The sequence below is a fragment of the Jaculus jaculus genome, chromosome X (assembly GCF_020740685.1).
Source record: "Jaculus jaculus isolate mJacJac1 chromosome X, mJacJac1.mat.Y.cur, whole genome shotgun sequence".
In the NCBI taxonomy this organism is placed as follows: Eukaryota; Metazoa; Chordata; class Mammalia; order Rodentia; family Dipodidae; genus Jaculus; species Jaculus jaculus.
In genome coordinates, this window is record NC_059125.1 from 46,027,478 (window position 1) to 46,315,835 (window position 288,358).

A 288,358-nucleotide genomic window follows, 5' to 3' on the forward strand; every position below is an offset into this window, starting at 1 on the left:
AAAATGGTATGAATTTATCTCAAACTACAACTCTATTTATAGTCCATAAATGTTAATGGGTTTTGTTTTTTAAGACAAGGTCTCACTATGTAGTCTAGGTTTGCTTTGAAGTTGTGGGCCTAAGTGAGTTCTCCAACTTCTACCTCCCAAGTAGCTGGAACTATAGGCACACGACATTGCTGTGCTATTATTCTTTAAATTTATTAAAACATTACATATATATATTAAATATCCCAATTCTACTTTTTGTTAGTATAGATAAGTTTGCATTCTTTGAAAATTTATGTAAATGTAGCCATGGAATATATGCTTTTATTTTTACCTTTTTTCACTCATAGTATTTGAGATTCATCCATATTAATGCATATATCAGTAGCACATTCCTTCTAGATGGAATATAATTTATTCATTTACTTGTAGATAGAAATTTGGGTTGCTTCTGATTTTTAGCTACTAAGAATAAAGCTGTTATGAAGAAAATAACAATAATATGAAATAATAGTAACAATAATTTGAAAGCTTTTGAATTGAAATGTGCTTTCTTGTTTTTCTTGGTAAAATAAATGCCTTGGAATAACATGGATTTGAAGATAACATGTTGAATTTTTTTCTTCCTTTTTTGAAATAGAATCTCACTATGTAGCCTAAGCCAGCCTGGAACTCACTATGTAGACTCAGCCTGGATTCAAACTCATGATCCTCCTACCTCAGCCTCTAAAGTGCTAGGATTACAGGCACATGTAACCATGTTTAGTGAATGTTGATCATTTTACTAAACTGCCAAATTATTTTCCAAGGTGATTGTCCCAGCCAATATGCTAAACAGCAGCATACCAGTTGCTCAAAATCCTGGCCATAATTTACTATGATGTAATTTTAGATGTTCTATTAAGTTTTAAGTTATTGTTATGATTTTATTTCACATTACCCCTAACTATTCATGTTAGCATCCTTTCTTGTATATACATCTGTATAATTCCCAGCCTTTTCATGATCTTAAGGAAAAGAACCTCTCATTTTAAGTATGACGTTAGTCATGGTATATATTTTTCCCATGCACTTATACCCTATCTTACTAGGAGTTTTAAAATTAATAATTCTATATGTTGTCAAGCTCATTTACTAAGTGCATTCAAATGATCATGTGGGGCTCCTCTCCTATTTTAAAATATTTTTATTTTATTTATTTGAGAGAGTTAGAGAGTCAGAGAAAGAGAGAATGGGCATAGCAGGGCCTCCAGCCACTACAAATAACTCCAGATGCATGTGCCACATTGTGCATCTGGCTTACATGGGTACTAGGGAATTGAACCTTGGTCCTTAGACTTCACAGGCAAGTGCCTTAATTGCTAAGCCATTTCTCCAACCCCTTTCCCCCCCCCTTTAGTCTACTAGTGGCAAAAAGTGTTTTGTTCAATGTCAAACCAATTTATATCTAAGGCAATTCTACTTGGTCATGATGCATTATAAATAGTTACTATTATATTCTAAAATTTTGAAAGAAATTTTATATTTGTATTCTTGGGAGTTTTTGATCTCTTCTTTCTCTTCCTCTAAGTATCTTTTTCCGCCTTTTATATCAGAATAATGAGTAATTCAACTCATTGAATGAATTGAAAGTATTTGTCTTCTGGAATAGTTGTTTTAGAACCAGTCTTATTTCTTTGTTAAATGCTTGCTAAAATTCCTCAGTGAAGTCATCTTCCGTTTTCCCAAAGGGATACTTTTGTCTTTCATGTAAACCTAATAATTAATTGATTTCTACAAAAAAATTCTTCCTCATGTTGTGACTGGGATTACATTGCATCTGCAGATCCACTTGGACAGAATAGCTCTTCATGAATGCTTTCATATTTTTTGATATCTGAAGTCTTTGTCTTTTATTAATTTTTAAGAGTAAATGTTTTATTTTTATATAATATAGCATATTCACATGTAGTTATAAGAAATATTACAAGACAACATGGTGCATCATTTGCTCCAATGGTAGCATCTTGATACACTAATCTGTATCCTAACCAGATACTAACATTGACAGTGAAGACAGGGACCATTTGTCAATACAAGATTGCTCTTATTGCTTCTGTAGCCTCACTCATATGCCCTTTTGTCATCCTCCATACTACCTCTGTAACCCCTGACAATTACTGAGCTGTTCATGTCTATTTTGTCATTTCAAGAATGTTGTATACGTGGAATAATGCATTAGATAATTTTGTGGGGTTGACCTTTTCCACACAGCTTAATTCTCTGAGATTCATCCAAGTTGTCACATTTTATTAGTAAATCACTTCCTATTACTGATGAGTAATATTCAAGTGATATACTTTAATGATTAACCAATTGAAGGGCAGCTAAATTGTTTAGGCAATGTTTAATGAATCTACTGTAAACAATACAGTTTTCATACTCTGGAGGGAAATGGCCCATGTATCTTCCTCCCAAATCATTTGTTTCTCAGTAATTTTCCTCTCTCCCTTTTAATAAGAAATGCTTTCCTCTACAAAGGCCTTCTGTCCCTCTCTTTTGCATATTTGAGTATTATTTGTGAACTGTCATATGCATGTACACAAGTAGCTCTGCTTTTTTCTCTTGCTAATTTGTCCCTGTCAGTTTGATTTGCAGGCTCCCAATCACTAACAATAAAAGGAGAGAAAAAAAAAAAAAAAAAACCTTTCCTTCAAACAGTACCTAATTATCCAACTAGGATAAAATAAAATTATAAGAAAAATTTTATCAAACCAAAAAGAAAGAGGAAGGAAAAAAAGGACACAACGAAAAAAATGGACAAATAAACAAATAGCAAGATGATAGATTTAAAACCAGATCAATAATTTCATTAACTCCAAGTAGTCTAAATATACCTATTAAAAGACAGTAATCATCAAATTGGATAAAAAATGCCAACTCAACCACATGTGGCCTATAAGAAAGACATTTCAAATAAGAAACTACACATTGGGGATGCAGAGATTGTTGACTGGTTAAAGGCACTTGCTCCATAAGCCTGCTGAGCAGAGTTAGGATCCCCAGCACTCATGTAAAGCCAGATGTGCAGTGGTACATGCATCTTTAATCCTGAGGCACCTATAATAATAGGTAACATAGTCAGGAGAATCCTGAAGCCTGTAAGACAGCTAGTCTGATCCTCCCAGTTGCAAAAAGCAAGAAAAACCCTGTCTCAAACAAGGTCAAGGAAAGGACCAATATCTTAAAGTTATCCTCTGATAACCACCTGCATGATGTAGGATATGTGTACTCATACTCATAGACATACCATATATATACACACATGCAAATAACTAAAAAAGAAAAAGAAAATACACATAGTTTTAAAAAAAATAACAGGCCTAGTCTGAGAATGTAGTTCAGTGGTGTAGTGCTTGCTTAGCATACAAAGGCCCTGGGTTCAATCACAAGATAAGACAGAAAAAAATATACGAATATAATAGTGATGAAAACAAAGAGAGATTAGCTTTATTATCAGACATTAAAACATTAGTTAAAATTGAAAACTAACATGGTTTTATTATTAGACACCTTGGATTTCAAGGAAGAGAATTTCCAAGAATAAGAAAATTCATTACATAACGATAAAACGTTAATCAAGAGAATATACCAGTGCTAACATTTACAGTTAATACCAATCTCAAAATAAATGACATAAAAATTGAGTACTACAATTAAAGTCAGAAATTTCAGTGTCTTCCTCTATAATTGTTGGAATGAACAGATAGAAAATCAGCAAGGCTACTGATGATTTGAACACCTTGACCGGACTGACATTTATAGAACACTCCATAAAAGAAGTTTAGAGTTCACATTCTTTCCAAGTGCACATGCTATATTTCCCACGATAGGCCATATTCTGGGCCATTATACTAGTTGCAATGAATTTAAAATGATAGAAGTCAGACAAATATGTCCTCTGACCAAAAAGGGAATTAAGTTAGAAATTATGAGAAAGAACTTGGAAAAGTTGACATATTTAAAAGTGAAATATAATGCCTATGAGTAAATTATGGATCAAAGAAGAAATTAAAACAAGTAAAAGAATGAACAACTGAATGAAAATAAATGCACAACATAACAGAATTTGTGGGAAGCCATTAAAGAAGTATTGAGAAGAATTTTATAGGACTAAAATGTGTTGCAAAAAAGTCCTCAAATCAATTAGATCAATTTCCTGTAACCCTAAAAGGTAGAAAAGGAAGAGCAAATTAAGAACAATTAAGATTTTTGAGATCAATGGAATTGATTAACCTTTAGCAAAATCAATAAAGTAAAGGGAAAAGAAAACATAACTAATATTAGAAAACTGAGAAATGACATCAATATAAATTCTTTAGACACTACAAAATGAAGTTTTGAATATTAAGGAACAATGGTAAATCAATAAGTTCAATAACCAATATGAAATAAACAAGTTCCTTGAAGCACATAAATTATAAAGCTCACTGAATAAAAAATATATGCCTAGGCTGGAGAGCTGGCTCCATGTTTCAGGCACTTACCTGCAAAGCCTAACAACTTGGGTTCAATTCCCCAGTACTCACATAAAGCCAGATGCACAAAGTGGCGCATGCATCTGGCATTCGTTTGTAGCAGCTAGCGGCCCTCTCTCTGCTTGAAAATAAATAAAAATAATTAAAAAAAGAAATATATGACCTGAAATTGATGTTCTAGGTTTAATAATTTTCTTCCAATACAAACTATAGGCCCAGATGGTCACTGTAGCCCAGCCTACTCTGCTGAGATTCCAACCTATTAACCTGGCTCTTTTATCACTTCTCTGTTCCACAAGCTCCAGAATAAAGCATTTGTAAGGCATAAGACTTTTTTGTTGTTGTGTTGTTGGTTTCTCTAGACAGAATTGTGCTATATATCCCAGGCTGCCCTTTAGCTCATTAGTGCTGAGATTACTTGTGTGCACCACCACCCAGGCTTCAAGGAAAATTCTTGATTTCTTCTCTTAACTTCACTTTTTTTTGGTGTATCTCAGTATTGTGGACAGCCACACTATCTATCAAAATGACCCAATCATGATCTTATTTCTCTTCTCTCATCTCCAGCATCCGAATGTGTCATAAATCTCCGGTTGTCAACAATCTCACCAAGATAACATTAACCCAAACCATCCATTGGGTCTCTGGGAACAATAAGCCATCTCACTACCAAACTCAGCACTTAAAGTTCACACACACCAAACAGCTCAATTTTCAAATACAGGCATAATCTTTTCAGACGCATTTTTTTAGCAGCTTCTCATTCCCTTAGAGTGGAGTTCAAACTCTTTGAGGGAAGTTTCGCATACAAGGTGATGCCCATTCTCCTCTCTGCAATCGTTTTCCCTTGCTACATCCATTCTCCCTCTACTGAGACTGCCGGTAGCTAAAGCCGCTAATATTTTCAGGTCCTGTTCTGTATTCTACGGATGGCCTCACAACAATAACGTACAGTGGTGGCATGAGAGGTTAAAAAAAAAAAAAGCAGGCAAGTGTATTTTTTATCAAGTTCCTGTGACTTCCAGTCCAGTTGTTCTTGTATAGGCAAAGTAGGAAAAAGGAAGTACAAAGATGACTTTGGTAGACCCATTTCTAAAGGAGAATGCATTTTTGTGTTTCTATCACGCTATGGGCACCTTTGGATTTTAATATTATAGTGGGGTCATAACAAGAATTTCCTCTATTGTTGGCTTTACACAGATGGAAAGCGGTGCTCAGGAAGCTGGGAGATTGGTGAATAGTTGGTTTGATGTATTTGATCCATTCAGCACTTCCAGTTAAATGTGCATATTCTGTTCAAAATAGACAATAGGGAGGGGTGGTCTCCTTTTCCTTCTCTAACTTGCATAACATCAGGCCTCGCTGCTTTAACTAATGAGTATTTAGAAGTAAAGGCTCCTACTGATTCCAGAGAGCTGTTAATTCTCTGCCTATAGAGCCACTGTGGAGTTTTTCATAGGCCACATTTTTTAGCCATTGCCAGTTGTTTCTGAGCAGCAGAGCTGACCCCTGGGTTCCTGCATGTGTCACACACCAGACACATAATGGGTTCAAAAGTCCCCTTGGAAAAATTTTTACTAGGGACCAGGAATAAGAGCAAAAAAGATATACATTCTGACTACTCTGTTGATAAAGTTGTTTCAGACTGTTAGCTTGGTGGAACTTAATTGACCTTGAATGAAAATGTAAATTTAAACCACTATATAACCTGGTAGAAGGCAGGTGGAGGCAAATGCAAGACTTCTCTTAAACAACTTGCAGTCAGTACTGCCCTGTGTGATAATGATGTTTGCTACATTACTGCTCCAGGTTTATTAGTTGCTCAATAGCCTCATTGATCTTGCCTCAGTGGGCTTTCCATTTTTTACACATTACATTCTCCTGGGAATTGAAAAGCATGGTGTCAAATGCTCAGTCAACTTGAAAAGCCTCACTTTTGAAAAGGTCTTAACCTGCCTTCAACTTGAAACAATTGAGACTTTGCCCAAGTAAACATGAAGGCAGAGATGCATCACTGGAATATCTGTTTCTATCATCAGATGGAAGCTGTTAGTGTGAAAAGTCTTTACAATATAATTCTGAAATTCATAATTAAAGAGAATATGAACATAACTATGAACATGATCATTATTTAATGGATTCTGCATTACTCAATATCATAAATATTTTTGGGAAGACTTACTATTTCCAAGTGCTAAATTTGCAAGTAGCAGAATCATAATGTATGGAGGAAGGGAAATGTGAAAGAAGATAGCAGTTCAAAAGGCTAGGAAGCAAGTCTAACTGAAATGAAGATAAATCCACATTGTAAAAGCAAGGGCTTATTGTTTTAAACTTGAGATCTCATTTTACTTAATAATTCCCAGCTATTTGAAAAAAGAAATGCCAATTTAAATATCTTAAACGTGGGAATGAGGGACCAGACTGACCCAGGAAGCCTAAAAGCTCTAATACCCTAAATAAACAAACTTCAAAAGTAGAATATAAAAATACCAATATTGGTATATGTGTTAATTGAATCGAAGGCAATCTGCTTCAACTAGTATATGTTTAAGAGTTACAGTGTTCTGTACCTTCCTTCTACTGTCTAAAATCCTAAATATGTTATCCACATTACTTTTCAAATGGTTAAATAACAGGAAAGAATGAGAATAAAAAGGCAAATTAAAACTTCAAAGTACTCATCTTCTGGTAATATCCATCCTTCACAACAGTGACTCAGCAGCCCATTATCGTGAACTTCAACAGCTTTTAATCAGTTTTGTACAAGAAGACAACTTGATTTGGGCTTGCAAATGGCTTTATCAATCATTCCCAGGGCTCCAAGATTGCTAATAATTAGTTCATAGGACAAAAGGTTTGCCTGTATTAACCTTCAACTCACCCTGACATCTACATGTAGCACTCACGTCTTTATCACAATAAGAAAATGTTAGGAGCTAAAAATATGTCTATGCAAAGGTTGTGATACTTCTTTCAAAATTATTATCTTGAAAAAATGACACTAGCTAAGATTTCTCTTTTATAGAAGAAAAACAAATGAGACAGTTTATTTGTACTGAGCATTAGTTATCTACTGCTTTTAACCACAAAATGCATCAGAATTTTGGGACCACCTGAGACCAAGGGGAGCTGGTAGCTTTCCAAATGCGGTGTAAAATATTTACATAACAAGAATAAATGCTTTGTTGTTTTGTTTTGCCTCAAGATAGCATTTCCCTTCAGTGTCTTTAGACCACCAGCAAAAGAGGAAGGCACAGAAATTCTATTACATTAATAGTCTGTTTTTATGGCCTTGGCATTTATTAACTAGTGGGAGCTGTTTATTGGGTCATAAACTTTACTAATGGGGTATTATCTCTAAATTATAAATCTCCTTCAGTATATGGCTTAGTTACCAAAAGAATTATTTAAAGTGTCTATATGACTACAATGTATCGTGTTCATAAGCATAATGTCTATAATGTTCATTTCACAATTAATCATGGGCTTGAACCAGGAGCAAGCAGGGCAGAACACAGATCAATGCAAGAGAATGAGTAGTTGTCACCACATGAACTCAGGAGCACTATCATTGGTTTGCTTCCTTTTTTTTTTTAATTCCTGCTTCTCAAGTGAACTACATTACAAGCCTGCACAAGGGCTAAATGATCTATTTCAACTCTTGAGGAACAGACTACTGAGTGAAGGGTTTAATAGGTATGTGACTAATGTGTCAGCCTGAAAACATTTAGGCAAGTGTCATCCTTTCAAAAACCTTTTCTCTAGGAAGTGGAAAATCTTAGAGACAAAATGACTTGGTACTGTTAACTGTCTTTAAAAACTGGTACAAAAATCAAGCAGTTAAAATTAGGGTAACTGACTGTCCTAGTACCTGAAATGTGCATATTAGTTTATTGGAAAGCCCTATGGGGTTGATTCTAACAATCGTGTCTACAGAATTGTCGATAGTTTACAGAGAGTAGCTTATTGACTAATTTCAATTTGGAAAAAAGAAGAAGGAGCTCTGTTGTCAAGCAAACTGGTCTAAGTTCCATGAAGCCAGCTCATTTCTGGGCAAGGTGCTGCTGCACATATGGAGTAAAAGAATAAGGAGACAGGAGGGGACCCTGAGGTGTTCATAGTTCTTTCCCTCAGAACAGCCCCTGAAAAGTGACTAACACAGTTTCTTGTTGACTAGCCCTGGCTGCCACTTAGAATATGGGCAAAATTGATTTTTTTGGCCATATTTATTTATTCATTCATTCATTTATTTGCAAGCAGAAAGAGACAGAGTGAGACCTAGAGAGAATGGACATACCAGGGCCCCTTGCCACTGGAAACAAACTCCAGATACATGCATCCCTTTGATATGCAGTACCCAACACTGAAGCCTGGGGTGCACTGGGAAAGATTTCCAACACTGAATTCCCCCAAGGTCCATGATGATAGATTTTAATCAGATGTATACTACATGACATGAGCTCTGCAGAGGAAGAATAAAAATAGAACCACAGAAATGCAGGAGAGAACTACTATAGTTTTAAAATCTTTAAACCTCTGGGCTGGGAGTTGTGGGAGATGAGGAAGATTTTCTGTAAAATGAATGGAAAGCAAATCCTTGAAATCTTCTACATTCACAGCCCTTAACATTTTAAGTGCAGCACATTTTTGGTCATGCTATAATTATATACACATGCATATATTTCTAAGCTAAGAAGCTGACTTAAATAAAAAGGGGCATTAAAAATATAAACACTGCATATGCTTTAATTTCCCAAATGTGTGTGCACTTGTGTGTGTATGTGTGTATTGGCAGAAAGAACATTCCTTTTCTTTCCATAACTTTGCTAACTTCAGAAAATAAACACATTCACTCTGGAGAGGTTTAAAGATTATTTTGATGAGGTGGGCTGCTACAAAATTTAATTATGTAAGTAATAAACATGTGTCACAAAGATTTTAAAAATGTTTAACAGAATCACAACTTACTGCTTAGATATAATTTGATTTTATATTGTCATGTGTAACTGTCAAAAGTCATTTTCTTTTTGCACTGCAATGAATTAAATCATGTGGGATGAAAACTATCATAAGATTCTTTGGTATTCATCAATAATACGTACAATAAAAATGTTTGAGGTTATTTTAAATGGCATCTTTAATAGCACCAGTACATCAGCAATATAATAGGATGTTCTGAAGAACCACAATGACAAAAGAAGATTGTGGTTTGTATATTTCCATTTAATATGAACTTTGTTTACTTTTTAAATGAAATTATATCTACTAAAGTCAACATGGCAAAATGAGAGCAGTAAATCAAATAGAGTTGATCAAAACTCCCATGGTCATTCTTCCTCTAAGCCATACACATCCTTCACCAAGTCCATGTACCTAACATATTTCACAGGAATAGGCGATGGCATTCCGACCCAAATGTCTTCACATCTCTAGGAAAAAAAAAAATGAAGATGTATACAATTAGAGCTACAGTTTGAAGTGCAATTTTGAAAATTCAACATTCAAATTCTTTCTATAAGCTTTTGACAAACAAATTTATTTTAGATAAAGCTTTCTGCAGTCAACTTCAGGATCTTTGTGGCAGATTTTGGTTTTGATTGCTCATTCCTTGTACTACAATTACACGTTCCCATTCTTTGCCATGTAACTGCAGAACCTCCCATGGAGGGGGAGGGGAAGGAGTAGCAAGGGAAAGAGGGGTACTTTTCTGTCCCTCTTGTGTGGGTTTGCCCACATGAGTAGCTGTGGCTTATGCATGGTTGGTGGATGTGTCATGGCAGAGGCTCTAATGTGCTAGTTCTGAAATGACAGAGATGGAGAAGACCAGGCCCAACTAGAAACCTGGAGCCAAGCCCATCTGGCTGATCTTCTAGCTCACAGACCAGAAAAAAGAAAATTGTCCCTTGAAACACTGAAATTATGAGACTTAAGCAGCATTATGACACTGATATCTTCTCCCATAACTCAATTTTTACAATATTTAAAATTTTTAAAATCCAAACTCTATCAGCTACTTGGTGGTTGTTTCTTCAACAAGTTATTAAAACAGAACTGAGTCCCTCATGGAATGCAGCCATCATGATGTTGTGGCATAGTACATTATTGTCTTGTAAGCAAGCCTACTCCACTGCCAGTTTAATAAAACAAACAAAAGTATAGCAATGTATATAATATTTGATAATAATAAAATAAGTGACTATGTTACTGGTTTAGGTATTGTTTTAGAGCATATTACATACACACAAACACAGTATAGTATGTAAGAAACAGTATAGTATGTAAGAGAGGTACCAGCAGCACCCTCACCCATTTTGTGTTTAGGGGCCAAACTTCAGGCTTTCTGTAGTAGTGCATAATTGAGGCTATGGTGAGAGGAAGTGGATCATCAGCAGAAATAATAGTAATCTCATTCAAACCTGAACTTTTTGGACATAAAGAGAGTAAAATGAAGTAGACAAGTGAATTCTGCAGTGGTTGTGATAATCCTGAGGAGGGATGACTGAGTAATGAAAGTTGGACTAGAGAACAGGGGCTATGTCTGAAAGATTCTGCACATGGTGGTAAAAGAAAGTGTTAGTGTTATGAGTTGAATTATATGTCCCTCCACAAAGATCTATTGATGCCTCAATCTTCCATACTTGAGAATATGACTTTATTTGGAAATAGGTTTCACAGAGGTAGATGAAGCTGTATTGAAGTAATGTGAGCCCTGAGCTCAGTAGAACTTGTGTCCTTACACAAAGATGCCATGGGTAGACAGAATGGAGAGAATGCCATGTGATGACAAAAGCAAAGATTGGAATTATGCAACTGTCAACCAAGGAACCAAAAGCTATAGTAAAGCATCATGAGCTACATCAAGCTCATGTATCCATGACAGAGTCCCACAGAGGCTTTAGAGAGCTCGTAGCTTTGCTGACACCTTGATTTTGCACTGTTAGCTACCATCATGGTGTGATAATACATTTTTATTGTTTGAACCCGCATTCCTAATTAGGTCAGCCTTGACAAACTAACACAGGTAAGTGTGGCTATAAGAATTCTAAATTTAATCTAATATTCGATAATGCCTGTATTAGTTTCCTAGAACTATGGTAGCAAATTATCACAACCTGGGTGGCTTAAAGTAATAGAAACTTATTCTCTCACAGATTTGGAATCCAGGAGTTGAAAATCAACCTGTAGATGAGATTGGTTCATGCAATCATTAGAGGTTTGAAGCTTAAAGTGATACCAATGATATCTGCCTCTGCCTTCATGTGATGTGAGCTGTGTGCCTCATTGTCATTACAAGGATTCCAAAGCACTGGATTTAGTGCCTACCCTAATTCCGTTTTGTCACATTTTATCTAATTACATCAACAACAACCCTATTTCTAAATAAGGTCACATTCTGAGGTTCCGGGTAGATGTGACTTTTGGTATTGACCATGGTCAACTTAGTATAATGTCAAAAGTAAAAGAGATTTACAAATTTTTTCAATTAAGTGGAGAAATAAGGATCAAAGGGAAATACTAAATTCAACTTGTACTTCTTAAAATTTCACGTGCTCAACATCAAGATGGAAATTCTGGTAAATATCTAGAAATACAGTTCTATACAACACAGAACTGGAATTGAGAACTGTGCAGATTCCAAAATCACTGGAATATGGATGATGTCTAAAACTATGGCAACAGATAACACCAAGTACTGGATCTTTGTCTTTCTTTCTTTTATATTATTGTAGTTAACATACAAAGTATTAGGCATCATTATGGCATTTTCAGACATTTTGTTTTAGATGATTCTCTTCCTCACTTTATCTCCTCCTCCTCCCTACCTCTCTTTTTGCCCCCCCCCCCATCTCTTTCCACTTTCATGCCTTAAATGTACAAAATCTGAATCCAAGAGATGACCTATGTTTATGAACCTAATACATAATTTTGCAAGGTTATAGGAATCTTATAAATACATAGCATTAATACAAGCAAAAATATTAGATAGTTACTAGACAACAAGCACTTTTTAAAGTGTTTTGCATACATTATTTAATCATCATATAAAATCCTCAAATAGTGGATGTAAATAGGATGTCCATTTACAGAAAAGGAAATTGAGGTATTGGATTAAACAGTTCATCTAAAGCCAAACCACCAGTCAGCAGGAGGCGACGCAGTCACTCCATCAATGAGGCCCCAGAGTTATGCTTATCTGCTGAGCTACTCATGAACATTATGCAATGGAATGAGCCTATTCAGAAGCAGCTGGTACCCGTCCTACACTTCCTCCTAACATTTTCAACAAGAAAAGTAGAAAACAATGCAGTTCTTGAAGTGACACTTCTGTCTTAAAAATGCCAGCTGTGAGTATGATCCTAAGCCAACAACTCAGAGTGTGAAGGAAATGATGCTTCAGATGGATGATTCTAAATGATGTTTGGTGCAGTTCATATCACATAGAACTTAGTGTCCTTCCTCACACCAGGAGACAGGGAACCATTCTGGATATATTAAACAATGTATTTAATTAATGAAAGCTGAATTCAATAATCATTCAACTCCATGATTTTCATCCTCAAAAATTTCATTATGAAACTTAAACCAATTTTTGCTCTCAAGTGGTATTTTAAATTTAATCTCATTACAGAGGAGTGGTACAAAGATACATATTCAAAATCATTATTCCCTCATAAGATTTCCTTAAATAAAAGCTTTAATAAAGGAAGAGTAAAGCACATTATATAACTCATATAATTGCAACAGGTTTATTTGAGGAATGCACTTTCATGAAACAGGTTGATACTAGAAGATTCTGCCTCAGCTTATTAAGTAACAAAAGTGGTTTTATGTCGTATGGAATTATGATAGTAACAATATAAATATTAATGCTAACAATGAAAGAGAAAAATAGAATAATTTATACTACAGGTGAAATTAAATTTGTTAGCAACAGGGTAATTTAAGATAAAAAGTTACCAACAATACATTTTTTTAAAAAAATCTGACTACTTTAAATCCCAAGGCTCCTGAAAAGCATTCCTCACCACTCCAGCCACATATTCTTTGTTTAGAATCAATATCCTTTCCCATGATCATTTGTTTCTCCTTTGTTACTGATCCCTATGTTCATGATGGAAGTGACTTTTTTTTTTTTTACTCCAAATCCTTGATAAGTGTCAAAGACACATCAGTAGTACATGGAGGGACCCAGAACCCACACAATACCCTCCCACCACACCCTCCAATTTTAAGGAGATTTTTTAATATCCTAACTAAATATTAACTAAGGAATCAAATTTGGGATACAAAGAGGCTTGGTTGCAAGCAGGGAGGTTCTCAGAGGCTCAGGCAATAGGGTGTGTCAATAAATTAAAGGAAAAGGCACCTTATTTATAATTTTACCTATATTTGGGCATATGGTTGGTCCTTTGGTTAAAGGACGAGGTTTTGAATGACTAAGAAATTCCTATACTATCACTGGTCTTTCTAATAAATCTGCAAATATTCTAAATGCTAAAAACTCTTTATGAAAATCTGGACATTGGGTTAGAATACTGTCCTCTTATTCATCCTAAATTAGCAAATGCAAAGAAAAGTTCAGACCATATTTTTTTCCAGCAGTGCACACAAGTTATCTATCTGTCCCTGCTCCCGCATGCTCCAGTTGAACCTAGGCCACATGAATGTTAGGCAAGTACTTTACTACTGAGCCATCCTGTGGCCTACACAGGTCAGTTTTATATGGAAATAACTATGTACATAACAATTCTACCACAGAAGCAGTCATCCACAGAAGAGGATGGATGCCCGCCCCCCTTCATGAGGACATGTCTTCTTTTGTCTGTAAGAAAGCTTTCTGGCAGCTCATTTGGAATTTTAATTATCTATGTCACAGGCTCTGCCAGTGTCCCTTCCTGACATCACCCTTTCCACTTTGGCTCACAAAAGTCTGACGTCCAACTGCCAGCACCTATATTCCTTTGCCTGCAAGCTTCCTTTAAACTTTGAAGCACACTTTGAATGTTACTGTGGCAAGTGGCAAGTTCCAAGGAATTATTTCCTTTCTTCCATGTTCAAGAGTAGCCCTCGAGAAACGACTCTTTAGAGAGTTAACAGATTAATATTATAGCTTCCCTACACTTTGGATGGAATAACTCTTGAGGTACATGTTGGCCACTGGATTTTCCAGCATTTCCCAGTAGCATTAAGTAACTGTCATTGCTATTTGTAACTGGCTTGGTAATACACCTTTCTGTAAGTCCTTCTTGTCCCTGTCTCCCTCCTAATTCCTTACTAATGTTCTTTCACTTCTTCCTCCGAACTACTTACCCCCAGTTCATTCTTATTTCCACATCTAGTTCTAGAGGAAATCAGATGAAGACACAAAGAGTTTTGCAATTATCAAAATTAACATGTATATGAAAGGCATTAACAAAGCTTGGGACAAAGCAACTTCTGGGCAAACTATGGATGAATTCACTCTCCAGTGTGATTTACTGATAACTCAAGAGAGAGGGCCAAAATTTCAGAATAAAATTTAATATTATCTGGAGCATTAAATAATATGTGACACACTGCATTTTCTAGTTGAAGAAAGAACTATGAAGTGCACAGCAAAATTCAATGATACAAAAGGATGATTCTAAAATGGCTGGGAATCATTTTCTCCATGAAAACCTTATGAAATATCTCAAGCTGGTTGTCACTAGTGCCACTTAAGATGTCAACGAAGTTAACAATAAATTACTCGTTCATCAATGGTGAAAAACTGTAGCTGCTGATCTGTTAAAAATCACATGTCCCTGAAATGGGAAGTAAAGATAGCGCTGGAGAGAAACCCAGTAAATAGCAGCTGCCCACTGAGAATCGCAAAGCTGTGTGTGAGCTAGTAGGCCCTGGATTTATTTGCTTTGACATTTTTAAAAGAAAATTTAATTGGATTATGTCTTCTTCTAGTTTAAAAATTTCTACTGTAGCACTGGCCACCAGATGCATGAGGGGAAAAGATCAGGAGCCAATTAAATTCCATGCTTCACTGAAAAAGGGTTATTTTTATTCCTCCCAAATGCAAGGCTGATAGAGTCATGCTAGTGATTTCACCATGTTACTCCCTCTACTCTCTTGGAAAAGGTTATTTCTATGGGAAATAGCTATGAATTTTTAGAAAGTCCAGCAACATGTATGGAATCAAAATTGGGGGCTTTCTTGAATCTTCTTCATTCTAATAAGTGTGACATGACCTTTAAAATAATAAAATTAAGTACCAACCATAAAAACAATTAAATTTGAGCAAATCAAATTTAGAATAATTTTGAAAAGAAAATATGCAAGTATTTCTTTAGGCATTAATGTACATTCTGACAACATAAGAAACAGCTCATGTTTAAAATCAGATTTGCTGATTTGTGTTTCACTGCAGATTACCAGTATTTTACAATATAGAGGGATGACCAAGGTATCTGCTCCCTATTCCAGGCTACAAACAATGGATTCTGCGCCATAGCCAACAGACCTGGTGGGGGGAAGTCAACTTATAGCCATCCATACAGACAAGTAAAACCTCCCAGGCAAGTGCAGCAGGACTATACACTATAGCGCTCTTCAAAGTGTGTTTTTTTGTTGTTGGACTGCATTACTATTATCTGAGGCCACTTGACTATCACATGTAGAAAGGCCATAGCTGACTCTAGGGATGGTCTTAACATCAAGCAGGACAAAGCTCAAGGAGTTATTAGTCTACACCAAGCCTTCTACCTGACTGAGGGTCTTGTTCTCCTGAGTGAGGATCTTTATTCTAGTAACAGACTGGACCAAGACCATTCACTCTGCTCTCTGACCCATTTGGATTATGATCACTGAGCAAGCTTCTTTACTCTCTGGCCTCTAGGGTTGGTTCAGGCAATGAGAAGTTGCATTAGGTGGTCAGAAACATACAAGAAGTAAGAGGTTGGAGTATTGATTTTCCTCCCTACTCTCCTCTCCCTCCCTCCTGAGCTGTGAATTGGTGGTGCCTGCAATGATACACTGTGCACACCCTTCCGATTGAGGCTCCAGCTGTACTCCAATAACACTAGTCTTTCCATGCTTGTCCAGGTCTAGGCATGGTGAAGGCTTTTTGCTCTAGCTAGTACCTGCGTGTTTCACTCTTCAGCTTAGTTCCACTACCTCTATCCATTCTATTGTCAGAAGTCCCTGTGTTGGGCTGGGGAGATGGCTTAGCAGTTAAGCGCTTGCCTGTGAAGCCTAAGGATCCCGATTAGAGACTCAATTTATGAAGACCCACGTTAGCCAGATGCACAAGGGGACCCATGCATGTGGAGTTCATTTTCAGTGGCTGGAGGCCTTGGTGCACCCATTCTCTCTATCTGCCTCTTTCCCTCTCTGTCTGTCACTCTCAAATAAATAAATAAAAATAAACAGAAAATATTTTAAAAGTCCCTGTGTTAAATCATTTCCTTGATTCCTTTGTTTTGTGTGTATAGCATACTATGTTCCCTTGCAAGACCAGAAAGCTTAGCACCTGCTGAATGGCTCCCTCTGATTGGTGAATAGTGATAATTTCTAAATTTCCTGCTGAAACTCCCTTCCAATCCCATATCTTGTGTGCCAGACATAGCCTGGCACAGCCTCTAGATGGCTGAACCTACTAGTACTATCTTGGCCTTTGTACCATCTCTATCTACCCTATACACTGAGGTTAATTAGGTTAAACTAAGAGGTGTCCCAAATCCCTATGCAATCTATCATATCTATTAACACTGATACACACTATTTGAGTTGAATCTAATATTGAGGCCTACTTAGCAAAGAAATCCTTTTGCATTTTTTAGTATGATCCCATGCCAGGGAAGAGATCATGCTAAGGGAAATATTCAGCCAGGAGTAATGACATTTAGGTTTCAAGTAGTGGTACTGGTAACTTCTAGCAAGCTATCAGTATCATCTCTGGAAGTTTAGCCAATCTAGTCTGCCCAGCTCATATTCTATACAAGTGGTTAGCTTATCAACAACATCAGGCCTCTACCTGAACCTTGCTTCCACACAGGATCTCAGCCTTCCAGTTCTTATTCTCAAAATACTTTAACCTCATTCCTTTATTTGGGGCCAAACACTTTCACAACCTGGTGGATCTTGTCTTTAAGATTCACATGTAACTTTTGGCTATGGTAGATTTACCAAATGTTGGTGATCCCCAGGATTTTCTATGTCCAACTTGGCATAAGGAGCTACAAATATTGTTTAACTCCACCATGGCCTCTTCTGGCATCCCCACTCTATCAGTTCCCTTGCATGTGTGGAAGATCACACAGTAATGAAGGAGCAGAGGTAGGGAGGAGGTTGTGCCATGCAACAAGGTTCCCAGGTGTGGTAGATTGAATGTATAACCCCCACCGACTCAGTTGTTTTATTAAGGTTTTAACTTGGATCTCCAGTTTCCTGGATGGAGGAGATGTCACAAAAGCCAGATACTGAATCCCAGCCTAAGGAGAACAGTTTGAGCTCTTGGCTCCTGATGCTGCTGGTTTTATACTTGTCACTTTTTGTTTTTGTTTTTGTTTTGTTTTTAGACGTAGGGTCTCAATCTAGTCCAGGCTGACCTGGAATTCACTATGTAGTCTCAGGGTGGCTTCAAACTCACGGTGATTCTCCTTCCTCTGCCTCCTGAGTGCTGGAATTAAGGGTGTGTGCCACCATGCCCGGCTTGTACTTGTCACTTTTGTTGTTTGCTGATTGGTGATGGTTTCTCTGCATGAATGTATGAGGGCAGCTTCTTCCACCACTGATGGAACTTCCTCTGAATCTGTAAGATTCAAATAAACCCATACCTCCTATAAACTGTGCCTGGTCTGGATGTTCATCCCAGCAATGTGAAGCTGTCTACAATACAAGGTAACATGAGAAGAAACCAACATGGGTTTCAAGAGTGGTGCTTGTCAAGTAGTGACATGTCATTCACAATCTCCTTGAGGACTGGGTAGCTTTGCTGCTAGGAGTCCTATTCATGGACTGCCTTGTGTATGTAAATGTCCTGACTGCAAAAAGCCTCACTGTTTAAAGTCATTTCCCATTTAATGTTACACTCATAGTAATTTTAAAAGGCCAAGCCATGTTTACTAAATTCAGTATAACTCAGAAGTCATTCTAGCTCCAAAGCTCCCTCTGGGTCAGCAGAAGCTATCCTTGAAGATGACTGACACCTCCACTTCTTCTGCTACTCCTGTTTCATCCGCCTTCCATAGGAGTTGATTCCAGAATACTCACAAAGAAATATCCTGCTTGTTAGACTTCATCTGATTTCTGGAGAATCAAACCTGTGTCACAGAAGTGTCTCAGGAATAACTGTATATTAACATGGCTGAATAGATACTATGCTTTCTGTCACTGGTTGTATCATATGAATTAGGAAACACTGTGCTCTACCCATTTATACTAAATACTTCCACATGAAGTTATATGTTCACTGGTAACATTCCTAAACTGTTTTACAATCCTTTTTATAAAACAATGACAACCTCTGCAATGCCAGATTATTGCAGACTCCTTGGAATTTGGGTACATTTTCATTATTGACTAAATTGATTGCTTAATATTTTGTATCTATTTTCTTTTCCTTTTGATTGGCTGGAAAGGAGTTTGTCTCTTCCAAATATCTACAGTAAACTGAAAAGTTTCTAAGCATGGTCATCATGACTTATTAGACCGTATCAAGTTCTTTTCACTGTAAGTAAATAACAATTAGAAGAGCCCAGTTCTAGAGAACTGGCTCCTTCTGATGTGACATTCCTTATCTGCAACTGTTCCAACACATCATTAAGAAGAGAATGACTCATCTTAACCTTATAAAGAAGCTGCCTAGAGCCCAGCCTCCTGACCTACCACTCTATTTAATAAACAAAGACAACACCTAATATTTAAATCCTCATTATTCCTGCAACTGCCTCATGCATTGTGATTCAGTTCTCACAATCACTTTAGAGAAAGAGCTATTGGTATCTTCATTTAAAAATCGATTTTTTTTAGTTTGCATATAGAGAGTTAGGTATTATTCATTTTGGTATTTTAAAATACAACTTTTCTCAATTGATTATTGTCCCACCCTCTCCCCAAGGTTCCCTTCCATGCCCATTTTTTGAGGTAGGAAAGCCAGAAAGGCTGAGGAACTTGTATGAAGTCACTGAGTTAGTTGATGGCAGAACCAAGGATTTAAACGTAAGCCTCTGTGATCCAAGACCTTCTGTTTCTCTAAAAGCATTTTAGGTCTAAAGTTCAGCAATTTTCCCAGGTGACAGAATTTGGAAGTGCTAAAATGATGGAGGGCCGACTACAGGCAAAATAAATCTTTGACCTTCCCATGCAGTATGCCTCCTCCAGTGTGTGTGTGTGTGTGTGGGGGGGGTGATCCCTTTGTGAATGATAAAATTAATTCGAGTCAGGAACTGCATTCAAAAGAGAAATGATATAGGTGGGGAAAAGGAAAAAAGGAAGAGAGAGAAAGGGGAAGAGAGATGAAAGGGAAAAGAAGAAAACAGATTATGCTGTAGCATACATAGTTAGTTAGTTCTTTCATGAAGCTTTTGTTCCATTATACATGTGCATGCTGAGCTGTTGTGAAAAAAAAAGTTTGTTATTGTAGGTTGTAGCACAAAAGGTGGTTAAATTTTATTCAATCTCAATAGTCATTAAGAAAATAACAATTAGCCGGGCATGGTGGTGCACACCTTTAATCCCAGCACTTGGGAGGCAGAGGTAGGAGAATTGCCATGAGTTTGAGGCCACCCTGAGACTACATAGTCAATTCCAGGTCAGCCTGGGCTAGAGTGAGACCCTACCTCGAAAAAAAAAAACAAATAATAAGATATATTTTCAGAGGCAAAAATGTAGAAACAATTTGAACATCTATCAACGGAGAAATGATTGAGTAAATTTTTAACATATCCATATTATACTTATTAAAGAATGATTCCATATACATTATACATATAAAATTAGCAGAGTTCTCCATGATTAAGCAACAAAAGCACACAGCAGACACATGCACTTGGTATGGTCATATTTTTTGTAACATAAATGATGAAATTTCCAACACGGAGTTGACTAGGTAGAACAGAAGAATTAGAAGTGAAAAATATGGAAAAGAATAAGAATTGCTGTTGCAAGCCAGCAAAAATACGTATGTGCATCATTTAGGATTCCATGAGAAACACAGAATATGTACAGTTTGAGTAGAAAGGAATTTAATAAAGTCACAGTACTCATCCCTCAGTATCTGAAGCAGACTGGATACAGGATCCCAATCTCCTAGATACAGTCATCTATGGATGCCAAAGTTCCTTAGACAAAATGATATAATATTTGAAAAGAGCCTACATATATCCTCCCATATACTTGAAATCACCTCTAGATGGCTTATCATGCCTAGTATCAATACTTGTAGTATGTTTAGGAAATACTAATGAGGAAAAAGAACCTCACATGTTCAGCACAAATACAATATTGTGTTTCTTGAATATTTTACAAGTATGATTGACCGAATCCATGGATGCAAAATCTGAGGCTATGGAAGGATGGCTTTATTTACATGGTTGTGGGAAATATTTAGGAACACCAACAAGAAATTCTCCAGTGTCCAGGGGCTATAACACCATGGGGCCATTCCAATTCCTTATGTATGGAGAAGCTTGTAAGGGGAGTTATCTGACCCTGGAGTGTACAACTATGTGGATAAGCCCTCCATATAGGTACTGTGTACCCTGGTAGAAAGATGTGATTAGCAGGCAAGGAGATGATTTCTATCACCTTTTACCCTCCACTTCCTTGCTGGTACATCCCATTGACTGAAAACTTGAGGCTAGGGGACCTAATGATGCAGCCCAGGAAAGTCAGGCTCACAGTTGACCTGAGCATGGATAGAATGGGGCAACTGCAGTCTTAATGGAATAAATGAATGGCAGATAACACAGAATACTAAAAAATAGCAAGGTAGAATATTGACCAAACATACCATTTTCCAAATTACCAGAGCAAATGAAATTACTGATTTACTGCTGTGATTAGTATCTCAGATTTGGGGCTACTGAATTCAGTATCTTCAATAATAATTCTATCTCCAAAACATTTGCTGGACTTGGGAGATGGCTAACTGATTAAAGGTGCTTGCTTGCAAAGCCTGTCTGCTAGGGTACAATGCCCCAGTACCCATGTAAAGCTAGATAAACAATGTGGTACATGCATCTGGAGTACATTTGCAGTGGCAAGAGGCTCAAGTATGCACATATTCTCATTCTCATATTCTCTCTCTCTCTCTTATATCTTCCTTTCTCTCAAATAAATACAATAATTTTTAAAAATACATTTGTCTTTTGAGGTGGAGTAGGGTGGAATAGGGGTCAACAATTAAACCAACATTCTACCTCTTAACTATTATAATCCCACCCCATCACCATTTTTCAGTTTTATTCTTTGTAGGAAATCAGACCTGAATTAAAATTCTGGCTTACCACCCACTTACTATTCATTTATTTATTTATTATGAACTTTACTGTATGAATAAATTGCATGACACATATTCTGTTTCCTTGACTTTCTCATCTCTGAAATGAGAATAAAATTACCTACCCTCCTGGGGTTGCTATGAGGATTAAAAGAGCTAAGAGCTTTTCAAATCTTAGACTAGTGGCTGGCACACAGTAAATGTTGGGCCAGCAAGACCTTCCTGGTGGGTGTGCTCAATAGGATATTCAAGAACCTCATAGTAGAACTGCCTATCTCCAACCCAAGCTCCTTAAAGGGTACATCTGATCATCTGCTCTCTTTCACATAGTTGTCAGTGGTACATATTTGAAAGAAAACTGATGGATCTGGGAATGTACCTGGATACATTCTAACCATTAATGAGGACTTTAATTTAAATCCCTAGGCATGGGTTTGATTCTAGGCACTACAAAAAGTAAAAAATAATTTAATTTTTTTTAAATTAGCCAAGTGTGACAGTATATGCCTATAATCATAGCACTTGGGAGGTAGAAGCAGGAAAATCAAGAATTTAGTGTCATCTTCAGTTACATAATAACTTCAAGGCCATCCTGGTCTAAATGAGAAAAACCAAACAAAACATAAGAAAAAGTTAAAAAATATTTGAATTGGAAATGCTAATTGCCCTGATTGATCATTGTACATTATATACATATAACAAATTATCATACTATACCCATAAATATATAAATAAAAATAAATATTTGTGAGGGTTCTCCAGACCTTCCAGACAACATTCAAACCTCACTCACCCATGCAGGCATCTCCAACCTCATCCTTCTCCACCTCTAGGCCTTCACTCCAGAAATAGCAACTCCTCCTAGTTCTGTCCAAGTACTTTGTCATCCCATGTCTCAGAAAGTTCTGTTAGGAATGCCTTAGAAAGTTAGAAAGTGCCTATACTAGGGCACTTTCCTACCTTATTAGCTCTTACTACTCATCACTGCAAAGTCAAATGTCATCTCCCTGACAGAGAATATTTCCTGTGTCCCATCCAGATTTGGAAGCTGCTAGTCTCATTCCTTCCAAAAGTTATCAAGCAGAGTCAGAATCATGAGTAGGACTTATCAGCAGTGGGATGGGGGAAGTGGAGGGGAAGGACAATGATGACCTTTCTACCTAGAATCCAGTGCACAGCAGAGAACTTGGTTAGAGTATATACTAAGATTATGTCTATAAACCAACAAGGTAAGTGACTTAATTGACCCAAATTCATTAGACTAAGGAAGTGGCAGAGCCAGAATTTGACTATACTTCTGTTTGATGAAAAGACACTACTGTCCCTCAACCAACTGGAAGGTTGTTGCTGCCACTCCAGAATAGCTGTGTGCCTGAGGCACCAGAGAAGCTCAGGCCAGAATGAGTGCTTAGTAGAACAAGAGGAATAATCACCCCTTTCTGGGAGACTCAACCACATGACATTTGTTATATCAAGGGTCTATCCCAAGAAAATCAATTTCTTGAGCATGCTAAAATACAAACAAACCACCATCCACCCACTCACTCTTTAACGACAATTAGTTTCTTAGAAAATTCAGACAATTCCACAATGGTAAGGGCACCATCTGATCACATGAACTCTGTTTTCCCTAACCAAGCATTTTTTCACTGAATTTTTATTTTGAATTCAGCTCCACTGTGAGATGTGCACACCCATAGAGCTTTACACATAGAGCAAACCTGCATTAACAGCCACAGATATACAGGGAATTCTTGACACAGGCACCATTGGAGATTTGCTGTTGTGGCTTATGATGATATTACCAGAATCCCTTGATAACAGTGTTTATATCTATTTATAACTGTAACCTATTATCCTATTTTCCATATAATTGGATGTGACTGAGGTTAAAAAAAATCAGCTGCATAAGAAAAGTCTTACAGAGCAGATGTTTGCTCAGCATGGAAAGTGCATTATCCTTTTAAAGAAATACCCAGAACAAACTCTTTCCAAAAGCAATGGTGCTGATACTTTATATTGAAAACTAATAGATACTGGATGTTAAAAATGCAAGTGAGGTAGCCGTAGCCAGTTTCTAAAATAAGTATAAAATTTACCTCCTTAAGGTATGGTGGGGATTGAATTTCAGGTGTCGGATTCATTCTCCAGTTCAGGATAGAGAAAAATGTCACATAATCTATTTGGTGTTCATTGTCTTCAAACCTGAAAATACATAATTTAATTCAATCTACAGAATTTAGAACCAAAATACAAGCTTCAATTTTATGCTAAAAGCATATCACGTGTGTTTCAATGTCTAATGTTTTATTTATAGTTAATTATCAACCTTTGATCCCTCAAAATATAAAATCTTTGAGAGCAGGGCTCTCACCAATCCAAGTAGTCTCAGCACCTAGATGAGTGTGGCCCATATGTAGGTGATCAATAAGTATTTGGTACAATTGCCACAGAAACAAATTTGCTCAACTAGTATCTAAAACCATCACTGTAGCTTGCTAAGAATATTTAAAGGTCTTTGTAGATTTTTTTTTAATTTGCAATTACAGCTTTAAAAGATTTTATTTATTTATTTCAGAGGGGGAGAGGCAGATAGAGAGAAAGATGGAATGGGCATGCCAGGGCCTCTAACCACTGCAAACAAACTCCAGATGCATGTGTCCCCTTGTACATCTGGCTTATGTATGTCTTGGGGAATCAAACCTGGGTCTTTGGGTTTCTCAGGCAAGCGCTTTAACCGCTAAGCCATTTCCCTAGCCTGGTCTTTGTACTTTAATGGTGGATATATCAGTAAAAGAAAATGCCTACATATGTCTTCAGTTGCATGTAGACATTTAAAATATTTATGACAAGCTCAGATTAACTTTGTCTACTGGAACATTGTTAGAAAAAATAGAAGGCAACTTTGTTATTTATTATGTAGCCTTAAAGGGGTTGTTTAGATCCATATTTGCTGTCATGGAAATATGTTCTTGACATATTGGTGAGTAGAAAGGAGTTTATGAAATAGTAAGAACATCAAACTAGAACAACTAGTTGGAAAAGAAGGTGTTATGTGGTAGGGGTTGGGAGAGGGGAACAAAAATAATGGCAGGAGATTATGATAAAAATATATTATGTACATGTATGAAAACTGTAAATAAAATTATACTATATAACTAGTAAATATGGTTAGGACCCCACTTTATATTTATATAAAATAAATATAAAAATTTTGATACACTAATAATGACAGCTACCTCTGGAAAGAGAAATTGTGAGTTTGGCTTTTCTTTTTTTTTTAATTTTTATTTATTTATTTGAGAGCGACAGACAGAGAGAGAAAGACAGATAGAGGGAGAGAGAGAGAATGGGTGCGCCAGGGCTTCCAGCCTCTGCAAACGAACTCCAGACGCGTGTGCCCCCTTGTGCATCTGGCTAACGTGGGACCTGGGGAACCAGGCCTCGAACCGGGGTCCTTAGACTTCACAGGCAAGCGCTTAACTGCTAAGCCATCTCTCCAGCCCAAGTTTGGCTTTTCTTATGACTACTCTATATCATCTAAACTGATTTAAATTTATCTTCAGAAAAGAAAAAGCCCATTTTTATTAAAAAAAAAAGAAAGTAAGCTGGGCATGGTGGTGCATGCCTTTAATGCCAGCACTTGGGAGGCAGAAGTAGGAGGATTGCCATGAGTTCTAGGCCACCCTGAGACTACATAGTGAATTCCAGGTCATCCTGGGCTAGAGTGAAACCCTACCTCAAAAAAAAAAAGGTAACTGGGGATTACCAAATAGTTATAAAACAATTGGTCATGTAACATCATTTTTTGAAGGAAATTACAAAACTAGACACTAAAACATTTTCTGAGTACCCTCCTCCAGGTTTCAACTCTTAAAATAGCATATCTATAATCAGTCAAAAGATGTTTCTCTTTCTTCCCAAAGTGTTAAGAAAATAATAGCTCATATTTACAAACTAATAAAAGCTAACAACACCAAAAATGTTTTAAGCTGAAGTCACATCAACTCATCAATCTAAACAAAGTGGAATAAACAGAGTGACCAGAAGAGGACAAAGGGAATTTTGTAATTCTTCTGTGTACATTTTCTTTGCCCGAGAATTCTGGGATACAAATCCAGTATGCTGCCCCCTACCACTGTTTATTCTGTGTATTTTGGCTCACTCATGATTTCAACTCTTTTAAAGGACATCCTCTGTTTATGGAAATATTTATAGCCAAAATGTAGGCTCATTATGTCGTGTGTGTGTGTGTGTGTGTGTGTGTGTGTGTGTGTGTGTGCACGCGCTTGCTTTAGAGGAGGAACTAAAACTCAATGAGACATGTTATGTGAGAAGTTTTCCTTTAGCAGGGTTTCTTGAAGAATGTAATTACTAATACTCTGAGTAGGAGCTAAGATCAGGAAAGGTGATCATGTAGAGTGTTTGATGTCTTTATTCTGAGAAAAACCAAGAACCACTAGACCATATTCTATAGAAAAGCTGTGGGACCTTCAATGTTCTGAATAGTTATGTTCCTTCAGAATTCATCTGTAGAAAACCTAATCACCAAGGGAATATTAGGAGGTGGGACTTTGGGGGAAGATGTGTAGAAACCTAGGGCAGAGCCTTCATTAAGATTAGCACCCCAGAAGAGGTCATGCTAGCACATGCCTGTAATTCTAGTACTCAGACGATAGAGATAGAAGGTTTGGGAGTCTAAAGCCAGCCTGGGCTACATGGTAAGACCCTGTCTCAGAAAACCAAAATAGCTAAATAAGAAAATTAAAATAGAGCAGAAAATACTCTAGAGAGTTTCCTAGTCCCATTTTCCATGTGAGGACGTGGCAAGATGCAGTCATTCATAAACCAGGCAGTGTGTCCTCACAAAATATTGAATGTGTTACTGCATTTCTCTTGAACTTTCCAACTCCAGAATTATAAACAGAATTTTTTTTGTCTATAAACCACCAGCTTATTACCTATTGTTTTCCTAGCCTGAAAAAACTCAGTTCAACCCTAACATATTTTTAAAGTTTGTTCAGACTGCTATATTGAAAGTAGGATATGAAGGACATCACAGAAGTGGCAAGGGCAGCTAGCAACCTCTCTTAATAATCTCTATAAGGAACAGCAATGGTTTAGATAAGGGTGGTGGCTGAGGAATTGTCAATTCTGAATGCATTTTGAACAAAGGACACCTGGATGACTTGAAGGCTTCTGTTTGAGCAACTGCAAAGGCAAGACTCAAGAGTTCAGTGTTTTGTGTTTTTTGTTTCAAGACAAGCCCAACAGACTGCCTTTTTTATGTGAGCAAGAATAAGAGAGAGAGAGACAGAAAGAGAAAGAGTTGTAGCACCAGCGTCTCAAGCCACTGCAATCGAACTCCAGATGTGTGCACCCCCTTGTGTACATGTGTGACTGAGCATGCTTGCATCACTGTGCATCTGGTTTATGTGGAACCTGGAGAGTCGCATGTGAGTCTTTAGGCTTCTCAGGTAATCACCTTAACCACTAATCCATCTCTCCAGCCCAGAGTTCAGTTTTTGGCATAAAAAATGAAGTGAGAAATTGAGGTTAGGCACTGGAATTTCACGGAGGTGGTCCCTTTAGAGATTCAAGTTATAGAAGCCTTTTTACTACAAACAGTATTTAAAGACAGAAGATTGTTACACTGGAAATGAAATGTTTTTTTTTTTTTTTTTCAAGGTAGGGTCTCACTCTAGCTCAGGCTGACCTGGAATTCACCGTGGAGTCTCAGGGTGGCCTCGAACTCACAGCGATCCTCCTACCTCTGCCTCCCGAGTGCTGGGATTAAAGGCGTGCGCCACCACGCCCGGCATATGAAATGTTTTTTGCTACCTGTTCTTACATAGCAGAACGTTACTGTCAGGAAATCCTCACAACATCAATTCCAGGAGGCACTTATTCAGTGCTAGAGTTCAGAAGTGTAATTTGGGAACAATAGACTACCATATAGACATAGGATGACATCAGACTTTACTCCTTGCATATAATCCACTGCACAGTGGGTTAAACATTCCTAGCACAGTACAAATCTATCTACTTTTCTCCATCTCATTTACTACCCGATTACTATCACAATTTACTTGGATTATAGCAATAGCTCTCCACCTTGCTCTTGGTACTCCTATCCACGCTTATGTTCTAGCAGATCCAACTTCCAAAAGGGAAATATTTTTTAAAACATGGATCCATTCAATCACTTCCTTGCTTGAAATCCCCCAGTGGCTTTCTAATGCACTCCTAATGCACCTGGCTCTGACTGATTTGTCTGATCATGACCTCACCTGAAAACTCCCTGTCCTAATGTTCCAGGTCTTCTGACATTGTTCACAGCATTTGCACTTTCTGTTACCTGCATTTTCAAGGTCTGAACTCAAATACCATTTCCTTAGGAAGGTTTTCCTGAGTATCTAGGCCTGAATTTAGATTTTCCCTGGATTAGAATTCACAAGAAAATTTATAGAAGTCACTAAGTGAAGCCCTATTAGTTTCTGATACCACTGACTCTATTAACTGCCCATGTTTTCCTGTTACCTCCTAACCTCAGCCTTCTCTGCCCAGCTCATGATATATCAGATTCAATACAGCTAACTATTTACATATTTAAAAGGATACTTTGAGAGATATTTGTGAATCAAATAACAAACAAGAAGGCTTAAAAGTTGTAAAAGAGAGTGTACACAACTCAGAAATGTAGAAAACATTCTGAGAAGAAATGAAAGATTTTTATCTTTCTCAAATCTTAGCGCCAGGCTTAAAGGAAGAGATGACCAATGTGTTAAAATACTCCAAGGCTTTTTCTTCAGTTCTGTATGATAGTATATGTGGGACTACTCATTGCATGTTGGTATCTCCCCAAAGGGGTTCAGGGGAGCAAACAACTAATCTGTCAATTTAAAGGTGTAAATCTAACGCTTCTTGGAGAGGCCGCATTCTTGGTAAGTGGACAGCATAACAGTACATCATAATGGACTGATCCAAATATTTCTTTCTTTCTACCAAATCTCACCTTTCACCTACAAAGAGCTAAAAATAAGAATTCAAAAGGAATATATACAATGACAAAGATAGCTGAAAAAAAGTCAACAATGGAAAAGGGATTGCAAAATGTGTTGCAAGATGAAAAGCAGATCTCGGATTAGTAACTGACTTGGCAAAGCAGAGGAATGGAAGCCAAACTTTAGAACTTTAACTGCCCATGGAGGGGCACTGATACTCAATAGGGCCCACAAAACAAACTCTAAGTGACTCATCAAGTGAAGTCTATAGATACCAATAAGGTCAGGGTTAAGTTGTGGTCATTAAATAAAGAACTGTCCAAAAACATGAAGAAAGCCAAGGTAGCTGGGCTCCTAAGTGTCTTTCTGTATGCTGTCCTTCTCCCTGGAGGGTATAGAGGTTTGAACTCTAGAAAAATTCAACTCAAGAATCTCTGATTTTGTGCAGGCTGCTGGAAAAGAAAAGTCAACAGTAGACTTAACTACCAGTGGATCCTATGAGGTATACAACCGGCTGACCAGGCAGCATGTGCCCTCTGATGCAGTAGTGGCATTCCAGTCATGGGGTATCTAACTGCTCTTGGATTAGATTTGAAGCCTGCTGCACAGGAAGAAATTCATGCCTGGTACTGAAAACTTAGTCAAAATTCTATGACTGGGAAGGCCATAGGTCCTAGAGGACAAGTTACTACTGTTGTTAGCAAAGTGGATATGCTGTGCCTATAAAATAGCCCTCTAAATATTTATGTCTATGTCCATAGATTAGTACTGATCTCAATTTTGGTTCAAGAAGCTTTTTTTTTTTTTTGGCAGACTCAAAATTCTTCCAAGTGCTGAGAATAAGTGACTCCTAATAAGTCAACATTAGATGACACACTGAGAGTAATCCCTCCAAGGCTCAGGGGAGATTGTAGAGGAGGGGGAGAAAAGGATATAGTAGCCAGAGGATGAGGAGGAGTGTTTGGGAACACTGTCTTTTAGACACAAAGTGATCATTGCCTTCATGACCAGACACTGGCTTACTGTTACTTGCACACGACCTGCACAATATTGGGCCCCATCAACATTTTTTTTCACGGGTTATGGAGGAGATCAAAATTAAAAAAATACATTAAAGCAGAAAAGGGACTAATTGGAAAGAATAAGGGGCTCAATGAAGCAGGGGACAAAAGAAGGTAAAGGGAGATGGAGTCAATAATTAAAGCAGAAGAGTGAATTACACCTTGGATTTGACACTGGTCAGTCACCCCTCTTGCTTTTAGAATACCAGTGGCCATGCTTAAGCTCTCCTTTCTGCTCCCATTACATCTTCCCTCCTAGCATAGAAGAGATAGAGAGGATTAATCTCTCAACACTATGAATGCTTCCAGAGAAATATCCATACTCCAACTTTCAATGATTCTCTATGGAAGATGAAGCTATAGGAGCTACATGTACAGTGAAATTCACCATCAACAAGGTATTCTTGCCTCCACCAAGTATTCAAACTTAAGGACAGAGGTCAATCGAGTAACAAGGATTTAGAGAAGAAGGAACCAGAAAAACAAAGACCATTCAGAGAAAAGAAGGCAAGATATCAGAGAATGCATTACTCCCCTGGAAAGAGAACAGAACACTATTAAAAATGAGAAATATATAGCCTAAAAACACATTCTTGAAATTAAAAATATGATACCAGTAAAAAGACACAGAAGCCTTGAAATGTAAAGTGGAAGGAATCCCTTAGTAAAAACATTAAAATGAAAATGGGAAAACTGGGAAGAGAAAATGTCCAAACATAGAAAATCTAAACTATTAATAGGGAGAAAATCATGAAACAACTAATAGACAATTTTTTATAAACAAAGGTGTATCAAAACTTAAAGACCCCATAAAGTAGTATGCATAATGAACACACACACATATACACACCAACCATTAATTTCCAGAACACCAGCGCTAAAGAGAGCCTGAGAGATACAGAAACAAATTTAATAATAGGAATCAAGATCATGCTAAATTCTCAATCATCATAATAGTAGGGTAATAAATAATATTTATAAATGATTAAGCAAAAAGAATGCTATGTACATGCCTTTGATTGCCTATAGAAGCAGCTGTAAAGGTCAAATGCAGCTACTAATGTGGTTAGAGGTGGCTATTGTGATAATTAACCTCAAGATGATTGGATTACTTTGACTATGATCTATCAGTTTTATACAAATAAAACTTTGACGAAGGGATGGAGATATCTTAGTGGTCAAGGCACTTGCCTGCAAAGCCAAAGGACCCAGGTTCAACATCCCAGAAACCACATAAGCCAGATGCACACAGTGGTGCATGTGCCTAGAGGTCCTTTGCAGTGGCTGGAGGCCCTAATGCATCCATTGTCTATCTGCCTCTTTCTTCCTGTCTCTCAAATAAATAAATACAAATAAAATACTAAAAAACTTTGAAGATGAGACCATGAAACATGCTTTTTAGGCAATAAACATGGACACAACAGTCTTAGAAAAAAAGGAACACTACTAGTCGGAAGCCTGATCACTTGAAATAAATCTCTTAGTTTCCCTCCCTGCTGCCAAATTCTGTACATAGCTTCTTCCCTGGACTATTGATAGGAGATTTTTCATGCCATCATTTGCTATTATAGTATATACTTTTTTCAATATACACCATGTATTGTTTTAACCTTTGATTGGGACAAAACACCTGACCAAAACAGCTGAAAAAAGGAAAGGGTATATATTTTGGCTTATAGTCTCAGGAGAAGTTTCAGCATGGCAGGGAAAATATGGTAGAGCAAAGGATGGACATCAGTTCTTGACATAGAAACTGGCAGAAAGCAGCAAGAGAGTGAGCTGAGCTTGCTGTAATACCCCTAAGCCTGTCCCCAGCAGCACACCTCCTCCAGCAAGGCTCCACCTCCAAAACTACCACCAACTGGGGGCCAAGCATTCAAAACACATGAAACTATGAAAGTGTCATTCTACATTCAAACTATCACACTACGGTTACTGCATGAGAATGTAAGAGAGAGACGTAGGGTACAAAGTAACAACTTCCAGTTCTAAAAATTGAACAGGGGCTAGAGAGATTGCTTAGTGGTTTAAGACCCTTGCTTGAAAAGCCAAAGGACCTGGGTTCAATTACCTAGTACCTACATAGAGCCAGATGCACAAGGTTGCACATGCATCTGGAGTTTGCTTGCAGTAGTCCTGGCATAGCCCTACACATTCTCTCTATCTGCCTTTTACTCTCTCCCTCAAATAACTAAGTAAAATTTTAAAATAAAAATAGGACAGGCTGAAGGAGGCAATAGGAGAAACATTTCAGAGATAGAGAAAGGGTGAATGTCAAGGAAGTGAGGATAAGTAGGTTGGTCAGTCATAGTTGCTCCTGAAAGTCATCAATATTGTACCCATCCATGGAGGCCTCTGTCTCATGACTAATGTCATCACTCGCCAAATACCAGTTATTCTTTGAATATATTTTGGAAATACCTATGAATCATATAGAAAACAGATCTCCTGATTTAATAGTCACACTAGGCTTTTGATCAAAAGTATGATGCAGATTCTCCACCTGTGCTCTCTACTTCACTCCTCTTCAAAGGATATTTGGCTCTTGCTAAAACTCTGATCCACAGTCAAAGGAGGGAGATTTGCCACTCTGGAAGAAATTCGTTTTAAAAGGCTTTGAAGCCAATTCCAAAGACGAACTTTCTATGGTAACATTGTTGAAATCAGTGCACAGCCTTCCAGGGTGACTGCCCTAAAGGGCAAGGCTAATTCTGGCTTTTAAGTGTTTCTATGCTTGTTAAAAAGTCAGCCTCCTTACTTTCAAGTCCCAGCTCATAGTGCTAAAGTGTTTTCCTAAAACCCCCATAAATTCTTCTTTCCCTTTGATACTTTGGCAATCCACCATTTCCTTCCCTACACAAACTAAGAGACATGTTTGTTGAAGAAGGGGGAGGGAAGGCAATTTCTCTGATTCTTCTCTAAATAATAATGCCCCCCCACAAGCAAACTTTCCAGGGCCTTGCTAGGTGGGAGTCCTTAGAAGTGAGTCTAATGGGACATTTGACTGATGTCCATGCTCACCTCCCAAGAATGATGAATAGCTTGAAAACTGAAGAAGCCAGCCACCCTCACCACAGGGAATAATGTTGGCCTGCTTTGTTCCCACAGAGGTGAAAGGCTTAGTGGCAGCTGTGTTTTGTTGAAGAGGAACCTGCTTCTCCTCCATGGCATTGGCTACTTCATCACTTAGGGTAATCGTTGGGAAGAGAGGAAGGGCAGTGAGGTCCACTTCATTTGTTCATTACCAGTGACTATAGGGATATGTTCTAAAAGACAAGGTGAATGTCTTTGCGGCCAGATGCTTAAGGAAAGGGAAGCTCTGGACCACTGCAGTGGTTGGACATACAAACTAAATATAAGTGATATGGAATCACTCAAGTAGCCAATTAGTAACTGTTTATCTCTGAGTATTCAGCCCTTTAAATTGCAATTGTGATTCCAGCACTAAGATGCTTGGTGAGGCAGGGCACAGCTGCCAAATATGGACTATATAGTCAGTACTCTTTTGGTCAAAATGGCCACATGGTTTGGGATTATGTTTTAAAAGTTTTCTTTAACTCTATATCCCCTTATATTTGAACTTGCAGAAAGTCTCTGGATGGGTGAGAGTACAGAGAAAATGAAGGCAAAAGTACAGAGGTAGAGAAGGGAAGGAGTGGAAGAGAGAGACAAGTATAGAGAAAAAAACAGAACTCCACTATGAAACCATCAGCACACCAAACATTCTGTAACAACAGCCACATGGCTCAGTGCTTACTTGTCAGCCTCACTGCCAGGTATCGCTGGGTGAAATCACATGAGACCAAGCCCTACTTCTAAGAGGGGGCAAGGCTGGGCAGAACATAATGAGATGATTTTAAAGCCCTGTTAACTTTTTCCATTTTAACTGATCTTTCTGGATGAGGCACCAGCTCTCTTGGGAGGCCTGTTCTAAGGCATTCCAAGGAACCCAAAACCAGCTATAAAAGAGTAGCTTGAGGCAGAGCTGCTGAGGGAAGAACTGCACTTGAGTTTCCAGTTATTCCCAGTCTAGATTCAGAAGGTCACAATTAGCAGAAAAGGCCACATTTTCTACTCCCCAATTCTATAAGGAGTATAGGTTGCAATGATCTCAGATTTCTTTCTATCCCCTGCAGTTTAAGAAATAAAATTTCTTGCTTAGTAGTACTGAAGACCATTCATATATATTCAGAGGGTTTAGTAAATACACAAGAACTATATGGCCAGGAAGCAATAGAGCTGGACTTGAGAGTCATGTGTGTGGGTCCCATGCTCATGGTCCCCCTTCTCCCAAAACATGTACAATGTACTAGCACAAGACAAGTCTCTGAGGCTGCAAACATAAATGGGACATAGTTAAATCCCTAGAAGCTCAGACAAAAGCAAATGTTTGGGGTATCTTAGAGAATTTTTCTAACATTATGATTCACCTTGGCTTTAAGTACACTCTTTCAGTGAAAGACTCTCCTTCTACCTCATCATCTGCACTTAGTAAATGAGCCTACCATTAAAATATACCTTTTAACATGTTCGAAAATGTACAAACTACTCCTGGGTCCTTAACACTATGTCAGTACAAAATGTCACTGCTTTTATTAATGGATAATAACCACTACTACTGAGAACACTGAAGTCTGATACTCTGTGCATTAGTGAAATGAATTTGTGTGGTGACTATGGTGACTTCATACCAGCTAAAGGAGTAAGAACTCAGAATATAAATGTACCAGTATGAAGGAGACTTAGAACAGCACAACTTCTGGGGGCTAGAGAACTTAAGGTGAAAAGATTTTGGAGTCCTGATTACATGTTGGGTTCTGTAATGAGGAAAAGACCTAGCTGAATTATAAGAACAAAAGAATGGAATAAAAAAGAAATCTGACCACAGTGACGGGAGAAATGTGTAGGTAATGGTCACTAAGTGAAAGGAAAGACCCAATCCTATAGTCACATTGCTTTCTGCCTCATGATCTGAATTCACACTGCCCAGAATCTGCCCAGCCTCTTCCTGAGGCAGGTAAAGCTAACTTCCAGCACAGTGTGCATTGAACAAAATCAACAATCTGCCTGCCTGCCTCCCATGGGAAACTGTAGACGCCATAGAGGACTCTGGTTTAGCGTGCCCTGAGGAGGACTGTGAAGAAAGAGACACTTGTCAAGGCTCTGAAAAGCCCTGTAAAGTCTGTGGGGAAAAGTAAGAATGCAGAATATAAATGTAAGATGCAGGCTGATGGGCCCATTAGGAATTAGGGCAGTCTTTGAAAGGAATCTGCGGAGATGATGCAAAACATCAAGCATGTGACCCAAATCATGGCAGGGCATATTGGAGGGAGAGGGGAATGGGAATGAGACATTTTCTAATCTGATTAGTCTGAAGTTTCCCCTGAGTATGGAGAAGGGTCACTGCACAATTAGAGGCAGAGTTAGACTGAACATGGTCTGCTCAGCAGTGGAGAGGGATGATCTTCTCAAACATAAGTTGGACTTGGAGGAGGCTGTGTCCACTACTCCCAAGCAAGTTGTGGAATAGTCTTTTTATATTTAATATCAAATTATAAAGGCAAAGACAAAATAGTCTTCTGAGAGAGAGAAAGGGAAGCACTGTATAAGAACTCTGGGTCCTCCAGAGGCCAGGTTCCCACACTACTGGGCTTTCAGGACAACTTGTCCGCTAGCCCATTGCAAGATAATCTAATAAAGATCTACAGCTTCCTGAGTAGAAGACAGCTTAATGTGTGATAAGCATACAGGACCAACTGTTGAAAAACAAGACTTCTTACATAAACGAAATAAGTTTGTTCTAGTTTAGGTCTAGGTTGCACTGTGTTGACTGTGGTCCCAGTCTCAACTTCATTTTCTAGTCTTCAGCCATCATTAGCATGAGGTGCTATGCCAAGAACTTTCTGTATGTTATCTCACTCAGTGCTCAGGACTACTAGGAAGTAAATATTAGGAAGGGAGTGCTATTATCCCTTTGTAAAGGTAAAGGACCTGAGAATCAGGCACATCAAAACTCTTATACAAGTTCACACAGCTAGCAAGTAAATACAATGAACATAAAAGACAAGGTAGGAGGCCAAATTGTCAAGATGTGACCACTCATTGGTTGTTCACAGGTAGTGAACTAAACCCATTAGGAGTAGGTATCAGTATCTGAATGGACCAAAGGCTAAATCACAACTCTTCATTACTAGGTAAGGGGCAAAAACAGGAACAGAGCACTGTGAGGATCCTTAGGCGATCTCAATCATCAGCCAAGCAAACACAAGAGGGCTTCATAGATGTGCTGCCATTTGAAATGGTGCTTGAAGAGCTGGCATTTAGCAGGTGAAGAAAACTGGAAGTTATTCCCTACTAAAGAGAAAAGCAAAACAGTGAGAAGACTCAAAGTTTATGTATTAATGCCTGGTAGCTCATTTCTCTGGACTGCTGGGAAGAAGAAAGGGGGCTGAGGAAGGTGATGACTACAGAGAATTTTGACTCCTAGGCCTGTCTCCTTCATATGAAGTGTCTTATGACAAGATGACCTATTTATCCTCGACACTGCTACTAGCCAAATAAAAGCAAATGGAGCCAAAACAAACAATAAATAGAGCTGACAGTACATAAAATTCCTAAATAAAATGCAGTGAGGTCAGCTTACTGCATATGTACATCCAACTGGATCTCTCTCCTGATACACTGGACCCTAATTCCCACACATAGAGCTTGTGTGTGTGTCTGTTTCTTTGTTTTCTCCTTTTGTTTCCAATGAGGACTCCTCTACTCTAGCCGTGCTTATGAACAACACTCCAACAAAAAGCCCTGAGCCAAGCATAGAGAAGAATAACTGCTGCATGTGAAAACAGATCTGAAACTATAGAGAGTGGTAGAAGAAAAATAACGAAGCCCTGCTATAGCCACGAAGAAATGTGGCTCGGAACAATAGTGGTAATAGTAACAAGAAAACACAAACCTTGGGACAGGCATTATAATGGAAGCTGGATGGTCAGTATACTGGCTATTTGTAGACAAAACTTCAAAATTATTAGAAGCAGAGGGGTAAGCATTTGAAGGTTCAATGGTCAAGCCATAGTTCTAGATCAGGTGTGTCCAATCTGCAGCCCACAAGGCACATGTGTCAAGAATAGCTATGAATGGGCTGGAGAGATGGCGTAGTGGTTAAGCGCTTGCCTGTGAAGCCTAAGGACCCCGGTTTGAGGCTCGGTTCCCAGGTCCCACTTTAGCCAGATGCACAAGGGGGAGCATGCGTCTGGAGTTTGTTTGCAGAGGCTGGAAGCCCTGGCGTGCCCATTCTCTCTCTCTCTCTCTATCTGTCTTTCTCTCTGTGTCGGTCACTCTCAAATAAATAAATAATTTAAAAAAAGAATAGCTATGAATGCATCCCTACACATTTATAGATGACAATGTCATGTTGCAATGTCAATAGGATTGACACCCTTGTCTAGTATACTATATATTTGGGAAAAATCCAAAATTTTTCATGTATAAAATAGGAAGGGCAATAGTTCTAACAACATTAAATTGTTCTCAAAAAGTAGAGGAAATATTAAATCCAAAGCAATGATTATAATATCTAATATAAGGCAACAATATCAGACTTATCAAGATACATATGTCAGAGGAGGCACTGAACTAATACCATATGAAGTATAATGATCAGAATCTTGGTGACAAGGTGGGTGGTATACACAAGTGAAAACTGAGGTTTACCAGTAAGGTTACATGTTACAGGAAGCAGTTCAGTGTGATTTCTTTTTATGATATCATAATCTTTAGGTTTTACACCTGATGCTAGAGAAGGAGAGAGTCCTGGGCAAGTAATCCTAGGTATTCCTACTGTTTGTCTTTAGCCATCAGGAATTATTGCTTTGAAAAGCACTGCCCTTAGTTATATATTTAATATCCTCATCACTTATGAAGTAACCTATTTCATCTTGTCCCACAAACCCAGGTACAAGTATGCATTAATATCCAAAACATGAACTCTAATAATGCATAGGAATCCTCATTCACTGTTGGTGGGAATGTAAGCTGGTATAACTACTATGAAAAGCAATGTGGAGACTCCTAAAAAGGTTGACTATAGAGTTACCAACAGACCCAGTTATTCCCTCACTGGACATTTGCCCTAAAAGCTCCATGCCTCAGTTCAGAGAGATTTGCTCAACCATGTTTATACTTGCTCAATTCATAACAGCTAAAAACTGGAATCAACTCAGGTGCCCATTATTGGACAAATGGATAACCAAGATGTGGTATATCTGCATAATGGAATTCTATTCAGCAGTAAGAAAAAAGTGACACAATGAAATTTGTAGAAAAATGGTCAAACTTAGAAAAGATCATACTAAGTGAACTTGCACAATCACAGAAAGACAACCATCACATGTTCTCACTCATCTGTGGCTCGTAACCTGGATCAGCCCGAGATGCTGGCATACCTGATAGGCACCTTGAGACCTAGACAATAGGGAGGGTAGGGCTTGAGGGGAGGGTAAAGGTAGCAGTGGCATAAAGCTGAACCCAAATGGAACTGGTACCATAGAATCCTATATCCTGGAAGATAGTCTAAAAGGTTGAACCCTCAAGAGGACCTTAGGGGGAGCACCTAAATTGAAGGGCCCTGGAGAGGGTGAGATGAAACCTAACCTTAAATTTCTCTGATTTCTTTTCTTTCTTCTTTTTTTCTATTTTATTTCTTTTCCTTTGCCACTGGCCTGTAACTCTCAGTACCAGGATGCACTTAACACTTACAATGAGCACTTGTTCAGAGAGTCCTACAAGGTTTCCCAAAACAAGACAGTCTTTGGTCAGAGCACTTGATTACCCACCAGAGGTTAATGGTAAGACCCTACTGCTGAAGACACCATATACTGTTGGTATGGAACATGGAGAAACCTGGCTGAAATCTTGAAGAGAGCCAGTCCCCAAACAGTTAGCCCATCTAATGCCACAAATTTTGATATTCAAAATCATGGCTATCCTTTCCTTATCAACAATCATATGATCAAAACAGTCAAGGGTAAATCAAAGGCAATTAAAGGCATATATAAGAAAATGCCCCAAAAGGGGCATTTCTTACTCACTTGGTCAATAATTCATCTAGCAAGTCATCACTCAAAGGTAACCTGGAGGACTTGCACATCCTTCTGATGTCTTTGGTGGGCAATACACCTTTTCTGCATTAAAAACAAAGTTAATGGGCCTTTATGTACCACCATGCATCTAGTTAGCAACAACTGCATGCTATAGGAAAGAAAATATGAATGTGATATGTCCTAAAATGGAAGTAAATATGAAAATTGGCACTGGAATCTACCTTAAGGAAAAATAGTCATATTGCATTTCAGCATTTTTTCCATTTCAGAGGTCACCAGGTTTCTGGCTTTAAGAAGGCCTTTCCTTTAAGATTCAGATAGAGATGATAGTACAGCCTATTAAAGCTGTAGCCACGAGTATTGCTCTAAGTAATTGATCTGCATTCTTGACCACTAGTCAAAAAGGATTCTGATATTTGAAAACATGTCCCAATTTAACAGACATTTAGAGCCTCCAACCCAAGTATAATATGACTTCAGGGTATTTTTCTGGACTTTTCCTTAGACCTAAACCCAATTGAAGCTTTAAAATTCACTCTAATTTTGTCAGAAGTAAGTCATTTTCTCTATAGGAGGCCCAATAGGGAATCAGAAATGCTTGTCTAATATCCTCACTCCGCCAATGTGCATTCAGGTACAGCATAAAATTAGAACCCAAAGGAAAAAAGTAGCTCTTTCTTTCTTTACAATGAGAATGTTGATGTCTATAAGTAAAGTTTGTCGGATCTAGATGCACCCTAGGTCGTCTCATCAAGCAGTCCCCATACTTTCATGAAGTGATTATTTAGCAGAGAGTTACATCTGCCATCTTGGGGTAGAAAATAGGGCCAAGGTTATGAAAGCTCAGTCCACACACCCTCCAGGAGGCTTAAAGAAGTGTAAAGAAAAATATTATCTCTATCGCTCAACAAAAATGAAATATGGAGTAGGGGAATATCATGTTCATTTTTAAATAAATTATGGTATTGTCAAATATACATAGGGCCTGCACCTGGCTACTTAATTGCAGACTTCATTTTTGGAGGTAAGCCAAGGAGTCATAGTGTGCAGTGATAAGATTAAAATCCAAAGTGAGAACTAAGATTTTTAAATATAGATGAGATCAATAAATTTTTATTTCCCCTACTTCATCAGGTATGCAGGTAAAATGAATCACTAAACATATTAAGGTCATGGTCTCCAGCTGCATATAAAAAAATGACCTAATCATGCTGAACACACATGATCAATATCTTAGAAATAGATTACATGGAGCTTTATTTTTCAGAATAATTTTGGAAAAATTCTATTTACATATGTTTACTATATGTTTCATTCCAAAGAATATAAGGTGACAGCCTATTTTAAAAAATGATACAGGGTCTTCTCTATTATCCTCCTGTACCCTAACATCTTTACATAGCTTTTTTTTAAAAAACTGGGTATGATGTCAATTTTCTTTTGCCTTTTGGATAAAATATAAATTCTTCTATTACTCAAATTCACATAAACTTAAATGATTTATTAGAATAAAAAAATCAAGGCTTACTTTGCTCGATCTTCATACATACAGTTAAAAATGAAGACATCAAAATTTTCATACATATTTTTCTTGAACTTTTCATGGGCCTGTGCAATTAAGAAATTCACATCTGATTCAGTGTTCTCAGGTGCACGGTAGTGACGTGCAATGGTTATGAGCTCCTGCTCTATGAGCTTCCCAGCAGTTATGTCAAGCAATATGTCTCTGTAAAGAAAATGGAAACACACAAAATATATATATATAAGAATACTTAACCTCTTTTTCTATTAAAAAGTCCCAAATTTCACTTTACCAAATTATCTCTGTGTATAGGATGGGTTGAGGATAAGACTGAACCTATGGCCTTTTACTTGTTTGACACTCTATCAATGATCTATGTAATCCCAGTCTTCTTTTTATTACCATCTTGCTTTTTTCACCTTGACTCAGGTTCTTACTGAGTTTCCTAGGCTGGTCTTGAATTTAGTCTGTAGCCCATGTAGCCTCTGAACTTGAGATCCTCCTGCTTCTGCCTCCCAATTAGCTGAGATTACAAATTTGTGCCACCAGACCCAGCAATTGTTTTATAACTCAACTCCAACACTAAGGAGCAAGAGGTTATCAATGCTAGAATGGAAATCATAAGCATCATAGCTTATCAATAAAATGGTGGGCTAGAGAGATGGCTTAGAAGTTAAAGTGCTTGCCTGCAAAGCCATAGGACCCAGGTTCCAGTCCCCACGACCCACATAAGCCAGGTGCACAAGGTAGCACATACATCTGTAGTATATTTACAGTGGCTAAAGGTCCTGGTGTGCCCATTAATTCTCTCCCTGTCTCTCTCTGAAATAAATAAATAAAATTAAATAAATAAAATGGCATTTTGATAACAACCTGCTACCAGGAAATAAGTCATTAAAGTCCTTGAATGGTTAAAACACTTGTCACTAAGTACATGAGTTTATTAAATGCCTATTAATTTTCCTTATATGAAATAACAGACTTCGTTTACTGGTTTCCCAAGGTACAGAATTTGTAGATCAATAAACTAGAAAGTTACTTTGTGGATGGTGAAAGCAACTGTGCACATTTTTGCAATCCAAAGTAACAACTGATACACTCTGCCAATGAGACAAAAAGAAAGAAAACTTAAAACGAGCTGTATAACATTATGGCTGCCTGGCATTTTCAGTGGACAGAGGCCCTGGTAATATTTTATTTTAATTTATTTATTTGAGAGAGGGAGAGGCAGAGAGAGAGAGAGAGAGAGAGAGAGAGAGAGAGAGAGAGGGAGAGAATGAGTGTGCCAGGGCTTCCAGCCACTGCAAACAAACTCCAGATGCATGCACCACCTTGTACATCTGGTTTATGTGGGTACTGGGGAATCAAACTGAGGTCCTTTAGCTTTGCAGGCCAGCGCCTTAACAGCTAAGCCGTCACTCCAGCCCAACTTTCTCATTTTTGAGTGCCTATTCTTTTTCTCTGTCTCTTTGTCTCTCTCTCCCTCTCTCTCTCTCTCTCAAATAAGTAAATGAATGAATGAATGAAATGCTAAACTGCTCCAGGGTAGTGAAGGCATTTGCAGAATTATGAAACATGAACTACTAAACAGCTTTTAAAGTCATAATTCCATTAAAGTCATCTAGTCAAGTAATGACAAATCGAAGCTTCATTTTAAAGCCTGAATCTCAGGGTAATTTCTTACATATTGAATCATTAAAGTCTAAGTGGCATCTTTCAAATAAACTTAAAAAAATAGTTTTCTTGTAAACAAGGTTTCAAGAACCTAAGCCTTAGGCGCTAATGCTTGCAAGAAAATCTGGATGAACCTAAATTAAACCAAGCAGCACTCTGATGACAATTAGGTAGCACCCTTTCTCATTTCCTTTAATTTGACATTCATCAAACAAAATGTGTTTCACTCCATCTAATCAGAAGCCATGTATGTCTGCTCACATCCTGTACTCCCTCAGGCTTTCTCTCAGACCTGTGGGCTGCAGTTTCCCACACAGAGCAAAATCCCTGCTTTGCTGACACTTCCATCCTATCATGGCACAGTGTTAGAACAGGGTACTGCCAGACAGTAGAGGGTGATAGAGACAGTTGGCGAAGTACATGTCAACGGAAGGACAGATGGAAAGATACTTCTAAGTGGGGATAATACAAATATCTAACTGAAGGCCTAACTAGAGTTCAAGGCCACTTAGAAAGCTTCTCAACTTCATTAGAGAATTAGGTCACTGGGGCTGGGCATTGCTTTCATGAACATATGGTGTAAGTGGTTTCCTTGGGAGCTGTACAGCATGGTTGCCTTGTCAGAAGGCCTAAGCAGCTTCAGGGGAGAAGGGAATGGGGAAGGAGGGCCACTTAGGACTGTAAAAATGTCACCTGTGCCAGCCAAGATTATGAATCTGTTTTAACTGGGAAGGAGTATGGTTTAGTGGGAAAAGCATGAACTTTAGAATTACACAGTCCCACTAATTTGCTAGGGAATGGTAAATTACTTAACTTCTTTGAGCCTCGGTTCCTTATCAATAAAATTGGGCAAGCGCACTTGCAACAGAGAATTTTGTTTTACCATAGGAGCCAGGATGATCTTATGATTACATTAGTCAGAACATGCCATTATCCTGTCCAAAATCCTCTGAGGGCTTACAACTTCTTTTAAAGTACAGTCTAAAAGCTTCATGATACTCTTCAAGACTTAAGGTGATCTAGTCTTTTTGTTCTGCCATCTCTTGGAACTCATTCCTATGACCTTCCCCATCTTTCCTTCTTTTCCTGTTTCAACTGTGCTTCTTACTATTCCTCAAATAACCTCTGGGCCTTTATACTTGCCATTCTTTTTAGCTGCAATGCACTTTCCACTGAATCTTTCAACAGTATGTATCTTCACCTGATACTGGCCATTTTCTCATCTGCTCAGATGTCAGCTCCTCCATGAGACCCTCACTGGCCAGCCTTGTTATGTTTGACCCTCCTTATACAACTTTAACCACTTCCCATGCTTTCTTCTCCTCAGTGCCATGCATACTTTAACCTATTATCTCATTTCTTTACCGATTTTGCACATCATCTAGAATGTAGGAAACTGCCTTAACCACTGAGCAATCTCTCCAGCCCTAGAATGTAAGTTATACGGGGGCAGGGCTATTTGTTCACTGTTGAATCCATGATACTTTACGTAATACCTGGCACACAGGAAGTCTTTATATTAAAGCATTTGCTGAAGAGATGAAACTGGAGAATTAACAAGCTCTGAAAAGCATTTAGCATAATGATGGGAACTACAGACATTCAGCCAATGAGGGAAGTTTGGATTACTCTCATCCTCTTCCAGTAGAGACTGTATCAAACTGTACTGTTACCTTGTCTTGTCTTATCTGTTTGAATGGCTCTGAGAGCTCAAAGCTTCTGTGTGGACCACAAGAGGAAAACAGTCTGCTTGTTTATCATAGTCCTTTTCAGAGGAAAAGGAGCAAGTGAAGAAGTAACAAGCTCCAGGTGGTCCTCCTTTAAACACTGGCTAGATCTCAAAAAGTGTACATATAATTTTTAGGCATCAAATTAGTTGCCCTTGTCACTGTGCCATACACAAAGACATGCCATCTTCATTTTGGTCATTTTTAATTGGCAATGGCATCCAACACCTTAGCTATAAATTCCTCTAATTTCTGTCAAACTTTTAATGACCGACAAGCACACTGAACCCTGAAATAAATCCTTTTGAGACCAAAGAACCAGAATCTTATGACAGCATAACTGCTGCCAAGCTCATCTACTTTATAAATTGATTTCTGATATATTTCCTAAAAGAAAAATGCATCTGCATTGAAAACCATTGACCAAACAGCTATAAGCAACTTTTTCCCCTTTATTTTTACCCAGCCTTCATTTCACATGAAGTACTATGGCTTCTCCTGTTTTGACATGTAGTGGAACATACTTGGCAATTTAATTTAGTTTGAAATTCATTGTTTCTTAGTGCACTTGATACAAGGGCTGTTTGAGTGTCACCAAACAAAGATGTTCTCAAGCAGTTAAGAGCAATTGCTGTGCATTATTAGCAGTCTATTCTTCATAGAGGTATAATTTTAGACATCCTTTAAAGCATTCATCTATAATTCTACCATTTGGTGCAATCTGCATTTAAATGAGCTAAAGTGGCAGGGATTGTTGTTGGTGGTATTTCTTAAATTGTGTCAACAGTTTGTGGTAAAGCAAATGGGAGTCTCAGTGATGTGATTAACTTGCACTGTGGGAAGAAAGGGGTAAACAGTCATTTAATTTTTGAGCAAAGTTCATTTTTTAACTTCATTTTCATTCACATAACCCTGTTCTGAGAAATCATTTGTCTTCAGACAAATATCACTTATTTGGCTTTTGGACACAGATGGCAAGGTTTTACTATATAGCCCAGGATGGCTTTGAACTTTAATATCGGTCAGACTGTTTTCCACCTCCCAGTGCTCTAGCGTTTACCTTCCAGAGTGCTGAGTTGCAGCATGCTTTTTATTTGGCTTTTTGCTGTTGACTGCTTCTTAGTCAATTGCCATCTGTTTTAAAGGCCTACTAGGCAATGCTGGTCTTTCCACAGAAAGTCTTATGTGGAAAGTGACACTTATCAGTCCAGTAGTACTTAGAGATCACATACAGGATCAATACAAAATAGACTCTGTGCCCTCTGGGTGCAGAAACTCAGTGATTCAATACTTAACTCCACTCAAACAATTGTGAATAACAAAATTGGATTGATTCTTTTATTCTTTTTAAGTAATGTTTTAAAATATAAAATTTATTAGCTTATAAAAGTAATATATTTCCAAATGCGAAGTATTTGGTTAATATGTAAAAGCAAGACTTTTTTTTTAAGTAAAAGATCTGGGGGTATAGCTTAGTGATAGAGTATACATGCTTAGCATGCCTAATGACCTAGGTTCAAGCTCAGTGGTAGAAGATTTGCCTAGTATTTGCAAGGCTCTGGGTTCCTGCCCCAGCACCCCACACAACAAGAAAGTGTTTCCTAGTTCAACAAGTAGTGTGATTTAATTTTAACAAATAATTGATAATAAATTAGAACATATCGTATCCTATTTGTTAGGAGCTTATATTTATGACAGGGTTTTCTGAGAATATGTGTCCTTTACACATATATTTTATTCGACAAATATTGAGCTCCAAATGCTATGTCAAGTGATAGAGCAAAGGAAAGAAATGGAACAGATTTGACTCAAAGTCTGTATCCTAGAGTTGGTCATATACCAAAAGCAAAGCCAAGTCAAATAAATAAAAACAAGCAGGTTGCAATAAACATATACCCAGGAGCTCAGAGATATCCATTATCCAGTAGGGCATGAAATGTGTGTATGGAGAAATCAAGGAAGACTTCACAGCAGATGTGATAACAGACCTTGGTGACAAATGGCAACTTGCTAACCATGAAAGAGGAAGAGGAGATGGGAAGGAGGCTGGGAAGAAAGAGAGAAAGAACCAACCCATCTTCAAAGACTGGAAGAGAGCAAGAAGATAGAAGATCTGTAAAATGTTTTACTAATTGCTTATCTAGTGCTTAGTGAGTGCCAGATACTGCTCACACTGCTTAACAGACACAGACTCGTTTACTCTTTAAAGCAATCATTTCAGTAGGAACTTTTGAGTGTCCCCAGTGTACGGATGAGGAACCAAAGCCCAGGGCATTTAAGGAAGTTGGCCAAGGGCATGCTGATTTGTAGTTTACAGAGCCAAGATGCTCGGCTGTTCTTCAGATGACTAACACATAATGGAAACAGAATAAGACAGACATTTAGTGTGCTGACAAGTAGAGGAAGACTAAAAATGAAAGGCATGCATGTGGATCACACTAGACACCCATTTTCTTCTGCTGAAGAAGGGACTATCTTGAAGGTCAGTCAACAATATTTTTTTTAAATTTATCATTATTGACAAGCAGAGGGTGGGGAGAAAAATGGGTTATCAGGCTTCCTGCCACTGCAAACAAATTCAGATGCATGTGCCACATGGCTACTGAGGAATCAAAGCCGGGCCATCAAGCTTTGCAAGAAAGCGCCTTTAACTGCTGAGCAATCTCTCTAGCCTGAAAGTCAGCAATATTAACAGATCTAGACATCAGACAGATCTCCCAAGAAGCCAAGGGAAAGTTAGGCCCACCACTCAGGACAGCTAAGGCAGAGAACAGGGCAAAAGGGAAGAGCCAAGAAGCACCATTGAGGGTTGAGTGTGTTGGGCCCAAGAAAGGCCCCAAGTCTTGTGCTGAGTAACTAGGAGACAAAGTTATACAAGCTAGATCTGGGGGTCTATCTATCCATTCCATTTGCCCAGAGAGAAGATTTTCTGCTATGAATAAGAAGAAAATAACAAGTTGAACTTAAAAGTGAGAAATTTTGAAACATTTCTGTAGGGAATGGGAAGAGGAACAGTTTGGTCTTGACTCTATCCTTAACTGCTGCTTCGTCCTCACTCCTCGTGATTTCATCAATTGCCCAGGTTGTCATTTGTATCCCTGATTTCTTGGTTCACATTCACCTTCCCTTTCTGCATATAAATGTATCCACATCCTTCCAAGTTAAACAACACCACAACCCAGCCCTTGACCTTCTGCCCTGCAAAATCTTCCCAGGGATATCCTTCAGCCCAGCAACTTTAAGGCAGCATGAAACCACTCAAGGGTATTTTGGCAGTATCTGTTCTTCCTTGTACAAAGTAAGAGTCCCTAGAGTTAGGAGACAACCAAGGGGTAAACAAAGGGAAACCAAGAAAATATTTGGTAACTCCCTAAAGACAATTTCAGATACATTTTAGTATCTACAACTGGAAAGGTCAAAACCTGAAATATACAAAATCCAAAATTATTCAATTATTTAAGGGATCCACCTTAAGTTCTTAATTTGCATTTCATTCATTATGCTCCTTTAAACAATTTACTAAAACTGTTTTTCAGCTTTATTGAAGATTTAACATTTCTGATGACTCTCATACTCAAAGCAACTCATCCCCAGTTTGTTTATTCTCAAAGTACTGAAGATTTGATCCAATGTGTCCTTGAAATACCTGCAGCCATAGCTGCTGGTTAGGTAACTGGTTCTGCTGCTGTGGTGGTAATTTTATGCTTTTTATCCATCTTTTTAAAAATATTTTTAAGAGTCTTTTTATTGACAACTTCCATAGTTATAGACAATAAACCATGATAATTCTATCCCCTCACTCACTTTCTCCTTCAAAAATCAACTCTATCATATCCCCTCCTCCTATCAATCACTATCTCTTTTATTTTGATGCCATAATCTTTTCATCCTATTATGAGCACCTTATGTAGGTAGTGCCAGGCACTGTGAGTTCATGGATATTCAGGCCATTTTGTGTCTGGAAGAGCACCTTGTAAGTAGTCCTACCCTTCCTTTGGCTCTTACATTCTTTCCGCCACCTCTTCTGCAATGGACCCTGAGCCTTGGAAGGTGTAAAGAAGTTTCAGTGCTAGACACTCCTCTGTCACTTCTCAGTACTATGGTGCTTTATGAGTCATCTTAGAGATCATTGCCATCTGAAAAGAGATGCTTCTCTAACCAAATGTGAGAGTATCATTAATATATGGGTATGAACATTAAGAGACATGCTTACCAGGCAGTTTGGTGAGCATAATATATGCCTTTAGCAAGACACTGGCACGCATTACTCCCCTAGTGCTCATGACTTCCCCCATCACAGGTTTTCAGTACCAGGCATGTATTCCTTCCTATGGAGCAGGCCTCCAGGCCAATTAGAGAGCAGTTGGTTTCCCCCATAACAGACACGTGTTGTGATCAGGTTCACGTTGCTGGTAGAAATCACCCATCCAAGAGCAGCTTGTGGGAAAACAGAGGTTTATTTTGGCTTACAGGCTCAAGGAGGAATCTCTATGATGGCAGGGGGAAGAGATGGCATGATCAGAGGGTAGACATCACCCCCTGTCCAACATAAGATGGACAATAGCAACAGGAGAGTGTAACAAACATTAGCAAGAAGAGCTGGTTATAACACCCACAATCCTGCCTTCAACAATACACTGCCTTCTGGAGGTGTTAATTCCCAAATTTCCATCAACTGGGAACACAGTATTTAGAACACCTAAGTTTAAGCGGGAAACCTGAATGAAACCACAACAGATATGTATGTCGGTATTGCACCTGTTGACTCATTTGGCCTGGCTGGCTCAACTTAAGGCTTGCAGTGTCCAATGTTGTTTATTTTCACTGATGACTTCTCTCTCTCCCATGGAGCTACATGCAGCATAGCTTTTTCCAGCTTTCTGTCAGCTGGTCTATATGGAAGAGGTTTTCAGCTCAGTTCCAGCAAGATTTCTCAGAGACCTTGCAGCCCAAGCATGTGGAGTCTTTAGCAATAGGGTGTATGTATTCCTGGTGGGAAACCAAGAGACTCAGCAATGGCCTGTAATGATTGGGGGCCATCGGGAACCTCCCTGGCCAAGAACTCATTGGAAGGTATACCACTGAAAAACTTCTAGTAACAATCTAAGGATTCTGGGCTGATCACTGTCCAACAAAATATACTTCCATATGACTTATTCATACCCTCTTAGATATTGATTAACCCTCCCTCCAGACCTCCTTTATTCAATCTCTTCACCTGACCTCACTTAGGCCTTTCCACCCCAGTAATCTGTTCTTCTACTTAAATATATAGAATACCATCCCCTTAATTCCCTCCTCCCTCCCTTATAGTCCCTTTCTAGCCTATTGGCCTCTGCTACTGAGTTTTATTCCAACTCACATACAAGCCCAAACATTTGTAACTAGGATCCACATATGAGACCTAAGTATAATCCTTTCCAGGTCTATCCATTTCCCTGCAAGTTTTTATATATATATATATATATAAGATATATATATATATATATATATATATATATTTTTTTTTTTTGGTAGGGTTTCACTCTAGCCGAGGCTGACCTGGAATTCACTATGGAGTCTCAGGGTGGCCTCAATCTCATGGTGATCCTCCTACCTCTGCCTCCAGAGTGCTGGGATTAAAGGCGTGCACCACCACACCTGGCTTCATAATTTCATTTTTATTTACTGCTGAATAGAACACCATTGTGTAAATCTTCATTATCTACTCATGAGTTGAGGGACATCTAGGCTGGTTCCATTTCCTATCTATCATGAATAGAGCAGCAATAAACATAGATATGGAAGTATCTCTAAGATAGTAAGAAGAGTCCTTGGTATATATACTTAGGAGTGGTATAGCTGAGTCATATGGTAAATCTATTTTTAGCTGTTTCAGGAACCTCCACAATGATTTCCACAATGGTTGGAACAGATTGCATTCCCACCAACAGTGTATAAGGGTTCCTCTTTTCCACATTCCCATGAACAGTATAGAAGAGTTCCTTTTTTCTGCATCCTTGCCAGCATTTATTGTCAGCTGTTTTCTTGATAATAGCCATTCTGACAGGAGTAAGATGGAACCTTAAAGTAGTTTTAATTTGCATTTCCCTGATGGCTAAGAATAAAACATTATTTTATGTTTATATACCATCTGTATTTCTTCTTTTGAGAACTCTCTATTTAGTTCCATAGCCCATTTTTAATTGAGTTGTTTGATTTCTTATTAGTTTTTTGAGGTCTTTGTGTATCTTGGATATTAGTCCTCTGTCAGACGTATAGCTGGCAAACATTTTTTTCCCATTCTGTGGGTGTCCCCTTTGCTTTATTCAGTGTCCTTTACTGTACAAAACCTTTGTACTTTCATGAGGTCCCAGTGGTTGATTAGTGTTTTTATTTCCTGAGCAACTGGGATTATATTCAGACAGTTTTTGCCTATGATAATATGTTGAAGGGTTTCCCCCACTTTTTCCTCTAGCATTGAGAGTTTCAGATCTGATATTAAGGTCTTTGATCCATTTGGACTTAAATAATGTACATGGAAAAAGACAAGGACCTATTTTCATCCTTCTACATATAAATATCCAGTTTTCCTAGCACCATTTGTTGAAGACTGTCTTCTCTCCAATGAGTAAATTTGGCATTTTTGTCAAAGGTCAGGTGGCTGTACCTCCCAGACTTGCACCTGGGTCCTCTATTATGTTTCGTTGATCTATGTGTCTATGTGCCAGTACCATACTTTTTTGTTAGTATGTCTTTGTAATATAGGTTAAAATCAGGTAAAGTGATACCACCAGCCTTTTTTTTGTTGCTCAAAATTGTTTTGGATATTCTAGGTTGTTTGTGCTTCCAAATGCATTTCAAGATTTTTTTTTCTATTTCCATGAAGAATGCCATTGGAATTTTGATGGGGATTGTATTAAATGTCTATATTGCTTTTGGTAAAATTGATGTTTGCACAATATTGATTCTTCCAACCCAAGAACATGAGATGTCTTTTCATATCCTAGTGTCTTCTGCAATTTCTGTCTGGAGTGTTTTAAAGTTTTCATTGAAGACATCCTTCACTTCCTTGGTTAGGTTTATTCTAAGGTACTTTATTTTTATTTTTTTGAGGTAATTGTGAATGAGAGTGATTCCCTAATTTCATCCACAGCATGCTTGTTGTTAGTATATAGGAAAGCTACTGATTTCTGGGACTTATTTTGTATCCTGCTATGTTGCAAAAAGTGTTTATCAGTTCTAACAGTTTTCTGGTAGAGTCTTTAGGGTCCTTTATGTGTAGAATCATATCATTTGCAAGTAATGATAATTTGCTCATTTATTTTCCAATTTGTATCCCTTTTATATACATCTCTTGCTTTATTGCCATAGATAAGACTTCCAGTACTATATTAAATAAAAGTGGGAAAAGTGGACACCCTTGTCTTGTTCTTGATTTTAGAGAAAATGCTTCGATTTTTTCTCCATTTAGTAATATGTTGGCTGTAGGCTTGTCAATTAATAGCCTTTATTATGTTGAGATATGTTCCTTCTATTCCCAGTTTCTGTAGCACTTTTGTCATGAAGGGATGTTAGATTTTGTCAAATGCCTTTTCTGTATCTATTGAGATGAGAATGTGATTTCTATCCTTCAGTTCATTTATATAGTGTATGTTGAAACATCCCTGCATCTCTGTGATAAAGCCTACTTGGTTGGGGTGAATGATCTAATATACATTCTTGTATTCTGTTTGCCAATATTTTGTTGAGAATTTTCGCATCTATGTTCATGAGGAAGATGGGTTTGTAATTTTTGAAAGATTTTACATTTTTTTGGTTTATTTTTAATCATTTATTTGAAAGCGACAGACAGACAAAGAGGCAGAAAGAGAGAGAGAAAATGGGCACGCCAGGGCCTCCAGCCACTGCAAATGAACTCCAGATGCATGTGCCCCCTTGTCCATCTGGCTAACGTGGGTCCTGGGGAATAGAGCCTCGAACCAGGGTCATTAGGCTTCACAGGCAAGCACTTAACTGCTAAGCCATCTCTCCAGCCCCGTAATTTTCTTTTTTATTTTTTTTAATTTTGTCTTTGTCTGCTTTTGGTATCAGGATGATGCTGGCTCTGTAGGAGTTTGGAAAAGTTTAAGAAACATTGTCATTAGTTATTCCATTAAGGTCTAGTAAAACTCACAAGCAAATCCATCTGGTCCTGGACTAGGTTTAGTTGAGAGTTTCATTTTTTTTTTAATAACTGGATCCCTGCACTTGTTATAAGTCTATTTAAGTGATTAATCCATTTTTATTTAATCTTGGTAGGTCATATAAATCATGGAAATCATCCATTTCTTCAGATTTTAAAACTTAGTGGAGTATATGTTCTTAAAGCATGTCTTTATGATTTTTGAAATTTCTTTGGTATCTATTTTTAATGGTGCCTTTTTGTCTCTAATTGTATTAATTTGTATTTCTTCTCTATTTCTTTTGGTCAGATTTGCTAAGGGTTTGTCAATCTTGTTTATCCTTTCAATGAACTAGCTCTTTGTTTCATTGATTCTTTGTATTGCTTTTTTGGTTTCTATTTCATTAATTTCTACCCTAATCTTTATTATTTCTTCCCATCTACTGATTTTTGCTTAGCTTTCTTGTTCTTTGTCCAAGGCTTTAAGTGAAGCATTAAGTTGTTTATTTGCAACTTCTCTAATTTCTTAATTTAGGCACTTAAAGCTATAAATTTCCCTCTTAGGACTGCATTCATTGTGTCCCAAAGGTTTTGGTGTGTTGTGTTCGCATTATCACTTGATTCTATGATTTTTTAAAAATCTTATTCTTGGCTTCTTCATTGATCCTATTCATCATTTATTAGTGTATTGTTTAACTTCCATGATTTTGTGTATACTCTATAGCTTTTGGTGCTATTGATTTGTAGTTTAATCCCATTGTGATCAGATAGAGTGCAAGGAACTATTTCAATTTGTCTATATTTGTTAAAGTTTGCTTTATGTCCTAATACATTGTCTATTTTAGAGAATGTTCCAGTTGTTGCTGAAAGGAATGTTTATTCTGCAGCATCTGGATGGAATGATCTATAAGTATCTGTTAGGTCCATTTGTTCTATGACATCATTTAATCCACATGCTTCTCTGTTTATTTTTTGCATGGATGACCAGTCAATTGATGAGAGTGGGGTACTGAAGTCATACACTACAACTTGTTTGGTGTTACCTGTGACTTTAATTCTAATAGAGTTTGTTAGATAAAATTTTGAGCACACATGTTAGGTGTATATCTGTTTAGAATTGTACTGTCCTCTTTTTGGAGTGTTCCTTTAACCAATATGAAGTGACCTTCTTTATCTTTCCTAACTAATGTTAATTTGAAGTCTACCTTGTGAGATATAGCAACACCTGCTATATCTGGTTTCTAGGCCCATTTTCTTGAAATATCATTTTCCACCCTTTCTTCCTAAGATGATGTCTGTCCTATGGAAAGGTAAGTTTCTTGGAGGCAACAAATATAAGGATCCTGTCTGAAAATATGTGTTTATTTTGTTTGCTTGTTTTGGTTGGGGCATTGAGGCCATTGATATTAAGTGTTATTATAGAAAAGTGTGTATTTATTCTGGCAATTCTTCTTGTTTTATAGTTCTTTTGGTTTATTCTTTACTCTCTTGTAATAAGTGTTATTTGAGTATGGCTTATTTTTTCCCATTAACTGATATGTATGCTCTTCTTTCTCTTCAGCATGGAGGATCTTTTCAAGAATTTTTGGTAGAGCTGCTTTAGTTTTTATATATTCCCCTAGCTTGTTTTTGTTGTGGAATGTCCTCATTTCTCTGTCAATTTGGGTGGATAGCCTTGACGAATAAAGTAATCTTGGTTGACAGCTGTTATCTTTCAGAACTTAGAATACATCATTTCAAGCCCTTTTGCCTTTTAAAGCTTGTGTTGAGTAATCTGCTGTTATCCTGATGGGCTTGCCTTTATATGTGACTTGATTTTTCTCTCTGTCTGGTTTCCTCCTCTCTAGAAGATCTGAGAGTCTCTCTTGCTCCTCTGTTATGGTTGATAATAACTTATACACCTTCACTTTTCAGTAGAAGAGTATATTTTGATGTTTGCCTGCTTATTTCCCTCCCTAGGCTGCTTTGACATAGCTACTATGTTGCCATCTTACCCGGGACTCAAGAGTCTTATTTTTCACATGTCCTTTAAAATCTTTACCAAGTTATAATTAATGATATCTTTTTATATATTTTTGCTTAGAACAGTAAATTCTCTCAATGTCCATCTTTTCTAAGTTTAGGAAGGGATTTTTTTTTTTTTAGAAGCTAAAGGTATAGCTCAATGACACAGTATATGTTTATGTATGCCAACAGGTCTTAGGTTCATCCCCAGCATTATGCCCCCTCCCTATAAAAAGATGAAAAAAAGAAAGAACAAGATGAAAAATGATCTTTATTAATGTATTTCCATTCTTTTATTTGCCACTCTTTCTCCTTTTCTGCTATCCTCCTCACTGTTTCAATCTCTTATTTGTTTGGGAGTGTTTATGAAGACAGTCCTTTGGTTTACTACCATGTTCCTTCCACTGTCCAGTATCTCATCAGTGGCTCTTATTTAAATTTTGATTCATAAAATAAATATTTTTATAAAAATTAGTAGCTGTCTTATATAACAATGACCTACCAAGAAAGAAATCAGGGAATAGTCCAAGGAACAATAGCCACAAAAATTAAATATCTTAGAATATCTCTGACCAAGGAAGTGAAAGACCTCTACACTGAAAATTTTGGAACACTGACATTGATGCAGACATCAGAAGATGAAAAGATCTATCATGTTCAGGGATCGGAAAAACTAATAATATGAAAATGGCAAAAATGCCAATATACAGATTTAATGCAATCCCAGTCAAAATTCTGGTACCATTCTTCACACTTACAGGAAAAAGTAATCTTAAAGTTTACATGGAAGCACAAAAGTCCCCAGATAGCCAAAACTGCCCTCAGCAGAAGAAATAAAATGAAAATAACTGTTAGAGGTATCACTGTACTTGATTTCAAGCTATACTACAGAGCAATAGTAATAAAAACATGGTAGTGGCACAAAAAAGTTATGTTGATCAATGGAATAGAACATAGGATCCCTGTATAAGTCCATGTTAACTATAGCCACAAGAATTTTTACAAACATGTGGAAAACATACATTGGAGAAAAGGTTACATTTTCTTTTTTTTTAATTTATTTATTTGATTGACAGACACACACACACACACACACAGAGAGAGAGAGAGAGAGAGAGAGAGAGAGAGAGAGAGAGAGAGAGAGAGAGAGAGAGAGAGAAAGAGAGAGAGAATGGCCACATCAAGGCCTTCAGCCACTAAAAATGAACTCCAGATGCATGCTCCCCTTGAGCATCTGGCTAACGTGGGTGCTGGGGAATTGAGCCTCAAACCAGGGTCCTTAGGCTTCACAGGCAAGGGCTTAAACACTAAGCCACCACTCCAGCCCAAGGTTGTATTTTCAACAAATGGTCCTAGGAAAACTGGAGATTTAAACATGTACAAAAATGAAATTAGATCCTTATCTCTCATCTTGCATGAAAATCAACTCCAAATGAATCAAGGACCTCAATATAATACCTGAAACTATGAAACAGCTAGAGGAAAAAGAAGTAAGCTTCAACCAAAAGCATAGAGAAGGGCTTTCTGAATAGGACCTAACTTGCCCCAGGAAATAAAGCAAACAATCAACAAATGAGGCCACATGAAATTAAAAAAAGCTTTTGTATAGCATAAGAAATGGTCAACTGCCTGTACATGGTGCTACACTCCTTTAATCTCAGCACTTGGGAAGCAGAGGTAGAAGGATCACTGTGAAATCGAGGCCAGCCTGGGACTACAGAGTAAATTCACATTTAGCCTGGAGTAGAGTAAGACCTACCTCAAAAAAAAGGAGGGGGGTGAACTGGGCTGGAGAGATGGCTTAGAGGTTAAAGTGCTTGCCTGCAAATAAAAGGACCCTACTTCCATTCCCCAGGACCCATGTAAACCAGATACACAAGGTGATGCATGCATCCATGGAGTTCGTTTGCAACAGCTAGAGGCCCTGGCACACCCATTCTCTTTCTATCTGCCTCTTTTTCTCTCTCAAATAAATAAATTAAAAATGTTTTTAAAAGGGATCAACTGAGTGAAGAGGCAGCCTACAGTGTGGAAGAAAATCTTTACCAGCTATACATCTGACAGAGGAGTAATATCTAGAATATGCAAAGAACTAAAAGAAGTAAACATCACAAGAATGAACAATACTGTCAAATGTGGGCTACGGAACTGAAAAGAGAGTTCTCAAAAAAGGAAAAAAACAAATGGTCAATAAATATTTTAAAAGTGTATAAAATCCTCAGCTACCATTGAAATGCAAATTAGAACTACTTTGAGATTTCACCTCACTCCAAACAAAATGGCAATTATCAGGAAAGCAAACAAGACATGCTGGCAAGGATGTGGAGAAAAAGGAGGCCTTCCTTATTCACTGTTGGTGAGAGTGTAAACTGGAACAGCCATCATAGAAATCAGAGTGGGGGTTCCTCAAAAAGCTAAAAAAAGAACTATTGTATAACCCAGCTATTGCACTCTGTGTGTAATATCCTACCACAGAGATACTTGCCAATGTTTATTGCTGCTGTATTCACAATAGCTAGGAAATGGAACCAGCCTAGATGTCCATCAGCCGATAAATGGACAATGAAGATGGAAAAATATACACAATGGAATTTTATACAGCAGTTACAAAGAGAGAAATTATGAAATTTGCAGGGAAATGGACAGAACTGGAAAAAATATATATTGAGTGAGCTAACACTGGCTCAAAAAGACCAATGGCACATGCTGTCCCTCACAAGCAGATCTTAGTTTTGAATCTCCAGACCCAAGAACACAATTAGAAATTTTACAAAGAGCAGGAAGTCAGAAGAAGGGTAAGGACAAGGAAGTGGTGGGAGAGGCCTTAAAGGGAGAAGATAGTGGAAACAAAAGTGATATGAAAACAATGTGGGTGGTACTGGGGTTAGAAAGTGTTAAGCATGGATGAGGACAGGGAGATGGGCAGTGTGAGGAAGTGGGGGAGGGTTAATCAAATTTATGAGATATAAAAACTTCACAGCTGGGTGTGGTGGTGCATGCTTTTAATCCCAGCACTGGGGAGGCAAAGGTAGGAGGATTGCCATGAGTTCAAGGCCACCTGGAGACTACATAGTGAATTCCAGGTCAGTCTGAGCTAGAGTGAGACCCTCCTTCAAAAATCTAAAATAAAAAAATATATATTTAAGACATACAGAATGAGGCAGAGAGAGAGAGGGAGGGAGAGAGAGAGAGGGGGAGAGAATATAAATGAATGAATGAATATGGGTGCACCAGAGCCTCTTGTCATTGTAAATGAACAAAAGATACATGTACTACTTTGTGCATCTGGCTTTAAGTGGGTACTAGAGTATAGAATCCAGGCCATCAGGCATTGAAAGCAAGTGGCTTTAATTGGTGAGCCATCTCTCCAGCTTTAATTTATTAAAAAATATTTGAGAGAGAGAGAAAAAAAATAGGCAGATAGAGAATGGGTGTGCCAGGACCTCTAACCACTACAAATGAACTCCAGAAACATGTGCCACCTTCTGCATCTGGCTTATGTGGATACTCTATAATCAAACCTGGGTCCTTAGGCATTGCAGGCAAATGCCTAACTGCTAAGCCATCTTTCTAACCTTTAATTGATTTTTTTAAAATTTGACAATAGAAGATGGGTCATTCAGAGAATCATAATGTATTAAGTGTTGAAAATAAGCAAATGATGAATGGTCAGCCCTACAAAGACATAAAAATCATCCCTTCCAGGGCTCAATAAACATTACAGAAAATGGAGTAGAACAGATTATGAGCTGGAGCATAGGGAAGGACTCTATGGAACTCTGCTACTAGGTTATGACAAGGATATTGTACTCATGAACTGACAGTACTCACGCTAGCTGTGGTTACCTGCACAAGTTCTGCACAGTGAAAGGGCCAAGTCAATGTTCTGATACAATGTTCTATATGGGGAGAGTTTGAGAGGCAATTCCACTCATTAATGAGCTAATGAGAGGGGGAGTCTTTTTCTTCTTTGGCAAGCTGCTGGTAAATGATGAGAAATATAGTGAGAATGAGGAGAATAAAGAAGGATCATATGGTATACATATGATCAAAATGTAATATGTGTGTATGAAAGTATAGGCTGGGGAGATACTCTATGCAGTAATGTACCTCCCTTGTAAGCATGAGGACCACAGTTTAATCCCCAGTACCCATGAAAATGCCAGTGTGGTGGCATGTAATCCCACTGATGAGAGGTGGAGGCAGGTGAATTCCTTGGAGATTACAGGCCAGTAGTCTAGCCTGAGAGGTAAGCTCCAGGTCAAAGAAATACTCTTTAATTCCAGCACTTGGGAGGTTGGAATAGGAGGATCTCTATGAATTCAAAGCCAGCTTAAGACTACATAGTAGATTCCAGATGAGCATGGTCTACAGCAAGATCCTACCTTAGGAAAAAAAAAAAAAAAAAAGAACAGAAGAAAGACATACCTGAGGTTGTCCTCTGGCCTGCACACATGTGCACTCAGGTACACATGCATCACACACATAAGTTCACATACATATATAAGCATGCATGCATACCATGCACACAAAAATAAAAATATATTTCTTTATTGCAGTATATATGCAACTCAGAATTGTCTATTTTCCTAAGACTATAATACATTTTATTGTGATGATAAAACAACTTGTTTCTAAGGACAGCTAGACAAAAACTAAATTTTCATCCAATAAATCACTTGTAGAATCTTCATAAAAGTTCAGAGTTTGTTTTCACTGCTCATGCAACTTTACAAAGAGGTATCTAGAACAGTCTGCTAGTGTGTTGGTATGATTCACAAACCTCATTGGATCGGACACAGATCATGTATGTGTGTGTACATGGGGGCAGCGGTTAAGGAAAGGAGGGAATCAATTATATTTGGACTAAGTAAATGTGACAATTCAGTAGGAAAAGCAGGCACATTTACTTGGGAAAAGGAGGGAAGAAGATGGGATTTTGATTTAGAAATCATGACCTTAAATTTGTATTGAAGTTTTGGTGGGGAAGAAATAGCAGAATGAAAGCCAAGCACCTTGGCCTGATAACCTAGCTAGTTCACCATGCACACCTCTAAGCAGTGGCCCTTTGCTAGGACCACTTAGCAGACTCTTGTGTTTATGGTCAAATGACAACTTGTCATTGAGGCACTGCCAACATACAAATCAGAAGAAGTAGGAATAAATAATCAACTTCCTTCCTCATCTAAACATGAAGTGGGAAAAAATGCTCAAAATGGTCATCATGACCAATTTCAGGATTTGTTTTTTCATCTTCTAGGAAGAATCTAGCCTTGGAAGGGGGCAGCATTGAGCTGAAGAGTAAATCATTTATCTGAATCAGAAGTCACAGACACAACTTAGACAAACCACTCAACTACATTTTAACAGTGCTGGAACTTTTTAAACTTTGCAAAGTTAGTAGCAAACTATTTTTCATTACAGATAACATGAGAATATGTTCCTGGCTCCTTGTTTTAAATACTGTGCTTAAAGTTTATGTGACAAACCCTAGCATTGCAACCACAGAGCATCAAACCTAAATATAGTAGCTTTTAAAGAGAAAAAAATCCATATGCTCATAGCTCTATGCAATAAAAAGCAAATATGGACATCTAGAAAGTGTTTTATATTTGTATTTGTAAAATAAAATAAAGGAAAATATGAAGACAAGTGAACTGAGACAAAACAAAACAAGGGAGCTAGCTGTAAGTCACAGCCTTATCTTCTCTACCACTTGAGGGCCCAGCTATATTTCCTGAGAGAAAGAGCAGCTCTGGAAAGTGCTGCCACGCAGTCAGTCCCTAGCAGGCCTCAGAATTGTCATTCAGAAGGTCCAATTTGCACAGAGCAGATTTGCTCCAACAGTGATTAGCTACTTCACCCAAAACCTGCTTCCAAGGAGAATTATATCTCCAAAGTGGCAGCAGATATCTGTGCCTTGTGGTGAGGGGAACGGGGGAGGATGAACTTTACCCACTGTCCCCTCCCCCACTCTGCAATATTCCATCACACCCCCCTGAGTACTTTACTCTCCTCATATCTGTGTCCTTTCCTGTGTCACTGTTGTTCCAACACCTGCAGGGGCAAAGTTTCTTTCCTGTACTTTGTACTTTGGTTGGTCATGGGAATTGTTTTGGCTAACAGAAGAACAGAAATCACAGCATGCCAGTTCTGAGTCTAGGTTTCAGGAGACCATCTATGTGTCATTCTGAGTCTAGGTTTCAGGAGACCATCTATGTGTCTCATTCCCTGGCTTCACTTCTGTCATCACCATAAGAACGGCTTGTGCTAAAATAGCCTGTTGCTTCTTGGAGAAAGATGATATATCTGACTGCAGCCATCTTGAGTCTTAACCACCATGACTGCCCCAGTCTGTGTTCTTTACAGAGTTTTGCAACATGCTATAAAATAGACAAAATCAGTAGAGTGGTATGAGGAGAGGAGCTTTATGACCCAGACCCAGCACTGAATATGCCTGATATCCCTGACATGAACTTGAAATAAACCAGGTACATGCTAGATTGAATGAAGTTACTTTTCTCCTGACCATTATATAACTCCTTTCCTTCCCACCCAAAATGCAGGCATTGACCTGTCTTGCTGAAGTCTAAGACACATTGTTGTACACATATCCTCAATAAATTGTATTGTGCAATCCTGGATCTGTCCTCTTTCTTTGGTCTCATGACACCTGGCAAAGGGCTCTCAGATTCTGGGACCATGGTTAGCAGCCTCCCACCCTCCCCGCAGCTGGGCCTAGCTCCAATCACCTCCCACAGATATAGGAGCTAAAGAAATGCTTAGTTTGCACAACACTGATAGTTTGGGACAAGTTGCTATACCTATCTGGTCCACTGTCCCACATCCTGTCCCAAACTCCTCTTCACAAAGAGGTCAGCAAGAGGCACTGCCACATCCCAGGTGCATCTGGGCCTCAAGAAGCTGAGCACCTTGGCTATGGCATACATATGGCCAGGTAGAGCTCATCCATTACTATCTAGGAGACATAGAACTGAGACTGCAACCCACCTACCAGAAGGTCCTCTTGGTGAAAAGTCAAAGGAACTTTCTTAGGCTCTGCATTAGAATTCCTTCTCTTCATCAGCAGGTTTATTGTTGTTTTAGAAAACCTGAGGAATGTTATAAGTAATCTCAAGTCTCCTATTTTTGCACTAACATCTAACAAGCTCAGGGCCTGGCCTGGGACTGATTGGCAATAAATATCCACAACTTTAAAAGTTTATAAACAGGGGCTGATGAGATGGTTCAGTAGTTAAAGGCGCTTGCTTACAAAGCCTGACAGCTTAGGTTTGATTCACCAGTACCTACATAAAGCCAGAGGTACAAACATAAATTTATTTCTGAAGGCAGATTATAAATAAAACTGAAAAAAACATTCAAAAAAATTGATAGAGTTATGTATCCAGGAAGTTTTAAAAAATTCTATTCCTATTCTAGATGGCAGGCTTCCAGACAATGCAGAATCAAGCAAGATATCAGGAAGAGCAAAGTCTTAAGGTTGCTGGAGAAAGTTGCTGGGCCACCCAGGGGTGTGCATGTTTTCTACACTCATTAGTACATTATTTACATTAGTATATTAGTTACATTAGTAACTTAGGGGAAGTGAATGGAGCTAACAGCATGGGCATTCCTGGCTTGCTGTTTAGCATACATAAATTTACATAATGCTCCCAAGTAGCTTCTTGAATCATTCTCATTTCACAGATGAAGAACCTGCATGGATTACCGATCAGTTGTCTTGAATATAAACCTTAACTTTTAATGGAATTGCTAGACTGCCTGGTATAAATCTCAGGCCTACAACTCAATGTGATCCTGATTAGTAGAATCCTTAACTTGTTTTTCTCAGTTTCCTCGCCTGAGAAATGGGTTACAATCATACCAATTTTGCTGGAGTGCTGTTTGCACTGAATACACTAATATGTATAGCCATTACCTATAGCTGTTCTCACATAGCAATGAGTTAGCTATCATTATAACTTCTAGCTATTATTAGTAGTATGCAATAGAATAAACTGGTCTTCAACAAACTTCAAACTAAAGCTTGGTATAGAGGTGAACACTTGTAATCCCAGCACTCAGGAGGCTGAAGCAGGAGGGTTATGAGTTCCAGACCAGTTTCAGCTACATAATAAGACTTTGTTAAAAGAGAAAGAAAGAAATGAATAGAGGGAGGGAGAAAGGGAGGGAGGATAAGAAAGATCAGCCAATATAAGTCTAGGAATTCTCTATTAGTAAGGTGATAAATATTAAAGGAGTGAAAATTTAATTCAAAGAGTACCACTTTACACTACTCATTCATTCATTCATTCATGCATTCATTTGACTAATGTGAATATGAAAATAAAGAGATACACTGAATGATATCAAGCATGAATGCAGTAAGTCCACAGTCATAGATTACTGTGAGCTGAGGTGGTCAGGAACATTTTAGGAATAAGAAAATAATATGAACCAGGTCTGTAGGGGCATGCAGGAGAAAACTGAAGAACAGAAGAGAGACCTACCTCCAAAATGGTATAGAAAGAGAGTGATCAGATTGGGAAACCTACAACTAGTAGTGAAAAACCACAGATGAGGATAGTCCCTCCCAAGAATTGCGTACTCATCTTTGAACTTCTGTCATTCGCTATGGGACTTGCCATGACTGACTAATAAACTCACATGGTTCCAAACTACTATGAAATACATCAACTACACCAAATACTCTGGACTGAAAAATTTACTTGAATAAAAAGCAGCCAGGAGTTTTAGAAGTTTCATTTACTGTTGAGCTCTCAACAGCCTCTTATTTTCTGCATTGATAAGTTTTGTATCTTCTTGATAATAACTTTTTTAAACATTCTAGAAAAAAAAACAAAAATGAAGGATGTAACAGTAAAGGGGGAACTGCTGTGGAAGGAAAACAAAAACTGGCATCTAATTAAAGAAAAAACATGGTGAAACTGAGTCATTTGTTAGAAACTATGTGGCCACATAGCTGCCCTGCTTTTATTCATAGAAATTTTATTTAGAAAACAGACCATTAGCACATTGTACTTTGGATAAAATAATAGTTTCACTGTTAATGATTTGCCCACTCCCACAAGAATATAATCATGGAAAAAGAAATAAAATAAACACAATATAAATATATATATATATAAAACCTAAAAATGAGCCAGTCCTTTTTCCACTCTTTAGAAACATACCCTATCTCTTTTGGCACAACATTATATGGTTTATTTATTCTAAAATGCCAAGAATTTTTTTCTTGCATCCCATAAAACTCAAGGTTGTAAGAATGGATATGATTCAAAAATAGAAAGAGAATAGCCTGAGAGTGATTAAGGTTTTAAATAGTGGAGCTGATTTGAACTAGGCATACAGAACCACTGCCAAATCTACTTCAGCATCAGTGTTAATAATAATGTGCAATTCCCTAAGAATAATGCATCTAACCAGTATTTTTCTCAACGTAGCTTCAAAGAATCTTATGGCATGGTAAAGAGATTGTGTGTGGCAAAACGGTAGAGTAGGCAGCAAGTCAAACTCCCAACTGAGCCTGGCAAAGAAAGAGAAATTCCTTCAGGTACTAATGCTGCTAGAGAGAATGTGCAAGTTAACAGAGAGAGGTTGGGGCCAAAAGGGATCAAATCCTGTAATAGTAAGAGACTGGGTTCCAATGATCACTTAAGTACATGAGACAAGGTCTTTGGCCATGGGAGGAGCATTTTGGAACTATTACTCAGGAAATGTGTGCAGAAAGCCAAAAGTTTAAACAGCTGCAAATGAAGTCAGAGAAGTCTTAGAAGAATTAGTAAACTCTACTCGCTGGCAAAGAGATTTGATAATAAGGTTTGGGGCTTCTACATATAAAATACATACATGCCATACATACATACACAATGCATTCATTCATGCATGTATGTATGTATGTATGTGTGTGTGTGTATATATATATATATATATATATATATCAATCATTAGGTATATATGTATATATATGTATATTTCATTACTTGCTGAAACTCAAGGCTATTATTTTGCCTATTAAGTATTTGGAGTATAGGGTGAGAGAGATGACTCAGTAGTTAAGTGTGCATTCTGTGCAAGCATGAGGGCTTGAGGAGGCCTAGATCTTCCCACATCTGCATCTCCAGACTGATGTAACAGCTAGGTATGCAAACACATGTCTATAAGCTCAGTCTTATGGGGGAATGGAGACCAGAGAATCTCTGGGGTTCACTAACAGCAAGCTCTAGAACCAGTAAGAGACTATGTCACAAGGAAAAATAATTGGGTAAGTTATGGAGGGGGGCATTTAATTTTTCCTACAACTACCACAGGCAAGCACACAGGGCACCCCAGACAAACTTGTGGGGTATCACATCAACACATACACATACTATACCCCCCCACACACACTCCACATACAAAAAGAAAAGAATATGGCATATAAGTTTATTTTACTCACTGCTAGGTATGATGGTTTGAATGTAAAATGGCTTTCATAGTCTCATGTGTTGGAATACTTAATCCACAATTGGTGGCACTGTTTGAGAAGGTCGTGATGCCTTCGGCAGGTGATAGGTCTGAAGCAAGTGAGTAACAGCAAGTTGGCCTTGGGATGCTATAGCCCATCTGTACTTGTTATACTCAGCTCAAACTTTTTACTTCCTCCCTATAGTTCTGTGAATATAATATGTTGCTGGTGCAATGCTTTCCCCACCATGTTCAAACTTGCCCTTTAAACTGTAAATCAAAAATAAACCCTTTCATAAGCCTCTTCTGTTCAGGTGTTTTATCCCAGCAATGATAAAGTAACTACTACACTAGATAAAGCTCTAAAGCAATAAACTGGCACCAAGACTAAAAGGTCTTTGAGGAGCTGACATGATAGTTTAGTCAGTAAAGAAGTAGCCTTGCAAGCAATGAGGCCTGGATCTTGATTCCATAATAACTATATAAAATGCCAAGCATACTAATGCATGCCTATAATCCCACTGCTAGAGAGTTGGAGCTATGCAGATCCCTGGAGCTCAGTGGCCAGCCATTCAAGCCTAGTTGATAAGCTCAACCAATGAGATTTCTTGTTTCAAAACAAGTGATAGTGTTCCTGAGGAACACCACCACAAGGTTGTCCTCTGGCCTCCATATGCATGTACACACAAGTGCATGTACATTTGTACAAATGTGTGCATCACTCGCCTTTCACACCCCCCATTCACCCACATATCCATTAAACAAAAGATGAAATCTGGGGCTGGAGAGATGGCTTAGCGGTTAAGGCATTTGCTTTAAAGTCAAAGGATCCATGTTTGATTCCCTAGCACCCATGTAAAGCCAGATGCACATGATGGTGCATGGATCTGGAGTTCATTCGGCCCTAGTGTGTCCATTCTCTTTGTCTCTCTCATAAACAAATAAATAAGTAAAATAACAACATGTATTTTTTTTAAAAAAAAGATGAAATTGGGCCAGTGTGTAAACTTAGAAGCAAAAACAAAACCATTCTGAAGCTTCTACTTCTGGATGCTAAAATAGGTAAGTGTGAAGGAATAAATAATAAGATATGCATACTCTCAAAGAAGCTCCCTCAATCGATTTCTTTTTTCTTTTTTCGAGGTAGGGTCTCATTCTAGCCCAGGCTGACCTGAACTTCACTATGGAGTCTCAGGGTGGCCTGGAACTCACGGCAATCCTCCTACCTCTGCCTCCCAATGCTGGGATTAAAGGAGTGCACCAGCACACTCGGCTTTCAATCTATTTCTTAACTATAAAGGAAAAATAAGAAATAAAGTAATTTACAATGGAGAAAACTGGCAGATACTACCTACTCAAACAAACAAGTTCAACATTACTAATAGAAATGCTGAAAATGCAAACTCTTTAATATAACACACTAAGAAGGACAAAGCATCATCTTTGTGGTGTCTCAGTTTTATTGTCATATTGTCAAAGTCATAAAAGATAAGGAAAGGCTGAGAAGCCTTTAGAGACTGCAGAAGACTATTAAACAATGACTAAGTTCAGAGTGGGATTCTGGAAAGGATCCTGAGGGGGGAAAAAAAAGACCTAAGTAGAAAATTAGTAAGCTTAAGTAAAGCTTTTGATTTATAGTGTTATCTCTAAGTTAATTTTATAGCTTTAATAATTATGCTATGGTAAGATGTTAATATTAGGAGAAGCTATGGGGAGGTTATATGGGAACTCTGTATAGTTATTTTGAAAATTCTTCTGTAAACCGGGCATAGTGGCACATGCCTTTAATCCCAGCACTCAGGAGGCAGAGGTAGGAGGACTGCCATGAGTTTGAGGCCACCCTGAGAATAAAGAGTGAATTCCAGGTCAGCCTGTGCTAGAGTGAGAGCCTACCTTGAAAAACAAACAAAACAAAAGGCTTAAAAATGTTTTGAATAGCCAACCCAAGTAACAAAGACCACCACAGTGGAAGAATGAAGTAATTTAAAAAACATAAAATAAAATGATCCTCCATGAATAAGAGTCAGCAGATGTAATAGAAAGAAAAATTCGTATTGGACTATGACATTATTTCTAAGAAGGAATCCCTAAAATATATTTATTTATTTTCGATAGTGATGATAGATGATAGATAAATTGTATGTATGTATGTATGTATGTATGTATGTATGTATGTATGTATGTATGTGCCAAGACTTTCTGGTACTGCAAACAAACTCCAGATACTTTGTGCATCTGGATTTATGTGAGTACTGGGGAACTGAATTGAGAAAATCATGTTTTCAAGCAAATCACCTATCAGCCTGGACCATAACATTATTATTTTAAAAATTATTGGAGAGATAAAATATAGAGAAGCCATAAGAAAAGCATGACTTTCCATTGGACAGACAAAAATATATAGGGAGGGATGGAGAAAGGAAAAGAGTGTGGCATACATTGGTAGATAGACAGACAGACAGACAGAAAGATGAACAACAGCACTTATAGAACTAGAAATCATACTCACTGAGTCAATGCTCTAGATGAAAGAGTCTAGGAAAGCACCAAGAATGCAGCACAGAATGAAAAATTAATGTAAGGAATAAATGAGTGATCATAGGTATTCTAATCAAATTGCAGAAAGCCCAATACAGGGAAAAGTAAAAAGAGAAAAGACATATGACTTCTTTCTTTTAAATAAAAAGATTCATCAACATCATCAATAGAGAGCAGAAGGTAACAGAATGGTATCTTTAAAAGTTCAAAGAAAAATAACCATAAGTATACAATTATTTATCTACTTAAGCTTTAATAGAAAAATAAATGAATTCAGAAAATAAGGGTTTTTCCCAGAGTTCTAGATCAAGTCCCAGTAAACATGAGTAAGCATCATGGAAATTATATTCTCTAGCTTAATTTAGTACAAAAAGAAATGGAAAACTAAAAGAAAGTTAACCTCATAAGCATTTGGATATTAAGAATCAAACTTTCATTAAATGACCAAAAATTCTTGAAAATATTTCTATGTGGAGGATGACCAATACTTAACATATGAAAGCCAAAGTAGTACTTAGAAGGAAAATTAAAGCCTTAAGTAATTTCTTAGGAAAGACCGAAAACCAGAAAAATAAATATCTAAGCCGAGTGTGGTATCTTAACACTCAGGAAGCTCAGGCAGGAGGATCACCAAGAGTTTGAAGTCAACCTGGTCTACACAGTCAGTATGAGGTCAGCCTGGGATGAGTGAAACCCCATCTCAAAAAAATAGCCTCACAAACACAAAAGTATAATATCCAACTCATAATGTTATAAAATACAGTTAAAGTATTGAGATGGATGTAATAAACATGAGTAGGAATTTATGTAACATAAAGCAAAGTTTAGAGCTTGGGAGATGGTTCAGTGGTTAAAGGTGTTTCTTTGCAAAGCGTGCTTGCATGGGTTCGAGTGTTCAGTACCCATGTAAAGACAGAGGCACAAAGTGGTACATGCATCTAGAGTTCATTTACAGTGACAAGAGGCCCTGGTGTGCATGTGTGCATGCATACATGTAAACATGTGCATGTGCATACATGCACAAACACACACACACTTCTCTCTCTCTCTCTCTCTCTCTCTCTCTCTCTGCTTGCAAATGAAAAATAATTTTTAAAAAGTTAAAGCAATGCTTAAAATTACTATGGCTACACAAGTTGAAATCTGGTTCTAAAAATGAATAAAATTATTTTAAAAACTAGAAGTACAAATTATCAGTAACAGAGCTTATAGGTAATAAAATTTTAAGATGAAATTAGATAAAAGTTTCTAGTAGCTGTATAGTTTTCAAAACAAAGAAACAGAAAGCTAAAATAAGATGTAACACTCTTTGAGAAAGTGGATCATTGGAGAATCTACCCACTTAGAGAAGGAAGCATAGTTTGATTTGGGAGGCTATTTAGACATACCTTTAAAATCCTGACAAATTCCTACCTTTTACAAACTAACCTAAGAATCCCAATATGAATACTCTGACACTCATTTTTCCAGTCTATTATAAAGCAGTGCTATTTGAAGCAGAAAGAAAGTGTATGAGAAAGAAAAGACACAAACCTTATCTCCAAGTTAAGGAAGGAAGCAGGGGTTAAAAGTTTCAGTTTCATATCCTTTATGAACAAAGATGTGAAAATCCTACATAAAATCTGCATCTACCAAAAAACCCATGATAAGATCAGTAAATGTATCTCACATGTTACACTGCAAGTACTAGCCAACATACAAAAAACAGAAAACAAACGTAAGGATTAGACAAAAGCAAATCTGTTATAGTTTATATGATGTTCCAAATTAAAATATAAGATTATCTACAGACTGTGAAATGAAAAGAGAAAATGAGATCAATACAAAAGGAAATGGTATTCAAACACAACAACAATCCACTAGAAAATGATTTTTTAAATAAAGACACTGGAATAGCAAGAAAACTACAAAGTGTTATAAAACAAGATAAACTATAGTCATAGATGAAATGTCTCTGTAAAGTCCACATTGGGCAAAGAAGAGAGGAAGAAAATAAAAGGGAAGAACAGCTCAACTACAGCATGGGGTTTATTCGGGGTAAACACCTGTGGAGGGGGGCTTTGGCAGAGGACCTGCAGTGCATATATTGCTCACAGACTGGTGTAGTTATAGGGCCTTTCAGAGGAGGAAAGTCGGGTAATGAGGGTGGAAAGTTTTGCAACTATCCAATCCCATTAGAGGAGGAAATGGGAGTGGATGTTACTGATCCCATCTATAAAAGGGAAGTAGTGGTTAAAACTTTCGGTTTAGAGAGAGAGAGAAAAAAAAAAAAACTAGCTCTTTTGTTCTAGGGATTTTTCCATTGCAAGATGTAGGGTTCTATAGCTAACATTGCTACTTTGGTTTCTATTAATTTTTAAAAATTATTTATTTATTTATTTGAGAGTGACAGACACAGAGAGAAAGACTGATAGAGGGGGAGAGAGAGAATGGGCACGCCAGGGCTTCCAGCCTCTGCAAACGGACTCAGATGCGTGCGCCCCCTTGTGCATCTGGCTAACGTGGGACCTGGGGAACCGAGCCTCGAACTGGGGTCCTTAGGCTTCACAGGCAAGCGCTTAACGGCTAAGCCATCTCTCCAGCCCGGTTTCTATTAATTTTTGATTTTAGGTGGCAGAACAGGATCATCTTGTGGAGCCTGTTGGAATCTTTGTTGGTAGAAGAAGAGGACATTACTTATGTGTCAGTTAATAGAGGTTTGGATTAGGGAATTAAGCCTTTAAGGGTCTTGCTTGGTTGAGTTAGACACGATCATACTCTAAGAAACAGGCAAATTGAAATAAGGAGGCCAAGGAAAGGAGTTGTCCAGGGCAATCATACCCTCAGGGATGACTACTGCCTCCCACCATCTGTTTGTCATTGTCATAGAGGTGAAGCATGGTCTTAGATTTTCTTTGTGGCCTCTCAGATCATATCAGAATGCCTGATATACAATTAGCATTCTTCTTGTAGGTTCAGGGAAGTTCTTCCGTTTGGGGCCATCAAAAGACTGGGGGCATGCCAGTTTTGGAGAATGGCACCTGTTAGAGAATCTATTTGGTTTTGGAAGGTGGTAATAATAGGTGTTCTCTTGTCTAGGGTGTCAGAAAGATCTTTAAAGAGAAAAGGTAGCAATTCTGGCAATGCCTGTTCCTATTGTGGAGAAACCTACTTCTGACAGAAAAGGGAACAGGATGAGGATGAGTGTTCAGTTGTGTTGGGATAAACCAGAGTTTGAGGATGATATAGAGATTGAAGGTGAAGAGAGATAGCTAATCTTGAGGATTAAAAATCATCATCACGATTAAATTTTGTACAATACACCAAATCATATAAATAAATTTAAATGTTTTATCTACAATTATTTTATCTAACAAATATAAACTTTACCAAATGGGACAACATAAACTTAGTATTTCGATATAATTTAGTTACAGGCTGTAAACATTACTAACAGAAGACCAATATTTCAGAAACCTTATTGTTATAAACAGAAATCACATATTTTTATTTTACAATATTTAAATTTGACCTTAGAAACTTAATAACCTTCAGTAATCTTTCAGTTCGACTTTCATAAACTTGTTATAACAAACTTTAGCCTTCTAATATGTGTCCATCTCTATTTCCATTTTGAATAATTTTGAACCTTACAAAGTCCTTTCAAATCCAAAAACATGTCCTTTTCTTCCTTACAAAAGTACTTTTTGTATGTAACTCATCTCTCTGCTTATTTGACGGCACCTTTATATATTCTTCCCCTTTTGATCATTATTATTATTATTATTATTATTGCCATTTCAAAATTTAGAAAACATTTTAAAATGAAAACCTAGGGAGCTACATACAAAATACAGGAAGTGCCGGGCATGGTGGCACACACCTTTAATCCCAACACTTGGGAGGCAGAGATAGGAGGATCGCCGTGAGTTCGAGGCCACTCTGAGACTCCATAGTGAATTCCAGGTCAGCCTAAGCTAGAGTGAGACTCTACCTCGAAAAACCAAAAAAATAAATAAATAAAAAAATAAAAAACAACAGGAAGTATCCATACTATATCTTAACAGTAATAAATACAGACAAAAATATTAACAGACCTGTGTTTTATTAAGAAACCTAAATAAATTAATATGTAAAATAATTTTAAAATCTTGGCCTTTAAGATAATTTTAAAAAGCTGGATTAAAGTCTGGCAATTTTGTTTATCTTTAAAACATGTCTACCATGACAATAAGCACGAACAAACATTTTTCTTTTAAAGCCAAAAACATAGAGATGAACTATTTTAAAGTATCTTCAGCAGCTTGAAATACATATTTCACATTATAAAACTGGAGCACTGAATGGCCACAGATTTAGTTATGGAGTTTTTGGACACAAAAACACATAAAGACAGTCTGATACATGAAAAGGACTTGAGCCCATGATGATGGTTTGGCAGCCTTAGACATAAGACAAAGAAACATGTAATATAATTAAGGGAATATTTTATCTATTTATTTGAGTCCAAGACAGACAGAAAGAGAGCAAGTATGGGAGTGACAGGAACTCTTACCACTGCAGATGAACTACATACAGATGCATGTGCTACTTTGTGCATCTGGCTTTACTTGGGCACTGTGGAATCATACCAAGACCATCAGGCTTTGTATGGAAGTATCTCTAACTGCTGAGCCATCTTTCCAGCTCTCAATAATACCTTTAAAGACATGGCAGTTCTTAGAAAACAAATCTTAAAGGCAGGACAAGCACTAGTAGTTTGAATTGTAAAATGAGGCACATAGCAGATGAAGCAGAAGAACAAGACAGGTTTAGGTGAAGCAAGTCTGCTTTACACATGTCATATCTTAGTAGGACAACCAAATGATGTATGATTTGAGATTACCAAGGAGCCTTTCTCAGATCTTAATGAGCTTAACATGGGGGACTAAGATTCAGAAAAAATCAGTTTTCCCCAAAGCTACACCTAGAGTCAGTGGCTGAAGAGGAACTAAGAAGTACAGAGAAGGAAATGAGCAAGGCAAAGTACATCTGCTAAGGACATAGGAATGCCAAGTGAATGGGGCCAATATGAAGGAGAAAGATTATTATTTGCCATTGTGCTGTGTCTTCACAGTATAAAGAAATGAGAGACCTACTGTGGGTCCTAACTTGGAGTTGGTCATGGACTGTAGCTTCAGGAGGGCAAGTGCTCAGTAGGGTAAATAGGCTCTGAAAAAGTGAGTCAAGAGCAAGTATAAAATATCAACTGGTTCTGATTTTAGAGTAGGGAGATCCTGGATTTCTGTCCAGTGGGAAAATACATCATTTGACTCAACACTGGGGTCTTATTTTTTAAAATATTTTTATTTATTTATTTGGAAGAGAGAAAAAAAGAAACAAAGAGAGAATGGGCATGCCAGGGTCTCCAGCCAAAGTAAAGAAACTCCAGACACATGTGCTACCTTGTACATCTGGCTTATGTGGGTACTGGGGAATGAAACTTTGGTCCTTTGCATGCAAGCACATTAACTGGTAAGCCATCACTCCAGCCCCAGCTTTAAATACGCATGTATTCTGGAAAGACCAATACATTTATAAGTCCATGTAGGGCAGGAAAGGGAGCTGAAGTAGTGATAAAAGCAGAAAAAGGAATAGTGGGAAATAAAAATGCCCCCCCACCATGGAGTAGAATGATTTAGAAAACAAAACAGAAAGAGCAGAGAGAGAGAGAGAGAGAGGGAGGGAGGGAGGGAGGGAGGGAGGGAGGGAGGGAGGGAGGGAGGGAGGGAGGGAGGCAGGCAGGCAGGCAGGCAGGCAGGCAGGCAGGCTGGCTGGCTGGCTGACTGACTTAGACATGGGGAACATTGCTTCATTTTCCATTGTGCCAAATAAATTTTTCAAGATCCTTTTGAATTTTGATGTTGAAAGTTTCATTCCAGGGCCAGAGGTAGCCACTGTCAAGGGATATTGTAGCCAGATTGTTTTCAATAAAAATGAGGCATATAGGCTTTATGGAGTCAGCCAGGCCAAATGAAGGAGGTTATGGATGAGACATCCCAAACAGAGAGTAGTCAGTGGGAGGCTTGGAAGAAGTTTTACCTATTGTAGTGATGATAGTGAGTACTGATAAACCACCACAGTAAAACCAGCCACAAGAAAGTGGTGTCCCCACCATTTGGTGGCCATGTTTAGACAGAAGAGCCTCAGGAAGATGACGCATCCCCACTAATCTTCACCGAAGAGATTGACATTATGGCCAGAGATATTTCCCACCTAGCACTTAAATATCTGAGAGGTCTGCCTGGCAGATGGGCTTAGGGGAAAATATCAAAATTTGGGGGAGAAATAGCAACACTTAGTCAGGGTCAAATTTGTATACTCAAATTAGCTGGTGGAGGTGATCTCTGCTGGAGCTGCTCAAGGACAGGAGAAAGGTAAGGAAGAAATGAGGAGTAGAGAAGGGCTTGTTAGATGGCAGAGAGATTCCCTCTGGATTACCCATACTAATAATCCCTATATGGGCCACCAAGTGTAAAGTACAAGTGTGACACACACAGAAGACAGAAAGTGAAAGGGCAGTAGCTCTCCATGAGCACAGGGTTTATTGGATTAAACACCTATGGAGGGGGTCCTTGGCAGAGGATCCCGATCCCAAGTTCTGTTTATAGACTGGGATAGTTACAGGAACCTTAACAAGAAGGAAGTAGTGTGATAGGGGTGGAAAGTTTTGAAACTATCCAGTCCCATTAGAGGAGGACATGGGGAAGGCTGGTTCTGATCCCATTAGGAGGAAGAAAATGGGGGTGGAAAGTTTCAGTTCAGAAAGAAAAACACGAGCTGCTTTAGTTCTTGGGAAATTTTCCATTGCAAGATGGAGGCACATAGAGCTCATAGTCTTTACTTCATAATGACAGAAATTCTACCCCCATTCCAATAACTTCACCACAATTCCAGTCATCATTCAATCAATCTTTTTATAAACCAAGAAAATCGTGGTCAGAAAATCAATATGGAAAATTAAAAGTCTAGGAAGAGTTAGGGCAGACTTGACCTTGCTATACATCATCCTGACTCATGATACAATAGGAGGAAATTAAAATAGGCAGCACTATAGTAAGAGACACTAATCAAATTTAACAAAAGAAGACATGGCCTCCTTTTCTATGGCCACATTTGATTTTGATGTTTCAATGTTTAATTTTATTTTTAGGTTTGCCTTCAATAAATCTGCTCATTTGGGCTGGAGAGAAGGTTTAGCAGTTAAGGCACTTGCCTGCAAAGCCAAAGGACCCAGGTTCAATTCTCCAGGATCCACATAAGCCACATGTATAAGGTGGTGCATGCATCTGGAGTTTGTTTGCAGTGGCTAGATGCCTTGGCATACCAATTCTCTCCCCCCACCTAAAATAAATAAACATAAAATATTTTAAGATCTATTCATTGGTGTATAGTTCTATGCTTATGATAAAAACTACATCTATACTCACAAAAAAACTCCTATCTACCTGCCTTAATTCAGGTGATGGGAAGAGAAATCCATACTACTCTCTCCTAGGGGAAAGGTTCCAGTTTTTTTTAATATATATGCTGCATTCTAATTAGATGTATGACAAGAGCAATCTTTTTATAAAAGTGATTACCAAGAGATTGCATGGGGTTATCTCACCTTTGCAATTAAAGAACCAGGAAGCCATGACTTTGAGACACTAAAGGATACCAAATTTTCACCTTAAAATAATTAATTATTGCTTTAAGGGCTATTTATTTTCAGTAGTTTAATTGCCTAAAATACATGGATGCATACTGCTCCAGTAAATATTGTGGTTAAATGAGTTACTCTAAAAAATTAGATTTAAAACACTCATATTGCTGTGTTCATGGATTCTGTGGGTCAGAAATTCAAACAGAGCACAGAAGAATAAGTGGCTTCAGCCTAAACAATTCTGTAACTGTGAGCTTGGGTTTCAATGATGTCAGTTCAATATAATGTATACTTTCTCCATGTGGCCTGAGCTTCTTCACAGTATGGCAGCTTCAAAAAACAGACCTTCTTCATTTTATTTTTTGTTGCTTTTATTTATTTATTTATAATTTGGGAAGAGGCACAAAAAAATGGTACACCAAGGCCTCTTGACACTGTAACTGAACTCCAGATGCATGATCCACTCTGTGCATCTGGCTTTACATGGATACTGGAAAATTGAACCCAGCCAGTACTATTAACTAATGAATCATCTCTCCAAAACACCCATTCTCCCATTTTGCTTTGTGAGACATAGTTTTATTATGCAGCCCAGGCTAGCCTCAAACTGGTGGCAATTCTCCTGCCTCTGCCTTCTAAAGGCTAGGATTTCGGCATGCACCACAATGCCCAGTTCAGGACTTCTTATATGGTAGCTCAGGGATACAAAAGCAAATGTCACAGCAAACAATGCATAACACATACCTTTTCAGACATGGCTTCAGAAGTCACATAGCATTACTATTGTCAAATTATATGGACTACTTATGAATCATAAGCACAAGCTCATTCAAGGTTCAAGGGAAAATAACATGGTCTCAGTTCTCAGAAGAAATAGCATTAAGTTAATATTATAAATGATCATATTGGGTGGATATATTGCTGTAGACATCTCCAGAAAATATGATAATGTGTATACAACATAGAATTTCCTTCTAATAATAAGATAATAAGAACATTGATATCTACCTATCATTCCTTAGTTAAGTAGGATATTAATGTTGTTAGGTAGTTCAATTCTCCAGAAATGGGAATGTACTGCATGCAGAAATTATTTGAAATTATAAGGGAAATATAAAAATCAATTTTGGAGTCTTTTGCAAAAAGGAATTTACATTTTAACTCAAAATTATTATTATAACATATTTGAGGCCTGATTCATAGGAGGAAATTCATACCTGGTATGAAAACCTAGTCAAAAATCCTATAGCTATGATAGTCATAAGCCCTAGTAGGGAAGGTACTACTACTGTTTGGCTAAATTGATAGGTTGTGCTAACAAAACTGCCTCCTAAAAATTTGTATTGTGTTTATGCCCATAGATTAGTGCTTTTTTCACCACTGGGCAGAGAAGCTGCTTTTTTATAGAGACCACTGGGAAGATTTAAAACTTGTCAAAGTACTGAGAATAAGTGACAAGTGTTTCGCACTAAATGAGACAGATATATAACACCTTCCAAGGCTCAGGAACATTGTAAAAGAGGGATGGAAAGAATTTGAGAGCCAGAGGATAATGAGGAGTGTTTTTGAACACTGTCTTCTGAACATGAAGTAGCCACTGCATTCATGAGCTCACAGAAACTGTCATGACCTACACAAGATCTATAAAACACAGGGTATATTGGGCCCATAAACATTCCATTATGGATGATGGAGGAAGGTTAAAACAAGAAATTAAAGTAGAAGAGGGAGGAGCTGAAAAGGAAAGGGTTCAATGGAAGGGTAAGATGGGATAAGACAAGGTAATGGGAAGGAATTATACTCAAAATACATTTTATATATGTGTGAAAATGGTCAATAATAAGTGGCTTTAAACTACATTAAACTATAAGACAAAAAGGAATGAGTAAGACATTGCTTCTAATTTAATAAGAATTGGAAATAAAAAAATTAAAATTATATTTTAAGGAACCAGAATTATTTTTTCTTTAATATAAAATATTCTAGCTGGCATGTAATAATTTCAAAAAAGCATTTTATGAATGTAAGATGACTTTCAATCCCTATCTTATACCATACACAAAATAATTTGAGATGGACCATACATTTAAACATAAAAGCTAACTTCACACAGCTATCTGAGGAAAACATAAGAATATCTTGGAGATTTTGAAATAGTGAAAGGCTTCTCAGACATATTATAGAAAGCAATCACCTGAGGAGGGCCCCAGGGAAATGGTAATAGGGGAGAAGGAATAAGAGAGTATCATCTGTTGTTTTTTTTTTTTAAAGAAACAAAGATCAACAATTTGTTCCTGGCAACATAAACTAATACAAGTATTTTGGTGAAAGGCCAGAAAGTATTTTATTTGGTTATTTTATTGTTTACTAGTATTTTGAGATAAGGTCTCATATAGCCCAGGCTGGTCTCAATCTCACCATGTCTCCAAGGGGGCCTTGAACTCTTGATCCTCCTACCTTCATCTCCCACGTACTGGGATTATAGGCATGCCTGGATATCTGTAAGTTTTTCACTAAAAAAAATAAAATAAACTAGGGTTGTAGAGGTTGCTTAGTGGTTGAACACTTGCCTGTGAAGCCTAAGGACTCTAGTTCAAGGCTCAATTCCCCAGGACACATGTAAGCCAGATGCACAAGGTAGCAAATGTGTCTGGAGTTCATTTGTAGTGGCTGGAGGCTCTGGTGTGCCCATTCTCTATCTATCTGCCTCTTTCTCTCTCTGTCACTCTCAAATAAATAGATAAAAATTAAAAACAAATAAATAATAAAAAATAAATAATAATTAAAAAACCAAAGTAATACCTACTCTGATCAACCAATTCCATTTCCTAGGTGTGTAACAAGAAAAATAAGAATAGTGACAAAATTTCATATGATGTTGTTTACTGTGAATTTATACCTATTGGTCAATCATCCAAGGTATCTATCCTCAGGAACGAAATGAGCAAATGATAGAAAATCCATGTAATGGATCATTACTCAGCAATATAAAGGAACAAATTATTAATACATTGAAAAATATACATGAACCCAAAATCATATTGAATGGAATAAACCACAAGAGTACATACTGTATACTTTTATTTATATGAAAGTTGAGAACAAAAAAAATCAGAGGAAATACCAAAACAATGGAGGCTTTTTGAATAGGAGATATGGGCAAGAGTTGACCGGGATGGAGAAAGACAGAACTTTCTGGAGTAATGGCAATGTTGAATGTAATAATAGGGAGTTGGGTTGTATTTTACATCAAAATAAGAACCCATAAACATGTGATAAGCATGCAGAATCACTTGGAGAAAAATAATGAATATCTGATTTTCTTTGAAATTCATCCAAATTAAGAAGAATTGATAAAAGGAAATCTATGAATTGGGAGATGTGTGAGAAAGTAAAAAGTAAAATGGCAGTTCAATAGTGGATATATAGTTTTTCACAGCTCAATTCTTTAAATTTTTCTGAATAGTTTTAAAGCTTCATAAAATTTTAGACAAAATACAGGTAACATTTTGAGTGTCAACTGATAGAATTTGAAAACCATAAAAACTATTCTATCTCAAAGTTGAATTTTAATGCCCTAGAGATTTGTAATAATACTCATAGAAAATACTCTGGCCTGTAAAATAAGAATTTTAAGTATACTTGTAAGATTATTGACTCCCATCAATAATTAGATGAATGTGTCAATGGAAGAGCTGACTACTATATGATTTTATTCTGTCTTAATCTGTGATTACCACTTTCTGGAAATGGAAGAGTTTTCTTTTTGAAAAAAATGTTCAAAAGGCCTTTTTGTTTTTATTTGTTAGGCTTTATTTACTTTTTCAATTTCTCATTGTCCAAAAACAAAAATGTGTGCGTGGATGTGTGTGTGTGTTTTCAAACAGATGAGGCAGAGTTTATTATAAACTTAAAGGTGTATACTGCTAGCATTTTCTTCAAAGCATGAAAATGTCTTAAAATATTTTATAAATATACGTGTACAATCTTTAGATTTTTTACCTTTAGGGCAATATATTTGGTTCTGAATTTTGTTTTGTCAACAAAATAGCACAATGTTTATGTGGTAGCCATCAGGGTTCTTTACCAAAATCTGTCTTCCCTTTTTCTTCTGAAGCGGCCAACAAACTGACAACATAAATAATATATATTTCTTTTAAATGAGAATTTGTTGTGCTTTTTCCCCCAAAGTTCATTTTATGAACTTACTATATGGTCAACTATAGTCCTTGAGTGACCCACTGTCAACTAAATTCCTCTAACATTCACAGTAAATACAGAGTAACCAAGAAATAATACTCTGTTGCTTTAATTCTTTGAGATCTTAAGTTGATTACTACTATAGTACTACTTGGCTAATCCTAACTAATACAACAAATATTTCAGGTGAATATACATGTTCTACTTCATAGACTATATCTTACTATTTTCCTACTGTTGAGTATTTTATTTTTCTACATATCATTACAATTTGCTGTAATTAAAATCATGTGTCTGTATAACGGCAAACACACACACACACGCATGCACACACCCCTCTAATCAATTTTCCAAAGTCCAAGTACTAAGTAAAAGGGTTTAAATATTCAAAAGATAGTATCAAGTGCATTGAAAATTGCTGAGCTAATTTACACTCCAATCAATAGAAAATGAAAATATTTGTCACTCCATGTACCTACTTAGAGTCAGTTAAATAAATTTTTTAAATAGTGGCAAGCTAGGTGCATTGGTACACATCTGCTATCAAAGCTACTGGAAGTGAGGCAGGAGGATCACTGGAGTCCAAGAGTTCAAAGCTCATATAGCCTATAGAGCAAGATTTTATCTTTCAAAACAAACCTAAAATAATGTCAATCTAACAGGTAGAAATAGTATTTCATTGTTTCATCTTGCACTATTATTGGGCATCCTTTTATAGGTTTAAAGGTTATTTGCATTTCTTTTGTGAATACCTTATTCTTGTCCTGACTCTTTTTATCTCTATATTTTACAGGAGTTCTTTATAAGCCTTGGTTCTGATACAGGTTACTAGTATTTTGTCTCTTATATCTCCTGTCTTCCAGGTTTGCTTGACACATATTTGGCAATTGAGAAATGTAAATAAAATTTCCTGCAGTAAAACAAGTCAATCTTTCATTATGATTTTTTGGAAATTGTGCCTTGTCATAAAATAACCATGGATGAAATGCTTTCTTCTAACCAATTGTGGCTGAAATCCCAACTAGTTACTCAGTCTTTCCCTACACTTGTGAAATGTTTTCCATATCATATGCTAAGTCCATACAAATCGGTCTTTAATGGACTCTACTACATTTCACTGACTGATATTTAGCTTATTCCTCTGCTAAAATTTATGTTTTATATATTGTAGACCTCCAGTGTCTAGGCTTTAATATCATATTGATTATTGTGGGTTTTCAAGTACTTAATAATATATTTTTTAATTTAAAAATTAGTCTTTAGCTCTAAGTAGAGGTATTTTTATAGTGAGCCCTAATTCCTATTCCCATAATAACCATAGCAACAAAATAATGGAGTTTTATGGCTAGGAGAGGTCCTTATAATGCTCCAATCTAATCACTAGTATAAGAAAATAGGGAACTGTAGAGTCTGGGAAGAAATGCAGAGAAGCATAATAGATGATGCCTCTACATGATTACTGTCATAGGCAAATATAGGCCTACTATCTATTTCCCGAGAGGTTTCAGACATAATAATTTTTAGGAGTTTCAACACACACATACCCACACACACACATATTTGAACTCCTAACAAAATCAAGCAAACAAGTAAAAAGTTCAACCAAAGAAAAATTGCCATCTTCCAATATTTGAATTTGAATCTCATCTAATATCTTCATGTACAGCAATTTAAACTCAGATTTATCAAACACTGAAAGAGTAATCAAGCATGGAAGAGGGCATTGTATCCTGTTTAGTTACTTGGTGTTTCAACAGAATGTAGAAAGCACTGAAACTAGGTATTTTGGTTAACTTGTTTATAATGTCAACATACACTTGTGTTATCAGTTTGGCTCATTTTAATTTAGATTTGCAATTCTTACAATTTTTATTAAAGTATAATTGCAAAACAAAAATTGTGTACAGTGTACAAGGTACACTGAGAAATCATTTATATCAAGATAATTAACCAATTTGTCACCTTGCATACATATCAGTGTGAGGTGAGAATATTTAAAAAAATCTGGAGAGATGGCTTAGCAGTTAAGTGCTTGCCTGTGAAGCCTAAGGACTCTGGTTCGAGGCTCGATTCCCCAGGACCCACATTAGCCAGATGCACAAGGGGGCGCACGCATCTGGAGTTCATTTGTAGTGGCTGGAAGCCTTGGCACGCCCATTCTCTCTCTATCAACTCTCTCTCTCTATATATATATATGTGTGTGTCACTCTCAAATAAATAAATAAAAATGAACAAAAAATATTTTTAAAAAAATCTTCTGTTGGGGGCTAGGGATATTGCCTAGTGGTTAAAGGCACTTGCTTGTCATATCTGCCCACCAGGATTTGATTTCCCAGTACACATGTAAAGCTAGATACACAACGTGGCACATGCATCTGGGGTTAGCAGTGGCAAGAGACCCTTTTGTGCCAGTACACACACACACACACACACACACACACACACACAAACACACACCCCACCCTCTCTCTCTCTCAAACAACTGATAAACATCTCTTAGCAATTTTCAAATACATGATCTACTATTTATTATTCACTACAGTCACCATGCTGTACAATAGATCTCTGTAACTTATTGATACTAACTAAAACTTTGCACAAAGGATAACTTTAAAGTAGCCTTTCTTGATTTGAGAAAATTCCCATATTACATTCCCTACTAAATCCAACATGGATGTGAGAGCTCAATTTTCCAGCCTCTGTGCAGCAAGGAATATGCAAGTGATCAAGGATCCACACATCAGGGAAGTTTATTAAAGACTACCTCAGGGGACTGGAGAGATGGCTCAGCAGTTAAACATACTTGTTTGCAAAGTCTGACAATCCAGATTCAATTCTCCAGTACTCACATAAAGCCAGATGTCCAAAGGGGCAAATGTGTCTGGAGTATTTTTACATTGGCTGGAGGCCTTGGGGTGCCGATACTCACTCACTCTCTTTTTCTCTCTCTGTTTCTTTCTCCCTGTTACTCTCTCAAATAAATAAATAAATATTTTTGTTAAAAAATTAAACAAAGGAAGAATGCCTCAGAAGGGAGTAACATGAGACACCAGTTCAGTGTGGACCACATCTGATATCAAAGGGGTCCAGATCTCAGGGTCAACGAAGAACATGAGGTAGTCAAAAGTGGTAGCAATAAGAGTTGTGTTTAAATCTAGTTGTTGGCAGCCACACCAATTCTAACAGACTTGTGAACATTAGTGGTAACAGAAGTAATTTTCTCAACAGACATGTTCTACAGCTCAGGTCTGAGCACTGTTACTAAAACTTAGGCTCATGCTTGTTTCCTTGGCCCTTCCCAAGATATTGTGAACTATCCAGGATCCTTCAAATAAATTTCTTTTCTGCTTCTCCTGCCAGAGAAGATTTTGCTTTACAAAAGTAAACCCTCCAGAATATAAATAATACCACTAGGCAGTGATGGAATCAAATCAAAGATCCCCAAACTTTTGGATTCCTAGGCCAGCATTCTTTCTGGTATACCACATTATTTTTATTCAATAATTTTAGGAAGATTCACAATGCTATTTTCAAGAATATATGCTGAGGTCTCCATATGGAGATATGCTAAGAATACTGACAAAGTATATGACTTGTAAAAGCTTATATCTTAGTTCTTGTTGAATATGTTTGTATGCCTTTGTTTTTGTTTTTGTCAGTATAGATTCATAGGTTAGTGGCTTCCTTGAGAGATGTTAGTTTATAAAGCAAACACCAAAAGTAGCTGGGTATACTGGTACATGTCTGTTATCTCAGCAACTGGGAAGCTGTAAAAGGAAGATTGTGATGTCTAGGCCAGCCTGGGCCACATAAGGGAACCCTGTGTTAAATTTTTTAAAACAAAATATAGAGCAATGTTCACAGAGTAGTCCAAATAAAGATAGAACAACTGAGAATGAGATCATATCATGTTCTAAGCGACACATTTATAATCTACTTGTTTGAAGTAAAACAGTAATAAGACAGTGAAAAAATAGATGATATTAATGTTTCCAACCTTATTCTATGAATGATACATTTATTATTCCCCACTTTCTTGGATTCCAAGTGTTTTAAAAGTTTCATTCCCAACTTCATTGTAGAATATTTTGAATAACCCCATCATGGATAAAAGTATAGCTTACTAGAATACTGAAAACAGTATTAGAGTACTACAACTATTGTTAGTGGGAACAAGTTTACAAGTATTAGTATGAAGTTTTTCATTTTTTTAATATCTTCTATATACTGAATTTATTGCTAATCACAACAACTCTATACAGTAGATATTATTATCCCTACTTGATAGATGAAAAATTATTCAGCAACTTACTTTATGCCATCAGGTTGGTAGATGATAGCTCAGACTTAGATCTGGTTCTGCTAACTCCAAAACATGTGGTTTGATCTATTTATAGCATGCTTGCACTCTCAGGAAGAATTTCAGTTTTATAAGCAAGAATATTTTATTTAGGCTCTAAATCACTGTAAGAATTTATTACATGGATGGTCACAGGAAAACTACTGACCCTCCAATTAACATGAGATTATTGGCTGGGGCGATGGCTCAGAACTTAAAGATGTTTGGTGTAAAGCCTGTTGGTCTGGGTTCAATTCACCAGTACCTACATTAAGCCAGATACACAAAGTAGAGTTGTCTGCAAGTGACCCTAGCAGAAACTCTCTCTCTCTCTCTCTCCCTCTCTCTCTCTCCCTAGTATCATCGATGCATATTAGATATATAGATGATAGATTTAAAAATCAAAAAACTTATGTTAAACAATAAAAACAATGGGAGTCAGAGGAAGAGCAATATAATCATTCATTGAGGCCACATACTGAGGATTCTGACGGGACCCTACCCTTCGAGCTCCTCAACTAAGTGGCAAGAAGAGAGAAGCACATAGAAAGCCAAAATACACTCAGCTACCCAGGGCTCTGAAAGATGCCTGGAGAGAGAGGCCATGACTTCTTTGGCATTACACAATTAACTGCTGCTGCTGAAGCCTATGGTTTAGAGTCTCAGGACCACTCTACAAAGTCCTACCCTGTCATGTTCCCAACTTTTGTGATTTGAATCAGATGACCCCTGTACATGCTTGTATTTTGAATGTTTGGTGCCTAGCTTGTGGCAATTTGGGAGGTAGAGCCTTTCTGGAAAATGTGTGTTTCTGGAAGCAGGCTTAGGGATGTTACTGGCTCACTCTCTTGTTGCTATTTACAACCTATTGTGGCAGAGGTGATGTCCAGCCTCTGCTCATGCCATGCTTTCCCCGGCTATAATGAAGCTTCCTCATGAGACTATAAGCCCAAATAAATGCTCTTCTCCCATCAACAGCTTTTGGTCAAATGTTTTATACAAGCAATGAGAAGATAACTACAACAGCAACTATATGAAATACTAGTCTTGCCAAGCCTAGACCTGACACTGCTCCCTTCTGAACTAAGAAAGGCACTTTGCACTCTCTCTGCTAACAGTAGCTCTTATAAGTGAATCTGTCAGTGAAGAAAGGGTCACAGAGTAACAGGTCCAGCCTAGAGACATAACTATTCACCCCCGTAAGGCAAAAGGGAAATATCTACCACCCAGAGAAAAAAAGAGAACCAGCACCTATTTACCATTTCCTGGTCTTTCCCTGTATTCCATCAGGTCTATACTGAGGTAAAATCTCAGGGAAACACCCAAGTTAATCCATTATCAACCACAGTACCTGATGTAGTTTATTACTCTCTGCTCTCAGTTTTCCGAGGAGGTCCTAGCAGCTTGAATGATACAGAAGGTCTGGGCTCTAATTCCCCATGTATGCACAAAGCAGCTAGGTAGCTTAAGCCAGAGTATCTCAGGCCACAGAGTTCATTTCAATATGTGATTGGAGAAGAGAATATTTTTTTAAAGTTTATTATACACCTAAATTTTAAGAGTTTCAGAATGTCAGAATATCTAAAAATCCTTAGGAGGGCTGGTGAGATGGCTCAGGGGTTAAAGGCATTTTTTGCAATGCCTGATGGCCCAGGTTTGATTCCCCAGTACCCACATAAAGCCAGATGCACAAAACTATTCATGCATAGGGGATTCATTTGCAATGGCAGGAGACACTGACATGTCCATCTCCCCTTGCAAATAAATAAATATTTTTATAAAGTATTTTTTTAATTTTTTATTTATTTATTTGAGAGTGACAGACACAGAGAGAAAGACAGATAGAGGGAGAGAAAGAGAATGGGCGCACCAGGGCTTCCAGCCTCTGCAAACGAACACCAGGCGTGTGCGCCCCCTTGTGCATCTGGCTAACGTGGGACCTGGGGAACCGAGCCTCGAACTGGGATCCTTAGGCTTCACAGGCAAGTGCTTAACCGCTAAGCCATCTCTCCAGCCCGCAAATAAATAAATATTTTTAAACAAAAAGAACCTTAGAGACCAATATATGTAAGAGTAAGGTCACTTTTTTACTGAGGGTCATACCTATCTTTCCCCATGTCCAACAAGCCAGAGAAAGATAGCTCTTCCCTGGTGCAAGTTAATCAACTATTATCTTGCTATGTGCTTTAGCCTGAATATTCCTTGAAAAATAGAATAATTCATTAAATTATGCAATAAACATCCATTGTACTTGGCAGGATGGGAAGTCAATAAGTAATAGTGGGGGTCTATAATCAATAGCAGCTATAGAGCATTTTAGCATACTTCTGGGCTCATATGAAGTGCCCAATAAATGGTTGTTTGTAGAAAGCTATGCCAACAAAGTAGAAATAAGAGTAAAGAGGTAGGCAAAGGACAAACTATAACCAAACTCACATGTTATTCTGCAAGGCTGGGACTTGTCCATCAGTCAAGAGGGAGCTAATGGCAAGTGTAGATCGGAAGAATAACCTGATCATATTTTAGGAAGGTCATTCTGGAGGTTACTCAGCTCTCCAGAGAGTCTGAAGGAACAGTGATGGAAAACTTAACAGCAGCAGTGAAGATGCAGATAAAACACAGGGAAAGTTTCCAGGGGAAGGAAAGAAATACAATTCCAAAAAGTGTATGTGTGACATACAGATAAAAGGGAGGGAGAGAATACATATGATGACCTTCACCAGGACATAATCCTTAACTTCAGATTTATGGGAGAAGCAAATGAGATCAGTTTAAGAAAGTTTTTTGTTTTTTAATAAGGTGTCTGGGGAGATGGTTCAGCAGTTAAAGGCACTTGCTTGCAAGGCATGCTGGCCCAGGTTTGATTCCCCAACACCGGGCGTGGTGGCACACGCCTTTAATCCCAGCACTTGGGAGGCACAGGTAGGAGGATCACTGTGAGTTCGAGGCCACCCTGAAACTCCATAGTGAATTCCAGGTCAGCCTGGATTAGAGTGAGACCCTACCTCAAAAAACCTAAAGAAAAAATAAAAGAAAAAGAATGGTGCATGCTCCTAGAGATCACTTGTAGTGGCTAGAGGCCCAGCTGAGCCCATTCACTCTCTCTCTCTACCCCCTTGCAAAAATAAAAATAAATAAAATATTGTTTTGTAAAAAAAATGAAAAATTAGGGCTGGAGGATTAGCATAGCAGTTAAGGCACTAGGCTGTAAAGCTAAAGGACCCTGGTTCAATTCCCCAGTACCCACGTAAGCCAGATGCACAGGTGGCACATGCTTCCAGAGTTTGTTTGCAGTGAATGAAGGCCCTGGCATGTCCATTTTTTTCTCTCTCTCCCCCTCTTTCTCTATAAAATATAAATTAAAAAATGAAAAGTTACTTGAAAATAATGAAGGGATATCCAATGAGGAGAGATTCCAGTATATTCATAAGTCTATACTTGATGCGAAAGATCTGATTTTGAGGAACTAATATGGAACTATCAACATAGCAGTCAGAGCTAAAGTAATGACAGCTAAATAAAATACAACCACTCACTTAATATTTCTGAGCCTCTCAATGTTTGCTAGGCATTGTGATAAATATGAGCGAAACAGAAGATGAGATAGAGAAAGGTCCTCACTTTCAAAAGAGTTTACTTTAAGAGAGGATCCAGAATACATACATTCTCTCCTTCTTCCCTCCCTCCCTCCCTCCCTCCCTCCCTCCCTCCCTCCCTCCCTCCCTCCCTCCCTCCCTCCATCTCTCTCTCTCTCAAGTGAAAGAAAATCAAATTAGGGTACCATATAGTTCCTTTATTTTTGCCCAAAAAACGATATGAGAAGCAAAAGAGAGGACTGAAGAAATTGTGCAGGGACCTATACTTGTGGACTAAGCACAGAAGGGGAGTCCTCCCAAGCCGAAGGGGCTTAGCATCCAGCCTGAGAATGTCATGGACAAGGATATATTGACTCCTTGGACTGTGCTCTCATTTGGAAGTGCCATGGTTTAGATGAAATTTGTCCTAATGATGCAAGCTTGGTCTCCAGTGTCATGATGTAAGAGGTAGTAAGAATCTTTAAGAGGTTCAGCCTAGTGGGACGTGATTAGATCATTGTGAGCATGGCCTTAGGAAGGGATAAATGTGGTTCTCATGGAACCCTGGTTAGATTCATATTCTTTGGATTCCTATCTTACCTCTGTGATCTTTCCTGCATGTATTGCCACCACAATGCCATCTGTCATGAGGTCCTCACCAGAGAACCTGATACTGGTGCCATGACCTGAAACTTCCAAAACTATTAGCTAAATAATTCTCTTTTCTCTATATATCACCCAGCCTCAATTATGTTATAGTAACAAAAAATGTGTCAATACAAAGACTATGCAACCATCTCCAAACTTGAGCCTCCAAGAGTAACTCTAATGGTTCATTCTTGTATTTCCTGATTATGTTTACACCGAGGTCAGCACTAGATGCCAGGACATACTGCAGTGAACAAGATAATTAAAATCCTTATCTCAGAAAGCTCACATTCTCTAATAGAAGAAAGCACACTCACATGTGCCCCTCCTCCAAGTAAAGATGTCTGTAAATAAAAGTTAGAGTACAACACATGCTGTGAAAAATATAAACAAGGGCTAAGAATAACAGTATTTTCTTTAGCTAGATAGTCAAACAAAAACAGACATTCTGGTGATAGAGCCCTATAATTTTCCCTGGCAGGGACAGTGGCAGGGGTCTTCTAAGCAGAGGATGTCACAGTCTTAGAGGCAGAAAGAATTTGATATGTTTGAAAACCTGAAAGGCAACCGTGAGGCCAAAGGACAGGGCTGATGAAAAAGTGGTGATGATATTGGAAACGGTCACATCACTAAAGGCCCTCATGGCTGCAGTTAAAAGTTTAAATCTTGCTACTCTCACAACTCATCACCCACAACTCCATGGCAAATCCAAAAATCCCACTAAGGAGGGCCCTCAATGGAGTGGGGACAGGAAGGAGGTAAATAATGATAGCAACATGTGATGTGTCCATACAATGTTTCTACTTAATAAAAAATATATTTTTAAGATTTATTTATTAGAGAGAGAGGGAGGAAATGGGTGCACACCCGAGCCTCCAGCTACTGAAAATGAATTCCAGATGCATGCGCCACCATGTGCATCTGGCTTATGTGGGACCTGGAGAATCGAACCTGGGTCCTTAGGCTTTGCAGGCATGTGCTTTAACTGCTAAGGCATCTCTTCAGCCCAAAAGTAAATCTTTAAAGTTTGGGTCTTATAAGAACAATGACAAGCCACTGAAGGATATCATTTTTTACAGGCAAGGCATAACCTATGCTGGTTTTCATACTAAGGAACATCTGGGATGGTAAATTTATTTTTCTTTCTGAGCCTGCAGAGTCTTGTGGCCATCTCTGCAATCACACAGTATAGTAGCCCCTTTTCCTCCCCACAATAAGGTGAGGCCTCCGTCTGCAGACCAAGTTTTCCTCCTTGGAGACTCAGCCTGGCCTAAGTGCTTCTGAGAAAGCCCCATGTACTCCCTAAAGTATTTCCAATAGTCTTTATGAGAGTATTGGGAGAATGGATGCTTTGGTAAAAAAAACACAAAATAAAAACAAAACTACTCCCTCATTTCTGAAGCAAATTTCTTGTTTTCTCCTCCAGTGCTTTCTGTTAGTACATGGCCTGAGTAATTATCTTTGCTTTTCGACTCTGTCTCCAGTTATATTTCCAAACACCATAAACATGTGTCTGTGATGATGAAGAATAATAAAGAACTATAAATTCTTATTGATCCCAGAAGGTTGGAAATTCTAAACAATAAAAATACGTCCTCTTTCAGCTTCTCTCGAAAGAATGCTCAAGACACAAAAGAGCTTTGTTAAAACAACAAATAAAATCTTGGATTACTTTGAGCCTATGGTGAGCTCCAGGCGACCAGGTAGTGATGCAACAGGCAAACTGCAGGCACAAAGTTGGAAAGACATCCCAGTTCCCCTTGCCTGGGCTTGTCTCATTATTTCTCAGCCCATGTTCTTTCTGTTTCATGCCCAGTTTACTATATAGCTTCCAGCCACCACTGTTTTCAGAAGCCAGAATTCTCAGCGTAAAGAGAAAGTCCCTTTTTTCCTCCATCCATGATTTAATTTACATTCTCCAATTTGCTCCATTCAGTTTGTTTTCAAGCTGAGAAGTCTCACAATTGTACTAGGCCCTTAATTTGACTTCACCTGTGTTTCCATGGTTTAGGAATTTGCTGAGGTCAGCTACTGCACAATCTCAAAATTCGCGTCAATTTAAGAGAAAATCTTTATTGTTCATGATTTCATATGACACTTGTAACAATTATTGTATATGAGTATAAGAGGAAGAAAATTGAGGAAAAACCCTTAATTTCTGTATTTTTGTCTTTCAGAATGCACACAGGTGTAAGCATACATATATGCACAGATGTATACAGAGGGCTTTACCCTGTGATAATCCATAAAGTTTTCACTGTTTTCCAACTTCACCATATCCCTAAGGAAATGATCCTCCTCTTTCTCTCAGATCTTAGAGAGCTGCTCATGCTAAGGAATGCTTTCCCTGCTTTTCTCACTCAAATATACTATTCTTGCTGTTCCCCTGATCCTTTGACACCACAATTCACAATGTGACCAAATGTCTATCCTTTTGCTTCTCTGTTCACACCTCTAAATGTCTCAAGTGTAAATACATAGTGAACTATAATGTCATGGACAAAACTTGAACACAAATGCAAAGAAAGGCCAACTTCTAATAAAACATATATAACCAACTAATTATCAAGCACCAGGAACTAAATCCTTTCTGCTCTTTGGAAAATTGTGAGAGAAAAACAGAATATGGCTTACCTGTATGTGCTATAAGGTACCACCTCCGTGTGCTCACTATCAGCAGCTGCAAATACCTGTTTGATTTCTCTTGATTTATATTTTTCTTTTTCCAGCTTTTTTATGGCAAGTTCAAAGTTGCTAAATGGAAACTAGAAGGGAAAAAGAAATAGCATACTTAAACATTCCTAAGACTTCAGGATCCCAATGTTTATTAAGGCCAGCCAAAGGACTTCACACAGTAAATCCAGAGTAAGCTGGACATATTTTTCCATACAGATCAATGTAGAGAAGACATAGCTAAACTTATTCTGTCTTTAGGGAAAGGAATGTCATTAGCACAGACCCTAGGTCTGAACTTAGAAGACCCTAGAAATGAACTTAAAAGATAGCAGGCAACAGAGCTAAGTGTACAATCTTCTGCTACCACTTCAGCCTTCTTCCTGTAATCATTGAACAATGTTCCAGGATTTTAGCAGACCCTCATGGAAAGAATGGAGCTTTAAAAATTCTTATTTTCTCTACATCTTTAGAATGGACCCCTCTGGAACTGCTGACACAGGTGATGCAATGATCAGAGCAAGACTGGTGTCAAAGGACAACACAGGTACTGTGATCTTTAAAGTATGTGTTTTGGGGCAGCCCACTGTTCCCATTTCCTATTCTGCTATAGCTTCTTGACTTAGTAAGAATACTTCTTACTCAATCCAGTAAAGGTTATAAATAATTATATTTAAGAGATCAAAAGTGAGAAGATGAAACTTTAGGAAAAAACATTGATAGTAATTTAGCATAAAGCTTTCTCTCTTCACCACAAAATGACCCAGGTGGTTGGGCACCTACTGAGGTCCCCACTTCCTTTCCTGTTTTTGGATTTCCTTTCATCTATTTCCATGATAGGATCTATTAGTTCTTTTGAAAAGATTCAGATGCGTATTAAAGAATATGTAAATCTTTCTCTTATTGTAATGTCCTTGATAAAAGTAGTGTTAAAATAATGCAATTTTTACTTGAGATTCTGATACAAGATAATGTTCTACCCTGCTTTGATCATTCTGAAAGAAGAATATCTCTTGATATCTTAAAACTATATATGTCATGACTGTTGGTGTAGCCAAGTGTTAGAGTCAATGGGCAAGGTCCTGGGTTCAATCTCTAGTAATGCAAACAAAGCAAAGCAAACAGCAACAACAAAAATATCCTACATATTGTAGCATATACAGGTAATCCTCAATTTACAGTGGGGTTATTTTCTTTGCTAAAATCACTGTAAACTGAAAATATGTTAAATCAAAAGTGTAGGACAACAATTGATCTACTGAACATCCCAGCTTAGCAGCATATCACACAATAAAATATGAGCTGCTATCTTTCATGATCCCAAGACTTCCTGGAATCTGTGGCTCACAGCTGATGCTCAATATCACAAATGTGGATTGAACTATATGGTGCTACTCCAGGGAAGAGATCTAAAGTCAAAATTTTAATATTGTTTCTAGTGAATGCATATCACTTTTTCAAAGTGATGGTAAAGTTAAATAAATTCTATGTTGAGAAATTATAAGTTGTAAACTTATAATAAGCTGAGCATGGTGATGCACACCTTTAATCCCAGCACTCAGGAGACAGTAGGACAATCACCAAGAGTTCGAGGCCACCCTGAAACTACACAGTTAATTTCAGGTCAGCATAGACCAGAGTGAGATCCTACTTTGGAAAACCAAAAAAAAAAAAAAAAAAAAAAAGAGCCACAATGAACGAGTCTGCCATGGATGGGCCACATAAAACTAAACACTTCACACACACATAATCATTACATCTAATCTTTCTAGCAATGATTTCAAACAACCACTGTTGCTATTCAAAGATCAGGTAACTGAGGTTCAAAGATGGTATGTTACTAATTACATGAGAAATCCAGTTTCCAAGCCAGGGCTGGTAGCCTCCAGAAATCAAACTGCTTGATTACTGAGTTTCTCTTCCGAGTTTGGAACTGTAATCTAGCTAGGGCTTCCGGGTTTAACATGAACTGCTAATGCTACAAACGGAGAGGTGGTATAACACCCATAGAGGGTGCTGTTCAGGCTTGCTGTCAAGACAGACTGAAACAGTACTGCGAACCGACAGCCTCCAGCTGTCACACCTCCCAGATCCACACAGTGTTTACAGGCAGAGTCCTGCTGAGGCCAATTTCCCCAGGCTGTCCCACTTAATAAGAGAACACAGCAGGGAGACTAGAGCTGGGCTATTGCTGCATGACTCCAGACCTCTCTGAGAGGTTGTCTGCTCTGGTCTCCCAGTCTGCCTGGCTAAGACAATTTCTCAGAGGTGACCTGACCCGGTGAAGCTCTTCCCATCCAGCCCTCTTCCCTTGTCCTTTCATTTCATAAGGGTCAGACCCAACCTACACGGTACTCTGAAGGCATCAGCTAGCCCCTGTTTCCTTCTGTTCCCCCTTTTATCCCTCAGAGGCTATTCTCCCAATATACCTATTGTGTGTGTTTAACTGCTTTGGCATCTGCTTCACAAAATACCAAACCTGATATGAACAATATGATCCACATGCAAAGACTGAGCCTAGCATATTAATCTTGAACATTTTCTGTATAAATGAGGTAAATGTGCACTATATATTTATAAGTGGTGTATAAATATTATTACCTAAGAAAGCTTTAAAATAAAAATTTTCCAGATGGATTTTTCAATATTAGCACTGACTTCAAAAAATATGTATTTTACACACTGAACAATTCCACATTTAAAATCCACATTTTATCAACATTATTTTTACTGAACAACACTGTCATAATAGCACTTTTAGTAATAGTACCTATCCATCTGCCATTCTATTTCAAATATTAAAAAAAAAAACTTTAGGTATTTGACCCATGCCCTTAATCCTAACATTTAAGAGAGAAAGCAAGAGGACAACAAGGTCAAAAGCAGCCTAGGATACATCAAAAAAAAAAAAAATTAAAAAGTAAAACTAAATAAAACACGATTGACAACAAAGATACCTCTTTGAGCTCACAGTGAACAATTCTTCTTAAATTCTAATTTACGCTAGTGTTAAGGGAATCTGAAACCCCAACAACTATGTGGTTCCCTTGCAGTTCCTGTTTGTTTCTGTCATGGCCTCCTGTTGGCCTATGCCAATGAACTGGGATGGCACACTGTGTGGCACGCGATTTTCTTCCTTTCCTATAGTTGCTGCTTTTCGTCCTGAAAATATTGTTTGTGTCAGCAGAAAACCAAAGAAACTTGATTCAACCCCAGCCTGCCTCCTGCCTGTGCCTGGAATCTGTGATGCTAGGCAGTGGAGAGCCAAGCATATAAACAGAGGAGACAAGGACCTGGCCTCTGCAATGGGACCTGTGGCCAAGTTGCACAGATCCATTATTCATGCCCACATATGTGAATGCACAATGTAAGAACTAGTGGCAAGATGTGGGGTGTGGGGAGGAAAGACTTGGAGAAAGAAACATACATTGCAAGATCTGAGAAGCAAATCAATAATAATACAAAATCAATTCACCCTATCAGTATTGTTCTCCATGTACTTTAAGGTGTACTCATCTGCATTAAGCAAACGAAATAAGTAGCCATTCACATTCAGTGTGGTTCCAACATATAGCTCTTCAGACTGGATATATTCTGATAGTTCACTTTTAAAGACTTCTTGTCCAGGCCTCTTAACACGAGATCTTTTTAAGAACATTCCACCGGTATTCCCTATAGAAAGAGAAAAGCTCCTGGGTAGTCTTCATTCTTAAAGGAATCATGACTTGCCTTTAGTTACTTCTTCCTCAGACTTGAAGTGTATAAGACATCTGTAAACTCATTTTGTCTATTTTTCCCAAATGTAGGGGAAGAAGGAAGCAGTGAGCAAAGAAATGAGAGCCTTTAATACAATTGGAGGGAATGTAAATCACTCCAGCTACTATATACAAAAATTTGGAAAGGCGATTGCTTCTTGAAGACCTAACATATCATGAAATAGTAAGTATCAGTGATGGCCACTATTTTATAGGCTTTTAGTTAATTACCATTGCTCTTCTACTTTAAAAATGTTGAAATTTTCTTGGTCATACCTTCCCTATTCTAGATGATCATCCTCTTTCAATTTCATATGTTAAGATGTCTCCACTATTCAAAACTCATTCGAGTTTGATTTAGTTCTGTGAACAACTGCTTTACTCACTGGTATGCTAAGTGGCTGATACCAGCTCATAAAAGCTAACTGTTAAATTTTCAGAGATTTTGCAAGCTATCTTTTAATCTTGTTGGCTTCTTGAAATTGACCATTATTATGATATATTCACAGCACTTAAGTGGGCAAATATTAAAAAGTGAAGTTTTAAAATGTTCTTCAAAGAGCCATTGAACCAACATATCATCGATTGGGCTACTCAATCATGTGCCTTCAGCACAGATGTTAGTTGTAAACATGTTGCAGCAAAGAAGAGAGTCCTACATTTCTATAATTCCTAAGTCAATGGCTGTCCTGAGCAATAACCATGAGGTTAGGTCACTGCGGAGAACAATCCATAGGCCTGAACAAACAGAAGTACCAAATATTAAATTTATGTAACTCAGATTCTTGTATTACAGTCAAGCCAAACTTTGTGTAAGCAGGACTATCAAATACTCTCTTGGCTTACTGGCTGTGAGTAGGTATAGTGGTACCCAAACCATGACTTTGAAGCCCCTGACTTTCACAAAAGTTCCTCAGTGGAAGAAAGGACAGTGACCAAAAGGATTTACCCTGGGTTCCCTAGGCCTCAGCCAACCACAGTTGTTCCTTGTTTATCATTTTATATGCTTCTGCTCACATTTCAGAAATCTTTGTAAGAAGAAATGTATTGTTTAAAAAATTATCATAGATCATCTAGGCTATAAAAGTCAGATTTTATTCTCTAATTTTCAAAATGAAAAGGCAGTTAAATATTCAGAGGAAAATAATATGAAAGATACGTATCTTACCTGAATTAATCTCAATAGGTTCAAACACTGAAATTGTGTCATCACTGAGATAATATGCAATAACAAACAACCTGTCCTCATCAGCACATTTGTCTGTGACTAGTTTTGCAAAATATCGAAGTATATTGCTTTTATAGCCATAGCTAAATAGAAGAGAAATGAGAGAGCACTAAATCTTCTATACATCATGTATCAAAACAAATAAATGCCCACAAAAGATGAGCTATGACTTTAATACAGGACTTTAAGATTTCTAAATAGTCCCTGATACCTTGTTTTTAAGATTCTAAATCTAAATACTAAAGGATTTTCTCAGTACATTAAAACATTTCTTATTCTTATGTGCTCTGTGAAGCACACTGGGGAGAATGAACCGAACTCAATTGTTATAAACATCCTGCTCAAAACAGCCACACTAATCTGCTGTTTTCTTATCATGAGGCTCTTCAGCAATCACAGTAATTGTGTCAGATAGAAACACAAGCATGTAGCCTGATGGCTTATGGCAGTCCAGAGGACATTCTCTACATGGTCCAGAGGTACCTCCCTATTTCACCAAGTTTTGTCTCAAATCCAGGGCTTTCTGCCTTGCAGACCACATTCTTGCCTCCCTATGGCACTCCATGTCTCCAGTATCACTCTTAATTCCCTTCCAAGGAAACATTAACTTTTCCCTTTCAAATGCTATAACAATTATTATCAACATGTCTCTATTTTATAGCACTATTTGCATTGTAATTTATTACAAGTCTGTTTTCCAAGGAGAAGTGCTATGTCTTAGTAACCATTATTCAACATAACACCTTTTATGTTAATATAATAAATGTTTATAGAAGGTTATATTGAGAAAGACTAGAAGTTGCACTTAGAACTCTGCATGAGGATGGGATCAAATAGAATTCAAAATTCCCTAGGGCAGGGATGATGACACTTGCTTATCGTCTTAGCACTGAGGAGGCTGACAGTTCATGAGTTTGAGTTCAACCTTGGCTAAAAAAAAAAATTATTTTCTTAAAATGGACCCATGGTCTCTGAAGAGTGTTACTTATGGTCTTTCTTTAGCATGTTGGCAGATATCAGCCAATTAAACTGACTTTCCTAACAAATAGTAAGCCCTTGAGAAGTCTTTGGTCAAATCATTACTCTAAGGAAATATACTGTAAAGTCAACCATATCCTTCATCACTCCCCTATAACAACTCTAAGTGGAGTGGTCACTACTTGCAGATTCACATACTCTGAAATTTATTTTGTGTTTATAGTGATAAAAATTAAACAAAGTTTTCTTTATAATTTGCAGGGACAGAAAGTGTTTTTCTCTATCCTGTTTTTGGGTTGGATTGAGAAAGAATGGTACCAAGATTCCCAAGCTTAAGGCCTCATGTGAGGAGTGCCGAAGCTAATAAGGCTCACCTCAGAGTAGCCATGGCAAAACCACCAAAAACACGACAGCTCTGCCTCATTCCTGAGCTTCAGATGAACATTATATAATGTTAGGGCCAGCTAGACATTGTCAAGTATCTTCTCTGGTACATAACTGAGTTTATAAGTAATAAACATTCAACTGTCCCCTCTTATAAAAGACCCTTCTAACATTATAAATATCTAAAATGTCATTAAACAATTGAATGAGGTCTAAGCTGAGACCTAATGCATACATAGAACTATAAATTTATCTTCTTCCAGTTTACATAAAGTTATAAGTGCATATGTTTACTGGATTTCTCAACATGCCATTTTCCCCCTAATTCTAGTATTCTGGAGATCTCAACAGGGAACATAATCTGCTCAATAAAATCTTTATACTAGCAGTTCACAAAGTTTATTGTATACAAAAGTCACCTGGGGAACTTGTTAGATATGTAGAATCCAGAATCCCACCCCCAGAGACATAAACTGAGCATTGAACTTATATCTGCAGAAACCTGAATTATTAATAAGCATGGCAGGAGAGTCTGATGAGATAGTCCCGAGGGCACAGTGTAAGAAATATTGTAGATGACTTCATATATTTTCTTGATTATAAGCTAATTTTCAAATGCTTCTGAACACACTTTTTGTAACACTCCCAGCTGATCAACTGCTCATATGTCTTATACCAACTATGTCACACCCAATTTAACACTACAAAAACTTATACTCTTGGCTGGGTGCCTTAAAATGTGTGTATCCCATACCTCCAACGCATATTATAAATTCATAGATCTAGAAACCACAGCTTACCTTTTTCTACATAGAGCCCAATGTTATCTATAATCATTGCCTTGAACTCTCCCACTGTCCCTTCCCCTCTTCTCCTTGCTGGGAATGGGATCCATGGCCTCCAGTATGCGGCTGAGTCATATCTTCCACTTTTCAATTTCTCTTAAATTCATGTCCATTAGGGTTGCTTTACTTGAACTGATCTTATAGAGGTCAATAATGATCTCCACAATGCCAAATCTATATCTCATTTGATCAATCAGCAACTAGCACAAATAATGACTACTTCCATGATATCCTTGCTTCAGTTGGCTCTCAAGATTATGGATGCTCATAGGTTTGCTCCTTTCTATCTCTTCTTTTGCCCCATTTTAGTCTCCTTTGGTGGTACTTTCTGTCTTCTACAATCTCTTAATTGGTAGTACCCTAAAGTTTATTCAGGTATTTTTCTATACATATACTCCCTTAGTGACCTCACACCAGTTCAATGTTTTAGTACAATTTGGCATCATGAACTGAAATACTTTCCACAAGTTAATGATTTCCAAATTTATATTCAGTTTCGACCTCTCTCCCTGGATTATTCTCTCTCACACATACACACACACACACACACACATACACTTCCCTTGATATCTAGTAGATATCTTTGCTTGTCCTAAAATGTCACTTCTGCTCTTGCACCCAAGCATACTGTACCAATACAGTCTTTCTAATCTCAGTAGCTTCCAACTTCACCCTTTCAGTTGCTCAGGCCCAAACCTTGAAAGATATCTTTATCTCCTGACTTCTTTTATACCTTGTATCCTATTGATTCTACCATAAAAATATTTCCAAAAGTCATTACCCAATCCCTTCCACTGAACTCACCCAGATGTGAACATCCTGACTTCTCTTTCACTACCACAGCACCATCTTAGCGGGTATTCATTCTACGGGTGTTCTACATTCTACTCTTTAAAAAATTTTTTTGGTTCATTTGGTTTATTTGAGAGCAATAGACATAGTGAGAAAGGCAGATAGAGAGAGAGAGAGAATAGGTGTGCCAGGGCCTCCAGCCACTGCAAACGAACTCCAGACGCATGTGCCCCCTTGTGAATCTGGCTAACATGGGTCGTGGGGAATCAAGCCTCGAACCGGTGTCCTTAGGCTTCACAGGAAAATGCTTAACCACTAAGCCATCTCTCCAGCCCCCTACATTCTACTCTTGATAATACATTGAAGAGAATCTTTCAATGTGCCAGCTAGATCAAGTCACTTCTCTGCTAAAATCTCCTAACACTGCTTCTTCATCAAAGCCGAGTCCTTATGATGGCTTGTGAGGCTCTACATGACATCATCTCATTATTTCTCTTCCCCATCTCTATGGGAGATATTCTGCCCTATCCATGCCTGCTTCCTAGACAGTTCCAATGCATACAAAGCATGCCTGGTGCTCAGGATCTTTAAACGGACTATCCTTTCTGCCTGGAAGACATCTTCTTGCCTTACTAAGGTCCATCACAATACATGATTAAAATTTGCTACTGGGGGTATTCATCAGCCCTATATTACCAGTTAATCTGTTTTCTTTTCATAGCAACTTAGTGACTTTCTCATTTCTTTCACGGTACTTAATATCTTCTATATGCTACACAATGAATTTACATATCTTTATTTAATTACATATTTCCCTCAAACAGAATGGAAGTTCTGTGAGGGAAGTGGGGCTTTTATGGCCATTTTTTCCACTGATCTATCACAAACAGCTAAGTAAGTACTTAGCGTAGCTTGTCCTAAAGACCAAGCAAAAGAATGGCTCCCCTATATCTAAATGCCTAGCTAAGACCAAACCAAAGCCCTAGAGCTCTTCACCCTCCACTGGACGACACTCTTGAAGGCTTATTTTTAGTAATGGTGAAAAAATTAAGGGGGAAAATGGCTGGTGGGGACAGCAGGTGGATAATGTTTGATACTAGTGAAATATTAATATGAAACTATGACTTTGGGGCTTCTATGTGGACATGAATAGCAGAAATATGAGATAATAACTGCCTGTTAGGATGTTGTTTACTCCTTCTATGTTTCTCATTAAGAACTGGATTGCTGAATATCTGACTAATCTACTCACGCACTCAATCACACCTTTTCTTAATGAGTAAAATATCAGCCAGTCCTCAAGTATATAGCTTGCATTGTGACTCTTAGAGAAACAATAAAGCAAGTCTCTGGCCTCAATGAGCTCATAGTCTAGGAGAGCCCAGAAATTACATAAATGAGTAATCTTCAAGACACATGATATGAATAGATTCTATGGCAATCAAGGTAAATTTCTTAAGTCAGATTTCTCTGTATTCAGTTCTTAATTCAACTAAAAATTAGCAGAGCTTTTCTGAGCTTCAGTTTCTTCATTTTAGAAATGGTTGCAATAATATGAACTACTTTCTTCCATGGCTGATTTGAAGATTAAATTAAATCAGTATTATAAAGTCATAAATACAATAAACTGCTAACTACTTATTAATTATAATATGACTATTAGAAATATAATTAACAGCATATTGTGGACACACAGAGAACAAAGTAATTACTTCAGCCCTGGGCAGATAAGAAAGATATTCAGTAAGAAAAAGATTCTGATTCTCCCAAATCAAACTAGACAATCTGTCCAGAAGGCCACCATAGTGATTCTAACCCAGACGGTAAATATCTTCATGCCCATCAAAACTCTCATATGCTTTAATTTGAAACGACTTTCTCTAGTGAGTCACATTAGACATTAACCTCCTACCAAAAGCATCCAGTAAATTTCTTTTAATAACAATATACAAAATCATTATTCCATGTAGAATTTCATCCAAACCAGTTTCTTTATTTGTACTAAGAAACTGTCCTTTGTATGCTTTGTGAGATCATCTTCCTTAAGATCTCACAATATTGAACCCTAGGGTCATTCAAGCTCATGCATGAGTCTCTAGCCGGGTATGTGCCTGTTACTATGGAAACAAGGTCACTGTTTAAGAGGAGCTTGACAGGAGTATATTCCTGACACAAAACAAGCAGTGGGCAAAAAGAAATGAAATTACAGACATCTGTGCCTATATTCCCATCCCCCATCCATGACAGTATGATATTCACCTATAGTCAGGGTTCTAAAGGCAAGTTTACACAGTGCAGACAGAAAGAGAGACTAAGTCAAATACCCCCCACACAAAAAAAATGTTTTTCCCTAGGTCCCTGGATAATATTTCATCTTGTTTACTTATGAGAAAACTTCCCTATCCTTTTACAATAGGGACATTTTTCCTGTTCACCTCCTCTAGGCAGCTGCCCTTAAAAACATCATTTAGGGAAAACTGTCCACCAAAATCTCTATCCTAGAACTTCCACAGCATTGTTATCAGTAAGGGGGCATGGAGAATAAGTTGGTGTCCCTGGTATGTGTGAAACTGTCGATTCTCAAACACAGATGTGCTCCAGAATCCCCCTAAGTATGTGTAAAAACACTGCAGGGCCTCATCCTCCAGCACTTCTTTCTCAGTTCATCTGGAGGAAGACAAAAGAATTGGCATTTCCAACATGTATAGCTATGGACTACATTTTTTAAAATTTAAATAAAACTCCAAAGTCTTTAAAACTGAAAGAAAATCTCTTGAGAGACAAAGGATATCATGTCATGGTAAAGGCAGAACTTCCAGCATTTTGTATAATTCACAGTAAGAGAGTTCAACTACTTTTATATACTTCAACTATTGTTCCCTCTCCTTCAAATTCTCAACAGCATGTGACCCCATTCAATTTGACCAAAGTCAGGATGCTATCATTCTGTTGTTCACTCTGTCCTAATACATGTTCCCTTTATCATTTTTCTTCCAAGTCCTTCCAGCCCATTATCTCCCTCACAGAGAAGCACAATTTTAGCTCACACTCTACTCAAGCATCTACCCCATCATTTCCCCTGACTTCTTTCTCCAGGGCCTGCTCTCCCTATAGAGGAAGTAGCCATAGCCAAGTAACTACATTCTAAATCTATGATTCAGGAGATTGTGCCTCATGTATATTGGGGTGCTTTTGAAAAACAATCTTTTGAAATTACATTCAACCATATGAGCAATCTATTGTTACTGAACTCAACCAAACCTCTCAAGTCAAAACAATGTTAATTGCCAAGATAACATTTTGAAAAACACTTATAAATGATTGCAATCTCTATAGCAGGGGCTGGCAAAACCATAGTCTATGAGACAGATCCAGCTGGCCACCTGTGTTTATATGCCTTTGAGCTAAGAATGGTTTGTACATTTTTAAATGGCTGAAAAAAAGTCAAAAGAATAATATGTCATATGTAAAAATTATATTGAATTCAAATGTCAATGTCCATAAAAATTTCATCGGAACACAGTCACACATGTTTGCATTCTGTCCATGTAGCTTTCACGCTACAATGGCATATCTGAGTGGTTGTGACAGAGACTGTATGTCCCACAAAGCCAAAAGTATTTACTCTCTGGACCTTGCAATCTGCTGACTCCTCCTTCATGTTATTTTCTAGGGACTATCTTCAGGAGAAAAACAAGAAAGATATTGAAAGACAACATAGGGGGATAGTATGACTTTAGGGTGCTCCAAATGACACATGAAAATAAGACTTAAGCAAGAAGCTGGCAATATCTGTAAATTAATCAACTTCATTAAAAAGCTAGAGTAACATGTCCCTGAGCTCAAAATTCAGATAAGCTATGTAACACCTGTTACAACATGAGGGCTATGTCATAAACCCCAAACATATTGGGAAAGACAAAAACTATAATCACAGTCCTCAAGCACCTGTCTAGTTCCAAGAATTTCTTGAAGTTCTTCCGGTGAGGTGTAGGCTTAAGGCCTATGCAGGAACGAAGAGAATCCTCTTCAGAGCCAAAGCCATTGTAAGGTGGATATTTCCTTTCTATTTTTGGAAGAGGAGGAGGCTTGCATGAAATGGCAGTGAAGTTCTCTATAACAAAACACAGGCAAACACAAAACATCAATAGTTTTCTTGCCCTAATTATGGCTGTTTTGAAAGGCTTGTTATGATTTCAAGATGAACATGGAGATCTTTGTAGACTATTTTAAATTCTTTCAAACAAAACATGGCAAAATCCTATGAGAGTAGGTTTCAATCATATTTATAAATCCCACAGAATTCACTTAATAATTACCACTGGGTCAAAAGAAGAAAAACGGGATCGGTGTCAAGTAAGTAAAAAACATTTGTTTTTTGTCATTATATCCCCATTTCTGAGTATTATTTTGCTCTTCCCATGATTTTTCCCATGATATAATTCAAACTTCATACCACACACTCCACATTTTAACCTATAATTTAGCCACCTTTCTATATTCAGTCAATAGTCACTAATAAAATCCTTTCCCAAATAAGACTGACTCTGACTATTTCCCCTTTAACCTCACCCCATTAGCCATCTTTTTCTCCTGGGCCAAACTTTTAGCCCCCTTCCTTGCCTTAAATTCAACTCTATGATACTACACTTTACTATCTAGTTAGAAAACCAACAAAAAATACAATTTCTTCTCACCAGCCACAGCTCCAGGTAACTCATAGTATAGCTCAAGTAAAGACTGCAACTATATGTAATGAGGAGAAAAAACAGCAAAACTCCCAAGCCTTTTAAGATCCCCATCTGCCTACTCTCTCAAAGGGAATGCTAAGTGGTAACTATGATTTTATTATTTACCTATCATCAACAAGGAAGAGGCAAGGGAATGTTTGTAATAGCTCCAGAAGCTCTTGGGTAATCATTCATGAGGTTGTACCATCTCTGACAACCAACTGTGCCTTCCAGAGCAAATGACATTGGCTTGATCTATCTTGACCCACCACAAATGGCAAAGATGGTGCTGGTATCTTTCCTAAAACAAAATAAAATCAGCCAATCTACTTTCCACATATTCCTCAAGCTTCATGGGTATTTCAATTGTGAAAAAAAAGGAGTTTCACATAAAGATTTCCTTTCTATTGTCACAGCTCTAATACAAGAAAAGATTTTAGTACACACCATTAGGGGAAAATGCACAACAATTTTTCATCTAGGACAACCTAAGGCTAAAAATTGAAATGGATTTTTTTAATTGATTGAATGGCTAAAGGTTTGAAGCCATTTCTAATTGTGATTTGAAAGCATTTTCAGTTTTCCCTTTCCTTAGACTTCCTATCTGCCTTTGTGTGAAACTTCCCTAAGCACAATCCCCAAAAGAGCATTGTCCCATTCTAACAGAAACTGCTCACAGCAGACATGTTGACAAAGAGACTGACATCAAATATTTCACACTAGCTCAGTCAAAAGGGTCAGCCAGCCTGTCCATACAGAGATTTGTGAGCCTCTTCTAAAGCTCATTTTGTGATGAGCTTTAGAAGAGTCCATCAGTGATAAGAGGAAAGCTTACATGTTGGAATTACAATTGCAATAGACTATATCAAACATATCACTGTCTGATACCTTTGTTTCTGGGCAAGCACCACAGAGATGACAGGCAAACTCTATAGAATTATAAGAAAATTGGAGCTTGAGCCGTTTCCTCCAATAGAGGATACAGACATACTAAGCTGAGTACTCTCACCAAAAGAAGACACATACTGAATCACAAAGTGATTAAGAATATATTCTACAATCCCCCATCACAAGTCATAATATAGCGTTTTCTCAACTACATAATTGTTGTAACAGATTTATGTAACAAAAGAACCAATTTAGAGCTTTCTTCTGCACCCACAGTGCCATCTAGTGTATAAACGCCTAGAACTGTTCTACTCTACCACCCCTGAGGTTTATAACACCACATAGATCGTTTTGGAAACCCTGGCTCAAGATCCAACTTTAAATCATATTTCTCTGGGTAGCTCACATACAAAGCTGTGAACTCACACAAGAATGACAAGTTGTCCATCACTGGTTTTTCATCATATATTGTTGACAAATGAAAAGACATGCATTTTGTGCAAAGCATCTGGTATTTTACTAGACCCTGAGGTATACCTATCTTCAAACTCTTCTGTTTCTCCAATTACAAATGACTTTTATACATAGATTGGACTCTGAAAAGGAAGAGCCTTGAAGATTAAGTTTCATTAACTGAAAGGTAAATCCACTTCTGCTTGTACAGAACACCTAAGTCAAATGATTTCAGTCATATCCTAAAGGGCAAATATTTCGTGAACCACATGATGATAGTTCTTGGGAGCCCTCTAATCCTCAACCATCTTCATGTTATAGGAGAGGTGAAAGAAGCAGAATGTTAGGTCCATCAAGAACATGTGGTGAGATCACAAACCAATTCTATCCCTGTTGCTATAATTTGGGGTGGCAAAGTTCCTCACATGATCATTAAATTATCTTCTCTGGAGCCCTGATTCTTGTATTCCTGAGAGTTCAGAGATAGCCAGATATAAGTGGACTTTATGATTTTGGCTCAAATTTATCTCAGTATAGCCTGACACATCTTTAAAAGCAATAGGAGAAAAATCAACTCCTGCCAAATCAGAGAGCCAGAGCCTCAGAGGCCCCCAACACCTCAGCACTGAAGCAGACCAAAAATGAACCCAACATGGCTCAGGGAAATCTTACGGAAGAGGGGGCAGAAAGAATGTCAGAGTTACATGTTGGGTCATGATTTTCAGAGACATTTATCATACTAATAACTGGGGGCTAACTCCACAATGCACGACCCATTTTCAATAACAAGGAGGGTCTAATGGGAGGGGGTAGATCACAGATGAGCCTAAATAATGGTACCAAACTGCCTGTATTTACTGAAAAGAAAACTAATAAATTAAATTAAAAAATAAAAATTAAAATTAAAAAATAAAAAATAAAAAAATAAAAGCAATAGGAATGAATGATCATGTAACTAGGTTTGTTTTTCAAGCCACTAAGAATCAATGATCAGAAAATCCTTTTGTGTTCACTTGGGCAGTACATATCCTAAAATTGGAGTGATACAGAAAAGATTAGCATGGCCCTGCACAAGAATGAAATGCAAATTCGTGAAGTGTTCCATATTTTTCTAAGGCTCAGGGAATTTTGTAGAAGAGGAGGCAGAAAGAATATAAGAGTCACAGAGTGCGAGGTAATATCCAGAGGTATTGCTTCCCCCCAATGACTGACTTCTCTCACAACTCATAACCCACAACTCCATGGTGAATATCAACAGTCCCACTAAAGAGGGCCCTCAGTGGAATGGGGGCAGGGAGGAGGGAAATGATGGTATCAACACATGATGTATCCATACAAAGTTTCTATTTAATAAAAAAAGAAAATATAAATTAAAGAAGAAAAGCTGTGAGATGCCACAGTGTATTTTAAACTTTTGTATCTTTTTCTCTGAAGCTATTAGTTAAATCATAGAAAGGTACTGGGCAAAAAGAATGTGTTTTTAAACATTAACAATGAATAATGTTAAAAGGAAGTTAGGAATTCCAACTACAATAGCATCAAAAACAAATTACATAGAAACAATTATAATCCAGGAGTTGAAAGGATTTTATTTAGAAAACAACAAGACACTGCTGAAATTATTAATCAATACAATATATATATAAAGTATTCTGTGTTGGGCCAAGTGTGGTGGCTCACACTTTTAATCTCAGCACTTGCTGAGGAGGTCGAGGAAGAAGGAGCACCTTGAGTTTGAATCCAACCTGGGAATACAGAGTGAGTTTCAGGACAGCCTGGACCAGAGTTAGATATTGCTTTAGAAGAAAAAAAAAATGAAAAACAAAACAGGCAGAAGGTATATTGTGTTCAGGGGTTGGAAGGCAATATTGTCAAAATGTTAATACTATCAAGGTAATATACACATTTGAATCCATATCTATCAAACTCAAAATTCCACTTTTGACAACATACAAAAAAATAAAACTTCATGTGGACTTAAAAAAAAAAAGAAAATCCTTTTATAAACTGAGCATGGTAATACATGCCTGCAATCCCAACACTTGGGAAACTGAGGGCAGGAGGGTTATGGTGAGTTGAAGGAAAGCTTGGAATACATAGTGGATGCCAGCCTCTATAGGGCTACATAGTAAGACCATGCCTCAAGAAAAAAGAAAAGAGATGAAGACCAAAAGAAGAGAAAATCCTCAAACAGAAAGAAAAATAACTCAAGGCAGAAATTTCTAGGTAAGAACAGTTTACATTCAAATCCTGTGTGTCTTTTTAATGCAAAAAGGGTTTGCCAGAGCCCCTAGTGTCTTTCACAACCTTCACACAATAGAAAAGCCCAACAGAACTCAACTTGGGTTCACCAAACAATAGTGACCAACTAACACATAGCACCAAGCCAGCACCAGCAGGAATGCTATTCTACCTAACTCAGGATCACACTTGGCTGTGATATACACAGGACCTATGGAATTGCCTTCTCTTTTGAGTCCTTAAATATATAAAAGAATATCATTTTCTACAGGATTGGGTCTACACAGGGACACAAAAGTCTCTCAGAATTCCATTAAGCCCTCTACTTCTACACAAATAGAAAAGTTGCCCATGCACCCATCTGGAGATTGTGGCCAAATCCTTATCTTTATCTGCGATTTTTATTCCCCAAAATTAGTTGAGATGTCATTAGGTTAGACAAGGTTCTAACATACTAAGGTTGGATAACGCATTAGAAATTTTCCCCTGGGAGAATAATCAATAGTCTTACTGAGAAATAGATCCTGTAAGCTACACAACCACCCACCCAGGCAATTTGTGCAATAGTGAAATGATTGACTGCTATTGGTATCTAACTGCTACCTCAATAGATTTGAGGCCCACTCCACAGAAGGGAATTTGTGCCAATTACTGTTAATCTAGTAAAAAAAAAAACAATGGTTGGAAAGGTTATAGGTCCTAGGGAGATGTTACTACTCTTGCTTTGCTAGATGGATATGTTGAACTCATCAACTGTTAATATCTGTGTTCATGTCCATAGATAAGTGCTACTCTCACATTTAATCAGAAAAGCTTCTTTTTGCAGATGGTGATAATTACTGGAAAGACTGAAGAATCAGTGAAGTGCTGAGAAGTGATAATTAAGTGCTTATCAACAAATGAGCCATGTTTATCATACCCTCAAATGCTCAGGAACTATTGTGGAAGAGGTGGTGGAAAGAATGTAAAACACAAAGGATCAGAATGCTGTCTTATGATCACAAAGTGGCCATTGCATTCATGTCCTCACAGTGGCTATTGTTGCCTGCACAATATTGCTTCCATCCACATCTCAACATGAATGATTGAGGAAAGCAGAAACAAAAGACATCAAACTATAAGAAAAACTACTTGGAAAAGAAGGGGTTTTGTGGAAGAGGTACGGGGAGGGGTACAAAAGGAAATAATGAGAGGAAATTATGATAAACATATTATATACATGTATGGAAAATTATCAATAAAAGTTATATCTTGTCTAGAGAGATAGCTCAGCAATTAAGGCACTTGCTTGCCCTAATGGCCCCAGTTCAATTCCCCAGTACCCATGTAAGGCCAAATGCACAAAGTGGTAGCTGCATCTAGAGTTTGTTTACATCAGCTAGAGGCCCTGGTGTGCCCATTTTCAATCTCTCTCTCTTTCTCCTTGCAAATAAAATTTAATGTTTTTTAAAAAAAGAAATCTCCAAGGCCAGGTGTGGTTGCCCATGCCTTTAACCCAGCAATGGAGAGGCTAAAGTAGGAGGATCACCATGAGTTTAAGGCCAGCTTGAAACTACCTAGTGAATTCCAGGATAACTTGGGCTAGAGCAAGACCCTTCCTTGATAAACAGGAGAAGAGAAAAGAACTGAACTCTCCACCTGGCTTCCTACTACAAGAGGTCCCTAGCTTTGCTGTTTGTTATCACCTCCTTCCTGCATGCTACACAGCAGAGTCCTAAGTATTCTACTGACTATATTAATTGATAAGGAAGTTACTGACAGGACCATAATTATTGATGACACTCCTTCTGGTTTGGACTTCAAGGATATTAAAATATAATGTACAAAATTCTATCTGTCTTAGAAAATTTTAAAAAGAGATGAATTATAATCAATGTTACCCTCACCACCACATTAATATTCAAAAAGCCTTCATTAAAGTTGCTTTGTAGCCCTGGGCTGGGTTCACTGCATGGGCAGTGGTGTATGAACAGGCATGGTGGTGTGGAATGAGTAAGTCAGGCTCCTCCCAGCTCCCTGGGCAGGGTTCCCTGTGCAGATGGTGTGTGGGCTGGTGCAACTTGTGGATTGAGTAAGCTAGACTCCTGTTTCCTGGCTTCTCCCAGTTCCCTGGTCTGGGTTCCCTACATGGACAGTGTTTGAGTGGAAGCAGCAGGGTGGAGTAGGCCAGACTCCTCCCAGTTCCCTCGTCCAGGTTTCCTGCCCCATCTGTGTGCTGGAGGGCAAGGCCATGTGGACTGGGAAGGCCAGACCTCCCGTTTCCCAGCTCACCCTAGTTCCCTGGTCTGGGTTCCCTGAACAGACAGCGTGTGTTGGCACAGCAGTATGGAATTAGTAGGCCCGAAACCTGTTTTCTGGCTCCTCCCAGTTCCCTGGTACAGGTTCCTCAGTCCAGACTGTGGGCAGCCAGACACAGCTTAGAGTAAGTAGGCCAGATCCCAGTTCCCTGGCTCCTCCAAGTACCCCTGGTAGTGGAAAGACCCACTGTGCTTTGCTTGGGGAGGCCTGGTTCCTGTGTGAGTTGAGGAATCAGGCCTTTTGCTGTGGTATCCTGACTGGCCGCTGGGTACCAACATCCCTGTTCACCTGAGTCAGAGGGTACATGGGACAAAGGACAAAAACTTGCTTCATCCTCAATAAAGTAAAGAGTCTACTTAAAATGGGTTGACAGCAATGCAAAAAAGCCAATGAAAGTCAGAAAATGGAGAGATCTTCACCAAGGATGCAAAGGAAGTCTCCAATTAAATCATACAGAAATCAATAGAAATTCATTCCCCAAATGAAAACATAACAACCAATGAGACCCTCATAGAAAAAAAATCACTGAACTAGAAGCAAACCATCAAAGAACCAACAATTGTATCAATGAAATTGAACAGAACTTTTGACAGTAGGCTTAACTTGATGGAAGAAAACATAAGAACCTTTCAAACAGATATGATTAAATTGAAGGTGAAGGTGAATCAAGAAATGGAAGACCTCAACAACCAGTTGATTAAGCATAATGAAGATGTGATCAAATGCAAAAATGAATTCCAGGGAGCATCAAGAAAATGAGAACTTGAATTGAAATCATACTTCAAAATCAAGATGGACATGATGCAAAGTAACAAACAGAAAACAAAAATCAAATGGAAATTATAAAAAAAAAACCTCTCTAGAAGTCCTCATGAACAGAGTTATTCATGTGAAAAACAGACCTCTGACCTGAAAGACAAGACAGAAAAAATTGATCAGGAGTCCATCGACATTGCTAAGTTCAAAAAACCAAGTGAGGGCTGGAGAGATGGCTTAGCGGTTAAGCGCTTGCCTGTGAAGCCTAAGAACCCCAGTTTGAGGCTCGGTTCCCCAGGTCCCACATTAGCCAGATGCACAAGGGGGCGCACGCGTCTGGAGTTCGTTTGCAGAGGCTGGAAGCCCTGGCGCGCCCATTCTCTCTCTCTCCCTCTATCTGTCTTTCTCTCTGTGTCTGTCGCTCTCAAATAAATAAATAAATAAATAAAATTTTAAAAAAAATCAAGTGAACAGAATATGAAGGAACTTTGAGATACCCTAAAATGATCAAACATCTGGATCATGGGTATACCAGGAGAGGAAATACAGGCCACAGGCACAGATAACATACTCAACAAAATTACTGAAGAAAATTTTCTAAATCTCTCAAAAGACAGGTCCATCCAGATACAAGAAGCCCACAGAACACCAAACAGACAGGACCAAAGAAGAAACTCTCCAAGACATATAATAGTTAAAACTCTTAACAAAGAAAACAAAGAGTGTTAAAAGCAGCAAGAGAAGCAATATACAACATAAAAAGGCAATCCCATCAGAGTTACATCAGATTTCTCAATGGAAACACTGAAAGCCAGAAGGGCCTAGAATGGAATACTTCAAAGACTAAAAAACTATGACTACAACCCAAGATACTTTACCCAGCAAAAGTATCCCTCATAAGAGATGGTGAAAGAAAACCTTTACATGAAAAAAGACAACTCTATGATTATATGAACACAAAGCCAACCTACAGAGAATACTTGAAGGAATACTTCACACAGAACAGTCAAACAACCAATCTCAAGAGCCAACAAGAAGATCATAATAACCAAAATACACGAGGCTGAAAATAGTCAAAACATAAGGAAGCACCAAACCCCATAAAACACCTCATCATGGCAGCAATTAATTCTAACCTCAAGTAATGACCTTAAATGTGAATGGTCTTAACTCATACATCAAAAGACACAGGTAGACTTCTGGTTTAGATGGTATCCACCTAACCTCACCTCACTTCATGGGGAAGGAAAGGCAAGACCCTTAAGGTCCAAGTGGGTTTTTTTTGGGGGGGGGGTATGCTGATTCTAGTAGTCTTCCAATGGGAGGGCCTGGAGGAGCAAAACAGGAAATCCACTGATTCTCATGCTCTCGGGTAGTGCACCAGTCCCCCAATCCTCTCAAGTATCCGTCCTAGCCACAGTCCCAGGAGGAAGTCCCTCCTGCATTAACTAAAGGCCAAGCGGAACCAACCTAGCAGGCTAGGTCCTCTGCCCAAGGCTTTCCTGCCATCAAGCAGAACTCCACAGGCACGAATGCTGTCCCATTCAACATTCCTGCCCTAGCCTTGCTGATCTACATGCACATGATCACCATCCCAGTTGCCGTTCCTGCCCTAGCTTTGCTGATCCCCATGGGTGCAATTGCCATCCCAGTCACCAATCCCACAATAGCCTTTCTGAGCCTCGAGCTTGTGATCACCGCTCTAGTCGCCGATCCCAACCTAGCCTTTCTGACCCCCACACATGCAATCACTGACCCACTCACCACAACCCACTCCAACCACTGAATAAGGACGCAGGCCAGAAGGCCAGTGTCCCTACTCTAGCCTTTCTGAGTTGTGCACGCTGACCCCTCCCACCCCCAAACAGGAACCCAGGCTAGTGTTTCTGCCCTAGCTTTTTCTGAACTCTAAGGGCGATTTCCATCCCACTCACCACCCCCATCCCCACATCAGGCAAGCCAGCTAGTGTCCCACACCCTAGGCTTTCAGAACCATTGTGATGGGCAGATGATAGCAACATAGAAATAGCATGAAAAATCAGATGCAAGTAAATACAGCTGGATTGCCCAGCCCCACAGTGGATGTCTCTAATCAAAACATAGAAGAGACAATAAGATCAGAACCCCAAAATGAAGATACAAACTATGTAACCCTGGCCAAGTGTTGCAGTCAGGTTCACATTGCCAGTAGAAATCACCCAACCAAGAGCAGCTTGTGGGAAAAACATGCTTATTTTTGGCTTACAGGCTCAAGGGAGGAGCTCTATGAGTGCAGGGAAAATGATGGCATGAGTAGAGGGTGGACATCGACCCCTGGCCAACCTACAGTGGACCATAATAATAGAAGAGTGTACCAAGCACTGGCAAGGGAACACTAACTATAACACCCATAAGCCTGCCCCCAACAATACATTCCCTCCAGGAGGCATTAATTCCCAAATATCCATCAGCTGGGAACCTAGCATTCAGAACACCTAAGTTTATGGGGCATCTGAATTAAACCACCACACCAAGCAAATAGCAGAACTTGCAGAAGCTCAACAAAGGACAAGTAATTATATAAATGGTGTGCTCACTAGATTACACTTAATAGAAAAGAACCAGGAAGGGTTCCAAAGAAAGTTAAATGATCAGAAAGGGAGCAAAAAAATAGAGGGTCTCAATAGCCAGCAGGCTAAGCTCATTGAAGACATAAAAAATGCAAGGCTGAACTCCAAGAAACATTAAGAAAATCAGAAAATGACATGAAAAGGGAACCTGACAGAGGATTAGAAACTACATAAAAAATCAGTAGAAAATATGAACCAAATTGAACAAGCCCAAAATTGTACAGAACCTCTCAAGAATACAGTCAGCCATGTGGAGGATAGAAACTCAGATCTGGTGGACAAAACAGAAGAAACAGTTCATGAGTCCAAAAGTTTCAATAAGATCAAAAATTTCTGTGGATAGAACATGAGGGAACTGTGGGATACCCTTAAGTGTCCCAACATTTGGATCATGGGAATACCAGAACGGGAAGAAATACACACCAACGGCATGAAAAACTTTCCCACTCTCTCAAAAGAAAGGCCCATCAACTTACAAGAAGAAAGCAGACTCCAAACAGACTGGACCAAAGGAGAAATTCTACAGGACATATTATCACTAAGACTATAAACATCAATACCAAAGAGAAAGTCCTAAAAGCAGCTAGGGAGAAACAACACCTTACATATAAAGGAAACCCCATCAGAATTACTTCAGACTTCTCAAGGGAAACCCTAAAAACCTTGAACAGAACACTGCAAACTCTAAGAACTTATGGATTCCAAACCAAACTACTCTACCCAGCAAAAGCAAACCTTATAATACAGTGTGAAAGAACTTTCCACAATAAAACACAGATTTACAGCTATATGAACACAAAGCCAAACCTACAGAGAATACTTCAGGGAATGCTCCACACAGAAGATTCAAATAACCAACCACAAGTGCCTATGAGAAGCAGATTGCAATAACCAAATTTTGAGAAGACACAAAAACTACAAAGGCCAAGAAAACACCAAAAAACATAAACCACCACAATATGGAAGGTATTAAATCAAACCTCATAGTTATTACCCTAAGTATTAATGGCCTTAATTCACCCATCAAGAGAAGTTAACAGGGTGTATCAGAAAATTAGACCCCTCAAGAAACCCACCTCACCACTAAAGACAGGCACCTCCTCAGGGTGATAGGGTGGAAAATGATATTCCAAGCAAGTGGAAATAAGAAGCAAGCAGATATAACTAAATTTATATCAGATAAAATAGACATCAAACAAAAACTTATCACAAAAGACAAAGAAGGCCACTTCTTGCTTAACAAGGGAACAATCTAACAAGAGGATATATCACAATCATTATTCTTTATGCACCAAACACAGGTGAAACAAATTAATAAAACAAAACCTACTTGATAATAAAACATAAATAACCACCAACACCATCATAGTTGGGGACTTAAATACTTCACTATTAGCAATAGATAGATCATCCAAACAGAAAATTAACAGGGAAGTAAGAGGTCTCAATAACACCATAGAACAATTAGACCTAACGGACATCTACAAAACATTCTACCCAAAATCCACAGAATACACAATCTTCTCAGCAGCCCATGGAACCTTCTCTAAAATAGAACATATGCTGGATCATAAAGCCTGCCTCTATATATTTAGGAGGATCAACATAATTTCCTGCATGATTTCAGAACACAAGACTGTATTGTTAGAAATTAACAACAAAAGAAGTACCAGGAACCCAACCAACTCCTGGAAACTGAACAACACCCTCTTAAACAATAAATGGGTATTGGATGACTTAAAAATGAAATTGTAAAATTTCTAGAAATGAATGATAATGAGAACACAATATACCAAATATTATGGGACACAATGAAGGCAGTACTGAGGGGGAAAGTCATAGCACTAAAAGTCTTCATAACAAAGACAGAGAGATCCCAAATAAATAACTTAACCATCCACCTAAAGGCAATGGAAAAACAAAAGTATCCAACCCAAAAAGCTCCAGATGGAAATAATTAATTAAGATCAGAGTAGAAATTGATGAATTGGAAAGTAAGAAAACAGGGGCCTGGAGAGGGTATGATAAAGACTATCCTCAATATTCTCCTGTTTCTGTCTTTCTCAACCCCCTTTCCCTTCTCTCCTTCTCCTTTATATTACCTATATTTTTCTTCCTTCTTTTCCCTTGGCACTGACCTGTAACTCCCAGTACCAGCATGTGGGTAATATCCCCACTGAGCTGTTGATCAGTTTCCCCAAAGAAGACATAATTCTGTCAGAGTACTTGATGACCCACCAAAGGTTAATGGTAAGACCCTACCTATTGCCAAAGACACTATATGCTGTTGGGATGGAACATGGAGCGACCTGGCTGGAAACTGGAAGAGTCAATCCCCAGACAGTTAGTTTGTCTAGTACCAGAAAGTGTTACATGAGCAACTGGGGGAAAATGACCAACATCTGTCTAAGCAACTCAGGGTCTAAGTTACTCAGTAACAATCCATCTGACATGATGCTCACACATAAGTGCAATAGTGGCACACAGCCATGGTGGGTTAACAGATGTTCTTGAATTGTCTAGAAGATCTGCTTAGTGGAATGAAACTCATACCTGGAATGGGGAAACAAGTCAGAACCATATCCAAATATGAGCCCCTCTCCAATATCAAGCTCTCACCAATAGTGGGTTACAAGAGGACCTACATCTACTAAATTCTCTCTAAAATAATAATAGGTATCCATGTATCTTGCACTGACCTCACTTTCCATTGGAGAATTTGCTTTTTTCAAATGGGCACAGAACCTGAGGAGAGAATAAGTCCATTGCACCTTACCAGGGCACTAGCTGAAACCATAGAGTTAGTGGGGAAATGAAGAAGAGCTGCTTTCTTGGTGAACCTGGTATCAGCAAAAGGGTGAAGGAAATAGACACAGAGAACACTTAACTCCTACCAAATCAGATATCCAGAGACCCAGAAACTCCCAGGACCTCATCACTGAAATAGACCTAAAATGAACCCAACATGGCTCAGGGAAATTTGCAGAAAAGGGGTAGAATGATTGTTAGAGCCATAAGTTGGGTCATTATGCATAGACACACTGCCTCTCCCCCATAACTGATGGCCACCCCCACAATACAAGACCCACAATCCCCATGGGAGGACAACAGGGAGAAGGCTAACAATGATACCATCATGGCCGTATATACACTGTATATATAACTAATAAAAAAAAAGACACAGGTTACCAGGGTGGATCAAAAAACTGGACCCTTCTATCTGCTGTCTTCAAGAAACCCACCTCACCACTAAAGATAGATACCTCCTCAGGGTGAAAGGTTGGAAAATGATAATCCAAGCAAATGGAAATTAAAAAAACATGCAAGAGTTGCTATATTAATAGCTGACAAAAATAGACTTCAAACCAAAAGTAATAAAACAGGACAAAGAAGGCCACTTCTTACTCATTAAGGGAATGATCCAACATGAACACATCACAGTTATAAATATATATGCACCAAACACAGGTGTACCACAGTCTATAAAACAAAATCTACTCAGCAATAAAACAGAAATAAACACCAATACCATCATAGATGGAGACTTCAATACCCAATATCATCAATAAATCATTCAAGCAGAAAATCAACAGGGAAATATTAGAGCTTAACAACATAGATCAACTAGACCTAATGGATATCTATAGAACTTTCCACTCCAACTCTACATAATACGCATTCTTCTCCACAGCCCATGGAACCTTCTCCACAATTGACCATATATTAGACTGGAAAGCATGCCTCCATAAAGTCAGAAACATTCCTGCATCATGTCAGATCACAATGCTTTAAAGGTGAAAGCCTAATATCTAGAATCTACAAAGAACTAAAAAAGTAAACAATAAAAAAAATCAAACAACCCATTACAAAAGTGGGCCAGAGAACTGAACAGGGAGTTCTCAGAGGAAGAATTACACAACATCCATAACCATTAAGGAACTACAAATTAAAACAAGAGACACATCAAGAACTCCACCAGATCCTGGAGACTAAACAACAGTTTTAAACAATGAATGGGTCATGGAAGAAATAAAAAACTGACATTGTAAAATTCCTAGAATTGAATGGTAATGAAAGCACAATCTACTAAAACTTGTGGGACATAATGATGGCAGTACTAAAGGGAAAATTCATAGCCCTAATTGCCTTCATGAAAAAGACATCTTCAGGTCTTCATGCAAACCACAGTCCATCTTCCAAAGGCTCTTTCAGACTGTCAGGGAAGCAGGCCCTGCCTCATGCCACATCTTAGCAGTGGCTCCTGGAACTGTGAGCAGTTTACAAACACTCCTGACATTTTTCATGGTTCTGAAACCAATACCAGGTGTGCATGCAGGATACAGCCATATTCTTAATTCAGGGAAGAAATAAATCATAACATTGAAAAGCAGGTTCCCCAGTCAACTCTTTCCAAAGGAGTTTGCATTTCTATGATAGTCTTTCCTCAGGCATCCTTTCCATTGTTTTAATGTGAAGCAGTTGGTCCATCTTCTTTAATATTGCTGATGTGCTGACAATAGCAGATTCAGTAACCTAATACCAGTCTCAGTGCCTGTAATTTTAACTTGCTTAAGGTTTTCCAACTTAAAACCTTAAATATCTCAATCCATTACTTTTAGCCAAGCACATCAGTCCATTACAAATTTAACCTTGATCAAACTTTCTGGGCCTGGGCAGCAGGACACAGCCAGCCCTTACTCCAGTAGTCCAGTTCCAACAAAGTCCTCTGCAGTCTTTCCTTCCCCTTAGAAAGCTCATAAGCCAAGCCTTGATGTTCAATGCTGTCTGCACTTAGCATTCTCCCATCAGAATAGTCCACAAAACTTGGCTTGCTACTCCAGAAGGCATCTTAAATTGAAAGCAACAAGTCCATTCCTCTAAAACAAAAGTTCCAAAAGACCAACACCTACATCACCCCACTCCTGGTACAAACTTCTGCAGCAGAAAGCTTCAGGTTCACTGAGATGAACTTCCAGACCAGGCACAGTTATGGAGGAAGGGATTGACTGAAGCATACAGATCAAGGGGAAGTTCCATAATGGCAGAAGAAGCTGGTCTGCTTTCACAGGACCAAACACAAAAGAGAAGCACAAGCCTAAAAAGCCAAAAAAAAAAACAAAAAAAACAGCACAGCACACTTCAGGAACTCAAGCTAGGCACATTTTGCATATCAATAAATTGAAATCTAAAAACAACCACCACCCCTTAACATATGCCCAGTGACACTGCCTCTAGCCAGGTGGCTGTAGATGCAAAGTACAAACTAATAAAACACTGAATAAATTGGTGGCCATCCATTCCAAGTAACAAAATGCTATAGAACTGGGAAAAGACTTCCTGAACAAAACGCAAGTAGCCCATGAAACTAAATAAGCACTCAATGAATGGGATCTCATGAAGCTAAAAAGCTTTGCACAGACAAACATACCATAAGCATAGCCAATAGATTACCCACTGAATGGGAAAAAATTTCTGCCAGCTATACCACTAACAGAAGCCTAGTATCTAGAATCTACAAAGAACTCAAAAAAGTAAACAAAAAATCAAACAACCCATTACAAAAGTTGGCCAGAGAACTGAACAGGGTGCTCTCAGAGGAAGAATTACACAACATCCCTAACCATTAAGGAACTACAAATTAAAACAATTGAAATTCACCTTACTGTACTAAGGATGACAAACATTTAAAAAAATCAAATGAACACAAATGTTGGTGAGGATGTGGAGAAATCTCAACACTCATTCTCTGTTGGTGGGAATGTAAGCTTGTACAGCCACTATGGAAATCCATATGGAGACTCCTGAAAAGGATGAATATAGTTACCAACAGACCCTGTTATTCCCTTACTGGGCATTGACCCTAAAAGTTTCACATCTCAGTTCAGAGATATTTGCTCAGCCATGTTTATAGCTGCTCAATTCATAATAGCTAAGAACTGGAATCAACCCAGGTGCCCATCACTGGATGAACGGATAACCAAGATGTGGTATATCTACATGATAGAATTCTACTTGGCAGTAAGAAAAACATGACAGAATGAAATTTGTAGAAAAATGGTCAAACTTGGAACAGATCACACTAAGTGAACTCACACAATCACACACAGACAATCGTCACATGGTCTTACTCATCTGGTGTTCCTAACCTTGATCAGACCGAGTTGCTGAAATATCTAAATGGCACCTTGAGGCTTGGAAAATAGGGAAAGTAGGGCTTGGTAGAAGGAGAAGGGTGGGGAGGGGACACAAAATTGAACCCAAATTGAACTGGTATGTTAGAAAAGTATATACTGGAAGTTAGACTAAAACGTGGAACCCTCAAGAGGACCTTAGGGGAAACACCTGAATCATAGGGCCTTGGAGAAGGAGAGATGAAGCCTAATTTTAAATTTTCCCAGTTTCTCTTTCTTCTCTGTCTTTCTCTTTTTTCTTTTCCCTTGGCTCTGGCCTGTAATTTGCAGGATGTGGATTACATCCACACTGTGCTGTTGATCAGAGAGACCTACTAGATCTCCCAAAACAAACCATAAAGATTTCTTTCAGAGCACTTGATTACCCATCAGAAGTTAATGGTAAGATATGACAGCTGAAGACACCATACGCTTGAGATCCAGAAGCTCCTAAGTGCCCATCACCGAAGTAGACTTAAAATATACCCAACATGGCTTAGGGAATTTTGTGGAAGAGGGGCAAAAAAGATTGTTAGAGCCAAAAGTTGGGGCATTTTGCACAGAGACATTGCCTGTCCCCCATAACTGGCTGCTGCCTCTATAATGCATAACCCATAATTCCCAGGGGGTTGACCTGCATCTCCAACAAGGAAGGCCTCTTCAGAAAGGGGCAGGGAGGAGGGAAATGATGGTCTCAACATGTGTTGTTTACATATTAAATATATCCACATCTAATAAAAATAAATTTAAAAAATAAAAGTAAATAAATAAATATTTTAGATGAAAAAATTGCTCTTTAATGTTAAAGGTAAACTGTTCCACTATATATATATGCATATATATCTATGTATATGTATACATACATTGTATATATATGTATGTATATATATGTCTATATATATACATATGTCTATGTATACATATATACATACACACACACACACACACACACACATATATATCTGAACTCTTTGTCCTTATATTTTATCAACATATTATATCCATTAATAAAAAATAAAGATCACATATTCAAACATTTTAAATGTCATAAATAGCTACATTTAAGTAACATGAAGTATATTAATTTAACTTTACCAAAAAAGGAAAAGTGAATGAAATACTCTCAAAGAATACTGATCCACTTCCCAACTCCACCAGAGATATAATTTCTAGTCATTTGTCACTTAAGTACACTATTAAAACTCAAAAAATACATAATAGTATCTGTTTAAAAAGATATTTTAACATGGTATAAAATATTAAAAAGTTAATGTGACTGTGAAGTGCATTATAATTCTGTACTTACATAATTTTTTCCTTTAAATGCATATTTCTATTGTAAAATGTCTGCCATTGCCTCATGTGTTTGTGATAAAGCCTCACACTTGATCCCCAGTTGGTGTGGGACCTTGGTGGAGTAAGTGTGTAACTAGGGGGTGAGGGGTGGACCTTGACAGCTGAGTGTTCATAAGGAGCTTACTTTCTAAGTCCTCCCTGCTGATAATAAGCCAGCGTCCTGCGCCTTCCATGCCTTCTCCTCTATGATGCAACTTATCCTCAAAACTATAAGGTGGAGATAAACCATTTCTTTCTATAAGCCATGCTGCTTCTGGTCAGTGTTCTGTCCCAGCAGTGAGACATTAATTGCAATATTAGCTTTAAGGCTCAAAGTCATTGTTTTAACATAATACAATAGGTCTGTAGATTAAATGAAGGAGATAGGCAGAAAGAAAGAAAGTACTAGAACAGACTCAACTGGAATGAACTATAGGGCATTTACCCAGGGACAGCTTCTTCCTCAACTCTGCATCCACTAAGCCTACTGCAGTGACCTAGAGATAGTAGGTACTTAGTAAATCACAAGTTTTCATTCTAAACTGAATTATGTTTAATGAAATAAAATTGATATCCTGAAGGAAGAAGCTGGAAATGTGGCTGAGCCTTGCCAAGTAAGGTAGAGAACATTGGCACAAAAAAATTCTCTAGAAAACTCAAGAAAGTGTACCTATGGTGTTAAACAAGAACTAGAGTAATGATTAAAGATTTCTGGCTCAACTGCCTTACCAAAACACTATTTATCTTAGTGAGGCAGAAAAGGAACTCCTGGCATCAAGAAGACACATTCAAATCTTGACTCCTCTCCTTACTGCATGATCTTAGACAAAGGAGCCTTTTTAAGGCTCAGGTTTTGTGCACAAGGTGGGTGTTCATGTGTATGGCTGCACATGTATGCATACAAAGGCCACAGGACAACCTTAGTTGTCATTCTGTAGGTACTGTCCATATCTTTTTTGAAGAAAAGTTTCTCACTAGGCTGGAATTTACCAATAAGGCTAGACTGGTTGGCCATCAAGCCCCAGGAATCCACTTGCCTCTGCCTCCTCAGTGCTGGAGTTAAAAGTGCATGCAACTGTGTCCAGCTTCTTCTTCTTCTTTTATATAAGTTTTGAAATGCTACTCATATACTCATGTTTGCAAGGCAAGCATTTTACCAACAATCTTCCTCATCTAAGCCTCAGTTTCTTTACCTCTAAAATGGGGATAATGAGCCTACCCATAAAGGACTGTTGTTGCAAATACATAAGGAAACAAATGCCTCAAAGATAACAAATGCACAATAAATGGTAGTAATTATAAGCTTAACATTTGAAACTCAAATTAAAATCTTAATTAGGGCATAAAGAATCAAAGTTTTTCAAATATTTTCTACTTGGTAGAAATATCACTTACCAATTCCATATTTTGTTTTGTAATAAGTTTTAGTATATTCATCACAGTCACAGAGGAGGACTTTTCTTCCCCACACATTGATGGTAGCTCCTATGGACAGGTCCTTGTCCGTGTAAAACTCTTGATTTATTTTTCCTAGCTAATAAAACATAGGAACATATCATTGGCACTAGGATCTTCCAAAGAATTAAATACTCTCCCAAAGGAAAAAAAAATTAAGAAAACTTCCATTATAACATTTATAACTAAATTTCATAATCAAATCAGAAAGGAACCGATGTTAATATTCTAAAGCATTGTTTTAGCATCACAGTGCTTGCACATAGCAAGGCACTGCATACATTTCTATATACATTTAAGCATGTGTATTATTGACAAATGGCATTAGAGTACATATATTTATATATTACTTGATTTCACTCATTATCTCTACAATGGAAGAATATGTAACTCATCCCACTCTTCTGGTTTCTGTGAAGTCACATTGTAAACATCTGTACAACATGAGGGTTCTCACCTCATATTTATCCAACATGTAACCATCTGATCGCCACTGTGACAGGCCACAGTACACATTGAGAACTGCTCGATCTGTTATCTGGCCTGGCTGATAGATTCCTGGAGCGCCATACTGCAAGACAAAACCAAGACAAAATGAACCCAACATGGCTCAGGGAAATTTTGCGGAAGAGGGGCGGAAAGAATGTCAGAGTCACATGTTGGGTCATGATATGCAGAGACATTTATCATACCAATAACTGTGGACTAACTCCACAATGCACGGCCCATTTACATCAACAAGGAGGGTCCAATGGGAGGGGGTAGATCATGGATGAGCCTAAACAATGGTACCAAACTGCCTGTATTTGCTGAAAAGAAAACTAATAAATTTAAAAAATTAAAATGAAAATTAAAAAAATGTGATAGATGTCTCTAAACACAAAGAGCATGTACTCAAGTAACACATGCAGGAAATATTCATTGTGGTGCTTTCCTCTACCACCCATAGGAAGTAACACATTCTATCTACTTCTTTCCCTGCTGCCACATGCCCTCCTTATGGGCTGAATCATAATCTGTATGTCCTTCACAGTCCTAATAATGACCTAACTTTCTCCAACCTCTCCATCAAACAAGTTTTCACATATTCTGCTGGTGTTTTTGAAAATGGATGTCATGTAGCCCAGGCTGGCCTTGAACTCCTGATCATTGGTGTGCCTCTACCTCCCAACTGTTGGGATAACAGGGATGTACTACCACAGCCAGCCAGCCATCCTATAGGTAACCATCTACTCAGTTCTCTACTGAAGCAGACACACCAAAACCTGTTTGGCTCATTACTTGTCTTCTATCTAGACTTACTAGCACACACCCTGGGGCTCAACCACTGTCTGAGGTTCTCCAATTTTTGTGCCAGAAGTCATTTTTCTCTTCCCCAAATGTAAACCTGCCCAAGGAACTGGACCATCTTCCAACAAACCCAGCTGTTCTCAGAACTTCAAGTGAAAACTCATCCCTTTGGATCTGTACCCAGTGAGAACCTAAACTCCTTGAAGCAGGACTTGGTCCATTTTCCTTCTCACTGTAACCCGAGGGTTGCCACACAGTGTTCAATAAATGTTTGTTGAATAAATGAATAAACTGAAGTTACTGGTATCAAGACAAACTTCAAATGTCAGGTGCAACATTATTGCATATATAATCTATTTTTTTCAAAGACATTCTAAAAATAGATTTTGCTGACATTACCTGGCCCACCTGCTAAGCATATTCCACAGTACCCTTAGGGGCAAATTTCATCTACCTCTGCCTCTAAGCAATACAGCAGGACTTCTGGCAGTAGCCACTGAGAATCTAGAAGAGCCTCCTATGAGGGCAAAATGGTTAGTAGTTGTTTGTATAAGAAATAAGTGTTATGAGTAATCTTTCCAAAAAGTTACAACTAGGGCTGGAAAGATTGCTTAGTGGTTATGGTACTTGCCTGCAAAGCCAAAGGACTTTGGTTTGATAACCCAAGACCCACGTAAACTAGATGCACAAGGGGGTGCATACATCTGGAGTTCATTGCAGTGGCTGGAAGTCCTGGAGTTCCCACTATCTCTCTCTTTTTCTCTCTCACTGTGCCTCTTTCCCTCTCTCCAATAAATAAATAAAAATATTTTGTCCAAATTAGAACTAAAATGTAACAGAACTATGAAAAAAAGTCCTTCCTATTTTTCTGCATCTTTATAAGGGTTAATAAAGAGGTCCTTACATAGTGTTTTGCTTTTTTTTTCCTTTTGTTTTTTACTCTGACATCATACTCAATCCTTACAGTTAGTTACTAGAGGGCAGCTTTATTAAACACATTTTAAAGATGGAGGAATAAGTTCAAAGAGGTTCAGTGACTTACACATGGCTATTAAGAGACATATACACAATTCTAATTCGTCTGTCTCTACCATCCCTGCTGCATCCATGTTAGTATTAGCACTCAAATGATCAACTATTTGTATAAATAAATCTAATAACTCTTTTTTTTAAATGTTATTTATTTATTCATTTGAGTCAGAGACAGTGAGTGAGTTTGGGCCTGCCTGGGCCTGCTCCACTGCAAACAAATATCTAGCTTTATGTAGATACTAGGGAATTGAACCTGAGCTTGTCAGGCTTTGCAAACAAGCACCTTTAACCACGAACCTATTTCTCCAGCCCTGACAACTCAACAGTAAATAAAATGCAAAAGCTATTACTGTCATCATCCAGTAGCTAGTTTAAGACTAGCCACTTCACTTAGAAGGGTTGCTCCTGTGCATATCCCTGTGTGTGTCTGTCTGTGTGCATATGCACACGTGGATGCTGATTCACAAGCCAGACCAACACCACAGGCTCTCTCAGTAGCCTGCAGAAGCCTTATGCCAGTGCCCATTTACAAGGTGCAAGCAATTAATGCATTTTCTAGAGAGTCCCTTGCTTTCCGTAATACTGATTAATGGTTGTAAATTCAATGAGAAATAGGTACTTTCCTTTACATATGACTCCTTTCTTTACTTGTCATTAGTCCAGAATGTTCCAACACTAATTTGCCTTATTCCCTGGCTTACTTTTACAGCAATGTCTCACTAGAGGGTACGAGGGGAAAGTTTCCCAAACACCTGCACTAGTATATGGTAATTATAATCACAGAGGCATAGAACAACTATCCAAACATTGATTCAAGTCTTCTGGCTCACAAGTACACTCAAAATGGGCTCTGTTTCCCTGTGCTACTCACCTTAGGTACCTTACCCCTCCGAAGGAATGATGTCAAAGCATCACGGCCTGAGTTGTCTGGCAATACTTCTCTAATTTCAATAGTATCATCACACAAGAAGTAATGCAGGATAAATTCCCTGCGGTCCCCAAAAAGTGAGTTTGTGTCATCCCATAGGCAGTAGAAACGCAAAACCTTCCCATCATACTGGAGGAACTGTTTGAAGGTATCAAGAGACTGATAAGGACGAAAGGGATTCACAAATTCTAGTGTCTGAAAATGGAAAAAAAATGCCAGAAATAGTTGTATATTTTGCACACTCACATGAGATTCAAGCAACCAACTGATATACAGTTATCTATATTTTTTTATATAGCATTCTGTCCAATTCTTAATATTTCAAGTGGGTATAATATAGATATGTGCATCTCTAATTGGTCTTAACCTTAATAATATATGGAAACAATTGTTAGGAAGCTTTTTATATTATACAAAACATTATTTTAATAAGTTAAATCACACTTCTGGAATTTTTTTAAAATTAACTTTTCTCAAAGCCCTAAAATTATTGTTTATGAATAGACAGAACTAATTTATGGGAAAATAAACCAAACAGTAACTGCTTCTGGATGTGGGATTTGGCCAGAAAAGGGGACAGCAGAAGACTTGACCCACAAGGTGGATAAAGAAATATTCTGAAGTAATGGAGAGATTATGTATATACATACATATTTTTTTGCAGTGGTAGGGATTGAACTTAGGACCTTGCCCGGCCCAATTTATCTTACATCTTGATTTTCATATTGGATACTCATTTGTATACAAGTTTTCAACTCAGTGACCCATATTGCTTTAAAATCCATACACCTGGCTCTGTGCTAATTATTCTTCAACTACAAAACTGTGCCTTTCTATTTGAAATGTTTAGTGGGTTAGTGGGTAGGTGGGTGTGTAGAGAGAGAAAGAGACATATATACTTCTCATACTTATATTTCTATGAAGGTAAAAGGCCAAAATATATTAATACAGTAATGGTTGTATTCCATTTAAAATTTCAGATATCAAAAACATGAATGCCCAGTGGAAAAAGGAGCAAAGCAAATAGAAAACTTGTAGTCCACACAGCAGCCCATTTCAACTGTCCTCTGCCCTAGGGAGTAGTGAGGTTCGTAGCCTTTGGTACCTTTAATTTGCATCTTCTCAACACTGTCCTGGAATATAACTGCTTCATTTCTATCTGATGTAACCAAACAACACTGTTATATAAGGATGATTCATTAGCAAAAGAGGTTATTCAAAATTGGGCTATGTAATTTTTTCTGTCAATTCCTAAATGTTCTACCTATCCAGGACAGCTGAAGTACAGTCATCCCAAGATACAAGAAAGACACAATGGCTTTCTTAAGACTCCTCAGCTTTACCCTTGACATTTAAGTGAAATTATGGGACATAAACTTTCATTAATCATAACATGCTTCTAATAAGAACTCAGAAATGCATTATTGAACATGTAGTATTAGGAATCTTTTCAGTTTAAGTTCAATAGTTCAGTTTTAACATTTCAAGGCAGCAAATATTTAAGAACTCAATGCATAAAAGTTTACATAAAAGTCTCCTATTAAATTCTTAATTTTACAAAGATTTTTATATTTACTGAAGAACGTTTTCCCTCCTAAGGGAATGTGAAAATGATTTTCCAGATCTGAAAGGAAACTGTAAAACATTTCTTGACTGTTCTTTCTATTTAATCTCAATTCCTGGAACACACTTCTTTTTCTTTATAAATCTATAAAATCTCACAGTATTCTATGCAATTTCATAAAATATAATATCATTCACAATCACTATCATATAACACCAACTGTTAGTGAATAAGTATAGTCATATGCAAAGGCGTGGTAATTTATATGCATCTACTTACTTCAGATTCTCTATGGGGGTTCTAAAGACTTTGTACTTATCACCCAGGGTATTTTAAGGAAATAAGAATGAAACCAAGCCAAAGATTTTCTTTGTACAGCAATACACGGTTTTTTTTTTTTACCTCAGCTATTCCAGGATCAATAATATATATGCTTCTCAAGAGGGTTATATATGTACAACATCAAATAATTCAGCTGGGGGTAGGAGGCAGGTATAGATCAATGATCCTACACATTGTTTTTAATGAGAAGTCAAAGAATTATATTCTAAATTTATGTTATCTTTCTGCAGGGAAATGAAATATACATATAGAAAATAGTTAAAATCAGATGAAACTAATCTATAGGAATAGAAATGAGAATAGTAGTTAATCCTTCAGTAAGGAGAGATTAATTACAAAAAAAATTCATGAGAAAATTGTTTAGAGGGATAAAAATAATGAACATTGTGGGTTTTATTTAGGTTATAAGGCTACATGCATTTCTAAAGACTCATTCAAAAGTACATTTAATGTCTGTGTATTTTATTGTTTGTAGTTATATTTCAACAGTGTAAGAGCCAGGCACTGTGGGCACACATTTGGAACCCCAATATTCAAGAAGCATGAAGATTGATGAGTTTGAGACAAGACGATGTGACAAGTGAGATAAACCAAACATAAATACATACAACTAAAATGAAAAAGGAAAACAAATGACATTGATGAAAATCAATGCAAGTAAAAAGAGACTTGCATTCTAGACCAAACAAGGGGATGGGCTAGTTACGTGACCTTCCCTGGGATACTTGCCCTTTTTGGTATTCAGATTCTTCTGGAAAATAGAAAACTGGGACCAAGGGATCATTTTCAAAACTGCCAAAAGACAACATTGTATCTTTACCTCATACATGAGGGTCAAACCTTAAAGACAGACAATCATTCTCTCATAATTGGAGACATTAGCACCGTGGCCCACTACACTCTCCCAGAGTATTTTAGTATTCAATGCTACAGAGTTCTAAGGAGGAAGAAAAGGGGTATATCCAAATCTTGGTTCTTTCAAGCCACAGTACAGAAGGCTTCCCCAGCTAGTGATAGGGCACTAAACCAGAAAAATCAAGAAATAGGGATACAACTCACATAGTGTCAGGAACGACAAAATTAAACATGGGCTCCTAGTAATCCACTCAAATAGCTCACTAAATACTATTTCCTAAAGGGAGGCTCCCCAAAAATAACAGGGGGTTGAATGGCAGGTGGCACATAGAGGAGCAAGGGAGTCATTCCTGCACTGAGGTCAGCATTCAGCCATCCCTTCCCAACCCAAAGGAGAGTATTAATTCTGGCCTCAAAAACTCCTTTGCATGGGTACTAATTCTGCAAGGAAAGGTTTCTTCTGAAAACAAGAAATCACAGACATAACAAATTCTTACCTCTCTTCGCATCTTTGTGTAAGGATCTATTGGACACACTCCAGGGGGATTCAATTTTGTTCCTATTTTCTTCAGAAAGTTCTTTGTGAATGCATCACAGTCATAAATCTTGAATTTCCGGCCATAGAATACAACGTCAATGTTGATATTGAAATGATATACATTATAAAACAGATCATCATCAGGAGGAGGGAGAGGAATTCGATGACGACGGATAGTAGTCCCTGTGGTATGAAATAAAATATAATTGTTATATTGTGGGGCTAACAGAAGTTAGGTTACATCTCAGCAAGCTTTCCTGAAACAGGATGATATGGGTAAAAGGCTTGTTCTAGGAGACAGCACTATATATTCAAACTCAAGACTCAGAAGGAGCAAAGACTTCAGAGGTCCCAGGCTGGTGGTATGTTATTTGAATTGCCTACGTGTTATTATAGACTGGACTGTAGGTGGGGAGGTGTAATTACAGTGAGCAAAATGTCACTCTGTTATGCATCTTCCTAGAATGAATAAGCTCAGTTTTAGTGACTAGCACTAAATGAGTTCACCTAAACAAGGTGTTAAGGCCTAAAAGACAAGTAATCACAGACAGGCATACACTTGGCTCAAAAACAACAACAACAACTCCCTGAAACTTAAGCTTCAGTTTGTCATGCTAGCATGATTTACAGCTTCAATAAGCATGAACAACTTTAGGTTGCTTTGAGACCTCGTGGAATCTTCTTGACTCTAACAACTTATTCTCCCCTTTCTCTGTAGCCACTACCTATCTTGACAAACTACTCTCACTAAATGAGGATTATCACAGACTTTAATTTTGGCTAGCACTCTGGACCTCAGTGTTCTAATTTCATCATATTTTTCATGTCCAACCTGTGATGCCCCTTCCCTACTGGTTAGAGACAAAGGTATCGAAGTAACATCAGCAAAGAGAATCTTCAATTTGCGCACCATTTTCCTAAGCCCCAGTTCCCCAAGAAGGTCCTGATAACGTGGTTATACACAGGTAGGATGAGAAGAGAGGAACCCTGATTTTAGGGAACCTAAACCTTCTCCAGTGAGCAGCATGTAGCCTTATTAGACTGGATAGTAAACATGTCTGCCCTCTGTGCTGTAGGTAGAAACTGCCTCTATCTTTCAATAATATAAGCAAACCTGCACTTTGTACTCAAGGGCAAAACTATCATTGTCTTTCTAAGGCTATTTGTATATGTAGATTCCCTCAAGAAGCCAGCATACAACAAAACAGTCAGTGCCTCTGCCTGTAAAATGTGCACAAATATAAGATCCCCATGGAGAATTGTCTCTCAACACCTGTAACAAGTGTAGGCCAGAGAACCCACTCAAAAGACTAGAGAGAAAGGAAGCAGAGCGACCTCAGCTGCTAAGAAGTCAGTAACAACTGACTTATATAACTTCTGTATGTAGAATAAAGATGTCAATTTATCTTTTCTTTACTGTACATAGTACTGAGATTAGTGCCTTTTCCCAAAGTCCAGAAATGCCTCAAAATTACTCATTCTTTGTTTATTAAGGAACATTTAATGAATATCTTTATGTGCCAGGAACTATGCTGGGCTCTGTTCCATTAATCCACTTATCTTTTCAATTTGTTGAGAGGGAAGTAAGTAAAATAATTTTATCTTCTTTTCTTTGTAGCAATTTTTAATTACTTGGTATATTAAGTTCAAACAATAAAACTATAAAATTAGAACCTATAAAATTAGGCCTAGAACATGTTAAATGTACTACATTAAAAACAATATAATTTACTGCAAAAATTATACTTCAATTAGCCTTTAATTCATGCCACTGAAAACACTATGCAAATTATTTAGTCATTCAAGATTAGACATTTAGAAAAAGCTGCATATTTAAGCATCTATAAAAGGATGGGCATTTCTGGTATTTTCAGGAATCGTTACTATCTCCTTGAAATACTTACATTGTGAAAGATTTTTAAATATAAAATACTTACTCAGCAGTCTGAAGCTTCTTGAAAAATCCCACCAGTATTTATATTTGTACTTCATTATAATAATTCAAATAAGCAGGTTACAGTTTTTGTTCAGGAAGACTCTGAAGTGTAATCCTATCAATTTCTAGGAATGAAGAAGTATACTACAGGGGTTTAATTTTTAATTCTTTTTAAAATATTTTTGAGTGGGGTGTGTGTGTGTGTGTGTGTGTGTGTGTGTGTACACATGAAAAGAGATTTTCTTCAATTTCACAAGGTAGGGTCTCACTGTAGCCCCTGCTGACCTGGAATTCACTAAGTAATCTCAGGTTGGCCTCAAACTCACTGCAATACACCTGCCTCTGCCTCCTAAATACTGAAATTAAAGGCACGTGCCACCACACCTTGCTTGAAGAGGGCATTTTATGTAAGGCTATGGATTGAACTTGGGTCCTCATGTTTGTACTGAAGGTTCTCTTACCAATTACCCATTTCCCCAGCAAGGCTTTTAAATCCTTATAAACACAATGATCACTATAGCCCTAGAATAGTCATGTATTTATACTTCCTCATTTAATCCTCAATACTTCCTGAGATAGGCAATATGTGAAACATGAATGCTCAGTTTATATATGAGAAAACTAAATCTAAGAGTGCCTAGGTGCCCTGCCTAAGGCCATGCCTCCCAAAATGTCTGAAGATGATTTTGAACTTATTATTTCAGACTCCAACTAAGTACCATTTTTTCCCATAGTTTTCACTGAGCTCTATCTTACCAGACATCATCCAGAAATTAAGTGAAGGAAAGCTGGAAGAGCCATAGGCGAGCTAGAACAGAAATGGGTAAGACCTGCCAGCTACTAAGAAAACAAGATAAACTGAAAATGGAGCAATTCTTTAAAAACAACAGCCTGTCACCATTGTAAGGCACATCTCCAGAAATGGCCACAAACTCTACCACAGGGCCAGCACCAGAACACTTCTGGCCCTCCCTACCCATCTTGCATATCAGTCTTCCACATAGCTTCTTTATCTCAGTACCCACATTTTTCTCACTACATGCTTCTTAAGACATCACAGAAATTCTCTTCCAGGAATGAAAAGAAGACTTGACCATCAATGGTTTGGAAAAAGAAGGCCGGACTAACAATAAACGAGCAAATTTCACTAATGGGAAATATAACATTGCCAGAAATGGTGATACATGCCTTTAATCCCAGCACTGGGGAGGCAGAGGTAGGAAGATCACTGTGAGTTTGAGGCCACCCTGAGACTACATAGTGAATTTCAGGTCAGCCTGGGCTGGATTGAGACCTTACCTTGGAATGTTTTTTTAACATAATCAAAAAACCAGTGTAGACCATTTGAAATATATAGTTGCACATAATAGTGTTTTATCATATCCCCCTAGAATCTCTAAATCATATCATCTGGGGACTATAATATCTTTGGGATGTATTTGTGCATAGTCTTCTAATATAAATGCAGAACCTCTATCAGCAGGAGTTTGTTCTGGAATATCAAAGAAATGGGCAAGATGCCATGTTTTTGGCCCACATTTAATGACAGTGAAAGTCATTAAGGTAGAAAAAATACTACAAGTTGATAAAAACAACAAAATCACCATATCTTCCCTTTAAATTTTCAGGTGATTATTTTCTTAATAATTTGTTTCCGCAAAACAGAATGGGACACACATGCACACATCAGGTGCTTGCTTTCCAGCTTGTTTTCGTCTTATATGACATCTCTCTTTCTTTTTAAGATCCCTACTATGCAAGCTTTAAGTTTCTAACATTTCCCTGTGGTGAAGATCAAAGTTGCCACAGATCTATTTATGCTTAATGTATTTTTTATGACATTCAGTTTGGATTTGCCTTATATTTTGCTTATTAACACTTAATTCAAGGTATTTTTTGGGAATGGACCTCCCAGATATAAGACTCCAATGTTTTTTCTTTCTTATAATTTTAAGTATGTTTACTTCATTTAACATTGCACACCTATGGTAAACAAGGTCAGGTTTGAAATGAATTATTTCTTAAGTGAATTAATATAAAAATGTGATGGCCCCCATGTGTCTACTAAGTTTATATACTAAAATACTAGGAAATTGATTGCTGTAGTTACCTTCTCATTGCTAGGATAAAGCACCTGACCAAAAGTGGCTGATGGAAGGAATGGATTTATGTTGGCTTACAGTCTCAAAGTGAAGCTCCATGATGGCAAGGTAAAGATGGCACAGCAGAGGCTGGACATCACTTACTTGCCAACATTAGGTGGATAATAGAAGTGGAAGAGTGAGCCAAGCTCTGACCCAAAGCCTGCCACAAAAAACACACCTGCTCTAGCAAGGCTCCTCCTCACAATTTGCTATCAGTTGGTTAGCAAGCATTCAAAACACAGGAACTTGATGGGGACATCTAATTTCAACCACCACATTCTGCCCTGGCCAACATGAACTGATGACCATCTATGATATAAAATTCAGTACATTCAATCCAATCTTTACAAATGCCAATAGTTTTATTTTTCAACCCCAATGCTATTGAAATATCCCCATAGTCCAAGGTCTTTTAACCATGAGCTATAAAACCAAAAAGACACAATGGCACAAAGTAAACATTCACACTGAAAAAGACAGATGCTTATAAGATCAAGGACTTTTATTTTTAAAGGGCAAGTATTTTTTTTAATGGAATGGCTTCATTGTGTCTGATGTTTAAGATGAAGAATTTGGAGCTAGTCCCCATTGCTAAGTGTTTGTTGAATACTTACTCTGGGCCAAGTATTATACACCTCAGAGCTAGAAATTTCTCCTTATGGACATGAATTCTGACCTTTACATCCCCTCCAAAAATAAGGTCACCTTCCATAATATACTCAGCCAAAGACATTTACAAAGCACATTTGAGTCTTCCTATTACAAATATATTTTTACATTGCTTGATATTACACATGACAAGTTGTCAGTCCTTTCACTATCATGGTTTCTGTCCCCTGAAGGCACCTGAATTCAACTTCATGCCAAGGAATAGGCCTACAGCACAAGTGAAACAATCAGTTACCTCCATCAGTCACTTTTCCCATATTTTAACAATGCAGCTACCATTAACTTCTCTGTTGGTCATATAGCAGAGTTAACTCTTCTCTATGGCTGAAGTAGAGGGGAGGGACTGGCATGTATGAACTAACAAAGGACTCTTTTGAGATATTATGATGGTTAATTTTGTCTAGTAGATGGAGAAACATCTAGAAAATTAGTAAAACAAATTTTTGGTGTGTCTGCATTTCTACAAAGATTAGATCATGAGGGCTCCAAGTTAATGAATAGATTAATCTAGGCTTTAATGTAATGGATGATTGATCCATTTATTGATTTAAAACTTGAATAGACTATTTTGGAGATAGCAGTATGGTAGACAGAGGGTCATGATTGGAGGAAGTAGGCCACTGGGGGCATATCACTGGGGGCTGTTTCTTGCCCTGATCCCTAAATGTTACTGATCTTTATGCTTCCTGTTCATCATGATGTCAGCTACTCTGATACACCCCACCTCCACAATGCTGGACTGAAAACTGTAAGAAAAATAATCTTTCGTAAGTTGTTTCTATCACAGCAATGATAAAACTGACTAACACAGGTACCATTAAAGTTTTGATACTAACCATAAACAGAGTGAATAATATAAGAATGAGAAGCAGTAGGATGAAACAAATGGCAGTACATTTATGGGGAAAAAAGAAATAACAACATAGAAGCAGAGAGGAAAAGTTTTTTCTCCCAAAGATGTTGTGAAGTGATAGCAATGAGACAAAAGTGTTTGAAGACAAAGTAAAAGATGTAAGAGAGTTTGCTCACACTAGAGCAACACTATAAAGGGAGGACAGAAATGGCTAATATTTAGTTGTAAAGGTTAGAAATCTGGTAAGACACTATGAATAACTATAGGCTATGTTTATACTCACCATTTACATAAGTCAAGATTCCTAAGTTTAAGTATGAAGCATTCTAGAGAGCAAAAGAAAGACAACATATAAAGGTAGACCTTAGGACTAAGGAGGATGGCTCAGTGGACAAAGCACTAACCACTCAAGCCTGAGTGTCTAAGTTTGATCCCTTCCAGGCCACAGGTAAAGAAACCAGAAACTGTAGAGGGTTTCTGTAATATCAGCATGATAACAGCAAGATGGGAAGCAGAGACAGGAAAATTTCCCAGAAGCTCAAGCAGGAAACAACAACAGCACTGCAAGGATCCAGAGAGAGAGAGAGAGGCATACCTCAAATGAAGTGACAACAAACTCGAACGTTGTCTGCTGACTTCCATCCACAGGCCATGGCATTCTCATACAAACAAAGACATGTACACACATGCATGCACACAATTAAAAAAATAAAGGCAAAAATTAGTCGCAGAAGAGCCACATGCAGCTTTAAATAGATACCGGGAAGCAGTCCGCTATTGTACACTTCTGGTTCATCTACTTGAATGGTGCCATCTTCAATGTAGAAATAGATTTTATAATATCTTATTCTATAGTCTTCTTCCCTTTTATCAGGTAGTTCATCTTCCAAATAGGCATCAAAACATAATACCTGTTGGAAATTACAAAAAAAAAAAATCAGCAAACTTAAAATCAATAAAGCTGTACAATTTGTGCTAGTGTAAAGATATATGGAAAGATCCCCACAACATTATATATGTATACATGTGTGTATACATGCATATATATATATATGTATATTTATATAAATATATATACACACACATACAGACACATAAATACATACATACATACACACACACATTAGCAAAGAGAATGGATATACAATCTAGATTACAGGATATAAATATTACTTTGCTTTGATCCCCATCTGGTTGGAATAAGGAAATTATATTTAAGCAATCAACTCACCTTTCAGCTCTACCATGAAGTAAAGTATTGCCTGTCTTCAGCATTTCATAGTGGGTTTCAAAATATATGTTAGAGGCACAACATACTTCTTAGATGATGAACAAGGTTATGTTTTATTTTGTTTCTATAAAAATTAACATAAATCTACCTAGGTTCATGGATAAAATTATCCTAATTCTTGGTCTTAGTTAATTGTTTGCCTAGAGGCAATACAAAAATACAGATCTGAGGGTCTTACAAAGCATGGAGATCCAAATACTTCTCTAGGAAGCTCAAATAGCCTAGCTCAATGCTTGACCTAGACATCCTGTGCAGGCGTGGGGAGGACTAGCAAGGATTCTAAAGTGGTCACTGTAAAAATCAGAGATGGTAAAAAATATTTTGGAAGAACTTCTTTAACTACTTTTTAAGATTCTGTTTCTCAGCAAGAAAAACAAATCTTAATTTCCCCCATGTTGAAGCAGTTTACTGAGTGCCTCTCTTGGAATATGAGATGTAATATTTTTTTGGGTGTGTGTGAGGGGTACCTTGTACTACAAAGAGTATGTATCTTTAACCTTTGAAATCACTGTCAAAAGATGACCTTCTCACACAGAGAACATGAGATCAATGGTGGGAATGGTTTTTTATATTGTGATTTTAAGCTTGACCTGAACATAGACTCATTGAGAGTTCCATTTAAATACTCCTTTTGTCTCTTACTTTTGCTCAGTTTTTTATAACTGATGTTACAAAGTTAACTGTGCATATGATGTAACACCAGGGATATTCAACATAGACAACATGCATATCAACCTGTACATTTCAGAGGTGGCCATTCTAATTAAGAATATACATTGGAGGGCTGGGGAGATGGCTTAACAGTGAAGGCACTTGCCTACAAAGCTAGCGGTCCCAGGTATGATTCTCCAAGACTCATATAAGCCAGATGTACAAGGTGGTGCATGCACCTGGAGTTTGTTTGCAGAGGCTGAAGACCCTAGTGTGCCCATTCTCTATTTCTCTCTCTCCCTTTCTCTCTCTGAAGATAAATAAATAAAAATAAACTTTAAAAAACTTAAAAATAAGAATATATATTTGACTTTATCAAATTTTTATCAGAAGCTCACTCATTAAAAGTAGTTAACATAATGCCTAATTAACATAAGATTTGTTAATTACTATAAATGAGATAAGAAATGAGTTTTAGTGAAATGATTGTATTCAAAATGCATGCAATCAGTCCCCACTATTGGTCAGGCATGGTGGCACTTACCTATGTTCCCAGCTACTCAGGTGGAGACTAAGGCAGGAAGGTTACAAGTTTAGGCCATTTTGGGCAACTTGTAAAGGTCCTATCTCAAAACAACATTAAAAAGAGGATCAAGGATGCATACAACTCAAGTGACAGACCACTTCTATCATGTACAAGGTCTTGAGGTCAATCTTCTATTGTAGTTACTACTAACAAGTAAACAGTGCACTTATAGCAACAGGCTCTAAGAACCTGGTATTCACATGGATCCATCTTCTTCAAAACCGCACCTTTGGCTTCATTTCAACATGGTCCATATTCAGTGGCTTTTTGGGGAACTCACTGAATCAACCTCAGTCCTACAACATTTTTATAGTTGTGTTGACAATTTCAGGTACAGTGACACTGAGACACTGAAGGGGTATAGGAGTTTTCCTTCTACGGTGCTGAAAATACTTTAGAATTAGAGATATCGTGAATGTATTAAATGTCATTGAGTTGCCCAGTTTAAAATAGTTAATGAATAACATTTGTTACCCAAATTTTATCTCAATTATAAAACATTACACACTAAATTGTGCTGGACACTTTAAAATAGTCTTTTGTCAAGTGAATTATGTCTCAATAAAAGTGAAGTAAGGATTGTGAGTCTGCCTGGCAGAACAATGAGCAGGAGTTCAGAGCTTTCAACAGGGGCAGCATTCAAGATGAGCCTTTTTACTTTTGCAATAAGGCAGGAAACTGTAAAGAAAATATGCCTAGCTCTTACCCATCCCTATGTGTTGAATCCTACTGGTATATATATTTGTAAATGACTCATCTAGCATAGATCAGTAGACAACAATTATCATGTATGTAATCAGTGAAATATCTATCAAATGATAAATCTAAAAAGAAAAAATATACTGAGTGGACCTAAAGAATAAAAAAGAAAGTCATGATTCTAGGCTGAGCATGCCTATATCCAGAAGCAGGCTAGACTGGTTATGCACGTTCTGGTCCCTTGACAATACAGGGCTACACAGGTGAGTGCTGCTCTCCATTTACTAGGAGAAGCTTTATTTAGAGGGTGGATGCGATTACTGGGAAGACTCTAAAGTCATCTAAGTGCTGAGAAGTGACCACTGAGTGAGTGCTAAGCACACGGAATGAGACATTCCTATCATGTCCTCCAAGACTCAAGTAACATTGCCAAAGGGGGAGGGGGTTAGAATGAATGTAAAAGCCAGAGAATGGAGAGGAGTGTTTTGAAATACTATCTTCCAGACATGAAGAAACCTTGGCATTCATCACCTTACTGCAGTGGTCATTGACTGCACAATACTGGATCCATCAACATTTCATCATGGACAATGGAGGAAAACATAAGATATAAAAACAGAAGATGGATAGTTGGGGGGGCAGGGAGGGGATTATGATCAAAAGATACTATCAATGAACATGTATAAAAACTGCCAATAAATTTTTAAAATGGAAAATTTAGTGCTACCAAATTCCAACATTAAAGATACAGAGCAAGTTGGACAAGACATGGACAGAAATGTAAAGATGAATATACAAAAAAGGAAGAGAAAAATGTAGCATGCAGGGGAAAAAAAAGCAGAAAAACATTACAAGCGATCTTATGAGGATAAAGGACCTAAAACCGCAATGGAATTTGGTCTCTCAGAGAATCCAGAAAAGGAACGTAAATCAAATACTGTCAGAAATGAAAATTTATAAAACAACAAGAAAGCTTCTGGCAGTGCTCTAGTCATTGCCCAGCCCACACTTATCTTCCAATGGATTCTTTTTCCTAAAAATTAAAAACGAAAATTTACAAAAATGTAACTGTGAACCTGAAAATAAATATTTTTTTTGAAAATAAATATTTTTTTTAAAGTTGTAGGCAGGAAAGATGACTCTGCTGTTAAAGGCACTTGCTTGCAAATCCTGACAGCCTATGTTTGAAGCCTCAGAACCTACACAAAGTGGCATATGCAAGTGGAGTTCATTTGCAATGGTAAGAGGCCATGGTACACCATCCTCTGTCTCTCTCAAATTAGTAAATAACTTTTTTTGGGTTTTCGAGTTAGGGCCTCACTCTCATCCAGGCTGACCTGGAATTAACTATGTAATCTCAGGTTGGCCTCACACTCATGGTGACCCTCTTAACTCTGCCTCCCAACTTCTGGGATTAAAGGCATGCCCTCCCATGCCCAGCTAATAATATATTTTAGAAAGCAATTCAGTATGACCAAACACATCTGTAAGCCTAGTCAGCTAGGGGAAAGAAAGAAAAGGATTGCTGGGGTTTGCTGATGGACAGCAGTTCCAGGTTGAGGGAGAGACCTCAACTCAAGGAAAGAAATACACAGATAAGCAATAAGAGAAGAACACCCAACATTTTCTTCTGGCCTCTGCACACATGTGCATGGGGCACAGACATCTGCACACAAACACACATATGCACACGCACAAAGTCTCACCCATGCATTCTGTAATGAGGAAGACAAAGATATTACTTATTGCCCCATGTTACCCAGATACTTCTGAATACAGAGACAGTTCCAAATTAGAAATTATGTGCAAATATGAACTGAGCTCCTATCAATTTCCCACTACATATGTTTTAAAATACAAGGGTAATTCCTTAACAAGATTACAAAGTAGCTGCTTTATAACCAACAGCCCAAGGAGCCAGCCTTCTATTTAATTAAATGATGTTTCTACCATCATCAACAACAAAACAATAATACCACAATCAGCATAGTTATTTAATACTGTTTTTAGAAGTTCTGGAAAAAAACTTGTAAAAAAAAGATGAAAAGAAATTATTAGGAAGAAAGAAATAAACCATCGTTAAAGGAAATTAAAAATGCTAAAAATCTAAAAATAAAATACTTCACTATAACCATAACGAAATTAAAAATATTCTAGTTGGAAAATGCAATAGGGTTTGTTCACAATAGAAAAGTTATAGAACAAAAAGTTTTAAGTAAAACTGTGGTCCAGGGACTGGATAGATGTCTTACCAGTTATGGCACTTGCTGGCAACAGCCAAATGACTTAAGTTTGCTTCCCTAGTACCCTGGTAAAGCCAGGTGTATCAAGAGGGGCATGTGACCGGAGTTCATTTGCAGTGGCTAGAGGCCCTGGCATACCTATTCTCTCTATCTGCCTCTTTCCCTCTCCCTCATAAATAAATAAAAATATTTAAAATAAAATACAGTAAAACTGTGGCCCATATAAAACTCAAAATATTTACCAGATGATGTGGAAGAACTTCACCAAAAAGGAAGTGTATTTTAGATAAGCAGAATAAAAAGTTTCAAGTAGATATTTTATCGGTATTGTGAAGGACTTTAAAATAATCTTAAGTAAATTTGATAAAATAAACCAGTCAGGCTATTGATGATAATAGTAAAAATTAAGGGATATGTAGATATAACTCTCCCAGACTTTGTACCTTACTGTTTCCATTATTAAAAGCATATACCACCATATTAACAAGAGGCATACTAGCTGATAGAAAATAGATTCTTCTGAATACAAGAATTTAACACATAATCAAAGAGGAACCACATATCAGCACATTCAAAACACACACTTGATAAAGCTGGATGTATATCCTCACCTACAATAAACTGTGAATCAAAGTAAATGCCATGTGGATTATTAGGCTTATTGTAAGAGGAGGAGGATCAACCTAAAGAACAGGACAGGCAGGAGGCAGGGTAACAAGCAGTATTGGTAGGAGGTGGCAGAGGGGACAGGATAGGTAAACTGCACCAGATAGGACACAATAGGGTACCCCAAGATTAAAAGAAAAAACCTAAGAAGAAAAATAGCAACATTTAAAAGATTTTAAAATAAATTTAAATATTGTAAAAGAGAAACAAGAGAAGAAACAAATTCAAGACAGTCAACACAATATTCACTCTAAGAAATTACAAATGCACATTCAGATTACAGTGAGGTATCATGTATATTAATGTATGTTTTACATATTAAAGGGGCTGTTCAACTCAGAGAGATTCTTAATATGGTTTCCAGGCTAGCCATTGACTCCTGGACTCATGCTCTCCTGAAGCATCAACCTCCACTAGGATAACTGCACTCGTTTAATTACTGTCATTCTTTTGAGGCAATGTGGTACCATAAGGAACCATTTAGAAATTCCTACCTCTCAGGAAGTCAGTTTTTGAGCACAAAGCCCAAAGAAACAAACTAAAATATGAAAAACTTACCTATTGCAAAGATGTTCTTAATGTTTTAATCATTATTAGGGATGGAGAGATGGTGCAGCAGTCAAAAGTGCTTTGCAGGCAAGCATGTTTAGGGCGTACCAGGGCTTGATTTATTTTTGAAATAGTAAGAGACTGCTTCTCAAAGAAAGAAGCAGATAAGTCAAGGAGGAGGTGTGGGCTCCACAACCAAACACAAGGTTTGGTTACATCTGCATACAGGTGCATGCTACACACACATACACACACACATACATTATAGATACTACATACACACATACCTGTAATTCTAGCACTCAGGAGTCAGAGGAGAATTACTGTGACTTTGAGGCCAGCCTGAGAGTACAGGATGAGTTTCGGGTCAGGCTGGGCCAGAGGAAGACCCTAACTAGAAGAAAAATTATACACATATTTATATAAGTAATCTGTGGGTATAGTAACTATGTAGAGAGTAGAATGAAGGACCTGAAATTTTAAAAAAGGAAGTTTGGTGAATTATGGCACCTACACATTGTCTAGATTATTTTCAACTCACTAGTATGGTTTGGAAAACCATACAGAAATAAACCTATTTAAGATATGCAATAATGTGAAGTGAAAACGCAGAACTCAAACTGGTGACATACAGCAATTACATTTTATAAGTATGTACACTTAAACTATGCTTTTAAAACCACAAGTATGAAAACATCCCACAAATACGCTCTTTTAAAAGAGAAGGGGAGCAACAAGGAACACGCACACGTAAAATGGTAGCAGCCCACTTGGAAGCGCAGCTAGGACGATCCACTCAGAGGCAAAGGCAGCAGCAAGGGAGGTTGCTGGAGGAGAAAGGGGTGGACTGAAGGTTGTGTCCCACTGGGCGGGGTTGCTTCCTGTCTGGTCATAGTACATGAAAAGACTTACGGGGCGGTGCAGTACATGGAAAGACGGGCGGGGAGGTGTGGTACATGAAAAGACTTACGGGCGATGCGGTACATGGAAAGACGTAGGGGGCGGTGCGGTACATGGAAAGACGTGCGGGGCGGTGCGGTACATGGAACGACGTGCGGGGCGGTGTGGTACATGAAAAGACTTACGGGCGATGCGGTACATGGAAAGACGTGCGGGGCGGTGCGGTACATGGAAAGACGGGCGGGGAGGTGTGGTACATGGAAAGACCGGCGGGGAGGTGCGGTACATGGAAAGACGGGCGGGGCGGTGGGGTACATGGAAAGACGTGCGGGGCGGTGCGGTACATGGAAAGACGAGCGGGGCGGTGCGGTACATGGAAAGACCGGCGGGCGGTGCGGTACACGGAAAGACATACGGGGCGGTGCGATACATGGAAAGACGTACGGGGCCGTGCGGTACATGGAAAGACGTACGGGCGGTGCGGTACATGGAAAGACGTGCGGGGCGGTGCGGTACATGGAAAGACGGGCGGGGCGGGGCGGGGCGGTACATGGAAAGACGGGCAGGGCGGTGCGGTACATGGAACGACGTGCGGGGCGGTACATGGAACGACGTGCGGGGTGGTGCGGTACATGGAAAGACGGGCGGGGCGGTGCGGTACATGGAAAGACGGGCGGGCGGTGCGGTACATGGAAAGACCGGCGGGCGGTGTGGTACATGGAAAGACGGGCGGGGCGGTGCGGTACATGGAAAGACTTACGGGGCGGTGTGGTACATGGAAAGACCGGCGGGCGGTGCGGTACACGGAAAGACGGGCAGGGCGGGGCAGTACATGGAAAGACGGGCGGGCGGTGCGGTACATGGAAAGACGGGCGGGCGGTGCGGTACACGGAAAGACGGGCGGGGCGGTGCGGTACATGGAAAGACGGGCGGGGCGGTACATGGAAAGACGTGCGGGGCGGGGCGGTTCATGGAAAGACTTACCGGGCTGTGCATTCCCTTCACGCTTGGGGATTGAGGGCCTCTGAGCCAGTAGCCAGATGCTATGTATCATTCCGGACGCATTTTGTACTCCTTTCCTGGGTTTTTACATCTCAGAACGCGGGAGCCGAACAGGCCATATCCAACGTAACATTTTGGATGCCTGGAACTACTTTTCTTCAGGAAAGGGGCGGCACTTCCGAAAGCAGGAAATAGTTTCCGCCCTTGTGGGCGGTGCCTGCCTCAACCAATAGGAAATAGTTTCTGCCCTTTGGGGCGGTGCCTGCTTCAACCCACAGAAATAGTTCCCGCCATTTTGGACGGCGGCGTGTGGTAGAGGTCGGAAGCTAAGCCAAACCGCTGGTGAGTTCGGGTGTCTGACTTTTCCACAACATTTGGAAAGGACAGTGGAAAGTCTTTGACAACCCCGGAACGCTGAAGACGGTCGTCAGAAAAGGAGACGTCAGACATCTGAGACGTCAGATTCCCACCGGGAGTCAGAGAGCCGCCTGGGTCTGACTGGAAGTCATTGGCGCCAGCGTGGGAGCCCTGGGCTCCAGGCCCGCTGCCGGAGCAGTTCTAAGGTAGGCTCGCCTAGAAAACACAGCTTCACCACACTCGACTTGCTGAAGTGGTTGGAGGGATGGGCAAGGCGGCCTTAAGGGGACTTCTGGGTTGTACGTAGCCTTCCTGTGGCTTACACCTCTGTGTCCTTTTGTGTTTCCCCTTCCAGCTTGACGGTGGGTAGAGCTGCCCCCAAAACCGCCTGAGTACACTGGTTTTCTTAATCTTTGGCATCAACCGTGCACTCTGCCAGCCAGTTAAGAAAAAATGGCTTCTCAAAAGGACACCGACAGCCTTAGTTTCAAAGATGGTTCCCCCAACTGTGAATCTGCAGCTCAAGCTAAGGAACCAAATAATGCCGAGGAAAAGAAGTTCCAGAGACTAAGAGACAACCAGGGCTCCTGTCGGATTTACCAGCGAGCTATGGCGGGAGTCCTAGGAAACTCAATGTCTAACAGAAAGAGTGAGGCTGTCACTAGATCAAAAGTAAGCAGCATAGAGCTTGGTAAACCTAGAGCCCCTGCTATGCCTACAACCTCTGGTAAGGGTCCTAAGGCTCGAGGATGGCCTGGCATGGAACCTCCTGAGGCTGGGGCTGAGCACCCTAATGCTGGAGAAAATCCTGGCACGGAGCTTCCTGAGGATAGGAAAAAACATTCTCAGGCTATGGTAAACCCTGGAGTGGGGCACCGTAGACCTGGAGCTGCTCCACAACCTGAAAGGGCGCCCCCTAAGTCCGGGGCAGAGGCTCCTGAGCCTGGAAGGGAACCTCCAGCGCTCAGACCAGAGGCTCCTGAACCTGAAACAGCTGCTCCTAAGGCAGAAGGGGAGCATGCAAAACGTGAAGCCTGTCCAGAGCCTAGAGTTGTACGTCCAAAGATCAGAGAGGTGTGTCCGAAGATCAGAGAGGTGCGCCCAAAGGCTAACTCCGGATGGAAGGCAAGTCAATATCCATCCAGCATTGTCTCCTTTACTACTCAGGAAGGGTCATGCTCAAAGATGAGTGGATTTGATAAGGAGCCACTTGCTGACCAGAGGACAGTCATTCATGAGAGAAACTATCAATCCTTAAACTTGCAAGATGAGGATAACATAAGCTCAGTAATTGAAAAGCCTGAAAAGATGATTGAGGTCACCACCTCTTCAGAAAGTGACTGGCCTGATGTGCCTGAGGAGGAACTATTTTCACTGGGCCCCACAGTTGCTGCAGAGTTTCCAGTCCATGACAATGACCATGCCAGCTCCCCTGACAGCAGCGAGACCTCCAGAGCAGCCTTGGGGGGGACATTTACATCTGAGTTCCCCAAAGGTTATTCCTACTACTCGGTGAGCTCTGAAGAGACTGACATGCATATCCCCAGAATGGGTGAAGAATATAGACATCCTCATGTAACTTTACCCTCCAGACTTACAGAAGAGCTAACCATAACAGAAGGTTTCACTGATACCCACTGTCACTTGGACATGCTGTATGCCAAGCTATCCTTCAAAGGAAACTTTAGCACATTCAGGCAAGTTTATTCCCACACCTTCCCTAATGAGTTTGAGGGCTGCATTACTGATTACTGTGATCCTCGTACCCTAGAATACAACAATTGGGAAGAGCATTTGAAAGATGACATGATTTGGGGGGCATTTGGTTGTCACCCTCATTTTGCATGTTACTACACAGATGATCAGGAAAGACGCATCTTGCATGCCTTAAGGCACCCTAAGACTATAGCCTTTGGGGAGATGGGGTTAGATTATTCTTACAAGTGCCACACACCAATTCCAAAGCAGATGAGGGTATTTGAGAGGCAGCTACAGCTGGCAGTGTCTCTCCAGAAGCCAGTGGTGATTCACTGCCGAAATGCTGACAAAGATCTGCTGGCCATCTTGAAAAGGTATGTGCCCCACGACTACAAGATCCACAGGCACTGTTTTACTAGTGATTACCAAGTCATTCAACCCATGCTGGAATACTTTACAAATATGTATGTAGGCTTCACAGCACTTGTAACTTACACCTCTTCTTGGAAGATCCAAGACTCTGTGAGGAAAATACCACTGGAAAGGCTGCTGGTTGAAAGTGATGCTCCTTACTTTGTGCCTCGGGGTGTTTCTAGGGCTGCTTGCCGGTATTCTCACCCAGGCATGGCCATGCATGCAATAAGGGAAATTGCCAAAGTCAGAAATGAGCCTGTTACTCACATCCTGACTGCCTTACGTGAGAACACCAGGCGCATCTACAATATTTAATCAAAGAGGGTCACAGTCAGGTGGCAGTGAGGAGACCAGCAGCCTGACAAAACAACAAATGTGAACTCCATCTGTGTCCCCAATCAAGAATGTGTTCAGAATTCCATCAAGACTGAAGAAACTCGGATAAGATGTCACCATCGAAACCTCTTTATAAGACTGCTACTTCTGGGTGTTATCATGGAGTGCAGGAGAAGGACTGCCAGAAGCCTTTCATGATATTAACGTGTTTTCCCATCAAGCCAAAAAGTCAGTAAAGGAAACAGCAGTTGGAAAAACGTCATGGTCGTTAAAATGGTTAAAGTGCAGTTATTTTTTCATAAAATACTTATATTGTAGGAATTATATAATGATTGTACTCCTTGAAGCTTTATCTAAAAGGAAAGCATTGTAGATAACTGGCTTGTTAACAGGACATCCCAAGGAGGCTGTGGAAGTGATTGAAGGGATTAAGAGCCAACTAGTGTTATGTGTTAACCACTGATAGGAGTCTCAAATCTAAGCTAATTTCATTTGTACTCAGTAGTCTGAATACAGAAAAATAGTTGGCTTTTTCACTATTAGGTCTCATTTTAAGTCACCTCCACAGAGACATCCTCCTTGACCACCAACCTAGAACAAAATCCCATTTCAGTCGCATCATAGCAACTATCCATGGCTGAGATTCTGTTGTTCATATACTTGTATATTCATAGTTGATCCCCACCCCCACTAGTTTTTGGTTTACAGAGTTGTTAGTCTCATTCACTAGTTAATCCCCAATGTTAGGATAATGCCAATGCAGCAAGGAAAACCTACTTGACTTGGTAGAAGAATAAATAACTGACTTTAGTAGCACTTGGGATGTTAATGATAATATGTGGAAAGGAAGGTGATATTAGGAAGAATAGAAAATAAACAATTACATCCCCTCCAAAAGACAAGACAAAGATTTAAAGTCATCTATACACTGTGAGACGCCAAAAGTCCAACCTTACCAGGAAATTGACAGTGCACACTTCCCATAAATAACAAGGGTGTATTATACATTTTCCCATTGATAAGAATTTAGTCTTGCCGGGCGTGGTGGCGCACGCCTTTAATCCCAGCACTCGGGAGGCAGAGGTAGGAGGATCACTGTGAGTTCGAGGCCACCCTGAGGCTCCATAGTGAATTCCAGGTCAGCCTGGGCTAGAGGGAGACCCTACCTCGTAACCACCCCGCCCCTCAAAAAAGAATTTAATCTTTTGAGAAGTTTAAGTGTAAATAAGCTATAGTGTTTCTTTCCCTTTAGTTGGAAAACAGAAGAATGAGAAGGCATAATTTTATTGTATTTTTTGAGACAAAAGCTTGAAACATTGAAGTAAGCAGCTTTTCCCAGTTTTATGTACCTTGTTCAAAGTATTCCTTTAGGACCTTTAGGATACTTTAAAAACTGGTGTTGTGGGCATATATTAGGAAATTACTGTGTTGTAGCACATTCCATGTTCATGTGTTCATGTTGATGTGTTTGGTTTATGTACATTGTTAAAATTATTCCTTAACCTATGGGGTCCTTGAGCCTTTAAAATATTTTAAAAACTGGTGGTGTGGGCATATATTAGGAAACTACTGTGTTGTATAACATTCTTTTCATGTGTTTGTTTTGAATTTTGGGATCTCAAAGTCCTTTGATAAATATGCACCAGCCATGATTAGGCACAGAGAGATATTTCTCAACAACTTAAGAGTAAGATGATGATGTGCAAGTCAAGCTGGAGCTCTTTAGAACCACCAGCATGGGAAGTGCCATCTCAGTCACACACTCATGGTTACAATGCACTTGCTATATTCTGTGCATCTCTCTACTTGTCACATTTTAATACGTTTTGTCACTTAACTTTCTTGGTAAGTTCTATGAAAGAAAAATGTCATCCTAACTGCCTACCAAAGTGATACTTTAGGAATGTAAAAGACAAATTTGAACGTCAAATTACATTTTGAACCTCGGGTGTGAGGCTCAGTAGTAGATCACTTACCTACCTAGCACTTGAAAGGCCAGGTTCCATCCCTGGCACCACAATGTGTACATTTAGAAGTCTACATCCAACAAGATCTACACACGAATAGAATGTCATGTGTTTCTAAATGATCATCCTACAGGAAAAATACCTTTTCTAATGTGTTTTTCTCCCCACGTTTTTATAACATGTGCATGTACTCTGTTCTGCAATGCTAATATTCAGGAGAACACTTCCCCATAGTTGAACTTCTATTTCTTTAAGAATGGGAGTGGGAATGAACAGTATAGTCCTAAGTGGCTTAAATCAAATATCACAAGCTTCAATTAGGTAGTCCATGAATAAGTGGTAAGGAACACTTAACCTATGCATGTTACCAACAAAAATATAAAAACACCTTTACATGCCAAATGTGTGAGATTTAAGGCATTTTGTGAGTAGTTTTCTGCTTAAGTGGCAGATACTCTGTTGAACCTTAAAGAATTATCATGTAGCATGCATCTCTCTATATGGCATGTGCTCTCCTATTCTGGAGGTATGAGATCCATAATAACAATTGGTGATTCCTAGGCTGTTAAGTAGTTTGGAATCACCAGATCTAACAGACTCCTTATAGTCCTTTCATGGCTCACCAACATTTTGCTGCACTTAAAATTTAAAAAGGAAATAAAACCAGAAAGGCAGCTAGCTAATCTCTATATTTAAAGTTCATAGGGAGCAAAGTACTACTTTGTCGTAGGAGATAGATTTTGTTTTTGCAATTTGTCTGGATTCATCTCTAACTTGAAAATGTCTATTTGCTTATTGTAGAACCATTAGGACTCCCAGTGAGAAGAACAGGAAGAAAACAATAGCTCATCTGTTACAGGCAATCACTTCAGTGTTTACAGTGGATCTTTGGGCAGTTTTCTCTAGTATTTTTATAGTTATTGACCAATTCCAATTCCTTAGGCAATTTTGTTATAACTACAGTATTCATTCCACTGAAAAAGTAACATAAGCTGTGTGTTTTACTTCTCCTACGGTTGTGATTTCAATATAGTATTTCCTGTATTTTTGTTTTCATGAGCAAACAAGTTAGACATAGGTTCTGTTGGTTTTAAACAGTCAATTTGTAGATTGCTTATTATTACTCAAATCTCTCCTTTTTATTGATTGGTATTTGGTTTTTAAATGTACTTTTTTCTTTGCACTGTGATGTATCTTACTTGCTTTCTCTCATGTCTAAATCTATATAGTTACTTTTGCCTGTAGTTTTAACTGTTGCATTCATATTTTTTCATAAAGTTACTTTCCCTTCTGTGAAAACTAATACCTAGTGCTTTACAATATGTGATAGTAGAGAGGAACACGAAAATGTGTCCCATGTCTAGTCCCTACAACCCACTGTTGATGGTACTACTCATATAGCTATAAGAGGTTTGATTATTTTTACCTAGCTTGTTTCTCTTATTATAAAAAGGAGTTTATATCCATGTTTAGCTAACAATTTATATGCCACAAGTCTCTCAACATTGAGTAATATGAGATGTTAATATTCTGCTGGATTTTTAAAATTTTATTTCTTTCATTAATAATACTGGTTTTTGTTTTCAAAGCAGTCTCATTCTAGCACAGGCTGTCCTTGAAACTACTCTGTAGCCTTGGGCCTCCCATTTATGATGATTTTGCTATCTCAGCCTCCCAAATGCTGGGTATAAAGGTGTATGCCACCATGTCAGCTTCATATTTTTTCCTAATTTTTTTTAAGACAAGGCTTGCCATATATCCTAGATCCTAGACTGGCCTTGAACTCTAGGTCCTCCTGTCTAAGCCTCCCAACTGTGGAGATTACAGGCATGTGTTACACTGCACTTCAGTTCTTAAAACAGCTTTAAAAAACACAAAGTATGAATACTTTTATAGCAGAGTTAAAGGAAGAGCAGTATATATATCATAAAGATATATAAAGAAAAATGAAACAAACTCAAGATTGGTTTCTCTTGAATAATAAACTTTAACAATTATAGTATTATTTTAAATATAAGCCCAAGTATTTCATAACTCAAAACCGACTGAAACCATAGAACATGGGTTTCCTGTTTTTTTGTCATGTTTTTCTTTTTTGTCCTTAAGTTCCATTTGGGGTCCATTCTCTTATCTTTCAATATATAGTTAACATGCATTTTATCTTTCAATAAATAATTAAAAGGTTTACATTGTTTTCATCTTTATTTTATATTTCATAATTCCTTATTGCATGTTCCTTTGTAGATGAACTATTTGTTATATTTATTTCTAAAATATCTCTTCAAGCAGCCACCCAGGAAAAGCATGCCACTGGCATGTTTATAAGTTTGTAACTGAGGTCATTATCAACTGCTTTCACTAGTGAATAATACATTGCATGAATATAGAATTTATGGGTCACAAGCATTTTCCCCTCAAAAGTTACACACATTGCTTCATTGCCTTCTGACATTTAATATTGCAATTTCTCCTTTGAGAGTGTAAACAATTTCTCTATCAGGGTGTTTGATCATTGCATTTACTACTTTCAAACTTAACATAAAATTTACAAGGATATGTCAAATTACTGGTCTTTTAAAAGAATTTGATAGAGTACTCAACTTTCAGATCTAGGTCTTTATGTAATTCAGAAAATTGCGTTATAAATGGCTGCATGACAGCATCCCAGCTGTCCAAACTTTCATTATCTTGTTCCTTTAATGATTCTTTTTTCCTCTGCATTTCGGAAGATTTTCTCAATTTTACCTTGCTATTACCCTTATCACTCTATTTTGTCTTATTACATTTCCCTTTAACCAGAAGAAAATACAAAGCATGAGATGAAAATAATTTGTCTTTTAGAGAAAACATAATTTTTGAAATAAGTTTTTGTTCTTTCTTTGCCACTTGAACACCATATTCAGTGCCTTGAGAATATTGATATTGAGATTCTTTGCTCATTCTTTAACATAGAGTTGATTTTCCCCTAAATAGGATGGGGTTTCTCACTCCCGTTAAGTTCTACCCTTAATACTCTTAACACTCCTCTCTGAGTGTGGGTGACACAAATTTACGTGTAACATGGTAAGAGAAGTAGGAAAGGGAGTTATGGGTAGTCCTGAGAAAGAAAACCCTTTCTTATAGTTTCCCATAGAAACAGTTTATACACTGACCTGACCTCTACTCCAGGAACAGTGGCTAATCCCTTGTACCACTATGTGTGGTGTCACATAATAGCCCCAATGCAGGGTCAGCCTCAACCTTGATTGGACTGTTCGTAGCCTAGAGGCCCTCATAAACCATCAACACTTAAGTAACTTAAGGATAAAAGTCCCTGCGTGGGGTCCTAACTTCTAATTTAATTCTTTTCATTTTCTCAGGAAGTGAAATTGTAGGTTGGTCTTGGTATATTCTTTCAATGCAATCCCGTCTACACTCACATGTCAGGTACAAATGTTGGCACCAAAAGATGAAGCCCCACCACAGCCTCCAACACTAATATATTCTCTTTGCTGTCTTCTTGGTACACACTGTGTGTGTGTGTGTGTGTGTGTGTGTGTGTGTGTGTGTGTGTGTGTGTTATATGTGGTGTTTGTATTTAGTATGGGGTATGCACGCATGTGTAGGGCATGGGTTAAGACACAAATGTTACTTAGTTTAAGATGAAATTTATCTGCACAAATAGTTCATTGGTTAGCCTTTCAGCCAAAATTAGGAAATCAGCACTTGCTAACCACAGGATAATGCATCACCATATGAAGGATTAAGTAAGTTGCATATGTTGTTTAATAGCTTTGAGAAGAAAAAAATGTCATAAATAACAGTTATACAAGTACTGAATAATATATAAATCAATATAGGATGCAAAGTTGTTACAAAATTGAAAATGCTGTCAAACTTACATGAAAATATTCTTCATATCTTTATGAATCTACTGAGCAAGACCATTAAAAGCATGTGATATTAGTAAGAAAAGAGGTTAAGACCTATTGTTTAAAATCAGCTTTCTGAAAAAAATATTAGGACTAAAACAGGGGGACCAACCCATCCAGAGAAATCACATTACTAACCAGTAAGTTTCAAGAACTGGCATTTTCAGTATAGCTCTAAATATACCCATTTTCAGAACCTGCATTTGTATCTTTGTATCATATACAATAAAAATGGCACCTACAATATAAAAATGTTGTATTTATATATGTATTATTCCTTTCTATATACATATTATACACACATACAAATTTTTACACTGATTATATATACATATATAAAAGCAGAAGAAGTCAAGGAAAAGAAATACCATATCTAAGTTTGATTTATATAAACTGCTTTGATATAAAATGCCCTTCCTGTTCTCCAAACAATTTATTCTTTAATTCTACTAGTCACCCAATAAATTGGACCACCCAGCCATAGTGCTTACCCTATTGGACCCAAAGTACATCAACAGCTAAGTCTCAGTATGAACATTTGATGTGGAAGTTTGCTTTACTGAAACAAAATAATATAAACCAATACAGTATAATACCTGAATAATTCAAAGCTTAAGGATACATACAACATTCTAGTACAGTCACTCTAACTACAATATTATACAGTCCAGTAAAGGGAATAAGACAATTTTTAAATAACTGCAAAGTACCATATGATACATGCAGGTCATTAAAACTACCATGAAGATAAAGCTAAATGCCTGACATGTCCACTACTGTGCTAGCGAAGCCTAAATCAACGGCTAGAAAGATGGCTTAGCAGTTAAGGTGCTTGCCTGTGAAACCTAAGGACCTATGTTCGACTTTAAAGTTCCCACATAAGCCAGACAGACAAAGGTGAGGCAAGTGCAAGGTCACACATATCCACTAGGAGGCAAAAGCGTCTGGAGTTCAATTTCAGCGGCTGAGGCCCTGGTATGCCAATTCGCTCTCTCTCTTTTTCCTCTAAAATATTTTTTTAAAAACCCTAAATCAAAGTAGCCAATACTAATTGCTTTCATATTTTTATTTGGGGGGTGGAGGACTGGGGCAGAGTCTGACTGCATAGCCCAGGCTGTCCTAGAATTTACCATCCCACTTTAGCTTCCCAGGCACTGGAATTATAGTCATGTACCAACACATCCAGCTGATTAGGTAATGGATAATATAATATGTCAAACACTGGTATACTCTATATCTCATTTACCGCTATAAAGTAGAAGTAGGTAATGCTGTACTTGTCTTGTAGACGAAGTCAAAGTTGGAAGGATATATAATTACCCAAGGTCATAAGGTAAAATAATAGAAAAACTGGGATGAGAACTAGGGATGATAACTCAAGCTTCCCAGGCTAAGAGTCCACAACTTAGCCACATTTTCTGAATTGTCACAACATCCCCAATCATTCTTGCTCAAGTGGAGGACATGGAATAATGGAGTCGGGGGGGGGGGCGTTAAAAAGAAGGAAGTGCCAACTCAAAGCATCACAGCAGAGGTGGTATGCATTATGGATCTTCAATGGGCCAAAAGATGAAGCAAGTGACCAGTGAGGAGGAACCTTCTCTGTAAAGGAAACAACATGGACAAGGTTCTGAGAGCATGAGCATGTTCTGTTTGTGGGGAGCTGCAAGTCACCAGAAGTTCTGTGTACCTATATTTGAATAGGGAGAGGGTAGCAGAAGAGAGAGACTAGGAAGCTACCAAAAGAAAAGTGATCCATAGGCCATACAAAAGCGGCCAAAGGTTTATAACATTAACTGCAGCAGAGTGGGCAGTGGGAAAATGCAGGTTTAAGACAGGGATGCCACTCATCTTGGGTGAAAGATAAGGAACTAGGACAACAATGGTGGTATTGGAGAGAGGGAAACTCATGAAGAGAAATTTCAGAGATGACAAGACAGGAGGGTCAACTGATGGCCCAGAGAGAAGGGGTCATGATGGTTCCAGTATTTCTATTTAAGTGTGTGTGTGTGTGTGTGTGTGTGTGTGTGAAGGTGTATGGTGTGTTTGTATTGGCATATGCATGTGGAGGTCAGAAGACAAACTGGTAGTGTCACCTTTTTGAGAAAGCCTGATTGGCCCAACAAACTTCTACAATCTCCTAGCTCCACTTCATTTGCCATTGGAATCCCACTTTATGTCTGGCTATATATGGGTGCTAGGGGATGTAACTTGGGCTGGCAGGCTTATAAGTAAGTGCCTTCAATCAATGAGCAATCATGCCAGCCTCTCCTACTCCCCGCAATTTGTTTAATCAGAAACATCTATTTAGTGAGTTAAAGCTCATCTGTAATTCAACTCTCAGTGTCATGCAATTTTAGCACAGTAGTATCTGTAGTGTAAAGGTCTAGCTATTAACAGCAATTAAAAGGCTGTCTTACTACATTAATATTTGAGGTAAAATATAAAAATGATATATTTTATGCTCCATATCTATATTTTCCCAAAATGTCCCTTTGCTTTCTGATTTTCAAAGCTATCAACATGATCAGCTCTATGATTTCTCCCTTCTTTCTTTCTCCTTTCATTTCCCATGTCTTCTTTTCTGTGTTGCATAAAGCCCGAGAATCTGATGGTAAAATTTTGAGAAGAATCCTCAGAGGATAGAGGTGGGCGTAACTGCAAAGTTTTATTCAGCCCCAACCCCTGCTTCCAAACTGAGATATTTCTTCAAAGGGCCTATTCCTCTACACTTCAGGGACCCAGACAACCTTGTTCCTTGAGCTCCTACCTCCACCAGCCACCTCCCACTGGCTAGTCCCCCATGTACCAAAAGGCATTAAAGCCTTTCTTCCACCAGTTTTGCTCTTTTTTCCTATCTCTTTTGACCCTCTGGTGCATATATTTCTGTCCTTTCTTCCTGCTCAAGTCCATACCTTCCCTTATCTTTATTTCTCATTTCTCTTTCTCTCTCTCTTTCAGTCTGTTTCCCATTCTCCCTCTCTTTCCTTTGATCTTCCCCCATGGTATACCCTCATCTAATCCTCCCTGGGCCCTGATGGCATTTCCTTCCAGCCACAAACACTTACAGGGCCCTCTCTCTCAACTTTCTCTTGTCCACCTCCTTCTCCATCCACAGCTGGTCAGATTTGTTCTCTCACAATGCCACAAGTCTCAGCCAAATTCCCACTTCAAGCCAGCTTCCTTTCACCTCGTCTCCCCTAGCTTCAAAGCTAAGTCACCATCAGCATTCTACAGTCAACATCTGAACTGATACATGCTGGCGCCTGCAGATCCCCACACCTGCACACGGGCTCCTCTCCCTAAACTTTCCCCTCCCCTTCCCTTTCTTTCTTTTCCGTCTCTCTTTTAATGCTACAAAGCCGCCCTTATTTAGGACAGATTAATAAAGCACTTTGATACGTAACACCCACATTTCTGTCTCCGGCACTGCTTCTCGGACCTTCCACCAAAACACCTGACTCCTGTCTTAATAACACTGCCATTATAGATCAGTGAAAATGAAACCTTTGGCTAATGAAGCTGACTATAAAGGACAACTACACACAGGGTTTTTTTTTTTTTGTGATTTGTTTTGAAGTATCTTGAATGCAGTATTTTTGAAACATAAATGTTAAAATTACTGATTTTGAAAACTGTGTGAAACAAATCAAACCCATAACACAATGAGCCACAGGCAAAAGATGAAAACTTCCATGACTCTCTATTATGAACTGGACACTTGTCAAGCATTGTCCACTTGATGTTCAAGGCAACTTTACAGAGAACTGAGAACAAAGGTGAAAAGCATGGCCAAGGTGGAATAGGTAGCAAATGGTAAATTTAGGTTTAAATCCCAGTTTAACTAAATCAAAAGTCTACAGTGGAGTATGTCTCTCTAGTGAGATACTACAAGAGGATCATGTCCCCAAAAGACATCCCAGCCACTGTACATGGAGTTAATTTCAGACAGTACTCCCATTGTGGAAGACAAAAGCACCCTAGCTACAAATCTAAGGGTTAAAGAAAGGAAAAGACCCTGATTGTAGTATTGACAGTGACAGTGATATTCTCCTAAGAAACAGTCAGCCACTCCAAAGCCTAAAATAAGAAAGACCAAGCAGGGACAAGGAAGAAGTAGAAAACTTAGGATGGGAGGTGAAAGAAATGGATGAATGCAATGAAAATGAGAAAAGGAAATGGAAAAGTGGTCAAAGATAAAAGGGACAAGGTGGTAGATAAAGATGAGAATAAAAATAAGAAAATGGTGGGCAGGAAAGATGGCTTAGTGGTTGAGGCACTTCCCTGCAAAGCCTAAGGACCCAGGTTCAACTTCCCAGAACCCATGTAAGCCAGACAGGGTGACACATGCATACAAGGTTATATATGCCCACAAGATAGCACACATGTCTGGAGATTGATTGTGGAGTCTAGAGGCCCTGGTGCACCAAAACTCTCTATCTCTTTTTCTTGCTCTCTCTCATAAAATAAATAATACATTTTTTTGTTTGGTTCTTCGAGATATGGTCTAGCCCAGGCTGACCTGGAATTCACTATGGAATCTCAGGGTGGCTTTGAACTCACAGCGATCCTCCTACCTCTGCCTCCCAAGTGTTGGGATTAAAGGTGTGTGCCACCGTGCCCAGCTAATAATACATTTTTTAAAGGATAAGAAAATGGTATCACACTAAAGAGCTCAAGATAAGTATTTCTGAAGAATTTTGGGGTACCTTTGTATAAAGTGGCAGTCATTCCCCTGCCTCCCATATCTCCATTTTTTTGTTTTGTTTTTTGAGGTAGGGTCTCACTCTAGCCCAGGATTACCTGGAATTCACTATGGAGTCTCAGGGTGGCCTCGAACTTACAGCAATCCTCCTACCTCTGCCTCCCAAGTGCTGGGATTAAAGGTGTGCACCACCATGCCCGGCTATATCTCCATTCTTTATGTCCTAGAAGGAGAAACTTTTCTCTCATTTATCTCTCTGCTAAAAGGCTTACAAAGAGACATGTGTCCCTAGAGAATAGACTTTATGGAAAGAAAAGAAGTTTTATCACACTAAATAGTACGATGAGTGTCCTAGTCAGAATATGGATGATTTTAACATCTTAAAATGTTTAAAAATCTCTGAAACAGGGCTGGAGAAATAGCTTAGCAGTTAAGGTGCTTGCCTGCAAAGCCAAAAGACCATGATTTGATTCCCAGGATCCATGTCAGCCAGATGCACAAGGTGGTGCATGTGTCTGGAGTTTGTTTGCATTGGCTATAGGCCTTGGTACAACTATTCCCCACCCCCACCCCACCTCTTTCTCTCTTTCAAATAAATAAATTTTACAAATATTAAACATCTCTGGAGATCAGAAGAGCACTGCATTTGGGAAAATTTCATATTGAAAAAACAAAGAGTTATCATCAATTAAGAGACTAAAAATGACTACAAATAACCAGAATTCTTTCAGGATAGATTATTATGTGCATTTGCTACACTAGGTTTATACACATACTACCACAGGTGTGCCTTGCATCTTATATTCCAAACAGTAAGCCAGACTCCAGGATTTCACGTATAAGAAATGCAAGGACAGACTAGACTAAGCTATGATGAGTAAAGACAGAATAATGGGAGGAAGACTAAAGGAAAGGGACATGGAAGGATGTTCTGAAGTGCTTCAGATACTCCGTACAATGTCTGGCATAAAATCACTGCAGGGCTCCTTCCCAGGTAGGTGGTGCTGAGGGAAGGACCAGGCCTGCTGGTTCCTCCCTAGGGGTTGAAAAGGATGAAGAACGTCAGACGACTCAGAAACCTCTCCTGGCCACCACAGAAAAACCACACTGAGTCGGGAGTCTTTTCAATGCAGGAACTCGCAAAAACAACTCACTTTATTACTCTGAACAGTTGTCTATATCATGTTGGGGACGAAGGCAGGGATTTTAGGATGGGGGAAGAAGTAAGGGCCAATAGTAAACTTTAAGTATTGAAATGGTAATTACAATTGCCACATGGAGGTAGCAGGCCAGAAGCCATTAGGCATCTTGCTGAGTCCTAGCTGGCCAGAGACAGGTCGCCAATATATATATATATATACATACACACATATATACATACATACATATATAATCTTGAAAAAGAATATAGTTAGGGTTTACAGTCACTATTTTTGCTATTAACCGCTATCGGGATTACAAATAGATACGTTTACTGAGGAAAAACAAAAAGATAGCTTTTTATAGGCAGTCAGTCATGGACTAAGGCCCCAGGAGAACACCAATGCTACCTTTGCCTGTCCTGGAAGGACTACAACCTACATCAATACAGTCTCATCCAAGTTGGCTGTAAGCAACACCTCCAGGCAACAACTTCGTGCTTCTTCCTCAGCTTAGCACACAGGGGTGGGCTGGCCCCTCCTGGGTTCGGCTTTGAATCCATGAAGCTATTAGGTCTCTCCCTTACACACCTGAGTCTGAAGGCAACGCTCATCTTAATTGGATGTCTGACCCATATAAATAGGCCTGGCATGTTTGTACAAATCTCTCTATTGGATATTCAGTGTCCTGGCGCCCATCCTGCTTTGGTAAACTCTACCCTCTTCCAAGTTTGGCTGGGAAAGGGGTGGATTTCTTTTGTGCCTGAACATTTTCCCTCATTTTCTACATGTGTTTTGTCTTGGATGCTTTCTTTCTTTGCTACATTTCTCATTCTCTCTTTAAACCTTGAGTCCTTGATTATCCAATCTCTTAGCTTTTCCTGACTCCTTATATGAAGGTGAAGGGCTTGCATTCTTGTGCCTTGCTTCGCACGTGTACGTGCGTGCATGTGTGTGTGTTTCTTCTGACTTTTGGCCTGGGCTCTCATGCTTTGCCTTCTGCATGTACTTGTTTGTGTCTTCTCCAGAAGATCTCGCTGTGAAGGAGATTTTCTCCAACCCCCCTTTTCTTTTCAAGCTGGGCAAAGAGGAGAGAATTCCTTCTGGCTTGAGTCTTTCAGCTAATCTTTCCCTGGATCCTTAATTCTCCCTAAAATAAACCTCATAATTCATAATTTATGCTTCACAGAGTTGGGTTTCTTTTTCAATTCTTTGCAAAATTGGATAAGGGCCCACAAGCTGGGATTCATAGGCCTAGGAACCAGAAATCCTGTATCATTACCATGAAGTAGAATCCTACAAATATAAAATTTTTGAAAGGTCAATACTTTTAAATGTTTCATATAAATCTGGTTTGAAATCAAAGGGAGAAAATTAAAAAGCATGAGTGTATGTCAAAAAATCAGAGCAAAATAGGAAGTATCCCAAAACTCCAGTTAACAAGTAATAAGGATTTTATGCTCACAGCCAGAACAATGTGTACAGTGAGTGACAATTTAAGAGGCAACAAGAAGGCAGTCATCTGCAAGCCAAAGAGATAAGCCCTAAGAGAAGCCAGCCCTACATTCACTTTGACCTTAGACTTCCAACCTCCAAACTATGAGAAAAATGATTTTTTGGTTACTTAAGCCACCCAGTCCATAGTATTATATTATGGGGAAATATTACCAACTGGTATATCAATTATCATCTATATATCATAAAATTTACCTCTTACTTTTATCTTTTTATAAGTTTATAGTGCTGTATAATGATTACTACAATCTACAACATTTCCATCAACCTTCCAAAGTACTCCTCTCACACTGCATGCTCCAGGTAAATGCTGATTGATATTTTTCAAATATATATTTGCCTTTTATAAGCTTTTGTATAGATGGACTCATACAACAAAGGATTCTAGATCTGGTTTCATTCATTTAATATAAAGTTTCCAAGATTCATCCATATTTTAACTTTTATTAATGGTTTCTTTATTCTACTGAATAATTTCCATTGTGTGACTATTTTGTTTATCCATTATCTGTGAAGAGATGCAGGGTCTTCCCTGGTCAGGCCTATCATGAATAATGCTGCTATAAATATAATAGGCAATTATTTTGTGTGAATATATTTTAATTTATCTTAAATAAGTATATAGGAGTAGAATTACTGAATCATGTAATAAGTATTTATTTATTTAGGAAGCTACCAAGTTTTCTGTTAAAATGGTGATATTGTTGAACATCTCTACTAAGAATTATGAAGGTTCCAGTTGTTACACATCCTGGCCAGTACTATCAACATCTTTGTAGGTCATAGTTATGCTAATAGGAGTATGCTGATATTTATTACAGCTTCAGCTCAAAAGAACACTTAAATTTAGGCTACGTAAATGAGAATAAACCACTTATTTGGTGTTATAAGAACAACAACAAAAAAATCTTTGGCCTATGATGAAGGTCTTAAAATTATATCAAGTAGTTAAATTTTAGGTTTTAGAAAAGAGAGGAAGACATTCTACTTTTATAGTAACAGATTCATTTATGGATATCATCTTTTTTATCCCAAACGCATTTACTCCAGGTTCTAGAATTTAAGAAAATTGAATGCCTTTTGAATTTCAAAAGAAGATTTAAAATACATAATGTAATTGAAACTCTCATTTTAGCATAAATTTAAACACTATAATTTTCTATTTTACTCTTAATGATAAATGTAGATACATAGTTGAGAATTTGGGGCATGACATGTTTGATTTCAGACAAGCCTTTTGATTTCTAGCTAAAGATTTATGTAATTGTGAGTAAAACATGGGAATTAAATGGCAATGTATGGCAATTACACTGTGTTATAATTATATATATACTGGTCTCCTTCATAAAATGTTTCTAGCAGGAATCAGATAATCTAAAAATTGCATAAGCCCATGGAAAAGTTTTCAGCTGAAATTTGGGATATGGCTTAAAGGTATATCTAACACTTTTTTTTCCAATTATTTTAAAAAGTATTTAAAATCTGTATTTACATATTGCTCTTTGTTAATTATATGAAATTGATCACTCTTACGTTTCCTGTAGAACAATTAAAAATTGGGGGACTGGAGAGATGACTTATCAGTTAAGGAGCTTGCATGCAAAGCCTAAGGATCTGGATTTGATTCCCCAGTACCCACATAAAGCTGGATGCAAAGACTGGTAAATGTATATGAAGTACACTGGCAGCAGCTAGAGGCCCTGAGGTGCCTATTCATATATTCTTTCTCTCTCCTTATAAATAAATAAATGAAAATATTTTTAATTAGTTTTATACTCAGTGAATACAGTCAAGTTGGTACCATTGTTAGCCTCCTCCCTGACTTCTCCCCTCTGCAGGGAAACTCCTTGTGGAATATCGGTTGTGAATTGTGGGGTCATCCATCAGTTATGAGTAGGAGGCAATGTCTCTGTGTGTCCTGACCCAACGTGTGGCTCTGACATTCTTTCCACCCCCTCTTCTGCAAATTTCCCTGAGCCAAGTTGGGTTCATTTTAACTTTGCTTCAGTGATGAGGTCTTGGGAGCCTCCGTGTCCCTGGATATCTGCTTTGGTTTGGTAGGAGTTGATTGTTCTCTGTGTCTATCTCCCTCTCCCTTGTGTTGGTCCCAGGTTCACCAAGAAAACAGCACTCTTGCTTGTTTCCCCAATTATTCTTAGTTTCAGCTAGGGCCCTTTTGAGATATGATGGGGTAGTTCTCTCCTTAGGATCTGTGTCTATCTGAAAAATAAAAGCAAATTCTCTGATGGAGAGTAAAGTTAGCACTAGATTTAAAAATAAAAAGCCAAGGGTTATCCCATTTATCTTTTTATTTTTTAAAGAGAGGATATAATATGTGTAGGCCCTCTTGTAGCCCATGATTTGCGGAAGCTTGATAATGGAGAGCAGGCTCAGTTTTTATATGATTCTGACTTGTTTCCCAGCTCCAGCTATGGGTTCTGTTCCACTGAGCAGATCAGTTAGCCAAATCAAGAGCAGTTGGTTTCCCACCATGGCTGCGCGCCACTATTGCACTTGTGTGAGCATCACAACAAGTTATTTGCTGCTAAGTAGGTTAGACCATGAGTTGCTTGGACAGATATTGGTCATTTTACCCCAGTCACTCACGTAGCACCTTCTGGAACTAGACACACTAACTGTCTGGGGATTGACTTTCTTCCAGCTTTCAGCCATGTCACTCCATGTTATGTGCCAACAGCACATGGTGTCTTCAGCAGTAGGGTCTTACCACTAACCTTTGGTGTTTTATCAAGTACTTGGACAGAAATCTGTCTTCTTTTGGGAAACCATGTAGGTCTCTCTGTTCAAGAGCTCATTGTGGTTGATAGCCACATGCTAGTACTAGGAGTTACAGGTCAGTACCCAAGAAATGAAAGAAGATGATGGCAAGTTATATAAAAGAGATAGAGAGAGGAGAGAGAAGCAGCAGTGAGGGACACAGAGAGAGAAATTGAAACAGAAGGAGATTAAGGCCAGTCTTCATCATACCCCCTCCAGGGCTTTGTGATTCAGGTGTTCCCTCTAAGGGCCTGGTGAAGGTTCAACCATTTGGTCTATCATTTAGGTTGTAGAATTTTATGGTACCATTGCTGTTTCTGTCGAGTTTTGTGTGCACCTCCACCTCCCTTACCCTCCCCTCCCTCCTTACTCACCCTATCATCCCATCCTCAAGATGCTTGCTAGGTATGTTGGCATCTCTGATAGATTCATGTAAGGAGCTGTAGATGAGTGAAACTATGTGGCGATTATCTTTCTGTGATTGGGTGAGTTCACTGAGAATGATCTGTTCCAGGTTCTACCATTTTTCTTCAAATTTCATTGTGTCATTTTTTTCTTACTGCTGTGTAGAATTCCCTTGTGTCAATATACCACATCTTAGTTATCCATCCATCTAATGATGGACATCTGGGTGGATTCTAGCTCTTAGCTATTGTGAATTGAGTAGCTATAAACATGGTTGAGCAAATCTCTCTGAACTGAGGCATGGAGTTTTTAGGGTATATGCCCAGTAAGGGAAAAACTGGGTCTGTTGGTAACTCTATAGTCAACTTTTTTGGGAGTCTCCATATTGCATTCTACAGTGGTTGTACCATCTTATATTCCCACCAACAGTGGATGAGGTTTCCTATTTCTCAACATCCTCGCCAGAATTTATTTTCATTTGATTTTTTGATGTTTGCTATCCTTACTGGGGTAAGGTGGAATCACATAGTTGTTTTAATTTGCATTTCCCCCTCATTATTAAGTATGATGAACATTTCCTTAAGTGTATATTTGCCATTTGTATTTCTTCCTCTGTGAACTGTCTGTCCAGTTCTTTGCCCCATTTTGTGAGTGGATTGTTTTACTTTATATTGTTTAGGTTTTTGAATTTTTTGTAGATTCTATAAACTAGGACTCTGTCAGTTGGATATTCAGCAAACATTTTCTCCTAATATGTGGGTAATCTATTGGCTCTGCTTATTGTATGTTTGTCTGTGAAGAAGCTTTTCAGCTTCATGTGATCCCATTGGTTGAGTGATTGTTTAGGATCCTGTGCTAGTGGGGTTTGGTTCAGTCTTTTCCCATTCCTACCTCATGGAAAGTTCCTCTTACATTTTCTTCCAGTAGTAACCAAGTTTCTGGTCTTATATTGAGGTCTTTGATCTATTTGGATGTGATTGTTGTGCATGACAAGATGTGTGGATCAACTTTCAATTTCCTGCATATGGTTATCCAGTTTCTCCAGTACCAAATGTTGAAGAGTCTGCCTTTTTTTCCAGCTTATATTGTTAGGGCCTTTGTCAAATATTAAGTGGCTGTAGTTACTTGACCCAAAGTCTAGGTCCTTGATTCTATTCCATTGGTCTGTATTCCTGTTTTTATGCCAGTACCATGCTGTTTTTATTACTATGGCTTTATTTTACATCAGGTATGGTGATGCCTCCAGAGGTGTTTCTTTTGCTGAGGATATGCTTGGATATCCAAGGCCTTTTGCCTTTCCATATGTATTTTGAGATCATTTTTTCTATCTCTGTGAAGATCAAGGTTGGGATTTTGGTTGGTATTGCATTAAATCTGTATATTGCCTTTGGTATGATTGCCATTTTCACAATGTTAATTCAACCTATCAAGGAGCATGGGAGGTCTTTCCATTTTCTCAAAATAAATAATAAAAATTCAAAGTGATTCAAGAGACTGAATTGTTTTTATATTGTTCAAAGCATGAAGAGTAATAATGTATTACATAGCCAGTAACTACAAATTCAAAGTTAATTAATGCAAAGTTATTCAAATTCTAATTCTGTGGTCAGTATAATAGAGATAAAATGAAATAATACTTTAAAATTTTTTTGTTTATTTTTATTTATTTGAGAGTGACAGAGAGAGAGAGAGAAAGACGTAGAAAGAAAGAGGAGAGAATAGGCACATCAGGGCTTCTATCCACTGCAAACAAACTCCAGACATGTATGCCCCCTTGTGCACCTGTGGGTCCTGGGGAATTGAGCCTTGAACCGGGGTCCTTAGGCTTCTCAGGCAAGCGCTTAATCGCTAAGCCATCTCTCCAGCCCTGAAATAGTACTTTTAAATGCATCTATAACTCCCTAAGATCAACCTTTATCCTGGAATATACTGTAAGAGAATAATTTGTGAAATAGCAAACAAATTATGCTAACATTGAGTGAAATTGACAAAGAGAATTGAGAACATAATTGTAGAGTCTATGTAAATAGTGTTTAATGTCTAGATAAAAGCCATATAAAACTTTTTATTCATCTATGTATTTCTAAATAATGTGACTTCATATAAAAGTTGCTAAACACAGGATTATAGTTAATGGCAGACCAAGACCAAAACTAGTGCCTTTAACACCCAACCTCAAATCTGAGCCTGTACTTCTCTTCATGTGATCACATGATTCCTCATTTATACATTGACAACAATTATCTCTACATGCTTTTCCCTCATGGGCATACTGAGGTGATGCTAGAATAATTAGTATGAATGATACATTTTGTGACTAGAACAATGTTTATGGGTAGTTTTGTTTTACTTTTTAGGGTTGGGGATTGAACCTTTGGTCTCATACATGCTAAACAAGTACTTTACCACTCAACTATATCCCCAACTGTTTTTCTTTTAAAGTTTGAGACACAGTCTCTCCAAGTTCCCCAATCTGTTTTTGAACTCACAGGTAGGACTTGAATTTGTAATCTTCCTGCCTCAGCCCTCCAAGTGGCTAGGATTACAGGTCTGTACCAACAGGATCAGTATGCCCATTTTTGCTGTTCAAACCTGATTAAGAAGTGGTCTAGCTTTTGACATGGCCTATCAAGGCCTTCTTTAACCTAAGTAAATATATTGTCCTCACTAGTGTTTTCATGGCTAGGTACAGTAACAGGCACAATTATGTTAGCTATTTGCATAAATTCTCCCCGTGCCAAGCATTTTAAGTAAACAAGACTTTCTCTGTAGGGGACTTACTGGCATTTTAGGTAGAACATTTTTTCCCAGTAGAGGGTTGCCTTCCTCACATCACAAGATGTGTAATATTTATTTGACTCCTAAATACTCACTAATGGTAGCATCTCCCAGTAAGTGCCAGCCCCAGGTGGCAGATTAAAATATCAAAATTAATTCCAAGATATCATGATGAACAAAATATCAAAATGTAAAATAAAGATAGGCTACTATTACTGACTTTCCTTTTACCTTGGGCTCCAGTATGCCTCACATGGCAGAGTAGAGAGATGAGTACAAGAGCATCTCTCACCCTACCCTAGTCCAACCCTGTTCTACTCATGATGGCAACCCTGAACCCCTCCAACAAAGTTCTAAATGTGTCTCTAGGTTGATAGCCTCTGACCTAGGGGGTTGATTTTCTTCATATGATAAAACCAGAGAAACTTAGTCCAGGTCTAAAATGGTGGGTGCATGACAGGAAAAGGGTACTAAGTTCCAGTTATCTCTGCTAATTCTAATTATACACAAGAAAATAAAGGAAAGATGAAGGCAAGGAAAATCACACCAACTGAGTCTGATGTTTTTCACTGGGAAAAATAATAACTGTCCTATGAGTCTACCCAATAAACCTTATGACATTGGCAAGAAGTAGTAAATATAATTTACCAGAATTGAGAGGCATAGATGACCTAGCTACAGCCTGGTAGTAGAACATTTTTAAGTGGGCACATTTTAAGCCTGAACAAAATAGATATTCCCTCTGTAAAGTTTAGGAGCAAATGAATGAAGGGTAAATGGCAAGAAATATTCACCATGGGGACATACAGGATAACAAATACTCTCTTTTTTGGTGATTGCAAACAACATTTTCTTTACTGGTCATATGATGGTCTACCTTAACAGGGTATTTTTATAGTCATTTTTATAATTGCAGATAGAAATTGTGATATCCTAGGCTGGGACTCACAGTAGCAGAGCTGGAAGCAGGGATCTATACATATTTGATTTATCTTGGGGGAAGGGAGTGACAGAGGCAGCAAATGAAAGGGAAATAAACCAAGTGATGATTCATTCTTAGGTCATTAGACCTTGATCTGATGTATGAGGGTCTATGGAGTTATCTCACCTTGAAGGATGGGAAAAAGAGCCACTGAGCCTTGACATGTATATTCCTAAGGAGATAGGCCAGAACATGTCTGAGTGCTTCCATCAGCAGAACAAGTCTCCAGAGAGGGTTACACGTGAGAACCGTTTGTAAAGTATTTACAGCAACTGGCAGATAAGAGCATCACACCTAATGGCAATGTGGGTGGGCAGCAGGAGCATTTACGACAGATACTACTTTTAATACATTCACCAAAGAATGGTATTTGATTACATTGTTTGAGAGTATAACCCTATATATATTTCTAGGATTCAGAGCTATTAGAAAAACTAACAACAAGTTGAAAGTGTCACATTTTTAGAAAAATGATTAACAGGTGTTGACTTTTTTGGTTGAATGATTAGTGGAGATAACATTTCAAACTTTCTTCTTGGTATTAATTAGGATATAGTCTGAAGTTCACAATCTCATTAGGGCACATAAGAATTTCATAGTCTCAGGGTCTCAATTTAAAGTTCAATGAATATTTAATTGAAGTTGACCAACAAAACAACCAAAAGAATTTTGTTTCATTTAATAGATCTGAAATGAATAAGCTCTTAATTTTCTCAAGTAGTCTGAAACAAATTCTTCTACCTTCATGAAATATTTTACATAATTTTATAAGTAATTAAAGGGTTGAAAATGGGTTTAAATGTACCTTAAAATTGAGAAAACATGAAATAAAATAAATTTTCAGCTTTAAATGCAAGAGAATGGTTTAATACATTTAGGCTATATTACTTATTTAGTAGTAGATTAGATGTATTGTCAAAACCTCTTTTTAACTTAAGAAGTAGAAAGTAGGATCTTTTCTTTGGCCCTTGCAAATTAAACATTCTGTGAGTAACATAAAACTATGTATAATTGTCCCAAGTCAGTCAGCACAGAAATTGCTTTTGAGCTCTATGTCCAGAACTGAGACAGCTACTAAAAATAATCAAACAAAAAGAAAAAGAGAAATATTAGCCTATGTTGAAAGCAGAGCTGGTTTCTCAGGAATGAATCCTCCCTGTGGTCTGTCAGATCTCTTATAAGTATCAGAACTTGGCTTCAAAAACTGTGTGCTCTGATGTATCATTTCATATATTACATGGGGATCTGTCACTTCTAACACATTTGAGGACATTTTAATTAGAATCCAAGTATTACCAACCAATCCATGTTAATGGCTACTTAAAATACCGTGGTAAACACCAGACTATGATTTGAATCCTTTAGGTGTGATTTTTTTTTAAACTACAGGGCCTAAAATACTACAATAGACTCTTTTTTGTCTGTTTTTTCAAGGTAAGGTCTCTCTCTAGGTTGACCTGGAACTCACTCTGTGGTCTCAGGCTGGCCTCAATCTCATGGCAATCCTCCTACCTCTGCCTCCCAAGTTCTTGGGGGGGGGGGGTTAAAGGCATGTTCCAGCACACCCAGACTTGTTTGGAGAACAAAATGTGGAACTTCATTTCAGGGTTATCATAAACACAGCCTTATGAGAAATAACTGGTTGCCTTGGGTTTCTTTTCCTTTGATTTTTGTCCCTTTTTAAGATTTTCAAGGAGGTGTAGGTCAGTAGTAGAGGGCTAGTCTAACAAGTTTGAGGCCCTGGATATGCACATATACACACACAATCAACAACTGTAAAGGGCAATATGTTTTTGTACTTTGTCTTTTTCCCTTCCTCTTCCCTGTCCCTCCAATGTTGGGGATGGAAGACAGGGCCTCAATCATGTTAGGCAAGCCCTCTGCTACTGAACTTTTCAAAAGCCTGCCACGGTGGTACATGTGTATAATCTTAGTGTTTGCAAGGCAGAGAGGCAGGGGGACTCAGAGTTTGAGGCCAGCCTCAACTATATAGTGAGTTTGACTCCAGTCTGGGCTACATGTGACTCTGTCTAAAGAAAATAAAGTTTGGGGCTAGAGAGATGACTCAGTGGTTAAAGTCCCGTGCTTGCAAAGCATGATTACCTAGTACCCACATAAAGCCAGATGCATAAAGTGGTACATGAGTCTAGAGTTTTTTGCAGTGGCAGGAGGCCCTAGCATGCCCATACTCACTTGTTTGCTCTCTCTCTGTGTCTGATTCTTCCTGTTTTCTTTGTTTTTATCTCTCAAATAAATAAAAAGATTTCAAAAAATAAAGTCCATATTCTTATCTAATAATTGAAACTCTTCCCTTCATTTCAGTAATTCTCATCATCTCACACTTTGGTCCTTAGAGATTGGCAACTACAATTAAAATGCAGAAAATAGGGCATTTTTTCTGTTCCTATATAATGCCACATTTACAACAAACAAAACTAGTTAACATCAATTTATTAAGCAAAGTAAGTGACCAAACTCTTAGTATCTATAGAGAGACAGATTATCCTGTTCAGAGATGAGAAACTTTTGATGAGCCAGAAAAAATGAATACTTGGGAGGGGGAAGTTAATATTTGGGGAGAATGACTATTTGGCACCCTGCAACAAATATATTTGGTCAGAGACAGCAGAGAAAGGTTAATTTTTTCTTTGTTTAGGGTATTTTTGTTTTGGAACTTATCTTTTCTGCCTAAGGTTAGGAAAGAAGAAGCCTTGATTAAGGGCTCCAAAAAGTTAGACAGAAGGAATAAGTTTAGAAGATGTATATATAGTATGGTGACATTGTTAAAAGTGATATATTATGTACTTGAGAGCTTCTAAAGAGTAGATTTAAAGCATTCTCAGAACAAAAAATAATATGTGAGGAATCCATATATTAATTAGTGTGTCTTTGCCATTCTATATAGTCATCCCTCAATAGTTATGGGGGATTTATTTCAGGTCTCCTGAAGAACTCCTATAGATATAAAAGTATGAAGATATTCAAGTCTTTTACATAAAATAGTGTCGTACTTGCATAAAGCCTTCCCATTTTCTCTTGTATATTTTTGGTCATCTCCAAATGATTTATAACACCTAATACAATGCAGATACTATGTAATTAGTTACCATGCTGTATTGTTTGGAGAATAGTGACAAGAAGTAAAAAGTCAGTAAGTATTCAACACACATACAATTTTTTAAACCCAAATATGTTCAATTATAAGCTGGCTAAAGACAGAACCTGCAGATATAGGGGGACAACCGTATGCAGTTTTTATATGCCAAATTAAAAAAGATAAATAAGAGAGGCACCAAAATAAGGCAATAACCATAAAAATCAAAATGAGAGCAATCTTAACATAGATGTTAAAGACTCTGATTTTCTCATATTTGCATGTAAAATATTTAAGATTGGTGTTGAAGTCAGGATCACATTGCTGGCAGAAATCACCCAACCAAGAACAGCTTGTGGAAAAGGGGGGGTTATTTTGGCTTACAGATGCAAGGAGAAGCTCTGTCATGGCAGGGGAAAACAATGGCATGAGCAGAGGGTGGACGTCATGCCCTGGCCAACATAAGGTGGACAATAGCAACAGGAAAGTGTGCCAAGCACTGGCAACGGGAAACTGGCTACAACACCCATAAGCCCACCCCCAACAATCCACTGCCTCTAGAAGACATTAATTTCCAAATCTCAATCAGCAGGAAACCTAGCATACAGAACGCCTAAGTTTATAGCTGAATCAAACCACCACATTCTGATCCTGCCCCCATAAACTGATAACGATCCATGATGTAAAATGCAACGCATTCAGTCCATTTTGAAAAGTCCCCACAGTTTTAATCAATCCTAATGATGTTAAAATGTTCCCATAACACAAGATCTTTTTTTTAAGACTTATTTTTATTTATTTATTTGAGAACAACAGACAGAGAAACAGGCAGATAGAGAGAGAGAGAATGGGCACACCAGGGCTTTCAGCCACTGCAGATGAACTCCAGACGCGTGTGCCCCCTTGTGCATCTGGCTAATGTGGGTCCTCGGGAATCGAGCCTCGAACCGGGGTCCTTAGGCTTCACAGGCAAGCGCTTAACCACCTAGCCATCTCTCCAGCCCACACAAGATCTTTTAACTGAGTCATAATGACAAACAACAACCGCCCCCCCCCCCCAAAAAACAAAACATAATGGCACAGAATACACATTCACACTGCAAAGGATGGCATTGGGCATAGCAAAGAAATATTCAACCAATACAAGATTTAAACAGGGCAAACATCAGACTCTATAGCTTGAAGTCCAACAACTCTAGTCAGTGATAAGTCTCCAACTCAATAATTTTAACCAACAAATCTCTGGAGTTCCAACTTCACCCTTCCAAGTAGGCTACTCACAGTCCTGGAAAACTTCAGCCAGGGCTGGCAGCTTTCCTTAGCAGCCATCTTGTGGTCCCAGCATCTCCACTGGGTCTCCACTGCAACCAACGGTTCATCCTCATGGTCCCATGGGGATCTTCATGCAGCCACACAGCAAACCTGCTACACACTGCCCTTAGCCCTTTCCAAAACACAAGACCATGTTGCAAATTCAATGACCCTCTCCTTCCTGCATTTCTTGTATTCCATAGTGCCAGGTTGGGTACCAATTTGTTACCCCAGGGGTAATAAAGCAGACTTTGAAGAACAGGATATTCTGTGAGCATTCAGGCCCATTTAAAGGGGTCTACATTCTTCCTCTTGTCCCAATCTCAAAGGTTGTAACCTCTCATATAATTTCAGCTGAATGGACAGCAGTATCAGTGAAAAGATTTCATTTTTTCTGTGCCATGTACCTCTGCTCACACCTGTCCATTTCTATGCAATGCAACCCTTCACATAGTTTCAGGAGACAGGTAAAACAGCAAGCCTATCACACAAACTACTTCTCGTCCAGTCCAGGCAAAGCTCTTTCTCACCCTCACAAGCCAAACCTCACAGTCTGTAGTTCTAGCAGCATTCAGGTCTTTCAACTCTGACCATCAAGCTGTACTTACAGTAGGCCAAGGTTTCAAGTCCTTCTACATTCCACTTGAAAAGCAGCTCCAGGGGACTTCTGGCCAAGATGGTGACCACCTAGCTGTGCCACACATCCCCGGGAAAGAAATGCAAGACAATATGGGTTCACTGGGTCTTTTAGGGGAGAGAAATCTCCAATAGATTTCCAGTGGGAGGGAACAGAGGGGAACAAACAGAGAATCACTGATTCCCTCGCAGGCGGGTACCTCCCCCCCCCCGCCCCCAAGCAACTGCCATACCACAGTCCCAGCTTCAGGAAACTCCCACACTTACTGTACTAAAAGGGTCCCAGGCCAACATAGTTCCACTTGCCTCACTGCACAGGGGCGATTGCGGTGCTACCCCTGCTAGCCCATTGGAGGTCAGGCTCCTTTGATCACTTTGCTCACCAAACAATGCCCATAGCTGCTTGTGGAAGTTTAGCCTGCTCCGCCCACTTGCCCACTTACTGCTCAGGCTGCTGCACATTCATGCGCCCAAGCCCAGGCCAATTCCATCTCCACACATGAGCTCAGACTGTGTCTCTCACGCTAGCTCAGTGCGATCCCCACTGTCTGCTGCCAGCCAACCACCATTGTTCTATTGCAGAGGGGCACAGACTGCTTCCAGGTCCCAGTGTTCTGCCATACCAGAGTTTGAGCTGCTTCAGTGCTTGGTGCCTCAGTGTATCTCCTAGCACAAGGGCAGGCAGCTTTAGCATATTACCACATGAATGCTCAGGCAACATTGGAGCCCTGGACAGTAAGGAGCTCAGGTGGCTTTGGCAAGTGAGAGCTAAAGCCCAGGCTGCTTGGCAACTGCCTCAGGCTGCTTCAGATTCCCATTGTGCTTGAGCCCAAGCTGATTCACCCACCTACCTGCCCATTCACTGCGATGGGCAGACCACAGTGCAAAAGAAATAACATGAGAAAACAAATGCAAGAAAATCCAATTAGATTACCCAGTCCAACAAAAAACATCTCTAATCAAAACATTAAAGAGTCATTAAGATCAGAACACCACTATGAAGCTATGAGCAATGCAACCCTGACCAAGTTACTGGTAGAACTTTCAGAAAGGCAACAAAGGACTGATAATCATGTGGATGCTGCCATCACTAGACTATACCTAATAGATAAGAAAATGGAAGGAGTTCAAAGACAGTAAAGAGACATGAGGGAGAGTGAAAAAAACAGGACCTCAAAAATCAGCTGGCGATGCTAAATGAAGACATAAAGAAATGCAAGGATGAATTCCAAGAAGCATCAAGAAAATCAGAAAATGATGTGAAAAGGGAGCTTGACAGAGGGATGGAAACTATAAATACAAAAGTAGTAGAAAATGCAAACCTAACTGAACAAGACCAAAACTCTCTAGAAGCTCTCAAGAATAGAGTCAGCCATATGGAGGATAGAACTCGGATCTGGAAGACAGATCAGAAGAAACAGTTCAAAAGTTCAAAAATTTCTATAAGTTCAAAAGTTCCTGTGAACAGAACATGAGGGAATTGTAGGATACACTTAACCATCCTAATATCAGGATCACTGGAATACCAGAAGCAGAAGAAATTCAGACCAAAGGCATGGAGAACTTATTTAACAAAATAATCGAAGAAAACTTCCCCAGTCTCTTAAGAGAAAGGCCCATCAAGATACTAGAAGCCAACAGAACTCCAAACAGACTGGACCAAAGAAGAAACTCTCCAAGACATACTGTCATTAAGTCTCTAAACATTGACACCAAAGAGAAAATCCTAAAAGCAGCTAGGGAAAAACAGAACACCAATTTTAAAGGTAACCCCATCAGAATTATTCCAAACTTCTCAATGGAAATGCTGAAAGCTAGAAGGGCCTGGAAAGAAACACTGCAAAGTCTAAGAACCTATGGCTTCGAACCCAAACTACTCTACCCAGCAAAAGTATCCCTCATAATAGATGGTGAAAGAAAAACTTTACATGACAAAACTCAACTTTACAATTACATGAACACAAAACCAAACCTACAGAGAGTATTTCAGGAAATTCTCTACAGAGGAAAAACAAATAATCAACCTCAAATGCCTACAAGAAGCAGATCACAATAACCAAACTCAGAGTAGGCACAAAAAACTTCAAAGTCCATGAAAATACCAACCCACATATACCATCACAATATGGCAGGAATTAAATCAAATCTCACAGTCATTACCCTAAATATTGATATTAAATTAATATTAATATTAAATATTAATTCACCCATCAAGAGACACAAGCTAACAGAATGGATCAAAAAATTAGACCCCTCAATCAAGAAACCCACCTCACCACTGAAGACAGACACCTCCTCAGGGTAAAGGGTGGAAAACAATATTCCAAGCAAAGTGGAATAAGAAACAAGCAGGCGCAGCTATATTAATATCAGAAAAAATGGACTTCAAACCAACAATAATCAAAAAAGACAAAGAAGGCCACTTCCTTCTTATCAAGGGAGTGATCCATCAAGAGGATATTATAATCATAAATCTGTATGCACCAAACACAGGGGCACAACAGTTGATAAACCAAAACCTACTTGACAATAAAACAGAAATAAGCACCAACACCATCATAGTTAGGGACTTCAATACACCATTATTAGTAACAGGCAGATCATCCAAACAGAAACTCAACAGGAAAGTAAGAGAGCTCAATAAAACCATAGATCACTTAGACATAACAGACATCTACAGAACTTTCCATCCAAAATCCACAGACTACACATTCTTCTCAGCAGCCCATGGAACATTCTCTAAAAATAGACCATATACTGGATCACAAAGCCTGCCTCCACATATTTAGAAAGATTGACATAATTCCCTACATGATATCAGATCACAATGCTCTGTTGCTAGAAATCAACAACAAAAGACCCACCAAGAATCCCAACAGCACCTGGAAACTAAACAGCACACTTTTAAACAATAAATGGATAGTGGATGAAATAAAAAATGAAATTGCAAAATTTCTAGAATTTAATGATGAGACATCATACCAAAACTTATAAGACACAATGAAGATGGTCCTCAGGGGCAAATTCATAGCACTCAATGCCTTCATAAAAAAGACAGAGAGATCCCAAATCAGTAACCTAACCATCCACCTAAAGGTACTGGAAAAGCAAGAAAAATCCAACACAAAGAGCTCCAGAACAAAAGAAATAATTAAAATCAGAGCAGAAATTAATGAATTGGAAACCAAGGAAACAATTAAGACAGCTGATGAAACAAAGAGCTGCTTCTTTGAAAAAATAAATAAACAAGATTGACAAACCCCTGGCCAATTTGGTCAAGCAAAAAAGAGAGAGAGAGAGAGAGAGAGAGAGAGATGCATTAAATTAACAAAATTCAAAATGAAAAATGAGAGATCATAACAGACATAAGTGCAATTGGGAGAATCATCAGGACTTATTTCAAAAACCTCTACTCCATAAAACTGGATAATGTGGAGGAGTTGGATAAATTCCTGGATGCATACAATCTATCAAAGCTAAACTCAGAGCAGATTAATCACCTCAATGAACCCATCACACTCATGGAGATTGAAAAAGTAATTTTAAAAAAAGTTCCCCAAAAAAGAAGAGTCCAGGACCAGATGGCTTCTCAGCTGAATTCTATCAGACCTTCTTGGAAGAACTTAAACCAATCTTCCTCAAACTGCCACACAATTGGAGAACAAGGAAAGCTACCCAACTCCTTTTTTGAAGCTAGCAACACCATAATTCCAAAACCAGGCAGAGATGCAACAAGAAAAGAAAACTACCGGTCTATTTCCCTGAAGAACTTAGATGCAAAGATCCTGAACAAAATCCTCACAATCCGAATCCAACAACACATCAAAAGCATTATCCACCTTACCAAGTGGGATTCATCCTAGGAACACAGGGGTGGTTCAACATATGGAAGTCCGTTAAAGTAATATACCACATAAACAAGGTTAAGCAAAAAAAACCACATGATCATTTTGATAGATGCAGAAAAGGCCTTTGACAAGATACATCACTTCATGATCAAAACACTGGAGATAATTGGCATGGTTGGTTCATATCTTAACATAATAAAGGCAATATACAAAGCTCATAAGGCCCAAATAACACTTAATGGAGAGAGACTGGAGAAATTCCCATTAAGATCAGGAACAAGACAGGGCTGTCCACTCTCACCTCTGCTCTTCAATATAGTACTGGAAGTCCTAGCTCAAGCAATAAGACAGGAGAAGGAAATAAAAGGGATACAATTTGGAAAGGAAGAAGTTAAGTTAGCTCTATTCGCTGTTGACATGATTGTATATGTAAGAGACACAAGAGACTCCATCCCCAAAACTCCTGGAGGTGATTAACTCCTATAGCAAAGTAGCAAGATACAAAGTCAATGCACAAAAACATTAGCCTTCCTATATGCAAATGACAAAGATACAGAGAAAGAAATAAGGGACATGGTCCCATTTTCAATAGCACCAATATCAATACATACATACATATATATATATATATATATATATATATATATATATATATATATATATATATATATCTTGGAATTACATTAACCAAGGAAGTGAAAGATCTATACGATGAAAACATAAAAACACTCAAAAAAGGGCTGGAGAGATGGTTTAGTGGTTAAGCGCTTGCCTGTGAAGCCTAAGGACCCCAGTTCGAGGCTCCGTTCCCCAGGTCCCACGTTAGCCAGATGCACAAGGGGGTGTACACGTCTGGAGTTCGTTTGCAGAGGCTGGAAGCCCTGGCGCACCCATTCTCTCTCTCTCCCTCTATCTGTCTTTCTCTCTGTGTCTGTCACTCTCAAATAAATAAATAATTAATTAAAAAAACACTCTAAAAAGAAATTGAGGAGGACTTGAGAAAATGGAAAGACCTCCCATGCTCCTGGATAGGCAGAATTAACATTGTGAAGATGACAATCCTACCAAAGGCAATATACAGATTTAATACAATTCCAATTAAAATCCCAACAGTGTTCTTCACAGAGATAGAAAAAAAAATGATCTCAAATTTCATATGGAAAGGCAGAAAGCCTTGCATATCCAAACATATCCTCAGCAAAAGAAATACCTCTGGAGGCAACTCCATACCTGATCTAAAGCTATATTACAAAGCCATAGTAATAAAAACAGCATGGTACTGGCATAAAAACAGGACGATAGACCAATGGAATAGACTTGAGGACCCAGACTTTGGGTCAAGCAACTATAGCTACTAGATATTTGACAAAGTCCCTAACAATATAGCATGTAAAAAAGACAGCATCTTCAACAAAGGGTGCTGGACAAACTGTATAACCATATGCAGGAAATTGAAACTTGAACCACACATTTTGCCATACACTATACTCAAGTCCAAATGGATCAAAGACCTCAATATAAGACCAGAAACTTGAATACTACTGGTAGAAAATTTAGGAAGTACTTTCCATGATATAGGAATGGAAAAAGACTTCCTGGACAAAACCCCAGTACCTCACGATTTTAAACAGTCGATCAACCAATGGGATTGAAGCTGAAGATTTTCTTTATAGACAAGCATACAATAAGCAAAGCCAATAGATTACCCATAGAATGGGAGAAAATATTTACTGGTTATCCAACTGACAGAGGCCTAATCTCTAGAACCTACAAAGAACTCAAAAATCTAAACAGTAAAAAGCCTAACATCCCACTCAGAAAATGGGGCAAAGAGCTAAACAGGCAGTTCACAGAGGAAGAAATACAAATGGCAAACACACAGTTAAGAAAATGTTCATCATGCCAAATCATCAGGGAAATGCAACTTAAAACAACAAGGAGATTCTACCTTACCCCAGTAAGGATAGCAAACATCAAAAAGCAAATGAAAATAAATGCTGGCGAGAATGTGAAGAAGTAGGAACACTCATCCACTGTTTGTAGGAATCTAAGAAGGTACAACCACTTTGGAAAGCAATATGGAGACTCCTGAAAAAGCTGACTATAGAGATACCAGGAGACCCAGTTATTCCCTTACTGGGTATCTACCCTAAAACCTTCAACCCACAGGCCAGAGTGATTTGCTCAACCATGTTTATACTGGCTCAATTCATAATAGCTAAGAGGTGGAATCAACCCAGATGTCCATCACTAGAAGAATGGACAACTAAGATGTGGTATATCTACACAATGGAATTCTATACAGCAGTAAGAAAAAATAACACAATGAAATTTGAGGAAAAATGGTTGAACCTGGAACAGATCATTCTCAGTGAACTTACCCAATCACAGAAAATATTTGCCACATAGTCTCACTCATCTACAACACCGAACCTTAATCTACCTGAGATGCCTTACATACCAAACAGCATCTCATGGACTAGACAATAGGATGGGTGGGGAGGGAGGGGAGCACAATGGAGGAGTGGGAAACATAAATCTAGACCCAAACAGCAATGGTACTATAAAATTCTATATCCTACAAGGCAGATCAAATGGCTGAACCTTCACCAGGCCCTTAGAGGGAACACCTGAGTCATAAGACACTGGAGAGGGTATGATGAAGACTGACCTTAATCTTCTACAGCTTCTCTCTCTCTCTCTCTTGATCTCGCTCTCTCTCTCGCTCTCTCTCTCTCTCTCTCTCTCTCTCTCTCTCTCTCTCTCTCTCTCTGTCTTCTCTTTAACTCTTTTATATTAGTTATCTTTTTCTTCCTTTTCTTAGTGGACACTGACCTGTAATTCCCAGTACCATCATGTGGCTATCATCCACAATGAGCTTTTGATCAGAGAGACCTACAAAGTTTCTTAAAAGAAAGACAGATTTCTGTCAGAGTTCTTGATGACCCACAAAAGGTTACTGGTAAGACCCTACTGCTGAAGACACCTTATGTGGTTGAAACATAAAATGGAATGGCATTGCTGGAAGCTGGAAGAGAGTCAGTTCCCAGACAGTCAGCGCATCTAGTGCCAGAAGGTGCTACATGGACGACTGGGGAGAAATGACCATTATCTGTCCAAACAACTCATGGTCTAACCTACTTAGCAGCAAATAACCTATTGTGATGCTCACACAAGTACAACAGTGGCACACAGCCATGGTGGGAAACCAACTGCTCTTGATGCAGCTAACTGATCCCCTCAGTGGTACAGGACCCATAGCTGGAGCTGGGAAACAAGTCAGAACCATATCTAAACATAAGCCTGCTCTCCATTATCAAGCTATCACCAATTGTGGGATACAAGATGGCCTACACCTGTTAAATTCTCTATAAAAAAAGTAAGGGTTATCTCATTTGTCTGATGTTAACTTACTCTCCGTTGGAGAATGTGCTTCTCTTTTTCAGATAGATGTCAATCCTAAGGAGAGAACCACCCCATCATACCTCAAAAGGGCCCCAGCTAAAACTAAGAATAATTGGTGAAAACAAGCAAGGGGGAAAGAGACCAACACAGAGAAAAATCAACTCCTACCAAATCAGAGATCCAGAGACCCAGAGGCCCCCAACACCCCATCACTGAAGCAGACCAAAAATGGACCCAACATGGCTCAGGGAAATTTTGCAGAAGAGGGGGCAGAAAGAATGTTACAGCCACATGTTGGGTCATGATATGCAGAGACATTTATCCTATGCACAACTGTGGGCTAACTCCACAATGCAAGACCCATATATCTCAACAAGGAGGAGTCAAGGGGAGGGGTTAGGACATGCTTGAGCCTAACAATAGTACCAAATTGACTGCATTCACTGAGTACAAAACTAATTAATAAAAAAAAATCATGATATAAGAATATGTTACTTTGATAAAAATAAATATATAAGATTCATTTTAAAATAAAAGCAGGGATATATTGAAGAAAAAAAAAAGCAGCTCCAAAAGGCTAAAGCCACACAGGCAGGTGTCTAGCATCAAGTGACATCACTCCTTGGTACTAACTTTACTGTCGCAGTAAGGCTCACATTGACAGAAATTGGCAGAAATCTCCCAACCAAGAGCAGCTTGTGGGGGAAAAAGGATTATTTTGGCTTACAGACTCAAGGGGAAACTCTATCATGGCAGAGTAAAATGTTGGCATGAGCAGAGGATGGACATCACCCCCTGGCCAACATAAGGTGGACAACAACAACAAGAGAGTGTGCCACACACTGGCAAGGGGAAACTGGCTATAATACCCATAAGTAAGCCTGCCCCCAACAATAAATATACTGCCCCTATAAGGCATTAGTTCCCAAATCTCCATCAGCTTGGAACCTATCCTTCAGCGCTCCTAAGTTTATGAGAGATATCTAAATCAAAGCATCACAATTGTATTTCTGTTCAATATTACCTAACTTACCTGTTTATCAAATGCAGCCCAGGAGGGAGCATTACATCCATCTCCTTGAGGAAATGGGCTGGTTTGAGGCTTTATCTTTTGCCCATACAGTGGTTGTCCACCTATTCCAGGTTTCTCCTCACTCGTCAGCATCATAACATTGTTGCAAAAGCCCCAATGTTGGGATTTATGAAACTTCTCCTTTCCAATCTGTGAGTACAAGAGACAACAAAAATGGTCAAAAGTCTTTCTGATTTTCTTAAAGTCATGACTTTTAAAATGTGCATAAATTTTTCCACATTCATTTTTCCTATCATAAAATGCATATGGAGTAGCAAGTAATTATGATTAACCTTTATCCATAAAGTTATCTCACTTTTAAATTCATTTTAACTAATTTATAACTTTGAAATGCTGTAAGAATAAACTGAATGTGCAGTGCTTTTTGAGCCATTTCAAAATAATGATGCTACAAGTGAACATCCAGATCATCAGTTTGACAACTGGTGTTTCCTACTTACTTGCCAAGAATACAAAGAGAAAAAAAAGTTGAAAAAAAAAAAAAAAACCCTTCTGTCTCAGAGTAAAAATTGTGCCTCATTTCTATAAAAGTCTAAATAAATATAAGAGGAAATTCCTCAGAGTTGGCATTCTCCTAACAGTAACACCTTTATGGGTGATATGGACAGAGAAAAAGCAGAAATAATGATACCAAGGGTTGACAAAGATATAAGCAAACATCAATTCCCACACACTACTTCAGGGAAGTCAAGGACCACTGGGAGGAGAGAGGTAGCAACTCCTAGCAAGATGAAAAGTATGTAATGTCCCAACCCTTGACAAATATACTTCCACACACCTCTTGCGTATAAGCATACAGAATGGGATATAAGATGATTTGTGACAACAATGTTTAAAAGAGTGACAAGCAGCAAACAATCTAAATGCAGAAAAGATATTTAGTTGTGTTCTCTTTATAACATGAAATATTAAAAGAAGCCTACAATTATATATGTGTGTATATGTGTGTTATATACATATATATATAAATGTCAAAATATATCAAAAACAATACATAGTAACAAGGCTGTTTAAATGATACTTCCTGGATTAACAAATTGGCACCCTACCTGGTATCGTGGAGTATAAGAAATGCTGGAAAGAGGGTCATTGAGTTTGCAACACGGTCTTGTGTTTTGGAAATGGCCATGGGCAGTGTGAAGCGGGTTTGCTGGTTGCCTGCATAGACACCCCATGGGGCCATGAGGATGAACCATGGCTTGCAGTGGAGACCCAGTGGAGATGCCAGGAGCTGCCGGCCCCGATGAAGTTCCCCAGGACTGTGAGTAGCCTAGCTGGAGGGGCGGAATTGGAATGCCAGAGACTTGTTGCTGGTTAGAGCTATCGGACTTGAAGATTTGTCACTGGCTAGAGTTGCTGGACTTGAAGCTACAGAGTTTGATGTTTGCCCTGGTTGTTTTAAATCTTGTGTTGGTTGAATGTTTCTTTGCTATACCCAATGCCATCTATTGCAGTGTGAATATTTATTCTGTGCCATTATGGGTTTTTTGAGGTTATATTTTGGTATTATGGCTCAGTTAAAAGATCTTGGACTATGGGGATATATGAACATCTTTGGGATTGATTAAAAACTATGGGGAGTTTTAAGATGAGATGAATGCATTACATTTTACATCATGTATGATTATCAGTTTATGGGGGCCAGGGGCGGAATGTGGTGGTTTGATTCAGGTGTCCCCCATAAACTTAGGTGTTCTGAATGCTAGGTTCTCAGCTGATGGATATTTGGGAATTAATGCCTCCTGGAGGGAGTGTATTGTTGGGGGCGGGCTTATGGGCTTTATAGCCAGTTTCCCCATGCCAGTGTTTGGCACACCCTTCTGTTGCTGTGGTCCATCTTATGTTTGCCAGGGGGTGATGTCCACCTTCTGCTCATGCCATTGTTTTCCCCTGCCATTGTGAAGCTTCCCCTCAAGCCTGTGAGCCAAAATAATCCTCTTTTTCCCAGAAGCTACTCTTTGTTGGGTGATTTCTACCAGCAATGTGAACCGGACTGCAAAAGATAGTGTGACCCCTAATAGAAAACAGCACAGCAGTTCCTAGTTAAGAACAACACAGAATTAACATGTAATCCTGGGTAGATACTTGGGAGTATTAAAAACATATGTCCACATAAGACTTATGCCTAAGGGCTCATATGAAAAACAAATTGTATATGTTCTTAGTGGGATGCACGTAAAATGACTCTATATCAGATGAACAATCAAAATATGATCTATCCATATAATACATTATTCTACCATGAAAGGGAATGCAGAAACCTTGAAAACGTGCTAAGTGAAAGAAGCCAGATGCAAAAAGCTACATGTTACATGACTCCATTTATGAAAATTAACCAAAATAGGCAAATCCATGAAGATCATAGATTAGTGTTTGCCAGGGACGGAGAAGAGGAAAAAAGGAAGAGTGACTGCTACATTTTCCTTTGGACTGATGAAAGTTCTCTTGAAAGAGACATTGGTTACAGCTACATAGCACTATAAGTGGACTAAATGTCATGGAGTTGTATACTTTAAATGGTTAAAGTGATAAGTAATATATGTTGCATTTTATTTACCACAATTTTAGAAAGGACACACTATAAATTAGCTAATGATGACCAAACCCAGGGATGGGCAGATTCACTAGATCCCCTAATGATCAGCAGCCCTTTTGTGTATATATACTACACACACACATACACACACACACATCCAATAGCACATGAATATTCACTCATGTTCATTTTGTCTCTCCAACTAGATGGAAATGTTTGCGTGGTTTTTTTTTTTTTAAGAGTTAAGATCTCAAGATGTTGTCCAGACTTGTCTCAATCTCTCGAGCTCAAACAATTCTCCTACCTGTGCCTCTCAAGTAGCAAGGATGTGCCACCCACTATTCCCAACTTAGATGAGAAAAAATATTAACACTGGTACTGTGTATCTTTCTCTGTACACATTCCATCACTATTTTTAACACATTGCTACAGATATAAGAATCCCATAAAACTCGAGTGGCAACATCAGGTGACAGCCAAAATGAAAACTGTTATATGGATCAAACAGGCAGCAAGAAGCCATTAAGGTTTCCCAAGTGATTCAGGGGCAGGATAAGGCAACACATCTGAAGATTTCCTAAGAGTGGGGCAGGGTGGATGCTAAGACTAATGGTCTGAAAACAAAAGACTTGTAAAGGCAACAATTACCACATGGTAACTTTTAAAGAAGCTGATTAAAATCATAACATGTCCACCTGAACTAAGAATCCCTGTTCACAGGCTTTGGTGAAGCTCAGTTATACAGTGTTTGCCTTCTATCACAGGCCCAGATGTTCCACCTCTGCACTTAAAACAAAATTAAAAAATAAAAATCTCTTCACACAAACATTAGGATCATTATTTTCAGGTATAATATTCCCAAATGATGACAGAAATTTTCCCACTGTCCTCTCCCTTCTGATGAAGCCAAGAATAGGTTTCAGTTTGATAACATAAAGCTAACTTAAAAAAGGGAAGCAGACCTTAGACTCAGCTTTTTCCAGGCACATATGTAACTTTGTTTTCATACTTTTTTATCATGAATTTCCACTTACATCAAGTGAACCTAGTATCCATGTATGATAGATATAAAATTGCTTTTTAAAATACATTTTAGTCTAGGGGTTTGGGAGTATGACTCAATTCATAGGGAAGTATTAAGTGTATAATGGTTCTGCTGAAGAACAGATAGGTTTCTATAATCCTGAAGGTGACTTGTATGCTACCAAAGTTTGGCAAGCTCTGACTCTATGGAATAAGTTCCACAGAAATAGGTAAGTTTAAGAATCCAGGAGGATCTGGCATAATGACTAATACTTGTAAGCCCAGCACTTGGGAGGTTGAAATGAAAAGATAACCATGAGTTGGAGGTTGGAGATCAACCTGGGCTACACAGTTATTTCCAAGCCAGCCTAGGCTTACTCCAAAAAAGTCTTCTGGACATAACATGATCATTTCATGCATGAACTCACAGCAGCTGTTGGTTTACGCACAAAATTCCCTGCATATTCCATCGTGGAAAGAGGAGGGGGCTCATGAGACCTTACCCCTGTCAAAGAAGTGATGGGAAGTTAATTATTGCTTGGGGAAAGAGAATATGGTGGTTTGAATAGATGTCCCCCATAAACTCATGTACTTTGAATACTTTGTACCAAGGTGGTGGCAATTTGGAGGTGGGATTTTTCTGGAGTAGGTATATTTCTCAGGGTGGGATTCAGAATGTTATAGCCAGCTCCCATTTGCCAGAACTTGGCACCCTCTCTTGCTGCTGTTTTCTACCTGTTGTGGCAGAAGTGAAGTCTAGCCTCTGCTCAAGCTGTGCTTTCTCCTGCAATCATGAAGCTTTCCCTTGAGACTGAAAGCCAAAGTAAATCCTTTCAACCCATCAGCTATTTTTGGTCAGATAATTTATCCTAGAAATGAGAAGGTAACTACAACAGTCATGGTCATCAGTGGAGTAGATACTAGTAAATTAATTAATCCAATTAATAACTCCCCAGTCATGTTCATGCAAGCAACCCTAGTTCAAATCAGCAGACTACACACACAAAAAAAGATATAAGTGGAAATAGGAAGAGGGTTAATTGGGAAGAGGTTTATTGGGAGTGTGAGAAGGATAAGAGGGCAATGGAGTGAATATGATCAATATATATTATTTTCAAATATAAAATTGTCAAAAATATTTATTTTTTTTTTCTGTTTTGGTTTTTTTAAGTATGGTCTCACTCTAGCTCAGGATGACATGGAATTCACTCTGTAGTCTCAGGGTGGCCTTGAACTCACGGCATTCCTCCTACCTCAGCCTCCTGAGTGCTGAGATTAACGGCATGCACCACCACGCCCAGCAAAAATAATTTTTTAAAAAAGAATCCAGGAGGAGAAAAAGAGCAATCTATGAAGCAATGTGACCCTCAGAAACTGTGTTTGATCTTTCCATGGTGTTCAGGACCCTGAACAGAATAAAGAGAAGCTGAAGAAATTACCAGGGCACTAGCATGAGAAAGGGAGTGTGGAGTATACAAGGAGTATACTGAGAAAGCTCTGTCAAAAAGAGGAATGAAGTGGTAGAAACTATGCAACTGAGGAAGTAGGACTGACTGCAGGCAATTAAGAGTCTCCACACTCAGTTAAGCCCTAACTTCCTTGTAGGTTCATTTGTGTTACTGCTGCAGTGGCCAACAGCCTTAATCCTTCCCTGCTATTGGCTCCTGTCCAGAGACACATGAATACCTTTAAGTGTTTGACTTCATTGAAAGGCAAAGCCTTCTCTGGCCATGAGTCCTCCTATTACAGTCATCACTCCCTCTCAACTTCCACCTCTGTTTGCCAAAACAGTAATGTACCCTCACTAACAGTATTTTCTCCCTTTGCTCCCTCCTGTACTCTGGACTGCTATGCTATGCTATACTGCCTTCTCCTGTTTGGCCATACCTTGCCAGAAATGACACAATTCTAGCATCATACAGGACTAAGGGGCCTTTAGTGGGCACAGCACATGAATAAAGGAGAGTAACTCTGACCCAGGGCGACAGAGTTTTAAATGATGTCGGATTTTGTCTTGAGCAGAAGACATAAAGAATCACTCTGGAGTTCATTTACAGTGGGCAGAGGCCCTGGTATACCCATTTCATATTCTCTCTCTCTCTCTCTGTCTCTCTCTCTCTCTCTCTCTCCACTTCTCTCTCTCAAATAGGGCTCAAGAGATAGCTTAGTGGTTAAAGCACTTGCCTGTGAAGCCTAAAGACCCATGTTTGACTCTCCAGATCTACAAAAGGTGAAGCAAGCACAAGGTCACATATGCCCACTAGGTGGTGAAAGTGTCTAAAGTTCAATTTCAGTGGCTAAGGCCCTGATGTGCCAATTCTCTCTCTCTCTCTCTCTCTCTCTCTCTCAAAAATAAAATTAAACTATTTTTTTAACAATTAAGGAACAAAAATGATCATTCTTGCCATGATATGAAGAATTGGCTATTGGGCTGGGATGTGACTCAGTGGAGAGTGTGCCTGCCTAGCATGCATGATGTCCTGACTTTGATCCCCAACACCACATAAACCAGGTGTGGTTGCACATGCCTATAATCCTAGTATGAGAGAGGTGGAGGTAGGACAATGAGAAATTCAGGGTCATCTTCAGCTACAAATTAAATTTGAAACCAGCCTGAGCAACTTAAGAACATGAGACCCTGTCTACAAAAAAAGAACTGGCTTCTATGGCTTGAATTTGAAATGTCCCCCACAGGCTTATGTTTTGAATGCTTGATCTCCAGCTTATGGCACTATTTTGAAGTCTCTGGGGCCGTTGGAATGTGGGGCATGGCTGGCAGAAATATGTCAGTAGAGGAAGGCCTTTGAAAGTTAGACCAACTCTAGTGTTGGTCCTGTGCTGAGCGGCCACGTGAACAAACCTCTACCACATCCTCTTCTCATCATGAGCTCTGCAATGCCTTCACCATTCAATGGACTGAAACTTTAGAAACCATGAACTAGCATAAACCATTACTCCATTAAGTTGTTTATTGTTGTTACTTTCTCATTGCTAGGATAAAGCACCCAACCAAAAGCAATTGATGGGAGAAAAGGCTTTATTTAGGCTTACCATTTTGAGCAGAAGCTTCACGATGGCAGGGTATGCAAGCATGGTATGAGCAGAGGCTGGATATCACATCTGCCATAGCAGGCAGAAAACCACAACAGGAGAGTGAGCTGAGCTCTAACCCTGCCCCCAATAATACACCTTCTCCAGAAAGGCCCCACTTCAAAAATTGCCATCAGCTAGGGACACATGAGTTTAGGGAAATATGAGTCAAATCATTCACATTGTTTCAGCCAGGCATTTAGTTACAGTGAGAGAACAGGAAGAAGAAACTTGCAGGGTAGTTAGGGAAGGACCCTGAGAGTCAGTAATTCTCCTCTATGCCCTTGACTGCAGGTCAGTCCTTGACAGCAGTTTTGTCTTTTGTCCTTGTCTTGGGAATGTAACAGAGTGAATAGATTAGGTTGAAACATTAAAGTTGGGAACACTGGAGGAAAATAATAAAGGCCTTGCAGCTGTGTATGAGATAACCAAGATGACCAGAAAAGATGCAGGGCAGAGCTCTGGGAAAAACAACAAAGGTCTCTGCAGGCTCTGGCCAGCCCCAAAAGGCAAAGGGCACTGTGGCCCTGACAACAGGCTTTAGTTTTTGTCCTTGATTCCTTTCTACTTCTTGAAAAGCTTGCATGTATATGCAGAATTCTAACCCACTGGGCTTCCTCATGAAGATGTAGAGGAACATGACCGATCCCTGATTGGAAATGGAACACATGGATACCTTGTGGGGATTGATGATTGGGTCAAACTATACTTCTCTACATCTTAGTCTAATAATTTTAAAGCTCAACTTATTTCCCTACCCAGAAAGTCTTTTAACCCCCTAGACAATAGGCATCCTATAGCAACCCATTTTCCAGGACTTCCTTTTGTTGCAAAGAGATCTTAATTTTTAGTTCCTTCATTTCTCAATAAACTTTATATGAGATTCTTCTCAGAACTTGCTTTCTCTGTATTATAAAGTTTCTAATTTGAAACTTATCCTTTGTTGTCCATGATATTCTCTCTTCAAGTTCATGAAACAAAGAACCCAGAGCCACTAACTCAGTAGAGCTGCAGTGGACATTTAGAGTCCAGCACTCTAATTCCAGAGTTAAGCCCACCCAAGAGCTCCATCAATCTCAAAGAGACTTACTACAATGGTAACATAAATATAATTTACAGGGTAAATTACAATAATCTGTGCAAGAAATGACAGAAACCCAAACAAGAGGGATGGAAATAGCAACAGTGAAAACATATTTTCACTTGTCCATTGCCCTCTAGTTCTATCAAGTCCAGACACAATACCTAGAACACAGAATACAATAGTCATTAATAACAGGCAACACCCTTGAAAGGGCAGCAGTGCTGCAAACAGAAACAAAAAATTTTTGAATAAAGAAAAGAGGATTTACTGGTAGATGAGCTATTCAGTGTACAAAGAGAAACATTATTAATTACTCCAAATATTTTGGCCTTAGCAACTAGAAGAACAGAGTTTTATGTATTGGGATGAAGGCTAGTGAGAAAGAACCTAGATGAGAGTTCTGAAGGCAGGATGCAGACAGAAATCAAGAGTATATTTTGCACATGTAGAGTTGACACACTTCAGACAAATATTTTCATGTTGATTAGCAGTTGGCTATGTGAGTCTGAAGTTTAAGGAAAAGGTCAAGGCTAGATATAAAATTCTGACATACATCAGCTGATGGCTGGTATTTAAATCTATGTAGCACTAGATGGAATGACAGTGCAGTAAAGAGATCCAAGATCCAAGACAGAGCCTTAAAAATATTTCAATGTTAAAATTCAGGGAGATGGTGTAGAATTAGCAATGGAGACCAGAGAGGAGTATCTGATTAGATAAGAAGAAACAAGGAGGGTTTTGTGACATGGAAACTAAAGAAAGCATTTGAAAAAGAGGAATGTGATTAATTGGGCTAAAGGATAATGATAACGCAAATGAAAAAGAGGCCTGAGACCTGAACCTTGATTTGGCAACACAGAGATTGTTGAGACTTTGATAAGAATGGTTTCAGCAGTCACAGGGACAGAAATATTGTATGAACCATATGTCTGTTCAATAATTCTGGATAAGGTATTACAGAGCAAACTCTTGAGTTTCTAGTATTTATAATTTCCTTAAAATAACCCAAGCTCAGAAAAAATGTAAACCATAAATAAAAGATTGTCTAAATGTCATCTTCTCTTGAAGTCTTCACTAGCTGCTAGGGGCAGAACATTTTGCCTCTGCATAGATCTTCTAATAACGTTTGAAAGGTCTTGTCTTTCCTCATTTATGTACTTGCCCATCACCCCATAGTAGTATCACCAGGACAAGACATAGTACCTAGAACATAGAACCCAATATTTTATATATATAATTTAATTTTTAAAAGTTTAATTTTATTTGTTTACTAGCAGGAAGAAGAAAGAGAAAGAATTGGTGTGCCAGGGCCTCTAGCCACTGAAAATGAACTCCAGATGTATGCACCACTTTGTACAACTGGCTTTACATAGCTACTAGGGAATCAAACCCAAGTCATTATGTTTTACAAGAAAGTATTTTAACCACTGAACTATCTCTCCAGCCCACTATAATGTAATGTAATACATACATACATATATATGTGTGTATACACACACACACACACACACACACATAACACACATATAAACAGGTGAGGCTCTAGAAAGAGCACCAGTGGACAAATAGAAACAAAAAAATAATCTCTTAAGATTTCCCCTTGATTCATTCACTCTGCAATAAAGCCTCAAATTGTATACCAATAATTACTAGGCAGACACTATTTTACCTAGAATAATGTATTATTTGCCTGCTTATATTTGATACCAGACTTTGTACAATGGGGCTTGGAAAATATTAGGTATCCAGTGAAACCTTTTGAATGAATTTAAGGTGTGGATTGTCTAATTAGACAATCAAACACTGTCACTTGATCTTTCATTGTACACATTATCTGGTTTACACACACACATACACACAAACACACTCCTTCAATCGAACATAAACATTTGGAATTCTGAGGAACTGAGAACCAGGGCATAAAACCATACACATGGCAGAATAAAGTATTGAACAGAAGAGTAGGCATTGGAGGTCTTTCATTCACATTCAAAATTGGCCATTTATGTACCATGTGGATCTGAAGCGGTCACTGTACTTCTCTAGAACCCTCTAGCTTTGTAATCTCTACAATGAAACTGTAATACTTGCTTCACAGTACTATGGTTAGGAGTGAGAGAATAGCTGGGATTTCATTAGCATTGATTTTTTTCTTTTCCTCAGGGTATCAGTTTTTAGACAACTGAATTACAGCTGCAATAACAAAAGACCAAATTTTAGTCTCTTAGTAGCCAAGCTCAAAGAGATTTTCTTCCACAAATTGATCTTATAAATGTTTTTCATTTTAGTTTGTGTGTGTAGCATGCATATGAAGTGTGGTGCACACACACGTGCAGATAGATGCATGTGCACACCATGCAGAGTCCAGAGGAGACCATCAGATGTCCTTCTCTATCACTCTTCCATATTATGAGTTTTGGTCGGACATCCTGAACAGAGAGCCCCGGCTATTCTCCAATATCTACCTCATGCCCAGAATTAGAGTTACAGACATATATGCTCATACCAAGTTGTTGTTTTTTTTTTAATGCAAGTACTGGGGATTTCATGCTTGTATAAAAAGTGATCTTACCCACTGAGCCATCTACCCAGCCCCTGGTTTTGAACCCAGGGTTGAACTTGTGATTCTTCTGTCTGAGCCTCTTTTTTTTTGTTTATTTTTATTTATTTGTTTGAGAGTGACAGGGAGAGAAAGAGACAGATAGAGAGAAAGACTGGGTGCGCCAGGGCCTCCAGCCACTGAAAACAAACTCCAGATGGGTGCGCTCTCTTGTACATATGGCTAACATGGGTCTTGATCCAGAGTCCTTAGTCTTCACAGGCAAGTGCTTAACCAATAAGTCATCTTTCCAACCCTACCCTGTCTGAACCTCTTAAGTGCTGGGATTATAGGTATGTATCACCATGCTCAGTTATATAAAATACTTTTACAAATAATATAATGAGCATTTTATATCACTTAGAACTTAATATTCTACATTTGATTAAGTAATTTTACATTTTATCTACTTTTTTTTTTAAGGTAGGGTCTCTCTCTGGTTCAGGATGACCTGGAATTCACTCTGTAGTCTCAGGGTGGCTTCAAATTCACGGTGATCCTCCTTCCTGTGCCTCCTGAGTGCTGGGATTAAAGGTGTGTGCCACCATGCCCAACTTTATCTACTTTTTATGGTATTACTGGTCATAATGATATTTGTTTCATGAACATGTATAATGGTCTGATTTTTCATTTCTTGGTCAAAAATAATTTTTAACAATGATCCTTTTAGTTCCAAAGAAGTGGGGCCACAACCTATCTTATTTCTCACTTAGCATCTGTGATAGTTTGAATGTTATGCCCCCCAATAGACTCAAGTGTTTTCATTAAAACTTGGATTTCCATCTGGCTGGCTAGAAGAGGTGTGAGTGGAGGCAGATCCTGGGCTCCAGCCCAAAGGTGCCACTGGGGAAAGATTTTCAGCCTAAAGGTATGCAGAGTGCTTGGGCTCTTGCTTGGGGTTCCCTTGCTGTTAATGGCTTTGTGGTTCTGCTTGCTTGCTTTGTGGTGCTCATGTGTGGTTGTCTCTCTCTGGATCTATGTAAAAGCGGTGTGTGGTGGGGGGGGGCAGCTTCTTCCACCACTATGGAACTTTCCTTGGATCTGTAAGCCTGAAATAAGTCCCATTCCTCCCACAAACTGTGTCTGGTTTGTAGATTCATTCCAGAAGCATAGAGCTGACTACAACAGCATCAAATACAGAGCTCAATACAGATACTTTCAATAATATGTACAAAAAATATGTTTTCCTTTCTCAGATTTTTTTCTGATAATCAGGTGTAGCAAACAGTAGACCCTAATGCATATAGATCACAGAATTCACAGGATTACACTATTGAGAGTTAGAGGCAAATTCATGTCAAATCTAAGTCTTAAAATTGGCTTTGAAGCATGAATTAAATTTGTGTGGCAGAATAGGAGAAAAGATTCTGGGGCATTTTGAAAGACATCCAATTTAGATTCAGGTGTACTTCCTACATTTGCATGAAATTAAGTTTGTAAAGTTAATATGGAAGTTAATCCATAGAGAGCCTTAAGTAGCAAAAACAGATGCTTAGGGCTGGAGAGATGGCTTTGTGGTGAAGATACTTGCCTGAGAAGCCTAAGGACCCAGGTTTGATTCCCCAGTGCTCATGTAAGCCAGATGTATATGGTGGAACATACATCTGGAGTTCATTTAGAATGACTAGAGGCCTTGGCCTACTCATTATCTCTCTCGCTCTCTCCCTTTCTTAAATAAAAATATTTCAAAAACACAAATACATAAGCAAGATGAGGCCCATTTCTGCTTATTTATTTATTTACTGGTTTTTCAAGGTAGGGTCTCACTATAGGACAGACCGACCTGGAATTCACTATATATTCTCAGGTTGGCCTTGAATTCACAGCTATCCTTCTACCTCAGCTTCCCGAGTGCTGGGATTTAAAGACATGCACCACCATGCCTGACACGTAATTTCTGCTTCTTAAAGGAGGCTGATACAGTGGGTTAGGCCTGAAAAATACTCAAGAAGTCTATACTCTCTTGTCCTTTTCACCACACCACAGCATCCAGGGAATGTGAAGGGACTAGAAGGAGCAAGGAAAAAGTATGTTTGCTGCTTTGAGGAATAGCAAATAATTCCCTTTATGCGCGCACGCGCGCGCGCACACACACACACACACACACACACACACACACACATCCATATAACTGTTATAAACCCTTGACAGTACACTTTTGTCTAGCTAGTGACAATGACTAAAAATATCATATGTCAGAGTAGTTTTTCTTTCAACATTAAAATCCACCAATAATATGAAAATGGAGAATAAAACAAAATATATCAGATTCACAATATAGTTCAACTCAATGCTAAAATGATGAGCGAATTTCCTTGCCCAAATAATATTTCTTGTTAAATATTTCTAATTATCTTGCTAAATAAAGTAAAATCAGCCATGTCACACCCAGTAGCTAGAACTACTTTTTGCATGAAATTAACTGTTAATAGAGCCTTTCCAAAACTCTTGGCTATAAACTGTGAGTTCACACAATCAAACTCAACAACACCACACACATATTTTTTTCAAGGTTCAATAATGCCAATTTGTATTTTATCAGTATAGCATGCAACATTCCACATTCCACTTATGCACTATTGTATTAACCTGAAATTTGAATCAGAAGAGTCTACCTTAGAAAATAGCAAGAAGCTTGGTATGAACCTGACAGGTCCCTAGACCACAGCAAGCTCGAAGCCTATCTTTGCATGTGCAAATAGCATTTCTGTTACCACATTAACTAATAAAAATTATAGTGGTGTTCTATACATCTTAAAATCATGCAACTCCTTTTTTTATTTTTACTTTGATTTTATTTATTTATTTTTGGTTTTTCAAGGTAGGGTTTCACTCTAGCCCAGGCTGACCTGGAATTCCCTATGTAGTCTCATGGTGGCCTCTAGCTCACAGCAATCCACTCACCTCTGCCTCTAGAGTGCTAGGATGAAAGGTGTGCACCACCACAGCTGGCTTCAACTCCCTTTTTATTTTTTATTTTTTATTTTTATTTTTGGTTTTTCAAGGCAAGGTCTCACTCTAGTCCAGGCTGACCTGGAATTAACTCTGTAGTCTCAGGGTGGCCTTGAACTCACGGTATCCTCCTACCTCTGCCTCCCGAGTGCTGGGATTAAAGGCGTGTGCCACCACGCCCGGCTCCAACTCCCTTTTTAAACATAAAACATTTTGAAATAATTTTGATCTTACTTTAAATTTACAAAAACAGTATAATTCCTATGTCCATATTACAAACTTAATATTTTGTCACATTTGGATGTATCCTCTCAGTGTATGTTTGTGTATGCTAGTACAAACAAATTTTCTCTCAACCACCTGAGAATACTTTGTTGCCATCATGTACACCTCTAAATAGTTCAGTGCATATTTCTTTTTTTAATATATTTATTGCTTTGAGAAAGAGAAAAAAAAGAGGCAGAGAGTGAGAGAGTGTGGGATCACCAGAGCCTCCTACCACTACAAATGAACTCCAGATGCATGTGCTAGTATTTGCACCTGACTTTACATGGGTATTAGAGAATCAAACCTAGGCCATGAACCTTCGCAAGTGAGCATCTTTGCCCTCTGAACCATGTCTTGAGCTTCCTCAGTGCATATTTCTTAAGAACAAGAAAATTGTAACCTGTTCATCTCAGAGAAAACCTGAGTATGTGCTATCATTATTCTCATTTTATAAATGGGGATTCTGAAGAGTTTCAGCAATTTTCTCAAGGCCATAAAGTGCCCCAAGTGGCAAATATGGGATGCAACCCAATGTCTAGTCTTTAGCACTAGGCCTTACATCTCTTGTACCTTGTTCCAGAAAAGTACTAGATCCCCCTTTGTTTCAGTCATCAGGATTGAATTATTGCTTTCCTTTTGAAAAAATACAACAAAATGACCAGCATAATCTGGAAAGGAAGAGATAGGTCAGGTAACAAGGTCGAGATTCAATCCTTTCAAGTAGGGCAGGGATAAGAAACAGTAACATAGAAACCCCTCTATTGTAACTAGCATCTACTGGAAATGTGGAGACTGAGGAGATCCAGCTAATATTTAGGATGGGGGATTTAGGTGGGGGATGAAGCTCAGTGATAGAGTACTTAAACAGAATGCCCTAGGCCCTGATTCAATCCTCAACATTACTCTTTTCTACCCTCCAAAACCCATTTAGTAATGACACCTTCTTTTCTAACTACCTTTTCTTGTTGTTATTTGAAGAGAAAGTCTTTCTAAGTAGGTGAGGGTAGCCTGGAAGTCAGGATCATCCTGCCTCAGTCTCCCAAGTGCTAAGATTATGGACCTGCTCCACCATACCAGGCATCTAACTACTTTCTGAGGTTAATAGAAAATCTGATATAGAATTATCTAAAAGTATCATTCTTAGACATGCCTGCCAGATCTGGTTTGCTTCTGTTCCAAGAACAGTGTGGATTTTTTTTCCTCCCTTCATACCATATTTATTTTAGAAATTCATTTTCTCTTTTTTTTTAGTTCTTTTAAGGAGAAGTCATTCAGCAAATATTGCAAACCTCCCAGAGAAAATAACAACAAAATTGCTTTGGAAAAGTGGGAATCTTAACAGCTCAGGACCATAAAAGCATAAAAGCAACCATTATATATTAATAAACCTAAATCACTAAAAATAAATCCAAACAGACAAATAAAAAAAGCATGTCAAAAAGCTCAAACATTTTAAGCTAATTTTTCTCTATTTCTTTACCTGACAAAAGTGTTATATATGTGATTCTTACCACCAGCTCAATATAACAATAACACTGTTTTATATATTTAGTAGTGTATATAAATCACGAAAGTAGAAAATAAAATTAAAGTCAAGATAAAGAGAAATGTGCAGTTCTTCCTCAAGATGCTGATTTTTTTTCCTCTAAATAATTCAACTCAAGTAACCAGTCAATAAAGAGGAGAGTTCCAAACCCTTTGACTAAAGCTAGGTAAAATCACTGACTCATTGTAGCTGATTCATACATCCACCCCACCCTCCCTCCATTCCTTCTCTCTTGTCATTCTCCATGTTTAAATCCAGAAAAAGCTAAACACTGCACTTGTTTCCTTGGTGTCTTTTTCAGCAGTCTATTTTGAGATTCTAAACTAGGTTTTTGCTCTCCTGAGACGAGGGACAGGTGCAAGGGATGCCAACTCTCATTCATCTCTTCTTACCTTGAGAGGTATGAATGATGCCTGGACCTGCAGCAGTTACTTTGGAAGGATGGGCAGTGAGGTGGGTGGGATGGCAGAGATGCTGAGCTGCAGTTCAGTTTCGGAACATATGCTTTAGACTTCCTGCTTGGTAAATTAAATCCCTGCTTGTGTAAGCCTCTCTATTGAACAGGTAATTCCATCACTTGCAATAGATATCTTTACAATGTATGCATACAGTCTAAAATCTGTCCTTTATTTGTGTTTATTTATGTAATTATTTACTTACATATTTATGGTACTGAGGGTGGAACCCAGGACTTTGCACAGGCTAAATAAGTGCTCTACTACTGATTTACATGCTCAGCCCTTAATTATTTTTAACAGAATAAGATTGTTATATGGACTAACAGTTAGGTTTTATTTACACTTTAGGAAATGAGAAAGACAGAAAACTTTGACAATAATAAAGTATTAGAAATCACTGATCCTGATCTGAAACTTGGCTAAGTAGAAGTAGAAGTAGCATGACAGTGGGAGGAGGAATGCTACATAGAACAGATAACTCAGAAGCTGACCCACAAATAAATGTATTTTTACAAAGATACAAAAGCAAGTAAATGAAAGAAAAGTCTTTTAAAAATATTTTATTTATTTTATTTATTTGAGACAGAGGCAGATACAGAGGGAGAATGGACATGCCAGGGCCTCTAGCCACTATGAATGAAGTCTAGACACATGAACCACCTTGTGCATCCAGTTTATGTGGGTACTGGGGAATTGAACCTGGGTCCTTAGGCTTTGAAGGCAAGCACCGTAACTGCTCAGCAATCTCCACAGCCCCCCCCAAAAAGTCTTTTTAGCAACTAGTGCTGAAGCAATAAGACATTCATCCATGAAAGTAATTATCCATGTTCTAATTTTTATACTTTATGCAAATTTACCTGAAATGTACCACCAGTATAAATTATAATTATAATAGATGCAATAATAAATATAAAATTTTGGTGGAAAAGTAGATATTTTTTAGGATGTAGAGCTAAGTCTATAGGTCCTATATATAACACAAAAAAGCATAATGCATAAAAGGAAGGTTGGACATTTGAACTTCATTAAAATGAAAAACTGGCTGGGCATGGTGGCACACTTCTTCAATTCCAGCACTCTGGGGGCAGAGGTAGGAGGATCACTCTGAGTTCAAGGCCAGCCTGGTACTACAGAGTGAGTTCCAGGTTAGCCTGGGCTACAGTGAGACCCTACCTCTAAAAACAAAGATGAAAGAATGAATGAATGAGTGAATGAAAGGAGGGAGGGAGAGAGGGTGGAAGAGAGAGAGGGAAAGAAAAAGGAAGGAAGGAAGGAAGGAAGGAAGGAAGGAAGGAAGGAAGGAAGGAAGGAAGGAAGGAAGGAAGGAAGGAAAGAAGGAAGGAAGGAAGGAAGGTAGGTAGCTAGGTAGGTACAGGGAGGGAAACTAGGGATAGGGATAAGAAGCAGGAGAATCCCATGTTGGAGGCCAGTCTGAACTAAAAAGTCAGATCGTATTTCAAAGATACTAAGTAATGTGAATAGTCTCAGGTATTCAATTATATCAACAAAAAAAAACATACTATAACAGATAGATGATCAAGGAAGGCTTTAATAAGAGGGGAATTAGAACTGAGTTTTGAGGGAAGGCTAGCATCTAGATGGCAGGATGGAGAAGCTGGGGAGGATGCTGTTAGAGAATGGGACAGATTAATATTTAAGTGGAAAAATTTTAAATATAATCAAATTACAGACAGTGAGCATGCTGGTATAAGTGGAGTATTGGGGTTGTTTTCATTATGGAAAAGATGGTTTAGAAAGAACAGTACTGTTATATACATATGTCATTTATACAATTTAAGCACGCACGCACACACATACACACACACACACACACACACACACACACACACAACGGAGTGGTGAAACTTAACTAGCCAAAGCACTCACAATTTTGAGTTCCATTTCCAACACCATAGAAAAGGAAGAAAGAAATACTAAGGCCAAGGACAGCATGTAGATTCACAGGTATTGCTACTGTGGCTGGTGTGGGGGACAGTTAGTTGACTCTCAGCCACTGTTAACTTTCTATTTTCTTCCTTACCTTCAAAAAGACATAGTGAAAAATCAAGATAAGGGCTGAAGAGATGGCTCATCAGTTAAGGTGCTTACCTGCAAAGCCCAGGGTTGATTCCCTAGTACCCCCATAAAGCCACATGCATCATTTGCAGCAGCCAGAGGCCCAGTGCGCCCATTCCCTCTGTATCTCTTCTGTCTCTCTCTGCTTGCAAATAAATCAATTTTAAAAATCAAGATACCATCTGCTCTCTTCAGGGGTGGCCTAGGCCAGACATGGTGGCATATAGTGTAGGCCCCACTATGTCATTTCTTTTTATGGCTGAATAATATTCTAGCACCAGGCATGATGCCACATGATTATAATCTCAGAAGTTTGGAGGCTGAGGCAGTAAGATATCAAATTCAAGGTTAGCCTGGATGACATAGAATGTAAGAACCATGTGGGTTACAAAAGACCTTGTTTCAAAAATTCAAATAAAAATAATAATATGTGATTGTGTATATAACTCATATTTACTTCAACCATCAATAGTTGACATTTGGATTGTAGTTGGTCAGTACAGAAGATGCTAGGCTGGAGATATAGCTCAGTGGTAGTGGTTAAGCATACTTTTCTTAACACGCATAATGCCCTGAGGTCAATCCCCTGCACAAAAAAATTCAAATTAAAAAATTTCAAAAACATGAACAATAAATCTGGGCAGGGTGGCAAATATCTTTAATCCCAGCACTTGGGAGGCAGAGGTAGAAGGATCACTGTGAGTTCATGGCCAACCTGAGACTACATGGGCTCTACCTCAAAAATCTAAAAAAACAAAAATGAGCAATGCTGTCATAAACATTTATATACACATTTGTAGTATGCTTTCTTTTCCCTTGGTTATATGCCTACATGTCACATATTCCTCTATATTTATCCATTTGAGGAACTACCAGACTTTTTTTCTACCACAGTAGCACCATTTTATAATCCTATCAGCATGGCATAAAGGTTCTAATGTCCCTAGATTCTTTATAACACTTGTTAATATCTTTTGTTGTTGTTGTTATAGACATGCTATGGCTGTGAAGTAATATCTCATTGTGATTTTATTTTACAAGTCAGAGATGAGTAAGGTTTTGAACATCTTTTCATGTACATATTTGCTATTTGTATATTTTCACTGGAGAAAGATCTCTTCAGATCATTTGCCCATTTTAAATTTTGATTATTTTATTCTTAAGTCTTTAATATACTCCTGACCTAAATTTCTTGCTGGATATATGCTTTGCAAATATTTTCTTCCGCACTGTGGGTTGACTGTATTTTCCCTATTTTGATAGTCTCTTTTGAAATATAACTTTGGTGATTTTATGGATGGCCCATAGCAAAAGACTAGCAATTTTAAGTATATATTAAGTGGATGGGAAAAAAAGAGAAAAAATTGAATGTGTACAATAAACACAAAATGGAGTAGCTCCATAGCTATGAAAAGTAATGAGAAATAGCTTTATTGTCTACTAAAAGACCTCCAAGATATGCCACTAAAGTGAAAAAATATGCAAGATAATGTACAGAATATGTTACCATTTATTTAATAGACGGGAAGCACATACATATATTTAAGAATTTATTGTGTGTATGTGTGACTGAGTAAGAGAAAGAGAGGGAATGAATAACCCAAAGTAGTTTTTTAATGTTATTTATAGAAAGAGGAAGAAAGGAAGCAAGGTTATAGTGTCAGAGATAAAAGCTAGACCTGCATCTTATGTTGCAAATTTGATTTTGAAACCATATAATTTTTTATTACTTTTTTTTTTTTGAGGTAGGGTCTTGCTGTAGCCCAGGCTGTCCTGGAACTCACTATGTAGTCTTAGACGCACATGGCAATCCTCCTACTTCTGCCTCTCCAGCACTGGGATTAAAGGTGTGTACCACCATATCCAGGTATTTTTTTCACATTTTAATGAAGGAAAAAATTAAGAATAAAAAGCACAATGAAAGGAATGAAGCTAATTGGGTATAGAATTGGTGACAAAACAAAGCATTTAAGTAACATTAGCAACTATTAAGAGCACTTGCCAAGTAGATGTGATGCAATGCACTAGGTTTCAACACCAGCACAGCCATACTGCCACACACACACACACACACACACACACACACACACACACACACAAACTCTCTCTCTCTCACACACACACACACATACAGGCACAAAACAATACAATCCTAGTGAAAGATATTATAAAAACAAAGAATTGCTAAGAAATCTTAAAACTATTTTTAAAAACTCACACTGTTAGTAATGTAATTGTTACTAGTCAAAAATTATATGGGGGCTGGAGAGATGTGTCAGTGAATTGCTGGCCTTATGTCATTTCCCCAGCAACCATGTGAAGCCAGATACACATATCTGTAACCCAACATTCCTGTGGCATTGAGAGTCACAGTCAAGAAAATCCAGAAGCTTCTGGGTAAGATAGACTGGCATGAAGTGGGAAAATAAAAACAAAACAAAACAACAACAAGGGAACCCTGTCTCAAGCAAAGTGGAAAGAGAAGACAAACACACTGGCCAAGGTTATCTTCAGATCTCCACTCATGCCATGGCATACTCATGCCCATACATACACATCACACACATACACTCATACCTAATAAAATTATAGATCTATACTTATGGTAAGATAGGGCAAGTAAATAACTGCTACTATCCTTGCAAACCAATATTTTCAATGTAAGTAAAACATAAGTATAAAATCAAAGATGTTAAATAAAAGCCCAATTATCTTAAATTTGCATTGGAAATATCCATTTGAATTCATGCTACATCTTATCTTTGACATATCTGCATGTTTTCTAGCTTTGTTCTAAGAAAGTAAAATTCAAGCCACAGAATGGGAGAAATACTAGCAGCCCATATATCAACAATGAATTTCTATCCAGAATCTTAACCACCAAAATAAAAACACATTTTACCAAAGGAGACACACCAATGACAAAGAGTTTATGAAAAGAGGTTCAAGATCACAGCCATTAGGGAAACAAAAATTAATATTTAGATATATTACACATTTATTAAAATGGCTAAAATTCAAAACATTGACAATATCACTCACTCACAGGAGCTCTTATTCACAACTGGTGGCAATGCAAATTAGAGAACACTCACCACATGATGTGATGAGGCAGGCCTGTGTTCTCAGCATTTGGGAGATAGGCAGGAGGATCAGGCATTCAAGGCCACCCTGGGCTACATGTGACAGTCTCAAAAAAAAAAAAAAAAGAAAGAAAAGAAAAGAAGTCTGTCAATTTCTTAACAAGTTACACATGCATGTACCATATGGCTGGTTAGAATTTATGTGAAATTCAACTGTGTATCCACTTATAAGATATGATCATTTAGCTATAGTTTCCAATGTCTTATATGTAATCACAATTGTCCTTGTTTGGCAGGTATAGAGACAAAGGCCAGAAATCTAATTTCAGTTGAAAATAAAACGATTGTATGCTTACCTTTCTAAGTCTGATTCACAATTGAGTATTTATTTGTGTGACAAAATATAAGCATAGATTTCACATTAGAAAGATAAATTTGGATTCTTCTGGTTTTTTAATAACATATATATCCATAAAAATCAAGATTAAAAAAGAAATCAAGATTAAAATTCAATTGCATCTTAATTGTGTCAGTCAGAGAAAAAAATGTTAAGTCCTATATAAAATGACGTCTTAGATTATATTTTTATTCTAATTGTTTTGTCAGATGATTTTAGTAGCTTTCCTACTGTCAACATCTTTTCAGGCTGTAAATAGCCTAACTAGAATGAATTTAGAATGTTTAAATTACATCAAATAAATCTTTTTGAAAAAGTAAATTCCATCTTGGATTAAAACAGAAATATTAAGTTTACATTGTTTATTATAAATGTACTATGCTGCCTTACTACTTTTTAAATGTATAAAAAAGGAAAGAAAAGCAGAGAAAAAAGTTAAAGGGTAAGCTAAGTTTAATAGCTGAGTTGTTTTCTCAAAAAAGCTAGCTAAAATTAATTATTTTGTTATAAATAAGACAGAAAACTGTTCTTGCTCATGCCATATTTCATTTTTCATTAGGAACCCTATAACATAAACTAGGAGAAGACTTTTAGGCCTGGTAGATAATGCAGAAAGAAAAATATCAAGTCAGAATTTTACAAGAAAAAACAGCCTAGGGCTGGATGTAGCTCAGTTGCTAGAGCCCTTGTTTGGAATGTCCCTGGCCCTGGGTTCTATCAACAGTACTTCAAAAAAGTTAACTTGGGCTGGAGAGATGGCTTAGCAGTTAAGCGCTTGCCTGTGAAGCCTAAGGACCCCAGTTCAAGGTTCCATTCCCCAGGACCCACGTTAGCCAGATGCACAAGGGGGCACACGTGTCTGGAGTTCGTTTGCAGTGGCTGGAAGCTGTGGCACGCCCATTGTCTGTCTCACTCTGTCTGCCTCTTTCTCTCTCTGTCACTCTCAAATAAATGAATAAAAATAAACAAACAAAAAAGTGATGTATTATTAAAAATAAGTTAATTTATGCCTGATATGGTGATGCATACTTGCCATAAAGACCAAGACAAAAGGACGACTGGAAGTTTGAGACCAGCTTGGTCAATATAGTGAGTTCAAGGCCAACCTAGCAAACATAGTGAAATCCGATCTCAAAAAGTCAGGGGAGGGATTAAACAACCTGAAATTTCTGGTATGATATGACAACTTTCTTTAGAGTGATCCTTTCTGAAAGACAGCAGGGTCAATACATCAGATGAAATGCAGAGATCCATACCAGACTAGACTTCTTTCCACAAAATATATATATATATATATTTACTAGCTGGGCTTGGTAGTGTACACCTCTATTCCTAGCACTCAGGAGACTGAGGTAGAAGGACTGTGAGTTTGAGACCAACCTGGACTATATCAAGTCTATATCCGTGTGTGTGTGTAAGCAACATGAGTACAAAAAAAGGACTATGAAAGAGAATGAAGAAATCTAAAGTGAGGAGAGAGTGGAAAGAAGAAAAGAGAATATGATATACAGGCCATGAAATGAAAGCAGAAGAAGGAACTATTTCAGGGGTGGAAGGGAACCAAAAAGGGTTCAAGAGGATGAGGAGGGCAGTAGGATGTTTTATATGTATGTGTGTGTGTGTGTATACACTTATAATACATATAAATATATATATATACATGTATACCTAAAGTAAAACATATTTACTTGTATGTTAACCCTCTAAAACTAATAAAAACAATTATTATATTGACAAATCATTGGCCAAACAATGCATGTAGGAGTTCTATGAGACCTGAAAAATCATTTCATATTTCACAGATACCTCCAAGGTAAACAAACTGAGGTTTAGAGAGACAAAGAATGTCTAGGAACTAGTTAGCAGCAACAGTTTTACAATGCTGAATGTACTAATTTTGAATTTTTAAGCTAATTGTTTATTTTTAAACAGCTAAAACTTAATTTTTCTCAGGAAAGTTTATGTCAAGAACTACAAAAATTTCAAAAAGATTAAGAAAGGCTTGATGCAGGTCTGGTCATGGCTTCCTGAAGGCTAGGGACCAGATCTAACCTTGAAAGGAATTGAAGATCTGCTTTTAAAACACCAAGGCAAGGACTGGTGGAGGAAGGTGTAAAAGCATTTCTCAAATACGGGCTGCAACCACAGTAACAGCTATATTTTAGCAGCCCAGCTCACACCCACCCACATGCACCAGTGCTCATGAACACACAGGAAGGAAACAAAAGTTCACAAAACAACACTTAACTCTCCAAGTATAATACATTCCGAGTTTTCATTCTATTCTATTCTATTATTTTTCTTTCTATATTTTTGCCTTTAAAAAATGTTAGTCATGATTCATTTTGCTCTTGTGGATTCAAATAACTTTTCATTCTTCTTTGGGAAGCATCTGTTTCATTATAAATGAGCTCAGTGGTAAAGCATATACCAAGCAGGGAAAGATTAGATGATGGGCTATTTACCACAAACCTTCCTAAAATGGTGCTAAGGTGATTGGATAAAAAGCAGAACGTGGACGCTGGAGATGCATTTCTGGGGCAAAGAACATGTATGAGGCCCTAAGTTCCATGCTCAGCAATGAACTAGAAAGCAGAGCAAGTGTGTGCTACCCTTGATGCAGAGTCAGCTACCCAACTCCATACAAAATCCTGTAGGGAGGATTTTGGCCTTGGCTTTAATTTTAATATCTTAAAATTTTGACAATATGCTCAAGATTATCTTAGCATAATCCAAACCCAGCATCTAATATTTTTAGGACAAAAGTGGCTGGAGCTGGAGAGATAGCTTAGTGGCTAAGGCACTTGCCTACAAAGCCTAAGGACCCTGGTTTGATTCCCTAGTACCCACATAAAGCCAGATGTACCTGAGTTTGGATTCCCAGGCACCATGTAAAAGCGAGAAATTGTGGCATGCATGCAAGCGCACACGCACACACACACCCCAAATAAATAATCAGTTAAAAAAAAATGCTTCCAAAGCAAGCCAAGTCTCATTGTGACAGAAGTGAGAAGAGTGGCTACATTAGGAGAGTAAGGAAAGAGTAATAGAGTCATAGGTAGAGTAGCCACATATATTAGATGCTCAGTTAAATTTGAATCTCAGATAAACTGATCCCTTGCAATTTTCAGGGGATGTATTTTTACCTGATAAAAATAGCAACTCTAATGGGTAGGGTTTGCTGGGAGTACCAATAGAATGCTATTTCTTATTTTATGACCATAAATTGCACTTTCCTGGACATGTGATATTATTCATAATGAATTTTTTGGGGGGGAAGGGTGAGACTGGAGAGATGGCTCAGCAGTTAAAGGTGCTTGCTTCCAAAGCCTGCTGGTCCAAGTTCAAATCCCCAGTATCCACATAAATCCAGACACACAAAGAGGTGCATGCATCTGGAATTCATTTGCAATGCCAAGAAGTCCTGGTGCACTCTCTCTAATAAATAAAATAACTTTTAAAGAAGGTTTTTTAATAGAAACATATCAAAAGTGCTCAGTACCACTTTGTAGATTTTAAATTTTGTTTGTTTGTTTGTTTGTTTATTTGAGAGAGGCAGAGAGAGAGAGAGAGAATGGGCACGCCAGGGCCTCCAGCCACTGCAAACAAACTCCAGACGTGTGCGCCCCCTTGTGCATCTGGCTAACGTGGGGCCTGGGGAATCGAGCCTGGAACCAGGGTTCTGAGGCTTCACAGGCAAGTGCTTAACCACTAAGCCATCTCTCCAGCCCAATTTTGTAGATTTTAAAATATTTGACCCAACCACTTTCCTTCCACCCTAAATCACCACGTGTGGGAGTTGCGATGCTTCAGTGGTCAAAAGTGCTGTTGGGCCAAAAGCTGTCAGTTTTGCTTTCGTGTTTTATTAAAATTGCTCTTACACAGTATGTTTCTTTATTTCTGGAATTTTCCTTTATGCCCTGCTTCTTGTGGGCCTTTCTTAATTGTGTGGCTGACTAAATCTTACCAAAAAGCAACACTTGGGGCTGGAGAGATGACTCAGTGATTAAGGCACTTGCCTGCAAAGCCTAATGAGATCCAGGTTAGTTTCCCCAGTACCCACATTATGCCAGATGCACAAAGTGGTGCATGCATCTGGAGTTTGCAGTGGCTGGAGGCCCTGGCTCACCCATTCTCTCTGTCTCTCTTCTCTTCTCTTCTCTTCTCTCTCTCTCTCTCTCTCCCAATCTCTCTCTCTCTGCTTACAAATAAACAAACAAAAAATTTTCAAAAAGCAATGTTTGGACTGGAGAAATGGCTCACCAGTTAAAAAGCAAAAAGCAAAATTAGTGCTATGCTTGGGAGATCAGCCTGTAATCATCAGCCAAGACAGGAAATGCACAAAAGTAGTGTTCAGAGTTGGACTGACCAACTGACGGAAGAGAGGGGTTCAGAATCTACTTTCCCTGCAGAAGCTCTAGAAAAAAAAAAATGGTACTTTAGGTCCAGCAACTTAGATAAGACAAGTCATAGTCAAATGCTTAAATGTGCTGAGTGATTTGTAAACTTAGCAGAGGTTTACCAATCCCGACTGATTCTATGTCACTCCTCATGTCTTCTGAAGACATGGCTGGCAAACCCAAATTAAGGGCAGTAACCCTGAGCAAACAAAATCTTGAATAGTTGGCCTATTGTTTAAATAAGGTATTATTTACTGACAAATGTTCACGGACGGTTTTTAAATTTTTTGTTTTGTATTCTCATCTTGCCCTCTTAGTTTAGGAACCTCTCTCCATGAAGTGTCAGGTGCAAACCTTTATATACTAATGGAATACCTAAATGCTTGCTACCCCTCCCCTTCCCCAACACAGTGCCAGGTGTCTTCAATTTAACAGCAGAAAGTATATTTATTTTCATAGTGGGCTGAGGACAATATGCTTGTAGGCTGTATAGAAAGGTTGCCTGAGGGAAAATGAGCTTCACCATTTTGACTGTAGCTCAGTGCCTCAATTTCCTCAATTTTAAAATGGGAATAAAAATTGTATCTTGGCCTGGAGAGACGGCTTAGTGGTTAAGGCACTTGCCTCCAAAGCTCAACGACTGCGGTTGGATTCCCCACTACCCACCTGAAGCCAGACACACAAAGTGGCGCATGCATCTGGAGTTCATTTGCAGTGGCTGGAAGCCTTGGTGCACCCATTCTCTCTCTTTCTGCTTGCAAATATTTTTTTTTTAATTCTCTAAACTAATAATGGTTATCCCTTTTAACATGTGCTGATTTCACTCTCCATTTGAGAATCTGCTTCTATTTTTCAGAAGGGAGAAGGACCCGAGGAGAAAAACAACCTATTGCACTTCACCAGGACCCCACAGCTGCAAACACAGACGAATTGGGGAAACGAACCAGAATGCTGCTTTCTTGGTGAACCTGATGTCAGTACAAGGGTGAAGGAGATACACTGAGGACACTCAACACCTACGAAACCAGAGATCCAGAGGCTCCTAAGAGACCATCACTGAAGTAGACTTAAAATGCACCAAACATGGCTCAAGGAATTTTGCGGAAAGGGGGGAGGAAAAATTGTTAGAGCTACAAGTTGGGACATTTTGCACAGAGACAATGCCTCTCCCCATAACTAACTGCTGCCCCCACAATGCACGACTCATAATCCACATGGGGTTGATGACCTGCACCCCCAACGAGGAGGGTCCCTTTGGAAGGGGGGGAGGAGAGGGATAGGAAAAGAATGGTACCAACATGTGTTGTTTACATACTGAGTATGTCCAAAACTAATAAAAAAAAATCTGCTAAAACATATTTTTAATAATTGTATCTCAAAGTGTTTGGGACAGCATCCAATATTAATACCGTGTAAGGAGATTAAAGTGTAACACCTGGCACACATTAACCATTCAATTGCTAATTTTATCATTACTAATCACTAACTACCTTGGACCATCCTGTCAGCTGTAAAAACTCCCCTTAAGTAGCTAATCTAGGAGCTAGGAGAAAGGAGGTAGGAGAAAGTTTGGTTTCAAGGGTACCCAACCCTCAGTCAGTGACAGTCAGGTGCCCGCAGGTAGGGTCTAGGGAGGTGGTCACGTCAGGATCATGACTGAACCCCAGCATCTGGCCAAGACCTCTGATGCCCTGGTTACTCACTTTGCGATTAAAGCTGTTCCCTGGCAGAAGCGGGAGGGTCATGGCGCTGATTATCTGGGGTCCAACAGGAGAGGGGTGGGCAGACTGCAGCCCCTGCGGCCGCCGTGTTTGACCCTTAGGTTACCTGGAGACGGGAGATGACGTCAAAGAGGGAGGAGGGGCTCGGACTGGCAGAGGCTCCGGGGGAGGGGGCTTAGGGTGGGGCGTGGCCGCGCTGGGCGGGGCGGGCTTCCCCGCTCTCTTCCTCCCCTGCAGCATCCCAACAAACAGCCAGCAGGGGTGCCCTGGTTTCTGCTCACACAAAGACCGGCTACTACAGGGTTTCTCGGCCCCCGCCGCCTTGTGGTTTCTTTCTTCTTTTCTTTCTTTCTTTCGTTTTTTTTTCCCTCTCTTTCTTTTTCTTTTTTGTAGTTGTGTTTTCAGAACTCAAAGCCTTTCGTGTACTTCAACTCTTCGAATTCTTACCACATTATTTGCCATTTGGCTATTAAAATTTAGTTTAAAATGCACAGAACAAAAATATGACATCCATGAGCCCACTGAGTTAGAACCCAAGTTGATTCCCTGTGTTGCAATAACATCAGCTTTTGTTTTGTAATTAAGACGTTCGACATCAATCTAAAACCCCACATACCCAACAGGAAAACATTCCAGCTAGAACCACCGCCTTCAGCCCCTTTCTCCCTACGTTTTCGTGTAGGAGCTAAGCGTTGAAATTCTAAGGTCCAGTCAGGAGCTGAGTCTGGAGGCACAAACCTTTACTTCTAAGCTGGGTGTGGTAAATCCCAAAGATGATCCCAGCAGTCCAGAGACGGAGATGATTGCCTCCTGTTCCAAGACAGCCTGGGCTACAGTGTGAGACCCTGCCTCAAACAAAATTAAAGACAAATACTAATCACCCTTAACACTGCATCATCCACATCCAAATGTCTAGACAATAAACCTCATTCCTCTTCCCACATCTACAACTGATTGCCTACTGACCTGAACCCTGCTATCTCTGTTACTCCTTCTGCTTTTTCTGTTGAGACTCCATTATTTCTTGTCTTCTTCTTTTCCTTCAAAAAAGAACTGCAGAGATGTCACAGTGGTTAAGGCGCTTGTCTGCAAAGCCTAATGAACCTGGTTAAATTCCCCAGTACCCATATAAAGCCAGATGCACAAAGTGGCACGTGCATATGGAGTTCTTTTGCAGTGGCTTGAGGCCATGGCATGCCCATTCTCTCTCTCTCCTACCTCTCTCTGCATGCAAAATATTAATAAATGATCTGGCCTCCAGAGCTTTAGTTTGTGAAATTCAAAATGCAAGTATTGCTCTTCTGCTTTCCCTGGCCTTCAAGCAGTCGAATTCTTTAGCTAGGTCTAGAGCCCTTGTCAAGGGGAAACCAACCATTATCGCCTACCTGCACCCTCCCACTCCCAACCCCACCTATAGAGGCTCCAGCTCCAAGAAAGCTCTGGAATTTTGCAAATAACATTATGGTCTAGAAACATCCTTCTCCTTCCTAACTTGCAGCTGGGTCACCCTCTCTTGTCTTTTAAGACTTGGTTCAGTATGAGAGAAAGCCATGAAATGTTCCCATTTCTGGAGAATGAATATTCCTCCTGATCCCTCCCACTTCCTCTTTCCATATTAGCTATCCATACTAATTGCTTTCTTCCTCCTACATGGTAATCTTGTGTTTATTTGACTTTTATTTAAATGCCTGAAAAATCTTTCAGAACAGAGATTGTTCATCATTGTTTTCTGTTTCTATACTTTATTTTTTTTTACCCCTGTGTGGGTTGATGTTCAAACATCCCCCACCCCAATGCACTCTATCAATGAGTTACATCCTATAGTTCCTGCCATCTGCTCTTTCCTCCTATGGTTTAATTTTGAGATTGTCACATGTTGACACATGTAGATCAGAGTTCATTAATCTATAATGCATGTGTGATTACAACGCAAATTTGTTTATTCATCTCCTGTATTCTATTGGAAACAATTAAGTTGCTTTCACAATAGTGCCCAAGTTATCAACAATAATTACCTGGAGCACTTTTTATTGGTTTTCTCTGGGGTTTTGTTCTATTCTGTTGTTTTTGAGACAGGGTCTCATCATGTAGACCAAGCTGTACTCACACTGGCAAATTACTGATCTTCCCGTGCTAGGACCACAGATGTGTGTGTGTGTGTGTGCACCCTTCTCCTAAATGTTTTCACAAACATTTTCAAATACTTCTTTTTTGTTAATTTCTAAACTGAAATAATTTGCCTGAACTATAGATTGAGCTCAAGCACAACCTACACTACTATCTCAAAATAAAAACAAAATTAAATTGAAATGTTTAAAAATGGGGAGCTGAGAAAGTGGCTCAATGGTAGTACTTGCCTAACATGCACAAAACTCTAGGCTAACTTCTCAGCAAAACACACACACACACACACACACACACACACACAGAGAGAGAGAGAGAGAGAGAGAGAGAGAGAGAGAGAGAGCATAACTATTATTTAATCCTTCATCCAGATTCCACAATCATTTTGTCTTTTACCACATTTGTTTCATCATTCTTTCCATATATAGATTTTTCTGTTATAAATTTGCAGACATTATGCTCCTTTGTCCTTAAATACTTTCATGTTATCTCCAAAGAACAAAGACATTAGTAAAAATTGGAAAATTAGTAGTAATACTATTTGCTTATCTAAAATTTAATGTTTTCAGTTGTTCCAATAATGTCCTTTCATTCAGAATCTGATCCAACATCATAACTGTCTTAGTTGTTATGTGGCTTTATTATCTAATCTTAGCATGCAAGGGGCTCTGGGTTCTGTCCCAGCACCAGCAGAAATAAAAAGCAACTAACTTAGATGTCTGTGAAAACCAAACCTCTCTGGGGTTTCCTATTTGTATAGAGGGATTTTTTTTTTTCCTTTAGTCTCAATGCACATAGTCAAAATGACATAGATTTGTTTTCCACCCTCTGTTTTGAATGATTGTGTTATTCATTTGAAAACCAATTTGGTTCATTCACTCTAATTCCTATTCCACATTATTTCTTTCTCTTATTTTGCCTGATCAGTGTTCTCCTGTTTTGATTTAGTTAATTTGGCAGGCAATTCATATTGTTTCAGAGAACCAAAACTTTCTTTTATTAATTTGACCTATTATTTTCTGTTTTTTACTTGACAACTTCTATACTTACAGACAATAAATCATGATAATTCCCTCCCCTCCCCCATGACCTATTATTTTCTATTATAAATCTTTACTACCTTTCTGTTTTTTCCCTTTATTATTATTTGTTTTTTCTGCTTTCTTTTGACACTTACACCTTTCTTACCTTTTTATTGTTAAAATATTTACTTATTTGCAAGCACAGAGAGATAGAAGAGAGACAAAGAGAATGTGTGTGCCAGGACCTCCAGCTGTTTCAAATGGACCCCAGATGCATGTGTCACACTGTGCATTTGGCTTTATGTGGGCACTGGGGAATTACTCTGGTTTTCAGGCTCTGTAGGTAAGCACCTTAACTGCTGAGCCATCTATCCAGGCCTACTTTTCTTACTTTTTAGGTTAACACAATTCAAAAAGTTTTGTTCATTTTACCAATAGAAGTTTTTAAGACTCTGAATTTTCCTACTATCACTACATGTATACAGCAGTCTCTGATATTTAGTTCTTTCATTACTTCTTTGTTTCTTTATATTTCATTTGCTTTTTAACTGAGTAGTATTTAGTAGATTTTTAACTTTCAGTGGGAAGACAGGTTTAGGGTTTACATTTTAGTTTTAATTCTAGCTTAATTGCATTATGTCAAGAAAAGTATAGAACGTACTATTATTTTCTTTATGATATAATATTTGGTCAACTTTTGTATCTACTCCATGTGTGGGCATGAAGGAAAGTAGATTCTCTATTAGGTTATTTGTAGATCAAAAAATGTAAAAACTCACTATGTTGTTCACTTTCTGTCCTTATTTATGTCTGCCATTTAATCTCCTTTGTACTGAACATCTTCCACTAGCCTGTGTTTCTATCTGTATGCCCCAGTATCTATCACTTCTGCTTTATAATGATAGCTAAGGGATGAGAGGATAGGTCAATAGTAAAACATATCTAGCATATCTCAGGCCCTGGGTTCTCCTTAACACTAAAAATAAATAAAAAATGGTTGCTTGTCCTAGTGTTTGTCTGTGAACTTAAAACTTTTAACAAGATAGAATATATGAACATCCTCTACCAAATATTTTAAAATTCTTTTTGTGTTTTTTCTCATTTTTGTTGGAATGCAGATGATGCCCACAACTTTGTACATACTGTGCATACTCCAATACCAAGTACATACTAAGCACAACACTATGTACATACACTAACACTATGCAGAAGCCCCAGCCTTTAACTTTCTATTTAAATGTTTATATCTCATACATTGAAAGTTTTGTTTCAGTAGGTATATTTTATAGAAGTCTCATATATTCTTTTTATTTTTTAAAACACTATTCTCTTAGAATTTCATTTGATTATTATAAGTCTCCTTCCTACCCTGCACACTGCCAGTGCTGGGAATGGAACCCAGGGCCTTGTACATGCTAAGCATGTGCCTTACCACTGAACTATTCCCAAAGCCCCAAATTTCACCTCCTTAATTACTTATTATTTATTATTTATTTATTTGAGAGACATAATGAAGCAGAGAGAGACAGATAGAGTGAGAATGGGCACACCAGGGCCTCTAGCCACTGCAAACAAACTCCAGACACATATGCCACTTTGTGCATCTAGGTTACATGGGCCCTGGGGAATTGATCCTAGGTCCTTTGGCTTTGCAGGCAAGTGCCTTAACTGAAAAGCCATCTCCCCAGCCCTTTAAAAAATATTTTATTACTTATTCACTTTTAACATACACTCTTCCCTCAATATCCATCTATGGAAGACCATTTATGGAAACCAAAATCTATAGCTGCTCAAGTTTCTTAGACAAAATGCCATAGTACTTACATCGAACTTACCACATCCTCCTATAACTTTGAATCATCTTTAGCTTATCTATGATACCTAATACAATATAAATGTTACTTAACTAACTCTTACACTCCTTAAAATTCAACAATAGAGTAGGATTATTATGGTTTACAGTATTTAGATATTTCATACAAGTTGGTAGAGATGATTCTGCATGTTCCCAACACAAAGAAATGATGACTGTCTAATGTGGTTGCTATGGCAATTACCCTGATCTGATTAGTACAATTTGATATATGTACTGAAATATCATGTGTTGTTCCATGAATACATAGGATTATTATGTGTCAATTACAAAAAAAAAAAAGTTTTAAAGAGTTATACTGTATTGTATAAGGGATAATGGCAATGATAAAAGTCTATTAGTGTTCAATGTGGATGTAAATTGTTTTTGATTCAGTAGGTTGAATTCTTGGATATTGAGGAACAATCTTTAGTTCTTAAATAATTCTTAGGTTCATTCAGCATCACTTCTCTTTCTTAAATTGCCTTAATTTCCTTCGTGGTGGATTTTCTCACACATTTATTAATGTTTATGGTGACCCCACTCATGAAGCAACTCAGTAGAGCTGAGACTCACAATTTCTCATTCCATGTAGAGTATTCTCCAGTATTTAAGAGCTTGCATGAACTGCCCACTGTACAAGTCACAGCTACTCTACACACACAGGCCTGTGCCTTCCACAGTGAGGATATTGTCTATCACCCCCAAAACAGTTCTAATAAGAAAGATGGTCTTAAAGAAATAGAAATATGAAACAAATTTTTAAAAATCTAGAACCTAAGATTGCCACACACGCAGAAATCTATCGCCTTGCATATTCCCACCTGCTACCTCGTTTGGGCATTTTTTTAAATTTTTTTGTTTATTTTTTTTAAATTTTTATTAACATTTTCCATGATTATAAAATATATCCCATGGTAATTCCCTCCCTCCCCACCCCCACACTTTCCCATTTGAAATTCCATTCTCCATCATCTTACCTCCTCATTACAATCATTGTAATTACATATATACAATATCAACCTATTAAGTATCCTCCTCCCTTCCTTTCTCTACCCTTTATGTCTCCTTTTTAACTTACTGGCCTCTGCTACTAAGTATTTTCCTTCTCACGCAGAAGCCCAATCATCTGTAGCTAGGATCCACATATGAGAGAGAACATGTGGCACTTGGCTTTCTGGGCCTGGGTAACCTCACTAAGTATAATACTTTCCAGGTCCATGCATTTTCCTGCAAATTTCATAACTTCATTTTTCTTTACCACTGAGTAGAACTCCATTGTATAAATGTGCCACATCTTCATTATCCACTCATCAGTTGAGGGACATCTAGGCTGGTTCCATTTCCCAGCTATTATAAATTGAGCAGCAATAAACATGGTTGAGCACGTACTTCTAAGGAAATGAGATGAGTCCTTTGGATATAGTTTGGGCATATTTTTATCTCCACCTTTGTGAATAGTTCTATGGATATTCTCAACATGCTGTCTGCTCCTCTGTATGTATGCACAAAGTTATTGATCCAGTACTTTTTCATTTACCCAGAATTTATTGAACATCTATTCTGATGAGCCATGACCTTTTTATGCACATTGAAATTAATCAGTTATTAGGATAGAGTGACACTCTTGCCAGCCCCCAGTCAGAAGATCATTGCTAGGCAAGTGCTCGATCACTTCTCGACATCCCATCATGATTCTCAATCTTTTGTAAATTGGAACTTATAACTGCTTTCTTTTATTTCCTTCCATGATAAATATTGTCCAATTCTGTTCAAACGGGAAAGTGTGGGGGTGGGGAGGGAGGGAATTACCATGGGATATATTTTATAATCATGGAAAATGTTAATAAAAATTAAATATATATATATATAAAAATAAAAAAATATTGTCCCATTCTGTCTCCCAGACTCATGTACCATAAAGGAAAATTCAAAATGGCATATAGCTCATCTCTAAAATAAATTTAAAGTGAATTAATTTGGAAAATTACAAGACACCTCCTGAAATAACTGTAGACACCTTGAGGAATGTCATGACCAGTGCTGGGCAACACTGTTATTGATGTTCAATGAGTGTGTTACACACCTATGGATGAAAAAAGTGCAAGGTAGGTCATCAAAACTAATACTTCTGAGCAAGCTATAACTGGCCTAGGAGCAAGGAAATATTTGCTCAACTAGAGAATTTCTTTTGAGGAATGAGGTCATCCTGCAAGCCTTTGGCAGCAGGAGGGAGTGCCCTTGACAGAAATTCTCTACTAGCTTTTGTCCTCCAGGGAAACCATGTCTTCCAATTCCCATCTGTCTTAATGTTCTCATAAATACCACTGTATTGTTCTCAGTTCCTGAAGGCAACACTTTTGTTCATTACTGTGTCATTACATGTGTTATAGCCACATTTAAAGTCCATATTTTGAGCATTTAAAGAATTAACACCACTTCTTCACAAACTCTTCAAAAAAAAAAAAATGGAGAGGAAGGAACACTTCCTAACTCATCCTGCTAGGCCAGTATTTTTCTCTGACACTAAAACCAGATGAAAGCATTACCAGAAAAGAAAACAGAATGTCTTACCAAAAAAAAAAAAAGACACAGAAATAGGGGACTGAAGCATATCACAGTGGTAGAGCACTTGCTTGGCATGCAGAAAACCCCAGATTGCATGCCTAGCTACAGTGGGAAAGATACAGAAATCATTAATAAACACTGACGAACCAAATCCAACAACATGTAAAATGGATTGTATGTAAAAACCAAGAAGGATTTATTCCAAAAATTCAAAGTTGTGCTAGCATCTGAAAAGCCAATGACATATTATAGCATATTAACTGAATGTGGGGGTTGCAAAAACGTGGAAATTATAAGGGGTTTCTGAACATGAAATGACCAAAAATTCAAAAACCAGTGTGTGTTGAATCTGACATGCTTCTGGCAATGATCACCCCTGTTGCATCATGTGACCTCACTGTAGCCTTGGTTCTGAACACACAGCATGTACACTACACTGTGCATGCTGTCCCACCACTCAATAGCAGCCAATACTTGGCTCAGATGAGGGATTATTGAATACTCTGAATTGCAGTGTTTCTACCATACATACAAATTTTCTGTTCTTATGGAAACATAATGGCTTACGTAAAGAAAACAGACTTTTAAGCCATCATTTCTACACATGTATATAAAAATTATATGTTTGGAGTGTATTATGTTAGAATATTTGATTTTTAAATAGTGCTGTTTGACAAATAGGTGTGGCCATGCACATCTGTAACTATAGTTCTGTGGGTATCACTGGGACTTTTACAAATTGCAGTTCCATGTTCAGAGAAAGATATTTTGGGGGTATAGCTCAGTGGTAGAGCATTTGACTGCAGAGAAAGACACTATGCTTCAAAGAAATACTGAACACGAAATAAGGGAAAGACACCTGACATTTTCCTCTGGCCTCTATGACCCTGAGAAGGCATCTGCACATACATATGCATATACCACCCTCACACCCCAACAAACACAACATCGCATATTACAAACACACACACAAACACACACACACACACACACACACACACACAATGCTGTTTGAGTTGCTAACTTTAGTTTCATTGAAAAAAATGATTAAATGAAGTTTTCTTAGGAATTAGGACAGAATTTCTAACAACTTCTTTTGTAAAATTTACTATTCTTATTTATTTGAAAGAGACAGAAAGAATAAGAGAAAGAGAGATGGAGAATGGGTGTGCCAGGGCCTCTAGCCACTGTGATTGAACTCCAGATACATGTGCTACCTTGAGCATCTAATTTACGTGGGTCCTGGGGAATCAAACCTGGGTCCTCTGGCTTTGCAAGCAAGTGCCTTAACTGCTAAGCCATCTCTACAGGCCTCTAACAACTTCTGAAGTGGCCCTAAACATCTTCTGCCATTCTGTACTATGTATTTATGAAGAGACATTCTTAGTATTAAGGATTATAAAATCAAAATATTAACTCTGAAAAATATTAAAGATGTTCTGTGCCTTATAGTATCAAATATTCAGCCCAAACCAGACATGATGACACACAGCTTTAATCCCAGCACTTGGAAGGCTTGAGACTACCTAGCTAATTCCAGGTCAGCCTGGGCTAGAGTTTGACCCTACCTTGAAAAAACAACAACAACAACAAAAAATCAACCAAGATTTAATTTGTTATGTAAAAATAGATAAATTCATTACATTAATATGTAAATTTGTTTCCATCTTTAATAAATGCTAAAATTATATATAAACCAAAAATGTGTTCTCGATGAAACTTCTTTATGATTTACTATCAGTAAATATTTGTCTCGTATATCTATTTTACATGCATATGTACTCAAGGCCACTTACATAAAAATTTCATGAGCAATGGTGTCCTGACTGAGAAACGTTAAGAAGCCCCAGGATGAAGAACACCTCAGCACTGACAGCAAAAGCATGTGACCAAATTCAACACTAGTTCTTCTTCTTCTTTTTTTAACAAAATCACTCAATAAACTAGGAATAGAGGAGACTTCTTGAAGCTAGGGTACAGTTCAATGCCTTGGGTTTCATCTCTAGCAACAGACAGAAGATACTTCATCCCCCCAATAGTGGCAATTTGTAGAATACCATAATTAACAGTTTGGTTAACACAGGATATTTTGTTGGACATTATTTGTCTAAACTTAACTAGCAGTGTTTTTGTTTGTTTTTCCATAGGTGTGTATGTATAATGCATGAACACATGTATATGTGTATGTGGAGATGCATACAGCCTGTGTTCACTTGAGCAGACACCAGAGGAAGACCTTAAATGACTTCTATTGTTCTTCTGCATTTCTTCCTTGAGATTTAGTCTCTCTTTGAACTTAGAAGAGCTGTTTTTAGTCAGACTAGTTGACCAGAATGTTCTTCTGCATTTCTTCCTTGAGATTTAGTCTCTCTTTGAACTTAGAAGAGCTGTTTTTAGTCAGACTAGTTGACCAGAAAAGCCCAGCAATTTTTTTTTATCTCTGCTTTATTTAAAACTGGGGCTATAGACATGCGTGGTCATACCTAGCGTTTTATGTGGGTGCTAAGGAATCAAACTCAGGCAGTCTTAGGCCATCAGATTGTAAAATAAAGATGAGAAATAAGGGAAAATATAAATTTGAAAATATGAGATATATAATCATGTTAAGAAACTGTTGTTGATTGTTTTAAGTATGACAATAATATTGTGGCTATGCTTCTAAAAGTCCCTGATTTTTTAGAGATGAATAGCAAAATATTATTAAGAAATTGTACAGGTCTGTAATTTACTTCAAAATAATCCCGGAATGTAGAAAAGGGAGAAAATAGATATAACAAGATTGACCCATGAAATCAGAGTACAAAAGAAAACAATCTGGGCTGAAGAGATGGCTCAGCAATTAAAGGCATTTGCTTGCAAAGCCTGATGGCTCTGTTCAATTCCCCAGTACCCACATAAAGCCAGATTCACAAAGTGGTGCATGCATCTGGATTTCGTTTGTGGTGGCAAGAGGGCCTGGTGCTCCTATACTGACTCTCTGTCTATTTTCTGTCTCAAATAAATAAAAAAATAAAATAAGAATACAATCTCACTGGGGAGAAGGCTCAGCAGTTAAACGTGCAAAGCCTGCCAGTTTGGTTCAATCCTTTCAGTACCCACATAAAGTCTGATACAAAGTGACGCATGTGTCTGTGATCCCAGAATCCTATGATAATGGGAGGCAGAGCCAGGAGCATTCGGAAGCTTAGTGACTACATTCATTTGTGTCCATACGAGACTGTCTCATAGAAAATGTAGCACAGACAACTCAAGGTTGTCCTCAGACCTCTATATGCATTCCATGACATGCACATACCCTCTCCCATACAAATAAATAAGTAAATAAGCAAACAATCAACATAATGAAAAGGCAACAACAAATGGAGTAGAAAAATATTGTATAAACCATATATATATGTGTGTGTGTGTGTGTGTGTGTGTGTGTGTGTAATATATATGTAAGGGATTCAATTCATCAGCAACAAAACAATCTAACTAAAATATTAGCAATAGATTTGCATTTGCAAAACAGTTCTTAAAATAAAATATATAAATGTCCAACAAGCACATGAAAACATACTTAGTATCCCTAATCATCACAGAAATGCAAATTCAAGCCATAATGAGACATTACTTTGATGTATCATAATGGCTATTATCAAAAACATAATTTACAAAATGAGTGTTATTGAGTAGATAAAGAAAAAAAAGAATCTTTGTACACTTTTGCAGGAATGTAAATTAGTACCTTGATCATCATCTAGTCGAAAACCTCTACCTGAACCCTACCATATATATAAGGCCCTTTATTGAGCAGAGGGTGAAGGAAGGAAAGGAAAGGAATGAAAGAGGAGGGGACAGTTGTATGAATATATACCTAAATATGTATATATACAAAAAAGAGAATACTATTCAGCAGCACTGTTTAAAAACAATGAAATGCTAGGTAAGCACTCTACTAATAAGCTACATCCCCAGCCAACATATAAGTGTTCTTTATCCAGTGATGGATATTCAGCTTTATTCCACATTTTGTCCATTGTAAACAATTTTTCAATGAGTATGGACATGCAAGGGTATTGTCAAATTACTGATTTCCAATTTCATTTTTTGGATGATAAACTCAAAAGTGGGATTTCTGGATCATATGGTAGGAAAGGGAGGAGAAGAGGGGAAGATAGATACACACACACATATACATACATATATATAATCAGTCTTTACAAACAATAAGGTCCTGTCATTAATAACAGCATGTATGAACCTAAAGGACATTAAGTGGAATAGAACAACACAGAACTATATGTAGCATATGTAATTACTTACATATGGAATCTATAACAGTTGAATTTGTAGAGCCAGAGACTTTAATTCTATCAGGGCCTGGGGAGAAGATGATCAAAACAATTTCAATTAGGAACAAGGTCAAGACCTCTGTTGTACTTTGTGACTATAATTACTAACAATGTGTTCTAGATAACTGGTGAGTTTATAGGTGTTGACTGTTGTGGTGGTCTGAATGTAGTGTCCCCCCATAGCCCCTTGTGCTAGTGATTAAGCCTCATACTCAATACTCAGTTAGTGGAGCATTTCGGAGGTGGACTGGTTGATGTGTATCACTGGAGTGGACCTTGAGGTTTATTAACTCAGCTCCAAGCCCAATAGTTAGACTACTTCCACCTGGACACATGGCAAGATGTGAGCCAGATTCCTTTTTGTGCCATGCTTTTCCTGCCATGATGAAACTTCTTGAAACTTTAGTGCACAAATAAAGGCTTTTCTCCAATAAGCTGTTTCTGGTTAGTTATTTTGTCTCAGCAATGAGAAAGTAACTGCAGCACCTATTCTCGCCACAAAAAAACCCCTGTGAGGCAATGAATATGTTAATTGGTTCTATTTAGCCATTATACAATGTATAAGTATTTCAAAACATCATGTTTTCCACAATAAATGCACATAATTATTATTTGTTGAGTATGAAATAAAGTTTGGGGATAGCATTTGGCTTAATGGTAGAGTACTAACCTAGCATATATGAGGCTTTGGATTTCATTATCAGCCCCATAAAAATAAGTATTTTTGAGGTATAGCTTAATGGTACAGTACATACTTAGCATGAGAGAGCCCCCAGTTTCATCCCTAGTACCTAATTAAATAAATAACTACATTTTAACAATATTTTCAATTTAAGAAATTTATCATGAATCAATAACTGTTGTATTTCCTTGATGGGTATCCAAGAATTTTCTATTCTCTTCTATCTTTGAAAATCTTTGAAAGATGTCATAATAAACAGTCAAAAGCCAAACAGGCATCTATTGCTTACTCTTACTCATATCTAAAAAACTATCATGACATAGAACTCTGCCAATGTCAGATATTCTAATTTTGGGATATTTTGCAATGTTTAAAATCAAGCCCAGAGGGCTGGAGAGATGGCTTAGTGGTTAAGCGCTTGCCTGTGAAGCCTAAGGACCCCAGTTCGAGGCTCTATTCCCCAGGACCCACGTTAGCCAGATGCACAAGGGGGTGCATGCATCTGGAGTTCGTTTGCAGAGGCTGGAGGCCCTGGCACACACATTCTCTCTCTCTCTCTCTCTCTCTCTCTCTCTCTCTCTCTCTCACACACACACACACACTCTCTCTCTCTCTCTCTCTCTCTCTCTCACACACACACTCTCTCTCTCTCTCTCTCTCTCTCTCTCACTTTCTCTCTCTCTCCTCTCTGTCACTCTAAAATAATTAAATAAAAAATAAAATTTAAATAAAAAAATTAAAAAAAAATCAAACCCAGAGCCTCTTAAATTAGGCAAGCACTTTACCTCTGAGGTACATCTTCAGCCAAAATTTTCTAATCTTTTAAATGAATTCATAAGTCTAGATTCTAATGTAAAATCAATGGTGTTTGCTGATCCATTGTTTTGAATTATAGACCACAAAACAATAATTATATCTGAAGTTCAGATTTGGCACCCAGCCCCCAATTTGCAATATCCAGTTTAGAATTAATGGATTCTGAGAAAATTCATCATAAAAGTGATTTATCTTAAGCACATAATTAACACTGTGTATTTTCTTTTAAAATTATGACCTATTTTAAAACGGCACAAAGAATCATAAAAAAATATTCACATAATTGTCGTGAAGCCTTTACAAATCTTAATATGTTGCTGTTGAAGCTACCTTTTTTTGTTTTCATTGTTAATTAAAAAAATGTTTTTCATTTTGTAACAATAACCTGAAGTCCACCTCATGACTTAACAATTACCCAGGGGTTTATAGTGTGCCATCTCAACATCATGATTCTGAGGTTTGGGTTCGACAATATACTAACACAGGCAAGACTTGGGAGAAGGAGGGCCACAGGCAGGAGCATACTTCAATGCTTTCTCCAATAAAAGGCAGTAGAGAATTACAAGTCACTGCAAATCTGTACAAATTGGGTTGCTAAAATAAGCACTGTACTGTGACCTCTTACAGAGGAGGCAAGGGAAAGACATCGATAAATAAGAGCTTTTGTTTTCCTAGTATGAGATGAAAATGGGAGGTTTACTATTTTAAATGTCCCCAGCCCTAGTACCATCTGACACTCAAAGGGGTCCATATGCAATTTTGAATCACTTCTCTGTTCAAAAAGAAACCTGGTAGCATAAAAAAATTGCCAAAGCATGCCTTTCTAACCAACAGGTCTTGCTAGGAGGTGCTTCTGTGCATGTTAGAGGGCCATGGGGATTGACAGAACTGACAACCCAACATGACTCCTGTGGTGGTTTGATTCAGGTGTCCCCCATAAACTTAGGTGTTGTGAATGCTAGGTTCCCAGCTGATGGATATTTGGGAATTAACGCCTCCAGGAGGGAGTGTTTTGTTGGGGGCGGGCTTATGGGCTTTATAGCCGGTTTCCCCATGCCAGTGTTTGGCACACCCTCCTGTTGCTATGGTCCACCTTCTGTTGGCCAGGGGGTGATGTCCACCCTCTGCTCATGCCATCGTTTTCCCCTGCCATCGTGGAGCTTCCCCTCGAGCCTGTAAGCCAAAATAAATCTCTTTTTCCCAGAAGCTGCTCTTGGTTGGGTGATGTCTACCAGCAATGCGAACTGGACTGCAACAGAAAAGTGGTACCGAGGAGTGGGATTGCTGCTAGACACCTGACTATGTGGCTTTGGCCTTTTGGAGCTGATTTTCAAGAGGAATGTGGAAGGAGTTGAAATCTTGGCCTAAGAGATGCCTTGCAATGCTGTAAGTACAGCTTGATGGACTGTTCTGGTCTGAGCTGCAAGACCTGAATGCAGTAAGAACTATGGGCTGTGAGGTTTGGCTTATGAGGGTGAGAAAGAGCTTTGCCTGAACTGGGCTAGCAGTTTGTATGAAAAGCTTGCTGTAATGCCTGTGTCCTGAGAAGTTGTGCAGGGTTGCTTTGCGTAGAAATGAACTGGTGTGTGCAGAGGGATATGGCACAGAAAGAAAAATCTTTGGGTGAACCGTTGCCTGTTGAGCTGCAACTGAGAGATTACAACCTATGGGCTAGCTGACCTGCGCTGGGGCAGCAAGAAGAATGTAGACTCTTTTGAAGGGGCCTGAGTGCTCAAGGAGTGTCCTGTTCTTCAAAGTCTGCTTTATTCCCCCCTAGATTAACAAATTGGCACCCTACCTGGTATCGTGGAGTATAAGAAATGCTGGAAAGAAGATCATTGAGTTTGCAACACGGTCTGGTGGTTTGGAAATGGCCATGGGCAGTGTGAAGCAGGTTTGCTATTGCCTGCATAGAGACCCCATGGGGCCATGAGGATGAACCATGGCTTGCAGTGGAGACCCAGTGGAGATGCCGGGACCATGAGATGGCTGCCGAGGAGCTGCCAGCCCCGATGAAGTTTTCCAGGACTGTGAGTAGCCTAGCTGGAGGGGCGGAATTGGAATGCCAGAGACTTGTTGCTGGTTAGAATTATCGGACTTGGAGTTGCTGGACTTGAAGCTACAGAGTTTGATGTTTGCCCTGGTTGTTTTAAATCTTGTATTGGTTGAATGTTTCTTTGCTATGCCCAATGCCATCTATTGCAGTGTGAATATTTATTCTGTGCCATTATGGGTTTTTTGAGGTTATATTTTGGGATTATGGCTCAGTTAAAAGATCTTGAACTATGGGGATGTATGAACATCACTGGGATTGATAAAAACTGTGGGGACTTTTAATGTCAGACTGAATGCATTGTATTTTACATCATGTATGGATATCAGTTTATGGGGGTCAGGGGCGGAATGTGGTGGTTTGATTCAGGTGTCCCCCATAAACTTAGGTGTTGTGAATGCTAGGTTCCCAGCTGATGGATATTTGGGAATTAATGCCTCCTGGAGGGAGTGTATTGTTGGGGGCGGGCTTATGGGCTTTATAACCAGTTTCCCCATGCCAGTGTTTGGCACACCCTCCTGTTGCTGTGGTCTATCTTATGCTGGCCAGAAGGTGATGTCCACCCTCTGCTCATGCCATCGTTTTCCCCTGGCATCGTGGAGCTTCCCCTCAAGCCTGTAAGCCAAAATAAATCTCTTTTTCCTAGAAGCTGCTCTTGGTTGGGTGATTTCTACCAGCAATGCGAACCGGACTGCAACAACTCCTGTGGGAACAGGGGGCGCAGTCCTGGTATACTGGTCTGGAGGGATACACAGAGTGTTCAGTGTGACAACAGCTTCTCTGGAACCTGCTTGAACCTATGGATAGAGGAGCCGGACTCACTCTAGAGACGGGGTGGCCAAATCTAAACCATAGTACATGCCCTAGTCCTGGTCATTCTGCAGTTCATTCCAGGCAGGGGAAGAGAGCTGGTGAGAGAAGAAGGGGGTCACTTCTCATCTTTGAAAGTCTTCATTTGTATTTTAACTTCAAACTTTTGCAGTGCCTCAGATACAATTTTATCTTAAGTCTTTAAAGGCCCCCTGAAACAAAAAGGTATATTTTACTTTTGAATTTTCTCCTTTTCGTGTAGTCAGTCTCTCTCCCAAATCCCATTTTACCCTGACTTATGAGTCCTCAGACTTCAGCAGACCATCCGTGCTCATGGAGTTGGGCTTTTCTAGAGGCAAGCCCAGGGCTCAGCTCCAGATGAGTTGTGCCAGCACACCCAGTGCCCGTGGCACCCCAAACAAAACTATATAGTAATTCACCTGCATCATGCCATGGTACTGGAGCAGGACTCCACTGTGAGCATCTACATTGGGCCAAGGGTTCTTGCTCTAATAGGATACTGGGCACAGTCTTATAAAGTTGAGCAACCAGCTTAAACAGGGGGTCATTAGGCAGGTGTTTCAGAGCAAACTCCCGCTGACATGAATACCATAGATCTGTCTTCCTTAGTACTGCATGACCATAGCCTGGGATAACCCATCCTGAATTGAGTGTTTTCCAGAGGTGGTCTCAGAATTTTTCATCTGACACATCTTTACCAACTTTCTTCTGTAGTTGTACTAGCCAGACAAATAATTCCTGATTTACAAGTCCATGCAGAGGCCCTGATAGCCAATTCATAGCTGCTGCAAAGGAAAGGTAAGGGTCTGAAAGGGCACTAGCCCACCAAGTAGTTGGCATGGGCACTTTGCCACTTTCATGGTGAGGTACAAATGCATGAGCTCACTTACCTGGGCATCTGTATAGCCTGTATGTTGGTGAAACTGTGGGGCCAGTCCAACTTTGAGTCAATGGCCCCAATACTGCTGCCTTCCCAGTAAAGATTCCTGTAGATTGTAGCTGCAAGACATGGAGGCTTGGCAACCAGGTCTATACAGTCTTCATAAATCAGCTCTGAGTACTTGGTTTGGTGGATTCCCTCAGCATATTCCCAGTCAAAGTTACTTTCATTGCTGAGGGCTGTAATGGCTGCATTGAGCTGAGATGTGGGGTGTAGGTTGTTATGAAAGTTGTCCAGCATGGTGACCACATGAGAAGGCAGAGCTGCTCTTTTCCCCACTCCTGTGAAAGCCAAGATACCTGCTGCTCTGTTGGTAACTGTCCAGTTACCAGCAGCCAAAATAAACCTTCAGGCATGGGTTCTTCCCCACCCTTAGCCTTGGGCAGCAGTTTCTGATATTCAGGTATACTGTGGCCATGGAAATGGATGCCCTCATCAGGATCAAGAACTGAAGTTTCATATACCAGTCCCTTAATGCCTCTCATGCCACCATACATCATGTCCACGGTGAATTGTCCCACCACTGTCTTGCCATGTTGCTGCCTGAAGGCTTTAATTCTAGCCTGCTCTTTAGGGATCAGAATGGTCAGCACATCTTTCAAATTCAAAGAAGAAGCGCTGGCATGCTGGGCAGCAAGAACAAGGCAGGGTGCATTCCCTTTCCTGTCTTCATTTATTGGCCTGTAGTTTGGTGGAACAGCCTTTCTGGTTCTTGCTCCAGTCATACGTGATAATCAAGCAGGAGGTTTTACAGAAATGCCCCTTCCTGTCCAAGCTCCTCCTATATAGGGAGTTAAGTGAAAGAGTCCCAAGGACAAAGAGGAGCTGGCGAGAGAGGGGCTCTAATCCTGTAACAGAAACGGAAACAGGGTGGTCACGAAAGGCTCTGATTGCACTGGAGAAATGGAAGCAGGCAGTTCAGTAAAGGGATCTGGCGCGACGGGAAGGAAGGAAGAGAGGTGAGGCACATAGAGGACCGCGCCAAGCCCTGGACAAGGAGCCAAAGTTCCCCTCTCCTTGCTGGGACAAAGCACCCAAACAAAGGCAGCTGATTGGAGGAAAGCTTTTTATTTTGGCTTGCAGTCTCAAGAAGAAGCTTCATGATGGCAGGGGAAAGCAGAGGCTGGACATCACCTCTGCCACAACAGGTGGAAAACAGCAGCAGGAGAATGAGCCCAGTTCTGGCAAGAGGAGGAGGACTGGCTGGCTATAATACCCTTAAACTCACCCTCAGAGGCATACCTCCCCCAGCAAGACTCCATCTCCCAAATTGTCATGAAGTGGGGATCAAGCATTCGAAACACACAAGTTTCTGGGGGAAATCTGATTCAAACCACCGCAGTTGCCAGCTTTGCTTCAAAAGAAAGCAAATGCCATACATACTCGTAAAGCCCTCTTTGTGCATTTGTCCTAGATTCCATTCCTTCTGCTTCTCCAACCACCAGTGTCCTTGCATTTGCATTCATTTTTCCTAACCATATTTTCAGAATCTCACTATAGCCATTACAACATATCCAAAAAGCAATGTGTTGCTTACTATTTTCTAGACTGTTTAAATGGTTTCATCCAAGCAAAAAAAAAAAAAAAAAAAAAATCAATTGCATTTCGATCTAGTAACAACAAACAGCTAGAATATTATTTTAAAGGCTATTTAGAAAAACATCAAAAATAATTTGTATCTAGGACTAAATCTAGCAAAAGATTTCAATAAACTATATTGAAAAACATTGAATAAGACCTAAATAAGTAGAGATTTATATTGTATTCATGGGATAGAAGACTCTAAAGCATTAAGAGATCATTTTAATGACATTTCTGTGATAAAAGGACATAGAGTAGAGAAGTAAAGGCAAGTTCCAGAAGATATACACAGTGATAGATTTACATAAATTTCAAAAGCATGCAAAAAACCATATATTGTTTATCTATACAAACGTATATGCCAATTAGAATGAAAACCAAGAAAATGTCAAATGGTAAGTTCACAGTGGAAATGTTACAAATTTAAAGGGCAATGGTATGGTCCATTTGTTATGTAGGCTGGTGTGCACATGCATGTTCACCGTATGAAGATGCTTATTATATTTCAGACTTCATGAATATTCTTTTATATTCAATCAATATTTAATACAACCAATTTCATACAAATAATGAACTAGGTCTATATTATTACAATAACTGTGTCAGCAAAAATAACATTGAAAAGTTTTATGTGCAGTATTCAATAACATATGTACTAAACATTAATAGTTATGTAAAAATATTACATAGAATATGCAACAATTGTTACTAGTAGAAATATTCACAAAATGTTAATGGCTGTTATGTATATTAAATAAAATTATAAATTTTAATAATTGTTGTGTTATAATGGTAAATAAAATATGAATGGATTTGTTGAATGGTCATATACTAAGAAAAGTTTGGCAGTCTTATTTTTTCTGTTGTATAGTAGTCAACCCTCAGTTCCTTATCTTTGATATTAATATTCAAAAAACTTTAAATGTGTCCTATTGTGATCTATCTGTACATACAACTAAAATTGTAGTAAAAGGCAAGATTATAGGGTTGGAATGTGCAATCTCATCCTGAAATCTCTGATTTGGGGAGAAGGGCTAAGGTTTAAATTGATCACCAATGACCCATGATGTAATCAATCGTGCCTATGCAGTAAAGCCTCTATAAACTCCAAGGACAAGGTTCCATAAGCTTCCAGACAGCTGAACACAGAGATTCTTAGAGGATAGCACACTCAGAGAGGGAACCTTTCTCTCACCCTTTACCTTATGCCTGTCTTCATCTGTGTTCATCTGTACCCTTTGTAATATCTCTTATAATAAACTAGAAATATAAATCATTGTTCTGAATTCTTTTTTTTTTTTTCAAGGTAGGATCTCACTCTGGTCCAGGCTGACCTGGAATTAACTATATAGTCTCAGGGTGGCCTTGAACTCACAGTGATCCTCCTACCTATCCCCCCCCCCCCAGTGCTGGGATTAAAGGCGTGCACCACCACGCCCATGCCTGGCCATTGTTCTGAATTCTATTATAAGCACTCTAGCAAAATAATTTAAACCTCAGAAGGGGTTGTGGGAAACCTGATTACAGCTAATGGGTCAGAAGCACAAGTAATACAACCAGGGTCCTGGGACTAGCACTTGAAGGTGGGGGCAGTCCTAAGGACTGAACCATTAAATGTGGAATCTGATGCAACCTCATGGTAGACATCAGAAATGAATTAAAGTATGCCCAGCTCAAGTCTGCTAGTGAATTGTTTGATCCTTGACAAGTAAGGAAAACTCCCCTCACATCCTGTGACAGAACGTTTCTATGTTGATTGTTCAGTGAGAATATAGGTGAAACTGAGTTTAGTATTTATTCTCAGAGAAGATGTTAGGACTGAAGATAGAATCTTTGTTGGTAAGTCATACACAAATAACTGCTACAATCAAAAATGAATGATCTCATAGGAAATTATAAAAGATGCAAACAAGCTAATAGAGAATAAACTTGGGAAAATAGCAGATTTTTATTTATTCTTTTTATGTTTTACAATCAAGTACCTTTAACTGCTTAGCCATCTCTCCAATCCCTACAATTTTTAAAAATTTTATTGAGAACTTTAATATATGCACATATTGCAAATTGATCATATTCCACTACTTCTCATATTCTGCTATTTTCATATTCTGCTATTTCATACCAAAGGAAATAAAAAACTTGATACAAAGGATAGAATTTAGAGAAAGAAAAGTGTGTTTTCAAATCCCTACCCTGCTGCTTACTAGAATTATGATCTTTGGAAAACCACTTAACACTCTGTACTCTAGCTTTTAATCTATAAAATAGATAGTCATTAGGATTATATGAAAAAATAGGAACTCGATAAATGTCACTTAAGGGCTGGAGAGATGGCTTAGCAGTTAAGCACTTACCTGTTAAGCCTAAGGACTCCGGTTTGAGGCTTGATTCCCCAGGTCCCACGTAAGCCAGATGCACAAGGTGGCACATGTGTCTGGAGTTCATTTGCACTGACTGGAGGCCCTGGTGCACCTCTTTCTTTCTCTGTTTGTCTGTCTCTTCTCAAATAAACAAAGAAAAAAATAAAAGTCACTTATTTTAAATATTTTAAAGTTTATTTTATTAGCATACAAAGAATTGAGTTTTATTGTGTTGTATTTCAAATTTCGTTTTCTAATTCTTTTCTCCTATCTTTTCAAACCCCACCCTCCATCACCTTGTGTCTTTCCCCTACCATAGATTCCTTAAGTTTTATAAATGTATTAAAACTAGAGAAATGGGGCTGTTGATATAGTTCAATGACACAACACTTATCTAGCACAGTCAAGGCTCTGGGATTATTCTCTGCTAACACACATCAAGAAACGTCTCCATTCAGGAAGTTATTTAAAGTATACTTTTTGGACACGCGTGCGCAAGCATGTGTATGTGTGTGTGTGTGAGAGAGAGAGAGAGACAGAGAAAGAGAGATGTGTGCTGTGCATATGCATTTTGTGTCTGTGTGGGTGCACATGCATGCCAAGTGTATGAAGGCCAGAGGTCAAAATCAAGTGTCCTTCTCTGTTGCTCTCCAGCTTTTTTGGAAACAGGGTATGGTGGTTTGATTCAGGTGTCCCCCATAATCTTAGGTGTTCTGGATGCTATGTCCCCAGCAGATGACAACTTAAGGTCTCCTGGAGGCAGTGTATTGTTATGGGGTGGGTTTATGGGTGTTATAGCCAGTTTCCTCTTGCTAGTGTTTGGCACACTCTCCTGTTGCTATTGTCCATCTGATGTTGGCCAGAAGGTGATGACCACGCTCTGCTCATGCAATCATTTTCCCCTGCCATCATGGAGCTTTCCCACAAGTCTGTAAGCCAAAATAAACCTTTTTTTTTTTCCCAACAAGCTGCTCTTCATCAGGTGTTTTCTGCCAGCAATGAGAATCTGACTGCAACACAGGGTCTCTTACTGAACCAAGACCTCATTGATGCCACTAGCCAGCAAGATCTAGGCATCCCTCTGTCTCTGCCTGCCCTGTGCTGCAATTCCACCATGCCTGGCATTTTACTTGTGTTCTGGAATTGAATTAAGGTCCTCATGCTTGCAAGCTTTGGCATAATCTCAAAGACAAAAACAAAACATAACAGAAACAACATGGTTTAGTATATTTGCTTTAAAAAATTATTATATCATCCATTAGCAGTCTCCATTAGAGAAAATGGTGGAAAAGAGACTGGCAAATTAATTTTTTTGTGCACCCCAATTACCAAGTTAAAGGTCACTTTATTCATTACTTTGATGTATTTCCCTTTTAAGTAAATGTGTCCTTTTATTTTTCTTTCTTTGTTTTCTTCTCTGGGTGAAAGAATGTTTGAAGTGAGAAAGCAAGTAAGCAGAGCAAATTAAAGGTCCACATCAGAAATAAAATTTCAAGATAAATGTCAACAATATTTTTCAAATAAAAGCATAAAAATTTGAGAAGAGAAAAATGTACCACCAAAATGTGAAATAATTGACTAATGAATAACGGAATGACTTCTAGAAATGACAAATGTCATCACTAAAACTTTTAACAGCAAGTAATTTGAAGAGAGAATTGGTGACTTGAAAGACATATCTTAGAAAATTTCTTAAGATGTGACAGAAAGAGATTAAGATATGCAAATATTAATAAAAATAGAGAGACATGTAGAAAAGAATGAAAGTTACAACACCCAGTTGAGTGTCATAAATAGAAATTAAGGAGAATATAGAAAGGTAACCTGCAAAGTTGTAATGAATAAGAACTAATAAAAAAATTTCCAAGATAATTGAAAGACATGAATTCTCAGTTATAGGAAAAAAATTACAGATAATAATCCAAAATCATAAATATAAATTATATATAAACAAATCCCAGCCACAAAGGCTCACAGTGAAAAACTTGAGTATAAGCAGTAAGCATGTCAATCACTACTATTACAGCAAAACATAGTTAATGATAAATCAAATGAATAAAAATGAATGAAGCTTGAATTTTTTATTCTATATGGCTGGATAATGTAAATGTGAAATGGCTTGACTGTGCTGAAAACTCATTTGGCAGGTTTTCATCAAACTAAACAAATATATACTTATCATATGACTCAGATATCTCACCCCATGCTACTTACCCTACAGAAAGGAAAAATTTTGTATTCCCAAGCCTGAACCATATATAGCAGCATTATTTGTAAATTGCAAAACACATGTTCTTTAAGAAACGAACAGTGTTACTTCCATACAATCAAATACTTCTCATCCAGGAAAAAAAAAATGTGCACTACCATCAGATGCATTTTGCTTTGTTCTTTGGATTTTCAGATTCTGTCTTTGTCTATCTCTCTCCCTTTCTCCCATATCTGGTTTCAGATCCCCTGGTATAGTGCTTACAACTCTCCTAATATAAGCTTTAACCTTGAAACAGCATTGTCTCAGCTTCCTCTTATTGACCAGGCCTCTCATTAGTTTGTTTTTGTGGCGTTGAGGGTGGAACCCAGGACTTCAGGCATGTTAAGCAAGCACTCTACCACTGGGCTACACCCTCAGCTTTCCTTTGAAATAAATAATTGAGTTTACAGAAAGCAAGGAAACCCTCAAGGTCTAAAACTGCAGACAATGCTGTGACCTGGAATGGCTGTCCCACCCCAAGTTAGATTGTTTCTCAACCTCACTGACTGTGAGACTACCGAATCTATGGTTTGCAGGGCCAATGCAAAGTCCTGGGGGCAAGAATGACTAGACTCCTTCAGCGGCTACAGTCAAAAAAATGCCAGACCGGAAACCAACCTCCTGCCAGCAATGGAGATATTAAGGTTGGGTGAATTGCCCGCATGGGGTAAGTCAGGATCAGAACTCATTCTTTGAGCTTAAGCTGCCATAGCAGTGGTTACATGATCCCCTTATTGCTAAGCCAAGTGGACACTTTGCCACTTTCATTTTCTGGATTGTCATGAGATAGTTGACATTGTGACCTACTACTTCCTCCTAGAAAATCTCTAGTGTCTTAGCTTCAATGGCATCACACTCCCCAAGTCTTTTTGAGACGTGGTCTCTTCATGTATATATCCCACAGTGGCCTCAAATTTATAACAGTCATCTTGCCTCAGCCTCTCAATTACTGGCATCACAAAGGTGTGCCACCAAGCATGGATTCTTCCCAGGTTTCCTTTCATGCCTTCCTTTTTAAAAATATTTTATTTTTAGTTATTTATTTGACAGTGAGAGAAAAGGAGAGGCAGATAGAGAGAGAATGGGTATATCAGGGCCACTAGCCACTGAAAATGAACTCCAGACACATGTGCCACTCTATGCATCTGGCTTACGTGGGTACTGGGGAAACGAACCTGAATCCTTAGGTTTTGCAGGCAAGCACATTAACAACTAAGCCATCTCTCCAGCCCTGTCTTCTTTTTTCTCTCTCAGTCTTCCTGATCTCAGGGGTGTCACTCTGGATACTTCCTAATCAGTGCCCTAGGACAGAACTGTCTCATAGCTTTAGAATTAAAAGGGCTCAGAAAACACCATCCCAAATATGATAAACAGACTTGAAGTCAGCTAGAAGGTTGAGGTAGGAGGATTTCTTTGAGTTGAGGCCAGTTTGTGCCCCATGGTAAATTCTATTCCAACTTGAGCTACATTGTAAGCAACAGTCTCAGAAACAAAAATATAAATAGATAAATAAATCACACAATAAGATGATGACACATATTCCTTACACTCCCCAAATAATTTTATAAAGAAGGAATTAAACCAGACACCATAGCTAAAAAGGATATAAACTTTTTATGGTTTATTTATTTGCAAGGAGAGAGAGAGAGAGAGAGAGAGAATATGAACACAAACTTTTTGAGCCAAAGCTTCATGCTGTGCCAGGGCTGGCCAGCAACTCACTACATAGGGGCCAGTCAAGCCTTGAACTCATGGCAATCTTCCTGCCTCAGCTTCCTGAATGCAAGAATAAAAAATGTGAACCAACACACCAGGTTTAAACAATGAAATTTAATAATTTAACTTAGCAACAAAAGTGGAGTGAATCTGCAAGAATTTTCTGAACCATTAAGGAATGTTTCCCTATCACAAGCAATATTACTGAGCATTTTAAAGTGTTTCAAACTCCCAAACAAATGATGTGTAACTTCAATTATTATGTAACTTTAGGATTGGTTAGGGAGCTCCCAAGGGGAAAGAAAATTTTTCACTCAGAAACAAAATGTATTGAGTTAAGCAATAGGGAGTTCAAAAACAATTATTAAGAGTCTCACTGTTTTTTTTTTTTTTTAACTTTGCAAAACTGGTTTTCATTACTTACACTCTTGGTTCAATAAAAAAAGGCTTTTAAATTGGATCTTTTTAGAATTTAATAAGTTCCTTAAAAGTGCTGAAAATTTTCTAAAACCCTGAACTCTCCTCTCTTCTCCTTATCTACAAGCCTCCTTATCTACACCAAGCTGCATCTACTACATACTGGATTTAAGGCTTTCCTTGTTCTGGAAGGATTTACATCATCTGAATTAACGATATCTGCTCTCCTCGCCCTGATTACTCTATTTTAAAAGTATTTTATTCATTTACTTGAAAGAGAGAGAGAGAGAGATTGGCATACCAGGGACTCTGTCCACTGCAAACAAATTTCAGACACATGTGCCCACTTTGTGCTTTGGGCTTTACATAGGTAATGGAGATTTGAACCTGAGCCAGCAATCTTTGCAAGCAAGTGACCTTTAACCATTCATCCATCTCCCAGCCAAACTACCTTATTTTCAGGTAGGTAAAGTTGAAGCTGGTCACTAACTGAAACCATAGCCAGACTTTGTTTTTCTTCAACTCCCTTCCATTTCTTTGGAAAGAACAAGGCAACTTCCTAGTTATAACCAATGAAATTGTCTTCATATCTCACTTCCTTTTTCTGTATATCACTTCCTTTTCTCTGGCGATAAAAACAATCTATATACATGTTGGAACATAGCAATCTAACTATTTATGTTTAGAATTGCTATCAGATTCTAGAATCACAAATAAAAGCCAAGTAATATCAGGACGGCTAAGGAGGACCATGAGTTTTGAGGCCACCCTGGGCTACATGGAGATCCCCTATGGGATAAAAGAACAAAAAAAAAAGTCAAAAAATGGCCAGGCATGGTGGTACACACTTTTGATCCTAACAGAGGAAGATCGCTGTGAGTTTGAGGCCAGCTTGACTACAGTGTGTCAGGTCAGCCTGAGCTAGGGTGATCCCCTACCTCGAAAACAAACTAACAAACCAATCAAAAAGCAAGATTTACAATGCTTGACAAGTTATTAACTTTGGTGTTGTGTTTGGTTTTGGTAGTATTGTGATTAAACTCAACCCTTCTTAGTTGCTAAGCAACATACTCTGCAGCTGAGACACACTCTCAGTCCAAGTTTGTTTTTAAATTCAGTGGAAGAGGTTGTGGTGGAGAAGAGACTGGAGACCTTAAGAAATCCTGTTTTTAACATTTTCCTCAATTAAATTTTTCACTGAGCAAAAATATTCATGGTTAGTGGTAAAAAGTTAAAATGCCAAAAATCCACTTGAAAACTGAAAGCTCTAGTCTGTTCGACTAAGTACCTCATGCTGAGAATTTGTATTTCTCCTTCCAAAATTTTAGAGTGTTTGTTGTTTTCTTATATTGTTTGTGATTTCCTTTTCTGTTTTGTTCTGTTTGTTTGAGACAGAGTCTCTTGTAGCCCAGGCTGATCTTAAACTTTTGATCTCCCTGCCTCCACCTCCTGAGTGTAAGCATGGACTACCATGCTTGGTTAGGTGTGTATATTTTAAATTTCTGTAATTAACATTGAGTATTTCCTTTGCCCAGTAATTTCCAATTGAGTGAGCGAGAGAGAGCACTTCCTGTGTGTGTTACCAGGGAAACTTGTCGAAATCACTGGCATTTCACTCCCCCACTGCGCTATTCTGGCATGCTGATGCCCATCAGACCCTGGGGCATAGAGAGCCCGGGAGAAGTGATGCATGATGTTCCCAGTGAGGCCCTTGCTTGCCTTCATCTCCTGAGGACTATTGCTTTGACTTTTCTAATTAGAACATTAAAACTCTGAGCTAACTTACTTCCCACTGGAGGGAGTGAGGGTGGCCAAAATCCCTGAGATATAAAGTGTCCCTTTTATATTTATAGACTATATCCTCCATGAAGCAGCCTTCCTCCACTACCATGCCCAGGGTCAACTTTGTTTATTGGGAAGGCTGGGCATGCACCTCAGTGGTAGGGTGCTTGCCTGCCATGTCGAAGGCCGTGGGTAGGATCTCCTGCACCACAGGAAAAACAAAGAAACAATGCAAGGACCCTTCTCTTGACTGAGGGCGCCAGAACACGAGGAAGCCCAAGAGGTGTCCTCTTTATTACCTCCATGCCTCTAGTCAAAATTATGTATGTGGTTGCTTTGGTGGGCCTTCTATTAAATTGGTCCAATTTCCACTTCACAAAACTTTTCCTAACTGGGTGGAAGATGGATAATTTTAGCTTTGTTTTGTGGTACTGGAAAAGGACTTACAGCCTTGCACATATAACTAGGTACTCTACCATGAAGTCACAATTCCAGCCTTCAAAACCATATTCAAATCACCCCAGTAGAGTCAAGCCTGAGCCTCCTGCCTCATTCTCATTCTGGCTCTATACTCTATTTTTTTTTAAAGTCAAAATCATTAAAAAGCAAACAACAAATAGAAGCTGCATGTTTGTGTACCATGCATGAGACCCTGGATAAGGTGGGGTGGGGAGCAAACAAGTGTAAAAAGGTAATAGACAAAAGAGTACAGTTATTCTCAGCAAGATAAGAAAGTGAGCCCCAGGCATGGCACAAGCCTTCAATCTCAGCACTTGGGAGGCAGAGATAGGAGGACTGCTGTGAGATTGAGGCCAGCCTGACACTATATAATGAATTCCAGGTCAGCCTGGGCTATAGTCATGCCCTACCTCAAAAAACCAAAAGCAAACAAAAAAGATAGGAACCTGGAACTGAAATAAAAGGAAAAAAGGCTGCTGACCCCTTAAGCAGTTTTCTGGTAAATTATTAAATCTTTCATATCTTCCATGGAAAACAATGATTAACTTTGAAGGCTACTTTTTTAAAAAAGATCTTTTAAATATACTTTTATTTATCTGATATATAGAAAGAGTCAGACAAAATGGACATACCAGGGCCTCTTGCCACTGCAAACAAACTCCAGATGCATATACCACTTTGTGCATTGGGCTTTATGTGGGTGCTGGGAAATTGAATCCAGATTGGCAGGCTTTGCAAGCAAGTACCTTTAGCCATTGAGCCATCTCCCCAAGCTCCTCAAGGGCTACTTTAGTACAATGAAAGGCCCAAGGTAAAAGAAAAAAATGAAACTTTATAAATTAGAATTATCTAAAAAGAGAGAAGAATGGAAGGTAGGGGTATGTTTTTTAATAGCTTCAGAGTACAGGAAACACAATAACATCCAGGGAAAGTGATATTTTGTCTTTATCATAAAGTGCCTAACAGGTTTGAACTGCACAAGAAAGTAGATTTACACATTTCTTAAAACAAGCCCTCATTATAGTTAACATATTAAGATGCACTTAAAAGGCAGATCATTGATTTACACTTCATTTTAGAATGAGAATTTATTTCAAAATTGTACTAAGCCCCAATACATTAGGTTGTTTTCATCTGGTAGCTGTCCTGCATGATTCACTCCAAAATGACTCCAATACAAATGTGGCCATCCCTCAGCACTGCACAATGGCTTCTGTTCTTCCAAATTAGCCAAAAGGGAGCTGGTGAAAAGATCCTGTTCAGGCACACCCACTCTCACTATCATCACAATATTTTCTTTTGTGTGTGTGTGTGTGTGTGAGAGAGAGAGAGAGAGAGAGAGAGAGAGAGAGAGAGAGAGAGAGAGAGAGAGAGATTGGATGCACATATATCACGTCATGCTCATGAATGTCAAAGGACAGCCTCAATTGTTGGCCCTCCCCTTCTACTTTGTTTGTAGCAGGGTCTCATGTGCACCACTGCATATAACAGACTAGGTGCCCTGACATCTCCCAGGGTTTGTTCTGTCTCTGCCTCCCTTTTCACCATAGGAAGGCTAGGATTATGAATACATCCAGCTTTACCTGGGTTCTGGGGATCCAAATTCAAATCCACCTAGTTTACCCATTGAGCCACCTTGTCAGCCCCATTTTCTTAAAGATGCAGCACATTCAAAAATCTATAAGAGTCTGGAGAGATGTTCCGCGCATGAATGTCAAAGGACAGCCTCAATTGTTGGCTTGGTATGAAGCCTAAGGACCTACGTTTAATTCTCCAGAACCCACGTAAGACAGATACACAAGGGGGCACATGCCTCTGGAGTTCGTTTGCAGTGGCTGGAGGCCCTGGTGCACCCATTCTTTCTCTCTCTCACCACGTTCCCCCCCCCCTTGTGTGTGTGTGTGTGTGTGTGTGTGTGTGTGTGTGTGTGTTCCTCTTTCTCTCAAATAAAAAAAATATTTTTACAGCTTTTTTGTTTATTTTTATTTATTTATTTGAGAGCAAAAGAGAGAGAAAGAGGGAAAGAGAGAGAAAGAGGGAGAGAATGGGCACACCAGGGCCTTCAGCCACTGCAAACAAACTCCAGATGTGTGTGCCCCCTTGTGCATCTGGCTAACATGGGTCCTGAGGAATCAAGCTTCGAACGGGGGACCTTAGGCTTCGCAGGCAAGCGCTTAACCGCTAAGCCATCTCTCCAGCCCTAAAAATATTTTTTAATCCTATGAGATATAACAATTGCCTTGCAAAGCAAGGCCTTTCCTTCCACAGAAGAATTAGTGCTTACCACTATTATATAAGAGCTAATAATAATACTTAGTTACTTTCTTTAGAGTTTAATTTCTTCCCAATTTACCTTGCTCCCAAGTTGATAAATCCTTGGTGACTGTCTTGGGCATGATGTGTTTATAATCAGGAGGTCAGATTCATTTACCTTTGTAGCCCATGGCAACCATTCTCAGTGCGAAGAGAAGGCAAGGTATGTATTTATTCTTTTGGTTTGGACTGTGGATCATGATAACCTTACTTTTCCTATCTATTACAGATTCATTTGAAAAGAAGTACTTAGTTTCAATCATGTGTCAGACACAAATCTTAAGCACTGATGATACAGCAATGAGCAAAATAGAAAATCCTTGCCCTCATAAGGCCAGCACTCTGGTGGAAGGAGGAAAGTTAACAATGGAAACTGGATGTGGTATATGGACTTTCCTTGTTTTATTATTGCAATTTAAAGCAGGATGGTTGGTGGTGCATGCCTTTAATCCCAGCACTTGGGAGGCAGAAATTGGAGGATCACCGTGAGTTTGAGGTGACCCTGAGACTTTATAGTGAATTCCAAGTCAGCCTGGAATAGAGTAAAACCCTACCTTGAAAATCCAAAAACTAAAAAATAGGATGGTTGTATCACTTAAGATCCAGGCAGGAGCCAAACCCCTTCATCTACCAGTTAACCCTGTAATTAACCCCTTGATTAGACCAGTTAATTGAGAAAACAGAATTTTGTATAGTAGATGTCTAGAATTTAGATTGCTATTCATAAGATAATTCAATTTTTAATTTTTTGAAGAGGTATCACAAGCATTTGCACTTTTCATTACCCTTAATAGTTCACAAAGGTTCCAGTTTCTCTACTTTTTCACTGAAATCTATTGCTTTGTTTTCTGTTTCTTTTTAAATTTAGTAGCCAGCCTAATGACACATCAGTATGAACTTCCATCTTACTTTTTATACATTTCAAAGTAAATTGGAAGCCTCCTCCCTAAGTACATTATCTTGCATATCATGATTAACCTTGAATAACAAAAAAATATTCTGAGTTACATTGGTTTCACTGACTGAAATTTGCTAAGTAGTACCAATTTCCCTTGATACCTGGCCATTGGCAAACATAGGTTTCTGTTATTTCAATATTAACTCTTTTTTGACATTTCATGTGTATTTTAATTTTTTTGTTTTTTTCTCAATTTTTATTAATTTTCCATGATCATAAAAAATATACCATGGTAATACCCTCCCGCCCCCACATCCCCCTTTAAATTCCATTCTCCATCATGTCCCATCCCCATCTCAATCGGCAGTTTGATGAGCATAGTATATACATTTATCCAGACATCAGCAGATGTTACACCCCTAGGGCTCATGACTACCCCTGTTTTAGGTTTTCAGTATCAGGGATGTATTCCCATCCATGGATCTGGCCTCCAGTCCAATTGGAGGACAGTTTGTTTCCACCATGACAGAAGTGCTACTATCCCCACCAGTATTTAAGATCATTTGTTTTCATGATGGTAGCCAATCTGACAGGAGTGAGATGGAATCTCAGTGTAGTTTTAATCTGCATTTCCCTGATGACTAGGGATGTGGAACATTTATTTAGATGCTTATACGCCATCCTTATTTCTTCTTTTAAGAACTCTCTATTTAGCTCCATAGCCCATTTTTAATTAGCTTGTTTGATTTCTTATTATTTAACTTTTTGATTTCTTTGTATGTCCTAGATATTAATCCTCTATCAGATATATAGTTGGCAAAGATTTTTTTCCCATTCTGTAGGTTGCCTCTTTGCTTTATTCACAGTGTCCTTTATAGTACAAAATCTTTGTAATTTCATGAGGTCTCAGTGGTTAATCTGTTGTTTTATTGCCTGAGCATTTGGGGTTATATTCAGAAACTCTTTGCCAAGACCAATATGTTGAAGGCTTTCCCCTAACTTTTTCCTCTACCAATTCCAGAGTTTCAGGTCTGATGTTAAAGTCGTTAGCCCATTTGGACTTAATTCTTGTACATGGAGAGAGAGAAGAATCTATTTTCATTCTTCTACAGATACATATCCACTTTTCCCAGCACCATTTGCTGAAGAGGCTGTCTTTTCTCCAATGAGTATTTTTGGCATTTTTATTGAATATCAGGTATCTATAGCTACCTGGACTTATATCTGCGTCCTTTATTCTGTCCCATTGATCTACATGTCTGTTTTTGTGCCAGTACCATGCTGTTTTTGTTACTATGGCTCTGTAATATAGGTTAAAATCAGGTATGATGACACCTCCCACCTTATTTTTTATTGCTCAGTATTATTTTAGATATTCGAGGTTTTTAGTGATTCCAAATGAATTTTTAGATTGATTTTTCTATTTCTATGAAGAATGTCATTGGAATTTTGATGGGGATTGCATTAAATGTATAGATTGCTTTTAGTAAGATTGCCATTTTCACAATATTGATTCTTCCAATCCAGGAACAAGGGATGTTTTTCCATTTCCTAGTGTCTTCTGCAATTTCTTACTTGAGTGTTTTATAGCATTCATTGTACAAATCCTTTACTTCCTTGGTTAGGTTTATTCCGAGGCACTTTATTTTCTTTGATGCAATTGAGAATGGGAGTGATTCTCTGATTTCATCCTCTGTGTATTTGTTGTTAGCATAGAGGAATGCTACTGATTTCTATGTATCCTGCTACATGGCTGTAGGTTTAGTTCAGCTCTAACAGTCCCTATGATTTTTTGAATTTCTCTGGAATCTGTTGTGATGTTACCTTGTTCATCTCTGATTTTATTAATTTGCATCTCTTCTCTCTTTCTTTTGGTCAGATTTGCTAAGGGTTTATCAGTCTTGTTTATTCTTTCAAAGAACAAACTCTTTGTTTCATTGATTCTTTGGATTGTATTTTTGGTTTCTATTTCATTAATTTCTGCCCTAATCTTTATTATCTCCTCCTCTCTACTGATTTTTGGCTTGCCTTGTTGTTCTTTTTCCAAGGCTTTAAGGTGCAGCATTAGGTCCTTTACTAGAGACCTTTCTAATTTCTTAACATAGACACTTAAAGCTATATATTTACCTCTTAAGCGGCCTTCATTGTGTCCCAGAGATTTTGGTATGTTGTGTTCTCATTATCATTTGACTCTATGATTGTTTTGGTTTCCTTCTTGTTTTCTTCATTGACCCACTCATCATTTGTAGTGTGTTGTTTAGTTTCCATGATTTTGTGTATGCTCTATAGCCTTTCTTTCTATTGACTTGTAGTTTGATTCCATTGTGGTCAGATAGAATGCAAGGAATTATTTCAATTTTCCTGTATTTTTTAAGATTTACTTTGTGTCTTAATAGATGGTCTATTTTAGAGAATGTTCCATGTGTTGCTGAAAAGAATTTATATTCTGCAGCATTTGGATGAAATGTCCTATAGATATCTGTTAGGTCCATTCCTTCTATGACCTCATTTAGTCCAGATGCCTCTCTGTTTATATTTTCCCATGATGACCTATCAATTGATGAGAGTGGGGTTTTGAAGTCACCCACTACCACTCTTTTTGGTGTTATGTGTGATCTTAGTTCTAATGATGTTTGTTTGATGAATTTGGGGGCCACCATATTAGGTGCATATATGGTTAGGATTGCAATGTCCTCCTGTTGGAGGGCGACTTTAATCAATATAAAGTGGCCCTCTTTATCTTTCTTAACTAATGTTGGACTGAAGTCTACCTTATTAGATATTAGGATAGCAACTCTTGCTTGTTTTCTAGGTCCATTTGCTTGAAAAACCTTTTTCCAACCGTTCACCCTAAGATAGTGTCCATCCTTTGTAGAAAGGTGGGTTTCTTGGAGGCAACAAATTGAAGAATCCTGCTTTTTTAAAAAAAAAATTTTTAATTTTATTTATTTGAGAGTGACAGAGAGAGAAAGAGGCAGATAGAGATAGAGAGAATGGGTGCGCCAGGGCCTCCAGCCACTGCAAACGAACTCCAGACGCGTGCGCCCCCTTGTGCATCTGGCTAATGTGGGTCCTGGGGAATTGAGCCTCGAACTGGGGTCCTTAGGCTTCACCAGCAAGCGCTTAACCGCTAAGCCATCTCTCCAGCCCAAATCCTGCTTTTTAACCCAGTCTGTGAACCTATTCCTTTTGGTTGGGACATTGAGTCCATTGATATTAAGAGATAATATTGAAAGGTGTGTATTCATTTTTGCCATTTTTTTTTTTGTAGTTCTTCTGGTTTTAGCTTTGCTCTCTTGTGTTAACTAGTATTTGAGTATTGTTTGCTTTTCCCTGGTTCCTTATATGTGTGATTTTCTTTTTCTTCAGCATAGAGGATTCTTTCAAGTATTTTCTGTAGAGCTGGTTTTGTCTTCAAATACTCCTTTAGCTTGCTTTTGTCATGGAATGTCCTTATTTCTCCATCTATTTAAATGGATAGCTTTGCAGGATAAAGTAACGTTGGTTGACAGATGTTATCTTTTAGGACTTGGAATACATCACTCCAAGCCCTTCTGGCTTTTAAAGTTTGTGTTGAGTAATCTTCTGTAATCCTGGTAGGCTTGCCTTTGTAGGTAACTTGATTTTTCTCTCTGACTGCTTTCAGTATTTTTTTCTTTGGTTTGTGTGTTTGGTAGTTTGATTATAACATGGTGAGGAGAGGTTCTTTCCAGGTTTTGTCTGGCTGGTGTTCTAAAGGATTCCTGTATCTGCATTGGCACCTCTTTCACAATTTGGGTGAAGTTTTCTTCTATGATTATATGGACGATGCCTACTATGCCTTTGGAGTGAAATTCTTCTCCTTCTACTATGCCCTGAATTCTTTTTTATTTATTTATTTGAGAGTGACAGACAGAGAGAGAAAGGGATAGATAGATAGATAGATAGATAGATAGATAGATAGATAGATGATAGATAGATAGATAGATAGATAGATAGATAGATAGATAAATAGATAGATAGATAGATAGATAGATAGATAGGGAATGGGCATGCCAGGGCCTCTAGCCACTGCAAAGGAACTCCAGATGCATGCGCCCCTTGTGCATCTGGCTAACATGGGTCCTGGGGAATTGAACCTCAAACCAGGGTCCTGAGGCTTGACAGGCAAGCACTTAACCACCAAGCCATCTCTCCATCCCTGCCCTGAATTCTTCTGTTTGATCTTTTCATAGTATCCTGAATATCTTGAAATTCCCACTCATACTTTTCTATTAGTTTGTCTTTCTCTTTGTTGAACTTTAGTAGATCTGCCACCTGGTCTTCTAGCTTAGATATTATGTTCTTTCCTTTATCCATTCAACTGGTGAGATTTTCTACAAAGTTTTTTTATTTCTTTTACTTTATTACTCAATTGTGTCTCTCTCTTTTTATTATTTATTTATTTTTTGGCAGTGCTGGGGACAGCACCCAGTAACCCAGGGGCTTCACACATGCTAGGCAAGTGTTCATCAACTGAATTATGTCTACAGCCCAACAATGATACTTTAATTTATATTTATATAATATTTCAAATACTAGAGCCATTGGATACTCTTCCTAAGCAGTCCAAGAAATATAGGAATGGCTTCTTTTGTTTGAATATATTTTTATGTCTATGGCATAAAGATGGCACTGCTGATTTCAGATAGACCCTATCCCCCATCATTGGGCCCCATTAGTGCTTTGGCTTCTTTCAAGGCAAAATTTGAGTTTCTAAAATAGAAGTATTGGCCAAACTAACAATAACAGATAACTAACCTGTAAGTTTGAGTTTCAGTGTAAAGGAATACCACCTTTACAAATTAATTTTAAAGTTTCACCTTCTCAATAAAATATTCAGTGCAATTTGGGACAGCATATCCCTTATGGGATTTGTCTATTTCACAGGTTTTTGAATTACTTATGTGCTCAAGGAAAAAAAAAATCCTTGAAACTAGGATTTAGAGAGCATAATTGTAGATATGATTTTAATGATGCATGCTAATTGCTGGGCAACCTGGGAGAGCTTTGTAGAGTGTTATGCAGCATACAGAACAAGGAGCTGGAAGACAGCATATGGAACTGAGTGTATTCCTCTCCTTTGTGTGTGTATCATCTATGTCAGGCAGCTTTCCACCACTGTAATAAAAGCCTGTGATAAATCAATTTATAAGGAGGAGAAGCATATTTTGACTCCTGAGTTCTGAGGTTTCAGTCCATGAAGGATGGGCTCCATTGCCTTGTGCTATAAAGAAGTACTATGCTATGGGGGAAGTGTACAGCAGAACATAGCCACTCACATCATGGCCAGAAAGCAAAGTCGAACTAGAGAAAGGGGCTGAGATTCCATCATCTCCCTTAAGGAACATCTCCAGTAATGTGAACACCTCCCAATAGTCGCTGCCACTTCCTAAAGGTTTTACCAACTCCCAGTAACACCATGGTCTGAGGCCAAAGCCTGTCCCTTCCTCCCTTCCTTTCTTCTTTCCTTCTTTCCTTCCTTCCTTCCTTCCTTCCTTCCTTCCTTTTCTTGCTTTTTTTTTCTTCTCCTGCTTCTCTCTCTTTTCTCCTACCTTTCTTTAAGATAGTGTTTTGCAATGTATCCCAGGCCAGCCTTGAAATCAGTATGTAGCCCTCCACAAACATGTAGCAAGCCTTCCTGCTCTGCCTCTTGAGGGCTGGGGCTTCAAGTGTGTGCCACTGTACCTGGCTTTGCTGAGTTTCTTGAAGGATTAATGTGTGACTTAACTCATCACCTAAAATGAAGCAAATGGTTTACAGTCACGAACATCATTTGAGCTTTTCCACTAGAAGCAGCAAAATTCATCAAATTGAAGTGGTAAGCTTTTGGGAATTTTAAGAAGCAGGCAGAATAATTCCATCCCTAAGTATAAACTCAGTATAAGTATATAAGCTCAGCTTGTCCCAGGGGAATTGGGTTCTGTATGTACCTTGAGATTCATAGTTGCTGTGGGATCAGTTACCTCCATTATTGCACAGGTATGTTTGGTGAGTTTATCAACATTTACCTTAAGTAATGAATAATGACAATGTTTTGAATATGCATAACAATTTTATTCCTCCAAGTGCATCAAAATGAAGATTTTATTTTGTATTCCAATAGTTCTCACATCAAGAAATTGTTCCTCCTTTTACAACCAATATTTTTGTAAACTGTACTGTCTTTCTCATGTACCCTGGGAGTGTGTGTGTGTGTGTGTGTGTGTGTGTGTGTGTGTGTGTGGTGCTTGGCATTGAACCCAGGGTTTTGTACATACTAAGCCCATGCCCTTCCTTTGAGCTACTACCTCAGCCTATCCCCTGGACTTACGGACCAAATAAATCTTTCTCTGTATTAACACTATTCAATAGCTGTAAGCTGCAACTGTGGCCCATTCTTCTCTCACAACTTTAGCCAGGAAATTTACTTGACACTCACAGGTGGGGGCAGTTACAATTCCATAAAGCCTCGAAAAACTCCATTAGTGATGTCTTCCCATGTGCCTTACATAAGTCTTTATCCTTCTTCCAAATTGTGATAATTATTTTTGTGTCTCTTCTTTGACTTCAACAGAAAATGAATATTCTTTGTTTAAGTGGCAGCAACACCAGTAGGAAGAAAGGACTTTCCAACTGTGAGGCCTTCAGAATCTTTTTAGGGTGATATTTTTGCTTAATTTCTTGAGATAAAGTCTAGATATGTATCTCAGATTGGCCTGTTACTCTCTAAGTAGGCCAGGCTGGCCTTGAACTCACAGAAATCCTCCTGCCTCATCCTCCCAAGGGCTAAAAATACAGGCATGTACCATCATACTGGGTATCCTGCAAAATCTCCTAGGGATGAACAATGGAGTCCTTGGTGTGGCTCAGTGGCAGAGCCTAGGCAAGTCTCTAGAATAGATCCCCAGCAACAACATAAGACAAAACTAGTCACTATGATACACCCTAGGCCTTCTTGCCTTTGCTGGATTCCCTCCAGCTCTGGTTGAAGGCATTTTACTTCTTATGCAAAATTTCCACAAAATCGGACAACTGCTAATATAGATTCAGTTATTTCTCACAGACATTGTAAGTTGGCAGTCCGGACACTTGAGAAGACCTCCCTGTAACTACACACACCCACACACACAGCCATATTGCCTTTCAACTAAGCACCATCTGACTCTTGCTTCAGGTGACCCCGTCATAGACAATCTCCCACCAGGCTGTGTCCTGGATTCAGCCTGTGACTCAATTAAGGAAGCATGGGAGACAAAGCCATACTTACTTTAAAATGAAAAGACCTCCTGGCTTTCCTTACAGACTGCTCTGGACCAAATGGTTTGGAAATGCTCTCCTCTCCTAACAGGGCTGGCTGCCAGTGGACGTTTTTCATCTAAATGGTCATGGGAGACTTCCAGCAGCAACAACAGTGGGAAGAGCTGAAGATCCAGGAGAAGAGACTCAAAAGTTTGTTTTCCTTCCAAAAGTCCTAGAAGAATATGACTAAAACAGAAATTACATAGTTATTGCTCATTTTTGGTTTTTCTATGTTTGTTCGTTGCTTATTGGCTGCTGCTTCTTGTCCTTGGTCACTTAAATTTTTCTCCCCCATTGTAATTTGCACCTTGGATTCTCTTCTTTAAAAGTACCATTAGCTTCATTTTTCATGTATACCTCCTCTATCCCAATCCTTCAAGTATAACCATTCTCTCTCTCTCTCTCTCTCTCTCTCTCTCCCTCTCTCTTTTAATCTCTCTCCCTCCTTTCTTCTCTCTTCTCCTCCAACTCTTTGTCTCTGGCTGTCTTCTCTCTCCCCCACCCACTGTGGATGGAATCTAAGGCTTTGTATATTCTATGTAGGTACACTACCATGGAGTCACATCCCCAACTTCTGTATCTTCTGTTAAAAACAAATAAGGGCTGGGACTGGAGAGATGGCTTAGCCATTAAGGTGTTTGCCTGCAAAGCCAAAGAATCCCAGTTCGATTCTCCAGGACCCACATAAGCCAGATGCACAAGGGGACACATGTGTCTGGAGTTGGTTTGCAGTGGCTGGATGCCCTGGCATGCCCATTTTCTCTGCCCCCCCTCTCTTTTTCTCTCTCAAATAAATAAATAAACAAAGAAATAGGAACTGAAGAGATGGCTTAGTGGTTAAGTAACTTGTCTGTGAAGCCTAAGGATCCAGGTTCGACTCACCAGAACCTATGTAAACCACTTGTGCATCATGGCACATGCATCTGGAGTTCCTTTGCAGTGGCTAGAGGCCCTGGTGCACCAATTTCCCCTCCCCCTTCTCTCTCTCTCTCTTTCTCTTTTGAATAAATAAATAAAAATGAAGTTTAAAAATATAAAGACAATGGGCTGGAGAGATGGCTTAGTGGTTAAGTGCTTGCCTGTGAAGCCTAAGGACCCTGGTTCGAGGCTCGATTCTCCAGGACCCACGTTAGCCAGATGCACAAGGGTGCGCATGCATCTGGAGTTCGTTTGCAGTGGCTGGAGGCCCTGGTGTGCCCATTCTCTCTCTGTCTCTATCTGCCTCTTTCTCTGTCTGTCACTCTCAAATAAATAAATAAAAATAAACAAAAAAATTTAAAAATATAAAGACAAAAAATAGAACACCAGGCATTATGGTGAACATTGTAATATCAGAACTCAAGTGGCTGAAGCAAGCCACCCTGAGCTACAGTGTGACTCTGTCTCAAAAAACAATAAGAAAGGAGAAAGAAAAAGCAGGAGGGGGAGAAGAAGGCAGAGGAGAAGAAAATAAAGATTGGAGATATAATTCAGTGGTAAAGAGCTTGCTTAGCATATGTGAGGTCCTTGGTTTCTTTACCACTGTAATAAAAAAGAGTCATATGTTATAGATCTGTGCATTTGATCTGTAAATTATGCCTCCATTCTGAAAAACTATATCAAAGAAAAAAGAAAACAAGAGATATTTTAATTAATTGGGATACCTAAGTAATATGGCTACCTAATATCAGTTTCCTTCCTTCCTTCCTTCCTTCCTCTCTTTCTTTTCAAGCAAGAGATACACACACACACAGAGAGAGAGAAAGAGAGAGAGAGAGAGAGAGAGAGAGAGAGAGGGAAAGAGAAAGAGAAAGAGAAAGAGAGAAAGAGAAAGAGAAAGAGAAAGAGAAAGAGAAAGAGAAAGAGAAAGAGAAAGAGAAAGAAAGAGAAGAGAGTATGAGTGAGCCAGGGCCTTTAGTTACTGCAAATGAACTCCAGATACATGCACCATCTTGTGTATCTGGGTACTGGGGAATCAAACCCAAGTAGTTAGGTTTTATATGCAAACACCTTAACCACTGAGACATCTCTCCAGCCCTAATAACAGTTTTCAACAGCATAGTGATTACCTTCAATTAGGATGGGTGCCATGGCAGGGGTAGGAAAACATAATTTGGATTTGACCAGTACACACTGTAGGCATGTATGCACTGAACCTCATCAATATGTACAAAATTTTTAGAGAATTAGGAATGATGGGTCACACCTATAATGCAGTAGGAGACACAAATTGGCTAGACAGCTTAAGGTGATAGGATCCCAAAGTGAATACCTTTTTCTTAGCTAAACATAGGAATTGTCCTTGGGCCTGTAAGGGAATATCTGGGTCGTTACAATTTACTACAGATCACAAGTGTGTCTATATGCATGATTTCATGCATACCACACATATATATACACACACAAAAGACTTAAAATGTACTGAACAAAACAATTTAAAAAGATAAAATTATTTTTTTCAGAAGAGTAATATCATGGGAAAAACTGCTTAAATGTGGAAAAAGTAGGACACAAAATCATACATAAAATGGCCCATTTTCAAGGAAACTTCTAAAAAATAGCAATAAAAATTTAAGTTCTGGATAGTACAAAAGGAAAAGAATGACCCCATTTTTCATGGCAAAGACATTTATCTGTCACATGAATGGAAAAGATTGAGGAGAAAAAGAAAGAAAGAAAGAAAGAAAGAAAGAAAGAAAGAAAGAAAGAAAGAAAGAAAGGGACAATAACATTTATTTTTTTTCTCACATGAGAGATTTTTCTTCCCCTAATGTTTAGTCCTGACGTTTATGGAAAATAGGACCTCTATAAAAAGGCACAAATTATAGCTATTTGTCTTTTCTACTCACCCAAAGGTTTGTATTGGGTTACACAGAAAGTGAATGAATCCTGGCATTTGTTTGATTGTCTTGCCAAAATCCCTCTGTTTGGTTCAGTCACCTTTGTTTTGTTTTGTTTTGTTTTTCCTTTTTCCAAGTGGCCAGAACCCTAAAATGTAATGACTCACTATTTTGTTGCCTTTTAAACCTGATGTGGTCAATCATGACATCCAAGCTGCATACATGGGATTTTCTGTCAGTCATTTTACTAAGTGCTTTCAGAAAATGTTAGTAATTATGGAAGAGATGAGATCCCTGTGGGATGCAGCTGGTACACCAATTTTATTTTCAATAAGATCGAAAAAGGAAGATAGAGCTTTTCTCTTTCTTTTTTTCTTTCTTTCTTTCTTTCTTTCTTTCTTTCTTTCTTTCTTTCTTTCTTTCTTTCTTTCTCTTCTTCTACATCCTCCTCTTTCTTGTCTTATATCTTCTCCAAAAAAATAGCTAAAGAAGGTGAAAACCTATAGACAAGGCAAGGCATGGGGTGAATATATCCTAACACTAGGGAGACTGAAGCAGAAGAAATATGAGACTGAGAACAGCCTGGGCAACCTAGTAAGTTCCAGAGCAGCTTAGTCTATGTAGTGAGACCATATGACAAAAATGTTAAAAGTATGTTAAAATTATGGAGGGTACACACACAGAATAAGTAGGCCAAGGATCCCAGTTACTTCCCTATCTTCCATTTCCCTGGTCCCGGTAGCCTTGCTGCAGGCTTGGGGCTGCCTGAATCCTGTGTGAGTGCTGTAGAAGCAGGTGCCTGGCTCCACCTTAATGATTAAATGGCCCCTGGCTCCCCAACTCCTGGATCCCCTGCTCTAAAGGGTACATGCACAGATTTAGTAGGCCAGAGCTCCTGGTTCATTCCTCACTTCCCAGTTCCCTGGTCCTGGTATCTCTGTTGCTTGCTGGGGGTGGCTTCTTCCCTGTGTATGTGTTGAAGAAGCAGGCCTTTTTCTCTAGCTTCCTGATTGACCAGCCCATGAGTCCCCAAATCCCTATCCCCCTGAACTAGAGGGTACATGGGTTATTGTGGAAGCTGGCCTCTCATCCCTGGCTCCCGTCCTTCCTGGCTCCTAGTTCCCCAACCCCTGGGTTCTCTTGTGCTGAAGAATACACAAAAGTAGAGTGAGTAGGCCAGAGCTCCCATTTCTCCACCTCCCAGTTGCCCAGGTACCTTTGACACCCTTGCAATCTCCACAATCTGCACATCTGTGGTTATATCCCCATCCTACACCAATTCAGTTCATATTTAAAATGGAATATTCACTGAAAATCCTACAAGAAAAATACTTGCTTCCTCCTCAATAAAATAAGACTTTGCCCAAGATGGGTAGATCACAGTGCAAAAAAAGAAAGAAAAGAAAAGAAAATCAAAAAAGTGTGAGATCTGCACCAAGGGTGCCTAGTCCCACAATAGAAGGGTCTAATTAAATCATTGAGAAAACAAAAGAAATTGAATCCCACAATGATCAAAACAATTGCTGAATTGGAAACAAAGAGTCAAAAAAACAACAGTTTTATTAATGAAATTGAGCAGAATCTTCTCTTAGCGCACTCAGCTTTTGTCACTGGACTGAATTTAGTTGAAGAAAACCAGAGAAGCCTCAAAAGACAGATAAGTAAATTGAAGGTGAATAAACAAATAGAAGATCTCAATAACCAGCTAATTAAGCTTAATGAAGACATGGTCCAAAGCATGAATGAATTCAAGGCAGCATCAAGAAAATCAGAATTTGTCAGGTGTGGTGGTACTCATCTTTAATTCCAGATCTTGGGAGGCAGAGGTAGGGGGATTGACATGAACTTGAAGCCACCTTGAGACTACATAGTGATTTCCAGGTCAGCTAGAGTGAGACCCTACTTTAAAAAACCAAACAAAAAAAAAAAAAAAGAAGAAGAAGAAGAAATAAATAAAAGAAAATCAGACCCTGACCTGAACTCATACCTCAAAAAAGAGATGGACATGATGCAAAATAACACAACAGAAAACAAAAATCAAAGAGAGCTTTTAGAAGCCTCTCTAGAACCCCTCAGTAACAGAGTCACTCATGGGGAGGACAGAATATCTGAGCTGGAAGACAAGACAGAAGAAATTGACTGGGAGTCCAACTTTGTTAAGTTCAAAAAATCATGCAAACAGAGAACTGTAGGATACCCAAAAACAACCAAATGTCTGGAGCATTGTTATACCAGAAGGAGAAGAAATATAAGCCAGAAGTAGAGAATATGTTCAATGAAGTTATTGAAGAAAAATTTCCCAATCATGCAAAAGAGAAGCCTATCCAGATACAAGAGCTCACAGAATACTAAACAGCCAGGACGAAAGAAGAAACTCTCCAAGGCACATCATAGTTAAAATGTTTATCAGTGATAATAGAGAGTGCTGAAATTAGCAAGAGAGAAACAACTTACAACATACAAAGGTAATCACATCACAATTACCTCAGATTTCTCAATGAAAAACCTGACAGCCAGAGGGCCTAGAATGGAACATTTCAAAGTCTAAATCCTATGGCTTCCAACCCAAACTACTGTACACAGCAAAAGTATCCCTCATAATAAATGGTGAAAGGAAAACTTTTCATGAAAAAAGTCACCTGTATGATTATATGAACACAAAGCAAAACCTATAGATAATACCTCAGAGAATAGACCACACAAAAGAGTCAAACAACCAATTTCAAGATCCTACAAGAAAAGAACACACTAACCAAACTAGAACAGACTCAAAAAAGTACAAAACCCAAGAAAGCACCAAATCCAATAAAGTACCCCATCATGGCAGGGATTAAATTGAACCTCACAGTTATAAACTTAAATATTAATGGTCTTAACTCACCCATCAAAAAACACTAATTCACAGGGTAGATCACAAAACAGACCCTTCTATCTGTTGTCTTCAAGAAACCCACCTCACCCTTAAACACAGATACCTCCTCGGAGTGAAAGGATGGAAAATAATATTCTAAGCAAATCGAAAAAAGAAACAAGCAGGTGTTACTATATTAATGTCTGATAGAGTAGACTTCAAACCAAAAGTAATCAAAAAGGACAAAGAAGACCACTTCTTTCTCATCAACAGAATGATCAAACATGAGTACATCACAAACAAGTCTATATTCACCAAACACAGGTATACCACAGTTTGTTAAAAATACCTACTTGACAACAAAATAAAAATAAACACTAACACCTCATAGTTGAGGAATTTATTGCTACACTATCATCAATAGATTATCCAAGCAGAAAATCAAGAGGGAAATATTAGAGCTCAGCAACACCACAGATCAACTAGACCTAACAGACATCTATAGAACTTTCCACCTCAATTCTACAGAATACACACTCTTATCAGCAGGCCATAGAACATTCCCCCAAAATAGATCATATATTAGGCCATAAAGCATGCCTCCATAAATTCAGGAAAATTGATATAACTTCCTACAGCATATCAGATCACAATGTTTTAAAAATAGAAATTAACAATAAGAGACTCACCAGGAATTCCACCAGCTTCTGGAGGCCAAAAAACACACTTTTAAACAATGAATGGATTGTGGAAGAAATGAAAAAGAAATGGTAAAATTTCTAGAATGAATGATAATTAAAACACAACTTACCAAAACTTATGGGATAAAGTGAAGGCAGTCCTAAGGGGAAAATTTATAGCACTAAATGCCTTCATGACAAAGATGGAGAGATCTTAAATTAATAATCTATCCACCTAAAAACATTGGGAAAAGAAGAAGAATCCAACCTTAAGTGCTCTAGACAGAAAGAAATTACCAAGATAAGAGCAAAATTTAATGAATCAAAAACTAAGACAACAATTAAGAAAATTAATGAAATAAAAAGCTGATTATTTAAAGAAATAAACAAGATTGATAAACTCTTGGCCAATTTGAACAAATGAAAAAAGAGAAGTCTCAAATTAACAAAATCAGAAATGAAAAGGAAGAGGACATAACAGACATCAAAAAAAAGGAAAAATCATTAGGACATACTTCCAAAACTTCTACTCCACAAAATTGGATAATTTAGAAGAAATGAATGAATTCCTAGACACATACCACCTACCAAAACTAAACTCATAGCACACTAATCTCTTAAACAAACTGATCTCAGTCATCAAGATTGTATAGATAATAAAAAACCTCCCTAAAATGAAAAGTCCAGAACTGGGTAGCTTCTATCAACACTTCATTGAAGAACTGAAACCAATTTTTCTCAAGCTATTTCACATAATCAGAGAGCAGGGAATCCTCCCCAATACCGGTTATGAAGGTAGCATCACCCTAATACCAAAACCAGACAGAGATAGAACAAGAAAAGAAAACCATAGATATATATCCCTGATGAACTTAAATGCAAAGATCCTGAACAAAATCCTCACAAACTGAATTAAATAACACATCAAAAGCATTTGGGTGTGGTGGTACATGTCTTTAATCCCAACACTTGGGAGGCAGAGGTAGGATGATCACCATGAGTTCAAGGCCACCCTGATGCTATCAAGTAAATTTCAGATCAACCTGGGCTAGGGTGAGACCCTACCTCGAAATAATTGAAAAAAAAAAGCATTATGCACCACGACCAAGCAGGATTCATCCCAGGTATGCAGGGATGGTTCAACATACAGAAATCAGCCAACATAATACACCATATAAATAAAGTTAATTACAAGAACCACATGATCATTTCAATAGATGCAGAGAAGACCTTTGACAAAATAAAACATCACTTCAAGATCAAAACACTGGAGAGAATGGACATGGATGATTTATATCTCATCAGAATAAAAGATACATATAAAGCACATAAAGCCCAAATAATACTTAATGAGGCCTAATATCTACAATGTAAAAAGAACTCAAAAAACTAAATAAAACAATCAAACAACCCACTATAAAAAATGGCATAAAGAACTGAATAGGGAGTAAAAGAGGAAAAAATACAATGGCTCTCACACACTTAAGAAAATGTTCAAAATCCTTAACCATCAGGAAAATGCAAATTAAAACAAGTATGAGATTCCACCTTACTCAAGTAAGGATGACAAACATTAAAAAAAAAAAAAAAAAACTAGTGACAAAAAATGTTGGTAAGGTTGTGGGGAAAGAGGAACCCTCATTCACTGTTGTTGGGAATGCAAACTTGTACAACCACTATGGAAATCAACATGTAGATTCCTGACAAAGATGAATATAGAACTACCAGTAAACCCAGTTATTGCCTTATTGGACGGTTACCCTAAATGCTCCACACTTTACTACAGAGATATTTGCCCAACCATCCTTTTAACTGCTCAATTCATAATAGTTGAGAGATGGAATCAACCCAGGTACCCATGATTGGACAAATGGATAACAAAGTTGTGGTACACATACACAGTGGAAATCTATTCAGCAGTAAGAGAAAACAATATGATGAAGTTTGCAGGAAAATGGATGTACAATGGTGCCACACAGCCTTGGTGGGTAACCAATGACTTTCTGATTGGCTAAGACATCTGCCCAGTGGAAAGGAACCCATATCTGGAACTGGGAACTAGGTCAGAACCCTATGGAAACCAAGATTATGCTCTCCAATGTCAAGCTCCTACTAGTCTTTGGCTAAAAGAGTGCCTACACCCATCAAAATCTACCTTAATTAATAATGTTCATAACCATTTAGTCTATGCTGACTTCACTCTCCATTAGAGAATCTGATTTTCTTTTTCAGAACGTTGTGAGACCTGAAGAGATAAACCACACCTCAGGTGGTACCTCAGAGGAAGTGGGGAGACAAGCTAGAGTGCTGCTTGTATGATGAGCCTGACAAGCAGTGCCAGGGTAAAAAAGACAGATGCTGGGAATATTCAATACTTACCAAAGCAGAACTCTAGAGGCTCCTAAAAACTCATCACTGAAGTAGACTTAAAACTCACCCACCATGGCTCAGGGAATTTTGTGGAAGAGGGGGTGGAAAGATTGTAAGACCTACAAGTTGAGACATCATGCCAAGAGGTATTGTCCCCCCCCTCCAAATAACTGCTGCTCTCACAATGCATAACCCACAACCTCATAAGGAATACCTGCAACCCCACTGAGGAGGGTCCCCAGCTGAATGGGGGCAGGGAAGAGGGAAAAGAGGGTACCAACACATGATCTATCCATATAAAACATGTTGTTAATAGTAAAAAGAAGAAAAATAGTTTATAAACACACCCACCAAAGTTTAAGGAATTTTATGCAAGAGGATGCAGAAAGATTATAAGAGCCACAGGTTGGGATGTCATGCCAGAGGCATTGCCTCACACCAATAACTGACTGCTGTTCCCACAACACATAACTCACCATCCCATAGGGAATACCAGAAGCCCCACTGAGGATGGCCACCTGTGGAATGAGGGCAGGAAGGAGGGTAAAGAGAGTACCAACACATGATGTAGCCATACAAAGTATGTTTTTTTTTAATTTTATTTTATTATATTTGACAGAGAAAGAGGGAGAGAGAGAATGGGCACACCAGGGCCTCTAGCCACTGCAAACGAACTCCAGATGCATGCACTAACGTAGGTCCTAAGGAGTCAAACATGGGTCCTCTAGCTTTGCAGGCAAATGTCTTAACTGCTAAGCCATCCTTCCAGCCCACAAAGTATGTTTTTAATAATTAAAAAATATTTTTAAAATTAGACAGTGAGACCCTACCTCAAACGTAAAACAGGGCTGGAGTGATGGCTTAGCAGGTAAGGCACATGCCCATGAAGCCTAAGGACCCTGATTCGATTCTCCAGGTCCCACATAAGCTAGACGCACATGCCGCATGTGTCTAGAGTTTACTTGCAGTGGCTTGAGGCCCTGATGTGGCCATTCTCTCTCTCTCTTTCTGTCTCAAATAAATAAATAAAAATTAAAACAAAAACAAAAACAAAAACCAAACAAAAAACCAAACAAAAAACCAAACAAAAAAACATACTTTTTGTTTTTTTAATCTTCTTTTAAAAAGATATATATATATATATATATATATATATATATATATATATATATATAATTAGTTTTGTATTCAGCAAATACAGTCAGTTTGGTACCATTATTAGGCTCATCCTTGACCTACCTCCTCCCCATTGGCCCCCTCCTTGTTGTGGTATATGGGTCATGCATTGTGGAGTTAGCCCACAGTTATGGGTAAGATAAATGTCTCTGCATATCATGACCCAACATGTGGCTCTGACATTCTTTCTGCCTCCTCTTTCACAAAATTTCCCTGAGTCATGTTGGGTTCATTTTTGGTCTGCTTCAGTGATGAGGTGTTGGGGGCCTCTGAGGCTCTGGCTCTCTGATTTGGTAGGAGTTGATTTTTCTCTGTGTTGGTCTCTTTCCCCCTTGTGCTGGTATCTGGTTCATCAGGAAAACAGCACCCTTGCTTGTTTCGCCAATTTTTCTTAGTTTCAGCCGGGGCCCTTTTGAGGTACGATGGGGTGGCTCTCTCCTCAGGATCTACATCTGTTTGAAAAAGAGAATCACATTCTCCAATGGAGAGTAAGTTAGTACCAGGACAAATGAGATAACCCTTACTTTTTTTTTTAATAGAGAATTTAATAGGTGTAGGCCCTCTTGTAGCCCATGATTGATGGTAGCTTGATATTGGAGAGTGGGCTTATGTTTGGATATGGTTCTGACTTGTTTCCCAGCTCCAGCTATGGGTCCCATACCATTGAGGGGATCAGTTAGCCGAATCAAGAGCAGTTGGTTCCCCACCATGGCTGTGTGCCACTATTGCACTTGTGAGGGCATCACAACTGGTTATTTGCTGCTAAGTAGGTTAGACCATGAGTTGCTTGGACAGATATTGGTTATTTTCCCCCAGTCTCCCATGTAGCACCTTCTGGCACTAGAGGCACTGACTTGTCTGGGGATTGACTCTCTTCTAGCTTCCAGCCATGCCATTCCACTTTAGGTGTCAACCACATAAGGTGTCTTCAGCAGAAAAAACATATTAAACTTAAAAAGCGATAGAGAGACTAGGAATCAGGGTTTTGTTTTTCATTTGCAGGACTAGCAATTAAACCCAGGGCCTTATTAATAGCACTTTGAGCTATACTCCATGCCCTTAAATCAAATTTTTATGGCTATCAACTAAGGAAAAAGCAAATGTTTAAAAGTTGAAAACTTAGAGAAGACTGACCACATTTTCTCATCAAGTCCTCATTTCCTCAATTCATTGTAGGTGGATGTCTAGGTGATAATGACTGATAATTTCGTGAAGATTCAGGAATACTCCTTGCTTGATGAAATCGGTTCTTCTTTGAAGAAGGGTGGTGTTGGAGTGGACACCATTTGCCTGCCTACAAAGTGTCTGAAGTTGGTATCACCGTTGTATGTGGAATGACTTTCCTTGCTCTAAGTCAGTTTGAGTCTTTTTTAATATGCAAATTTTTATTTCTTTTTAAAAATTTTTTAAATTTTTTATTGACAACTTCCATAATTGTTAATGATATCCTATGGCAAGTCCTTCCCTCTCCCCCCCCCACTTTCCCCTTTGAAACTCCACTCTCCATCATATCCTCTCCCCCTCTCAATCGGTCTCTTTTATTTTGATGTCATGATATTTTCTTCCTATTATGATGGTCTTGTGTAGGTAGTGTCAGGCACTGTGAGGACATGGATATCCAGGCCATTTTATGCCTAGAGGAGCACGTTGTAAGGAGTCCTACCCTTTGGCTTTTACATTCTTTCTGCCACCTTTTTCACAGTGGACCCTGAGCCTTGGAAGGTGTAATTGATATATTTCAGTGCTGAGCACTCAGCTGTCACTTCTTCTTAGCACCATGGTGCCTTCTGAATCATCCCAAGGTCACTGCCATCTGAAAAGAGAAGATTCTCTAACCAAAAGTGAGAGTAGCATTAATATATGTGTATGAACATTAAGAGAAGTGCTTACTGGGCAGTTTGGTGAGCATAGTTTATACATTTATCCACACAGCAGCATACATTATACCCCTAGGGCTCATGACTATCCATGTTGTAGGTTTTCAGTATCAGGGATTTATTCCCTCCCATGGAGTGGGCCTCCAGTCTAATTAGAGGGCAGTTGGTTTCCACCATGACAGATGTGCCACTACTACACTGGTTGGCTCATTTGGTCTGGCTGGACAAATACAAGGCTTGCAGTGTTGTCCACTGTTGTGTATCTTCACTGGTGATTTCTCTCTCTCCCATTGAACTACACGCAGTGTGGCTTTTTCCAGCTTTCTCTCATCTGGTCTACATGGAGGAAGTTTTCAGCTCAGCTCCAGCAGGATCTCTCAGTGACCTTGCAGCCCAAGTCAGTTTGAGTCTTATGTCTGTTTACTGCTACTGGAAAAAATACCAAATGACATAGATATTCCATAGTTCATATGTATAAATTGTGTTTTGTATCATCTTCTGGTCATGAATATACATAATTTCTTTTGCTGTATTCTTGATAACTTTGGTGGTTTGAATGTGAAATGTCCCCTTTTGTTTCATGTATTTGTGATTAAGCCTCATATCAATATCCAGCTGGTGGCAGTTTGGGTGGTGGAGCCTTGTTAGAGAAGGTATATACCTTGGGATAGGCCTTGGAATATCATAGCCCAAACCTCCTTGCCAGATCAAGCTCACACTTGCTGCTACCTGCTATGGCAAAACATGCTGTACAGATTCTGCTCTATCATGCCATGATGAAACTTCCCCTCAAGACTATAGCCAAAATAACTTTTTTTCCCCATATACTACTTTTGGTTGGGTTTTTGTCCCAACAAAGAGAAGGTAACTATAACAGAGAATTGGTTATGAGGAATGGGGCCATTACTTTGGTGAACCAGAATTTTTTTTCACTTTATGGAGCTCATTTGTTGGAGAAATATGGAAGGAAATTTGGAGTTTTGGACTAGAGAAGCAGAATATGATAGACAACCCTGTGACAATTTGAAAGACCTAAATGCCAAGAGAACTATGGACTGTGGAGGCTTGAATTATAATGTTTCTGAGGGGCAAAGAGTCTTTGTCAGGACTGGAATAGAGGCAGTTCACATGATATACTCACTGTGTTCTGCATGTATCCTAAAAACTTGAGCAAAGTTGAATTTGTAATGGGCTGGTGTGCTTTGGAGAATATAAAACTTAGAGGAGAAGAATATTAAAAGTATAAAGTTTGGCATAGAAAGAAATTAAATTTCCAGGCTGTGGACTGAATCTCAGTTCAGCTACAATTGTTTAAGACTTTACCACCATTGAGGATGGGCCAACTGCGCTGCAGTAGGAAAAAAGAGAAGTGCTAATTTTTTTTTTTTTTTGAAAAGAGCAAGTCTGAAGAAAGACTGCTGACATAGTCTTTTCTTCCTTCTCAGGCTTTATTCATCCCCTGAGTTAACAAATTTGGTAGCCCAGCTCAATTGGTAATGTTTTTGGAAACATGATGAATATAACAAAGACAGAGTCATTGGATTTGCAATATGCTTTTTGAAATGGCCCCTAGGCAATGTGAAACAAGGTTGTAGTCCCAGTATAGAAGCCATGGGGGCCATGCCATGGAGCCATAAAGATGAACCATGAATTGCAGTGGAAATCTCAGGATTTTAAAGATGCCAGGACTATGAGATGGACACCTAGGAAAGCTGTTTTCTCTGGCTTGGATGGATCTGCTTCGATAATAAGCAACCAAGGCTGAAGGGGCAGAGTTTGGAGCCCAGAGATTTAAGCATGGAGTTGTTGGTTTTGATGTTTTCTATCCTGCATTTTCTTGATCTTTCCTTGCTATGCTCAATTCCTGCTTTTTGAAATGGGAATGTTTACTACATGCCATTATGTGTTGGAAGAACCTAACTTGTGTTTTGATTTTACAGGACCAAAGTTAAGAGACTTTGTCAGATGAGACTTTTGATGTTGGACTTTTGAGCAGTGCTGGACTTGTAATGATTATGGACTGAATGCATTTTGCATCATAAAATATTACACATAGCCAGTTATATCAAGTAAGATTACAACTAGATTAACCAACAACCTAAATTCAGAAGGTTTAATAAAATCTTCCAGACTGGTCAATCATGTCACTGACAGTCTATTATGTATCAAGCATTAAATAATGTAAAGTCTGTTGTACAGTACATCTGTTCCTTTAAATTACATTTGAATAGAAAAAAATAGGGCAATCTGTGATTATGCATATATTCATTACAAACTATTGCACAAATATTTGGTCATAATTATGAGTTAAATGGTATGACATTTCCATGAACAAACTAATTACTTGAACATGTGTTATCTAAAGTATGTCAAATCATTTATTTGGATATTGAAGATTGCATATTCTTTTTTTGTCAGATGAAATACATGAGGAATAAACATGAAATGCATACTCTATACATTGTAAATGTCATATTATAACCAAGGGCTTTTGCAAGCAAGCATTTTTTTTTTCCAGATGGGAAGAGAAGCATACAAAAGATCACAAATCAAAACAGGGAGCCACTTTCCACAGACTTCTACATGCATTTGGAGGTTGTACCTATTGACAACTTGTCTATTTAAAGGCCATGCTTTTTACAAATAGCTATGTGTAATGAAAGGGTAGATTAATCATCTTGGATACTAAACTGTCATCTAGAAGAGTTTGGAATTCTAATTTCATAGGAATAAAAAAATAAAGATGTATGGTGTGGCATGAAGTATCTACATTATGATGGTTTTTAATGAGTTTGGCAATTTTGAGGGAGAAGGATCTATATAAAGACCTAGAAGTTGGAGAGTTTAGTAACTGCTTCTCAAAGTCAAGTCACATAAATACACAAATAAAATGAAGCCTGTCCTGTGCTATTTGTTGAAGGCCATGAAACAGTTGACAAATAGAAGAAACTTACCCAAGGAAATATATGCACTTTGTCCTTGTTCTTTCAGAGGGAATACAGTTATTCAGCCAGTCACAAAGTAGAATCTTCTCCATATTAATATGAATCAAAGGCAAGAGAGACACTATCACATGAATTATATTCTCTTTGGCTTTGATTATATTGCTTTTGGTTTTAGGTCCAAGATTTATCCTACAGAATATACAAGCCTATATATATATATATATATAGTCAAACTTTCCATTTAAAAACTGGTATTTGTCCTTCAAGTCACAGAATTTAAAAATGGCTTAATTTATTTCTCATTGTTTTAAGTTTCAGTACAATCATTGTCTAGGCTGGAATTTTTTTTAACACATTTGCATGGAGATTGTACTTTTCCTCTGGGGCACCTATCTACATTCCTTTCCTCTGATTAAGTCCTCTCAGTGTATAAATGGAATTGTCACAGTTGTAATGGTTGGGATAAGCACACAAAAGGAATGGATGAAGAGGTTGTGGGAGTCATACAGACTTGGACATAGTCCATGATTTAAACTACTTTAAACTGCATAGGGTGAAGTCAAAGTATTGTTTATAATAATTTCTCTCTAGACAGGATCTTGCTATGAGCCCAGGCTGGTTTGGAACTCAAGATCCTTTTGCCTCAGGCTCCCAAATGCTGGAATTTAAGGTGTGCATTTCCACATGCTGATTATATTATTTTTAAAGGAATATACATTTGTAATATAAATAGAAAGACAGCTTAGTCAACAAAGTTCTTGCCTTGAAAGCATGAGGATATGATTTAAATTGCCAGTATCCATGTAAAACTACAGATGTGGTAGCCTGTGGCTGTAATTCAGGAGCTTGGGAAGATTAGACAGCAGAATAGATCCCTGGGGTTTGCTGGCCAGGCAGTATAGCCTTATTCTTGAGCTCCAGGTCAAGAATAGAGCCTGTCCCTCTCCCCAAAAAAGTAAGACAGTGTTCCTGAGGACAATATCCAAGGTTGTTCTCCACACACACAAGCACATATATGCAAGCACACCCACATGAACAAACATACATACAGGCATAAAACCCACATAAAATAAAATATTATGTATACATTGGAGAGGAGAAATATGGAATGAAACCTTCTCTGATGCATAAATGGTGGTACACACCTGTAATTCTAGCATTTGGGAGATTGCTGCAAGTTTGAGGCCAGCCTGGGCTATATATTGGGTTTCCGGACAACCTGAACTACAGAGTGAGACTCTGATTTGTATTGAAAACCAAACAAAAAAAAAATTCCCTGGTCAACCCAGTAACTTATCTACCAAATATAAAAGCAGAACAGATCACTTTTAGCCTATCTATCACTATATGAGAAGATAGAATAATTATTTTGTTTATTTACTTTTTAAAATAGTCAATTAACAATAAAGAAAACATTCCAACTTTAACAAATGTTATGGTCTGAATGTCAGCGTCCATCTCCCCATTCATGTTAAAATGTTAATAGTCAAATTGATGGCATTAGAGGTTAAGGCATTTGGAAAGTAATTAAATCATTAGCTTGAAGCCCTTTGGTATGACTATTGCCAGTATAAAAGAGAGCCAAAGAAAACCAGGTGTGGTGGCGCACTTCTTTAGTTCCAGCACTTGGGACGCAGAGGTAGGAGGATTTCCATGAGTTCAAGGCAACCCTGAGAGTACATAGTGAATTCCAAGTCAGCCTGGGCTAGAGCGAGACCTTACTTTAAAAGAAAGAGAGAAAAAGGAACTTTATCTTTTCCACCGTGTGACATAAGTAGTCATATGTCATGTATGAATTAGGAAACAGGCTTTCATCAGTTACTAAATCTGTTGGCACTTTAGGCCTTAGACTACCCAGCATACAGAACTGTTAGAAATAAATTTTGAGGGGCTCAGGAGAGATGGCTCAGCATAAGAGTTCTTGACATGCAGGCATGAGGGCATGAGAGGGCCTGAATCACCCTGAGTTCAATCATGCAGAACCCATTTCCACCTACAAACACCATCCTATGGGTTGCAGAGACTTGAAAATTGCTGGGGCTCACTTATTATCAAGTCAGACCGAAATCAGCAGCTCCAGGTTCAGTGAGAGACTCGCTCTCAAGGAAAATATGTAGAAGACAGATAGGAATGTGTATGTGAATGAGGAAGATACCCAACATTCTCTTTTGGCCTACACATAGACCACACATACTGCACACACACGCATGCACACACACGTTCAAAAACACACAGCATACCACACATACTATAAACACATGCACAAATAGAAAGAAATTTCTATTCTTTTTAAGCCACTCACTCTATGGCATTTTGTTATAGTAACTCAAAGAAACTAAGACACTGTCTTGGTTTGAATTATATGTCTCCCATATCCCTATTTGTTTTGAATGCTTGGTCCACAACCGGTGGTAGTTTGGGAGGTAGAGCCTTGCTGGAGAGGAGGTGTGTTGCTGGGGAAAGGTTTTGTATTTCCATATCCCAGCTTCCCCCTTGCCAGAGCTCATCTCACTCTGCTGCTGTCTCCCATATACTGCGGCAAGATGTTTTGCCAAGCTTCTGCTCTACCATCCTTTCCCTGCAATAAAAAAGCTTTCCCTTGAGACTGTAAGCTAAGATAAACCCTTTCCCCCATAAACTCCTTTTGGTTGGCATTTTGTCCTAGCAAAGAGAAGCTAACTGCAACAGAAAATTGGTACCAAAGCATGAGGCTCCTACTATAGTAAGCCTGACTGGGTGTTTTTTATCTTTTGGAATTGATTTTTAAGAAGAATATGGAAGAAATTTAAAAATGGGTCAAAAGATGCCTTGCAGTGTTGTAAACAGCTTGATGGACCATTCTGGTTAGAATCAGAATGACTTAAGTACAGAAAGAAGTGTAGACAGTGTTGTTCAGTTTATGAGTAGAAAAAGAACTTGGTTGGAACTTCACCAGAAGCAGTTTGTGTGAAAGGCTATGTTCTTCCCATTTCATGAACACTTGAACAAAGCTGAATTTATAGGCAATGGACTTGTAGGTTTGGCAGAGAGAAAATACAGAGCAGAGGAATATGAAAGATGTAAAGTTTTCAGAGAAAAAAAAAAACAAATATTTTGGATCAGAAAATGCAGCTCAGTTCATCTGAAATTGTTTGGGAGATTACCACCATTGACATTGGGACAGTTGTTCTGCATCAAGACAGCAGAAGAAATGATGACTCTTTTGAAAGGAGGGAAACCTGAACTAAAAAAACACTGCAAGAATTTTCCTGCTCATCAAAGTTGACTTTATTCTCTCCAGATTAACTAATTTGGTAGCCCACATGGTACTGGTTTTGGAAGGATGTCAAATTAAGAAAAAGAGGGTCATTAAATTTGCAATGTGCTTTGTTTTGAAATGACCCCTTAGTGATGTGAAGAAGGGTTATAGTCCCTAAGTAGAGGCCATGAAGGGCATAGCATTGATGCATGAAGGTGAACAGTGATTTGCAGTGGAAACCCCAGAATTTTGGAGATTCCAGGACCATGTGACCATTACCAAGGAAAGCTGCTTGTTCAGACTCAGGTAAATCTGTACAGAAAGCAAACAGAAGGGCTGAAGAGGTGAAATTTGGAGTTCTGAGATTTCATTGCAGGACCCAGATACCAGACATGAAGTTGCAGTATTTGATGTTTTCCATACTGGTTTTTGATATTGCATTGGTTCAGTCGTTCTTTGTTATGCCTTCTTTTTGCAGTTGGAATGTGCCTTACATGCTGAAAGTATTTAAATTGTGTTTCATTTCAAAGACTCGCAATTTAAACACTATCATGAATCTCAGATGAGACTTCAGACTTTCAAACAGTGCCAAGACTGAGAAAGAGTTTGTGGACTTTTGAAGTTGTACTGAATGCATTTTTTTTCATTGTGAGATGGTCATGAGTACATTGGGGGGGCAAGGATGGAATGTGGAATTTGAATAAAATCTCCCTCAATTGATCCATGTGTTTTGAAGGGTTGGTCCCAGTTGGTGTCATTTTAGGAGATGGAGCCTTGCTGGAGGCTGGGCACAGGAGTGCATATTTGTAGGGCCAGTACTTCAGAGGCTGAGGCAAGAGGATGTCAAATTCAAGATCAGTCTTAGCTACATAGTGAGACCCTGTTTCAAAGGAAAAAAAAAAAAAAGCAGAAAGAGAAAAGAGAAAGAAAACACAAAAACAAAAACCATTGTGTCCTAGACCATTTTTCCTCCCAAAGCTCTCCCTCCCTTTTTTGAGAATGGATCTCACTTTGTAGACCAGGCAGACCTTGAACCCCACATATTCCTAGCTGAAGCCTTCTGATCTCTGTGATTCCAGGCATGTGTCATCATGACGGCCTTCATTTAAAGCTTGCCCTCTCTTTGCCTCAGTTTTTTTTTCATTGTTACTGAGATGAAAGTTTTGCCACATCTGCTATTACAAGCACTTAAAAACAAAGAGCACACTACTAAATAACATAGGAGTCTTAGATAAACATAAAGTCCTAGATAAAGTCAGTACATTTAATTGAATGAAAAACAATACAGAATATCAAAATTTATGAGAGGTTAAGGTAGTGCCAAGACAGAAACATTTATATTATAATTAAATATTTACTTTAAAAAAGAGAAGTCTAGAGCCATCCATGGTGGTGCATGCTTTAATCCTAACAATTGGTAGGCAGAGGTAGGAGAATCACTGCGAGTTCAAGGATACCTTAAGACTACATAGTGAATTCCGGGTCAGTCTGAGCTAGAAATAGATCCTACCTTGAAAAACCAAACAACAACAACAAAATACAAAGTCACAAAACAGCCACCTAACCCCTTTAAAAATTACATATGGGCTAGAGGTATGGCTTAATGGTACAGCAGTTCCCTAGCATTTTTGAGTTCCTGGTTTCAATACCCAGGAACAAATAAAATTAAATTAAAAAGTCAAAGAAATAAGGCATGGTATTTAGAGCATGCCTATAATCTCTATTATCATGGAGGCTAAGGCAGGAGGACCACAAGTTTGAGGCCAACGTGGACTGCATAAGAAGACTCTGTCTCAAAAATTAAATAATAAAAGTAAGATAAATCCAAAAAGGGCAAAGAGAAGACAATATAAATTAAAGCAGTGAAATCAATGAAATTGAAAACAAAGAGAGAAAAATCAATAAGTAGAAAGCTATTCTTCAAAAAAAGCAATGAGTCAACAAAGCCCCAGCTAGACAAAGAATTAAAAGGGGAAGGTATCAGTTACTAACACCAGAAAGGAAATAGGGTACCACCAAAGACTGAAGACGTTTAAAGGATATAAGAGAATACTATGAAAAACTCTACACACCTAAATTTGATAAATTGGATGAAACAGACCAATTTCTTTAAAAGCATTGCAACTTACCCAATATAAACCATATAATAGGATAATTCTCTATTACATAAATTGAGTTGGTAACTTTAAAAAGCCCAAGCAAGTAATCTCTAGGCCCATATGAATTCTATCAAACATGAATTTCAGTAGAATTTTATTAAACATCTAAAAAGCATTAACACCAAAACCTCAAAACATTTCAAACTATAGAACAGGACCTGCCTATTTTTTTTCATTTTTTTGTGGGACTAGGGATTGAACCCAAGGCTGTGTGTATGATACACAAGCACTCTACACAGAACTACATCCCCAGCCCTATGTTTATTTATTTATTTATTTATTCATTCATTTCAAGCAGGAAAGACAAAGATATAGAGACACACACATAGGGACAATGGCTGTACCGATTCACAGTGTCACTGCCAATGAACTCCAGATATGTGCACCACTTTGTGCATCTGGCTTTATATGGGTATTGGAGAATTGAAACTGAGTCCTTATGCTTTGCAGGCCAGAGCCTTAAACACTGAGCAATTTCCCCAGCCCTTGCTGTTCATATTTTATTATGAGATATAGTCTCACTAAATTTTCCAGGCTTGCCTTAAGCTAACTGTGTAGCCTAGGCAGGCCTAGAACTTTCTATCTTCCTCTCTGCATCTCTTCAGTAGCTAGGATTACAGGCCTGTGCCACCAGGCCTGACTTTCCTGTCTAATACCATGAGATCGATATTACCAGATATAAGAAAATAAAAAAGAGGAAGAAATAAATTACTCACTAATAACCCTCATGAGTTATGGGCACAAAAGTTAAGCAATATATTAGTAAATAGAATTGAGCAATATATAGAATTATACAGCATGAAGAAAGTGGTAATTTTGCCAGAGATGCAAGCTTGGACCTGTACGTGAAAATCAATATACTAACAAGCTAGATAAGAACATAGTATGACTGGGCATGTTGGCGCACTCCTTTAATCCCAGCACTCGGGAGGCAGAGGTAGGAGGATTGCCCTTAGTTCAAGGCCACCCTAAGAATACAGAGTGAATTCCAGGTCAGCCTAGAGTGAAGCCCTACCTCAGAAAACAAAACAAAACAAACGAAAACAAAAAAAAAGAACATACTATGATCATATCAACTATACAGAAAAAAATATTTGTTGACAAAATTCCACACACAAGGAGGAAGTAATCGAAAATGGTTGAGTAAGAAACTGCTGAAGTTTGTCTTTTTCTCAAAGCAATAAAAATAACACTATGAAAATTGGAAAACTATCTTCTTTAGAAACCTAGAAACTAATTGTTAGCTTCTACTGATTGTTGGAGGTAGGATGGTCCAAACATACAATCCTAGCACTTAGGAGGCATAGGCAGAAGGATCAAGAAGTAGAGGCCAGACTAAATTGCATAGTAAGAACTCCTCTCAGAAAATCAAGGCTGGCAGTGTAACCAAGTGGTAGAGCCTGGTCTAGAATGGCCCTGGGTTCCATCCCCAGCATCACACACACACATGCACATGTGCATATGCATGCATGCATACACACACAGAGAGAAAGAGAAGGAGAAAGGAGGAGAGCTTGCACTGATCCTTGCAGGGCTTACAAAGGGAAAACAAGCTAAGGAGGCAGGCATCATGCCCACCCCCACACCACTAACTTGTGCCACACAAAGCATTATGTAAGCAGTGGTGCCTATACCAGGGACATATGGCATCCTGCCTGTGGATGTCCCAGAAATGGCATCTCACAGACCTGCATTGCCACCAGGCACTAACTATGCCTGTCTGTTGCTGGCTGTTTTTCAGGGCCTGGCAATTTGAAGAAGAAATCAGTGCCGTCACTTATGGTGAGCTCATGATACTGGCAGAGCATGTATTAGTGTTTAATTCTAAGAAGAAGGAGAACTGGAAGGTAGGTATTTAGGTTGGGGGATAGTTTTATGTCCTCTGAGGGTGAGGCTGGGTCTTTCTACTCTCATAGGGGCCCAGAATGGTACTTCAGATGAATATGACATCAATACTTCAAAACCTAAGGAAGTGTGATAGAAGTATCAAGCCTATCTGTAGTGCCTAAATTGCAGAAGGACCCTCAATAGCATCCAATCAACAGGAATAGTCAAGAGTTCACTTTCTTTTTTAAAAAATATTTTTTGTTCATTTTTTATTTATTTATTTGAGAGCGACAGACACAGAGAGAAAGACAGGTAGAGGGAGAGAGAGAGAATGGGCGCGCCAGGGCTTCCAGCCATTGCAAACGAACTCCAGACACGTGAGCCCCCTTGTGCATCTGGCTAACGTGGGACCTGGGGAACCGAGCCTCGAACCGGGGTCCATAGGTTTCACAGGTGAGTGCTTAACCACTAAGCCATCTCTCCAGCCCAAGAGTTCACTTTCTACCAGCGAAAGCTGGTGACCTTACAGAAGGGTAACACACACACACATACACACACACACACACACACACACACACACACCACATATATCAAATCAATGCTCAAACCTAAGGCTAAGACCTCCATTGTACAGAGACTACAACCTGAAGTTGTAATTGCTGAGGCCATCTGAGCTCCTTCCTTTGAAGCTAAATTGTAGCAGTTGTGTATTTTGGTCAGCATTAGCTTTGGGAGTGAACAGAAGGCAGACATCATTAGTAAGATCTCAGTCAACAGGTGTCGCTGAGATCAATGAGAAAGCCTGCACCTCTGCATCATGCACCAATGAGTGCAAGAAGTTCAAACTCAGCCATGCTACGAACAGAGCCAACATGGTGGCAAACAAAGGTCTCTCCACTGTTGCCCTTCAGTAAGCCCAAAGAGGCTGGAAAGAGTCCTGGAAATGCCTGCAATAGACAGGACTCCCGTTGACAATCAAACAAAAGAATCCAACTATGAAATCACAGCTCTTGTCCTTGACTCAGAATCAGATCTGGGGCTGAGTAAAGAGTGTAACGAGGATTGAAGCTTGAGGGACCAGAGGCCTGCCCATTCCCACAGGACGTCACCTGCACCCTCCTTGCAGCATACCATTTTGAGTTGAAGTGGTCTTTCTAGGATGTGACCCTGAAAGAGATGAGCTATGAGAATGGTTGACTTCAGGCCATATGCAGAAGGCAAGCCTAGTGGCCAGAAACCCTTCCACATATAGCAACCCCCAGGGGATTATTGCTGTCCCTCTCCAGAACTCTAGAATCAGCCTCCCCCACGTCATCATTGCTTATAAAGCTCAAGGCAAAGAACTCCCACCAGCACTGGGAAGCATTAGCCCTTGGCCTCTTTGTCCTTGTCCATCACTATGCACAGCACCCATTCCGCTTCCTTATCCAAAACCAGTGGCAACCTAAAGCACTACCAACTCTAACTCTGACATAGGCATCCACAGCACTTCAAAGGCTGGACTGACCCATGCCCAGGCTAAGCCATTGGTCCTGCACAAGTGGTTCCTGAACCTTGCCAAATTGCTGAAATTGAGTGATGGTGAACATCAACTTTGCTTTTTTTCAGTGACTTCTGGCTTTGAGGAACATGCAACACCTACAAAAACTCATAGGCTGGCATCTGGGGGATTGAAAATTCACTCTTTCACAGCCTCTGCAAATCTCAAGACAGAATCTAGAGAGCTGGAGAAATTGCTTAGTTGTTAAGGCATTTGCCTGCAAAGCCAAAGGATCCTGGTATCCAGGACCCATGTTAGCCAGATGTACAAGGTGGCACATGCATCTGGAGTTTGTTTGAAGTGGCTGGAGGTCTTGGCATGTCCATTCTCTCTCTATCTCTCCCAACTAAATAAATATTAAAAAAAGAAGGAATCTAGGAGATGCTCAACTATTTCATCACCTTTGGCCACCATTCTCCCATGTCCCACAAGATAGAATGGAAAGGGTAGCTGCATCCTTTATGACATGTAGGTCTAATGAAGAGATTCAGAACAGAGTTCAACTTCCCCAGTCCTAGAAAAGCTACTAAGTGGGTGGTATGTGAGGCTGAGGGAGCTGAAAGGCTGGGCCCCTTCCCACTATTTTCTCTGTGACAAGAATGAACAACTTTACCATTTTAACAAAGAGCCATATGCAGTGACCACTAAGAATAGATATAGTGAGGGAATGTTAGAGGGTCTGGAAAAGATCAAGAAGCAGGTAGAAGTGCAAGACATCATGCAGTAGCACATGAAGGCTGTATGACCATATTAAGCATGTCTCCAGGTGCTGTGACAGGGGCAACAAGAGCAGGTGACAGTGAAGCTAGTGTTCATGTTTCTGTGACCACCACCTAAGGACAACAATCTGTCCTGTGCTTTGAGGAGGAATGAGCTATCCCCAGCCGCATCTGTGTGAATTCTTCCTTTAGTATTACTTGCTCGGTGGTCACTAAGGCCAAGAGGCTCCTAGCTACAGGCCACCAGCCATGGTTCAGAAATCACTCTTGCTGCCCACACAGCACAAAGTAACCCCATGTACCCTGTGCTCCTGAGTTCCACAGAGAAGTCTAGTTCAACTGAAACAACCTCAAAAATGTTATAGCCGACAAGAAGGTCGAGATGGTGGGTTTCCAGGAAAGGCTTTCATGGAGTTCTAGAGAAGACCTCCACTGGCTGGCAGCTCTGCCAGATTCTGGATGAGGTGAAGCTCCTCAAAGTCTGGGCGCCCTCTAACTGCCTCAAGAAAAGAACTAAGGGAGGGTGGAAGGTCCTTCTAGTCTTCAGGTACCATTGTATCTGGTACTTGGATGAGTGCAAACAAAAAGGACAGGTTGGGAGGGGGAGAGGTAGACAAAACTGAGCCCTAAAGAACATGTGACCTCAAAATTGATCCTTCATATAGTGGGCATGGTGGGGGCTCATATTGGGTGGGAAAGGGAATGAACTGGGGAGGCCAGACCTGGATCGAAACAGAGGTAGAAAGCTAAGACCCATGTGTGCCCTTTGGGAACTTCTCTAATGGACTGTGCTCTGCTTAGGACAGAACATGTGAAAATCCCACTGTGCTTTTGCTGCAGTTTTGTGGAAAAGATGTGGGCATAGGAACCTCCCCCCTCCTTCTTGCTCCAGTTTTAGTGGCTTGCCACAGAAGGAAGCCCTTGCATTGACCTAAATAGTATCTGTGATAAGAAGGAGATGAGGTCTTTCTATTGTATTCTTTTGTGAGGAGAAGGAGTCCTTTTGTTTTTATTTGAGGCAAGGACTTGTGGGCTTGGATCTAGCTATGAGCCCAGACTGGCCTCAAACTTGCCTCCCACATGCTGGGATTGCAGGTGTGCACCACATGCCTAGTTCTTGGTTATGGCTTTCTTTCACATTCTTCTCCCTTCACAAGTGAAAGTTGTTTCTTTTGGTTTCTGCTGTGTGGACAGTGCTCACAAGAGCAGTTTGGAGCTGAGGAAGCACCTTGTCTCAGAGTAGCTTTTATTTTTTATTTATTTGGTTCATAGTCAACCTTCGTGGGGTAAAATCTCTCTCAAAGAAGGACAAGGGTTTTGTTGGAGACAGACTTTTGGAGAGAAGGCAGCTGGGTGACCACAATTCTGCATGTGTCCTCCTGCAAAGTAGGACCAGGAACTTTCTACATGAGCCATGAAGAAGCTCCCATGGATCCCATCTCAGGCGGAGGGGCCCACAGATGGCCCTCTGGGTAATCCTAAAGCATTGACCACCTCTCTTTCCCTTGGCCTGCTGGCATTAGCACAGGTAGGCCTGAGAGATAAAGATTCCTATGTCAGAAGCCTACATGGTCTTCCCAAGGGGAGAGCTTCAGCACAGAGCAAAGCTCATGGCAGGCTGTCTGTCAGTACATGTTTTCATTACTGGTATTTCACAGGGCACCCTCATGAAAGAATCCCAGCCAGGTTATCTAAGGAATCCCCATTTTCCAAGAGTGAATTTCCTTATGGTCTTTTGATTTCAGGCATACCAGACACTAAAGCTACAAACTGAGCTGCTAAAATCACTGGACTTTGAAGCCTCTGGTTTTCACAGAGGAGGAAAGGCCTCCCTCACCCTACTCCTCCCCAGGAAGATTGACAGGTACCAAGGACCATGCAATGCTTTCTTGACCCCCACACTTACCTGTCAGTATCCCAGAGACCTTGCTTTTGTAATAGTTAAACTGCACTGTCAACTTACTAGTTTTAGAATCACCTAGGAGATTAGTGAAATACAACTCTATGAGGACACCTCCAAAGATTATTAGATCCTGAGGGCTCTGACATAATGAATAGATTAATCCCTTCATGGACTCATAATAAAATAGCATTATTGAAAGGTAGTGAAAGGTCTAGTTGGATAAAGTAGGTCACCTGGGGCATATCCTTGGCTCTATATCTTTCCCTACCCCCTTTTATTCCTTCTTTCAGCTTCTTATCCACCATAACATGAATGGCTGTGCTCCACCCAACAGAATTCCTAAAGAACTGTGATCATTTGCTTTGGCTGATGTAATGACTCCAGGCAATACTAGTATAAAACCTTGCCTTTGGGGACAGGAGTGATGGCTCAAGGGGTAAAGTGCCTGTTGTCCAAGCATGAGGACCTGTGTTCAACCAGTACCCATGTAAAAATGCCAGGTGCTATGCTTTGCATGTGTAATCTCAGCACTGGAAATGACCTGTTACAAGTCTGCCAATTTTCCTACAAATTTCTTTGCATAATTTTTCTCTTATAATTGAGTAGAATTCCATTGTGTAAATGTAACACTTCTTCATTATCCATTCCTCCAATAATGGGCTCCTTGGTTGTTTCCAGTTCTTAGCTATTATGAACTATTATAAATGGTTGAGCGAATATCTATGCACTGAAGTTTTTATTTAGTTTTTTTTTTCTTTTTTTTAGTTCTTTGTATATTGTAGATATTAGGGCTCTGTCAGGAGTAGAGCTTGTGAAGATTTTCTCCCATTCTGTGGGTAATATATTTGTTCTGATTATGGTATGCTTTTCTGTTAAAAAAAGCTTTTTAACTTTATGAGATCCTATTGGTTGAGTGCTTGCTTAATTTCCTGGGCTACTGGGGTATTGTTTAGGAAGTCTTTCCCCACTACTATGTCATGGATAATTTCTCCTATTTTTCTTCCAGTACTTGAAGAGTTTCAGGTTGAATATTAAGGTTTTTAATTCAATCAAAGTTGATTTTTGTGCACAGTGGGAGGAGTGGATATAGTATCATTTTTCTACAAGTGGTTACCCAATTTGTCCAGGACCATTTGTTTAAGATGCTATCTTTTCTCCAGTATAGCTTGCTGGCCCCTTTGTCAAAGAATAAGTAGCTTGTAGTTACTTGACCTAAGGTCTGGGTTTTCAATTTGGTTACATTGGCCTATATGTCTGCTTTTATGCCAGCACTGTGCTGTTTTTGTTATTATGGCTTTGTAGTATAGCTTTAGATCAGGTATGGTAATAGCTCCAGAGATGCTTCTTTTGTTGAGGATATGTTTGGACATCAAGGGCCTGTTGCCATCCCATATGAATTTTGAGATCTTTTTCTCTATCTATCTCTGTGAATAATGATACTGGGATTTTTGTTGGTATTGCATTAAATCTGTATATTGCTTTTAGTAGAATTGTCATCTTCACAATATTAATTCTACCTATCCAGGAGCATGGGAGGTCTTTCCATCTTTCCAAGTTCTCCTCAATTTCTTTCTTGAGTGTTTCCATGTTTTAATTATAGAGGTCTTTCACATCCTTGGATAGTGTCATTCCAAGGTATTTGATTTTTTTTTTTTTGCAGCTGTTAAAAATGGGACAGCTTCACTAAATTCTTGCACTGTATATTTGACCTTTGCATATAGAAAGGCTACTGATTTTATGTATTGATTTTGAATCCTGCCACTTTGCTGAAAGAGTTCATCACTTTAGAAGTTCTCAGGTGGTGTCTTTTGGGTCATGTCAACTGCAAATAATGCTACTTTGACTTATTCCTTTCTGACCTGTATTCCTTTTATATCTTTCTCTTATTGCTTGGGCTAGAACTTCTAATACTATGTTGAAGAATAGTGATGAGAGTGGGCACCCCTGTTTTGTTTCTTATCTCAATGGGAACTCCTTGAGTCTTTCCCCACTAAGTATTATATAGTCTTTAGGTGCTTTGTACATAGCCTTTATTGTGTTGAGATATAAATCCTCCTTGCCTATTCTCTTCAGAGTTTTGACCATGAAGTGATATATTTTGTTGAAGGCCTTCCATGCATTTATTGAAATGATCATGTGGTTCTTGTGATTAAGTTTATTCATGTGGTGAATTATGTTAAATAATTTCTGTATGTCGAATCATCCCTTCATTCCTGGGAAGCAGCCTACTTAAGCAAAATGGATAATGATTTTAATGTGCTGTTTAATTCATTTGTATGGATTTTGTTCTGGATCTTTGCGTCTAAGTTCATCGGGGGTATAGGCCCATAATTTTCATTTCTTGTTATATCTCTGTCTGGTTTTGGTATTAGGGTAATGCTAGCTTCATCACAGGATTTGGGGAGCATTTCCTGTTCTCTCATTATGCAAAACAGTTTTAGAAAAATTGGTTTCAGGGACTAGAGAGATGGCTTAGCAGTTAGGCACTTGCCTGTGAAGCCTAAGGACCTCTGTTAGAGATTCTATTCTCCAGGACCCACGTAAACCAGATGTACAAGGTGGTGCTCACATCTGGAGTTAATTTGCAGTGGCTGGAGGCCCTGGCATACCCATGCTCTATCTGTCTGCCTCTTTCTCTCTCTGTCTGTCACTCTCAAATAACTAAAAATAAACAAAAAATAAATAAGAAAGAAAAAGTGATTTCAGTTCTTCAGTGAAGGTTTTATAGAATTTGGCTTAGAAGCCATCCCAGATCTGGACTTTTCATTTTGCTCAGGTTTTTGATTACCTTTTTAAGCTTGATGGATATGATAGATTTGTTTAGGAGATTAATCACCTCTGAATTTAATTTTGGTAAGTGGCATCTGTCTAGGAATTAATCCACTTCTTTCAGGTTATTCAATTTTGTGGATTAAAGGTTCTGGAAGTATGTATCCTGTTGATTCTTCCAATTTCATTGATGTTTTTTGTGACTGCTCAATTTTATTTTCTAATTTTGTTAATTTGAGACATCTCTTTTTTTTATTTCATCGAATTGGTCAGGGTTTTATCAATCTTGTTGAATTTTTTCAAATAGCCAGCTCTTCAGTTCATTGATTTTCTTGATTTTATTTTGGTTTCCAATTCATTGATTTCTGCTGTGATCTTAATTATTTCTTTCTGTCTGAAGCTCTGTTTGTCCACTGACTTTTGATAGATGATTGGATTATTTGAGATCTCTCTGTCTTTGTTACAAAGGCATTCATTGCTGTGAATTTTCTTCTTACTACAGCTTTCATTAACCCTATAAGATTTGGTATGCTGTGACTTCATTATTATTCAGTTCTAGAGGTTTTACACTTTCCTTTTTTGTTTCTTTCACAACCCATTTATTTATTTTTTATTTTTATTTTTGGATTTTTGAGGTAGGGTTTCACTCTCACTCAGACTGACCTGGAATTCACTATGTAGTCTCAGGGTGGCCTCGAACTCATGGTGATCCTCCTACCTCCTGCCTCCCGACTACTGGGATTAAAGGCATGTGCCACCACTCCCAGCCAACCTATTTATTTTTTAAAAGTGTGTTGTTCAGTTTCCAGGAGCTGGTAGAATTTCTGTTGTGTCTCTTGTTAATTTTTAGCTTTTAAGGCATTGTGATCTGATATGCTGAAAGAAATTACATCAATAATCCTGAATTTATGGAGGCATCCTCTATGACCTAATATATGATCTATTTGGGAAAAGGGTCCATGGGCTGCTGAGAAGAATGTGTTTTCTGTAGAATTGGAGTGGAATGTTCAGTAGATGTCTATTAGGTCTAGTTGATCTATGGTGTTGTTAAGCTCTATTATCTTGCTGTTGATTTTCTGTTTGGATGATTTGTCAATTGATAATAGTGCAGTTTTGAAGTTCCCCAACTATGAAGGTTTGTGTGTTTATTAATGTTTTGTTATCAAGTATGTTTTGTTTTATAACACAGTGGCGCACCTGTGTTTGTTGTATATAGATTTATGATTATAATGTCCTCTTGTTAGATCATTCCCATGGATGAGTAAGATGCTGCCTTCTTTTACTTTTTGATTATTTTTGGTTTAAAGTTCATTTTATTAGATATTAATACAGGAATACCTACTTGTTTCTTATTTCCATTTTCTTGTAATATCATTTTCCATCCTTTCACCCTGGGGAGGTGTCTGTGTTTAGTGGTGAGGTGGGTTTCTTGCAGATAGGAGAAAGAAGGGTTCATTTTTCTGACCCACCCTGTTTACTTGTGTCTTCTGATGGGTGAGTTAAGAACATTAATATTTAAAGCTATGAACTGTGAGGTTTGAATTAATCCCTCCCATGCTGGGGGCTTTATGAGATTGGGAGCTTTCTTTTTTCTGTAATATTTTATTTTTTATTTGAGAGGGAAAGGGAGAGGCACATACTGAGACAGAGAGAATGGGCATACCAGGGCCTCCAGCCACTGTAAATGTACTCCAGATGCATGTGCTGCCAGGTGTATCTGGCTTATGTGGGTACTTGGGTCCTTAGGCTTTGTAGGCAAGCTTGTTTACCATTAAGCCATCTCTCCAACCCTTGGTACTTTCTTTAGCTTTGTATTTTTCCAGCCTGCTCTAGTTTTGGGTATTGTGATCTTGCAGGCTCTTGAGATTGGCTGCTTGAATATTCTGTTTGAGTATTCCCATAAATATTCTCTGTAGGTTTTGCTTTGTGTTCATATAATCATACAGATGACTTTCTTCATGGGAAGTTTTCCCTTCATCATCTATTATGAGTGATATTTTTCTGGATACAGTAATTTGTGTTGGAGGCCATAATTTTTTTAGATTTTGAAGGGCTCCATTCCAGGTCCTTCTGGCTTCTGGGGTTTCCATTGAGAAATATGAGGTAATTCTGATGTGATTGCCTTTGTATATAAAGAGTTGTTTTCTCTTGCTACTGTCCACACTTTCTCTTTGTTTTGTGATCTTATGTTTCACATGATCTCCTAGACTTCACTGCCAGCCCCCTCCAGCCCCCCCCCCCACACACACACAGACACATACCTTCATGGCCCAATCTGGCCTGCCTCTCTACCACAGGCACTTAAAAGTAACTTTTGCTATTAAAAAATATACATTGAGGGCTGGAGAGATGGCTTAGCAGTTAAGCGCTTGCCTGTGAAGCTTAAGGACCCCAGTTCGAGGCTCGATTCCCCAGGACCCACATTAGCCAGATGCACAAGGGGGCGCATGTGTCTGGAGTTCATTTGCAGTAGCTGGAAGCCCTCTTTCACTTGCAAATAAATAAATATTTAAAGAAAAATATCTATAAATTGAATCCTCACTTGAGCCCACAAAGTAACAGCAAGATGAAAGCCTGACATCGGTGCCTTCATTGTGGGTCTGTCTCTTTATCTTAGGATCAGGCTCCTGCTTGACTCTGCATAGGTAAGTTTATCACTCAAGCAGTATATGTCTACCCAACCCATCTCATCCTCTTGCAAGGTTAAAGGCACAGTCATTTCCCTAAGCCTGTAGTCATCTGAGATTCTAGGAGCAGCAAGATAAGAACAATTATCTGTAATGAATCAGCTTAACTCTGGAGCAGATCATTTTGTAGGAACCAGATTGGTCCCTTTAGACAATGACAACAATCAACAGATAAATAATTTATAGAATGATCTTCCAGGATATTGGTGAGACAATGATGGACAATAATGCACATTGATCAGGACTGCTTAATTATAAATACTTCTTGATCATGTCTCCAATTCTCCAGTTTAAATGTATGGTTTTTTACTTGTTAGTTTTGATTTTGGGTTTTTGTTTTTAAGGCAGGGTCTTGCTATGGATCCCTGGCTGGCCTACATACATATGTATATCAAGCTGGCCTTGAACTTGTGGCAATCCTCTTGCCTCTATTTCTGGAGTATTGCGATTTAAGTTGTGCACCACTACAGTGTGTGGTTTTTTTTTGTTGTTGTTGTTGTTTATTTAAACCTAGAGTTCCTATCAGTACCACAAAGATGAACTCAGGACCACTGAACTCCTTTATTCCAATGCACTGGTTAAATCTCCCTTCTCATCACAAATGCTTGTGTCACTACTTGGCATATTAGAAGAGATGGCAAAACCTAGCCAGTTGTAAAAGATCTCAGGCTTCTGTCCTGAAATTCTGGTTACACTACAATCTTCATCCTTGTTCACTCATAGCTATGCACATTCTTCAATGTGCCAAGCACATGAGTACCACCTTTGCATTTGCTGTTCTCTCCAATGTTAGTGCTCTTCTGTCAGTTACCTATAGAATTGGGCACTCCTTTCTGGTCCCTGTTCAGGTGGTATCTTCTTGGTAATTTTTTTTGTTGAGATCAGGCTGTTCCCTGTGCTATGTTACTCTATGTTGTGTAAAATTGGTTTTTCAGACTATGCCTTGCCCTGAGAGATCCCTTTTACAAACAAGGTTTATTTCATTTTAAGGATAGAGGATAATCATGCACATTAGTAGACACATAAACAGCACTATCTGTCCAGCACCACCTACAAAACATTGATAAATAACTTCCTAAAAGTAGAAAGGATGACACCTTATAAGTTTATCAAAATAAATTTGGAATGCAGTCAAACATGTTCATATTATAATTATATTTGGGAAAACAGACCTGAGAACTTATCAGACATACCATGCTGAGGAATGGTATAACTCCCTCACATGGGCTTCATAAAGAAGAGGACACCTAACACTGTGATGACAATGGCCCTGCAGACCTTTCATCTGGCTACTCAGTGCCTGCATCAAGGACACAACATACAGAGAACTACTAAGTATCCCAGAATCTTCAGCTCATCTTCTTCCCTGCTATTGATGTGGTCTGCTTGAATTGTTGTCCACATAGCTACACATTTGTCCATCTGAATCTACCATCCATCTACCTACACAGATCTGGTCTTGCCCTTTGCCTCTACAGCCTCTATAGTCCCATAGCTTGCTCACACAGCTCATGACCCTGAGGCTCAACACTAGCCCTGCAGCCTCAGTCTATGGCAGAACCAGCAACATCTCCAGCCTTATTGCTGCAGACTATTTATGCATCCCTACCAGCTTCCCAGCCTACTTCTACTTACTTCTACTTCTACTTCTCAGGCCTCTTTGAAACTTTTTTTTTTTTTTTTTTTTGGTTTTTCGAAGTAGGGTCTCACTCTAGCTCAGGCTGACCTGGCATTCACTCTGTAGTCTCAGGGTGGCCTCGAACTCATGGTGATACTCCTACGTCTGCCTCCTGAGTACTATGATTAAAGGCATGTGCCACCACACCAAGCCCTCTTTGAAACTCTTTTTTTTTAATTTAATTTTTTTTTAATTTTTAAATTTTTATTAACATTTTCCATGATTATAAAAAATATCCCATGGTAATTCCCTCCCTCCCCCCTGACACTTTCCCCTTTGAAATTCCATTCTACATCATATTACCTCCCCATCTCAATCATTATACTTACATATATACAATATCAACCTATTAAGTACCCTCCTCCCTTCCTTTCTCTTCCCTTTATGTCTCCTTTTTAACTTATTGGCCTCTGCTACCAAATATTTTCCTTCTCACGCAGAAGCCCAATCATCTGTAGCTAGGATCCACATATGAGAAGGAACATGTGGCGCTTGGCATTCTGGGCCTGGGTTACCTCACTTAGTATAATCCTTTCCAGGTCCATCCATTTTTCTGCAAATTTCATAACTTCATTTTTCTTTACCGCTGAGAAGAACACCATTGTATAAATGTGCCACATCTTCATTATCCACTCATCTGTTGAGGGGCATCTAGGCTGGTTCCATTTCCCAGCTATTATAAATTGAGCAGCAATAAACATGGTTGAGCATGTACTTCTAAGGAAATGAGATGAGTCCTTTGGATATATGCCTAGGAGTGCTATAGCTGGGTCATATGGTAGATCAATCTCTAGCTGCTTTAGGAACCTCCACACTGTTTTCCACAATGGCTGGACCAGATTGCATTCCCACCAGCAGTGTAGAAGGGTTCCTTTTTTTCCACATCCCCGCCAACATTTATGATCATTTGTTTTCATGATGGTGGTCAATCTGACAGGAGTGAGATGGAATCTCAATGTAGAAAACTACATCTGCATTTCCCTGATGACTAGTGGCGTAGAACATTTTTTTTAGATGCTTATATGCCATTCGTATTTCTTCCTTTGAGAATGCTCTATTTAGCTCCATAGCACATTTTTTGATTGGCTTGTTTGATTCCTTATTATTTAACTTTTTGAGTTCTTTGTATATCCTAGATATTGATCCTCTATTAGATATAAAACTGGCGAAGATTTTTTCCCATTCTGTAGGTTGCCTCTTTGCTTTTTTCACTGTGTCCTTTGCAGTGCAAAATCTTTGTAATTTCATAAGGTCCCAGTGATAAATCTCTGGTTTTATTGCCTGAGCAATTGGGGTTGTATTCAGAAAGTCTTTGCCAAGACCAATATGTTGAAGGGATTCCCCTACTTTTTCCTCTAGCAGTTTCAGAGTTTCAGGTCTGATGTTAAGGTCTTTAATCCATTTGGACTTAATTATTGTGCATGGCGAGAGACAAGAATCTATTTTCATCCTTCTGCAGATATATAGCCAGTTTTCCCAACACCATTTGCTGAAGAGGCTGTCTTTTCTCCAATGAGTATTTTTGGCATTTTTATTGAATATCAGGTGGCTATAGCTACTTGGGCTTACATCTGGGTCCTCTATTCTGTTACACTGATCTATATGTCTGTTTTTCTGCCAGTACCATGCTGTTTTTGTTACTATAGCTCTGTAGTATAGGTTAAAATCAGGTATGGTGATACCACCGGTCTTATTTTTGTTGCTCAGTATTATTTTAGATATTCGAGGTTTTTAGTGATTCCAAATGAATTTTTGGATTGTTTTTTCTATTTCTATGAAGAAAGCCTTTGGAATTTTGATAGGGATTGCATTAAATGTGTAGATTGCTTTAGATAAGATTGCCATTTTCAAAATATTGATTCTTCCAATCCAGGAACAAGGGATGTTTCTCCACTTTCTGGTGTCTTCTTCAATTTCTCACATGAGTGTTTTAAAGTTCTCATTGTAGAGATTCTTTACTTCCTTGGTTAGGTTTATTCCAAGGTACTTTATTTTTTTTGATGCAATTGTGAACGGGAGTGATTCTCTGATTTCATCCTCTGTGTGTTTGTTGTTAGCATATATGAAGGCTACTGATTTCTGTGTATTTATTTTGTATCCTGCTACATGGCTGTAAGTTTTGATCAGCTCTAACAGTTTGCTAGTAAGTCTTTAGGGTCCTTTATGTATAGAATCATGTCATCTGCAAATAATGATAACTTGATCTCTTCCTTTCCAATTTGTATCCCTTTTATGTGTGTCTCTTGCCTTATTGCTATGGCTAAGACTTCCAAAACTATATTAAATAAAAGTGGGGACAGTGGACACCCTTGTCTTGTTCCTGATTTTAGTGGAAAAGCTTCCAGTTTTTCCCCATTTAGTAATATGTTGGCTGTAGGCTTGTCATAAATAGCCTTTATTATATTGAGATATGTTCCTTCTGTTCCCAGTCTCTGTAGGACTTTTATCATGAAGGGATGTTGGATTTTGTCAAATGCTTTCTCTGCATCTAATGAGAGGATCATGTGATTTTTGTCCTTCAACCCGTTTATATAATGTATTACATTTATAGATTTGCATATGTTGAACCATCCCTGCATCTCTGGATAAAGCCTACTTGGTCAGGGTGAATGATCTTTTTTTTTTAAGTTTTATTTATTTATTTATTTGAGAGCAACAGACACCGAGAGAAAGACAGGTAGAGGGAGAGAGAGAGAATGGGCACGCCAGGGCTTCCAGCCTCTGCAAACGAACTCCAGACGCGTGCGCCCCCTTGTGCATCTGGCTAACGTGGGACCTGGGGAACCGAGCCTCGAACCGGGGTCCTTAGCCTTCACAGGCAAGCACTTAACCGCTAAGCCATCTCTCCAGCCTGTGAATGATCTTTTTGATATACTCTTGTACTCTGTTTGCCAATATTTTGTTGAGAATTTTTGCATCTATGTTCATGAGGGAGATTGGTCTGTAATTTTCTTTTTTTGTTCTATCTTTGCCTGGTTTTGGTATCAGGGTGATGCTGGCCTCATAAAAGGAGTTTGGTAGAATTCCTTCTTTTTCTATTTCCTGGAAAACCTTAAGAAGCAATGGTGTTAGCTCTTCCTTAAAAGTCTGGTAAAATTCAGCAGTGAATCCATCCAGGCCTGGGCTTTTTTTAGTTGGGAGATTATTGATAACTGTTCGGATCTCCATGTTTGTTATAGGTCTATTTACGTGATTAATCTCATTTTGATTTAATTTAGGTAGGTCATATAGATCAAGGAAATCATCCATTTCTTTCAGATTTTCATACTTTGTGGAGTATATGCTTTTATAGTATGTCCCTATGATTTTTTGAATTTCTCTGGAATCTGTTGTGATGTTACCTTGTTCATCTCTGATTTTATTAATTTGTGTCTCTTCTCTCTTTCTTTTGGACAGATTTGCTAAGGGTTTATCAATCTTGTTTATCCTTTCAAAGAACCAACTTTTTGTTTCATTAATTCTTTGGATTGTTCTTTTTGTTTCTATTTCATTAATTTCTGCCCTAATCTTTATTATTTCTTCCCGTCTACTGATTTTTGGTTTGCCTTGTTCTTCTTTTTCCAAGGCTTTAAGGCGAAGCATTAGGTCGTTTACTTGCGACCTTTCTAATTTCTTAATATAGGCACTTAAGGCTATAAATTTACCTCTTAGAACTGCCTTCATTGTGTCCCAGAGATTTTGGTATGTTGTATTCTCATTATCATTTGACTCTATAAATTTTTTGATTTCCTTTTTGATTTCTTCATTGACCCACTCATCATTTAGTAGTGTATTGTTTAGTTTCCATGATTTTGTGTATGCTCTATAGCCTTTCTTGCTACTGATTTGTAGTTTAATTCCATTGTGGTCAGATAGAATGCAAGGAATTATTTCAATTTTCCTGAATTTGTTAAGATTTCCTTTGTGTCCTAATACATGGTCTATTTTAGAGAATGTTCCATGTGCTGCTGAAAAGAATGTATATTCTGCAGCCTTTGGATGAAATGTCCTGTATATATCTGTTAGGTCCATTCCTTCTATGAACTCATTTAGTCCAGATGCCTCTCTGTTTATTTTTTCCTGGGATGACCTGTCAATTGATGAGAGTGGGGTGTTAAAGTCACCCACCACCACTGTGTTTGGTGTTATCTGTGACCTTAGTTCTAACAGTGTTTGTTTGACGAATTTGGGAGCCCCCATGTTAGGTGGATATATGTTTAGGATTCTAATGTCCTCCTGTTGGAGTGTGCCCTTAATCAATATAAAGTGACCTTCGTTATCTTTCTTGACTAACGTCAGACTAAAGTCTACCTTGTCAGATATTAGGATAGCAACCCCTGCTTGTTTTCTAGGCCCATTTGCTTGAAACACTGTCTTCCAACCTTTCACCCTAAGATAATGTCTATCCTTTGTAGAAAGGTGAGTTTCTTGGAGACAACAAATTGTAGGATCCTGCTTTTTAACCCAGTCTGCAAACCTATGTCTTTTTGTTGGGGCATTGAGGCCGTTGATACTAAGAGATATTATTGAAAGGTGTGTATTTATGTTTGCCATTTTTGTGTGTGTGTGTGTGGTTCCGGTTCTATCTGTGCTCTCTTGTGTTAACTAGTATTTGAGTATTGTTTGTATTTTCTAGGTTCCTTATATGTGTGCTTTTCCTTTTTTTCAGCATGGAGAATTCTATCATGTATTTTCTGTAGAACTGGTTTTGTCTTCAAATACTCCTTTAACCTGCTTTTGTCATGAAATGTCCTTATTTTTCCATCTATTTGAATGGATAACTTTGCAGGATAAAGTAACCTTGGTTGACAGTTGTTGTCTTTCAGAACTTGGAATATATCACTCCAAGCTCTTCTGGCTTTAAAGTTTGTATTGAATAATCTGCTGTAATCCTGATGGGCTTGCTTTTGTAGGTAACTTGATTTTTCTCTCTAACTGCTTTCAATATTTTTTCTTTGGTGTGTGTGTTTGGAAGTTTGATTATAATATGGCGAGGAGAGGTTCTTTCTGGGTTTTGTCTGGCTGGGGTTCTAAAGGCTTCCTGTATCTGCATTGGCACCTCTTTCCCAATTTGGGGGAAATTTTCTTCTATGATTTTGTTGAAGACGCCTACTATGCCTTTGGAGTGGAATTCTTCTCCTTTTACTCTGCCCTGAATTCTTATATTGGATCTTTTCATAGTGTCCCGAATATCTTGAAATTCCCACTCATACTTTTCTATAAGTTTATCTTTCTCTTTGTTGGACTGTATTAGATCTGCCACCTGGTCTTCTAGCTTTGATATTCTGTCCTCTTCCTCATCCATCCTACTGGTGAGATTTTCTACTGAAACTCTTGATCTTTGATATAGTCTCTGTAACCTGTAACTCTTTATAACTATTCAATAACACACCATATACATATATGTATATGTACTACCTGTACATACATACATATACAAATAGTCCTTATCACTTTCTAGCATGCTATAAAATATTACTCTTTACTTCTTTTCATTGTCTGAATTCCTTCTCTTGGACTGTAAGCAGAGGGTGATAAAAAGGCATGATTAAGAGACCAAAAATTAATATGGTTCTGACTTGTTTCTGTGAAACAAGTCAGAACCAGCTATGGGTTCCATTTTACTGAGTATATCCATTAGCCAAATTAAGAGCAGTTGGTTACCTACTATGGCTGTGTGCCACTATTGCACTTGGGTGAGCATCATTATGGTTATTTGCTGCTGAGTAGCTTAGACCACAAGTTGCTTGGAAAGACATTGGTCATTTTCCCCAGTTTCTCATATAATACCTTCTGGCACTAGATGAGCTAACTGTCTGGGGGACTGACTATCTTCCAGATTCTAGCTAGGTCATTCCATGTTCTGTACCAACAGCATATGGTATCTTCAGTAATAGATCATGGGCTATAAGAGGGCCTATACTTATTAAATTATCTCCAAAATAATAATGGTTATTCCATTTATCTGGTGCTGTCTTCACTCTGTGTTGTGGAATTTGCTTCTCTTTTTCAGATGGAGGCAGATCCTGAGAAGAGAATCAACCCATTGCACCTCACCAGGACCTTAGATGAAATAAAGAGTAATTGGGGAAATGAACAAGAGTGCTGTCTTCGTGGTGAACCTGGTACCAGCACAAGGGTGCAGGAGATAGACACAGAGAACACTTAACTCCTACCACACCAGATATCCAGAGACACAGAAGCTCCCAAGACCTCATCACTGAAGCAGACCTAAAATGAACCCAACATGGCTCAGGGAACTTTGTGGAAGAGGGAGCAGAAAAATTGTTAGAGCCACATGTTGGGACATTATGCATGGAGACATTGCCTCTTACCCATAACTGATGGCTAATCCCACAATGCACAGCCTACATTACCCAACATTCCCTGTGGGTGGGGGAGGACAGGGAGGAGGCTAACAATGGTACCAACATGGCTGCATATACACTGTATATAACTAAAAAAAAAAAAGACCAAAAATGAAATAGAACTGTATCAGGGAATTTCCACAATACTAAAACTAATCAAATCCAAATAAGAGGCTGTTGGGACCCCAATTTATAGCCAGTACACCAGAAGTTCTGAAAGTCAGAGTTGCTACTGGTATCTGAAGTGGAAACAGTCTAGTGTAACTGGCTCTTGTCTTGGTAGATAGCATGAGCATTTCATGTAATCTGTCACATCATATTCAGGACCAATTTTCTCTTCTACCTAGTTAAAGCATCCATGAGTGGTTCACATCCCTAGCTCACACTGCTTCATCTTCCACCTCAGCTCACCTTGGCACAACAGTAATAGTTAATTTTACACTACGAAACATCTGTTACAATGTCATTTTCAGTTATTTGAAATCCCTAAGTTCAAAGCAGGCACAGGGACAAAAAAAGGTGTGCAGCTTCCTGATTCCAGTTGCATGCTGACCCAACTCTGCAGCTCACCACCCACCCAAATGTGTGACCTCTAAGCACTTTCATATTTGCATGTGGTGTCCTACCTTCTGTTTCTACGACAGTTAGCACTCACCTCAGCTTGTCAGTTAGAAATTGGTCCCAGAGAATGAGGAAACCAAGGATCTTGTGACACCACAAGAATAGTTTATGACTCACCAAAATGTTCCAACCTATTGATTGGTAATAGCAGCCCAGAAAACTAGCACTTATTCTGTTCATTTGACTAGACAGCCAGCTCAATGAAAAGGAGTCAGGGAGCTTAAGAGACTTATTTATTACAAATTTAAAAGTGAATAAATGCACATGATGTTATGACTGATCGATTTAATAAGTTCTTAGCTAAGGGGAGGACAAACTCACATACCACTGCTATTTTTGTACTCCATCATTTTTCCATCCAGTCATTCATTTGGTGAGCATGCATTGAATACTAAGTTTGAGTCACACAATCAGATGCTAGACCCTGAAGGAGCTCCCAGTCTGGGATGATAGACAGTTATAAATTATAGAGTAGTACAGAAAGATATTTTGTAAATGTATAACAGGCTATTTTGAAAGCACTGTGGATAAGAACATTTTTGGTACTGGGGATTAAACCCCAAGCCATGGACACATGCTAAGCATGTATTCTCCCACTGAACTGCACTGAAACTCTGAGAGTCTTCCCTTATGTTGAGGTTTCAAGAGAAACATCTTAGTGGATAGGATGTCCAGATATTTATTTCAACTTAAATAATGTGAAATTTAGTTCAACAAAGGAAGTGAAATTCATTCCGGGAAGAGAGGCAAAGGATGGAGATGACCATCCATCTAGTGCTGCTGGAACATAAAGGGAAGGCAACGGTGGCAGATGGACATGGATACATATTATAGATCAATTTGAATATGATAATAAATCTTCCAGATTGCCCTACAAGGAATGACTTGTTACTTCTGTCATAGAAATGCTATGAGTAGATTGTCCTCAACAGTAGTCCCCTTCAGGGTCAGTCTCAGTTACAGAGCATCATCTTTTCCCAAATCACACCATCTTGTGGATAGCCCACATAAATGGCAAATTGAGGCAAGGGTATAAAGCACTGGACACCTCTGCAGATCATTTTAGCTCTTGCTTTCTCTTCAGGGGAAGCCAAAGCTGTTGCTGGGGCTACAAGGCACTCCTACTTCCTTCTCTTCCCTTCCAGTTTCTGATTTCATCAATAACCATCTTGCATGTTAACTCAGTCTCATAGCTAACTTCCCAGAGAACTCAACCTGTGACACAAGCCTGATACAAAACTTGCACTTAAAGCTGTAGTGGCATCTTAAAGTATAAAACTGCCCTTCCACCACTATAACGTAACACCATCTGTGCTTCCCTTGAGAAATGATGCTGGCAGACACTAGAGGTATCCTTTTGTTTACCTTAGCATCCACCCCTTTCAGCTTTCCCCTAAAGGTGACCACAGTGTAACTGAAAAGAAGGCTGGATCCTTTCTGTTTTAAAAATATATTTATTCTTTATTTATTTGCAAGCAAAGAGAGACAGAGAATGTGCATGCTAGGACCTCCTGCTACTGCAAATGAACTCCAGATGCATACACCACTTTCTGCATCTGGCTTTATGTGGGCACTGAGAAATCAAACTCTGGTCATCAGGTTCTTCAGGCAACTGCCTCAACCACTGATCCATCTCTTCAGCCCAAGGATGTATCCTTTCTATAGAACGTTGCCCATGACTTAGCCATGCATGTCTATTTATTCACATATTCATTCAACAATTATGTTTTTGGCTGAGGGTGTAGCTCAGTGGTTGAATATGTAATTAACATAAGCAATGCCCTGTGTTTCATACCCACCATCAAACCAAACCATTCCAAGCAAAACAATCATAGCAACAAAACAAAGAAAAAGGACAAAATGAAATATCTTCACCACATGCTAAGGCTCTATGCTAACTTGGTCACTTGCTGCTCCAGTGCTGACTTATAAGATTATAAATAATGTTCAACTAGTCATAAATATTAAAATAGAAAAAAAATTTAAGCCAGGAGTTGTGGCAGTGTTCACCTGTAATCCCAGTACTCAGGAGACTGAAGTCAGAGTTCAAGGTCAACCTTAGTTATAAAGCAAGATTCTCTCTCTCAAAAAAAAATAAAACCTAATGAGTATTAGAGTATAATTACAGTAGCTTCATAATTCTTATGATTTTTAAAAATAAATCTGTATCTTCCATATTATGGCAGAAAATTAAAACCAATAGTTAAAATCACTGGAAGAGTAATGCAGGAATTATGATGCACACCTATAATCTCAGCACTTTGAAGGAAGAGACAGGAGGATTAGGATTGCTACAAGTTCCAGGCCATCCAGAAGTGCATATTCAGAATCTATCTCATAAGCACCAAGACTGAATTTCAATATATATATAAGTTTAAAAAAACTTTTGAACAGAAGTACCCTGTGGGAGTGGATAATAATTTGCCCATAAGCCATAGGCTGTTATAGGAAAATTCTAGTACCAGGAGTGGGATACCTCCAAGTGAGTTGTTAGGGAGGTCCCAGATACTCACAAAACCATACAGGTTTTTGCAATGCACTTTGTTGCCAACCAGAATTAGATGGTAAGTTGGTATTGCTAAAAATATTGCATGCTTTGATTTCAGAGTCCTAAGAAATCAAGCTGGTACTGATATGGAAGCCTCCTTCCTTCTGGCTAGCTGCCATAGTGGTAGACAGTGCTATGTAGGCTGCTGAGAAAGGAAAGGCATCAACAGCCTTAACTAGGATTAGGCCATGCAAGTTACACAACTGACCAGCCAGGCAAGATGTACTCACTGGTGCAATAAAAGCATGACTGTTATGGGAATAATCAATAGCTCTCTGGTTGTATTTGAGGCCCTCTCCATGTGAGGGAATTCATGCCTGGTACTAAAATCCTAATCAGAAGCCTATGGCTGAGAAGATCATAGGCCCTAAATGAAGCAACTATTGTTGTTTAGCTAAATAAATATGTTATGCTCATCCATTTTTCTAATAAATATTTATGCTTATGTCTATAGGTTAGTGCTGCTCTCCCTTTTGGTCAGAGAAGCTTTTTGGCAGATGGTAGTGACTACTGGGTAGACTCAAAGCTTGTCAAAGTGCTAAGAATAAATGACCGTTGAGTCTGAACTTAACGAGACATCTCTATCACACCTTCCAATTCTCAGGGAACATTGCAGAAAAGGTGGCAGAAGGAATATAAGAGCCAAAGTATAGGGAGGGATGCTTTAGGATTCTGTCTTCTGGACACAAAGTGGCCATTTTATTCATGACCTCAAAGTGGCTGTTATTACTTGTACATGACCTGTATAATACCGGACCCTTCAACATTTAGACACAAATGACAGAGGAAACCAAAAATAAATGAAAGAAATCAAAATAGAAAAGGAATGATCTGGAAAGAAGAAGGGAGTAAGTGGAAGGAGGGATAAAGGAATTGGAATGTAAGGGGGTTATTGAAAATTGTTGAACAATAAGTTTTTCTTAAAAAAAAACTAGACTAGAAAGCAAAGAAAAAAAAAAAAGAAAGGGGTAGGACCTCACTATCTTCTTCAAGGTCACACCCCTAACTTCTTTCAACTAGTTCTATCTCCGAATACTACTTTCTAATAGTATCATCATCTGGGGAGTAAGACATCAACAAGAGTTTTAGAGAACATTTAAGATACAAACCATAACATATGTCAATCAAAATTTTTAAAAAATCATTCTATTTAAAAAACAGATTTTAAATAGAAACTTTAGTCATAGGAACATCAATGTATGCAGTTTGCCTTGGAATTCCTTTGCTACTATCTGAGCCCAGATGGCTTAAATGCACCTTTGCAGTTTGATTTCCCACATACTACTCACAGAGTGGTGCCAGAACTCTTTAACGACATTTGCTTTTGAGAATCTATAAATAGCCATCTTGGGTTCCTTGTTTTTATAATAAACATGAATTGTGGGATAGAAATTCTTGGTTATGGGCTGGAGTGATGGCTCAGTGTTAATTAAGGCACTTGCCTGAAAAGTTGAGGGAACCTGGTTCAATTCTCCAGTACCCATGTTAAGCCAGATGCACTAGGTGGTGCATACATCTGAAGTTTGTTTGCAGTGGCTATAGGCTCTGATATTCTCTCTCTCTCTCTCTCTCTCTCTCTCTCTCTCTCTCTCTCTCTCTCTCTTTCTCTCTCTCTCTTTCCTCTCTGTCTCCTCTCTCTCTCTCTCTCTCTCTCTCTCTCTCTCTCTCTCTCTCATAAATAAATATTAAAAAGAAATTCTTGGCTATAATAACAATCTAGGAGATTT

The 288,358-nt window shown here is 38.5% G+C and overlaps 1 protein-coding gene, 1 non-coding gene and 1 pseudogene across 2 annotated transcripts; 1 reads left to right on the top strand and 2 right to left on the bottom strand.

Moving 5' to 3' along the window:
• Positions 1 to 9,738: 9,738 nt before the first annotated feature.
• Efhc2 (EF-hand domain containing 2) lies at positions 9,739 to 205,668 on the bottom strand. The gene is made up of 15 exons (XM_045140027.1): positions 205,562 to 205,668; positions 178,288 to 178,476; positions 134,149 to 134,299; positions 127,746 to 127,969; positions 124,431 to 124,682; positions 121,695 to 121,808; positions 121,178 to 121,316; positions 102,251 to 102,416; positions 95,244 to 95,386; positions 93,796 to 93,992; positions 90,282 to 90,412; positions 40,676 to 40,873; positions 39,136 to 39,228; positions 24,081 to 24,186; positions 9,739 to 9,937 (listed from the first exon to the last, which is right to left on the bottom strand). The coding sequence occupies exons 1-15, from the start codon at positions 205,601 to 205,603 to the stop codon at positions 9,836 to 9,838; spliced, it is 2,247 nt and encodes a 748-aa protein (XP_044995962.1). The 5' UTR covers positions 205,604 to 205,668; the 3' UTR covers positions 9,739 to 9,835.
• On the top strand, positions 105,379 to 105,484 carry LOC123456856. Its single transcript, XR_006634731.1, has one exon. It is a non-coding gene; the product is annotated as a U6 spliceosomal RNA (small nuclear RNA).
• Positions 205,669 to 222,136: 16,468 nt separating the features above from the next.
• LOC101606020 lies at positions 222,137 to 223,526 on the bottom strand (annotated as a pseudogene).
• Between the last annotated feature and the right edge of the window lie 64,832 nt (positions 223,527 to 288,358).

Excerpts from the sequence above, each read along its gene's own strand:
- Efhc2 (XM_045140027.1), bottom strand. The coding sequence starts at position 205,603 with ATGACCCTCCCGCTTCTGCCAGGGAACAGCTTTAATCGCAAA. Across the intron at positions 39,229-40,675 it reads ATGTATGAAGATCGAGCAAA|AAAAGGTGTATTGCCCACCA; the intron begins GTAAGCCTTGAT and ends TTTTTAATGCAG. Across the intron at positions 24,187-39,135 it reads CTAGATGAATTATTGACCAA|GTTTGAAGACAATGAACACC; the intron begins GTGAGTAAGAAA and ends ATGTATTTTCAG.